Source organism: Pelodiscus sinensis, chromosome 2, assembly GCF_052426305.1.
Source record: "Pelodiscus sinensis isolate ZL-2025 chromosome 2, ASM5242630v1, whole genome shotgun sequence".
NCBI classification, from domain to species: Eukaryota; Metazoa; Chordata; order Testudines; family Trionychidae; genus Pelodiscus; species Pelodiscus sinensis.
The window spans coordinates 260342164-260628528 of NC_143053.1; the positions used below are offsets into that span (position 1 = coordinate 260342164).

A 286365-nucleotide genomic window follows, 5' to 3' on the forward strand; every position below is an offset into this window, starting at 1 on the left:
TCTCCCTTTTTGGCTCTTGTCTCCACAGCTTGCGCCCTTCCCCTGGTCAGCCCAGCAGTGGGGGTGGGCCTTCCCCTTCCCATTCCTGCACCGGAGGATGCTGCACCTGGTGGTGCGAGGCAGAATCTGATGGGCTGGGCCCTGGCCAGTTCTCACCCAGCTTCTCTGAGGGCCGAGGGAGGGCAGGAAGCTTCCTGGGTGAAGGGGTGTAAGCTGGTCAGCTCTGGGAGGGGCGCCTCCCCTTTGGGGTCAGTGGGTGGCCACTCAGAACCGCCCCAGCGAAGGAGGAGGAAGGTGGCGGCTGCTCTCCTCTCCTGTGCTCTGGAGAGCCCTTCCCTCCCTCTCTCCCCTGCCCTGCCTGCTGCTGGAAGTCCTCTAGAGCCCACCCCCTGCTGTAGCTGAGCCCCTTCCTCCCTCCCTGGACTGCTGCCACCACAACCACCCACAGCTTGCTGCTGTCTGGGGGGGGGGCTGCCGGCCTCCCTCCTTTCCCCCCCAGAGGGAGAAGCGAAGAGAACTCTACCAGCACCCACCACTCAGAGGCCTTCCCTGACTGGCTGCCACCCGCCTGCTGCTGCTGAACCACCTGCACCCCGCCGAGGAGGAAAAGAAGGTGACCACCATTTGGACTGTGGAGGGGGTTTGTTTACTGAGACTGAGCTTTGTCTGCTCCTGTCATCTTGCTTGCCCCACCTATGCTCACCCAGCACTATCCCTTCCCCCAGTCTCCCAGTAGCCCTCTGCCTCTACCCAGAGCACGTGGCCCCTGCCCCGTACGCTTGTACCCCTCCCCTTCTTAGTTAGCCCCCCTGCACACTGCACCCCCTCGATGGCCCCATAATATCCTTTTGTACCCAGTGCAGCCGGAGGAGCCGGCCCCTGCCCTGCACCCGTTACTTCGCCCCCTGCCCATCGTGCTGGCACCCTCCTCCTCTGCTTCCAGCCTTGCGGGCAGGAGTGGTTGCTGGCTCCAGACACCCACGGTTCCCCCACTTGTGTCCAGCCCCCACTAGCACCCTCCCTTCCTGCAAACAGTCCAGTGGGAGGGAGTGGCTGCTTTTCCCTTCCCCTTCCCCTTCCCCTTCCCCTTCCCTCCCTACTCGCAAACCCCCGCCCTAGCGCCCCCCCCCGCCACCGCATACTTACGAGGAGAAGTGGCTGCTAGTTTCCCTTCCACAGTTTTCCTACAAGAGCCCTTCCTTTGCTGGCACCCTCCCTCCCTGACAACAACTCAGCGGGAGGGAGCGGTTGCTTCCCCTTTTCCTCTGGTCTCCCCTCCCCACCACTCCTCGCTTTGTGCCCTCCTCTGCCTTCAGCCAGTGGGGATGAGTGACTGCTGCCCCCTTCCCTCTGTTCCCCCCTCCCCCAAAGTTCAGTGCCCTCCTCCCGAGCCGCCAATCCAGAGGGTAGGAGTGGCTGGCACCTCCCTCCAACTCACCCCCAAATTTAGCACCCCCCTTCCCTGCCCATCTCTTAGCTGGGAGGAGTGGTTGTTTTGCCCTCCCAGTTCCCCTGCTGGGGTATGTCTACACTACAAAGTTAATTCGAACTAACAGATGTTAGTTTGAATTAACTTTGATAGGTGCTACACATGCAAACCGCTAGTTCAAACTTAATTCGAACTAGCGGAGCGCTTAGTTTGAACTAGGTAAACCTCATTCTACGAGGATTAAGCCTAGTTCGAACTTACTAGCTCGACTTTAGCACTGTGTAGACCCTTAATTCGAACTAGTGGGAGGCTAGCCCTCCCCAGCTTGCCCTGGTGGCCACTCTGGGCACCACCAGGGAAACTAGTTTGCCCCCCTCCCGGCCCCGGACCCCTTAAAGGGGCACGGGCTGGCTACGGTGCCTGTGCCAGGTGCAAGCCTGCCAGCACCCAGCCAGCAGACCCTGCACCTGGCACAGATTGAGCCACCCACCCGATGCCCCCCAGCCCTTCCCCTCTCCCCGGGACCAGGCTGGCGGCTCCCGGGAGCTTGCCCGGGACCGCAAGAGGTGGGAACCCGCCTGGGCTAGTGCAGACATCATGGACCTCGTCCACGACCTCCACATTAGGCACAGGAAAGTGGCCGTCTAGGGCAGGAGAGCTGCCAGCCTGGCCACCCAGGAGCAGGTGTGCATGAAAATCAAGGTGGTCCACTAAGACCCCCAACCCTGAGCCCTGAGCTTACAATGGCCGTCCTGGGTCAGACCAAAGGTCCATCTAGCCCAGTAGCCTGTCTGCCGACAGCAGCCAACCCTAGGGACCCTGGAGGGGATGGATCGAAGACAGTGACCAAGCCATTTGTCTCGTGCCATCCCTCTCCAGCCTTCCACAAAATTTGGGCAAGGACACCACTCCTACCCCCTGGCTACCACCACTCCATGGACCCAACCTCCATCACTTTATCTCACTTCTCATTAAATTCTGTTCTAGTTCTAGCCTTCACAGCCTCCTGCAGCAAGGAGTTCCACAGGTTGACTCTTTGCTTTGTGAAGAACAACTTTCTGTTACTAGTCTGAAGCCTGCTACCCATTCCTTTCCTTTGGTGTCCTCTAGTCCTTCTATTATGGGAACTAATGAAGAACTTTTCTGTATGCACCCTCTCCACCCCACTCGTGCTTTTAGAGACCTCTATCCTATCCCTCCTCAGTCTCCTCTTTTCTAAACTGAAAAGTCCCAGTCTCTTTAGCCTCTCTTCATATGGGACCTGTTCCAAACCTCTGATTATTTTAGTTGCCCTCCCCTCTCCCACCCACTCTCTTCCCCTCTCCCACCTCCTTTTCCCAGTCTCCCCCAGTTTTGTTCAATAAAGAGAGTTTCTATTTTTGACCACACGTTTTCTTTATTTTGTACATCAGGAAGGGGGGCTAGGGAGGGGTAAGTGGAAGGAGGTGAGGGAGGAATGGGGCACGAGCCCCCGATGGGGAGGACTGGGCTGGCTCTGCGGGCTTCTGGGCGTGGAAGCTCTCCTGCAGCCCCCCAATTGCACCCTCTCCCCAGATGGCAGCCTGCGGCAAGTGCAGCCGGGTTGATGGCCGAGTGCTATGATGTGACCAGTGTGGGTACCCTGGGCACTCCAAGACAGGACTGCTTTGCAAGCGGGGCACCCCTGAGAACTGTCTGTCTGGGGTGGGGGTTGGGTCCCTTTAAGCACAGCCCTCGGCTAGCCTGAGGCAGCAGCTCCACACTCTAAGTCCTCATCTGATGCCCTGCCGGCACTGCTTCCGGCCATCCTTAACCCCGGTTCAGGGTACACTTAATGTGGACATGCTAGTTCGAATTAGCAAAACGCTAATTCGAACTAGTTTTTTAGTCTGGATGCATTAATTCGAATTAGTTTAGTTCGAATTAACGGAGCCATATAGATTTGTTTGTTTGGTAAAGGGAAATGAAGCTACGATTTAAATAATCGCGGCTTCATTTAAATTTACATGGCTGCCGCGCTGAGCCGACAAACAGCTGATCAGCTGTTTGTCGGCTCAGCGCGCTAGTCTGGACACTCCACTGTCGAAATGAAAGCCTTTTATCGACCTCCCTGGTAAACCTCATCCTACGAGGCATAACGGGGAGGTTGATAAAGGGCTTTCAGGTCGGTGCGGAGTGTCCAGACTAGCACGCTGAGTCGACAAACAGCTGATCAGCAGAGCGGAGCAGCCGTTTAAATTTAAATGAAGCCACGATTATTTAAATCGCGGCTTCATTTCCCTTTGCAGATCAGCCTAATCTACATGGCTCCGTCGATGGAGCCATGTAGTCTAGACACACCCCTAGAGTGTGCTTGTCCCATGCAAGGGCCTAACGGGGGCTGGTAGTGACTGCATCACAGGAGGTGACACACACTACTCCCCCTGCAGGGCCTCAACTGGTCCATCATTTACCTGGCTCTGTCGGACAAACATCCCAGAATGCTTTGTGGCCTAGCATAAGTTACAGCTAAATAAGAACCCTAACAGCAGAGGGAGAGACATTAATAGGTCCGCGCAGAGGAGCAGAGGCCTTCTGCTGAGGTGGGTGAGGTGCAGACTCACGGCCAGGACTGAGAGGTGTTAGAAGGTGTTCATAGAATCATAGAATACGAGGATTGGAAGGGACCTCGAGAGGTCATCGAGTCCAGTCCCCTGCCCTCATGGCAGGACCAAATACTGACTAGACCGTCCCTGATAGACATTTATCTAACCTGCTCTTCAATATCTCCAGAGATGGGGATTCCACAACATCCCTGGGCAATTTATGCCAGTGTTTGACCACCCTGACAGGTAGGAACTTTTTCCTAATGTCCAACCTAAACCTCCCTTGCTGCAGTTAAGCCCATTGCTTCTTGCTCTATCCTCAGAGGCCAAGATGAACAAGTTTTCTCCCTCCTCCTCATGACACCCTTTTAGATACCTGAAAACTGCTATCATGTCCCCCCTCAATCTTCTCTTTCTAAACTAAACAAACCCAATTCCTTCAGCTTTCCTTCATAGGTCATGTTCTCTAGACCTTTAATCATTCTTGTTGCTCTTCTCTGGACCCTCTCCAATTTCTACACATCGTTCTTGAAATGCGGTGCCCAGAACTGGACACAATACTCCAACTGAGGCCTAACCAGCGCAGAGTAGAGCGGAAGAATGACTTCTCGTGTCTTGCTCACAACACACCTGTTAATGCATCTCAGAATCATGTTTGCTTTTTTTGCAACAGTGTCATACTATTGACTCGTATTTAGCTTGTGGTCCACTATAACCCCTAGATCCCTTTCTGCCATATTCCTTTCTAGACAAGCGGTGAGGAGTCCTCTGGCACCTTATAGACTAACTGAAGTGTAGGAGCATAAGCTTTCGTGGGGAAAGACCCACTTCGTCAGATGCATGTAGTGGAAATTTCCAGAGGCAGGTATAAATATGCAGGCCAGGATCAGGCTGGAGATGACGAGGTGGATCCAATCGGGGAGGATGAGGCCCACTTCTAGCAGCTGATCTGGAGGTGTGAATTCCAAGAGAGGAGAAGCTGCTTTTGTAGTTAGCGAGCCATTCACAGTCTTTGTTTAATCCAGAGTTGATTGTGTCAAACTTGCAGATGAACTGTAGCTCAGCAGTTTCTCTTTGAAGTCTGGTCCTGAAGTTTTTTTGCTGCAGTATGGCTACCTTTAGATCTGCAATTGTGTGTCCAGGGAGATTGAAGTGTTCCCCTACAGGTTTTTGTATGTTGCCATTCCTAATATCAGATTTGTGTCCATTGATTCTTTTACGTAGGGACTGTCCTGTTTGGCCGATGTATATAGCAGTGGGGCATTGTTGGCACATGATGGCGTATCTTACCTTAGTAGATGTGCAGGAGAATGTACCAGTGACAGTATGGCTGATCTGGTTAGGTCCTGTGATGGTGTTGCTGGTGTATATATGTGGGCAGAGTTGGCACCGAGGTTTGTTGCAGGGATTGGTTCCTGAGTTCGAATTATTATGGTGCGGTGTGTAGTTGCTGGTGAGACTATGCTTCAGGTTGGCGGGTTGTCTGTGGACAAGGACTGGCCTACCTCCCAAGGCCTGTGAAAGCGAGGGATCATTGTCCAGGATGGGTTGTAGATCACTAATGATGCATTGGAGAGGTTTTAGCTGAGGACTGTAGGTGATGGCCAGTGGTGTTCTGTTGGTTTCTTTCTTGGGCTTGTCCCGTAGCAGGAGGCTTCTGGGTACACGTCTGGCTCTGTCAATCTGTCTCCTCACTTCCTCGTGTGGGTATTGTAGTTTACAGAATGCTTGTTGAAGATCTTGTAGGTGTAGGTCTCTGTCTGAGGGGTTGGAGCATATGCGGTTGTACCTCAGTGCTTGGCTGTAAACAATGGATTGTGTGGTGTGTCCGGGATGGAAGCTGGAGGCATGCAGGTAAGCGTAGCGGTCGGTAGGCTTTCGGTATAGGGTGGTATTGATGTGACTGTCACTTATTTGCACCGTGGTGTCCAGGAATTGGACCTCCTGTGTAGACTGGTCCATGCTGAGGTTGATGGTGGGGTGGAAGCTGTTGAAATCATGGTGAAATTCTTCCAGAGTCTCCTTCCCATGGGTCCAGATGATGAAGATGTCATCGATGTAGCGTAGGTAGAGAAGGGGTGTAAGTGGACGAGAGTTGAGGAAGCGTTGTTCCAGGTCAGCCATAAAAATGTTGGCGTATTGTGGGGCCATGCGGGTGCCCATAGCAGTGCCACTGGTCTGGAGGTATATGTTGTCACCAAATCTGAAATAGTTGTGTGTGAGGATAAATTCACAGAGTTCAGCCACCAGTTGTGCTGTGGCATCATCAGGAATACTGTTCCTGACAGCTTGTACTCCATCTGCATGTGGGATGTTTGTGTAGAGAGCCTCTACATCCATGGTGGCTAGGATGGTGTTTTCTGGAAGATCACCTATGCATTGTAGTTTTCTCAGGAAATCCGTAGTGTCACGAAGGTAACTGGGAGTGCTGGTGGCGTAGGGTCTGAGCAGAGAGTCCACATAGCCAGACAGTCCTTCAGTAAGAGTGCCAATGCCCGAGATGATGGGGCGTCCGGGATTTCCAGGTTTGTGGATCTTGGGTAATAGATAGAACAACCCTGGTCGGGGCTCTAAAGGTGTGTCGATTTGTTCCTGTGTTTGTTTAGGGAGTGTCCTGAGCAGATGGTGCAGTTTCTTAGTATATTCCTTAGTGGGATCTGAGGAAAGTGGCTTGTAGAATTTGGTATTGGAGAGTTGTCTGGCAGCCTCCTTTAGGTAGTCAGGCCTGTTCATGATGACAACAGCACCTCCTTTGTCAGCCTCTTTGATTATAATGTCAGAGTTGTTCCGGAGGCTGTGGATGGCATTGCGTTCTGCACGACTGAGGTTACCAGGCAAGCGATGCTGTTTTTCCACAATTTCTGCCTGTGCACGTCGGCGGAAGCATACTATGTAGAGGTCCAGACTGTCATTTCGGCCCTCAGGAGGAGTCCATGTGGAGTTCTTCTTCTTGTGCTGTTGGTGGGAAGGTATCTGTGTGTCAGTGCACTGTTCAGTGTTGTGTTGGAAGTATTCCTTGAGACGGAGACGGCGAAAGTAGGCTTCCAGATCACCGCAGAACTGAATCATGTTAGTGGGGGTGGCGGGGCAAAAAGAGAGTCCCCGAGATAGAACAGATTCTTCTGCCGAGCTGAGTGTGTAGTTGGAGAGATTGACGATATTGCTGGGTGAGTTAGGGGTACCATTGTTGTGGCCCCATGTGGCAGGTAGGATTTTAGACAGCTTACAGTCCTTTTTCCTCTGTAGAGAAGTGAAGTGTGTAATGTAGATCTCCTGTCTTATTTTAGTAAAGTCCACTTGTGCAGAAGGTTGGTGTTTTATGAGAGACTCCAGATTGGAGAGCTCTTTTTTGATGTTTTCCTGTTTGCTGTACAGGATGCTGATCAGGTGGTTCCTCAGTTTTTTGGATAGTATATGGCATAATCTCTCACTGTAGTCTGTGCAGTATGTTGATTGCAATGGATTTTTCACCTTCAGTCCATTTGGTATAATGTCCATCCGTTTGCATTTGGAAATTAAAAGATACAGTGACTAAAGTAAAATCCCTGCAAGCTTCATGGACACTTTTCAAAGACACCATAATAGAGGCCAAACATAAATGCATAGCCCAATTTAAAAAACACAGTAGAAGAACTAAAAAAGAGCCACTGTGGCTTAACAACCAAATAGAAGAAGCAGTGAGAGATAAAAAAGGCATCTTTTAAAAAGTGGAAGTCAAATCCTAGTGAGATAACTAGAAAGAAGCATAAACACTGCCAAATTAAGTGCAAAAATTTATAAGAAAAGGCAAAAAAGAGTTTGAAGACCAGCTAGCCAATAACTCAAAAGGTAATTACAAAATGTTTAAGTATATCAGAAGCAGGAAGCCAGCTAAAAAACCAGTGGGGCCCCTGTTCAATCGAGATACAAAAGGAGCACTTAAAACGATGAAGTCATTGCAGAGAAACTAAGTTAATTCTTTGCCTCAGTCTTCAAGGCTGAGGATGTTAGGGAGATTCCCAAACATGACCTGTCCTTTCTAGGGGTATGTCTAGACTACATGGCTCTGTCAACAGAGCCATGTAAAGTAGTTTACTCTGCATAGTCAAAGAAGCGGGGATTTAAATAATCCCCGCTTCATTAAAATAAAAATGGCTGCTCCGCTGTGCTGACGATCAGCTGATCTGGCTCAGCACAGGAGTCTAGACGTGGCGCGATCGACAAGGGAAGCCCTTGTCGACCAGCTCCGGTATGCCAGAGTAGAGCAGGGTTTCATGTACCTTCCGGCGAAGGTTCTGGTGCTGGCTGCTCTGAGAGAGAGATCATAGGGCTAGATGGACCACTGACCAGGTCAAACTTGGCAATTCTGAGCTGCCTAAATTGAAGAACCAGGAGTTTCTAATGGACGTGGCACTTCAACTGTAAGGGTACGTCTAGACTACATGGCTCCATCGACTAGGCATAACGGAGTGGTCAGCAAGGCTTCCCTTGTCGACCGTGGTACGTCTACACTGCCGTGCTGTGCCGAAACAGCTGATCATCGGCACAGTGTGGTGGCCATTTTTATTTTAATGAAGCGAGGATTATTTAAATCCCCCCTTCTTTGACTACGCCGAGCAGGGCCGGCTTTAGGAAGTGCGGGGCCCAATTCGAACAGTTTTGGTGGGGCTCCACCACCCAGGATTTTTTGTTAAGCAAAAAAAAAAAAAGAAAAACAACCCCACCCACACAACAAATCACAACCACACACAAATGTCACATCAGGAGTAGATCTGATCAAAATGTATATCAATATAGTTGAACATTTTCAGAAAAAAAATGCCATCCTTTATTATGCAAAATTTTACACAAAATTAAATTAGTTGCCTTAAGTGCAGGTCAAATATTTTCAATTGCAAACTATCCAATCCTTTCAATAAAGTTTAAAGTTTGATTTTTAAAAACTTACCAGAGAGCGTTGCAGTTTTCTGTTACATTGATTTACTTTTTAAATAGCAAAAATGGAGTCTTTGTTAAGAAAATGTCAGATCTGTGGTCAATTTCCAGGCCTTAGTGATTTCAGCACCAATGATTTCACTAGGTAATATGGTACCTCATCACCATTGCCTCCTTTGCACTGCCCTTCAACACATTGCCTGCATGCTGAGTCCAAGGTCAGTCTACACAAGATTTTATCAATGATTTTTGCTCAAGTGATCACTGAGACAAGATAAGGACTCAATTGATTCTAGTCAGTTCTGCCTTTAAGCACTGGATATAAAGCGTCAGATATAATTGAGGACTCCCAAATAGACACCAGAAATAAAACCTGTTTCCATCTTCTGTGACTTTCAGTTAGATGTGACTCACTATCCTCTGCTTAGTGTTCAAGTTATGGTAGACCCTAAGCCAGGTCATATTAAGTTCAGGTCTTTTACCTTTTAATCCTACAATATGGATAACAACATTTCTTTCTCCTAGCTCCAAGTCTTAAGTGAATTTCAACGCAAAAGAGCCAAAATTGATCACCTTGACACAGCAAGTGTGTCTACTGATCTCTGTGGCAAAGTAGGTTGTCTATATAAATAATGTCTGCTCATGAAGCCTTTTCTTATAGTTGATTAACAGATGGCAGAAAATAGCTCATTCAGACCACTGGCTGATAATAGTTAGTCACCCTGACCAGTCATTAACCATAGTCATGGACTCACCCTATTCTTCGTTGTCTGTATGGGTATGTCTACACTAGCCCCGTAGTTCGAACTAGGGAGGCTAATGTAGGCATTCGAAGTTGCAAATGAAGCTCGGGATTTAAATATCCCAGGCTTCATTTGCATCTTCCCGGGAACCGCTATTTTTAAATGTACCTTAGTCCGAACTCCGTGCCCGCGGCTACACGCGGCACGGAGTAGGTAGTTCGAATTAGGATCTCTAATTTGAACTACTGGTATACCTCGTGGAACGAGGAGTAATGGTACTTCAAATTAGAGATCCTAATTTGAACTACCTACTCCGTGCCGCGTGTAGCCGCGGGCACGGAATTCGGACTAAGGGACATTTAAAAATAGCGGTGCCCAGGAAGATGCAAATGAAGCCTGGGATATTTAAATCCCGAGCTTCATTTGCAACTTCGAATGCCTACATTAGTCTCCCTAGTTCGAACTAGGGGGCTAGTGTAGACATACCCTATGATTCTCTGATGACCTGTGACAAAAAAGGAGGGTGGAAAGAGAAACTGAAGGGAGAGACCTCTCTAAATTCACCAGTCAAAGAGCAGTATTGCCAACCCGAAAATCACAAGGAACACATACACAAAGTTATGAGAATGGTCTACAAATCATAAGATTTTTTTTTTTAAAATAAAACATGTATTTTTATTGGCCTTCTGTTTCTTGAGTATTTAGGGTTCATGTTTTAAAGCTTTCCTCCTTATCTGTAAGGCCCAGAAGTATAGAGAACTTTTTTTAAATGAAAGCTGACATTCCTACATAATCAATTGACTCCAGGCCTTTAGAAAAACACCAAGGCTGCGTCTAGACTGGCCGCTTGAATTTGCAAGAACACTGAAGATCTGATGTAAGATCGTCAGTGTTCTTCCGCAAATACTATGATGCTCCCATTCAGGAAAAAACCCTCTTGCGCAAATGTATTTGTGCAAGAGGGCCAGTGTAGACAGCTCAGGACTGGTTTGGGCAAAAAAGCCCCGATGGCAAAAATGGCGATCGGGGCTTTCTTGCGCAAAACCGCATCTAGATGGGCATGGACGCTTTTCCGCTTGTGCAAAAGCGTCCGTGCCAATCTAGATGCTCTTTTCCGCAAATGCTTTCAATGGAAAACCTTCTCCATTAAAAGCACTTACAGAAAATCATGCCAGTCTGGACGTAGCCCAAATGTTTTGAGACTCATGGTAAAACAATGAAGGAATTCTTGTGAGCCCATTCTTTGCCCAGTATAAATAAAAAAAAACACAGTATCTTCTCCACTAAACATCCTAATGAGATACTGCAATTGGTGACCTGAATTCAACAGCTCCTGATATGAACAGGTATCAACCTAGTTTTTCATATTTGAGATAGATTACCAGGAATCTTACATGACAATATGAAATCTTTCCATTCTCAAGTCAGCATATTCACAAAGCACCTATAATTTTGATCCATGCATTTATTGGATAGTGAAAGAGAAAGGAGGGGAATTAGTGTAGATAAATGTTCAAATTAAAAAAAAAAAAGCCTGAAGGAATTAGAACTGAGCTCCTACATCTCATGTTCAGAACTGACTAGGACACTTATGACCAGTTTTTCAAAGGTGAGTAAAGATCAGATAGATATCTTTGAAGATCCGAGTTGGCAGCTGTCTCTTTAGGAGCTTAATTACCTTTGAAAATCTGAGCTTAGATTTCCAGGTCCAATTTTCAAAAATGACTTTAGTCACTCAAGTGCTTTTAAAAATTTTAACTGGGGGGCCTAAAGAGACAAAAATAGACAAAAGCGTGTGACATCTATTTTTAACTAAATGTTATATTATTTTTCTCCCGGGGGCAACTGACCCCTCTCGCCCCCTCACTACACCACTGCCCCCTCTCCTGCAGATCTATCATCCTATGCATGTGCAAGATCTGTGAGAGCCGTCCCATGAATCTACAGTTAGTGTCTGTGGCACCTGCTTCTGGGTGGTGTCTCAGTGCTGCCACATTCACCTCCAAAGAGAGGGCTTCCCAAAACAGGCCCTTGCTGCTGACCCCCAAGGCATCCACAGGTCCAGTCTCCTTTCAATGGGCCCACTTCACAGGGCTCATTGATCTTGGATCTGGCTTCAATCCCTTCTCCAACCCTTGCAACTGCCAGAGGTGCTCACCTTCCGCCTTATCCATTCCCACCTCACTCACCCCACAGGGACAGTCTCTGCCTCACTTGTCCTAGGGATTGTTCTACCAAGACGTAATACAAAGTTTCCATGTAAAAGGACGAGCCTTGTGGATAAGGGAGAAGCGGTGGATGTCATATACCTAGACTTTAGTAAGGCATTTGATACAGTCTCGCATGATATTCTTATTGATAAACTAGGCAAATATAACTTAGATAGGGCCACGATAAGGTGGGTGCATAATTGACTGGATAACCGTAGTCATAACCGTTGACAGTTGTTAACGGTGCTAAATCCTACTGGAAAGGGATAACAAGTGGAGTTCCGCAAGGGTCTGTTTTGGGACCCGTACTGTTCAATATCTTCATCAATGATGTAGCTATTGGGATAGAGAGTACACTTATTAAGTTTGCAGATGATACCAAACTGGGTGGGGTTGCAACTCCTTTGGAGGATAGGGACATAATTCAAAATGACCTTAGCAAGTTAGAGAAATGGTCAGAGGTAAACAGGATGAGGCTTAATAAAGAGAAATGCAAAGTGCTCCACTTAGGAAGGTACAATCAGTTCCATACATACAAGATGGGAAGCGACTGTCTAGGAAGGAGCATGGCGGAAAGGGATCTAGGGGTCATAGTGGACCACAAGTTGAATCTGAGTCAGCAGTGTGATGCTGTTGCAAAACAAGCAAATATGATTCTAGGTTGTATCAACAGGTGTGTTGTAAGCAAAACGCGGGAAGTCATTCTGCCGCTCTACTCTGCACTAGTTAGGCCTCAGCTGGAGTACTGTGTCCAGTTCTGGGCGCCACATTTCAAGAAATCGGAAAGGGTACAGAGAAGAGCGACAAGAATGATTAAAGGTCTAGAGAACATGACCTATGAAGCCAGGCTTCATGAACTGAGCTTGTTTAGTTTGGAAAAAAGAAGATTAAGGGGGGACATGATAGCGGTTTTCAAATATCTAAAAGGGTGTCACAAGGAGGAAGGAGAAAATTTGTTCCTCTTGGTTTCTGAGGACAGGACAAGGAGTAATGGGCTTAAAGTGCAGCAGGGGAGGTTTAGATTGGACATTAGGAAAAAATTCTTAACTGTCAGGGTGGTCAAATATTGGAATAAATTGCCAAGGGAGGTGGTGGAATCTCCCTCTCTGGAGATATTTAAGAACAGGTTAGATAGACATCTGTCAGGGAAGGTGTAGACGGAGCTTGGTCCTGCCTTGAGGGCGGGGGACTGGACTCGATGACCTCTCGAGGTCCCTTCCAGTCCTATTATTCTATGATTCTATGACTCACCACAAAGCTAAAAACTTCAATGAGAGAATTAATACAGAGAAGTGCCTACATCTGCTGCAGGGAGACAGCTCTGCCTGCCTCTGCCCCTCTCCCCCAGAGTCTACAGCCCCATTGCAAAGCAGGGGAGGGGAAAAAAAGAGGCTAAGGTCCATCCAATGGGACTGAAGCAGTAATGAGCAAGCCATGCCTGGGAGCCATTCTCCTTTCCATTGCTGGTGCTGTGTTTTTTCAGGCACACTGAAATGCAGTCACCTCTAGGGTGGGCTAGACAGCTGTTTAACACCTGCATACGGTTTCAGGCAGGGGGCAGTGTGGGCTGCCTTCCTGCAGAGCCCCCGTCAGAACTACCTGACTTAGGAAAAGAATAAACTGGAGGATTGGAAAATTAACCCACCCAGTCTCATGTCCCCTAGGCAGGGAATGAGCCATCTACATTAGGCCCCAGCTGGAGTATCATGTGCAGTTCTGGGCGCCACATTTCCTTGGGGAAACCGAGGCATGTGAGCCCACCGAGAACCGACAGAACTGACTGACCCTTCCTCTCGCTTCCCTTCCCCCTAGTTTTCCCCCTCCCTTACCTTCTGCCGTCTAGTTTGTGGGGCCAGACTCCAAACCGCCTGCAGTTTTCAGTTTTAAAATCCCGGGCCATGACATCACGTCATGTCCGGGCGTCTCTCCACCCACTTGCAAACGCCACACATGGCAGCAGCAGTCGGCGTCATGCGCAGGCAAGGGGGAGCCAAGCCATCTTCCAGATGCAGTGCGCGGGGCCCCCTTAGGTGTGGGGCCCAATTCAGCCAAATCGGTCGAATCGGCCTAAGGCCGGCCCTGATGCCAAGGAAACTAGTTTATATGGCTCCATCAATGGAGTCATGTAGTCTAGACGTACCCAAGGTGACTAATCTGAGGATTTGTCACAGATTGAAATGTCAGAGAAGATTTTGGAATTAATTCATAAACTTCACAGTAACAAGTCATGAGGACCAGGTGGCATTCACCCACGTGTTCTGAAAAAACTCAGTTATAAAAGTGTGGAACTATTAACCATTACATTAAATCAGCTTATTGCCCTTATATAAATTCACGGTACTCCCACATCTTGAATACTGGTCTCCTCATCTCAAAAAAGATCTACTGACATTAGAAAAGGTTCAGAAAAGGGCAACTAAAATGATGAGGGGTTTGGAACGGGTCCCATATCAAGAGAAGCTAAAGAGACTGGGTCTTTTCAGAAACAGAGAAGCGGCTTTCCAGGGGAGTCCCTTTAAGCATGCATCTCTGGAGGGCTCTGGCAACAGCACTCGAGAGCAACTGTTGACCTAGGGCCCGGCTAGATCCAATTCCCAGGGGTTTTTATGCGAGAGAGCATCCAATGAGTGTGGACACTCTCTTCCGCAAAAGCGCATTGCAGTGTACTTTTGAGGTGTGGACACCCCTTTGTGCAAGATGTTTTTGCAGAAGAATTCTTCCGCAAAATGCTTCTTGTGCAAAAACTTCGTAGTGTAGACAAAGCCAAGATGCTCACCCAATGAAATACATCGACAGCAGATTTAAAACAAATTATTTCTTCACAGTCAACCTGTGGAACTCTCTGCCAGGGGATGGTGGAAAGGCCCAATCGTAACAGGGTTCCAGTAAGAACAAAATAAGTTCAAGGAGGTTAGGTCCATCAGTGGCTACTAGCCAGGATTGGCAGGAATGGTGCCCAGAAGCAATAGAGAATGGACAACGGGCGGGTGAGGGGATGGATCCTTTGATGATTCCCTCTTCTGTTCATTCTTTCTGAATCACCTGGCATTGGCCACTGTCAGCAGACAGGACACTGGCCTGGATGAACCTTTGCTCTGACCCAGTGGGGTCATTCTTATTTTTTCAGATAGAGCCCAAATATCTCTGCCCCTGCTGCAATGCACTAGACCCCACTCCCCTACCAGCGCTGAGACCGAGTCCGCGAGTCCTGACTGGGTCTGCCCATCTCCACAGAGTCAGTAACGAAGTAGGAATATATATTGCCATTTGAAGCTAACCAGTGTCCCTCAGGTGACTTGCCACAGGATATCAGAGGATGTTGGTGTTAGTGCTGAGTGGGTCTAATGTTTATTTAGTTTTCTTTCTGTTATACAGGAATTAGATGCAGTGCTCCTTTCAGCTCACTGCTTAGTTATCTGCCAAAAACCCTAGAGTTTCCCAGTGCCTGAGTAGCCCTAGAAAGAGGTGATGGGGGTGTGTGTGTGTGCAAGGTGAATAGAATTGGTCCCCCCCAATTTGGTGCTTGGCTTGTACTGAGCATGCTCAGTAACACTGCGAAAGCTGCTGTCCCCCTCCCCCCCCCCCAGGCTCTCACTTTCTCTCCCCCCAATCAGGGCATGCACAGGTCATTCCCGCCCCGTCCCCAGCAAAATCTGAAATATGCCCCTGGGATCGTGTGGATGGAAGAAGGGAAGGATGGGAAGAGGTGGGGTGGGGGTGGGTCCCGGAGTGGAGAGAGGGTTGTTGTTGACCATCCACTCCCCCGGGGACGTCCCTGCTGGTGGGTTTCCCCTGCTGGGCTGTTTCACAGGGACGTGCCGGGTGCATTCCCAGCCAGCGACGAGGAGGGTCTGGGTAGCAACCTCCAGCCAGGAGGCCTCGTCTGGCCAGGGCGCCCCAGGCTCAGGCAGATCAAGGGCTAGTAGTGGGCTTGGCAAGGGCCATTGCAGGGTCTTCCTTGTGCAAAGCCTTCACATTAGAGAGCCCATCCCCCTGATGTCCTCCCTGGACAAACGCGGCTTCATCTGCCAGCTGCCGCCGTCTCACCTGAGCCGGGTTAGACGTTCAGTGGGACTGGACGTTCATGGGGGTAGCCAGAATAGGGGGATTGCAATAATGAAAGAAACGTGGGGGAAGGGATAGAAAACCTCGGGCCCAAGGTTGAAGTCAATCTTCAGGAGACCAGTGAGACCTTCATGAGGGCAGATTGTCCCAGAGTAGAGCAGGTTTCATGCACCTTCTGGCGAAAGATCCGGGGCTGGCCACTCTCATAGAGAGATCACTGGCCTAGACAGACCACGGACCAGGGCAAACGTGGCAATTCCGAGCTGCCTAAATTGAAGAGCCAGGTGTTTCTAATGGACGTGGCATTTCAACCGTAAGTGTAGCACTTGCTCCCTGGATCAGCGAACCCAGCGTGGGGAGTGAACTCGGTCACTCTGGAGAGGGCTTTATTCAAAATAAATCACACACGATGACGTCCTCCCAAGTCCTGTAAGGAGGCAGGAGTAAGAGGAGGTTGTTAGCCGTTAGCCATGTCGTTCAGCCTTGACTAGGCACGTTTGTGACTTGGCCAGTTCACGTGGTGTCCCTCGCTCGTTATTTGTCAGTCTCAGAAATGACAGTTAAACCCTGCATAGACGCTGTGTGCTGGGTGTCCCATCAGCTACGTTACCGTGTGCTTCTCTCTGACATTGCAGGGATCACGCTGTGGGACCTGGAACGGCTTCGCATGGATGTAAACACAAAACCACAACCCAGGACTGAATGTGAGATCATCGCATCTGACATCATTGAGGACAAGGCCAGCGCCCTCAATGTCTCGGCATCGCTGAAGGCCAGCTTCCTGGGCGGCTTGGTTGAAGTAAGCAGATCTGCCAAATACTTAAATGACACCAAAACATCCAAACACCAGGCCCGAGTCACTCTCCAGTACTCAACCACAACAAGGTTTGAGCACCTAACAATGAGCCATTTAGGAGCAGAGAACGTCTCTTATCCTGCTGTGTTTGACCAAGGCACGGCCACCCACGTGGTCACAGCTGTGCTGTACGGCGCCCAGGCTTTCTTCGTGTTCGATCGAGAAGTTTCTTCTACTGAGAGTCTACAAGAGATCGAGGGATCGCTCCAGATTGCAATTAAAAAGTTACCCTTGTTTTCTGTGGAAGGGGCAGGGTCTCTCAACATGGATGAAAAAGACAAATCAAATGCTGACAAATTTAACTGCAAGTTCCATGGTGATTTTGCACTTGAGAAAAATCCAACTAATTTCCAAGATGCCATAACCATTTATTCCACCCTTCCAGCGCGGCTGGGTGAGAACGGGGAGAAGGCCATACCCATGAGAGTCTGGCTGTACCCGCTGACCAAGCTGGATTCCAGAGCTGCTCGGCTAATGCGTGAGATCAGTACAGTGCTGATTTCTGATGCTCAGACTGCAATGGAGGACCTGGCAGAACTGGACATGCGATGCAACGACATGGGGAAGAATCCAATTGCCAGAACCTTCCCTGAAATCCAGAGGAAAGTCCAACAGTTCCAAGGTCTGTGTAAGCAACACAGACAGACTTTCCAGAAAGAGCTGGCTGGACTCTTACCCTCCATCCGTGGAGGGGGGGAAGAGGAAGGGGCCCTGGTGGACATTCTGTCACGCAAAAACCTGTCACCCTTCAACACTCAGAAACTCAATGAATTCCTGGACTCAAAGGAGCGAGAGATGAATTATGTGAATTCCTACCTTAGTGCCCTAAGCAATGTAGACGTGGTGCTCTCCCAGAGTGAACTAGAGAAAATAGTGCTGGACCCTGGGCTTGACTTTGTCGTTTCTTTTACATTCACCTCCTTACACGACGAGGAGCCATATTTATCAGATTTGCATCTCTGGCTTCATACCCAGTCTACTAAGGACACTCAGGATCCAGCACCAGCCAGTTCTGCCAGTGAGGAACCAAAATCCAAGGCCTGGTTTGAGGACAAGGAAATACGTAAAAAAGCTAGAAAAGCTGCAAAGTGCTTTTCAGATTTTGCCCGTGTCAATGAATCTAACGGGAAGACCCGGTTCATTGTGGCCTCTGTTCCAGACAAGGACAATCCAGGCACTTCCATTTACCTGAATGAGGATGGAGAGCTGGTCAACACCAACTTCCAGCCTCCATCAAAGCCTCTTCCTCCTCTGATTGGTGCAGTCCGACATGACCGTGTGCAGCTCATGCTGAAGCCGGCAGCCTATGGCAGGGCTGAGATATGTGGCTACCGGGCAGAGTACAGACTTGTCGGGCAGGAGAACTGGGTGGCTGTGAATGTCAGTAACACACAAGAGACACTCACAGTCACAGGGCTCCGTCCAAACACCCAGTACCAGTTCCGATACGCGGCCGTGAGCAAACCAGGGCTCAGCGAGAGCAGCGACGTGAGCGACACGGTGAAGACGCTTCCTCCTACCAGCCCCCCTGGGAAGCCAGAGAAAGCCATAGTAGAATCATCAGCCATCACCCTGAGCTGGGAGAGTCCACGTGTCATTGGAGATGGAGTCAGTATAAGCGAGTACAAGGTGCAATACAGAGAGGAGTCTGGAGAAGCCAAATGGCTGGAGCGAAGGACGGGAAAGAGAACCGAGTCCTGCACCATTGATGGACTGAGGCCACAGACACCCTACAGATTCCGGGTGTCGGCCGTGTGTGCGGACGGGGCTGTGAGTGATCCCGGGGAGGAGGTGTCAATTACATCAGCAGGAGAGGAATTAAAGACACTAGCACAAGATTTCTTGAGAAAGAGCACTCGGATAGAAGAAGGGTGGCCCGCGGTGTGTGCACTGGCCATAGAGAAGGTGTTTGATTCTAACGCAGAACATCCAAAGTACCGGCTGGGGAAGGAGACCCTGGAGATCCCTAACAAAGTGATTATGGTGATGGGAGCCACCGGGTCGGGGAAAACGACTCTCATCAACGGGATGATCAACTACATCCTGGGTGTGCAATGGAAGGATGAATTCAGGTTCAAGTTCATCCATGAAATAACAAACAGAAGCCAGGATGAGAGCCAGACAACTGAGGTGACGGCCTATGAAGTGAATCACACAGAGGGCTTCCAAGTCCCCTACTCGCTGACTATAATAGACACGCCGGGATTTGGCGACACCAGAGGGATAGAGCAAGACAAGGCGATAACAAGGCAGATCCAAGAGTTCTTCTCCACCGCAGGGGCCATTAGTCACGTCGACGCCGTCTGCGTTGTGGTTCAGGCCTCACTAGCTCGTCTGACCCACGCCCAGAGGTACGTGTTTGACTCGGTGCTCTCCATTTTTGGGAAGGACATAAAAGACAACATCCTAATCCTGGTCACCTTCGCCGATGGGCAGACCCCCCCTGTGCTAGAGGCCATTAAAACAGCTGATGTCCCTTGTGCTAAGGATGCTCAGGGCAACCCTGTGTATTTCAAGTTCAATAATTCCGTCCTCTTCACCTGTAATGCTGCAGTTGACGAGGGCAGGTGTAATTTTGATGAAATGTTCTGGAGAATGGGAGCCATGAGCATGCAGACATTTTTTTGGGTTTTATTAAAATTGAAAACTAGAAGTCTGATGTTAACACAGGAGGTTCTCAGGGAGCGGAAGGAGCTGGAGGTGGCCGTGGAAGGGCTGCAGCCCCAAATCAAAGCCGGCCTGGTGAAGCTGGAAGAACTGCGCAAGACACAGGAAGCTCTGGAGCAGCATAAGGATGACATGGAGGCCAATAAAGACTTTGAGTATGAGGTGGAGAAAACAGTGCCGGTGCAAATAGACATCTCTGGGACAGGGAACTACATAATGAACTGCCGGAACTGTCACTATACGTGTCACTATCCCTGTTCGTGCTCTAATGATGATGGCAAGCGCGGGTGTGCAGCTATGGACAGGAACACAGGATATTGCACAGTGTGCCCTGGGAGATGTGTCTGGAATGTTCATTTCAGTCAAAAGTACAAGTGGGAATACACAGTAGTGAAAGAGAAACAGACCTATGCACAACTGAAGGAGAAGTACGAGAAGGCGTCTGGGGAGGTGCTGTCCACACAGAACGTGGTCGAGAAGCTGTCTCAGGAATACGCTGCAGTGGAAGAGATATTAGTAGAGCTTATTGATAAAAGATCTCGCAGCCTCCAACGTCTGCAGGAAATCGCTCTGAAACCCAACCCGCTGTCCACTCCGGAATACATTGACCTGCTGATCATGTCAGAGCAACAGGAACTGAAGCCTGGGTACCAGGAGAGAATAAAATCACTGCGGGAAGTGAGAGAAGTAGCAGAGATAATAAGAAAGATTGTCAATAAGGAGCCCCTGCTGCCAGGAGAACAGGGTCTGTACAAGAAGACTGAAGAAAAAAGGCTGCATTCAAAAACTTTGTAAAAGGGAAAGCGGATCGTATGCAAACAGTGGATCTAGTTAAAAGCTGGTTTCACTAATAACTGGCTGCAATTTCCCCATGAAAAAGAAGCAGCCGGTTTAACAAAGCGTGTAGCTTAGCCCTGGCTCAGGACTGGCCGCCTCTGCTCTGTGTAACATTTGCCTGTAAGTTCCAGTGAGCCTGAGTCCCTTTCCCTGAGCTCCCTGTGACTGCGCTGACTTCCGTTTATTGCAGTGAAACTGACGGCAGGACCTGGCCCACTCCACCTGGGGGAGAACATGGAACAAGCTACAACGTAGGAGGAAACAACTTCAGTTCCAGATGTTTGCAGGGGGTGTCTCCAATTGGGGCGAGAGCCCCATGCCCAGCCCGTCACTTACCCTCTCTCCACTGCCCGCATTGGGACTGCACCAGTGTAAGCGCAGGTGCTAGCGGGGCCAACACTTGGCTTTACTATTGCTCTGAGCACCGAGCTCTCCCAGCGCTGGTGGCGTGTGTGAGCCGTAGGGAAGATGCCAGGACACAAGTCATCAGACATAAGAAACGTCCCCCTGACCCCGGCTCTTCTCTGCTGCTGCCGCAAACCAGAGCGGCTCAGCTGAAGCACAGGGGGTGGCACTTCTGTAAAACATTGCCCGGGACAATCTGTCCCAGGGCATCCAGCAAAGCCTTAAGCCAGGGGTGGGGAATCTCAAGCCTGGCATCTGGAAGTGGCCTCTGGCTTGCTTGGATCTGGCCCCCGAGTCTCAGCCCCCCCTCCCTCCGGCACTGGGGAGCCTGCACTGGTGCTCCAGCCCCCCTGCTGCCCTGCCATGGGGCGGGAGTACATAAAATCTACGAGGCTGCACCCCCAGTCTCTGGGGTGTGGGGAATGTGGGGAGGGTCTGTCTCCTTCCCAGCCAGGGGCCACATCTGTGATGGGTTTGTTTGTTTTGTTTCATGTTCTCACTTGTGTGCAGCCCCCGATTGATTTTTCTGTGGGTCATTGGTCCCGACCCCAACACTGTTCCCCACCTCTTGACTGAAACAGCTCCAGCTGGTACCAATTTGACAGGGCTCGGAGGGGCTGATCAGGCCTGTGAGTAGCTTTTCAGCAGCAGCAAGACAGCAAAGCTGGCACCACCAAGCGCAGCTGCATTTTCTCTCCTCTCTGCTTCTTCCCTTCCCTAGTGCGTGTTCTGTTCTGTCTGGGTTGAGGAGGGTTAAAGGGGAGTGGCTGAAAGGCTGATTAAGACTATTTCATGCTCTAGCTGTAATGAAGCTCTGACTCAGGATGAGTCTGGAACAGTCCGACCGCTACAGCCGTATCCGAGGATTCCCAGCAGGTGGGAAGTGACCAGTCCCGCTGAAATCACACAGAGGACATTGTACTCGTCCCTGCCCAGCTACTCAGGCTCGTTATTCGCTTTGCTGGGTGATCGGACCCGTCCCTGCTGGGACCGAGTTACCTGCATCCATTCAGAACCGCGCTGCTGTAATCCCCTGTATAACCAGACGAGCTTTACTCGGGGCTCTACGTGCTCTTGTATTCTGTGGTTTTATTCACTCACGGAGCCGTAGTTTATAGATCAATAAAACCAGATTTGCTGCCAATCAGGCATTTGTGTCTTTTTCAGACCTCGGTCTAACGCCAGCCCAACAGAATGGAGACCCCCCGATCCCCATCCAGACCTCAATACACCCCTCCCCCATTCAGATCTGGAGTTCTTGAGGGTTAATTATCACAATTTCTCAACCTCCAAAATCATTTCTTAGGAAGTTATGGAGCCATCAGGCCTGATGCTGGAATGAATCCCAGGGTCCTCTGTCCCAGCTGGCTACTGCTGCCTCTGCCACAGGTCACGAGCATCTGGCGATCAGGGTCATGTGCCAGTAAAAGACATTACTGGATACTGGACCTCTCTCCCTTGGACCTGCAGATCCCGCAGCCACTGCCCAGCCCTTGGGCCATCTGGCTCAGGTCCTGTTCGCAGGCCCCTCCTGAGCAGCCACCAGCCCTGGCCATCACTGCGCCCCTACCTGCAACGGGCTGCTCCTAGCTAGTGACCCTTCCCTCCCCCCTCCTAGCCATGTGGCCCGGCCTCCACAGCTCATTCCCAGGCGTTTGTCTAGGGCCACAGCTCCTGGGAGCCCAGGGGAGGAGGGAAAGATGCTTCTCACACTGTTCCCACCCCCAGCAAAATCTTGCAGCTCTGATTGGATGGTTTCTGGCCAATAGGAGCTACATGGAATCATAGAATCCTGGGGTGGGAAGAGCCCTCGGGCGTCACTGAGTCCAGCCCCCTCCCCAAAGCAGGACCAAGCCCAACTCCATCAATCCAGCCAGGACTTTGTAAAGCCGGGACGTAAACACCTCTAGAGATGGAGATTCCACCCCCTCCCTAGGGAACCCAGCCCAGTGCTTCACCACCCTCCCAGGGAAATAGTTGAAAGGGGGCGCTCAGTGCCCAGAAGTTACTGGTTTAATGTAACAAAGAGGAAGGGGGGGGGGTTGTTGTTGCAGAGAACAGCCCAGACTTGGAGCTGTGGTGTCTGGTACCCTGGTGACCCCAGCCCTGCTCAGAGGACCTTGGGTCCGGACAGATGACAGACAAGGGGCTGCAGAGAGGGACCCCAGCAACCAGATCAGCTGATCCCAGCAAGGGGAGAGCATTGGATGGAGGATGGGGTGGAGAAGAGGGGCCCAGGTGACCCTGTTACCTGGGGGAAGATAATGGACAGGGGAGGAGTTGTTTCTGGGGATATTGGGGGCTCTTCTGGGAGACTGGGGCAGTTTTTTGGGGACTGAGAGCAGGGCGGGCAGGACTCAGCTGGCTGCAGGGAGACTGACGTGAGGGCTGAGGGCCTAGGACTGGCCTGAGGGATCCTTGGCTCTGTTCAAAGCTCTATAAGCCCACCTGTTTGGGGCTGGCTGGGAGTCGCTCATGTCTAGAGAACAGGGGGGCGCTATTCCCTCTGGGGGTGGAGGCCCCGGGGCTCAGAGTGAGAGGACCGCCCCAAGGGGACTCATGGGGGAAGCAGGCGGCTGACGTCCCTGAGAGGTGCCATCCTGGCAGCAGAGGGGCAGACCCCCCAGGTGAGAGTGGGCCCCCCAAGAGAGGGTCACCACACTGGAGGGACCCCCTGAGAACGGGCTGTCTCACTGCCGCTGAACTGGAGGGGGCTTCCTGAGGAAGGGCTGCCGCACTGGTTTCAGGGTTTTGGCAGGTAATGTTCAGTGGTGTCTGGTTGGTCAGTTCCTAGCCGAGTGCCCCAAGGTTCAGTTCTGGGGCCAGTTTTGTCTTCCCGCTGATGACTTGTGTCCTGGCATCTTGCCAATGGCTCACATGCTCCGCCAGCGCTGGGAGAGCTTGGTGCTCAGAGAAATAACAAAGCCAAGCGTTGGCCCTGCTAGCACTTGCGCTTACTGGTGCAGTCCCAACACAGGCAGTCGAAAGAGGGCGCATGATGGGCTGGGCATGGGGCTCTCACCACGACCGGAGACATCCCCCTGTGAACATCTGACACTGACGCCGTTTCCTACTATGACGTCACATTCACGTTGTGGGCCAGGTCCTGCTGCCAGTTACACTGCAATAAATGGAAGTCAGCGCAGTCACAGGGAGCCAGGCAAAGAGGCTCAGGTTCACTGGATATTACAGGAAAATGTTACACAGAGCAGAGGAGGCCAGTCCTGAATCCGGGCTAAGCTACAGGCTTTGTTACACCGGCTGCTTCTTTCGCATGGGGAGCTGCAGCCAGTAATTATCGAAAAAGCTTTTAATTAAATTTACTGTTCCTTTCACATATTTTTTGAACACAGCCTTTTTTTCTTCAAGCTTCCTGTACAGACTGTGTTCTACTTCCAGCAGGGGCTCCTTATTGGCAATCTTTCTTACAATCTCTGCCATTTCCTTCATGTCCTTCAGTGATTTTATTCTTTCCTGGTACCCAGGCTTCAGTTCCTGTTGCTCCGACATGATCAGCAGGTCAATGTATTTCGGGGTGGACAGCGGGTTGGGTTTCAGAGCAATTTCTTGCAGATGTTGGAAGTTGCGAGATGATTTATCAATCATCTCCATTAATATCTCTTCCACTGCAGCGTATTCCTGAGACAACTTCTCAGCCACGCTCTGTGTGGACAGCACCTCCCCAGACACCTTCTCGTACTTCCCCTTCAGTTGTGCTTTTCCGAAAATGCTGCCGCGCTCTGCCGATCAGCTGTGTGACTGCTCAGCGCGGTAGTCTGGATGCTCGGTGGTCGACATCAAAAGCCTTTGTCGACTGCCCCATTATGCCTCGTGGGATGAGGTTTACCAGGGCAGTCAACAAAGGCTTTTGAAGTCGACCACTGAACGTCCAGACTATCACGCTGAGCCGAAAAACAGCACAGTGCGGCAGCCATTTTGATGTAAATGAAGTGGCGATTATTTAAATCTCCGCTTCATTTTGCTATGTCTACAAAGCTCATCTACATGGCTCCGTCGACGGAGCCATGTAATGTAGAAATACCCTCTGTGTCTGGGTGAGAATAACAGCGATGAAAAGGACATGATTACATTTGGCTGATCACCTAGAGCAGTTCCAAGAGCTGATAATGAGATTATTGCAGGTACCTGCACTTGTGAGAACAGCCAGGCTGGGTCAGACCAAAGGTCCAACCATCCCAGTATCCCGTCTGCCCACGGTGGCCAATGCTGGGTGCCCAGGAGGGACTGAACAGAACAGGGAATCATCAAGTTTCACCTAGGATGAAATGCACCTAGAACACTCAAGGAGCTGATAGAGGAGGTATCTGAGCCTCTAGCTATCATCTTAGAAAAATAATGGAAGTCGGGAGAGATTCCAGAAGCCTGGAAAAGGGCAAATCTAGTGCCCATCTATACAAAGGGAAATAAGAACAACCCAGGAAATTACAGATCAGTCAGTTTAGCTTCTGTGCCAGGGAAGATAATGGAGCATGTAATTAAGAAATTCATCTTAATTTTTAAACTAAGAAATGGGGGAAAGCTGATTGGTGCAGAGGATCGGATGGGGACTTCTCTTAGAAGAGAATCCATTGATGGTTTCAGTTGGAAAGAGAGGAGGGGAGATGATAAAGTATGGGCCAGATCAGACAAGAAACAATCACATATACAAGAATCTAATATATCAGGGAAGGGCAGACAAATAAGCAGTGGCAATTTTTTCAAGTGCTTCTACACAAATGCTAGAAGTCTAAGTAATAAGATGGTGAACTCGAGTACCTAGTATTAAAGGAGGAGATTGACGTAATAGGCATCACTGAAACCTGGTGGAATGAAAGCAATCAGTGGGACACAATCATACCGGGATACAAAATATATCAGAAGGACAGAATAGGCCGTGTGCGTGGCGGAGTGGCACTATCTGTGAAAGACAATGTAGACTCAAATGAAGTAAATGTCTTAAGTGAATCAACATGTTCCATAGAATCACTATGGCTATGTCTACACTCGCGGCTTCTTGCGCGAGTAATATGCAAATGAGGCTCAGCGTGGAATATCACCGAGTCTCATTTGCATACCTAATGAGCTACCATTTTTTTCAGAAGAGGGTTTTGCGCAAGAAGGAGCGTCTGCACGGCCCCTTCTAGCGCAAGAAAAGCCCTCTTGTGCAACGCCGTTACACCTATTACTTCTCAGGAAGAACGGTGTTGCACAAGAGGGTTTTTCTTGTGCAAGAAGGGGCAGTGTAGACTCTCCTTCTTGCACAAGAGCCTCTTCTGAAAAAAATGGTGGCTCATTAGGTATGCAACTGAGGCTTGGCAATATTCCATGCTTAGCCTCATTTGCATATTACTTGCACAAGAAGCCGCGAGTGTAGACATAGCCTATGGGTAGTAATTCCATACCCTAATAAGAACATAACAGTAGGGATCTATTATCGACCACCTGACCAGGACTGTGATAGTGACACTGAAATGCTGAGGGAGATTAGAGAGGCTTCCGAAATAAAGAACTCTGTAATAATGGGGGATTTCTATTATCCCCATATTGACTGGGTACATGTCCCCTCAGGACGAGATGCAGAGATAACATTTCTCTATGCCTTAAATGACGGCTTGCTGGAGCCTCTTGTACAGAACCCAGAACGGGAGAGGCTATTCTTGATGTAGTCCTGAGTGCGGTGCAGGATCTGGCCCAGGCTCTCTTTGCAGGGCAGTAACCCAGGGACAGAGGCCACCTGCCCGGGTGGGTTTCTAGCTCCATTCCTGGTCTTGTCCCCGTAGCAGGCACTGACACCACTGGGCGTCTGGTCACCAGCCACAGGCTGCAGTGGCTTCTGTTCCCTTTCCCCTGGGTCAGCTGCCACTGAGGCTCCCTGTCCCCGACCCCCCTCCGCCTCCAGGCCAGTTTCTCTTTCCCTTCCTGTTTCTGCATTCGGGGCTGGGTGCCGAGCAGCTCGGGCTGGAAGGCCATTAGAGCCCTGCATTGCACCCTGGGAGGTGGGACCCCCGGAGGAGGGGCAGGAGAGCCTGCTTCAGCTCCCGCCTCTGCAGCCCTGCTGGGAGAACAAGGAGGAAGAGGCGAGAGGCCGGGGCACCTGGGCGCTCTCTGTGCGGTGCTGGGGCGGAGGGGGGCTCCCTGCGTTTGCTGGGGCCACATGCCTGGAGCGTGTCCTGGGCCGAGGAAAATACCAGACCCACGATTCCAAAGCAGGGAGCCAGATCAAACATGCACCTCACCCCACCCAGTGTGCTGGGCGGTGTCCTCAGTTTCCCTCCTTGGTGTGTGAAAGTCAGATGAGAGCCTGTCCTCACTGCACCCCGCTGCTGATTGGCTGCCCTTGGCCTGAGAAGACACAGAGTTCAGGGGTGCAGCCACCTCCAACCCCTGAGGGGGGGGCGGCCTTTGAGCCTGGGCAGCAGGGAATCTAGGCAAGGGAAGGCATAGCCCTCCCAAAACTGCCTGCACTGCCCAGCCACCTGCGAGGAGCAGTCGCCAGGCCACATGGCAGCCGGACTCCCCGGAGGCTGGGGGAAGCCCGGGGCCCTGCCACGTGGCAGCCCTGGCCCTCAGCTGGGGTTGGGTGGGGTTTGGCTGGGGCAGGGGGAAAGGTTGTGAAGGGGTGTGGTCTCAGGGAAGGGGTGTGGCTTTGGGCAGAAGGGGCAGGGCTTCAGCTGCCTTCCCTAATGGGGCCTTCACCCACCACCCATGATTATGTCCAGCACCAGCAGGTGCCACATGAGCTGGGCATAGCATTAGCCAGTTGCGCAGTCCGGGAACACTCACCCATCGGGACCCCTGTGCTACGGGCTCTGGCAACCAGCACTCGTGTTTGATCCTCATAACCCCTCTCCTGGGGGCGTTTCTGCACCTTTCGAGCTTGGGCGTCACGGACAGCCAGAGTCCTACAGTGATTTACAGCCAGGACCTGGCAGAGCGGCTGGGTCTGTGCAAACCTGGCAGGCTCCTGCTGTCCTCTCACCCCGGTCCCATCTATGCCGGGGAAAGCTCAGGCGGACCCTGCTCATGCATAGACGGATGGGAGCAAGCAGGGGACAGGAATCTCCGGAGGAAGCCGCAGCAGGAATGTTTGGGACCCTCGGCATGAGGCCATCTCGTTGACAGCTGGCGTATCACAGGCCTGGGGGATGCACCACCCTGGTGATACCCACAGAGACCTGGATCATTGTAGTCTCTGAATTGGGGGTGACTGCACATGCGCGGCTCCTTCCTTTCTGCTGGGCCATGGACGCAGGGCTTGTCTTCCGCTCTGCTCAGGGGCTGCCTCTCTGGTGGCTCCAACCTTCTTCTGCAAGACGTTTGGGACAAAGTCACCCTCAAATGTGACAAGGGACTTGACTTGATCCTCACCCCAATACTCCTGGACCTGCCACCAACTGCCCTTTGCTGCTGAAACCTTCCCCCCTCCCCCCTCCGAGACAACTGAACACCCTGCAGTGCTTAGAAGGACGGTTATCGGGAATGTTCCGGACGTTACAGACTCTTCCCAATGTGGAGCTCTCCCACGCAATCACTTCCTTGTGACTCCAGCACGACGTGTCCTGTCTGGGAGGCTTCTGGACACGTCTGACCACAGCTTGGGGGGTTGCATCTCTGTCGACAGCATTTTGAGCGGTTTCCCCCACCCCCTTCCTGTCTTCTGGTCCCAGGGCCGTCTGGTGGGCGTCCACTGGCTGCTGCGTTTCTGCCTCCGTCTCGGCTCGGCTGCTCCTTTCACCTGCCCATGCTCCTCGCCCGCGTCTCTAACCCCGTCTGGCCAGCTCTAGCCTCACGGTCTCTCTGCCCCGCGCGTTACATACTTGTTCGAGTTCACTGCTATCCCCCGAGACCAGCAAAGAGAAAAGAGCAAAACTGGAACTTTTGGTGGTGATGGGGGGGGGGGGGTCTGTTTCCAGCCGTCTCAGCCGGGACTCTTGCAGACTCTGATGGACCAGGGCATGGAGCGGGGACCTCAGCCAAGTGCCAGTCCTGCCAATGCGACCTCACTGTGATGCTTTCCCAGGCCGCCCAGAGTTCTGAGTCACGTTGGTACCTCTCTGCCTGAGCCTCCGCCTTGCCTTGTGGGGAACCCCTGCTGCACCCCAGTTCCCCAATCCCCAGTAAGAACATTTCCTTTCACTGCCCAGCCCCGGTCACTGGGCTCTCCCTGGACTCACCAAGTTCACCGGCTCCAAGGAGACACTGTAGACTCACAGAACCCCAGGGCTGGCAGAGACCTCAGGAGTCCTCAAATCCAGCCCCCTGCCCACGGCAGGACCAACCCCAACTCAATCATCCCAGCTAGGACTTGGTCAAGCTGAGACTTAAACACCTCTAGGGATGGAAATTCCACCACTTCCCCAGGGAACCTAGCCCAGTGCTTCACCGCCCTCCTAGTGTACACACCAGCCTGTTTGATTCAACTGAGGGTTCACACTCGGCTTCATTATTACAACATCGAGTTGTACTTGTGAGCAACAAGAAGTTTATTAACAAAAACAGAGATTTCAGTGATTCTGAGTAAGTACAAATCACTCAAAAGGATAACCTGCCTATTCATAGGAGAAAATGCAGACAGCAGCCCAGCAGCAGAGTGGGGGCTATCCTGTTTATTGCGTTGAGTGTAACATGCATGATTACCTGCCCTGTGGGCGGGTGGCGTATGTGTGCACCCGTTGCAAGGAGCTCCAGGCCCTCAGAGACCGAGTTTGGGCTTTGGAGGCCAGGGTGGCTGAACTGGAGGAGCTAAGGGAGGCAGAGAGCTATGTTGATGAGACTTTCCGGGACACTGTAGTACTGTCCCACCTCCAGTCTGACAGCCCCAGCACTGTTAAGGAGGATGAAAGGCTCAGGGGAAGAGAACAGTCAATGGGAGCAGCGGGAAACCATCCCATAGTTGGGACCCTCCTCCCAGAGGATGTTGCGGTCTCCTCTCACACTGAGGATACCTCTGAGGGGGAGGGAACGCCAGTTAGGAAGAGGCAGGTGTTAGTAGTGGGTGATTCGATCGTTAGAAACATAGATAGTTGGGTTTGTTATGACCGGGAGAACCGTATGGTCACTTGCCTGCCTGGTGCGAAGGTTGCGGATCTCTCGAGGCATCTAGATAGACTTATGTGTAGTGCTGGGGAGGAGCATTAATCAAAAAAGCCAATAGGATGCTAGGAATTATTGAAAAAGTTATAGAAAATAAGATGAAGAATATCTTACTACCCCTTTATAAAACTGTAGTACACCCAAATCTTGAATACTGTATACAGATGTGGTCTCCTCACCTCAAAAAAGATATTTTGGCCTTAGAAAGAGTTCAGACAAGGGCAACTAAAATGATCAGGGGTTTGGAACAGGTCCCATATGAGGAGAGGCTAAAGAGACTGGGACTTTTCAGTTTAGAAAAGAGGAGACTGAGGGGGGATATGATAGAGGTCTATAAAATCATGAATGGCGTGGAGAAAGTGAATAAAGAAAAGTTATTTACTTGTTCCCATAATATAAGAATTAGAGGACACCAAATTAAATTAATGGGTATCAGGTTGAAAACTAATAAAAGAAAGTTCTTCTTCACACAACGCATAGTCAACCTGTGGAACTCCTTGCCACAGGAGGCTGTGAAGGCTAGGACTATAACAGAGTTTAAAAAAGAGCTAGATACGTTCATGGAGGTTAGGTCCATAAAAGGCTATTAGCCAGGGGGTAAGGAATTGTGTCCCAGCCTCTGTTTGTCAAAGGCTGGAGAGGGATGGCAGGAGACAAAGTGTTTGATCATTGTCTTCAGTCTACCCCTTCTGGGGCACCTGGTGCTGGCCACTGTCGGCAGACAGGCTACTGGGCTAGATGGACCTTTGGTCTGACCAGCTACGTCTATACTGGCACCCTTTTCCGGAAATGCTTAAAACGGAACAGCTTTCCGTTATAAGTATTTCCAGAAAAAGCACATCTACATTGGCAGGATGCTTTTCCAGAAAAGCACTTTTTCCAGAAAAGTGTCCATGCCAATGTAGACGCGCTTTTCCGCAAAAAAGCCCCGATCGTCATTTTCGCGATTGGGGCTTTTTTTGCGGAAAAGAAATCTGTGTTGTCTACACTGGCCCTTTTCCAGAACAGTTTTCCAGAAAAGGACTTTTGCCCGAACTGGAGCAGCATACTTTTTCCGGAAAAGCACTGATGATTTTACAGTAGATCGTCAGTGCTTTTCCGGAAATACAAGGGGCCAGTGTAGACAGCTGGCAAGTTATTCCGGAAAAGCGGCTGATTTTCCGGAATAAGTGGCCAGTGTAGACACACCCAGTATGGCCATTCTTATGTTCTTATGCCTCTACAAAGTTAGATTTCAACTCCAGCAATTTAATTTCATCAAATCAGTGTCTTGCTTATAGCTACTTCGCAGCATCACTGGCAGACATGGCCAAGATCTGACTTTCATGAATGCAAAGGCCTTTCGTCAACTGTCCTTGTCAAACCCTGTCTTTGACACACTTTAGTACATCCATACGACTGAATTATTTCCTGTACATACCATGTGATGCTTATAGTGACCAATGTGCTAAAAGCTTTCATTTGATCACTCATGTGACCTTCTTCACAAAGATACATTTTACACTTATAAGAAGATCGATGCTCCAAAAATCCATCTTCTGGCATTTGATTTAATGGGTCTAGTGTAGACTTGCTCAATCAAACACTGAAGAAAGCCCCTGCTGGCTGGTACTTCTCCTTCTGCGAAGAGTAAGTGAAGCTGACAGGAATGTGTGCTCCCATGAGCCTCTCACTATGTGGACACCGCTACGACACAGCTTAAGGTAAGCCAACTCCAGCTGTGCGTTTTGTGTAGCTGGAGTTGTGTATCTAAGCTGACCTGCCTGGTCTAGTGTAAACCAGGCCTCTGAGTGTCAGGTGGTAGCCAGGTGACATGGGAGTTGCTGTTATAGGACAGTGACCCTTTGCCAATTGGGACTCATGTTTTCTTAGCTTCACAGCCTGGATTTGGCAGGAGAAATTAATTTAATAATCACAGATACTAGACAATTCATGGAGGTTGGGTCTGTCATGATTATGAGGGTTAGCCAGCAGCCTGAGGATTAAGGGGTTAACTACACCTAGCCATTTGGAGTAACCAATAGGAATGTAGGTGGGACTTTCAACCTGGGACAAAAGAATTTGGGTTTTTTCCTTTCTCCTTTTGTCTCTCTGAGTGAGTTCTGTGCAGCTAGAGAGAGGGACAAGCATGTCTTTCTCTCTCTCCAAGACACCATTCCTCATTTTCTGTAAGTAGGGTAAAGTTTAGGCAGTTTCGTTAGGTTTTATTGTTTTAAGGGTTGGGTCTGGGATCTGAGATCTGGCACTGTTTAAAAAGTGTTTTGGCTTTTCTTTGTAACTAAGTTCTAGGCCCATGGAGTTTCTCCATGAGTATATTTTGTTACCTTCCTATCTAGTCATTATGGTTGCAACAGGAATATTGTTGTAATAATAAAAGTTCTTTCCTTTCTTTTTATTAACCTGGCATTGGTTAATGGTGTGTCCTGATTTTTGTTTTAGGGGTGAGATTTCCCAAATGATCTTTCCCTTGGTTTCTTTAGCAACATTTGCGTGGTGGCAGCGGAAGTTTTATTCCCAAGATCTAGGGTTTTAAGATTTTGGGGAAAGTTTTATACCAAAGCCTGGTAGATAAGGCTTTGGGGTACACTTGCTGGCCCCCACTTCTGCATTTATCATGCCAGAGTGGGGAAGGAGCCATGACAGGGTCCATCAACTCTTATTAGCCAGGATGGGTAGGAGCGGTGTCCCTAGCCTCTGTTTGTCTGGAAATGGGTCACAGGGGAGGGATCACATGATGGTTCCCTCCCTCTAGGCTATCTGGCGTTGACCACTGTGGGCAGCCAGGACACTGAATTAGATGGGCCTTTGGTCTGACCCCGTCTGGTCATTCTTATGTTCTAGATTTGTAAGTAAACTAAGGAAACAATCTTAGCATTGTCGCTGCTAGATGCGTAAAAAACCAAGGCTGACTCCATGTTAAATGCCTTGCAGACACCCACTTTGCACGTATTTAGGCGTTGCTGCGCTCAGCACCGGGCATAGAAACTGGCTCTGCACATTGAAACGATCCTAATCGACTTTGTTATTAAAGAGCAGAGAGTTAATAAAGAGCACAGAGTCTGTTCATGTTCTGTGTGAATGGGCAGCACTGGAGACGGTGCGGGTGCTGAGAAGCCGAGGTGCGAGGTTTGGGAAGCAGTCAGGTTCGGTTGCACTGAGACGCTATCAGTGGCTGTTAGTAACTGAGGAAAATCAGAAAGCGTGAGACAGTAACATCAGAAGAAGTGCGACAATAAGTGCAACAACTGCCACGACGCCCCAAATCTCTTTCCTGTGCTTGATGCAAGCAGCTTCCTCGGTCTGCAGCCCGGTTCTCTTATTGAGTCCAATGTAACTTCTCACTTTCTGCTCAGTTAAACGGGGCTCCAGGTACATCTCATTGGTGTAATACCCGCCCCCGTTCTCCTGCACCATTCTCTGGATCACTTCCACCAGCTCCGAAACCTGCTCCGTCTGCTCTGCCCCGGTTGCTCTGTTGTCGAAAGCGCAGTAGCGGTTCCCACACGCCTGAATCAGCCCCTGAAGATCTTTGTTATCTGAGTGTCTCACGTAGTCGTGCAGGGAGCCGACTCCTAATTCTTCTTTCCGGGTGAACAGGACAATCGTGTGCCTCATGGCTCCATCTCCAAAGATCTCCTGGACTCGCTTCACAACTTCCATGTCTTCCACAGTGTAACAGCCCAGCTGGGTCACCAGCAGCAGCGCGTGGGGACCTGGGGCAGAGAGCCTCACACAATGAACAATCTCTTGACAAGTTATCATGTCGTGAGCCTTTTGGTCAAAGATGGCAGGTGTGTCAATCACCACGAGTTCCCTCCCCTTCCAGCTCCTTCGCCTCTTTTTGCACGTCAGGGTCACTGGTGTTGCTCCAAGTTTGGATTCAAATGTTCTTTCTCCGAGGATGGTGTTTACCGTGGCACTTTTCCCAGCTCCGATTTTGCCAACGAGGATGATTCTGAGCTCGGACCTCCTGCCGTCGTCTGTGGCTGCTGGCAGACAGGTTGGACAGTCAGAGCGTCATTGCACAGATAAAAGAGACAAGTCCTACACATGTACTATTTATACAACTGCTAATTAACGTGCACAGCGTGCCCTGGGGCCGAGAGGCCAAGAGTAACTAATGTCCCTCCCGCCCCACATCTCTGCTTGTCTCTGTCCCCGTGGATGTCCTCTCATTCTAGACTGAACGTGACCAAACCTGAGCCCCTTCTCTCTCCTGCACGTCTCTTCTTCCTTCTTCTGATACTTTTCTCAACTCCCCCTCCCCCATTCCCTCCACCTGTCAGCCCTGCAATCTGGGGGCAATTGTTGAGCCCTCTCTCACCTTCATCCTGCGCACGTCGGCCACATGCAAATCCACCTTGTCCTTCCCCTCAGCCCCTCCAGAAGCTTCCTTCCCTCTCCAGTCTGACCTCCGAGTTCCGTCCCAGAGCCCATGTGTTCTGCCTGGATTATGCACCGTTCTCCTCTCTGGCCTCCCCAACACACCCCAGGGCCTCTGTCCAGTCACAACACGGCCCCTGAATGTGTCTCCCTTCCCCGTTGGGCTGAGCCTGCAACTTCTCTCTCTAGTCAGCCCCTGGCCAACAGGGCCGGTTCTTACACCACACTCCTCACTGTCCAACCACAGCACCTGTCTCTGGTGGGACACAGATAAGCCCTGGTCCTGGGGTTGATGCTCTTTGTCCAGGATCCGAGAGTCAGATACAAACACAAAGCGCGTCCAAAGAAACCCTTGTTCTGGTCAGGCCACGTCCTCCTCCGGACGGAGCTCGGGCCTCTCAGACCTCTGAGCATTTCCCCAGCGTATTTCCGCTCCTTCTCGCCACCCTCAAGAAATGTCTGTAGAACGCCGCCCCCTCATTGCGCCTCCTTCCTCGCCAGCCCCTGCGCTGTCCCAGCCCGTCCTCTGCGCCAACGCTCCTCACACGCGTTTTTCAGAGTATTGCACAACCGCTCTGGGCCTTCCTCTTTCATCCCCCGGGGCAGGGCGCGGCCTTGCTGGGCTCCCTGCCAAACGCCTGCCGTGCCCACGCCAAAGTCTCCCTGCACAGCCCACTTGTGTTGCTGCACACAGGGAGGCAGGTGATCTTGGCTACAAATGGCCTCATGCTCTTCCCTCGCGCTGTGGAGCGGGGCGAACGGGCCAGCCCGCCTCACATGTGTTTGTTTACACGGTGCAGGGCTGGAGTCTGTAGAACAAGCATTGTCCAGCTCGGTGGAAATGACAGAGAGCTGGGGATGGCGCATCGCTGGCACACAGACTCTTCCGGGACGGGAACAAGGCCCTGCCCTGCCTCCCTTCTCATCCCCTTTCTCACAAGCTGCAGGGGCTGGGTACAGGTGCAGCTCCTGCAGCAGCCCGACATGTGGATGGAAGTACAGACCCTGGGGGGAAAGATTTTCTCTGTGGGGGTTCTCTGACACATGTCACTGCCAGTCCCCCTGGAACTGCAACCATGCTGGGGCCTCTAAAATAATGATGGGTGGCACGCTTTTACAGTTCAGGGACATCTGAGCTGACCAAATCCTGGGTAACTCTTACCTTCGTCTCCTCTCTGCATCCCCTCCTCCGTCTTGCTCTGAAATAGTTGCAATAAAATGTGTTATTCAAACACATGCTTTACCCAAGGAACTCAACATATGGCAAAATAACTCCCTAGAAAAACCCATCAATGACAATTATGAATAGTAATAAGAATAAAACAAAGTTCGAGCCCCGTGTAGCCGCGCTGCACGGGGTTCGAACCAGCGGGGTTTTAAAAATGGCGGCACCCCGCTTATGCAAATGAAGCCCGGGAAATTCACATCCCGGGCTTCATTTGCAAGTGCGGTATGCCTACATTACCCTCCTAGTTCGAACTAGCGGGGTAGTGTAGACATACCCTTAGTTATAATGGTTGTCTGGAATTAATCCAGATTAGAACTGGGAAAAGTTGGTCCCTGGAGGCTCCCAAGGTGCAGCATTAAGTGTGTACAGGGCCAGCAGGTGGAGGCCCCACCCCTGTATATTCCTGTAGGAGCAAGGGGCTGCAGCAAGAGGTGGAGAGGGGATCCCCAACTGAACAACATCACCCCTGGGGTACTCAGGGTCTCCTTTCATGTGAAACCATCTGGCGCCCAGGCCCACGGGTGAGTGTGGCTGCCCCTGGGTGACCCAGGGAAGAACACAGGGTTACAACTGCAGCTTGCCCGGCCCACAGGCTGGGGCCCCTGGATTGGATAGGGCACATTTGTTTGCCCCGGGCTTACATAGGTTGGGAATGGGGCAGGTGCTGGCCCAAGACTCAGCCTCCACCCACGCTCCTATTTGCTGGGGATCCAGCACAGAGGGGGCCTGTCCTATGTGCTCACCAGTGGGCGGCCAGTGTTAGCAACATGCAGAGGATGCGCTGCTCTGTTTGTCCTTTGCTGCATATGGCCGAAGCACCGCCAGGGCAGCCCCGTGCTTGGAGCACCCAGCTGGTGGGAGGACTGGACGAGGGCAGCACTTTGCGGAGCTGGCAGGCATGGCGCAGTGTCCGTGGCTGAATACACGCACCCAGTACAGGCCGAAGCAATCTGTAGCTTAGGGCTGCTCCTGGATTTCTCCGTGCCCTAAGCTGTCCCATAACAGAAACCACAAAACAGCAGCGGTCCTCTAGCACCTTAGCCGCTGTTGTTTATTCAGGTTTTTTTAGTTACAGGCTAACATGGCTCCCTGCTCAGACTTTTAGACATGCAGCAGCTGCGGGTAACACTGTCCGCCCTCCCCCGCCAGCTTGGAGACCCCCCTCCCGCCTCCAGCAGCGCTGGGGCTCGGCTCTTTGTGCGTCTGTCACTGCTCCAGTCCAGCTCCAGCAGTGGGATCCACCAGAGCATGGAGGAACCCCCAATTACAGGTGGGACCTCCCTGGCCCGGCACCCTCGGGACCTGACTGATCCCAGATTAGGGAGTTTGCTGGATAAGGGGAATTGTTGCCTTTCAGCCTGTAGCCCCTCCCCGCTGCCGGCTCCTTCAGTCTGGCCAGGCTGGCTGCTGCAGCCAGGTGGCTGTTGCCCAGGATACTGTGGTCCGGCTGCCACCCAGGCTGACACGGCCCCAGCCTGGCTTCCCCGTCTGGGCTGCCACTGTCCCAGCCCCGCTGCCAGGCAGCAGGCAGCCCTGAGAGTTCTCTACCGCCACCCAGGCTGCCTCAGCGACACCACTATCCTGGCGGCTGCAGCCCTGCCACTACCAGGCTCGCCAGGCTCCCAGCTGCTGGCCCCCTGCTCCAGGGCTCTGTCATCCCGCAACATCCGTGGCCGTGCTGGGCCACTGAGGTTGCCACACAAGAGAGTCCCGGTTAAGGGAGGTGCAACCTGTAGTACAGAACTCGGCCGGGTGTCGTCTCGGCAACCCAGGCTGTTCTGAGCACCTCCCTCCTGCTCTCTGCGCCGCTTTCCCATCCATCCCTGAGTGAATTTGGGGGTTTCTGTCCTAATCTCCAAGGCTGCTGTGCCTTGAGCAGACTCCTACAGAATCCACGTCCCTCACCTTCTACCTGCCTCCTCTCAGACACAAACATGGACAAAGCAGGTGGATGGACAAAAAATGAAAACAATAATAACAATAAGCCCCACCAAATCAGAACCTTGGACACACAATTCACTCCACGAGGGAAAGCTGAGAGAAGAGCGACGGTCTGTCCAGAAGTTAGTCACACTGCTCACTGCATGACACACAGACACTGCTATGCTTAGGAAGGCATAAAAACCAGAATAGATCCAGATCTTTGATCCGCTCCAAGAGTGACAGGCCATGTTGTGTAAGTGAAAATGGCTGAGTGAGGGAGGGTGTTTGGTCTTTTCTTAATATTAGAAAACTCCACTGGTAGAACATGTGTTGCTGTAGTAAACTGATGTATCTTACTGGTGCTGTGTGGGGTCAAACTGTTAGAGTTTAACAATTTTCAAACTCTCCCCAAAGGCTTATTTTGGCTTGTGCAAAGCTCCATACAACTGGAGCTGGTTTTTAAAAAAATCAGAACAAGTTTTGAAACCATATTTTCATGACATTCCCTCTGTTTTTGACCAACTACAGAGCTGATCAATTTTTGTATGAAACTGGGGAAAAATTGGTATAAAATTTCTTTTAAAACTCCTGTTCCTCCCTACTCTTTTTACTCACCAAGTTCTGGAAGAACACACTCTCCTGATGGCCTGAATAGGCAGCTAGTTGAATCAGAGAATGTGCTTTTTTTCACACGGTGCATAACTAACCTGTGAAACTCCTTTCCATGGGAAGTTAGGGTAGGTCTACACTAGCTCGTTAGTTCGAGCTAGGTAGGGTAATTAGGGCAAGCGGAGTTGCAAATGAAGTCCGGGATTTAAATATCCCGGGCTTCATTGGCATGTTCCCGGGCGCCGCCATTTTTAAATCCCCCTTAGTCCAAACTCCGTGCCCGCGGCTACACGCAGCACGGAGTAGGTAGTTCAAATTAAAGATTCTAATTTAAACTACCGTTACTCCCCGTGGAATGATGGTAGTTCGAATTAGGATCTTTAATTAGAACTACCTACTCCGTGCCGCGTGTTGCCGCCGGCACGGAGTTCGGACTAAGGGAGATTTTAAAATGGCGGCATCTGGGAACATGCAAATGAAGCCCGGGATATTTGAATCCCAGGCTTCATGTGCAACTCTGCTTGCCCTCATTACCCTTCCTAGCTCGAACTAACGAGCTAGTGTAGACGTACCCTTATGGTGTCCAAGAAAGAATGGGATCTATTCATAGAGAATAGCCTTCTCGATGTCTGGTAGCCAAGAAACCATGCTTGGGGTGACTCCAGCCCTCTGTCTCTGGATGACAGTGCAGGTTCTAGTCTGGGCCACTCTCAGGCTATGTCTAGACTGCAAGCCTCTTTCGAAAGAGAGCGTCTAGACTGCACGTTGAACTTTCGAAAAAGCGGCTTGCTTTTTTGAAAGAAAGCACCCAGTGAGTCTGGATGCTCTCTTTCGAAGAAGCCCTATTTACATTCAAGAACGCCTTCTTTCGAAAGAGGAACTTTCGAAAGAAGGCGTTCTTCCTCGTAAATTGAAAGAAAAGCCGCGTTCTTTCGATTTAATTTCGAAAGAACGCGGCTTGAGTCTGGACGCAGGGGAAGTTTTTTCGAAAAAAGGCTACTTTTTTCGAAAAAACCCCTGAGTCTGGACACAGCCTCAGAGACCGGCTACTGGGCAAGATGTGTGTGTTTGCAAGTGTTCGAGCAGGGGTACAAGGAGGGAGAGGAAGACTCAATGGCAGATTCTGGGCATGCATCTGATTTTGCCATCCTCACCTTCCAATCTATATCTTTTTTTTGTCCATTTGATGTCAGTTGAGAAGTTTGGGACCTATTATAATATATAGCAATACATCAGCAATGAACACAGTGTGTGTGTGTGTGGGGGGGGGAGATGACCAGTTTGGGCTGCAGTACCAGAGGGTGTGGCAGGCCTCTGTCCTAACCTATAACCAAGATTACCAACCACGGGCCATTGCAGAAGGGCCTGTTCTCATGAGATCACAAGTCTGGTGTCTCTGTCGAACTGGCTCTGAACCACAGGAACCGCACCTGAGAACCTCTGTGGATTTCTCCATGGCTGGTACTTACCCAGGTAGTTTTTCCAAACGATTGATAGTCAGCCATTCCTCCCCTGAAGCAGGGACCGGAAACAGCTTCTTCCTGGAAAACCAACGGACAAAGGGGCTGATTGTTGCAACAGCTCAGGTGGAGGCGGCTTGCAAATCCCTGGGATCCCCACATGCCGGGTGAGACGCCTCAGCTCTCTACACCCAGCATGGGGAGAGACGGCACCTGAGACCGCAAGCCACAAAGCTGGCATGGAGCCAGTGGAACTGCTGGCAAGAAGGCTGCAGCATTAAGCCTGGCCCACTGAAGGCCTTTTGTGTCTAAAGCCCAAGGTGGAGCAACCCACAGCTGGAAACCACTCGCCTGAAGTCAGGCAGCTGAGGCACCCACCTTGCTCTATCCAAAATGGCGGGTGGTAGGAGGCCAACAGCTCCCTTGTGCCCGTTAGCCCAGTGACGAGGCAACCCCCCAGGAGGCAGGAGAAACCAGCTCCTGGCTTGCCCAGTGCCTGAGGAGAAGGGGGTAGAACAGGGATTCCTAAAGACCCACTAAATCAAACTCAGAGGGAGCTCCCCACAGCGCCCCGCTCCTGCGAGGAGTAAGGGAAGCTGACGGGAGCGTTTGCTCTCATTGGCCTCCTGCTGTGGGAACGATGGAAAAAATCCAGTGAAGGGACGTTGACTCCAGTTCCGTGATTAACGCAGCTGCAGTCGCGTCTCTGAATTTGACCTTCCCCTATAGGGCAGACCTGGCCGAAGTGTGACTAGCACAGCAGAGCCCTGGCACGTGTTCAGACCCACTGAGAGGGAGCCCAGGGCACATCTGGCTGTAGTAAGGACATCTGCACAGTTGGGAGCGACTGGCATCTCGAGTGGGCGGATCTGGGAAACTTGAAACACACTAAGAATTCCCCAGAAACCCAGTGTCCATTTGGGATTTACATGTTTGCTGCCAATCACCTGGTTCTGCTGGGATTCAATATCTCCTGTGGAATTCTATACCCACGTTTCATCACCACGCAGCTCTTCCAAAGGGAATCGCCTTTCTCCCTGCAAGTTCTTAACACATTCTGATTTACGCATCAAGGTCCGGATTTTTAACAGTATTTTGTTGCCTAACAAGGCAGACAGCCGCTGAGTGCAATTTCCAAAAGTACCTAAGCAGATTACGTGCCTACAGTCCACTGAAATGAATGAAACTGTAGGGTCTGGATGATTCTGCAGGAACTGAGAAAGTTCTGTTCTGCCAGGAACTGTTGGAATCAGTCAAAATCTCACTTTTCCATTGTGCTTTCATCATCTATGCTGATGATTCGACATGTACCACAGGTGATTTAGAGCAGAGGTGGGCAAGATACAGCCTGTGGATGGATCCAGCCCAACAAGTCCCTGGGTCCAGCCCACGGACACCTCAGGAGGAGCCTTATGGACAGAGCAGCTCAGGCTTTAAACAGCTGGCTGCTCTCTGCTCTGGATGCTGGGGAGGGAGGGAGAGGTGCATGTTACGTGACACCAATATTTTAAAAGGGCTCTAGAGGCAATCCTGGCAATTACAGACCGGTAAGTCTAACTTCAGTACTGGGTAAATTAGTCGAAACAATAGTAAAGAATAAAATAGTGAAGCATGTAGAAGAACATAATTTGTTGGACAAAAGTCAACATGGCTTTTGTAAAGGGAAATCCTGTCTTACTAATCTATTAGAGTTCTTTGAAGGGGTTAATAAACATGCGGACAAGGGGGATCCAGTAGATATAGTATACTTGGATTTTCAGAAAGCCTTTGACAAAGTCCCTCACCAAAGGCTCTTGTGTAAATTACATGGCCATGGGATAAGAGGGAAGGTCCTTTCTTGGATTGAGAACTGGTTAAAAGACAGGAAACAAAGGGTAGGAATAAATGGTAAATTTTCAGATTGGAGAGGGGTAACTAGTGGTGTCCCCCAAGGGTCAGTCCTGGGGCCAATCCCCTTCAACTTATTCATAAATGATCTGGAGAAAGGGGTAAGCAGTGAGGTAGTAAAGTTTTCAGATGATACCAAACTGTTTAGGATAGTCAAGACAGAAGCAGACTGTGAGGGACTCCAAGAAGATCTCACCAAACTGAGTGATTGGGCAACAAAATGGCAAATTAAATGTAATGTGGATAAGTGTAAAGTAATGCACATCGAGGAAAAATAACCCCAACTATACGTACAGTATGATGGGGGCTAACTTGGCTACGACAAATCAGGAAAGAGATCTTGGAGTTATCGTGGACAGTTCTCTGAAAACTTCCATGCAGTGAGCAGCAGCGGTCAAAAAGGCAAATAGGATGCTAGGAATTATTAGGAAAGGGATAGAAAATAAGACCCAGAATATCTTACTGCCCCTGTATAAAACTATGGTACGCCCACATCTTGAATACTGTGTACAGATGTGGTCTCCTCACCTCAGAAAAGATATTTTGGCCTTGGAAAGGGTTCAGAAAAGGGCAACTAAAATGATTAGGGGTTTGGAGCGGATCCCATATGAGGAGAGGTTAAAGCGACTGGGACTTTTCAGTTTAGAAAAGAGGCAACTGAGGGGGGATATGATAGAGGTCTATAAAATCATGAGAGGTGTGGAGAGGGCAGATAAAGAAAAGTTATTAATTAGTTCCCTAAATAGAAGAACTAGAGGATACCAAATGAAATTAATGGGTAGCAGGTTTAAAACTAATAAAAGAAAGTTCTTCTTCACACAGCGTGTAGTCAACCTGTGGAACTCCTTGCCAGAGGAAGCTGTGAAGGCTAGGACTATAATAGAGTTTAAAGAGAAGCTAGATCATTTCATGGAGGTTAGGTCCATAAAAGGCTATTAGCCAGGGGATAAAACGGTGTCCTTGGCCTCTGTTTCAGAGGCTGGAGAGAGATGGCAGGAGACAAATCGCTTGATCATTGTCTTCGGTCCACCCTCTCTGGGGCACCTGGTGCTGGCCACTGTCGGTAGACAGGATACTGGGCTAGATGGACCTTTGGTCTGACCCAGTACAGCCGTTCTTATGTTCTTATGTTCTACACCTTCCCCCAGAAAGCTCCTTCAGCTCTAATGGGCCAGTTTCCAGCCAATAGGAGCTGAGAAATTTTGCTAGGGACAGCATGTGAAACATCCTTCCCTCCCCCTTGCCCAGAGCAGAGCCACATGGAGCAGCCAGCCAAACAGCCTGGGACTGCAGCAGACAGGCAAACAGCCTGCATCAGGTTCCTGCAGGGCTGCTGGCTGGGAGCTGCCTAGGTAAGCACCTCTCAACCAGAGCCTGTCTCTGGCACCCCTCCTGCCCCGCACTACCTGACCTAGGCCACAACCCTCTCCTGCCCTGGTCACTACCCGTATCCTCTGCACCCCCTCTCCCCACCACCTCCAGGTCCCAACTCCCTGCCAAACCCTGCACCTCCTCCTACACGCCTCCCCCAGACCAGAATCTTCTCCTGCACCCATACCCCCTCCTGGACCCTGCACCCAAGCTCCAGCCCCAGATCACCACCCCCTTCTTCACCCACACTCCCTCAGACCCCTCACACTCTTCTACACTGCATCCCTCTGCCCCAGGCTCCCTTCTGCACCAACCTCCACCCCAGGCCCCCCACTCTCTGCACAGAAGTGCGGCCCTTGACCACTTGCAAAATCCTTGGAGTGGTCCCCATTAAAAATTACTGCCCAGCCTTGGTCTAGAGAGTCAGACGAGGTTTGTTCCTATGGGGTGCTAAGCACCTGTAGGGAAGGTTTGAGGGACTGGGCTGCTGCACCCCAACAGAGCAAAGGGACTGAGTAGGGAAGAAGGCAGCTTTATAATATTTTTGTACCTCTCCTAGCATGGAGCAGGGCAGGGCTGGACTCGCTCCAGGGGAGAGTCGCCCCCGTTGGGTCCAAGATTACACCCGGCTGCCTGGGGCAGGGGGGGGCAGCAGTTGGAAACAAGTTGCATTATCTGTAAACTACAAGCTTTCTCAGTCATCACTTTATTCCCTCCCCGGGTCACATGCGCCCACCCCCGGTGTGACTTTAGGTACCCAAGTATCAAACAGAGACAGCGGCTTGTCCCCTGCTTTTCCTCTTGCACACTCACGAGCATTTTCACTTGGTGAGCTTTGTAGCCAGTTTAAAATACACCCCCCCGCCAGCCATCCACCCCCCCACTCTCTCTTATACACACACACACACACACACACACACACTTTTCAATATCAGCTCAGTTTGGAGCCCAAACCTGTGATGTCTCTTCAGATGGAACAGATGTTTCCAACCTCTGCTCTGTCCTCCCAGCCAGCGATATTATACCGAAATATGGACAGCCGTTGGGTTTCTTCTCTTCCACAGCCACTTCATATGAACAGCTGATGGAACTGCTCTGAAAACGAAAATGAATCAGCCAGGGACCCAAGTTTCTCAGTGAATGCAGCGAAATGAGCTGATGTCCTGACTGAGAACGGCCTTGCCTTGAAGAGAGAAGTCTGAATTGTACAGGAAGTGGTTTTGTGCAAGTAGCATCTGAAAAACTCAGCTGGCCCCAGTGTTCCCTGGTATAATCCCAGCTTTTGGCGGTGAGTGTGGGACACGTGTGAAAAACGTAACTCCTGATGCTGACTCCCTTTGCGGCCATTGCTGTTATTGTGTGTTTGCCCACAGGAAATGTTGGGGGTAAGTTTTTTCAGGTGTTACTACTGCTGTGCACCAGGGCACCTCCTGTGCAATCCATACTTCCTTCTTATGAAAAAGGCACGGAAAAGATTTTTGATCCTCTGAGAAAAAGCAGGTGTAGCTGTAGTATCGACGTGTACACACACACGTGTATAGATCTCAGATGAATCCGTTTGTGCATTTTTTCTCATGCACACATATATAGCTTTGTCTCACTGATGCCTCTTCATGATGCCGAAATAATAACATCCAGAGAACTGTGATGATTCTAAATCAGTAACGGAACAGTGTGCCCCCATAGAAAACACATCACAGCTCATGTTTTCTCTCACCGTTGTCACAGGCATTTTTCTCAGAGTCTCCAAAAGCTCATATATGAGAAACAAGTTAAACATGAGTCAACAGTGTGACACTGGCAAAGAAAGCAAACGTGATTCTAGGAAGCATTAACAGGAGAGTTGTGAGCAAGACAGGAGACGTCATTCTTCCGCTCTACTCTGCACTGATTAGGCCTCAGTTGGAGTATTGTGTCCAGTTCTGGGCACTGCATTTCAAGAAAGATGTGGAGAAATTGGAGAGGGTCCAGAGAAGAGCAACAAGAATGATGAAAGGTCTAGAGAACATGACCTATGAGGGAAGGCTGAAAGAATTGGGCTTGTTTAGTCTGGAAAAGAGAAGACTGAGAGGGGACATTATGGCAGTTTTTAAATACCTAAAAGGGTGTCACAAGGAAGAGGGAGAAAAATTGTTCTCCTTGGCCTCTGAGGATAGGAAAAGAAGCAATGGCCTTAAACTGCAGCAAGGGAGGTTTAGGTTGGACATCAGGAAAAGCTTCCTAGCTGTCAGGGTGGTGAAACACTGGAATAAATTGCCCAGGGAGGTTGTGGAATCTCCATCTCTGGAGATAGGTAAGAGCAAGTTGAACAGACACCTGCCAGAGATGGTCTAGACAGTGCTGGGTCCTGCCATGACGACAGGGAACTGGCCTCATGAGGTCCCCTCCAGTTCTAGTGTTCTATGATTCTATGAAATGCCTGCCCACTGAAATCTGTGATAGCACTGTAAAACTACAGGCCAACAGATCAACCTATTCACTAGACTGGCATTGACCTGGGGGCTGGTTCAGACTTGGAAAAAGGGCTGGACATTTTTCTTAGGGTCTCAATCTAATGCCCAGCCCGATCAATCCTGATCCCCATGCTCCGGCCACTCCTGCCTGACAGGTAGCCAGAGCCGGGGATCTGGGGTCGAGTACCCAACCCCTTGCCACAGCTTCCTCCACAGGGCCCTCAGAGCAAGTTGCTGAGGATATCCCGTCGATCCCATGAAAAATATGGATCTTTCTCTCCCTGCTCCTCTCCATCTGACCTGGGCGCTCCCTTCCCTGATACTCTTGAAATCACAGAATCCTAGACCTAAAGGGACCTCGAGAAGTCATCGAGTCCAGTCCCCTGCCCTCACAACAGGACCAAGCACCGTCTAGACCCTCTCTGACAGGTGTCTGTCCAACCTGCTCTTACATATCTCCAGTGATGGCGATTCCACAACTTCCCTAGGCAATTTTTCCCAGTGTTTACTCTTGCTTAGTTTCACTTACATCTATGTTCTTTATTAATACACTTCTTCTTAGCTTTACTCTAAGCCACCTCTGTGCTGCATATCATAGTGAGGGGGGCTCCTCTGCCAAGCGAACAGGCTGGTGTGTGCTCTGTCTCGTTGCAGGCCATGGGTTTGGTAGTTTCTGTGGGTGTTCCCTTCAGAGGGACTGGACACTACAGAGAGTCATCGGGGGGAGCTTAAGAAATCTGGTCCCACAGGACGTTACTGGTCAGGCGAGCTGTAGACGCAGCCCCGCAGAAGCTTCTAGGGGTTGTCTCGCTGGTAAAAACAATTGTTCAGCTCCATTACACCCTGCCCAGACATGGCAAGAATTTGAAGGAATTCTCCCTGCTCCTTTCTCCACTGCTGAGTGTCTCGGAGCCCAACATTCATCCCAACCGGCAGCAGAGACAGACAAGAAACTGGAACTGCAAGTGGCTGTTCTGCTAACACACCCGTTTCCTGCTCACGCGGCGCTGCCAGCCCTGGGAGAAGCGTGAAGCAGTGTCCTGTGCCAGGGGACAGCCGCCCAGAGGCAATGTGTTTAAGTATGAGCAGCCCGTTTGAATGGGGTTGTGTAGTTGCAGGCGAGGGGCAGGCACAGAGGGGAAGCAGGTTTTAGGAGATGTCCTGTTTCAACAAGAGGGGCCAGGCTCTGCGCTCGGTGCCACAGCTCTGGAGGCTGCTGTGACCCCGCAGTGAAGCTGGTGTTCGGGATTTCTGTGGGGCAGCACCAGTCAGTCCAGCTAGCTGCTGGACAACACTGAAGCGAACGCTTTCTGTGAGTGGTGGCGCATTACTCGTAGTGTTGCAGAAAACGCAAAGGAGACAAAGAGTGCGGGAGACGTTTCCCTCAGCTGCCTTTGCCCAGGCTGTCTATGTTGGCGTCGGGTGCTTTCCGATGCCTCTGTACCTGTCATTAGAGGTTGTTTCTGCTTGTGTTTGGTGTCTCACTCCATTTACAGTGGTGTAACCGAGCAGAACTTGGCTTTAGCTTTGTGCTGAACATTCAAATCTGTTTCAATGGGAAGCGAGAACGCACAGGAAGGTCTCACGAGAAGTGCGCGTCTAATAGTCACCTTGGGAATTGTCCCTGTTCACAGGGACACTGAGGCAGGCTGGTCCATTCACTCACTGTTCAGGCGGGCGGAGTCCTGTGCAGGGAATCCCTGCGTTTCTGGGATGGATTCACTCGCCCCAGGCAGGGGAAGGAAACATGAGGATTAAGGAGGCTTTGTGAGCCGAAGGCCCCGTCTCAGTATCAGGGTCGACATTTAACTTGCAGCCACGGCCGGAAGAGCAGCTCTAAGATGAGAAGGTAGAAGGAGTAAACAGGCCCCCACCCGCACAGCCCACACAGGGGCCAGCCTGCACCCCAGTCCCACAGGTTAGGGGGCCACCAGAGGCTCCCTTGAAGGGCCATGGGGCCCCACAAGAGGGGGGAAGAGGACAGAGGAGACAAAGCTTTTGCTCTGCCCCCTTATCTTCTCCCCACCCCCGCCTCCATGCGCGGTCCGACAGGGCCACCCGGTTCCACGGGGGAGAGCACATTGTGTCCGAGGAAGGTGAGTAGCAGCTTCCACCCAGGGAGCTGAATGGGCCCATGCGCTCCCGGCCTACAGATTCCTTCAGGAGATTCCTTCAGGAGCCCAGGCCTGGGTTGTGCCACTGTCGAGGTCTGAGTCCATTTCCGATGTAAGGAAACAGGCTCACCGAGCTGGGCCCTCACTTGCCTGTTTAATGACAGGTGCCTATCGCTGGCCTCCCTGCACTCTCATTGGCTCCCGCTGGCCCTGTCTGTCCCGTTGTTCGGTGAGCTCTTCCTAGCAGGGGCAGTATTTTACTGCGTCTATGTCCACAGCCCGTAGCAAACAGGGACAGCTGTCTTGACCAGGGCCACTAGTCGCTCCTGTCACTGGCACACAACAACACTGCAGCTTGTGTGAGCTGTGGGCACCTCTACACAACATGCACAACAGGAAGGGTGACTAGGGTTTCGTCAACATGGGGAAGGTTTGGCGACAAAAGTGCTCTCAATATGCAAAAGTCGGCAAAAGTGAAAACTAGTGAAACCGTTTTCCTGGCCACGTGGCTGCTCCCCTGTTGACAGAACAAAGCATTGTGGATGAGCATCCCACAGGGCAGTGTAGAGGGAAGGCAGAGCTGATCCCTGCACTTCTTGGGATTCCCGCATAGCTCTGTGAGCTCTCCATGCTGAGGAATGTCAAAGCAGCACAGCCGTCTCTCCAGCCCTCCCCTGTAACAGCAGCCTGCCTGCTGCTGGCTTCCTAGCAGGGCAGAACAGGAGTGTTCCAATGATTTGCTCTCTGTTTCTTCCCCAAAGGGAGCAGCTCACTCAACTGCCAGACACTTCCTGGAGCTGTGAAAGAGATGGGGCGCCTACCTTCAAGGCAGCAGAGCTCACAGAACACTGAGCAGAGCCATCAGGGCAGGTATGGTGGGATACTGGCGGAAGCCAGTTCTCTCGGCAAAACAAACAGCAGAGTCTGCACTGGCTCTTTATGAACAATAAAGGGAGGGGAAAAGACAAAAGTCTGTCCTGGGATGTGTCGTGGAATAAACACTCAGTTTGATTTACAGATTCAGGTCAGGCAGAAGTGTTTATTTACTGTGGCCACAGGATTTCCCTAGGAGGGTGGGGAAGCACTGGGATGGGTTCCCTAGGGAGGGGTTGGTCCTGTTTTGGGCAGGGGGTTGGACTCAATGACCCTTGAGGTCTCTGTCAGCCCTGGGATTCGATGATTTGCCAGACTTCTGTGCCTTTGTCTCCTCCCCGCTCTGGAGACCAGCGATGGCTCGGGGGGAGAACCCGCATTCAGGGGCCCCGCTGCCGCGAGAGAGCTCAGGCGGGACAGCGCCTTTCCTTAAACCAGCACAAGAGCACAGAGCGGCAGGTCACCTTTCCATGCCGATGTGCTGCTACATTGTTTGCCTGAAATGTCCCCTCCAGCTACACAACACTGGGCAGAGCTGCTGAGGTGGCAGGAGATGTATTAGTGGGCAGCCGTTGCTGGAGGGCAGCAGGGGGAGAGCCCAGAGAAGGTTCAGTTTTCAGCCATGACCCTTCCCCACAAGAGCAGGGAGGTGACAAAGAGGCACTCGATGGTTCTCTTCTGTCTGCGTGTCCGTCCAGCCTGTGCTGAGCGCCACGGCCAGCTGCTTGTGACAGGGTCTGTGCTTTTCCCACAGATGGCTCAGGCAAATGAGGAAGAAAACTGTCAGGAGATGAACTTTCCCGTGGTAAGAGAGTGAAGTCAGCGCCCTTGCTGTGACCCCGCTGTGGCCTTTATGCTCCACACAGCCTTCCCTGTAGTGGAAATGAAAGTCCCAGACAGTAAATAATGTTGACAGGACATACCGAGCTGGGAGGGGTGGCACGTGCTTTGAGGATTCTATAACAATTCAGAATGATCTGGTCAAGCTGGAGAAATGGTCTGAGGTCAATAGGATGAAGTTTAATAACGACAAATGCAAAGTACTCGACCTAGGAAAGGATAACGAGTTTCACACACACAGAATGGGAAGCGACTGTCTAGGAAGGAGTATGGCAAAATGGCATCTCGGGTGTCCTAGTGGGCCATAAGCTAAATGGGTCAAAAAAATCAGTCTGGGATGTATTATCAGCAGTGTTCTAAGCAAGACACGAGAAGCCATTCTTCCGCTCTACTCTGAGCTGATTAGTCCTCACGGGGACTATTGTGTCCAGTCCTGGGCCCCACATTTCAGGAAAGATGTGGAGAAATTGGAGAAGGTCCAGAGAAGAGCAGCAAAAATGATGCAAAGTCTAGAGAACTTAGAAGGGAAGACTGAAAGAATTGGGTTTGTTTAGTTTAGAAAAGAGAAGATTGAGGGGGGACATGAGAGCAGTTTTCAGGTATCTCAAAGGGTGTCATAAGGAGGAGGGAGAAAACTTGTTCACCTTGGCCTCTGAGGATAGAACCGGAAGCAATAGGCTTAAATTGCAACAAGGGAGGTTTCAGGTGGACATTAGGAAAAAGTTCCTGCCTGCCCAGGTAACTGTCTCCTTTGCCTCTCCTTGTTAGCAAGCCTAAGAGCAGGCTGGACAGACACCTGTCAGGGAGGGTCTAGATCAGCTGTGGCCAACCCGTGGCTCCCGAGCCACATGTAGCTCTTCCCTCAACCCCCAGGGTGCGGCTTGCGAAGCCACCCCTGTGCCCCTGTAAATAGTCCCTGCCTCCTAGCAGGAGAGCCATCTGGCACCGCCATTAAAAATGGCATCTTCAAGATGGTGTTGGCCAGTGGGAGCCTGATGTGGCCAAAAAGTCTCTAAACGCGTTTCTTAAAGGGACAGGCCCTTTTTTTTGCAGTCTTTTTTTTTTCTCAACAACTCCTCCCCCCCCCCACTGCCTCTTTGCACAATATTAACAACTATTCTGGCTCTTTGCCTGTAATGGGTGGGTCTAGATGGTGCTTGGTCCATATGTGAGGGTATGGGACAGGTCTTGATCTCTTGAGGTCCCTGCCAATTCCATGATTCTATAGGATTAAAAACATAAGAACGGCCAGACTGGGTCAGACCAAAGGTTCATCTAGCTCAGTGTCCTGTCTGCCGACAGTGGCCAATACCAGTTGCTCCAGAGGGAGTGAACGGAACAGGGAATCATCCAGTGATCCCTCCCCTGTCACCCGTTCCTAGCTTCTGATAAACAGAGGCTAGGACACCATTCCTACCCATCCTGAGTAATAGCCATTGATGGATCCAACCTCCATGAATTTATCTAATTCTTTTTTGAACCCCTATTAAAGTCTTGGTCTTTACTACATCTTATGGCAAGGAGTTCCACAGGTTGACTGAGCACTGAATGAAGAAAAACTTCCTTTGGTTTGTTTAAACCTGCTGCCTATTCATTTCATTTTGTGACCCCTAGTTCTTTTATGAGGGGAACAAGTTGAACAATATCAGTACTTACCTGCATGGCTGCAGTGGCTCCAGAACAGAGGAATATCGCCTCCGCCCCACCCTGCCCCGCAAGATAGGACTAGGCTATCCCATGGGAGCCCCTCAAGCATGAGTGTGAAATCCAGATTTCCAGGGCTACCAGGTGTTCTGTGCTTCTGGCCATATGGCAGGTTTAAGAAACGCGCTGGTTTTATTTTGGATGACTCTGGAATTACGAAAAGGAAGAGACTGATGCTGGAGCTGCATAGAGCCCGGTATGGGGCAGAACGTCTTTGTGCAAGTTTTGTTGCTGGGCCAATGGACCTCAGTCTTGCTGTGCAGTGTCCCTGTGATTTCAGTTCCCCCTCCTACTCCTGGGCTCTGCCCATTGCTGTAGCAGTCACACCAGTGCCCATGCAGAGGTAAAATAATCCCGCTGCTCCTGCTCAAGATTCACCTCTTTATGCCTCCCAGGACGCCATTAGCTCTTTTGGCCAGAGGATCATCCTGGGAGCTCCTGTTCCACTGATTATCCACCAAACCCCCACTAATGTCAGAGTCTCTGCTTCCCCATTACAGCTCCCCACCCTGTACCTGGGGCCTACAATCCTTGTTCCCAGCGGTAGCTCTGGAACCAGACCAACCCCTCAAAGACCTAACAGGTTGGTATCCCTTCATCCTCTAGTGTCTATTTTTGACTTTTATTACTTGCACTAGGGGGGGAGTGTGACCTGGCTGAAAGCAGCCATGCAAAGCCTCCGAGCTGCAGCGCTGGGACGAGCCCGACACCATGAGTGGAGCACCCACAGGGGCCCATCTCGAGGAACCATCGGTACTGCACAAAGGCGAGTAACTTCCTCTTCATCTATTATGGGAACAAGTAAATAACTTTTCCTTATTCACTTTATCCACACCACTCATGATTTTATAGACCTCTATCGTGTCCCCCCTCAGTCTCCTTCTTTCCAAGCTGAAAAGTCCAAGTCTCTTTAATCTCTCCTCATATGGGATCCATTCCAATCCCCAAATCATTTTAGTTGCCCTTTTCTGAACCCTTTCCAAGTCCAAAATATATTTTTTGAGATGAGGAGACCACATCTGTACACAGTATTCAAGATGTGGGTGTACTATGGATTTATATAAAGGCAATACGATATTCTCTGTCTTATTCTCTATCTCTTTTCAAATGATTCCTAACATCCTGTTTGCTTTTTTGACTGCCGCTGCACATTGTGTGTGGACATCTTCAGAGAACTATCCACAATGACTCCAAGATCTCTGTCCTGATTAGTTGGAGGTAAATTAGCCCCCATCGATTCTGTCCTGTTTGTTCTCCACAGCCCACCCCCAGGAGGGCCCATGTCCTGCCGAACCTGCCCCGGAACTGAAAGTATCCTTGTTGGTAAGACTGGCGCTGGGAAAAGCGCGACTGGGAACAGCATCCTGGGCCGGAGAGCGTTTGAGTCCAGACTCGGTGCTGCGACAGTCACTAGGAAGTGCACAAAAGAGAGCCGGCACTGGAAGGGGAAGGTGCTCGTGGTTATCGATACAGCTGCCATTTTTGACACACAGGTACCAGATGATGACACCTCCCTGGAGATCAGCTGCTGTGTGGTGCTCTCCTCCCCAGGCCCCCACGCGCTGGTGCTGGTGACCCAGCTGGGCCGTTACACTGCAGAAGACGAGGACGCAGCCCAGCAAGTGCAGGTGATTTTTGGAGCTGAGGTAATGAAGCACGTCATCGTTTTATTCACTCGAAAGGAAGATTTAAGGGATGATTCACTGAGTGACTATGTGACCACCAATCCAATAGCGATCTGCACAGGCTGCTCGCTGCGTGTGGGGGCCGATACTGCACCTTCAGTTCTCTGATGGTTACGGTTTCAGACAGAACCTTTCAGAGATGATGATGCAGCAACATTTACCTGAATCTGCTGCCACGCCTGGGACAAGCGCTTTGTGGGGTGTGTCCTGCCATATGTAGCTCAGAGAGACTTTCGCTCAGATGTGCAGCCATGATGATATAAATGTCTGCATGGTGAACTGTCAAACCCTGAGGAAGGAGGGAGACCCAAATGTGCCCCATTTCCTGTGAGTGATGCCTCATTGTGGTGGCACAAGCGGGGGGCATACGGAAGATGCCATCATCTTTGATAAATGCAAAGTAATGCACATTGGAAAAATAATGCAAAATGGTGGGGACTAATTTAGCTACAGCTACTCAAGAGAGAGATCATGGCGTCATTGTGGAGAGTTCTCTGAAAAACACCCACTCAGGGTGCAGCACCCATCAAAATTAAAAAAAAAAAAGGAAACTGAATGTTAGGAATCATTTAAAAAGGGTGTAACAGACAGGAGGAATAACAGGTAGTTCGAGCTAGGGCTTTAATTCGAACTACCGGGTCCCTACCGCGTATAGACACGGGCAATTAGTCCGGACTTGTAAATTTCAGAAATGGCGACCCACTGGGAAGATTCAAATCAAGCACGGGGTATTTAAATCCCGGGCTTGATTTGCAAGTTCGAATGCCTACATTAGCCTCCCTAGTTCGAACTAGGGGGCTAGTGTAGACATACCCAGGCAGGACTACCATGTCCCCAAGAAATTTGGGGCATGGGAGTGGACTGAACAAAGAGAAAATTGGAAATAAGTAAAAGGAAAAGTGAATTCAATTGCTTTCAGGGTAATGTGTCTTAATTTTGTGCTTTGATTTGAACTGCTCTGTGTGAATCTATGCCTCCCTTCCCCCTTTACCATCTAAGCATTGGTCCCAGAGATTTTCTCTGTGTTTTTAATTTGTTTTCCTCAGTTGCTTTGTAACATCTAGCAACCAAGTCTGCTTTCTCAAGTATGTCTTTTGTTTTGTAATAAAAATCACTTTTCTTAAGGTGATGATTTGATTCTTGTGTCCTGGAAGGTCTGTCTGCGGGTATCTGCAGTCCTCTGACTGAGAGGTCATTTACCAGAGACGGCAGCTTGTTTTTCTCTTTTCTTTTTTCAAGCTCTTTTGGGGCAAAAGAGCTTGGGGTACTCCCAGGGGTGGTTTCAAGTGTTCACCCCTGGTTTTAGGGACACATCACTTGATGGTGGCAGTGATCCCCCAAAATCTGTATGGTGTGATTCTGGGGGGAAGTTGTTGTAACCAGGGCCTATAGAGGCAATTTTTTTTCTTTTGAGCTCTTTATAGGCCCCCATCTTCTGCACTTGGAGTGCCAGAGTAGGAAACAGCCCTGACAAAGGGATAGAGGATGAGACAGAGAATATCTTATTGCCTCTCTATAAAACCGTGGTCCACCCACATCATGCATACTGCTTACAGATGTGGTTGCTTCATCTAAAAAAAGCTATATTGGCATTGGAAAAGGTTCAGAAAAGGGTGACAAAAATGCTTAGGGGATTGGAATAGGAGCCAGATGTGATCATGTCACCCATTCCCAGCTTCTGACAAACAGAGGCTAGGGACACCATTCCTACCCAGCCTGGCTAATAGCCATTGAGGGACCTTTCCCCTCCGACCCCCCATGAATGTATCCAGTTCTTTTTTGAATCCTGTTCAAGTCCTGATCTTCACAACATCCTCTGGCAAGGAGTTCCACAGGTTGAATGTGCACTGTATGAAGAAAAACTCCCTTTTGTTTGTTTTAAACCTACTACCTATTCATTTCATTTGGTGACATCTGGTTCTTATGGGAATAAGTAAATATCTTCCTTACTCACTTTCTCCATATCTGTCATGATTTTATAGACTCAATCATAGCCCCCCTTAGTCTAATCAAAAAACAGGACACCAGACTAACACGGCTACATTTCTACCCCTTAGTCTACTCTTTTCTAAGTTGAAAAGTCCCAGTCTTTTAAATCTCTCTCATATGGGACCTGTTCCAATCCCCTAATCATTTTTGTTGCCCTTCTCTGAACCTTTTCCAATGCCAATATAGTTTTTCGACACCTTCAAACCAGGTTTGGCAGTCTTTCTAAAATGGATGTTCTAATTCCAGACAAAGCTCTTTAGAAGTCACTGGGTGAAGTCCCGTGATAGCACTGAATGAGAAGTCAGACTAGATCATCAAAGCTGTCTCTTTGGCCTTAAAATCCATGAATAGCCCTTTCCAGAAAGCTTTGACAGCCATGAGAGTCCGAGTGGTGGGAAGTTGTTACCAGAGAGTGGGAACCAGGGTGTTGGGCAGGCTGCAGCCACAGATGAGCGTGCAAGGACCAAAACTCAGGGGAAGGGTTTGGACTTTCCTACAGCATCACCAGTTTCTGGTCACTTACTTAGGTGCCAGAAAGTCCTGTTGGATTCCTCCTCTCTCTCAGCTTTGCTCCCTGCCAGTCCCCTGCTTCCGTCTCTCCTCTCACTGGGGTGGACTCTGTGTTCCTGGCAACCAGCTTTCTGGGACACTTTGCCCGGCTTCCTGGCTTCTCTGTTTCCCCTGTCCCTCTGAAAATGCAGGTAAACCCCAGCACTTCTGTTACCTTTTATCCGAGGGATCCTTGCCAGTTCTACCCGCCTCTCCAGTTCCACTGTTCCCCTGGTCATCTGAGGAAGTGAGAGAGCCGGGTGACTGGCATTGTAACATGCTACTGTGTTCCCTGAAATGCATTTTTGTCCGCTCACACGCTGGGATGTCTGAAAGGGCAGGCGGAGAGGGAAATGTCTTCTTCTTTCTGATGAAATACAATTAAACATGCTGCTGTTTGCGTCTTTTGTCCCTGTCTCTAGGTTCAGTGTGATAGCTGAGGGGGGATGGGCATCTGCACTGTTCCTGGATCTTTCCCTGCCTGAGTTGTGTCTGTGTAGCACTTGCATACCCACCTTTCTGGGCCTGTGGTCGCCAGTCACGCTCTGCTGAGGCATCTGTTCCTTCTCTGGCTTAACCAGCTCTAGCTGCAGGTCCTTGCTCCCCACCCCAGAGACGAGTTTCTCTTCCTCTTCCCTGTGACTGTGCAGCATTTGCACAATTGATGAGGGCGGAGGTGGGGTGGGAGGGCAGGAACGTTCCCAGCTTTGAGGTGGAATTTCCCTCCCCTGATGTCTCTCAACTTGGAGCGCTTGGCTCCTTAGTTGTTGCCCAGGCCATGAGTGTGTGATTTGGTTTCTAGTCAGTTCAGGAGCTGGCTCTGTGGCAGCTCTGACTTGGTTCTGGAAGAAGTTTACCTCAGAGTCCCTGCCACACCCAATGATAGCTTAAACCTGAGCATGGCCCATAGCTCTGAGGCCTGCACAAAACCAGACAGAATTATGAGGCAAATCAGCGTGGAGAAGTGAATTGGACCAGAAGAATGTGACTGAGATGTGGAAACTGTTTAAGAACATTTTCCTAGATGTCTCAAAAGCCACAAACCCATAATCAGGAAAGAAGGACACACCGATGGCGAAAAAATCCCAATAACCTGATTTCAAGGGGAAGTGAAGGTACGTGTGTGTTTATATATATAGACACACACACACACACACACACACAAATGACAGAAAGAAGACACTAATGAATAAAAATCACAGGCTGTGAACTGCAAAAAAAACTGCAAGGGAACCAAAAAGATACAGGCTGGGGACCAACTGGCTAAGTAGCAGTTTGGCAGAAAAGGACCTGGAGATTATGGTGGATGAGAAGCTGGATATGAGTCAACAGGGCACCCTTGTAGCCAAGAAGGCTAATGGCATATTGGGGTGCATTAGGAGGAGCATTGCCAGCAGATCCAGAGATGTCATTATTCCCCTTTATTCGGCTCTGGTGAGGCCACATCTGGAGTATTGCGTCCAGTTCTTCGCCACCTCCCATTATAGAAAGGATGTGGATGAATTGGTCTGAGACCAGTGGAGGGCAAGCAAAATGATGAGTGGGGATGAAGCACATGACCTATGAAGAGAGGCTGAGGGATTTGGGCTTGTTTAATCTTCAAAAAAGAAGAGTGAGGGGTGATTTGAGAGCATCCTGTAACCACTTGAATTGGCATTTCCAAAGAGGCTGGAGAGAAGCTGTTCTCAGTGGTGGCAGATGGCGGAACGAAGAGCAATGGGCTCAATTTGCAGGGGGGAGGTCTAGGTTGGATATTAGGAAAAACTCTTTCCCTAGGAGGGTGGGAAGCGGTGGGATGGGTTCCCTGGGGAAGGGGTGGAATCTCCATCCCTAGCGGTGTTTAAGTCCCGGCTTGACAAAGGCCTGTCTGGGATGATTGTGTTGGGTTGGTCCTGCCTTGGGCAGGGGGCTGGACTTGATAACTCCTGAGGTCCCTTCCAGCCCTAGGATTCTATGATAAAAGGAAAAATCCATGGCTAGCTGAGTTAAAGACAAAAAGGAGTTCTTAAATTATACAGGAACCAACCCCCCCCCCCCCTCCAAACCTAACAATGGTTTTATTCCATTACAATATGGAAATAGTAGGCCATATAGTGGTGTGTGTGTATGTGGTAGAAGAGTTCAGTAAATATTTCTGTTCTCTATATGAGAAAAGCCAGAGGATAAAGTCATAACATATGGACGTTAAGCAGCAGCAACTAACAGGAGACATTTTAAATGAGGGGGTCTAGACAACTTGCATCGAAGAGTGTTAAGATCTGACCAAGGAGCTCGCTGAATTCTTAATGTTGGTTTTCAGTAAGGTTTGGAACATTGGGAAGGGTCCAGAATTATGGAAGAAAATTCATGCTGTTCCAATATTTTAAAAGGGTCAATGGAATGACTTGGGTAATTATAGGCCTGTCAGTCTGATAACAATCCTGGGAAATTAAATTAACTTCTGATCTTTTTGAAAAGTCATAGAAGTCAGGAAAGATTCCAAAAGACTGGAAAAGGGAAAATCTAGTGTCCATCTATAAAATAAGAACACTGGAAACTACAGCCCAGTAAGTTTAACTTCAATGCCACTGAAGTTAATGGGACACATAATTAAGGAATCCATCCGCAGACATCTGGAAGATAATAAGGTGACAGGTAAAAGCCATCATGGATGTGTAAAGAACAAATCACATCAAGCCAATCTGATAGTTTTCATTGATAGAATAACGAATCTTGTGGATAAAGGGGAAATGGTAGACGTGGTATACCTGGACTTTAGTAAAACTTTTAATACAGTCTCGCTTGTCAATAAACTAGGGAAATACAGCCTAGATGGGGCTACCGTAAGGTGGGTGCATAACTGGCTGGATATCTGCCATGGCTCTCAGCTGGAAGCCAGAAAATCCAGCAAGGAAGAGGGGTAGCTCTAGGATGACTTGGATGTGTATGATTATTAACAACATAGACCGCTTTAATGTGAAGCGGGAGAATTTATGTCACGTTAGCTGATATGCAAGCCTAGGAAATGTGGGTAGCCAGTGCACTGAGAAGCATGGGATGGACTCAGGTCTGAGCTACAGTGGGGTGAAAGGCCTTAGAACCAGGAATTGTGACTAAACACAGAACCATAATCACTTAGGTTTTTTTCCTACTGACACTGTCATTTTAATCAGTGCCCTGGGAGAAAACATAAAAGCATTGGTCATAACATTGTCAGATGACACAGAGATTGAGGATGTGGCAAAAATGTGGCGAGGGCAAATCACTAATACAGAGCAGTCTGGATCTCCTGGCAAGCTGTGCACAAACCACCACTGCACATTTCAGTTCCTAATGTAAGATTATAGCTCTTGGAGCAAATGTGTAGCCCACACGTGTAAGATGGGCACTTCAATCCACACACACAAGTAGAACAATAAGACCTGAAGACCAGAAGCTGAAGACTGAAAATCAGTCCTACATGTGTACCAGTGCATCTGAGTAAACACTAGGGATGCATCTAGACTGGCATGATTTTGCAGAAATACTTTTAACGGAAAAACTTTTCCGTTAAAAGTATTTCCGCAAAAGAGCATCTAGATTGGAAAGTGCCTTTGCGCTAAAGATTTGCTTTTGCACAAAAGCATCTGCGCACAGTATAGACGTGGTTTTGCGCAAGAAAGCTCCGGTGGCCATTTTAGAACATAAGAACAGCCATACTGGGTCAGACTAAAGGTCCTTCTAGCCCAGTATCCTGTCTGCCAACAGTGGCCAGCACCAGGTGCCCCAGAGAGGGTGGACTGAAGACAATGATCAAGTGATTTGTCTCCTGCCATCTCTCTCCAGCCTCTGACAAACAGAGGCCAAGGACACCATTATATCCCCTGGCTAATAGCCTTTTATGGACCTAACCTCCATGAAATTACCTAGCTTCTCTTTAAACTCTGTTATAGTCCTAGTCTTCACAGCCTCCTCTGGCAAGGAGTTCCACAGGTTGACTACACGCTGTGTGAAGAAGAACTTTCTTTTATTAGTTTTAAACCTACTGCCCATTAATTTCATTTGGTGTCCTCTAGTTCTTCTACTTAGGGAACTAATAAATAAATTTTCTTTATCGGCCCTCTCCACACCACTCATGATTTTATAAACCAATATCATATCAACCCTCAGTCTCTTCTTTTCTAAACTGAAAAGTCCCAGTCGCTTTAACCTCTCCTCATATGGGACCTGTTCCAAATCCCTAATCATTTTAGTTGCCCTTTTCTGAACCCTTTCCAAGGCCAAAATATCTTTTTTGAGGTAAGGAGACCACATCTGTACACAGTATTCAAGATGTGGGCGTACCATAGTTTTATACAGGGGCAGTAAGATATTCTGGGTCTTATTTTCTATCCCTTTCCTAATAATTCCTAACATCCTATTTGCCTTTTTGACCGCCGCTGCACTCTGTGTGGAAGTTTTCAGAGAACTATCCATGATAACTCCAAGATCTCTTTCCTGATTTGTCGTAGCCAAGTTAGCCCCCATCATACTGTACATATAGTTGGGGTTATTTTTCCCGATGTGCATTACTTTACACTTATCCACATTAAATTGCTTTTGCCATTTTGCTGCCCAATCACTGAGTTTGGTGAGATCTTCTTGGAGTCCATCACAGTCTGCTTCTGTCTTGACTATCCTAAACAGTTTCGTATCATCCGCAAACTTTACTACCTCACTGCTTACCCCTTTCTCCAGATCATTTATGAATAAGTTGAAAAGGATTGGTCCCAGGACTGACCCTTGGGGGACACCACTAGTTACCCCTCTCCAATCTGAAAATTTACCATTTATTCCTACCCGTTGTTTCCTGTCTTTTAACCAGTTCTCAATCCAAGAAAGGACCTTCCCTCTTATCCCATGGCCATGTAATTTACACAAGAGCCTTTGGTGAGGGACCTTGTCAAAGGCTTTCTGAAAATCCAATTTTACTATATCTACTGGATCCCCCTTATCTGCATGTTTATTAACCCCTTCAAAGAACTCTAATAGATTAGTAAGACAGGATTTCCCTTTACAGAAACCATGTTGACTTTTGTCCAACAAATTATGTTCTTCTACATGCTTCACAATTTTATTCTTTACTATTGTTTTGACTAATTTGCCCGGTACTGAAGTTAGACTTGCCGGTCTGTAATTGCCAGGATCGCCTCTAGAGCCCTTTTAAAATATTGGTGTCACGTTGGCTACCTTCCAGTCATTAGGTACAGAAGCCGATTTAAAGGATAGGTTACAAACCACAGATAATAGCTCAGCAATTTCCTATTTTAGTTCTTTTAGAACCCTTGGATGAATGCCCCCCGGTCCCGGAGATTTGTTAACATTAAGTTTTTCTATTTGTTCCAAAACCTCCTCTAATGACACTTCAATCTGGGACAGTTCCTCAGATTCATCACCCACAAAGGACGGTGCAGATTCAGGAATCTTCCCAACGTCCTCAGCCGTGAAGATTGAAGCAAAGAAATCATTTAGTTTATCCGCAATGGCTTTATCGTCCTTGATTGCTCCTTTTATAGCTCGATCATCTAGGGGACAAACAGGTTTTTTAGCAGGCTTCCTGCTTCTAATGTACTTAAAAAACATTTTGTTATTTTTTTTGAGTTTTTGGCTAGCTGTTCCTCAAAATCTTTTTTTGCTTTTCTTATTACATGTTTACACTTGATTTGACAGTATTTATGTTCCTTTCTATTTATCTCACTAGGATTGGACTTCCACTTCTTAAAAGATACCTTTTTGTCCCTCACTGCTTCTTTTACATGATGGTTAAGCCACGGTGCCTCTTTTTTAGGTCTCTTGCTATGTTTTTTAATTTGGGGTATACATTTAAGTTGGGCCTCTATTATGGTGTCTTTAAAAAGTTTCCATGCAGCCTTCAGGGATTTGGCTCTAGTCACTGTGCCTTTTAATTTCTGTTTAACAAACCTCCTCATTTTTGTGTAATTCCCCTTTTTGAAATTAAATGCCAGGGTGCTGGACTGCTGAGGTGTTCTTCCCACCACAGGAATGTTGAATGTTATTATATTATGGTCACTATTCCCAAGCGGTCCTGTAACGGTTATATCCTGGACCTGATCCTGCACTCCACTCAGGACTAAATCGAGAATTGCCTCTCCCCTTGTGGGTTCCTGCACCAGCTGCTCCAAGAAGCAGTCATTGAAGCCATTGAGAAATTTTATCTCCACTTCTCTTCCTGAGGTGACATATATCCAGTCAATATGGGGGGAATTAAAATCCCCCATTATTATAGAGTTTTTTATTTTGGTAGCCTCTCTAATCTCCCTCAGCATTTCAATGTCAGTATCGCTGTCCTGGTCAGGTGGTCGGTAATATATCCCTACTGCTAATTTCTTATTATTGGAGCATGGAATTTCTATCCATAGTGATTCTATTGAACATGTTGATTCACTTAATATTTTTATTTCATTTGATTCTACATTATCTTTCACATACAGTGCCACTCCGCCACCCAGCCGGCCTGCTCTATCCTTTTGATATATTTTATATCCCGGTATGATTGTGTCCCACAGATTTTCCTCATTCCACCAGGTTTCAGTGATGCCTATTATGTCAATCTCCTCCTTTAATACGAGGTACTCTAGTTCACCCATCTTATTAGTCAGACTCCTAGCATTTGTGTAGAAGCACTTTAAAAATTTGCCACTGCTTGTTTGTCTGCCCTTCCCTGATACATTGGATTCCTTTGTATGCGGTTGTTTGTCTGCTCTGGCCCATGGTTTGCCCTCTCCCCTCCTCTCTTTCCGACTACAGCTTAGATAATCTCTATCAATGGATTCTCCTCTAAGAGAAGTCTCCCTCCAATTTACGTGCATCTCCGCACCAATCGGCTTTCCCCCATCTTTTAGTTTAAAAACTGCTCTATGGCCTTTTTATTTTTTAGTGCTAGCAGTCTGGTTCCACCCTGGTTTAGGTGGAGCCCATCTTTCCTGTATAGGCTCCCCCTCTCCCAAAAATGTCCCCAGTTCCTAATAAATCCAAACCCCTCTTCCCTACACCATTGTCTCATCCATGCATTGAGACTCTGAAGCTCTGCCTGCCTACCTGGCCCTGTGCATGGAACTGGAAGCATTTCTGAGAATGCCACCATAGAGGTCCTGGATTTCAGTCTCTTTCCTAGCAACCTAAATTTGGCCTCCAGGACATCTCTCCTACCCTTCCCTACGTCATTGGTACCTACATGTACCACGACCACCAGCTCCTCCCCAGCACTACACATAAGTCTATCTAGATGCCTTGAGAGATCCGCAACCTTCGCACCAGGCAGGCAAGTGACCATACGGTTCTCCCAGTCATCACAAACCCAGCTATCTATGGGTATGTCTACACTACCCTCCTAGTTCGAACTAGGAGGGTAATGTATGCATACCACACTTGCTAATGAAGCCCGGGATTTGAATTTCCCGGGCTTCATTAGCATAAGCGGGGAGCCGCCATTTTTAAATCCCCGCTGCTTCGAACCCCGTGCAGCGCGGCTACACGGGGCTCGAACTAGGTAGTTCGGACTAGGGTGCCTATTCCGAACTACCTAGTTCGAGCCCCGTGTAGCCGCGCTGCACGGGGTTCGAAGCAGCGGGGATTTAAAAATGGCGGCTCCCCGCTTATGCTAATGAAGCCCGGGAAATTCAAATCCCGGGCTTCATTAGCAAGTGCGGTATGCATACATTACCCTCCTAGTTCGAACTAGCGGGGTAGTGTAGACATACCCTATGTTTCTAATGATCGAATCACCCACTACTAACACCTGCCTCTTCCTAACTGGCATTCCCTCCCCCTCAGAGGTATCCTCAGTGTGAGAGGAGACCGCAACATCCTCTGGGAGGAGGGTCCCAACTACGGGATGGTTTCCCTCTGCTCCCATTGAATGCTCTGTTCCCTCGAGACTTTCATCCTCCTTAAAAACACTGGGGCTCTCAGACTGGAGGTGGGACAGTACTACAGTGTCCCGGAAAGTCTCATCAACATAGCTCTCTACCTCCCTTAGCTCCTCCAGTTCAGCCACCCTGGCCTCCAAAGCCCGAACTCGGTCTCTGAGGGTCAGGAGCTCCTTGCAATGAGTGCACACATATGCCACCCGCCCACAGGGCAGGTAATCATACATGTTACACTCGACGCAATAAACAGGATAGCCCCCAGTCTGCTGCTGGGCTTCTGTCTCCAATTTTCTTATGAATAAGTTTAAGTATAAACTGGGCTTCTTATTAAATGTCTAGAATATCGATTATAATAGTTATGTTTAAAGAAGGTGAGAAGTCACTAATGCCCTCTAAACTCCCTCTCCAAACTCTCCTGTTAGCTGTTCCTGTTTGCAAACTCCCTGGTAGCTGAGTCACCGGCTTATATAGCTCTGGTAGCCCCTCCCCCTGACTGAGGCTCAGCCACAACATCTGCCACAATTTTTCTCCTGCTGAGCTCAATGCCCACTCTCCCCCCACCACAGTAAAATGGCTTTTGCAGGTGGCCAGCATTGCCAGAGAGCAACACATTGTGGCAAATGAGGTCATGAGTTCCAGACTTCCTTCAGACATCCTGACGACTGCAAGCACTTCTGCTCCCCCAGGCTCCAGTTCCCCGGGGATGCAGAAGAGCACCTGCCTGGATTGTTCAAGAGATCTGGACTTCAAAGAGAGTACACTTATGGGCTGTGTCTACATTGGCACCCTTTTCCGGAAAAGGGATGCCAATGAGACACTTCAGAATTGCAAATCCGTGGGGGATTTAAATATCCCCCGTGGCATTTGCATGAACATGGCTGCCGCTTTTTTCCAGCTCGGGGCTTTGCCAGAGAAAAGCGCCAGTCTAGATGGGATCTTTCGGAAAATAAACCCTTTTCCAGAAGATCCTTTATTCCTCTTAAAATCAGGAATAAGGGATCTTCCAGAAAAGGCTTTATTTTCCGAAAGATCCCGTCTAGACTGGCGCTTTTCTCTGGCAAAGCTCCAAGCCGGAAAAAAGCGGCAGCCATGTTCATGCAAATGCCACGGGGGATATTTAAATCCCCGCTTCATTTGCAATTGCGATGTGTCTAATTTGCATCCCTTTTATGGAAAAGGGATGCAGTCTAGACACAGCCCATGAGTATATTATTGGTTAATTTTCCATCTAGTCATTATGCTTGCAACAGGAATATTGTGGTGATTGTAGGGTAAATTGAGGCAGTCCATCGTATCTTGCTGAGAACTGACAAACTCAAATCTGAAAGTATTAAGCCAGCCCTGAGAAACATACAGTACAGCAATTACTGTGACCCTGGTTCCCCTAGCAACCACGTTCCAAAAGGGCCTCACTTTGATAAGGCCGGTACCAAACAACCAAACAACCGTGCAGGATTGTTTTTCATTGTCTTTGTTCCTAGAAAATAAGCTTGGATCCCAAAGATCGCGCCAAGGCAATACCACCCCCACAGGAGACGCATTATATTTCCGGCCGACAAAATGACCATCAACATGCCTTTGTTTATGTTGACTTATTTAGCTTGTTAGGAATAACTACCTGTATTAGTGATAACATGTTTAATTGGCAATGGGCGGAGATACTGTGTAACTGTCATAGACCATTGGGTTATGTGCATATCTCACTTCCGCTGCAGTCCTATCAAATCACTTTTCCTCCGTCCATCTGCTACCTATATAATCTAATGTATGTTTTGGTTAAGTTAGTGCTCACCAGGCTAACCCCCGATGGGTACTCCACCAGTTGTGTGAACCAATAAATCCTCTGCTTGTTTTCACCTGCACCCAGTGTGTCCAGAAATTATTCCCTACAGTGATAATAAAAGTTTTCTCTTCTCTTTTTATTAACCTGGCATTGATTAATGGTTGTGTCCTGGCTTTGTACTTTAGGGCTGAGATTTCCCAAGTAATCTCTCCCCTGATTTTTTACATCAATACTTCAGTGGTGGCAGCAGAAGTTTTATTCCCCAAATCTAGAGTTTTAAAATTTTGGGGGGAAGTTTTATACAAAGAGATAAGGTGGATAAGGTTTTAGGGTACTTGCTGGCCCCCACTTCTGCATTCATCGTGCCAGAGTGGGGAAGGAGCCATGACATCCACTAAAAGAAGTTGGTCCACTGAATGATATTGCCTCGCTCACTTTGTCTCTCTAAATAGTCTTGAATCTGACACTTTAGCCACGATTTCCAACCTTTTAATACTTCTCGTGGCTCTTCTTTGAACCTTCACTAATTTAATAACATCTTTCTATTATGGAGGGCATCGGAACTAGATACGATCGTTTCATGAGTGCTAGAGAGAGAGAGCAAAAATAACGTTTCCTTTCCTACTTGAGATTCCCCTGTTGATACAGCCCAGGATGGTGGTTACCCTTTCGGCCTCTTTGGCCACACACTGGGAGCTCAAGTTCAGTTGCTTACTCACCACACTGAAAAATCTAGTCCAGAGTCCCAGCATCGCAGGGTGGAGGTTCCCACCCTATAAGTGTGTCCCGTGTTCTTGCTTCCAATATATAGACATATTAAAACATATAGGCTACGTCTAGACTGGCATGATTTTCCATTAAAAGCATTTGCGGAACAGAGCGTCTAGATTGGCACGGATGCTTTTGCGCAAAAGCACTTTTTGCGGAAAAGCGTCCGTGCCAATCTAGACGCGGTTTTGCGCAAGAAAGCCCCAAGCGCCATTTTCTCCATCGGGGCTTTTTTGCGCAAAACAGTACTGTGCTGTCTACACTGGTCCTCTTGCGCAAATATATTTGCACAAGAGGGCTTTTTCCCGAATGGGAGCAGCATTTGCGCAAGATCGCTGACAATCTTACATCAGATCATCAGTGTTCTTGCGCAAATTCAAGCAGCCAGTGTAGACAGTTGGCAAGTTTTTCCAGAAAAGCGGCTGCTTTTGCAGAAAAACTTGCCAGTATAGACGCAGCCATATTGTTTGCTTGTGCCAGTTTGCCAAATGATCTAAACTGCTCTAAACCAGAGAAATGCCCCTCCCCCCACCTCCCGGGCTGTCATGGCTGCAATGTGGGGTCTGCCAGCTACTGTGCCATGTTTCTTGGTGTTGAAAGCCCTGTGGGGTGGGAGAGGAGGAAGGAGAGCAGAGGCTTGGTTTAAAATAGTAATTCCAAGTGGCGAGGGGAAGCAGCGAGGTTGAAAGTAGGAATAAGGGCTCCTCCGGAAAAGGACTTATTCTCCGGAAAATCGCGTCTAGACTGGCGCTTTTCTCCGGCAAAAACCCTGAGCCGGAAAAAAGCGACAGCCATGTAAATGCAATTGCCACGGGGGATATTCCCCTTTTCCGGAAAAGGGGTGCAGTGTAGACACAGCCTTCTGCTTTTCTTTCTTTTGGGCTACGTCTAGACTGCAAGCCTCTTTCGAAAGAGGCTTTTTCGAAAGATACTTTCGAAAAAGCTTCTTTCAAAAAAGAGCATCTAGACTGCAACCTCTTCTTTCGAAAAAGTGAGCTGCTTTTTTGGAAGAGAGCACCCAGGCAGTCTGGATGCTCTCTTTTGAAAAAGCCCTGTTTGCATTCAAGAATGCCTTTTTTCGAAAGAGCACTTTAGAAAAAAGGCGTTCTTCCTCATAAAATGAGGAGTACCACCGTCAAAAGAAAAACCACGTTCTTTCGATTTAATTTCGATTAGATGCAGGTAAAGTTTTTTTGAAAAAAGGCTACTTTTTTCGAAAAAAACCCTGCAGTCTAGACACAGCCTTAGTAAACCTTTAGGCTGTGTCTAGACTGGCCAGTTTTTCTGGAAAATCAGCCTCTTTTCCGGAAAAACTTGCCAGCTGTCTACACTGGCCGCTTGAATTTCCGCAAAAGCACTGACGATTTCATGTAAGATTGTCAGTGTTCTTGTGGAAATATTATGCTGCTCCCGTTCAGGCAAAAGTCCTTTTGCGCAAAAGGGCCAGGGTAGGCAGCTCAGATTTGTTTTCTGCAAAAAAGCCCCAATGGCGAAAACGGCGATCGGGGCTTTTTTGAGGAAAAGCGCGTCTAGATTGGCACGGACGCTTTTCCGCAAAAAGTGCTTTTGCGGAAAAGCGTCCTTGCCAATCTAGACGCTCTGTTCCGAAAATGCTTTTAACGGAAAACTTTTCCATTAAAAGCATTTCCGGAAAATCATGCCAGTCTAGACGTAGCTTTAGATTTTAGATTCTAAAGGATTGGCTCAGTGTGGTCTTGTGGGTAAGATCCAGAGTGTAAATCGATCGGGTCCTGTGGCTGGTTTCTTGGGACCGGAAGAACCAATTCGGGGTAGGTGAGGTTGGGTTCTATAACCCCTCACCTGTGTTAGGCCCAGGGCTGATTGGGGCAAAGGAAGAGCTGGGGTGTCAGAGGGGTTTTGTTCGTGAGGCTTCTGGCTGGCCAGGCTGGCAGCTGGAGCGCTCGGTGTGACTGGTTTGTGGCTTATTTGGGAAGGTCTCCAGTCCGGGGCTGTAAGGAGCCGAGTTTGAGCAATTCGCCCTGAGCGGATTCCCTCAGTGGTGCCCAGACCTGGCCTGGTCCATCACAGTGCCCCTCTCTCACTCCGCGGCTGCCTGGCCCTCCCACTCCTGCTCCTCCCCCAGCTGGGCGATGATGGGGTTTGGCAGCCCAGAGTCCATGAAGGTGTACGTGGAGGGCATTTCCCCACTCCCCAGGATGGCATGCAGCTCCCGGTGGTAGGGGCAGGTCTGGGGTCCTGCCCCTGAATGCTTGGTGGCGTGGGCATATCCCTGGTGGAGTTCTTTGACCTTACTCCAGAGCTGTTCCAAGGTCCAGTGTGGGTGTCCGCACTCTGCCAAGGACTGAGCCATCCAGCCATAAGAGATGGCATTCTGCTGCCTGGTCTGGGGATCCTGCAAAGTCTCCTCCTAGCCCCACAGCTCCGGAGGGACTCTATCTCTGGGCCTGACCAGGAGGGTGTCTGCCTCTTGCTCCCCCCGGGTGGGTCCTGGGACCCCTGGGTCTGCTCTTTGTGCAGGCCAGAGGAGTCTCAGGGAGCTTGTGACTATGCCATGGATCAACAGGTCAGTGGCAGGGTGAGCTGCACAGGGAGGTGCTGCTTTTTGTCCAGCTTCCTGCCATGAGGCTTGTCCGGGGGCCTGCAGCTTTAGGAGAGGCCAGGAGGCAGGAATTCTAGAGTAGTGATGAGTTTAACGGAGTGTCCACCAGAGCACCTGTGCTTTTTCCTGGAGGCCATTTCTCCTGACTTTCTACACCCGGCTTTTTGTACAAGCGCTCTTTCACGAAAAGGCTTCTTCCTCATAGAATGAGGAATACCAATTACAGACAAACCCCTCTGTTCTTTCAATTTACTGTCGAAAGAATACGCTTGCAGGGTGGACGCTCCGTGACTTTTTGTGGTAAAACACTTGTTTTAACACAAAAACTTGTTTTAACACAAGTGGCCAGTGACAAGTTACACATAGTGAATACTGACTAGTCAGAATGAACTGCCCGCAAACAGCCAATGAGCAGAGACCTGTTCATCCAAACTGATCCGTAAATACACAGGAATAGTTATTTTTATGAAGAGAGTCTGATTTCTGTACATGATTCCTGAACAGAAACAGGTTCTACTTTTACCAGCATATTGACAATAATATTGGTTCCAATAATACATCAATCCAAGCTTATTCTAATTCTTACTCTAGAAGAGAGCTAATAGCAGTAGAATCTTTAATGGAACCAACATGCAGTATTAATAAAGAACAAATGCTAAGAGCTTGTTTTCCTCCTGCTTTCATATCATAGGGTGTGCAAGTTCAAGGCTAACTAAGAAGCTGGTAGAAATGTAAATTCCAATGCAGAAAAAATTAGGAGGTTAGGGTGAGACAAAGCACTGAAACACCATTCCTGACTATTGAAGAAGTGGGAAAGTGGCAAGAGGAGGAGAAAGTATAATAAGGAATCATTATTCAAATCACCTTTTGAAAAATGAAAGAATATTTGTAACAAATTTGAAACCAGGGTCTATTATAGTAACATCCTCTTCAGCCCTTTCTCTGGCTGTGTCTACACTGGGCCACTTATTCCGGAAAAGCAGCCACTTTTCTGGAATAAGCTGCGAGCTGTCTACACTGGCCCCTTGAATTTCCGGAAAAGCACTGACGATCTACTATAAGAAATCAGATGCTTTTCCGGGAAAACTATGCTGCTCCCGCTTGGGCAAAAGTCCTTTTTCCGGAAAAGTATTCCGGAAAAGGGCCAGTGTAGACAGCCCAGTAGTCTTTTCCGCAAAAAAGCCCCAATCGCAAAATGACAATTGGGGCTTTTTTCTGGAAAAGCGCGTCTACATTGGCCACGTACACTTTTCAGGAAAAAGGGCCTTTCCGGAAAAGCATCCTGCCAATGTAGACGCTCTTTTTCCGGAAATACTTATAACGGAAAACTGTTCCATTTTAAGTATTTCCGGAAAAAGGTGCCAGTGTAGACGTAGCCCCTGAGTTCACATAACTGTTCCTGGTAGTGGTTGTTTATTTCCTCTAAATCTTTGTCCAGTTTTTGTTGCAGGGCCTCCTTCTTCTCTTTCAAAGTGATTTCATCACGCGGCCCTCCTTTCTTTAATTCCGCCTCTAGTTTTTTACATTCCTCCTCATGAAGAGATTTTATTTCTCTGTTTTTTCCTCATCCCTTTCTCACAGAGTTCTCTGAGCAGCTTGATTTTTTTTCTTGAAGCTTCATCTGTGCATATTCTCACTTGGATTTAGTATAATAGGAGCCTCCATTCTGCTGCACCATCTTATCGATCATTTCAATCAGCTCTGACACCTGGGCTTCCTGCTCCTGGCCTGTCGCTCGATTGTTGAAAGCGCAGCAGCGATACTCGCACCTTTTCAGCAGCTTCTGAAGATCTTTGTCATTGTACTGTTGCATATAATCATGTAAATCGATACCCCATAAGTCCTCTTTTTTGGTGAACAAGAAGACCATGTACTGCACAGCTTTGTCCCCAAAAATGTCTTGTATTCGTTCAGCTGTTTTTTTCTCTTCTTCAGTGAAACGACCCAGCTGCATCACCAGGACAATAGCATGGGGGCCTGGGGCAGCGAGTAAAAAACAATGCCCCAGTTCTTGCACCGTTTCCTTTAAAGGAACTTTTGTGTCAAACAGACCAGGAGTATCAATGACGGCAATGTCCCTGCCATTCCTGTCCCTTGTCTTCTTGATACATGTCTTTGTCACCGATTGTGCTGAGACTCTAGACTCAAACACTGTCTCCCCGAGGATGCTGTTTCCTGTTGCACTTTTCCCAGCTCCAGTTTTGCCAACAAGAACAATCCGTAGCTCAGGTTCCTCAGTGGAATGGCCGGCAGCTCTAGGGCCTGGAGGAAGAAAGTTTGACAATGTCGTTGGAAAGGTAACACAGTCACAGATTGTGAGTCTAGGGGTTTCCCTTCTGTAATTCTAACCATTGTAAGGCCGGAGTTAACTGGCATGGAAACTAGGAATGTGAGTGTGCAGTCAGTCAAACAATTAACTGAGAAGCATAGATGTATTGGTTAATCCAAAAGACTACATGCCTCCCCATGCTGCCTCTGGGCTCACTGTGAACAGAGGCTGCTCCCTGGGATGCTGGAGCAGCCTCTGTCAGTGGGGAGCTTGGTCCATCTATACAGGGGCTGTTGCCACCCTGCTCTGCTGCTTCTGTATCAGAGGCAGCAGCCTGGGGCGACAGGCAGCTGGTCTGCGTGGGGAGCTGGTTTTTAAACTGGCTTCCCTCATGGTCTGGCCCAATCTGCCACCCCACACTGCTGCTTCTGATAGAAAGGCAGCAGCACAGAGTGACAGGGGCCTCCCCGGGCGTGAGGCTAGAGGACACTGGCTGCTGGCCCAACCACCAGGGATTATTTTAGGGTACGTCTACACTACAAAGTTAATTCAAACTAACAGCGGTTAGTTCGAATTAACTTTGATAGGCGCTACACAGGCAAATGGCCAGTTCAAACTTAATTTGAACTAGCGGAGCGCTTAATTCAAACTAGGTAAACCTCATTCTATGAGGACTAACGCCTAGTTCGAATTAAGGGCTGTGTAGACACTTAATTTGAACTAGTTGGAGACTAGCCCTCCCCAGCTTGCCCTGGTGGCCACTCTGGGCACAACCAGGGAAACTCGTCTGCCCCCCTCCCGGCCCCAGAGCCCTTAAAGGGGCACAGGCTGGCTACGGTGCCTGTGCCAAGTGCAAGCCTGCCAGCACCCAGCCAGCAGACCCTGCTCCTGGCACGGCATGAACCAGCCACTCACTGCCTCTTCCTGGGACCTGGCTGGTGGCTCCCAGGAGCCTGCCCAAGGCCGCAAGAGGCGGGCGCCCACCTGGTCTAGTGCGGAGATCGTGGACCTCATCCAGAGTTAAGGGGGAGGCCTCCAACATCCATGACCTCTGCACTAGGCACAGAAAAGTGGCCATCTGGGGCAGGATAGCTGCCAGCCTGGCCACCAAAGGCCACATGCAAACCCAGGAGCAGGTTTGCATGAAAATCAAGTTGGTCCAGTGAGACCCCCGACCCTGAGCCCTGAGCTTAGAACATAAGAACATAAGAACGGCCGTACTGGGTCAGACCAAAGGTCCATCTAGCCCAGTAGCCTATTTGCCAACAGCGGCCAACACCAGGTACCCCAGAGGGCATGGACCGAAGACAATGACCAAGCCATTTGTCTCGTGCCATCCTTCTCCAGCCTTCAACAAACAGAGGCCAGGGACACCGTTCCTACCCCATGGCTAATAGCACTCTATGGGCCCAACCTCCATGACTTTATCTAACTTCTCTTTAAACTCTGTTCTAGTTCTAGCCTTCACGGCCTCCTGTGGCAAGGAGTTCCACAGGTTGACTATTTGCTTTGTGAAGAAGAACTTTCTGTTATTAGTTTGAAGCCTGCTACCCATTCATTACATTTGGTGTCCTCTAGTCCTTCTATTATGGGAACTAATGAAGAACTTTTCTTTATGCACCTTCTCTACACCACTCATGATTTTATAGATCTCTATCATATCCCTCCTCAGTCCCCTCTTTTCTAAACTGAAAAGTCCCAGTCTCTTTAGCATTTCTTCATATGGTACCTGTTCCAAACTATTAATCATTGATTCTAGGTTGTATCAACAGGTGTGTTGTAAGCAAAACTCGTGAAGTCATTCTGCCGCTCTACTCTGCACTAGTTAGGCCTCAGCTGGAGTACTGTGTCCAGTTCTGGGCGCCACATTTCAAGAAAGATGTGGAGAAATTGGAAAGGGTACAGAGAAGAGCAACAAGAATGATTAAAGGTCTAGAGAACATGACCTATGAAGCCAGGCTTCATGAACTGGGCTTGTTTAGTTTGGAAAAAAGAAGATTGAGGGGGGACATGATAGCGGTTTTCAAATATCTAAAAGGGTGTCACAAGGAGGAAGGAGAAAATTTGTTCCTCTTGGTTTCTGAGGACAGGACAAGGAGTAATGGGCTTAAAGTGCAGCAGGGGAGGTTTAGATTTGACATTAGGAAAAATTTCCTGTCAGGATGGTCAAATATTGGAATAAATTGCCAAGGGAGGTGGTGGAATCTCCCTCTCTGGAGATATTTAAGAACAGGTTAGCTAGACATCTGTCAGGGATGGTGTAGACGGAGCTTGGTCCTGCCTTGAGGGCGGGGGGCTGGACTCGATGACCTCTTGAGGTCCCTTCCAGTCCTATGATTCTATGATTCTATGATTCTATGTAGTTGCCGTTTTCTGAGCCCTTTCCAAGGCTAAAACATCTTTTTTTAGGTGAGGAGATCACATCTGTACACAGTACTGAAGATATGGCGTACCATAGTTTTATATTTCCCCTCCTCCTTCTTCCTCTGGCTTCCCCCTTCCAGCTTCCTCCTCCCAGGTTTCCCCCCAACCTCTTCCACCTTCTCTCTTCCCCTCTCCCACCTCCTTTTCCCAGTCTCCCCAGAGGTTAATCTCTCCTCCCCCTCCCAGTTTTGTTAAATAAAGAGAGTTTCTATTTTTGAACACACGTGTCCTTTATTTTTTACATCAGGAAGGGGGGCTAAGGAGGGGTAAGCGGAGTGAGGTGAGGGAGGAATGGGGCACGAGCCCCCGATGGGGAGGACTGGGGTGGCTCTGCGGGCTCCTCGACATAGAAGCTCTCCTGCAGGGCCTCCTGGATCCTGACAGCCCACCCGATTGATTCCCCCCAGATGGCAGCCTGTGGCAAGTGCATCCGGGCTGATGGCCGAGTGCTGTGATGTGCCGAGTGGGGGCACTCAGGGCACTCCAAGACAGGACTGCTTTGCTGTCCCTCATCAAGTTACACAAGCAAGCGGGGAACCCTGAGAACTGTCTGTCCGGGGTGAGGTTGGGTCCCTTTAAGCACAGCCCTCGGCTAGCCTGAGACAGCAGTTCCACGCTCTAAGTCCTAGCCTGATGCCCTGCCGGCACTGCTTCCGGCCATCCTTAACCTCGGTTAAGGGTCCACTCAATGTGGACATGCTAGTTCAAATTAGCAAAATGCTAATTCAAACTAGTTTTTAGCTCTAGATGCGCTAGTTCGAATTAGTTTAGTTCGAATTAATAATTCCAGTTTAGTTAATTCGAATTAGTGCTGTAGTGTAGACATGCCCTTATTGACTGTGTAACTGATACATTTTTTGTGGCTACTCGATTGCTAAACTGAACATTATCTGACATCCCTAAAGATGTTGCACTTTGAGCGGAGCAGCAGTGAGAGGGTCGCACTGGCAGCCTGTCACCTTTGGGGGCCTCTGTTCAGATGAGGAGCTCTAAGCCCACAGCAGGGTCGGGCTGCAGGGGCCAGTGCAGGGCTCAGGTGTGTCTGGGAGGGCTGCTGATCTGCCTCCTGCGCCTCTGTTTGGACTCACTCTCCATGGGGTGGGGCTGCCACCGAGTCTCATTGGCTCCCTGCCCAGCCTGTACCACACGCAGAGGAGCAGCAGTCACCAGGAGCCGGCCCAGCCAGGCGGAGCAGCAGCCAGAGCCAGGGGCAGGCTAGAGAATGGGTCCCTGTTTGGCAGAAGGTGCCCGAGGAGTTTCATTTGGACCTGACGTCCTGAGAAGTGGAGCCCACCCAGCTCCCAATGGCTTCCGCTGGAGACCTGGGTGCTCGGCACCTCCACTAACAGCCCCTCAGATTTACTGTTTGAGTTACAAGGCAGAGGGAGAAGGAAGGAGGCAAAGGGGGAAGGAAGGAGGCTAAGGGGGAGGGAAGGAGGCAAAGGGGGAAGGAAGGAGGCTAAGGGGGAGGGAAGGAGGCTAAGGGGGAAGGAAGGAGGCTAAGGGGGAGGGAAGGAGGCAAAGGGGGAAGGAAGGAGGCTAAGGGGGAGGGAAGGAGGCTAAGGGGGAAGGAAGGAGGCTAAGGGGGAGGGAAGGAGGCAAAGGGGGAAGGAAGGAGGCTAAGGGGGAGGGAAGGAGGCTAAGGGGGAGGGAAGGAGGCTAAGGGGGAAGGAAGGAGGCAAAGGGAGTAGGAGGGAGGCAAAGATGGGGAAGAAGGAACCACAGGACATGGAAACAGGCCTGGCACAAAAGGCCGCCAGACAGGTGAGGGGACGAAGAGGGAAGCCGGAGCAGCAGGAGAAGAAAACCGGGATTCCCGCTACGTGTCCCTGCCCTGGGTCACCGTGCTGCACAGCTGCACAGGAGCAATGCAATCCTGAGGAGGAGCCCTCGGCCGGCAGTGGGCACGGCCCCCCCTCGGCTCCTCCCTGCATATGGAGCCTGCCCAGCATCAGCCAGTGGGCACTTACACCCGGGAAATGAGGCCTCCAGCCACCGTGGCCATTCACCAGGGGGGCAGCAGGCAGGGACAGAGACCACCTGAGCAGCCCAGGGAAGCTGCCCTGGACGACAGGTGCTGGGTGGAGCTGCCAGGTGGGGCTGGGTCTGTCAGGGAGAGGAACGGCCACTGAGCACCACTGGCCTGGAGGGAGGAGGAAACGGCCCTTTGTGATGTCACAGAAACTCCCTTCCCGGGTCCCCTCGGCCTGTGGTGGAGGCTGCTCTAGGAAGCAGTAACTGCCTGGACCCAGTCGCGGGGGTGAGGGGGGGGGGGGCGGAGAGGGGAAAGGTTTTGTTTAATTTCCAACAGCTTGGATGGAATCTTTCCACCCATCCGAGCAAGAATCCCACGGACCCAGCCAGGCTCCCGAGTGGCTCCGTCTCTTGTTTCTGAAGCGGCTGCATCTGCCCTGGCTCCTGAGCAGAGACCGACCCAGGGAGCAGGCACCATTGGGTCCTGGGCCCCCTTTGAAAGGGGCGAGCTTTCCGGAGCCAGGATCAATCCCCAGTGCCAGCGAGACTCTCAGTTCCGATACAGACATGCATGGACTGAGAGTTCCTCCGGGAACAGGGGCAGCCCAGGGGAAATGTCCTTTTCTTTGCCTTTCTTCTTCAGTCGCCTTCTGGATCAGACACGGGCGGAAATATTTCAGTGTGAAAAACTGAGTAGAACACGGACATAGGAGTACATGGAATTGCGTGTGTCGACGGGAGCCCTCAGCCCCCTCTGGGCCTCGCTCTGACATTCAGGAAACCGCAGCAGCCTCTGCTCACAACCTGAGAAATGAACCCACCTGCCAATGAAACCACAGCAGCTCCCACGGCTCCTGCCTCAGCAAAGGCTACAGACAATGCTCTGCTGACGTCTGCACATCAGAGCGTAAGAGCGGCCAGGCTGGGTCAGACCAACGGCCCATCCGGCCCAGTGTCCTGTCTGCCCACAGCGGCCAGTGCCCGGTGCCCCAGAGGGAGGGAACAGAACTGGGAATTGTCACGTGACCCTCCCGTCACCCACCTCCAGGGAAACAGAGGCCAGGGCAGCGGTGGGTAAAACGGCCTCTGCAGGGGATCCGGCCCACGGACGCCCTGCTGCTCCCCTGCCCCCAGGCCAATAAGGGAAGCCTCCTCCCACCCTACCAGGAACACATGGCGCTTTGAAGCACCGCACGCTACTCGCAAGTGGGGTAGAGCACTGCCCCGCCCCCTGTCAATCAGGGCCATGGGGAGGGGGAGCTACGTGAAGCTTCTTCCCCCTGCCCTGGTCCTCCAAGGAGCCCGTGGCACTTCAAAGTGCCAAGTGCTCCTGGCAGGGCAGGCGAAGGCTGGCCTGGGGGTAGTAGAGCATGCCGAGCCTCTTCCAGGGCATGGGTGCTTAATGGGAATGGGAGGGTAAAGAGGTTCCCCCACCCCAGACCAATCCTTGGGCTACTTCAACAATTTTTGAACTGGGCCTCTGGCCAAAATTATTGCTCACCCCTGGTCTAAGGACCCCATTCCTACCCATCCTGGCCATTGATGGACCTAACTTCCATGAATTTATTTAGTTCTTTTGGAATTTTGTTAAAGTCCTAGTCTTCACGAAATCTTCTGGCAAGGAGTTCCACAGGTTGACTATGCCTTGTGTGAAGAATTGGGGGTGGCACTGGGAGGGGTTCTGAGGTGCAGCAGGGCTCTGGAAACTGGAGCACTGGTGATTCTTCTGGCCCCCTGGCCAACACCCTTGCTAGCTACCTGAGTTTAAAGCCTTAGTTACTGGGTGCTGATCAGCACTCCTCCTATCCATTACCAGAGGGCAACAAACATGTGGACAAGGGGATCCAGTGGATACAGTGTACTGCGATTTCCAGAAAGCCTTTGACAAGGTCCCTCACCAAAGGCTCTTATGTGAAGTACGTTATCATGGGAGAACAGGGAAGGAACTTTCATGGATTGAGAACTCGTCTGGAATGGCTGCCATGGAAGGAGAGGTTAATAATACTAGGACTTTTCAGCTTAGAAAAGAGGAGACTAAGGGGAGATATGATAGAGGTCTATAAAATCATGAGTGGTGTGGAGAAAGTGAATAAGGAAAAGTTATTTACTTGTTCCCCCAATATAGGAACTAGGAGTCACCCAAGGAAATTAATAGGTAGCAGGTTTAAAACACACAAAAGGACGTTTTTGTTCACTCAGTGCACAGTCAACTCCTGGAACTCCTTGCCAGAGGATGTGGTGAAGGCCAGGACGTTACCAGGGTTAAAAAAAGACCTAGATAGATTCATGGAGGTTGGGTCCATCAATGGCTATTTGCCAGGGTGGGTAGGAATGGTGTCGCTAGTCTCTGTTTCTCTGGAAATGAGTGACAGGGGAGGGGTCATGTGAGGATTATCTGTTGTGATCCCTCCCTCTGGGGCATCTGATATTGGCCACTGTCGGCAGACAGGATACTGGGCTAGATGGACCTTTGGTCTGACCCAGTATGTCTGTTCTTATGTTCTCTCGGGTGAAAGCCATCTGGTCTCGGTGACTTGTTACTGTTAAGTTTATCGATTTGTTCTAAAACCTCCTCTAATGACACCTCAACCTGGGACAATTCCTCAGATTTGTCACCTAAAGAGAATGGCTCAGGTTTGGGAATCTCCCCAATATCCTCAGTCATAAAGACTGAAGCAAAGAATTCATTTAGCTTCTCCGCTATGACTTTATCGTCTTTGAGTGCTCCTTTAGCATCCCCATCGTCCAAGGGTCCCACTGGTGTTTAGCAGCTTCCTGCTTCTCATTTACTTAAAAACATTTTGCTATTACTTTTTGAGTTTTTGGCTAGCTGCTCTTCAAATTCCTTTTTGGCTTTTCTCATTATAATTCTACAGTTAATTTAATATTTGGCCAAACATAATCATCTGTGGGCAACAAGACCCAATAGAAATCTGCACCACAGGTTACTTTGACCAGTTGAGGCAATCTAAGTAAGCGTGAAAGGGGGAAAAATTCTGTTTCTGGAGAACCATCTCTCTATATGTCTAACCTCTGAATCCCTCTTGTAGCTAAGTGGAGGCTGTGACACTGAGTCAGATTGAATATTGTTAGATTTGGAAATGGTACAGGAAAGGGCAACAAAAAATGATTAGGGGATGGAACAGTTTCCATATCAGGAGAGATTAAAGAGACTTGGACTGGTCAGTTTGGAGAAGAGACGACTAAGGGAGGAAATGCTAAAGGAAAAGGTGAGTGAAGAAATGTTGTTTATTTCTTTACATAGCACTAGGACAAGAGATCACCAAGTGAAATTAATATGTAACAGGGTTAAAAGAAAAGGGGAAATACTTCTTCACACAGCCCAGTCAGCCCACGGAACCTGTTGCCAGGGAATAGTGTGAAGGCCAGAAACAATTAGAGAAGTTTGCAGAGGACAGATCCATGAATGGCTTTTAGCCAAGATGAGCAGGAAGGAAACCCCAAGTTCTGTGTGTCCCTAACCTCTCAGCCAGAAGCTGAGGGCAAACACTGGGATGGATCACTCTGCGATTCCCAGATCTGATTGTTCCCTTTTAGGCACCTGGAACTGGCCAGATGGAAGACAAGGATGCTTTGTTAGCTGGCTCAATATGGTCTCTTATGGTGATCCTCTCTTGGACCTGGGCCTGGAGCACTGGTCACCTAAGCCACCCAGTCCATGCACAGGAACCAGCTTGGGTGTTTGCCTGGAAGCCAGGATTTCTATGTAATTTTATTCATTATCTGTATGGAAGCTGAACCTGCATCAGACACCCAGATGATTTAGATTCATTCCCTTGGTTAGGAATCTCTTACCTGATGGAGTAGCTCCAGGCACTAGCGGGCTGTACGGGAAGGAAGAACATGCAGGATTATATCAATATTTACCTTTCCTTACTGTTGAGATCCAGCTCTCCTCACTCGGGTCACTCCCAGCCCCGTCCGCACACACGGCCGACACCTGGAATCTGTAGGGGGTCCCAGGCCTCAGTCCATCAATGGTGCAGGACTCGATTCTCTTTCCCGTTCTTCGCTCCAGCAATTTGGCTACTCCAGCCTCCTCTCTGTATTGCACCTTGTACTCGCTTATACTGACTCCATCTCCAATGACACGTGGACTCTCCCAGGTCAGGGTGATGGCTGATAATTGTACAGTCGCTGCTACAGGTTTCCCAGGGGGGCTGGTCGGAAGCATCTTCACGGTGTCGCTCCCGTCGCTGCTCTCGCTGAGCCCTGGTTTGCTCACGGCCGCGTATCGGAACTGGTACTGGGTACTTGGACGGAGCCCTGTGACTGTGAGTGTCTCTTGTGTGTTACTGACATTCACAGCCACCCAGTTCTCCTGCCCGACAAGTTTGTACCCTACCCGGTAGCCACATATCTCAGCCCTGCCATAGGCTGCCGGTTTCAGCGTGAGCTGCACACGGTCATGTCGGACTTCATCACATGAAAGAGGAAGAGGCTTTGATGGAGGCTGGAAGTCGGTGCTGACCAGCTCTCCATCCCCATACAGGTAAATGGAAGCGCCTGGATTGGCCTTGTCTGGAACAGAGGCTACAATGAACCGGGTCTTCCCATTAGATTCATTCACACGGGCAAAATCCGAGAAGAAATTTACAGACTCCCGTGCTCTTCGGTGACCCTCTTTGTCCTCGAACCAGTGACTGGATTTGGGGGTTTCACATGCAGAACTGGATGATGCTGGATCATGGTTTTTCTCTGCATGTGGGATCTGCAGCCAGGCCTTTAAAGCCGATAAATATGGCTCCTCCTCGTGTAAGGAAGTAAATGTAAAGGAGACGACATACTTATGCGAAGGGTTCAACAGTAGCTGCTGGAGCTCAGTGGTGGAGGAGACAACATCCACGCCACTTAGAAGAGTGAGGTACGATTCCACTAACTTCATCTCCTGCATATTTTTATCTAGATGTTCACTGAGTCGCTGAGCACTGAACGGGGATCGCTCTTTGCTGCTTAGCACGTCCAACAGGGCCCCTTCCTCTGCTCCCCCGCCGCGGACAGAGGGTATGGTTTCTGCCAGCTGCTGCTGGACCGTCTGTCTGTACCGATGACACAGAGCTTGGAACCGCTGGACTTTCCTCTGGAGTTCTGGGAACATTGTGGCTGGTTTGTCCATTGCCATGTCATTGCAGCGCATGTCTAGTTCTGTGAGGTGCTCCAGGGCAGCTTGGACATTGGAAATCAGCCCTACACTGATCTCCCGTATCAGCTGAGGGCAGCTGGAATCTTGCCTGACCAGCGGGTACAGCCAGACTGTCACCGGAATGGCCTTCTCTCCATCATCTCCCATCACTTTAGGGAGGGCGGAACAAACGTTTATGGCTTCTTGATAAGTAGCCGGCTTGTTCTCAAGCCCAAAGTCACCGTAGAACGTGCAAGTGATTTTTTCAGCATTTTCTATTTTCTTAGTGTCCATTTTGGGTTCTCCGTCTTCTTTTGAAATCTTGGGGATTTTTTCTATCAAAACTTTCATCTGTCCCTGTATCTCCTCCACACTGTCAGATGAAGAAGCTTCCCGATCGAACACGAAGAAAGCCTGAGCCCCGTACAGCACAGCCGTGACCACGTGGGTTGCTTTGCCTTGGTCCATCACAGCAGGATAAGGGGCCTGCTGCCCTACATGGCTCATCGTCAGCTGCTCAGACCTTGTTGTCATTTTGTACTGGAGAGTGACTCGGGCCTGACGCCGGGATCGCCTGGTGTCCCTCAGATACTCAGCAGAGCCCTTCACGTCAACCAACCCGCACAGGAAACTGGTCTGCAGCCATTCACCAGCCTGGAGTGCAGAGGCCTTTGCTGCAATGGTGTCCGAGTCAATAACCTGAAATTCAGCCTTGTCCTGTTTCTTCATGCCCACGTGCTGTCTAAGAGCCGCCCTGTCCAACAGCATGAGGCCTGCAAAATTCCAGATACACAGTGACTATCCAAGGCTACATCCATACTGCTTCCCTCTTGCAGAAGAGGAAATGCAAACGGAGCACTCATTAGCATATGTCACACTCATTTGCATATTCAGTTCCAATCATTTTTGTGGGAGGGGTTTGGATCAAAAAATCCTCTGTGTACATGGGGCCATTTTGTGGAAAAAAAACCCTTTTGCGCAAGAACCCTGTAAGCCTCATTTTTTGAGGAATAAGGGTTCTTGTGCAAAAGCGTTTTTTTCTGCAAAATGGGTTCAGTGTACAGGTGGAGGATGCCAGAGATCAGCATAGTGATGGGGGTATAGGAGGGGATGAGGATGGGAGGTGCAGTGGGGATCTGGCTGGGAGTCTGGCTGCAGGAGGGGGTGATGTCTAACTGGGAGGGAAGGTGAGGGAGTGGGCTTGGGTAGGATGTCTGGCTAGGGGGGAGGATGCATGAGCAAGGTGGGGGCAATGTCTGGCCAGGGGGCAGGAGTAAGGCAGGGGGTGGAGTCTGGCTAGAAGGGAGGGTGCAGGAAGAGGGCTGGGAGTATCAGGTCTAGGGGTGAGAGGGAGGGGAGCCGACACTGGTGTTGCAAACTTGTGGGAGGGAGTCTCAGGGCTGAAGTGCCAGCATGGGCTCCCCCCTGCAAGGGATGTTGGGAGGCTGAACCCTGAGCTGTGTCCCACCCGCAAGGTGGACGCAGACCACCAGTAGTTACTGGACCACAGTTTGAGAACCACTGCTCTGGTGCGCGAGCTACAAGCCAGCTGGCTCTCAGCTAAGGCCATAGAGCAGACTCATGCTTATCTTTTAAGTGATCTTGGTACCACTCCGTGGGACAGTGAACCACACCCAGCAACTGTGTATAGAGCATGAACTAGGTCAGGGCATATTAGGCTGGGGCAGGCTTTTTGTCTTTTTAGCTACCATCTTATTCTCTAGAATCCCAGCTTTCATATAAGATTAAGTCTCTACACCTCATGATTTTGAAGAATAAAATGTGACCCAAGTGTAACCACTGCAGTGGTGTTTGTCTGAGTCTGCAGAGAGCCTGAAACAATAGCTCAGAAAGGTATGAAGGGCCCCATTCATCGATATGAGGGTTAGTCACATCACATGGAACCTCAGCCCACACTAAATCACTGGGATCCAGGTTCCGTAGAGTTACCTGGGAGGATGGAGTCTGTGCGGCGGTCGTACAGCATCCCCAGCTGGAAAGGACGGCCCAGGGTCGGCATCGCAATGGCTGCTTCCTCAACTGAGGCCAGGCTTGTAACTGGGAGATTTGCCCAGACCTGAAAAACACACCAATGTAGCCATAACTGCTTCTTGGAGCAGCTGGTTCTGGAACCCACACGGGGAGAGGCAATTCCTCATATAGTCCTAAGTGGGGCACAGGATCTCTTCCAAGAAGTAAATATAACTGGACTGCTTGGAAATAGTGACCACAATATAATAAAATTTAACATCCCTGTGGTGTGAAAAACACTACAGCAACCCAACATTGTGGCCTTTAATTTCAGAAATGGGAACTACACAAAAACCAGGAGGTTAGTTAAACAGAAATTAAAAGGTACAGTGACAAAATTTAAATCCCTGCAACTTTCATGAAAACTTTTCAAAGACACCATAATAGAGACTGTCATGGCTCAATTCCTCACCCTATGTCTAGACTGGCATGATTTTCCGGAAATGCTTTTAACGGAAAAGTTTTCCATTAAAAGCATTTTCGGAAAAGAGCATCTAGAGTGGCATGGACGCTTTTCCGCAAAAACTCTTTTTGCGGAAAAGCGTCCGTGGCCAATCTAGACGCGCTTTTCCGCAAAAAAGCACCGATCACCATTTTCGCAATTGGGGCTTTTTTGCAGAAAACAAATCTCAGCTGTCTACACTGGCCCTTTTGCGCAAAAGTTTTGTGCAAAAGGGACTTTTGCCCGAACGGGAGCAGCATAGTATTTCCACAAGAAGCACTGATTTCTTACAGTAGGAAGTCAGTGCTTTTGCGGAAATTCAAGTGGCCAGGGTAGACAGCTGGCAAGTTTTTCCGCAAAAGTGGCTGATTTTCCAGAAAAACTGGCCAGTCTAGACACAGCCTTGGAGTGTAGATATGGGGGCCAGCTAGCAGAATAAACTCTGTAAGAACCTGTCTCTGTAACTCCCAGAGACAAACTTGTCTGATCTTAGTTTCCCTGAGACCCAGAAAGAAAGAAGACTGGTCACTGCCACTCCCAAGTGTAACTAAAAATATAAATAAACCCTTTTCCAGAGAAGAGATCACTTGGAACCCTCTCCCCAAGGCAAAGCTCTCCGTTGCCCCAACCTCTGCTTTGCTTGGAGTTGGGAAAACAGAGGGAATCCACAGAGAACAATGGGGCTCTGCTTCTCCCGGGTAACTTAGGCACATAGGTTTAAGGACACAAAAATCTACCAATATTGGTTAATCAAAACAAAAAGAAAATCCATTTATTATTAAAACAAGACAACTGTTATAAGCATTGTAAATGGCTGGGTGTCAAAAGCCATGGAGTGAAACAGATTCAGGAAAAGTTCCTGGGCTGGAATCCTTAGATACAAAAGAGAAAAACTATTAACCAGCTCAGACATGATTTCCAAACCCTCAAACAAGAAAAACCTTGAAAAACCTGACAGACTATCTTAACTTTTCCCTACTTCCACAGTTCAAGGGGTCTGTTCCTGGGAGATTCCATCTCTCCTGCTACCTGGGGACAAAAACCTGCTGCTTGCTCCCAACAAAGGGGAAAAAAACCCTCTCTTGGTTTGAAATTACTTATCTGCATCTCATTGGCTGAACGCCATTTGTGTGTCATTGTGGTGAGCCTGGGGAGGATCTTCATGTGCTGCCCTGCCTCCACCACAATCCCATTGGCAGATTTCTAGCTGATGGGTGCTGCCTCTTTGAAGAACAGGTAGTGCATAAAGCACCCCTCTCTTCCTCAGGCTTTCTTCACAAATGCACATGGCCCCTGCAGCTTGTGTGGGGGCAGGTCAGGCAGGGAAGCTGCCTGAGGAAATGTGCTGGGCTGCTGACTGGGAGACTTCTAGGTAATTCTCCTGGTCACAGCCTGCCTCTGGCCCTAATCCCTCCCTCCCTCAAATATGACCACTGCCTCCCCACTCCTGTCCTTCTACTCCATATAAGCCAAACCCTCTGCCCCCTACTGAAGCTGTATCCCTTCCCGGGCCCTGCACCCCATTCCCCTGCCTGGGTCACAAACCAAACCCCTCTACCTATCCTGCACCCCAGTCTCATGCCCCAGGTCACAACTGCCTCCACCCAACTCCCTCTCAGACTCCGCACACCCTCCTGCACCCCAGTCCCTTACCCCAAGCTCCCTTCTGCATCAAACCTTCATCGCAGACCCTGCACCTCCTCCATAATATCATGGGAGAGTGCAGCCCTTGACCACTTTCCAAAATCTTGGAGTGCCTCCCCATCAGAAATGATTGCCCACCATTGAACTAGCATGATTAAATGATTAGAAAATAAATCTTATGGTGATAGACTCAGACAACTGAATCTCTTTATCTGAACAAAGGGAAGGCTAAGGGGGCACTTGATCACAGTCCACACATATCTACTTGGCGAACAAATATTTAATAATTAACTCTTCAGTCTAGCAGAAAAGGTTTAATGGCTGGTAGCTGAAGACAGACAAATGTATACTGTACGATTTTAGCAGTGAGAGTAATTAATCAGTGGGACAATTTATGAAGGACTGTGGTGGATTCTCCATCCCTAACAAATATTAAATTAAGACCGGATGTTTTCCAAAAGACCTGCTGTAGGACTTTACTGTGGGACAGTTCTTTGGCATGTGTTACATAGAAGGTCAGACCAGATGATCACAGTGGTTCCTTCTGTTCTTGCAATGTAAGAATCTATGACTTATCCCTTTGTTCCTCAATATGTCTGCTTGAAATGTTATGATTTTCATCAGTAAAGGTTAGCAAACGTCAATTTCACAATATACGGATAAACCAAGAAAATATTACCATGGATAATAGGAATTTACAGATAGGTAAAGTAGGAAAAATGCTGCTGGACATCTTAATAGAGCTTATTTAAACAAACATACTTTGCATATTTTGACACATGATGGTGGATCCCACCATAATTTTGCACAATTGTGAAAATTAAATAGATGAAAATTGCCAAAAAAAATGCTTGAAAAGAAAAAATGATTCTCCATGGGAATTAAGGAAACATACGAATTGAATTCTGACAAGTCTATTGATTTATGGGCTTGTCTATGGCTGTGTCTAAATGAGCCCACTTTGGAAGCCTGGGTCTCAGGAGACTCAAGTTCTGTTGCTTGCCCAGATGATGACAGAGCTGAGGGAGGAGAGAGTGACCTTGTAATGGAGGATGCCAGCATGACGGTAGGGTCTCCACCAGACATGATAGGGGAGGGAGAGAGGGAGGTTGGCAGGGAAGGCCAGTTGTGTGAGAGGGAAATGGAATGAAGAATGCTTGTGACAGTCAGACTGGAGAGTTGCAAGAGGGCAGATCTATTAGCCCCAGAATGTGAAAGGCCTCTGCTGTATTAGCTGAAATGGGACCACTCAGGTCAGTTAGTCACCTGATTTCTATTATGCCCTGCTGAAGCCTTTAATGATTCTTTGGGCACAGGTGTAGGGGAAAGGAGAGACCACAAGAGAAATGAGAGGCTGTGCTCCTTCCCACAGGTGAACAGCCAAACCTGAGTCTTTACTAGAGGAAGAGCTGACACCCTAGGGCAACTAACAGGATGACACCCTGCCCCAGTGAGAGGGCAGCAAAAGGTACCCCTGTGGAGTTCTGTTCATGAGAGTGTTTCCTTTATGTCTTGTGAAGTACCATCCTTTAGGCCAACCTCCAGGCCTTCTCTAATAATATGACCCAAGGAGCACAGCCAGGGAAAGGCAAACTCTGCCCTGAGAGGGGGCTGTTTACCCCAAGCCCACAATCACCAGAGGGGGAAGAGTAAGTCTGATGAGAGAAGGGAGGTGCCTGGCCACATGGTGAAGAGGACAGAGAGGAGAGACAATGACAGTGTCAGTGCAGGCAATGAAAAAGTGGGAGGAGAGGGGAGCCTGGAGAAGAATAGCCCCCAACACTGATTGGCTGGAAATGACACTAGGACTAGTTGCAGTGGGAGAGATCTAGGTTGGAGATTAGGAAAAACTATTTCCCTAGGAGGGTGGGGAAGCACTGGGCTGGGTTCCCTAGGGAGGAGGTGGAATCTCCATTTCTAGAGGTGTCTAAGTCTTCGCCTGACAAAGCGCTGGTTGGGTTGATTTAGTTGGGATTGGTCCTGCCTTGGGCAGGGGGCTGGACTTGATGACTCCTGAGGTCTCTTCTAGCCCTAAGATTCTATGATTCTAGGACTAAATGCCTGGATGAGAGGCAGGGGGCAGGCAAGTGATATTGGAAATGCTCACTTGAGATAGACTTATGCACATTTATTGCCTTTTCTCTTACCTTTAGAGTTGAAATAGATGTCTCCTCACTTGGGTCACTCACAGTCCTGCTTGTGCACACAGCCAACACCCGGAATCTGTAGGACATTTCAGGAATCAGTTCTTCAATGGTGCAGAACTCAGTTTTCTTTTCTGTCCTGTGTTCCAGCCAGTTATCTTTCCCCTCACAACTCGAATCTCCAGCCTCCTCTCTGTATTGCACCTTGTACTCGCTTATACTGATTCCATCTCCAATGACACATGGACTCTCCCAGGTCAGGGTGATGGCCGATGATTCTACAGTCGCTGCTACAGGTTTCCCAGGGGGGCTGGTCGGAAGAGTCTTCACCGTGTCACTCACGTCGCTGCTCTCGCTGAGCCCTGGTTTGCTCACGGCCGCGTATCGGAACTGGTACTGGGTGTTTGGACGGAGCCCTGTTACTGTGAGTGTCTCTTGTGAGTTACTGACATTCACAGCCACCCAGTTCTCCTGCCCGACACGTCTGTACTCTGCCCGGTAGCCACATATCTCAGCCCTGCCATAGGCTGCTGGTTTCAGCGTGAGCTGCACACGGTCATGTCGGACTCCACCAATCAGGGGAGGAAGAGGCTTATATGGAGGCTGGAAGTTGGTGCTGACCAGCTCTCTGTCCTCATACAGGTAAATGGAAGCGCCTGGATTGGCCTTGTCTAGAACAGAGGCCACAATGAACCGGGTCTTCCCGTTAGATTTGTTGACTCGGGCAAAGTCAGCTAAGGATTTTACAGCTCTTTGCGCTTTTCTTCTTATCTGGTCATCCTCAAACCACTGTGCAGAGTTTGGCGTCTCACAGGTAGAACTGGATAATGCTGGATCGTGAGTTTTCTTCATAAAGTGTCTCTTCAGCCACAGGTTCAGTTTTGAGAAACAGGGTTCCTCGTCGTGCAATGAAGTGAGCGTGAGAGACACCACGAAGTCATGCCTGGGGCTGAGAACTACGCGCTGTAGCTCGCTCCTGGAGGATGCAATTTCCACCCCCTCCAGCTCGGCAAGGTAGGAACAGACAAAATCCAGCTCTTCCTGTTTCTTATTCAGAAATTCATTGAGTCGCTGGGCACTAAATGGCGACTGCTCCTTGCTGGTTAAAATCTCCACTAGGGCCCCCTCTTCTGATCCACCCCCACGGATCGAGGGCAAAGCTCTCGCGAGCTCTTTCTGGAAGGTCTGTCTATGCTGTTTGCACAGGTCTCTGAACTGCTGGATTTTCCTCCCAATCTCGGGGAAGGCTGTAGCCGCTCTGTCCTTCTCCATGTCGTTGCACCGGACGTCACACTCAGTCAGGTGCTCCAGGGCACTTTGTGCATCATGAACCAGCACCGAGCTGATCTCACGCACCAGCTGAGCAGCTCTGGAATCCAGCTTGCTCAGGGGGTACAGCCAGACGCGCACCGGTACAGCCTTTTCCCCAGAGTCACCAAGCAGCTTAGGGAGAGTCGAGTAAACTCCCAGGGCATCTTGATAAGTAACCGGATTTTTCTCCAGAGCAAAATCTCCGTAAAATTTGCAACGGAAATTTTCAGTTTTTTCTGCTTTCTTGTTCTTCTTTTCCACAGACCCATCTGCTCCTCCCGAAACCTTTGGAATCTTTTCGATCATCAGTTTCATTTTACCCTTTTTCTCTCTCATGCTCTCTGATGAAGAAACTTCCCAATCGAACACGAAGAAAGCATGTGCCCCGTACAGCACGGCCGTGACTACGTGTGTGGCCGTGCCTTGGTCAAACACATCAGGGTAAGAGATATTGTGGCGCCCTAAATGGCTCATAGTCAGCTCCTCATAGCTGGTTGTCACTGAGTAGCACAGAGCAACTCGAACATCGTTCTTTGATTTCTTGGTATCATTGAAAAATGCAGCAGATCCGCCTACTTCCACCAGGCCGCCCAGGACACTGGCTTTCAGGGACCCAGACAGATTGAGGGCAGAGGCCTTATCTTCCATGGCGTCAGATGCAATAATCTGGAATTCAGTCCTGTGCTTTGGCTTTTTCTTCACGTCATTCTTAAGGGCCTCGATGCCCCATAAAGTGACACCTGGAAAATTCCACCCAACCACATAGTCAGTGACTGCTGGAGAGAATGGATATTTACAATTTATTTTCATAAAATAATTTCAAATTGAAAACATGTCATGAGCAGAAAATAGCATCACTGGGGGCTCAAATCACTGTAGTCTGTAATCTGACCCTCTGTTAGACTCTCTTTCTACCCTTCTCCCGGACTCAGAGACTTTAAAGACAGAAGGTATGAGTGTAATCCTCCAGTCTGATCTCCTGCACATGGCAGTCCACAGAACCTCACCTGCCCACCTCTGAAATAGACTCCTAGCCTCTTGCTGAGTTACTGAAGTCCTTTACACAGTGCATAACAACGGTGGCTTGTAATGGAGCTCTGCTCCTATATGGGAGCTGAAAGGTGCTACTTCCACATAAATAGTAATAAGAAATAGTTCTCTCCCTCCCTCTCTCACCAACAGTGGCCAATACCAAATGCCCCAGGGGAAGGGATCACAATAGATAATCCTTACGCAATCCCTCCCCTGACATCCATTTTCAGACAAACAGAGGCCAGGGGCACCATTCCTACCCATTCTAGTTAATAGCCATTGATGGACCTAACCTACATGAATCTATCTAGCTCTTTTTTGAACCCTGTTAAAGTCCTAGACTGTACCACATCCTCTGGCAAGGAGTTCCACAGGTTATGTGCTGAGTAATGAAAAACTTCCTTTTCTTTCTTTTAAACCAACTGCCTATTAATTTCATTTGGTGACCCCTAGTTTTTATATTGTGGGAATAAGTAAATAACTTTTTCTTATTCACTTTTCCCACACCAGTCATGAATTTGTAGACCTCTATCCTATCCCCTCCTTAGTCTCCTCTTTCCTAAACTGAAAAGTCCAAGTCTTTTTAATCTCTCTTCCTATGGGACCCATTCCAAACCGCTCATCATTTTTGTTGCCCTTTTCTGACCCTTTTGTAATGCCAATATGTATTTTTTGAGATGAGGCGACCATGTCTGTATGCAGTATTGAAAATGTGGGCATACCATGGTTTTATATTGAGGCAATAAGATATTTTCTGTCTTTTTTTCTACCCCTTTTTTAATGATTCCTAGCGGTCTTTGTTATTTTGACTACCGCTGCGCACTGAGTGGATGTTTTCAGAGAACTATCCATAATGACTCCAAAGTCTCTCTTGAGTAGTTGTAGCCAAATTAGTCCCCATCATATAGTATGTATAGTTGGGATATTTTTTCCAATGTGCAGTACTTCACATTTATAAACATTAAATTTCATTTGCCATTTTGTTGCCCAATCATTTAGGCTATGGATTTCAAAAGGATCTCACCAAACAGAGGCTTTGTCTACACTGCAAGTTTTTGTGGCAGAAAATATGCTAATGAGGGGCTCATTATCATGAGTCGCAATGTCATTAGCATATTTTCTGCCAATGCTTTTTGCGCAAGGGGTTTTTGTGCAAAAGCATGTCAGGCTAGACGCAGCCTAGTAGTTTAGAAGCTTCAAGGGGTAGCCGAACTAGTCTGTACAGGATAAACTTAAAAAACAACAAATGGTCTGGTAGTACTTTATAGACTAACAAAACATGTGGATGGGATCATGAGCTTCCGTGAGCACGGCCCACTTCTTCAGATGACCGGAGTTTTGAGTTTAGGATGTGCAGACCCAAAATAAACAGGGGAGAAAGGAGAGGGGAAAAGGAAAAAAATGGAAGGGGGTGGAAAATAAGGAGCAGAGGGTATGAAAATATCAAAGGGAAAAACAAGTAGGCAGAACTGGTAATCAGTAAAGATTGGATAGTTAAAAGAAGCAGATAAGGATCATAGGATAGCAATTAGATAGGAAGGGTACTAATGCAAGAACCTACACAGACACAGAGCTGTTGACACCTTCATTGAATGTTAGGTTTATAACATCCCAGCCAGCCATTATCACAATTGAGTAGGCTATCTAGTGAGAATTGAATTTGTGGATGAATTGTAATTCCAACGCCTCTCTGTGTATTTGGCTAGTAGAACTGGTTTGTGACAAGACAGCCACCTGGAGATCTTTTAAGCAGTGATTAGATTAAAGTTGTGATGGATCGGGCTGGGACTGGGCACTGCTGAGGGCATCTGCTCAGGGAGAATTGCTGAAAACCAGTGCTCCTTACAGCCCCAGACTGGAGACCTTCCCAAACAGGTCACAAACCAGTCGCACCGAGCGCTTCAGCTGCCAATCCAGCCGGCAGGAAACCTCACGAGCAAAACCCCTCAGATACCCCAGCTCTCCCTGTGCCACAATCAGCCCCGGGCCTAACACACAGGTGAGGGGTTTTAAAACCCAATCTCACCTACCCAGAACAAATTCTCCCAGTCCCAAAGAACCAGCCACAGATCCCTGGTCAATTTATACTCTGGATCTTACCCACAAGAGCACGGTGGGCCAATCCTTTAGCATCTAAAATCTAAGGTTTATTAACAAAAGAAAGAAAAGGTTGAGAGTGAGGTTGTTAAGGAGAGTACATCACAAGCACCAATCACCAAGTTCTTGAAGCAGACTCATAGCAGAGATGTTATAAACTGCTAGCTTAAAAGTCTCCGGTGTGCATCCTGTGTCAGGATGGGTCAGCAGTCCTTTACGGCTCTCTGTCCCTCGCAAGGCTGCATCTGGGATCAGTAGCAGAATTGAAGACAAGTTGGTATCCACCTCATGGCACTTATATATATCTCTCCTCACATCTTCCTAGCCAGATCAGGTCACATGGTCAAGTGACCCGTTTGTGTTTCACATGCTGGAAGCCATTATGCCCGGATTGGCCTGCATGTTTCCAGATGCATTCCTCAAGTGTGTATTGGCCACCTTGAGAGCCATTGCCCTTGGTGACCTGCTAGTTAGCACAGTCATTCATTGGACATTCCTTCCTTGACAGGCTGTCCAGGCCCAATACCAGCACAAAGTCCATATTCATAACTCCACATACAGACTGTGATGGCGCGTTGGGGGTCCCCCGTCTCCTGCACAAACAGACTGCACCAGCCGGTGGAATAGAGGAAGTTTATTGCCTCCAGGATACAGCACAGCACAGATGTAATCTGGTCACAGAGCTGGGCTAGGATGCCTCAGGCCCCCTTGAGATGGGGGAGACTGGGCCCCTAAACTCCAGCCCCTTTCCCTAGGCTGTCTCCTCCATGCTCCCAGACCGCAACTCAACTCCCTCTCTTCCAGCCCTGCCCCCCAGCCAGGGCAGCCTCCACCTTCCTTTGTTCCTCTCCATGGGGGGTGTCTGGTTCAACCAGTTTGGCATCACCTTTGCATAGTGAAGTTTTCCCTGCTGGGTCTTGCTCCAGACAGCAGAGGTCACCATAGCCCAGCAAGTACCCCCACTACATCACAGTTCTCCCCCCTCCGAGAGCGAACTGAGCAGGGTCACTCCGCTCGTGACCTGGGGAAGTTCGGGCCCCCCCACGGGACAGCGCGTCGGTGATGATGTTGGCGCTCCCCTTGACGTGGATCACGTCCATGTCGTAGTCCTGCAGGAGCAGGCTCCACCGCAGCAGCTTGGCATTGGTCCCCTTCATCTGGTGCAGCCAGGTCAGGGGGCAGTGGTCGGTGTACACCGTGAAACGCCGGCCAAACAGGTACGGCTGCAGCTTTTGCAGGGTCCACACCATGGCCAGGCATTCCCTCTCTACGGTCGCGTAGCTCCGCTCCCGGGGCAGCAGCTTCCTGCTCAGGTACACGATGGGGTGACGTTCCCCTTTCTTGTCTGCCTGCATCAGCACCGCCCCCAGCCCGGTGTCCGAGGCATCCGTAAACACGATAAAGGGCTTGTCAAAGTCCGGGTTTACCAACACTGGGGCCTTGGCCAGGGCTTCCTTCAGTGCACAGAGAGCCCTCTGGCACTGCTCTGTCCAGACCACCCTGTCTGGCCTCCCCTTCCTGCACAGCTCTGTAATCGGGGCAGCGATGGAGCTGAAATTGGGCACAAACCTCCGGTAGTACCCTGCCATCCCAATGAAAGCCTGGACCTGCTTCTTGGTCTGGGGCACAGGCCAGTCTCGGATGGCCGGCTCTGGCTTCAAGCAGCCGCTCCCCACCTTATGGCCCAGGTAGGACACTTCGGCCATTCCAACCTTGCACTTCCCAGCCTTTACGGTCAGCCCGGCCTCCCTCAGCCGATCCAGTACCTTGCTGACCTGGGCCACGTGTTCCTCCCAGGACTGGCTGAAGATGCAGATGTCATCGATGTACGCTAGGGCACAGTTCTCCATTCCCCGCAGCAGCTGGTCCACCAGGCGCTGGAAGGTGGCCGATGCCCCTTTGAGGCCAAAGGGCAGAACCAGGAACTCATAGAGCCCCAGCGGCGTGATGAAAGCCGATTTCAGTCTGGCCTCCTGGTCTAGCGGCACCTGCCAGTAGCCCTTGGTGAGGTCCAGGGTGGTGAGGTAGCGAGCTCCCCCCAGCTTTTCCAGGAGCTCGTCGGGCCTTGGCATCAGGTAGGCGTCGGACACCGTGATGGCGTTGAGCTTCCGGTAGTCCACGCAGAACCGGATCGACCCGTCCTTCTTGGGGACCAGCACCACGGGAGAGGCCCAGGGGCTGGAGGATGGCTGGATCACCCCCAGGGCCAACATGTCCTGGACCTCTCTCTCCAGGTCCTGGGCTGTCTTCCCTGTGACTCTGAATGGGGAGCAGCGCACCGGGGGGTGAGTGCCTGTCTGCACCCAGTGGACAGCCAGGTTGGTGGGACCAGGCTTGTCAGAGAACAGCTGCTGGCAGGAGCGCAGCACCTCTCGGATCTCGGCCTGCTGGGCCGGGGTGAGCTGGTCCGAGAGGGAAATTGACTCTAGCGAAGAGTCCTCTCCGGTCCCAGGGAACAGGCCCACCAGGGGATCCTCCCCCTGCTCCTCCCAGGGTTTACACACGGCCAGCACCAAGATCTCCCTGTCCCAGTACGGCTTCATCATGTTAACATGATACACCCGCTGGCCGCGCGTCCGGCCAGTCAGCTCCACCACGTAGTTCACCTCGTTCAGCTGCTTAACAACCTTGAAGGGGCCGTCCCAGGCTGCTTGCAGCTTGTTCTTCCGCACGGGGATCAGGACCATCACCTGGTCCCCGGTAGCGTAGGCGCGGGCCCGTGCATTGCGGTCGTACCAGACCTTCTGCTTCCTTTGGGCCCTGCTCAGGTTCTCTCTGGCCAGGCCCATGAGCTCGGCAAGTCTCTCCCGGAACGTCAGGACGTATTTCACGACCGGCTCACCCTCTGGGGAGACCTTCCCCTCCCACTCATCTTTCAGTAAGTCCAGGGGGCCCCTCACATGCCTCCCATATAACAGCTCGAACGGCGAGAACCCCGTGGACTCCTGGGGCACTTCCCTGTATGCAAACAGCAGGTGGGGACGGTACTTGTCCCAGTCCTGCGGGTGTTTGTGCATAAAGGTCCGTAGCATCTGCTTCAGAGTCCCATTGAACCTCTCCACCAGCCCGTTGGTCTGGGGGTGATACGCCGAGGCCCAGGTGTGTTGCACCCCACTCTTCTCCCACAAGCACCGGAGCAGGGCCGACATGAAGTTGGATCCCTGGTCCGTGAGAACCTCCTGGGGAAACCCCACCCTGCTGAAAATGGTCAGCAGGGCATCTGCCACCGTGTCTGCCTCGATAGAGGGCAGGGCCACGGCCTCGGGATAGCGGGTGGCAAAGTCCACCACCAGGATGTATTTCTTCCCTGTCCGGGTTGCTCTGTTGAAGGGCCCCACAATATCCATCGCCACCTTCTGGAAAGGCTCCTCTATGATGGGCAGGGTTCTCAATGCAGCTTTCCTCCTGTCTTGGGCCTTCCCCACTCGTTGGCAGGAGTCGCAGGACCGGCAGTACCGCTGTACAGCTGCAAACATCCCCGGCCAGTAGAAGTTTTGGAGCAGCCTCAGCCGCGTGCGCCGGATCCCCTGGTGTCCCGAGAACGGGATGTCATGGGCCAGGTGTAGCAGCTTGCGGCAATACCTTTGGGGGACCACCAGCTGCCGCTGGAGCCCCCACTTCCCTACCGTCCCGGGGGAAAGCCATTCCCGGTACAGAAAACCCCTCTCCCACCGGAACTTCTCCTGGCAATCTCCTCCTAGGGGTTGAGCGGCACCCAGGTCAGCGCGGTCCCTCAGGGCCTGCAGGGAGGGATCCGCCCGCACCTCCGCCTGGAATTCAGCGGCTGGGGCTGGGACAGGGCCGTGGTTCCCCTCACTGCCTAGGTCCAACTCTAGGTCTGCTGGGATGGGGCCCTGGGCCCCCTGTTGGGGAACCTCCTCGAGTTCCGGGCCGCCAGCCCCTCGCTTGCTCTGGCTACAGGTGGTGACCAGCGTCCTGTGGGGTCCGTCTGGCCACACCTCTAGGTCACTCCCCATCAGCACGTCGGTGGGCAAGTGTGGGTGCACCCCCACTTCCTTGGGGCCCTCCTTGGCCTCCCATTTCAGATGCACCCTGGCTACAGGTACCTTAAAGGGGGTGCCGCCTATGCCCCTCAGTGTCAGCTGAGTGTCGGGTAGCATACGGTCTGGGGCCACTATGTCGGGTCGGGCCAGTGTCACCTCTGCCCCCGTGTCCCAGAAACACGTCACCTTCCTGCCATCCACCTCCAGGGGTATGAGGCAGTCCCTCCGTAGGGGCTGCCCTGCCCCCACCCGGTGCACAGATAAATCTGTCTCCCGAGTGTCAGACCTCCCAGGGGAGGTGCACTGAGCATCCTTCCCCCCTCCCCGAGCGGAGGTTTGCCTGCCAGCCCCTGACTCTGGGGCAGCCTGCCCTTCCTCCCGCCCCAGGCAGTTAACCCTGGAAAGTCCCAGGTCATGGGACCTGTTCTTGCGCCTGATGCATTGAGCCCTCTTGTGGCCTCGTTGCCCACAGCGATGGCAAGTTAGGTTCTGTGGGCCCATTCGGGTCGGCTCTGCCCGGGCCCTGGCTGGTTTTCTGGGGTATCGATGACTGGTCCTGGTCCCTGGGGCACGCCCCAGAGGTGCCTCTCTCCGTCGCTCAGCCAAGAATCGGTCTCTGCGCGATTCTCTTTCTCTCCGGGACTCCCGTTCACACCCAGACCGGCTCTCTGTGAACTCATCCGCCAGCCTCCCGGCCTCCTGGGGATTCTCTGGTCACCGGTCCTTGAGCCACAGCCTCAGTTTGGGTGGGCACGCTTCATAGAACTGCTCCATCATGACCAGCTGGAGTAGCTCCTCTGGGGTCTGGGCTCCGACTCGACACCCACTTGCGGCAGTATTGCACCAGGCGGGAGGGCAGGTCCACATAGGTCTCCCGTGGCCCTTTCTGCACCCTCCGGAACCTCTTCCTGTACATCTCGGGGGTCAGCCCGAACTTGTGCAGCAGGGCCTCCTTGACTCGGTTGTAATCCCCTTGCTGTAGATCCTCCAGCTGACCGAGCACTCCTGCCGCCTCCTGGTTCAGTGCAGGGATGAGCTTCTGCAGCCAGTCAGCTGGGGGGACCCGCTGCAGTCCACAGGCCCTCTCAAAGGAGCTGAGGAACCCGTCTATGTCGCCCATGTCCTTCAATTGGGCCACCACGAGCCTCTCCAAGCGTCTGGCAGCCCCGGGACCCTGGGGCCCATCCACTCTTGGCGCAGCCGGGGCCCCGCCGGATCTCCACTCTGTCATGGCCAACTCATGTTGTCGCTGCCTCTCTCGATCTTGGTGCTCCTTCTCTCGGTCCTGTACTTCCAATTCCTTCATCCGCAGCTGGATCTCCAGCCGCCGCAGCTCCACTGGGCTGGTCCCTGCCCTAGATGGGCTACGGCTTGCAGGCCTCCCGGGAGACGCTGTCTCCTCTCTCCGGTGGGTTCCAGCGCTCCTCCCCCTCTCTGAGACTGACACACTCTCAGGGGGGGGTCTGGCTGCCTCCCCTGGGGACAAGATCCTGGCCCTGTGGCTGGTCATTCTCTTCCAGCTGGGCAATCAGCTGGGCCTTGGCTGCTTTCCGCACTGGCAGGCCCTCTCTCTGCACAGCCCCACCAGCTCTGCCTTCAAGAGTCGGGCGTAGGCCATCTGCCCGCTGGGCCCCTCGGTGCAGACTCACTAGTCTAGTGCTGCAGCGCCCCACAATTCCCAGGAACTGCTTCGCTCTGTCTCCAGCACGCCTGGCTCCAGGGCTCTTGCTTCTACTGCACCTTGTCGCTCACCGCTGGAAGCTCCATCCACGGGGTGCAGTGCATCCCGCTCCTGACACCAGTGTGACGGCGCGTTGGGGGTCCCCCGTCTCCTGCACCCCGAAATGGCACAAACAGACTGCACCAGCCGGTGGAATAGAGGAAGTTTATTGCCTCTCCAGGATACAGCACAGCACAGATGTAATCTGGTCACAGAGCTGGGCTAGGATGCCTCAGGCCCCCTTGAGATGGGGGAGACTGGGCCCCTAAACTCCAGCCCCTTTCCCTAGGCTGTCTCCTCCATGCTCCCAGACCACCACTAAACTCACCCTCTTCCAGCCCTGCCCCCCAGCCAGGGCAGCCTCCACCTTCCTTTGTTCCTCTCCATGGGGGGTGTCTGGTTCAACCAGTTTGGCGTCACCTTTGCATAGTGAGGTTTTCCCTGCTGGGTCTTGCTCCAGACAGCAGAGGTCACCACAGCCCAGCAAGTACCCCCACTACGTCACACAGACACACACAAGTACATAAGTAGCATACATAGAATCAGTAGAACACAAGCTTTCATTTGACACCTCACAGGACCCCCTTTGTATAGACTTTGGGGCAAGCAGCCCCCTATGGTGCAGCAGTGATCTGGCTGTGCCCCTTAAAATCAAATAACATGGCAGAAGTGTTCCCTAATAGGTTTCTGTATGTTACCTTTATGTATATCTGATTTGTGTCCATTGATTATTTCCCGTAGGGATTGTCCAGTTTGTTCAATATAAATAGCAACGGGACATTGTTGGCATTTGATGGCATAGATCAAATTATTGGTTGTGCAATTGAATCATCCTCTGATTTGGTATCTTATGTTGTTAGCTCCAGTGATGTTTTCATTTGAATAGATATGTGGGCAGAGTTGGCACCACAGCTGATTGCAGGGCTGGGTTCCTGGAGGCTTATGATGTGGTTGTGTAGCATGATTACTGGAAAGAATTTGTTTTAGGTTGGGGGGTTGTCTGTAAACAAGAATAGGCTTTTCTCCCAAGGCATGACATGATTTCCCTTTAGAGAAACCATATTGACTTTTCCTCAACAAATTATATTCATCCCCTGGAAATGTATCTTCAGTACGAGAGGATCCCACAACATTCTCTGGAAGGAGGGTTCCAACTATGGGATCAGTTCTCGCTCTGCTCCAGTTGAATGTTCTCCTTCCCTGAGCCTTTCATCCCCCCCTCCCGCCCCAACAGCACAGGGGCTGTCTGACTGGAGGTGGGACAATCTACAATGTCCTGGAAAGCCTCATCTATGTACCTCTCAGCCTCCCTTAGCTCCTCCAGTTCAGCCACCCTACCTTCCAAAACCTGTTCGTGGTCTCTGAGGGCCTGGAGCTCCTTGCACCAAATGCACACAGATGCCACTTGCCCACAGGGCAGGTAATTATACATGCTACACTGAGTGCAATAAATGAGATAGCCCCCACCTTGATAACTCCCTCTTGAAACTCCATTAGCTTCCCCTGTTAGCAAAATGCCCTGGACACTTACTAATGGGCTTTATAGAGCCCTGGGCTTCCTGATACCAGGAGTGCTGCACCCCTAGTTTAAGAACAAGATGGAGACAGGACTAACCATCTATGGAAGTTTTAAAAAGGATTTTTTTTAGTAAGAGGCAATTTTATCCAAGCATACTTGAAATGTTCGTTTCCTCAAGTCAAAAGGTCATAGCTCTGATATGCTGAGCATGCCATAAGGAAATAAAAATGGCTATACTTGGTTAGACTGAAGGTCCATTTAGCCCAGTATCTTGTCTTCTGAGAATGGCCAATGCCCAATGCCACAGAGGAAATGAAAAGAACAGGGAATCATGAAGCCCTGGTCTACACTAGGACTTTACATTGACTTGAACTTCACATGGTCAATTTGCTAAGTGATGCGTCCACATTACCAAGCTTATTGTGTCACCCTTAGGGGCTGTGGAAACTGAAGTCTGTGCTCCTGCTTTTTACCAGGAGTAATGCTATTCCCAACCTTGCACAAAGGGATGCTAGTGTAGACACAACATTGCCAGAAATTCGATGCTCTTGGTCTCCAGGAGGCCTCCTGCAGCTGTCCACTTTGATGCTCTGGCCACAACATCCACCTCTACTGCTCTCCCACCGAGCTCAAAAAAACTCCGTGAACAGTAGAAAGGCCTGTCCCAGATGGCCAGCATTGCAAGTCCTTTGTGAGCAAGCAGCACACTGCAGCACACATGGGGATGAGTTCCTCGAACATTTCCCTCAGACACTGTGATGACTGCAAGTACTTCTGCTCCCAAGGGCTCTACTTCCCAGGGGCGCAGAAAAGCACCAACCTGGACTGTGCTGGGTCCTGGACCTTATTGAGATGTGAGCGGTTGAAGCCACACTCACTGAATACAGAATCAGCAAGTGGAATGTCGAGATTTACAGCAGGATCTCAAGCTGCCTTGGGGTGAAAGGATATTCCAGGGACACCCAACAGTGCAGAGTGAAAATCAAGGAGCTCGCCAGCCATATCATAAGACAAAGAAGAAGAGCAGATGCTCTAGAGCAGCACCTCATACTTCTACAACCAACTGAATGTCATTCTAGGGCCGTGGTCTCCAACACAGTGCCCACGGGCGGCATGGCGCCTGCGGGGGCATTTCAATGCGCCCGCCAGGTGCTCGGGGCTGGCCTGGCCCCGGGCACATGGTGCACGGGTGCTTGCGGGGGGAGCGTGCTTGGCAGGGGGAGTGCCGGGCGCGCGGCACTCGGCGGGGGGGGAGCGCCGGCCCCGGGCACACGGCGGGGGGGAGCACCGGCCCCGGGCACGCAGCACTCGGCGGGGGGGGAGGGGAGCGCCGGCCCCGGCCCCGGCCCCGGGCGTGCGGCACTTGGCGGGGAGGGGGAGCGCCGGCCCCGGGCGCGCGGCCCTTGGAGGGGGCCCTGCCCGCGGGCGCGCAAGTGTCCCCGCCCCCTGGCGCCCGGCGGGCAAACGGCCATGCCCCCTGGCACCCGACAACCTCAAAAGGTTGGGGACCACTGTTCTAGGGTGTGGGGGGTGGGGTAAGGCCATTTCCCCCGGTGTTGTCATGGAGTCTAGACAAGACATGCCTAGCATCAGCCAGAAGAACAGGGTGGTGGAGAAGCAGGTGGAGGAGGCTTGCCAGGCACCAAGGCCCAAGAGCTTGTTATGACACTGGATCTAGTCCCCATCTCCCACTACTGACCCCAGGGATATCTCAGTGGTTTGTACCTGGGTCTGCTAAACCCAGGGTTGTGAGCTCATCCCTTGAGGGGGTCGTTTAGACATCTGGGGAAAATCTTTCAGGCATGATACTTGGTCCTGCTGTGAGGGCAGGGGACTGAACTTGATGATCTCTTAAGGTCCCTTCCAGCTCTATGAGATAAATACATCTCCATATATATGCTGTGAGTTTCAGAGCTTTGATATTTGGGTGATGGGTTTTGCCCTGGTGTTACATTAGGAGGTGTGCAATCATAGGAAGGGGGATCAATTGATTTATTGAAAGGTAATGTAGATAGGGGAACCAGGGTTATCTTGGCCGGGCAGGATTACTGTGGCCAGATCAGAGCGTATCTTGTTGATTACCCTGAAGAGTAGTGGGACTGGTGAGAAGATGTAGAGTAGGGGAACTGTCCAGCAAATGGTGAAGGCATCTCCCTTCAATCTCTTGCCATGCCCTACTCAGGAGCAGAATCTGTGGCGTTTGCACATGGCTACTGTTGCAAAGAGATCTGACAGTTCCAAGATAGCTTCATTGATGAGTATCTCTGAAGATGCCATTGGCTGCAGAATTGTGAGTACTTTCTGTTGTTTGTCTTGCAGCTCTTGGAGCGTAATGTCCTGCGATTGAAATAATTCTTGGAATTCTTTAAGGTCATCTGCCAGGGGAGAGGGCAATACCTTGAAAACTGTCTCGTCTAACTTAGTTGACCCTGGAGCATGTGAAAAACTTTGTGAGTTGTGGTGAGGTAAGTTATTATTGTTATTTGCTGAATCTGTCTATGTTATTACTGAGGGTGGGTGAGATGGTGAAGAATGTGTGGATGTGGCCAGGGAGCGTGTAGCCATGTGTTGTGACATAGGAAGTGGTATGTCGGCACCACTGAATTAGCAGCACTGGGGAGTGCTGAGCACTAGGCTCTGACTGAGCTCTCCTGGCTGATGTTGCCTTGTGTTTCTCCATGGTGCTGCAGACTGATGGCAGACTGATGACTCCTTAATTACTTGCTCCATTATCTCCCCTGGCATAGAAGTGAAATTGACTGATCTGTAGTTCCCTGGGTTATTCTTACTTTCCTTTTTAAAGATGAGCACTAGATTTGCCATTTTCTAACCTTCTGGAATCTCTCCTGACTTCTATGATTTTTCAAAGATGATAGCTAAAGGCTCAGATACTTCCTCTATCAGCTCCTTGAGTATTCTGGGATGCATTTCATCAAGCCCTGCTGACTTGCAGATATCTCACTTTTCTAAGTGCTTTTTAACTTGTTCTTTTTTCTCCTCTTGGTTCTACCCTGTCCTTGGTTTTCCCTCTTGCTTCTAATGTATTTATAAAAAGTCTCCTTGTTTCCCTTTATTCCTATAGCTAGTTTGAGCTCATTTTGTGCCTTTGCCTTTCTAATCTTGCCCCTGCATTCCTGTGTTGTTGGCCTATATTCATCCTTTGTAATTTGTCCTACTTTCCATTTTCTATATGACTCCTTTTTTATTTTTAGATCATGCAAGATCTTGTTGTTAAGCCAAGGCATATTTTCTATCTTTCTGACACAGCGGAATAGCTTGCTTTTGGGCCCTTAATAATGTCCCTTTGAAAAACTGCCAACTCTCTTCAGTTGTTTTTCCCCTCAGTCTTGCTTCCCATGGGACCTTATCTATCAGCTCTCTGAGCTTACCAAAATCTGCCTTCCTGAAATCCATTGTCTCTATTTTGCTGTTCTCTCTTCTACTTCCTTAGAATTATGAACTCTATGATTTCTTGTTCATTTTCACCAAAGCTGCCTTCCACTTTCAAATTCTCAACCAGTTCCTTCCTATTTGTTAAAATCAAATCTAGAACAGCTTTCCCCCGGGTTGCTTTTTCAACCTTCTGAAATAAAAAGTTGTCTCCAATGCAGTTCAAGAACTTATTGGATAGTCTGTACCCTGCTGTGTTATTTTCCCAACATATATCTGGATAATTGAAGTGCCAGATCACCACCAAATCTTGGACTTTGGAGGATTTTGTTAGTTGTTTAAAAAAAGCCTCATCCACTTCTTCCACCTGGTTAGGTGGCCTGTAATAGATTCCTTGCATGACATCACCCTTGTTTTTTACCCCTTTTATCCTAACCCAGGCTATGTCTACACTAGCAGGTTCTTGAGCAAGAATGGCAGTTCTTCCACAGAGCTTCCACACAGCCCACCTGCTCTTGAGGAAGAATATTTACAGTACGGCGTGGTAAGAGAGGACTTCTTGGGCAAGAGCTACACTCTTTTCTTACAAGTGTAAACTCTCTTGTGCAAGAGCTCTTGCGCAAGAGGGCAATGTGGACACACAGCAAAGATTCTTGCGCAAGAAAGCCCTCTGGCTAAAATGTCCATCAGAGCTTTCTTGTGCAAGAGAGCATCCACACTGCCATGGGCGCTCTTGTGCAAGAGCATATCTTGTACATGGCAGGGTGGGCGTGTTCCTGCACAAGACTTCTTGCACAAGAACCCGCAAGATGTTCTTGCGCAAGAAGCTGCCAGTGTAGACATAGCCCCAGAGACTCTCAACACTTCCATCTCCTATGTCCATTTCCACCTTAGTCCAAGTGTGCACATTTTTAATATATAAGGCAACGCCTCCTCTTGGCTTGCCTAGGCCAGGCCAGGCCTGCCTCCTCATGAGTCACACAGAGGAAGGCTGATCTGAGTCAATCAAGGGAGCAATCAAGAGAACAAAGATCAGACACTCAGTCCCAACTGCCACAGCAGCTGAAACTGAAACTGCAGTCACCTGAAATCAGAATCACAATTCAAACATTCGAGCAAACGCACTAACACCAAAAGCGAGTACTCTCACTCTCACCTGGTAGTCTGTTCAGCGGTGGGATCTCTTGCTCTCCCTCTTAAACTCTCCTGTCTGGCCCCCTGTCTGCTTAGTTAATATTTCAAACTAACTCTTCTTTACCTATCCATATATCTAAGAATGACCATACTAGGTCAGGCCAAAGGTCCATCCAGCCTAGTATCCTGTCTGCCCACAGTGGACAATGCCAGGTGTCCCAGAGATAGTGAACCAAACAGGTAAAGATCTAGCGATCTCTCTCCTGCCATCCATCTCCACTCTCTGACAAACAAAGGCTAGAGACACCATTCCTTACCCATCCTGGCTAATTAGCCATTAATGGACTTCACCTCCATGAATTTATCTAGTTTTCTTTTAAACCCTTTTATAGTCCTAGCCTTCACAACCTCCTCAGGCAAGGAGTTCCACAGGTTAACTATGTGCTGTGTGAAGAACTTAATTTAATCTAATATTTAAAGCTTTTCTAAATGTTTCTCTCTTTACCTGCCTTCATAGAATAAGCCTTTTCTCTAAAGCTTTTTATCATGTGCTTATTAAACAATCTCCACTTTATAAAATATTTTTAAATTCCTTTTTTCTGCCATTTTTTCTCTTTGAATTTCAAAATAACTCTTTTAAATGCTCTTATCTTCACCTACTTTCCTATTTAATAAATTTAAAGACACCTCCCTTAACTTAGCTTTAAATTTAATATTTTAAAGCTTTTTAATTGCTCCATATGAGGAGAGGTTAAAGCGACTGGGACTTTTCAGTTTAGAAAAGAGAAGACTGAGGGTGGATATGATAGAGGTCTATAAAATCATGAGTGGTGTGGAGAGGGCCGATAAAGAAATGTTATGTATTAGTTCCCTAAATAGAAGAACTAGAGGACACCAAATGAAATTAATGGGTAGCAGGTTTAAAACTAATAAAAGAAAGTTCTTCTTCACACAGTGTGTAGTCAACCTGTGGAACTCCTTGCCAGAGGAGGCTGTGAAGGCTAGGACTATAATAGAGTTTAAAGAGAAGCTAGATAATTTCCTGGAGGTTAGGTCCATAAAAGGCTATTAGCCAGGGGATAAAATGGTGTCCTTGGTCTCCGTTTGTCAGAGGCTGGAGAGGGATGGCAGGAGAAAAATCACTTGATCATTGTCTTCGGTCCACCAATTCTGGGGCACCTGGTGCTGGCCACTGTTGGCAGACAGGCTACTGGGCTAGATGGACCTTTGGTCTGACCCAGTACGGCCATTCTTATGTTCTTATGTAGGAGTTGCTCTCAGGAAGATCTGCATTACATATTAACCTGTTTATGTGGCTGATCTCTTTGGATCTGAAGAACACTTTGATCTAACTGGTTTTCAGCAACCACTCATTATAACATCTAGGCTATATCTACATTGCACATTCTTGCGCAAGAAGATATGTAAATGAGGCATGGTGATATTCATTGCCGTGCCTCATTTGCATACCTAATGAGCTGCCATTTTGCGCAAGGGGCTTTTGCACAAGAAGGAGCAGTCTACACTGCTTCTTCTTGCACAAAAACCCCCTCTTGTGCAAGAGCCATTCTGCATGAAAATAAGCGGCAGAACGGCTTTTGAGCAAGAGTGGGTTTTTATGCACGAAGAAGCAGTGTAGACTGCTCCTTCTTGTGCAAAAGCCCCTTGCACAAAATGGCAGCTCATTGGGTATGCAAATGAGGCACAGAAATATTCAGTGCCACACCTCATTTGTATATCCTGCGCAAGAATGTGCAATGTAGACGTAACCCTAGTGTCTGGGTGGTGAGATGAGGACTGGGAATTTCTATGGAGCTGGCATTTCTGACTTCTTGTTAATCAGTGTGGCAAGACAGAAGTTGACTTTTGGTTTTGGCTTGGTATAATGTAATTATAGAAACCCCACCAGTGTGGGGTGAGTCTGTGCTCCAGCTCTGCTGTTTGCCCTGAATCTGGTATTCTCAGTTGTGACCCCTGAGGCAAAGGACACCATCCCAAAAGAGCAAAGGCTTAAACAGGTTCTTCTGCTGAAAAGGCCCCTGCAGGTTGGCTAAAGCCAGAGGTCTATAAACAAGAAATACAAGTGTTGTTCAGTGCATCTGTACCTGGTATGAGAGTGTCGCTGCGGCAGTCGTACAGCATCCCCAGCTGCAGAGGGCGGCTCAAAGCTGACATCTCAATCGTGGAAACTCCAGTGTTAGTCATGATGGTAGCTGAGAACTTGGTCCAGCCCTAAAACACATCAGCAGCCCAGTTATACAGACACAATGTAATCTCCTATCCATGTTCTCCATGTGTGAATTTTATCCCTTATGTTCTTCAGATTGTTACAGAGTGAAACCACCAAAGAGAACGGAAAGTCTGAACCCATGATAGCCAGTCTATAGAGTCTGTTGAGCTCCAGGTGTTTGTCTCACTTGCTCTTAAATCTCTCCAGTAATAAAGATTCCACAACCCCCACTAGATAATTTATTCCAGGTTTTAGCCTCCCTGACAGCAAGTTTTTCCTAATGTCCAACTATCATGGACTCACAGGACTTAAGCTCACTCTTGGCTCTGTACAGTTCTTGTTCAGTTCAGTGTGACTGCCCTTCTTGGGGGTTGCCTTTATTTAGAGGTTAAGCTGTAGGCCCTTTCACCCCCTAGCATCACACCTCTCTGAGGTGTAATAATTTGGACTTTCTCCAGTTTGTCCACTGTTGGGGAAATCTCGTTCCCCTGGGGTACAGAGTCCCCAGAAGGGTCCGAGGCTGGAGGTCAAAGCAGTGAGGCAGGAGAGAAATCTAGAAGGAAAACTTTATTATGCATGCATGCAGGCTGACAGCTACCAGAGTGAGAGCAGCAGCAGCCCTGAGGGAGAGTTTCAGGGATCCTTTATACAGTATGTTCAGACAGTTTAGTTGTTGATTGTTTTTTTTAACATATCAAAGTATCAGCAGAAGTACTCTGAGACGTTTCTGTTCACACCAGAAGTGCTAGAAGTAAGTTTTACAGAACAAAGGCACATGATAACCTGAGTGAGGAGCCTACATGGCAAACTGTGATAAAGATAAGGGTTGTAAACCCTTACAATGACAAATTGTGACAGACTAGGAGTCTCTATGAAGTTGAGGTAGGAGGCATTGTAAGGGTCTTGATTAGAGTTAATTTGGTTTCTCTCTGTTACAGGGAGAGAGGCCTGGAACACTTTTAACTCTTACAGCAGTTTTCTTTTAAAGAGTTTTGATTTCCTCCACAGTCCCCCCTTAGACACAATTGGAGTTATTTGATTTTTCTCCCACACCACCCCTCCTCTGAAATGTGCACCCCAAACTGGCCATCATTCTCTAGCTGAGGCTTAATCAGCATGGAAGGATGACTTCTAGTGCCTTGTTTACAACACTCCTGCTAACACATGCCAAATGATGTTTATTTTGTAAGAGAGTTACTCTGTTGACCCATATTTAGCTTCTGATCTTATCCTCTATGACCCTCAGGTTCTTTCATGTAGTATTGCTTCCTAGTTAGTCAACCCCTCCCAGATTGATATCATCTGCTAACTTCATAAATGTACTCTCTATGCGAGAGAGTACAGAACCAGAAACTAGGCCCAGGACTCAGGACCTACTCATTATGCCCTTCCAGCTTGACTGTGAACCACTGATAATTACTTTCTGTGAATGATTTTCCATTCAGTTATTTATCTCCCTTACAATGGCTCCATCTAGCTCTAGATTATATTTTCTTGATTTGTTTTTAGAAGGTCATGTGAGATCATATCAAAGGCCTACTAAAGTCAAGATATACCATATCTACCACTTCCTCTCTGTCCAAAAAGACTTTTTACCCTGCCAAAGAAAATCCTTAGGTTGCTCTAACATTATTTGACTTGTCTGTAATTCCCTGGGTTGTCACAGAATCATAGAAGATTAGGGTTGAGAGAGACCTCAGGAGGCGTCTAGTCCAACTTCCTGCTCAAAGCAGGATCAATCCCAGAGAAATCCTCCCAGCCAGGGCTTTGTGAAAGCTGACCTTAAAAGCTTCTAACAATGGAGATCCCCCCCCCCTTCCTAGGGAGTCCATCCCAGTGCTTCACCAGCCTCCTAGGGAAAGACATTTTCCTAATAGCCAACCTAGACCTCCTCCCCTCACTGCAACTTGAGACTATTGCTCCTTATTCTGCCATCCACCACAACTGAGAACACTAGCTATCCTCTTTGGAAATTCTATTAAACCTCTCCTGAGTCTTCTCGTCTGCAGACTAAAACACCCAGTTCTGTCAGCCGCTTCTCATAATTTATGTGCCCCAGTCCCGTCATCATTTTTGTTGCCCTCTGCTGGACTCTCTTCCAATTTGTCCACATCCTTTCTGTTGTGAGGGAACCCAAATTAGCCATAGTATTCTAGCTGTGGCCTTACCAGTGCTGAATATAAGTGAATAATCACTTCCCTTGATCTGCTGGCAATGCCTCTAATAATGCAGCCCCATATGTGACTGGCCTTCTTGGCAACAAAGGCACATTGTTGACACTAACTTGTCAGCTACTGTAATCCCAGGGTCCTTTTCTTCGGAACTGTTGTATAGATCATCCATGCAGATAAAAGTCTTAGAGGGGTAGTCGTGCTAGTCTGTGACTTTAAAAACAATGAGTAGTTCTGTAGCACCTTATAGAATAATAACAAAAAACACTTCCTTAGATGAGCAAAGTGGAGAGAAAAGGGGCGGAGGACCTTTTCCACTCTGCTCATTTGAGGATGTGGGTTTTGCATGCAGAAGCTCATGAGACTCTCATGAAACTCTCTCTATATTTTATTAGTCTCCAAGTTGCTACAGGACTACTCATTGATATTAACATAGATATTGATCAAAACCAGACCCAGAACTGACCGCTGGGGCACTCCATGTGATATTAACTACAATCAATCATTGAGCCATTGATCACTGCCCGTTGAGCCTGACAATCTATTCACCTTATAGTTCATCATCCAAGCTATGTTCTTTAAGTTGCTGGCAAGAATACTGTGGGAGATCATATCAAAAGCTTTGTATGTCATGTCCACTACATTAACTAGTTCTATGGTTCTGGAGATCTCCTCAAAGTGGGTAATCACTTTCAGGTTGGTGTAGCTCATTGGGTCAACCTGCTATATCACATAATATGTTTGCTTTCTTGGGTTGATTCATACTGTTTTATCATATCTTACTATTAGTGAATCATGCTTGCCTGTGTTGTGTTTATAAATTCCAGTGCATTATTCATAATAGTTGGCTGTAATGCAAAGAATTAACAGACCTGAATGTTGTCTGATCATAGAATCACAGAACACTAGAACTGGAAGGGACCTCGAGAGGTCATCAAGTCCAGTCCCCTGCCCTCATGGCAGGACCAAACACCGTCTAGATCATCCCTGATAGATGTCTGTCTAACCTGCTCTTAAATATCTGCAGAGATGGAGATTCCACAACCTCCCTGGGCAATTTATTCCAGTGTATAATCACCCTGATAATAAGGAAGTTTTCCCCTAATGTTCCCTTCCTGCAATTTAGCCCATTGCTTATTAGCCTGTCATCAGAAGTTAAGGAGAATATTTCACACACCCGCATCTTTCTTTTAACAATCTTCTAGATACTGTGACAAGGTCAGGCCAGAGGGCTGCTACAGTGTGGTGGACAAGGCAGGCCAATAAAGGTAAAAGACCTATTAATTAGGGGCAGAGGCTGTAGGGCAATTAGGAGCATCTGGGCAACAGGCAGACTGGGGCCACCTGACTCCTCTTCAGGCCTGCTGGAGACAATTAAAGCCTCCATAGTTAGAAAGCATGGAAGAGAATGAGAGGAAAGATGGAGAGGTGGAGAGATAGCAAGAGCTAGGGTATATCTAGACTGCCTTGCTATTTCAGGATACTGGAAATATCCCAAAATAGCAACGCCATGTCTTTAAAAGCGCCCATTATTTCCCAAAATAGTGGTGCACTATTTTGGCATCTCTATAATCCTCATTCAACGAGGATTAAGGGATTTGTTGAAAAGTGCTTTATTTTGAAATTTGGTTCTGTGTAGACAGCGCCAAATTTCAAAAGAAACTCTTTCAACATAGACTCAAAATAAACTACATAATTTGTGTAGTGCAAGTTGTGTAGCTTCTTCTGACAGAAGAGTGTTGTCTAGATGCACCCTTATGGCTATGTCTACACTGCAGGCTTTTGCCAGCAGAGACTATGCTAATGAAGCACTTATTAGCATTGGTCATGCTGTCATTTGCATATTTTCTGCCGATGCTTTTTGTGCAAGAGGTTTTTGTGCAAAAAGAAGCAATGTAGATGGGTCCATTTTGAGCAAAAAATCCCTTTTGAGCAAGATCCTTGGGCCTCAAGAAAGGAGATTTACAGGATCGTGTGCAAAAGGGCATTTTTGGGCAAAATGGACCCGTCTACACTGCTTGTTTTTGCGCAAAAACCTCTTCCACAAAAAGCATCAGCAGAGACTATGCAAATGCAAAGGAGCGCTTCATTAGCATACTCTCTGCTGGCAAAAGCCTGCAGTGTAGTCGTAGCTTTAGAGAAAGATGAAGTACTAGCTGTTATAGAGCTCGAGATGGCAGGGGAGAGCAGTCCAAGAAGGAGTGGCTGGGCTCCTGACCCCAGAAACCAGTAGCTAGCCCAACCCCCGGCAAAAGGGGTGTGAGGAAGGCTGTTGGCCAGGGAAAGAAGGGCTCTTGCCACAATACTGAAAAGCTGCTACTATGTGCCCTCTCAGTCCTCTCTTTTCCAAGCTAAACAAGCCCAATTCTTTCAGTCTGCCCTCATAGTTCCCGTTTTCTAGAGAGAGCTTTGATAGTTTTTGTTACCCATCTCTGGACCCTCTCCAATTTCGCCACATATTTCCTGAAATGTGGTGCCCAGAACTGAACATAAAACTCTGACTGAGGCCTAATCAACTCAAAGCAGAGCGGAAGAATGACTTCTCGTGTCTTGCTCATAACACTCCTGCTAATGAAGCCCACAATCATGTTTGCTGCTTTTCTTTTTTTCTCTCAAAAATGTCACACTGTTGACTCATATTTAGTTTGTGGTCCACTATGACCCCTAGATCCCTTTCTGCAGTTCTCCTTCCAAGACAGTCACTTCCTCTTTTAGACTAACCGAAGTGTTGGAGCATAAGCTTTCGTGGGCAAAGACCCACTTAGTCTGAATCTGCAAAAGCGGCGTGGAGTCCTGTGGCACCTTATAGACTAACTGAAGTGTTGGAGCATAAGCTTTCGTGGGCAAAGACCCACTTTGTCAGATGCATGTAGTGGAAATTTTCACTACATGCATCTGACAAAGTGGGTCTTTGTCCACGAAAGCTTATGCTCCAACACTTCGGTTAGTCTATAAGGTGCCACAGGACTCCACGCCGCTTTTGCAGATTCAGACTAACACGGCTACCCCTCTGAAACTTGACTTCCTCTTTTGTACGTGTGAAACGAATTGTTCCTTCTTAAGTGAAGCACTTTGCATTTGTCCTTATTAAACTTCATCCAATTTACCTCAGACCATTTCTCCAGTGTGTCCAAATAATTCTGAATAATGACCCTATCCTCCAGAGCACTTGCAACCCCTCCCATCTTATTATCATCTGCAATCTCTGTAAGTATCCTCTCTATGCTATTATATAAATCACTGATGAAGATATTGAACAGAATCAGTCCCTGCAGAATCCCTCTTGTTATGCCCTTCCAGCATGACTGCGAACACTGATAACTAGTCTGAGAATCATTATCCAACCAGTTATGCACTCACCTTATAGTAGCTCCATCTACATTGTATGTACCTAATTTATCTACAAGATTATGTGACACTGTATGAAATCCTTAAAATCTACATATACTATGTCTAATCCCCCTTATCCACAAGGCTTGTCATCCTATCAAAGAAAGCTACCAACCTGTCTTATCATGATTTGTTCTCTACATATCCATGTTTACTGTTATCACCTTGTCTCCCAGATGTCTGCAGATGGATTCCTTCCTTAATTATTTACTCCATTATCTTTCCTGGCACAGAAGTTAAGATGACTGGTCTGTAGGTTCCTGGGTTGTCCTTTTTTTAAACAGATGGGCACTAGATTTGCCCTTTTCTAGTCTTCTGGAATGTCTCCCAGCTTCCATTACTTTTCAAAAATGATAGCTAATGGCTCGGGTACCTCCTCTATTATCTTATACCTCCTTAATCTGGGTGTCTGTAATTCAGAAACACCCAAGATTCAGACTCCCTGCATGGCTGGGGAGCCAGTGCCAGCTACCCGCTGCAGGAAAGGGGGAAGCCACGAGCCTTGTAGGATGGATCCAGGCAAGGCACAGGCTGGATGCAGACCACAGCTCTGCATGGCAGGGCAGGAGGAAGTGGTTGTGTACGCTTCCACTCTCCCTCTCTTCCTGGCTCAGGGAACAGCATTGCAGCAAAGTGCTTGTCTGGAGGCTTTTTCCTTGACACTCCCATTGGCTGTAAATCATGGCTAATGGAAGTGGTGGAGGGGGATGCCTAAAAGCTGCAGGGCGGAGAGAGCCACATGTGCCTCTGGGAGTCAGGTGCCAGGTAAGCGTCCCCCAACTCTCTCATACCCAGACGCTGCACACCCATCCCCCTCATGCATTCTCCCTCCCTCCCAGACCACACACCACCCCCAATAACAATTTAAATACAGTGCATTAAGGATTTATCTTACGACATACTGTACAAATAGAGTACTCTATAATGGTTTATAAATGCAAAAGGTTTAGTAATAGATTTTATTTACCCTTCATTATGGTGAACACCCATGGTCTGGAAAAATCCATAATCCAGCATAGCCTATTTCCCAAGGTTCAAGTGAATCATCAGGAGAAAATCATAAGCATAGATGGGATTCATTGTAAAACTGAAGGGAATCAGGATAAAGAACACTCACAAAAAGAGAATTAGATGCAATGGCTTGTATTAAAAATCCTGCTCCCAAAGAAATCTAGGCCACCACACACATACAGCAGCTTCTGGGATAACAGAGCCCATCCAGCACTAAACACAAACTCTTGGGTTCAGTTAAATAACATAAACTTCTACAACTGGGAGAAAATTCAGTTTAGCTCCCAACACTTATTACAGCACTTTCTGCAAAAGATTTGAAAACACAGTAGCTTGCCCCAGCCTTGAGGCTGCATTAAACATTCCAGCCCCAAGGCTGACAGGTTCGGATAAACTCCTGGAGATCCACAGGAAAGGAACAAACACTGAATTCAGAAGTTTGCAGAGGCCATTAGAGTTACATTTGGATACAGACATTGGCGTCAGTCCTTACCTGGAAGATCAATCCCCAACTTTAGTAACACGAATAGGCAGAGTTCAGGGAACGTCACTGCTTTCTCAGCTGCTTCCACTGCTCAGAGAAGGCAAAGAGCAAAATTGAAAGTGTAACCTTGTTCTTGCAGCATTTCTCAGAACACCCGCAGCCACAGAGCAGCCCTGTCCCGCTGAGAGTGGGGATGTGAAACCTACCGAGATAGATAAACGTCTGAGGGGTAGCTGTGTTAGTCGATAAATTAAAAAAACAATCTTAAAAAACGAGTGGTCCTGTTGTACCTTAGAGCAGTGGTTCTCAAACATTTTGGCCCATGGATCACCTGGCAATGCAAAACTTTCTGTGGACCTCTAGCTGTTAATGGAAACTCACTGTTAATTACACAGTTACGCCCAAGTCACTTTGCTAGAGCTGCAGCTGAGAAAGGAACTCTCTCATGTTAGTTTATTAAACTTCATTTTAAATAAAGCAAAATATTATTTTATGTCCAATGCCAAAGGTTCCAATGTTTTCTTTATTTATGGCAGGGGTGGGGAACCGTTTTTGTATTGGGGGCCACTGACTCACAGAAAAATTAGTTGGGGGATCACAGAAGTGAGACTTTAAAAAAAACATGACTTCAAAACCCTCCAATCCTCACAATGTGTCCCCCAACTGAGTGGCATAACCCACTTCCTCAGATGACAAATATGGAGCAAGAGGCACAGAGAGACAAACATAAAGCAGAAAAAGAGAGGAGAAGGGGAAAAGAAAAAACATGTTCTGAGCTTGCTGGGACACTCACTAATGGGTCTAAAAGCAGCCCACTCTCTTGCAGAATAATTTCAGGAGCAAACCAGAGAGAAAACTGCATAACTGGCCTTCATATGCAAATTTAACACATTTACTCAGGGACAGAACAAAGACATTTCTTGGTTGGGCCATTATATTCAACACCCAAATGACATGAAAATCTAAATATCAAACACTCACAGCCCACTGCATTAGCCTCATTTAGTAGAGAAACTTTAATTGACAGGGTTTTTTTCTCCTTCCCCACAAAAATCAGGACTGATAGCAGTTAACTGGGAAGGCTCCTGAAACCAATCATGATAGAGTCAAAGAGTAAATCAAAGCCCACCTGGCTACCAAATAGTGACCAGAATCCATTAACACAGAAGGAAAAAGAAAACAGGTACAGTTTAATGAATATTCAGTGTAATACAAAGCACACAACTGAATTAAATTAAATTAAGGGTGGCTAATGACAGTATGCAAATGCAGATCTGTCACGCACTGTCCCTAAGAGGGATAGAAACTGTTGCCACTGTGCAGAGCCTTAGAGAGTTTTTGGCGGGAAAACTCTGAGGAGATGGAACCCTCAGGCCGGTCTCTGGCAGGAAGAACCAGATCGATCTGGTTCCAGCAGGCCCAGGCCAGACCCAAAGGCCCTTTGTGGCTGAGGTAACAACAATATGGAGCTCACGGTCTGTGTCTGGACTCCATTTTGGTTTCACAAAGGCAGGATCATACTAAATAAAACCCACAACAATCAACATTGTGAAATGTTTAACTGTGATTAACAACAGAATATATTTAATCCCAACAAAAGTGACAGTCATTCCTCTTGTGCCTTCAGATGCAGAGCCTCTAGGAGCTCATGAAGGCCATGGACTGTGACACAGACATTCACAAGTACCATGTCTGGTCTAATAAGCTTTATTAGAGACAAGCACAGTTACAATTACTAAAATATATTAGACAGGATCACAAAGAAAAAACAGTTGCTTGTCATTTCAACCAGAAAGGACACTGTCTGAATGATCTGCTAACCTGCATCCTACTTCAGAAGACATTCAAATCTGCACTTGAAAGGGAATCCTCTGAACTGGCATTCATGCTAAAATTCGACACTCTCCGCAGGGGAATTAACAAAGACTCCAACTATCTTACCCATTACAAAGATAGCTTCCCCAAATATCACCTCTAATACTATTAACTCACAGACATCTACCCTTCCCCACCTCTAATATCATTAACTCACTGGCATTCACCTTCCTTCCCCTCCCCCCCTCCCCCGCTACATCCCCCTTCTGTTCTGTAATGTGATTTGTCCTTTTCATGTGTGTTCATTTTTTTTAAATTGTATCCTTTGGTATATATGGTTGTGACTATTTTCTTCCATTATTTGATCTGAGGAAGTGGGTCTGGCCCACGAAAGCTCATCATCTAATAAACCATCTTGTTAGTCTTTAAAGTGCTACACAGTCCTGTATTTTGTTTCAGCTACACCAGACTAACACGGCTAAATCTCTATCACTATCAAATATATAGAAACCTTACGAATTCCCATGCCCAAGTGATTAGTGTTGTCACACTCACAGCCTTACAGAGATCCCTAGAGAGATGGATTCCTCCTCATCTGAGCATCAGGAGAGGGATGGTTCCTTGAGGTCCCCCAATTTTACTCACCCCATTAACTACGTCTAACTGCTCATGTGCATGAAAGTGTCAGGCCTCTTTTTCCTTGTCTGTAGAAACATTGGGGTGCCTTGTTTTCCACAGACTGTCTGTAGTTCCTGTTATTTCCAGTAGCATCTATGCACAACGTGTTCCCTGTGGTCAGGACGTGTGCTGTGAATGAAATTACAGTTAGGGATGTGAATGGTTAATTAGTTAACTGGTAGGCCTCACCCTTAATGGTTCTGGTTAACCAGTGGGGGCTGGAACAGGGGAACTCCAGCCTGGCCAGAGCAGTGGGGAACGGGGTCTGCTCCAGCATGGCCACAGGAGCAGGGGGCCCCTTGCCTGCCTCCCGTTTAATCGGTTAACTGGTTGAACATTACATGTATCTGGTTAATCAATTAAATGGGATCTCACACCCCTAGGTACAATGAGGTACAATCTCATTATCTCACAGAACATTGCAGTTGATTTTTTGTAACATCACCTGTGGGCCCGTCCCTCCAGGCATCTTGAGCTCTTACGGGCACAGGGCCCTTCTGTGGTCACTTACTCATGTCAAGCTTTCCTATCCCCATGGCGAAGCTGAAATCTTACAGGCCTCAACCTGCAGGCCTTGCGTTTCTGCCACGCTTTACTGATCTAGATAATGCTGCACATCTCTGATAGTCCTGTAACCCCACAGCTGGCATCCAGCCAGCACCCCTGAGTCTGTGTAGCTCAGCATCGCAGTGACTCCCCGCCTCACACAGCACGTCCATACGGGGCCAATGATAGGAGCTGATTGGCTGCCCCTCAGGATGGGCAATAGGGCCATGCTGGGAGTGCAGCAATTGTACAGGAATCAGAGCCCCCCAGGGTGAACCTGCCTGAGCTGTGGCTCCAGGCCTGAGGCGAAGGGGCCGTGAGCTGCCAGTGTGTGTGGCTGGTACTGCCCCGGGAAGGGGAGACGCAGGATATGGGCCTGGTTTTACATCTCCCCCTTCAGACAATGAGCACCATGAAGGCTCTGGCCAAGCCCTGCTCAGGCGCAGAGGGAAGAGCTCTATTCTGAGTTGGAGCCTCCAGCTGCAGCGGTGCTGCCCGCAGGCCCCCCCGCTTTCCCTCCTGCCACCCGCACCGTGCACAGCCAGCCAGACCCTCCCACAGACGCTTCTAAGGGACCCTTCCTGGCACGTGCACCAGTGCCTGGGGTGTGCCCCAGAGACGGCTCCTGCCCTGGGACAGAGAATCTCACAGACTCCACATGGAGAAGCACGAAATCCTCACCTCAAACTCTGATCCAGCCCTGTGCTGTGCCAGGCCCCTGCCCCACTTCCAGCTGTTCACTTTGTTAGCCATTTTCCGTCCCTCCCCACCCCTCCTTACTCCCCAGAGGCACTTTTTCTTCTCACCCCCTCCTCTCCTCTCCCTTTTTCTAATCCTGTTCAGGCATCTAATCCCGCAGAGCCAGGCAGCATGAGAACATGTGGGCTGGGCAGGCCCTGCAGGACCTGCCATGAGTGTGTCCAGCCTGCTTCCCATGGTGCTGACAGGCCCCTGCCCCCCTGAGTCTCAGGGACACAGGGTCAGCTGGGTTCCTCTGTCGCTGACCCAGAGGAAAGGGAAGATTTTCTCCCCATTGAAAGAGGCCCCTGAGAAAGTGAAGGTCGGGGCCAGATCATGAGCATCATTCAATACCACCAGCCCCCCTTCACCCTCTGGAGAGACCCGGACCCTGCTGGGTTCTGGTCTCAAGGGCAGCAGGGCAATAGACATCCCATGGGTCCAACTGGCTCTGGTCTTGTCCCACAGCTGCACCCGTCTCCAGATCCTTGTCTCAGGCTTAAACTCAACTTCTCCATCCCTCTGCACAGACTCCCTAGCCCCCTCACGGCCCAGTCTCTGGTGCCTCCTCCCTCCACCTTCACCACCCAGGAATGGTTCCCCGAGGTGAAGCCCTCACAGCCCAGCACACAGAGCAAATAATCAACTCCCTGGACTGTGAGGCACCGTCTGGCTCTTTTCTCCCCGGCTCACGCTTCTTAGGTCTGCAGACAGGACGAGCTCAGGATGTGCCATGGCTGGATCCAGACCAGATCCTCTGGGGAGAGACAGAAACAGAGTGTTAGAGCCAGACACGGGTCAATGACTGAGCAAAAGGATCAGCTGGGCCCCCTGCACTCACTTGCTTAGGAACCAGGCAGTGTGATGTGTTAGCATGGTCCCATCGGTGCCGCTCTTTGTATTAGCTAACAAGATACCCAGAGAGTGAGATTACACGGCAACAACACTTCACTGACTCCCTGATAAGGTGCCTGGCAGGGGCGGCCCATGAGTATAGGCCGACTTGGCCGTCGCTGACGTCACGCCATTGAGGGCCGCACACGCAGGGGTGCCGATTGCACGTTCCACCTGGGGCGCCATCTGCCGCAGCCTGCCTTGGGCTGCTCCTGGTGCCTGGGGATACCTGATACCCCGCAAGAAAGTCAAGTTCAGCAGCACTGAACTGTGTGAATGCTGGAGGTAGCGAGTTCAGGTAAATGCCCTCACAGCCTTAACTCTGCCCCTGGAGCTGGGAATAGCCCCTGGGAATTAGCTGCCTGCACTGCACAGTGCTAGGTATCACTGTGCTGACCGATGGAGGAATAAGCTGGTGCAACTTGGAGAGCTGTGATTGTAATCTGGGGGCTGAGACCCTCTGCAGTGTGTGTGTGTGTGAGAGAGAGAGATTGACAGAGACTGGGAGAAAGAGTGACAGAGTCCTTTTCCCTGGCCCTTGTGTCAGTGATCAAAGGGGAGAGGTCTCTGTGCACCTTGGAAGATGCTCTAGGCCCCGTTTCAATGCTGGGCCAGACTGGCTGGTGTCACTAGCAGTACCCAGGGGCTGTTTTGCCCAGGTGGCAGGGAGATGAGTGTGCCAGGTGAGTTAAAAGCAGGGAGGGGAAAGCAGGGGTGTGACAGGGCGAGTTCACCCCGTCCCCCAAGCAGGAGTGCAGTGGCTGCGCCAGCGCTCTGGGGCAAGCCATGCAATGCTCCGGCAGCCCTGCGGCCACTTTAAAAGCCACGCCGGCACAGCTGGTCAGGGGTGCAGAGCACGGCAGTGCCAAGGTCGGCGGGAGAAGCTGGACAGGGGAGGCCAAGAGCGAGGCCGGCCTCACCAGCTCTCAACAGGAGAGGGCAACAGGAAGTCCTGGAGGGGGACCGACATGGGTGACAGCCGGAGGACAGCCTGCAACTGCCCCGGACGCTGACAGGCCAGACCTGGCAATCAGGAGCAGGGGTCGGGACATTGACGGGCCAGCGGTCCACTCCGGAATGGCAGAGGTCCCACCAGAGGCCTCAGCATTGACACCCGAGACCCCCGGCCACAGGAGAGAAGACCTCGGGCCCGGTGGGTAATACTTTTGATGAGACCAGCGAGAGGTGAGTGCCGGAGGAACATTTATGGTACTGGGTGAGAACTCGATGGACAGGGAGGTCTCGAGTCCCCTTCCACCCTTGACCCCGGGACATAGAACGCACACCCAGGCGGCGTGGCATAGACTATGGGGCATAAGCCCTAGATTGTAAGGTGGGGGCTGGCTCTGGGAGCAGCCCTTGAGCAGAGCCCAAATATGGCCCGGAGATGATAAGGGGCTGACACGCCAAGGTCTCTGCCCGATTGCGTACGCAGACCCGCACCCAAGTGGACAGGGCCTAGATTAAACCGAGGATGAGGTGTCCTGGTGGCCCATACAGGGGAAATCCTGTCCGACAAGCCCACGGGGGAGGGCGGGAACGCAACAAGGGGGTTAGACAGCATGGTCAGCATTAAGGTGCAGTGACTGTGAAAGGAGGCAAAGGGTTGTGAGATTTAGCAGCTGTTGTTCTCTCTGTAGGGTGGGTGGAGGTCAAGTAGGGCAGGTGTGAGGAGCTGCTCTCCATTACAGCACAAAGACAAAGTGCGTGAGTATGTGCTATGGGTGCCCGGGGGCATCACTCAAAGAGGGCAGAGTTAAGGGTGTATTCGCTCCACCTTCTATCCAAACCTCTCTATTTCCACCCTGCCCAGAACTTCCCAGTTGTGATCGCTTGACCTCCCCCTCCAGGATCGCTGCTGCTCCCTACCCCCTGACTACACTGCCTACCACCCTGTGGCTTGTGGGGCAGCAACCACACTGCCCAGCTGTTGGGAGGACTGTGCTGTGGGAAGGGGGCAGAAGGGGAGGGACCAGGGTCTTGTCCCAGGGGAGCTGGTTCATGGGCCGCCCCTGCTCACTGAGCGTCCCAGCAGTAGCTCCTGGCCTGCGCTGACCCAGCCAGTGGGAGCCGCACCTGTGGGTGGGGGCGGGGCAGCACACAGACCCTGGGCAGCCCCGAAGGCAGTGCTCTCCAACCAGGGTATCAGGATCTACCTGTAGATCTTGGAGCCTCTGACAGGGGATCCTGGCTGATTTGACCAAGTGGGTATCAAGTGCCGGCACTTCAGCTGCTCCCTCCCCCCGCCCTGCTGCCCCTGCCCCTGCCCAGAGCCTAGGGGCTGCCCCCTGGGAGCCTCCTGCTTGTTGTGCAGGGTGGGGGGCTGATGTTACTCTGCCCCCCTCCCCGTATCCCATCTTCACAGAATAAGGAGGGCGGGGCCTGAGCAAGAGGTGGGGCAGGGCCTTGGCCAAGGGGCGGGGCAGGGATACTTGGGTCTGAGGTAGATCCTGGACTGATTTACATTCAGAAAGGGATCTTGTGCTTCAAGCGGTTGGAGAGCCCTGCCCTAAGGCTGATGCTGACTGAGCTGCTTCCTGCTTCCCCACTGCACCGTGTCTGGGAGGGAGCCTGCCACCCCCCTGCAGTGCTGCAAACTGGACACTCACAGGCCTGTTGCTCACTGGAGCCTCCAGGGTGCCCTGTGGACCAGGTGTGTAAGTCCAACACCAGGCACCTGGTCACCCTGCTCCCTGCTCAGTGCGGGGTGAGCTCCCCCGCCACAGTCACTATGGGCTGCACGAGACCTTGCAGAGGTTCTCATTGCTGCCCCCCGGCCCCTGGGCGCGCTGCTGCTGGGCAGCCCCTTGTGGGACCCTTCTGCCAAAGTCCCAGGTTCCTCCAGGTGCAGCAGCTATAAGTTTGGGGGTCAGAAGCACACAAGGTCCCTGCGTTTCTCTCACCCGGGTGGTTCCTGCTCCCAGGCCTCATCCTCCTCCTGCTCTGTGCCAGAGACAGTGCTGGGCTCCTGGGTCTGCCCTGGTTGGCAGGGTGGTGACCCTCCCTTCCCTCAGGGGGGAGGGCAGCCGCCTCCTGTCTCTGCATCAGCCAGCCCCACCTGAGCCCAGCTCTCTCTCTCCTTTCTCTCTCACCAGGCCTAGCCTGGGCTGCAGGACTCACGGGGCCAATCGGGTCCAAGGCTCCTTAACCCTTCTGTGCTGCTGGCCAGTGTCTCTGCTTCCCCGCACTGCTCCTCTCGCTGGGGCAGGGGCTGCAGGGGCAGTGGAGCAAGATCCCAGCAGCCCAGGGCTGAGATCTGACCCCTCCTGACCCAGGGTGGGGCCTATACCCCATCCCAGGTGCCCTACGGAGTCCGGTCCCTGCAGCACCTCAGGCCTCTGGCAAAGGGAATGGCTGGGGTGGGGCAGGGAGCTGCCAGTGACTGGGGCAGCTCGAAATGGAGGCTCTGGGGACATGGCGTGTGGGGTCCCTGGCAGAAAATCCTCCCCCCCCCCAGCCTGGCTGTGCTCTGGCAGCCTGTTCTCATGAGGCCAAGCTAGGGTTGCCAGGTGTCCGGTATTGTGCCGGACAGTCTGGTATTTCTGCTCTCTGTCCAGTAAAAAAATCAGAAAATACCAGACACGTGCAATGTGCAATGTTCGGTATTTTCTGATTTTTCCAGCAGCGGACCGGACGGAAGCCTGGCGGGAGTGGGGGACCAGCTGGGAGTCCCAGCTGTGAGGCGGGGCCGCGATTGCTGCTGGGAGCCCTCAACTGGTTGAGTGGGGGCGGGGGGGGGGGAAGTCTCCTCCTCGCTCGTGTGTCGCCGAGAGCCTGCACGGGACAGGCAGCAAGTGCCCAGGTCAGTCCTGCTCCCCGCCGGCCAATTTGCTCACCCCCCCCTTTCCCAGCCGGTTCTCCCCTGCTTCCTTGGCTACCCCCCCAGCTCTGCTTCCCGCCCCCTTTCCTCCTGCTCCCCCGCTGAACCTCCCCCTGCCAGCTCTGCTTCCTGCTCCCCCTTCCTCCCATCCCCCGCTGCACCTCCCCCCCGCCAGCTCTGCTTCCCGCTCCCCCTTCCACCCGGCCAGCCCCACCCCCTTCTGACCGGTCCCCCCTCCCCCAATATCCCACAGCCAGCCCCGTTCCACCCGCCCCCCCATGAGACCAGCCCTGCTTCCTGTTGGGCCCCCATCTCTCCCGCTCCCCCGTTAGCTGTTTCCAGGCCCCCCCTTTCCGCCCCCCCAAGCGTCTCTGGGTTTGCTTTTTTTTTTGCTCAACAACTTTGGTCCCCCCCTTTTTTTTCCTGCAACAAAATTTTTTCCTGGTGTTTTTTTTTGGGGGGGGGGGGGGGTATTCGGTACTTTTCTTTCGGCCATCTGGCAACCCTAGGCCAGGCCCAGCCCCACAGGCCTGTGGCAGCAGGTGCCCTCAGCCCTGGGGAGGTGCAGGCAGGTTTCCCATTCGGGCTGGGGGCCTGTCTCCTTCCCAGCCCAGAGGCACTGGGGGGGCTCTCGCTGCATCCCTGGCCCATCAGACTAGCAGGGCCCCTCCAGAGGGAGTACCTGGGGGTGCGGTGGGGAGATGGCATCCTGGAGTGAGCAGAGGGAGGAGAAACAGACTCGCCCTCCGGCTGGGGTCACTCTCAGGGGAGGGGGTAGATCTCGCAGGGTCCCATCGCCCACTTGGGGTCCCTCTCACTTAGGAGGAGGCTGCTTTCTTCAGGGCCCCACTGCCCAGCCCCCGCCAGTCTCAGGCTGCTCCCAGGGAGCCAGGAGCCCAGGGATGTGGGGCAGAGACGTGTGAGGACTTGCTCCCCCCGCTGCTCCAGGGTGAGAAGGGAGCCGAGGCCGGGCACAGAGCTGGCTGGAGCGGGGTCCCCTGGAAGGCCCAGGCTCACCACTGAGCCAGGAAGAGAAGAACTTGGTCCAAGCCCCTCAAGTCAGGCGGCTGGGGCCAGAGGCCACATTCAGGGAGGGCTGGCGAGTGGCAGCTGGGCTGAGCTGCGCCCCCAACCTTGGCTCTCTCCTGAGACGCTCTGGACTTGGCCCCAAAGCCGACATGCTGTGGGGGGTCACTGGGCAGGGGCAGGTGCTGTGCAAACGAGCCCCTCCCCCTCCTCTGCAGCTGGGACATGGTGCACGGGGGGGAGGGGTGTCTGATTTAGGGGTCACAGAGCTTGCACAGGGGACTGGTGCCCAAGGGCAGTGTGTATCCTGTGGGTCACAGTCTCTGGCTTGGGACAATGTTCGGTGCCCGAGCCCCTGATCCCTGCACAGCTCAGCAGGGCGGGAACAGACCCTGAGCCCCTCCCCACTCTAACACCCTTGTGGGGGGCAGGGAGGGGCTGTGGGGACCCCCCCTCCAGGTATCCCAGTTCCTATGGCAGAGACGGGCTGAGTCCCTGGGCAGCCTCCTGTTTCCTGAGGCAGGAGCCAGCAACTCCTCTCTCAGAACCAGCTTCTGGCTCCCACGCCGGGGGATGGGCTGCGGGTCTCTCCAGCCGGCCTGGAGCCTGCGCTCAGTGCCCAACTGAACCAGGCAGAGCGCTGGCTTGGACTCCCAGCTCCCACCCCAGCCCTGCAGGAGGAAGGGCCCAGCATTGCCTGGCACTCACTGCCGTGACTGAGGAGGATCCCAGCTAAGGGGACAGGCTGGACAATGGATCGTCCAGTCTCCCCTTCCCAGACCTCCCAGTGTCAAGGTAGAATTGCCTTCTGGGCTGCCCCCAGCTGTATTGGAGCCCGTCTGTGTCTGGGGATCCTGCCAGCAGATCCCAGCCTGGCAGCCAGGAGGTCTGCCCAGCCCTTGTGCTGAGCCCACAGGGGTAGGGAGAGCCGGGAGCCAGGGGCAGCCCCGTGCCACAGGACAGTGAGGGGTGGGAAGCCCTGGGGAGACCCAAACACACCCCCTGGCATCTCTCATTCACACCCCACTGTGGGCTTTGTCCCCGGCCATTTCTTGGGCTCTGGACTAGACATTTTAGCACATTTCAGCCCCGTGAAACAGCCCTTTCCCCTCCACACCGGCTTTACCGCCCATTCTGTCACCCTGACTCACGGCTGCCAGGAGTTACACAAGTGTCTCTCTGCCACTGGCCAGACTGGGGTGTGAGGGACAGAGACGGGAAATGCCCTGCCCAGGACACACAGCAAAGTGAGGGCAGAGCTAGAGAGAAAACCCAACAGCACCCTAGGAACTGAGACAAGGGAACATTTTAATGGAAACAGTTTCTGTTGGAAAATCCCACGAGCAATGAACAAGGCGCATTCTTGAAATCGTGAATCCACGTGGCTGGGAATTCTTTGCAGAAATATGTTTTTCTACAGCTCAAAAGCCTCCCGTTTTGCACACGCCCCAGTCTCACCGCACATGAAGGGGAGACACTGGGAACCAGACACTAGACAGGCTGCTTCAGTCTGGGCTAAGGAGCTGCCCACAATAACGTGCCAGCACAATTGGCTGTTCCACCTCTTACACCACAGAGCCCCATTGGTCACACTGGGCCAGATCAGAGCATCACAAATTTGGCTAATCAGGAGAAAGGGGACGTGGGAGGCTGCAGCGCCATCTAGTGGCCGCAGGAGAAACCACCTGCTTCTGGCCCTGTGTGCGCTGGTTTGGGGGTCCCATGGGAAGCTGCACAATGGAAGGGTGGGAAAATGGGGCTTTACTGCCCCTCCCCCACATTCTGTAATGACTCCATGTGCTAGGATACCTCCAATTACACTGCTACAAGAGACACTCTCACACGGATCCGCACAGCTCCCCAGCCTCCCCTGCAATGAGGTCCGTAAGGTGCGTCCAACTCTGCATCCAGAGCTTGAAATAAATTTTGCAATTTGAGCTATACAAATTGTGTAGCTTATTTCGAGTGCATTTCAAAATAGCTTGTTTTGACATGTGACTCTGCATACACACTGCCAAATTTCAAAATGGAGCGTTATTCCAAAATGATCCTTAATCCTCATGGAGTGAGGTTTACAAGGCCATCGGAATAGCATGCCCATTATTTTGGAAGATATTTCAAAATAACTGGCATGCTATCAAGAGGTGGAATATGCTATTTCAGGATACTGGAAGTATCCCAAAACAGCACCGCCGTGCAGACGTACCCTAAGGGAATATTGTTACACTTAACTGAAAGAGGGAGAAACAAAGTCTGAGAAAGGCGAAGGGCTTTGCCTGACCTTACACAGCCAGGCAGGGGCAGTGCTGGGAACAGGACCCAGAAGCCCTGACATCAAACTAACCATCCCTCTGGAGCGCCACACACTGATCAGAACGAAGTGACCTCAGATGAGCTACTGACCCACCGCCCTGCCTAGGGATGAGTCAGCACGTACCCTAAAGGCACTAGAACGTTAGAGCGAACCAGGAACTGCTCAGAGACAACCAATGGCAGATAAGACCCATTCCCCAGGCAGCTAAGTGGCTCTGGCTCATTAATTGGGCTTTAAAGAGAACAACACAATCCTGAGTCTCCTTTCTGTCGCTAGACTCCCCCCTAAGCTCAGCCAATCAGCACTAAGATTCTGAGGGGTAGGAGTCTAAAGTGTCCCCCAGATGTCCTGGGATGGCTCAGGCCACCAGTGGCTGTCTGTGTGATGTAGTGGGGGGCTGTCTGCTCTGTAACCCGGTGTCCCCCCTGCACTATGATGTGGGATTCTTCCTTGCTGGGTGCCACGCTTGGGCTGTGGGTGACCCCCACTGGCAGCTGTCTGTAAGCACAGCCCAGCGGGAGCTGCCTCTGCCCCAGGGCACTGCTTAAAAACCAGTTCTACATGAAGGACAGAGGCTGAACAAAGAAACTGGGGGTGGGGGGGGGGGGAAGAGTCAGTTTTTAGCTGGAGCCATGGAGGAAGCAGTCTAAGTAAGGAGCTGGGATTGTAGGGGCCCAGTCATCTCAAGGCAGGGGGAGGGCGAGGCTTCTAGCTCTGGCTCCTGTAACCAGATGACATCTGTGCTGTGCTGTATCCTGGAGAAGCAATAAACTCCCTCTATTCTACTGGCTGGGGGAGTCTGTTCATGCCACTATGGGGATGCAGAAGGTGGGGAGACCTCAACACGCCATCACAATCTGCACTGCACCGTAGGTTGAAATAAGATGTGAAAGTTGATCTATGCAACTTGCATATCTTATTTCGCGCAGGCTATGTCTAGACTGCAAGCCTCTTTCGAGAGAGAGCGTCTAGACTGCACGCGGAACTTTTGAAAGAGCAAGCCGCTTTTTCGAAAGAAAGCACCCAGTGAGTCTGGATGCTCCCTTTCGAAGAAGCCCTATTTACATTCAAGAACGCCTTCTTTCGAAAGAAGCACTTTCGAAAGAAGGCGTTCTTCCTCGTGAAATGAGGTTTACCGCCGTCGAAAGAAAAGCCACGTTCTTTCGATTTAATTTCGAAAGAATGCAGCTTGAGTCTGGACGCAGGTGAAGTTTTTTTGAAAAAAGGCTACTTTTCCCGAAAAAACCCCTGAGTCTGGACACAGCCTCAGTGTCTACACAGCACCAAATTTTGGAATAATCCGCTGTTCTGAAATGTCCCTTAGTCCTTGTGGAATGAGGTTTACAGGGACGTCGGAATAGTGAGCCCATTATATTTCAAAATGAGAGGCTTGCTGTGAAGACGTGGGATTGCCATTTTGGCATACTCCGGTATCCCAAAATAGTGCTGCAGTGTAGTCATGGCCTCAGACTTCTCCACCCGTCTTATCCCTTTGTGAAGGCCTCACCCCATGAGAGCTTGAGAGCAGCTCCCTGCTCGCCAGTGAAGGGAGAAGAAACACGGAAAAGGGAAAATAAAACAGACAAACCTCATGTCACCACCTACAAAGTCATACGTGGGAGAAAATCCCTCACTTTAACTTAGTGATTTCCATGCTTACAAAGGAGCCTGCCAGAGACACCATTCCTACCCCCTGGCTAATATCACTCCATGGACCCAACCTCCATGAATTTATCTAACTTCTCTTTAAACTCTGTTACAGTTCTAGCCTTCACAGCCTCCTGTGGCAAGGAATTCCACAGGTTGACTATTTACTTTGTGAAGAACTTGCTTTTATTAGTTTGAAGCCTGCTACCCATTCATTTCATTTGGTGTTATCAAAGGCCAAAACATCTTTTTTGAGGTGAGGAGATCACATCTGTACACTGTACTGAAGATATGGTGTACCATCGTTTTGTACTTCCCCTCCTCCTTCTTCCCCTGGCTTCCCCCTTCCAGCTCCTTCCTCCCAGGTTTCCTTCTCCCCTCTCCCACCCTCTCTCTTCCCCTCTCCCACCTCCTTTTCCCAGTCCCCCCAGAGGTTAATCCCCCCCTCCCAGTTTTGTTAAATAAAGAGAGTTTCTATTTTTGAACACACATGTCCTTTATTTTTTACATCAGGAAGGGGGGCTAGGGAGGGGTAAGTGGAAGGAGGTGAGGGAGGAATGGGGCACGAGCCCCTAATGGGAAGAACTGGGGTGGCTCTGCGGTCTCCTCGGGGTGGAAGGTCTCCTGCAGCCCCCCGATTGTCTCCTCCGGATGGCAGCCTGCGGCAACTGTAGCCGGGCTGATGGCCAAGTGCTGTGATGCGCTGAGTACGGGCATTCAGGGCACTCCAAGCCAGGACTGCTTTGCTGTCCATCATCGAGGTAGACAAGCAAGTGGGGAACCCTGAGAACTGTCTGTCTGGGGTGTGGGGCGGGTCCCTTTAAGCACAGCCCTCAGCTAGCCTGAGACAGCATCTCCACACTCTAAGTCCTAACCTGATGCCCTGCCAGCACTGCTTCCGGCCAGCCTTAACTTTGGTTCAGGGATCACTCAATGTGGAGATGCTAGTTCGAATTAGCAAAATGCTAATTCAAACTAGTTTTTAGGTCTAGATGCACTAGTTCGAATTAGCTTAGGGTATGTCTACACTACCACCCTAGTTCGAACTAGCAGGGTAATGTAGGCATACCGCACTTGCAAATGAAGCCCGGGATTTGAATTTCCCGGGCTTCATTTGCATAAGCCAGCCGGCGCCATTTTTAAATGCCGGCTTGTTCGAACACCGTGCCGCGCGGCTACATGCGGCACGGGGTTTGAACAAGCCGGCATTTAAAAATGGCGCCGGCCGGCTTATGCAAATGAAGCCCGGGAAATTCAAATCCCGGGCTTTATTTGCAAGTGCGGTATGCCTACATTACCACCCTAGTTCGAACTAGCGGGGTAGTGTAGACATACCCTTAGTTCAAATTAACTAATTTGAATTAGGTTAGTTCAAATTAGTGCTGTAGTGTAGATATACCCTTACACAACAGCACTGGGTTAAGGTTGTACAAGCAACCTTAATGCTGGTGTGTCCCAATGCTTGCAGGCCTGGGCTGCACACAGTTCTTTGTACTTACAGAACTGTTGTGGGGAGAGGGGGCTCATTCATTTCTCATTTTGACAGCCCCCCCCCGGGTTGCACCCTGGAACTGGGATACCCCTGAGCCCTCTGTCTCACCAGCCTGGTTCCCTCTCCCGCGGGGCTGCAGAGAGAAGACGCGCATGGCTCTGGGCTCTGCCCTCACTGAAAACTTCCCACAGGCAGGGACACCCCCAGCTGCAGTTACTGGGAAGCTTCCCCCAGTTCCAAAGCCTCGTCTTGCCCCGGTCAAAGGCCCAAGCTCTGTAAGGTTACTACCAGTCTGTCCGTCTCAGACTGAAGAGGACAATGCACCCGTTTTTACTCCAGAGCAAATTCCCCAGGCACGTCTAGCACAACGCACTTTTGCAGGTAAACAATGTGCAACACGTGTATTACCTGTGGGCAGATGGGCACTAAGTGATTGTCAGCAGGGAGGGAACAGATCAAAGCAGATTGCCCAAGAAAGAAACAAAAACACAATCTTCGCCTTATAGCTAGGCTATGGGTCTGGCTTAAACTTCAGCAAGGGGGTTTAGGTTGGACATTAGGGCTATGTCTAGACTGCAGGCTTCTTTCGAAAGAGGCTCTTTCGAAAGCATCTTTCGAAAGAGCATCTTTCGAAAGATCGCGTCTAGACTGCAGGCCGATCTTTCGAAAGAGAAATCCGCTTTTTCGAAAGAGAGCACCCAGCGAGTCTGGATGCTCTCTTTCGAAGACGGCCTCTTTACATTGAAGAACGCCTTCTTTCGAAAGAGGAACTTTCGAAGGAAGGCGTTCTTCCTCGTGAAACGAGGTTTACCGCCATCGAAAGAAAAGCCGTGTTCTTTCGAAATACTTTCGAAAGAACGTGGCTTGAGTCTGGACGCAGGGGAAGTTTTTTCGGGAAAAGGCTACTTTTCCCGAAAAACCCCCTGAGTTTGGACACGGCCTAGGAAAAAGTTCCTAACTGTCAGGGGGGTCAAACACTGGAATAAATTGCCCAGGGAGGTTGTGGAATCCCCATCTCTGGAGATATTTAAGAGTAGGTTAGATAAATGTCTATCAGGGATCGTCTGGCAACACACGAGAAGTCATTCTTCCGCTCTACTCTGCGCTGGTTAGGCCTCAGTTGGAGTACTGTGTCCAGTTCTGGGCGCCACATTTCAAGAAGGATGTGGAGAAATTGGAGAGGGTCCAGAGAAGAGCAGTGAGAATGATTAAAGGTGTAGAGAACATGACCTATGAGGGAAGGCTGAAGGAATTCGGTTTGTTTAGTTTAGAGAAGAGAAGATTGAGAGGGGACATGATAGCAGTTTTCAGGTTTCTAAAAGGGTGTCATAAGTAGGAGGGAGAAAACTTGTTCATCTTGGCCTCTGAGGATAGAACAAGAAGCAATGGGCTTAAACTGCAGCAAGGGAGGTTTGGGTTGGACATTAGGAAAAAGTTCCCAACTGTCAGGGTGGTCAAACACTGGAATAAATTGCCCAGGGAGGCTGTGGAATCCCCATCTCTGGAGATATTTAAGAGCAGGTTAGATAAATGTCTGTCAGGGATGGTCTGGCAGTGCTGGGTCCTGCCATGGGGGCAGGGGACTGGACTTGATGACTCTCGAGGTCCCTTCCAGCCCTAGTGTTCTATGATTCTATGGCTCGCCCTGTTAGACACTAGAAGCACTTTAGCCAAGGCTGCCATTTCAGGAGAGTAAGGCAAGAGATGGGGATGTGGTGGGGTGCAGCAGCCATGCGCACTGGGATGTGACTTGCTTTCCTTCCATTCCACAGACTAGCAGGGAGCCAGGGGAAAGTACCTGTATTCTGGGAATTACTGCTCCACCGCTTCCTCCCCATCACCACCAGGAATGAGAGGCACGCACGGAATTCATTTACTTTCTCCTCACTCCCTTATCATCAGGGGAACGGGAAGAAAAGCAGAGCAGCATCACACTGTCCACAGCTGCTGTCCCGCCCCCCCCCCCCCCCCCCCGCCTCTCCCAAAATGCTGCCCTTGAGTCCACCAAGTTTTCAGGGACTGTGGCTCGCAATTTCCACTTCCAGAAATCCAGGCTGGGGGGACCATCCTATGTGCAAGGTGCCTGCTGGGGGAGTCTCTCAGGAAGCAGGCGGGAGAGCAGCAGGAGGAGGTGGTGAGGCTGAGGAGCATCAGAGCCCATGAGGAATTCCTGCCGAGTACCCATGTGGAGACAGCTGAGGCTGAGCAAGCTACCCAGCTACAAAGGGCTGTGGGCCCACCGCTGGGGGAGGAGGAGATGGCTCTGTTTCAAGGGGACGCTGGCAGCCGGTCACTTCTGGCAACCGGCCGGGCTCCACCCTAAACTCCCACCATGGTTCTGGAGAACTGTTATGCTGCCCTGGATACGAGAGATGAGGAATCACCCCCTAGAGCAGAGGAGGAGAAGCCTCGTACCCGAAGGCTGGGAGGTCGGCAGCCCCCACTGCAAGGAGCAAACGTAGGGTAGTGGAGGTTGGAAACTACCTTCTGGGGGAGACGGAGGTGCCCATCTGTCACCCTGACATGTCATCTTGGGAGGTGCTGCCTGCCAGGGGCCTGTACCGAGATGTTACGGGAGTATTGTCAAGGATTATCCGGCCCTCTGACTATTGCCCCATGCTACTCATCCATGTGGGCACTAATGACACTGCCAGAGACAGGTGCATCCGGGAGGGGAATGCCTGGCTGCAAAGATGCTGTTGCCAGGAGAGTTTTGGCTTCCATGACTACGGGATGCTGCTGCAGGAAGAAGGGCTGCTCAGCAGACATGGGGGTCACCTGTCAAGGAAAGGGAAGTGAGTATTTGGACACAGCCTGGCTAACCTAGTGAGGAGGCTTGAAACTAAGTTTGATGGGAGCAGGTGACCAAAGCCCATGGGTAAGTGAAGAACATGGAGACCTGGGAGATGGGTCAGAAATAGGGGGGAGCATGGGCTGTAATAGCAGAGATAGAGGAGGGACAAGGGAGAACTGGGGGGCAAAATCAAATCAGTGTCTTAGATGCCTGTGTACAAATGCAAGGAGTCTGGGGAATAAGCAGGAAGAACTTGAAGTGCTAATAAATAAACACAGCTGTGACCTAGCTGGTGTCACAGGGACCTGGTGGGATAGTACACACGACTGGAATATCAGTATAGGAGGGTACAGCTTGCTCAGGAAGGACAGGCCGGGGAAAGGGGAGGAGGTGGTGCCTTAGACATCACAGGTGTGCACACCGGGACCGAGGCGGAGATGGACGTGGGTCTGGGAACGACTGAAGGGACTCACGGCTGAAGCTCAGCACAGGGAAGGCTGAGGCCGCTGTACTGGGGAGTGAGTACGGGAAGGGGAGGAGATTTCTGAGGGGAGATGGATCTCTGATGTCGCAGGCAAAGGCAGAAAGGGAGCCGGTGACTGGCCGCTGGCGCCCCAGGCTTTCCGTGACATAGGACTGTCTTAACCAGGGCCCGCTGCCTCTCATTCCCGGGCCATGCAGAGCGGGCTGCCCAAAGCCAGGGCAGGAGAGCTGGAGAAATCCTCACTCTGTGGCAGCGCATAACACACAGCTTGGGCGGCAGGGGGCAGTGGGGTGCCCTGAGGCTAAACCCAGGGATCCACCCGGAGGGTCGGATGTGGGATGAGGAGACCCCAGAGCACTAGGCACCAGAAACAGTGGCGTGGGTTGGAGCCGCTGGGCTGCACAAGATGGAGGGTCTGCATACGATTTCCTGGATCTCTCCACGGACCTGGGACTGAGGGCTCTCCTGGAGGAGGGGCCGTTTGCTGGATGCTGGGGGGGAGCTTTCTTCCCCTCTAAACAGGGGCCCTGTCGCTCAGTGTGTGTGAAACTCTCCCGCACAGTGACTGGCCAGTTGTAGACGGACCAAATTTTGGAAAAGCCTCTTTCGGAAAAAAAGTGGAAAAAGCTAAGGCAAATTTTCTCTGCAGTGTAGACATAGCCAGAGTGAAACTGAACCTTGCCTCTGACCAAACTTAGAACATCCTCTTCTCTGGGCAACCAGCAGCACCTGCAGCTTGGCAGAAGGGCAGAGACGGGGGGGAGGATGGAGGAAGAGCACCAGCTTGTCACATAGGCTAAACAGCACAGGGGTGAGAGAGTGTGTCTGTGTAAGGGGGGAGGGGGATTTGTGAACATGCTGGAGTCCCAGGGAGAAAGCCCAGGTCACAGGCTGGTCATTGTCTCTCTCTTTAGCCGGCAGGAAGGGGCGTTCTGTGGGGAGCCTGCCGTGCAAGGTGGGGGGAGGGGGAGGCAGCTTTTCTGTGCCAGGTTTCTAAAGCTTTTTCAGACCAGATCTGATTCCTAACCTGGCTGCAAGTACAGCGGGTGGGGGCTGCGTGTGTGTGTGTGTGATCTGTGAGTCCATAGGCTGGTGACCCTCCCAGGGAGACAGGAAACAGCCCGTCCCCGTGTCACGGGGTGTGGGAGATTCCCCGGACCCTTCACCCCCCCCCCCCCATCCGCAGCCAGATGCAAGTCTCAGCGGCAGGTAGAACAGAAGTGTTATTGATTCCCAGGGGCGCAGGGCAGCGTGGGATCGTTAACACAGGAACCAGGAGCAGGCAGTACTATTCCTCTTGGGGAGAAGGGGTCCCGGGCCCTTCTCCCTGCTTCCTGCTCTAAACCCCTTCTCTATGGCCACGTAGCTCTGCTCCCGGGGCAGCAGCTTTTCGCTCAAGTACATGATGGGGTGTTGCTCCCTGTTCTCGTCCACCTGCCTCAGCACCAGCCCGGTGTCCGAGGCATCAGTAAGCACCATAAAGGGCTTGTCAAAGTCAGGATTCACCAGCACTGGGGCTTTGACCAGGGCCTCCGTCAGTGCACAGAGAGCCCCTGGCACTGCTCCATCCAGACCACCCTGTGGGGCCTCCCCTTCCTGCACAGCTCTGTGATCGGGGCAGGGATGGAGCAAAAGTGGGGCACAAACCTCCAGTCATACCCGCCATCCCAATGAAAGGCTGGACCTGCTTCTTGGTCTGGAGAACCGGCCAATCTCTGATGGCCTCCACCTTGGCCGGCTCTGGCCTCAAGCAGCCGCTCCCCACCTTATGACCCAGGTGGGACACCTAGACCATCCCGACCTTGCACTTCCAGCCTTGACAGTCAGCCCAGCCCAGCCTCCTGCATCCGGTCCAGCCCCTGACGGACATGGGACACATGGTCTTCCCAGGTCTGGCTGAAGATGGAAATATCATCCATGGAAGTCAGGGCAAAACTCTCCATCCGCAGCAGCAGCTGGGCCCCCTTGAAGCTAAAAAGCAGGACCAGGAATGCATAGAGCCCCACCAGGGTGAAAGACATTGATTTCAGCCTGGCCTCAGTATCCAGCAGCATCTGCCAATATCCCTTGGTAAGAAAGACAGTGAGCATCCCCCAACTTATCCAGGAGCTCGTCAGGCCCAAGCTTAGGGGAGGCATTGAACATGGGGGGGGGGGGAAGAGGGGGATATTGAGCTTCCAATAGTCCACACAGAACTGGATTGACCCATTCTTCTTGGGGACCAGCACCACCAGAGAGGCCCAGGGGCTGGAGGATGGTTGGATCACCCCTAGCACCAGCATGTCCTGGACCTCTTGCCCTAGGTCCTGGGCCATCTTTCCCGTGACTCTGAATGAGAAGCTGTGTGTGTGTGTGTGTGGGGGGGGGGGTGATGTCTCTTCCCGGTGCACAGCCAGGTTGGTGAGACCGGGCTTGTTGGAGAACAGCTGCTGGTGGAAGCGCAGCACCTCCCTGATCTCGGCTTGCTGGGCAGGGGTGAGCTGGGCTGAGAGGGATGGACTCCAGGAAAGAATCTGCTCCAGTCCCAGGGAACAGATCTGCCAGGGGGTCATCTCTCTGCCCCTCCCAGTGTCTGCACATGGCCAGCACCAAATTCTCCCAATATGAGATTACAGCTCCATCATATTGACATGATATACTCACTGACTCTGCATCTGGTGGGACAGCTCCACCACAGAGTTCATCTTGTTCAGCTGCCTGCAGACCCTGAAGGGGCTGTCCCAGGCTGCCTGCAGCTTGTTCTTTGACACAGAGATGAGACCCGTCACCTGGTCCCCAGTGGTGCAGGTATGGGTCCATGAGCTGTGGTCATACCAGCCCTTCTACTTCCCTTGGGCTCTGCTCAGGGTCTCTCTGGCCAGGCCCATGAGCTCAGAGAACTTTTCAGAGAAAGCCAGTACATCTTCCACCCCGATTCTCCCTCAGGGGAGGCCTCCCCCTCCCATTCATCTCTCAGCAAGTCCAGGGGTCCCCTCACCCTGCTCCCATGCAACAGCTCCAATGGGAAGAACCCTGTGGACTCTTGGGGCACCTCCCTGTGTGCAAACAGCAGGTAGGGTAAATACTTGTCCCAGTCCTGCAGGTGCTGGTGCATAAAGGTCCTTGGCATCTGCTTTAGAGTCCCATTGAACCCTCCCACCAGCCTGTTGGACTGGGGTCGATACGAGCCAGATCCCGCACTTCTTCCACAAGCACCGGAGCAGGGTGGACATGAAGTTGGACCCCTGGTCCGTGAGGACCTCCTTGGGAAACCCCACCCTGCTGAAAATGTCCAGCAGCGCGTCTGCCACCGTGTCTGCCTTGGTAGACAGCAGACCCATGGCCTCGGGGTAGCGGGTAACATACATCCTGGTAGTGGTGGGTTATATCTTCCCCAACTAGGTCGCCTTGCTGAGGGCCCCCCCTAGATCCATCCCCACCTTCTGGAAAGGCTCCTCTATGATGGGCAGATGCCTTAAGGTGGCTTTCTTCTTGTCGCGGGCTTCCCCCACCCTCTGGCTGGAGTCTCAGGCCTGGCAGTACCGCTGCACTGCAGCAAAGACCCTGGCCAGTAAAAGTTCTGCAGCAGCCTCTGCCAGGTGGCAGAAACAAAGCTGATAATCAACCCCACTGAACGGCTTCCTTTTTTTTTTTTTTTGCCAGTGAAGGCAAACCAACTTGATCGGTTCTTTCATTTACTGCAAACTGTAACTTTATACATGTTATCAGATGTGCAGCCTGGGGTGAGGAATAATGTAATTTATTATCTGGGTACAGCACCCCTAATGAGACTAGAAAGTTCTAGGCCGGTCCTCCTACCCCAGCTCACAGAGGTGGAGGGCTATATAGTTCTATTTCTGGAGGTAGATGTGGGGCCCACAACAGCAGCCACACTTACAATCCTCATTGTACCAAAGTAAAACAACTTTTATTATGACTGGTAAGATGGCAGACAATACAAAGCTCACAGCACCGATCATACAGATTAATTCAATCACCCCGGAGGGCAGCATTAACAAAGAGTGGTTATATAACTGTACTTATCTAGGTATATAGATACAGTTAACTAACACAGAACCGTACTCACATACCCTCTCCCCGGAGCCCTGTGTGTTGGAAGGCTCAGGGTCCCTCTGCTGGAATCACTTGGCTGTTAGTGAGCTATGAAGTACGGAAAACTCAGAAGCAGAGAAACTTGGAACGAATAAGCAGCGCAAAGCAAAGGGCTTTGAGGTACGTGAACGTTAAGGAGGGAAATGTTTGAGGAGGAAGAAGATTCCTGTCTCTCAGCTACTACCATTGCGTTTTGCAGACCTTTTTGTATCGTCCATACCCAGCCCCTAACTGCCAAAACAGATTTCCGCACCCTGAGAGTTTGTGGGTGCACAGACTTGATTGGCTGGAGATACTGGGACATCTTCTCAATATGCATGAAGATCACTGGATGCCCTTCTTAGACCCCTTCCCTGAAGTGGGAAAAGTGAGAGTAAAAGGCCTTCACAACTCCTTCTGTTTCCTTGGTCAGGATTTCACTTTGGCTGGGTCTTGCAATTTCAGACCTATTTGAGATCTCACACAGCACTGACTCACATACATCGCCCTGTCTGGTCGTTACGTGCGTTCTGGCCCAACTGAGGATTTCACTGCAAAGACTTTTTACAACTTCTAAAAAGACTGTAGAGGCTATTTAGTTAAATTCTAAAAAGAGATTAACCCTCATCACACTGCACTACTGCTACAGCTAACTGCACACAGAATAAAATTCCTGTAGGCCTTGCATTCCTGCCAGAGTACAATAGAAGGGATAAGAGAGGAAAGTACAGAGCTTTGCAGGCTACAGAGGGCAGGTGTCATGTTCTGAGCATTAACCGATACCATCACTTGACATGGAGGGCTGTAATGTCGCTTTCTGAGGGCTGCACATCTGACATGCCCATGGTAAGCTCTACATTGATAGCTATTGGCTTTTACTGTTTTTTCCTAAGATACATCTTTGTTCTAGATTTGCCATGCTTGGTACCACTGCATGCCTGGGAGAAAGGACCCCAAGTGATACCCAGCTCAACCCATTTCCAACAACAGTGTCACCAAAACTTCCACCAGCCTTGGAGGACTTGAAGCTGAGCCACAGAGCAACTAGAATGATGAAATGATTAGAACAGATGCCTGTGGTGGGGTGGACTAGGCCTGAAGCCCCGTGCTGGAGGTTGGAGGCCCTGCCATACCCTGACCCAGGGATCAGGTACAACCTTTCATCAGTTTTGTTGTTCTTCTTTGGACTTTGTCCACATATTTCTTGAAATGTGATGCCCAGAACTGGACACAATACACCCAGGCTGTGTCTACACTGGCATGAATTTCCGGAACTGCTTAAAACGGAATACCGTAGCCAATGTAGACGCGCTTTTCCGGAAAAGAGCCCCGATTGCCATTTTCGCGATCGGGGCTTTTTTCCAGAAAAGACTACTGGGCTGTCTACACTGGCCCTTTTCTGGAACAGTGTTCCGGAATAAGGACTTATGCCCGAGCAGGAGCAGAATAGTTTTTCCGGAATAGCGGCTAATTTTGTACAGTAGAGCATCGTTGCTTTTCTGGAAATTCAAGGGCCAGTGTAGACAGCTCGCAGCTTATTCTGGAAAAGCGGCTGATTTTCCGGAATAAGTGGCCCAGTGTAGACACAGCCCCAGTGTGGCCTAATCAGCGCAGAGTAGAGCAGAAGAATGACATCTCGTGTCTTCAGAAACAACGAGAAGTTCTGTGGCACTTTACAGACTAAGATTTATTAGGACATAAGCTTTCATGGGCAAAAACCCCACTTTGTCAGATGCATGGAGGGGAATTACAGAGGCAGGTATAACTACATTAGCACACAAAAAGAAGGGTGCTACCTTGTCACGTGAAGGACCAGTGCTAACAAGCCCAACTGAGTTAGGGTAGCTACAGCCTATTCCCAACCAATATTTTCTCTAGTTTTTTCCGTCCATGTGCAGAATAAGTCTTTGTGTGCTCGGAGGCACAGATTTAGCTGTGGTGCTAATCGGGGGCAGGGGGAACATGTGAATTTCTCCTGAGATGCCACACAAACATTCAGCTTATGGAGAACTCTGTTCCCAACAGCTGATGATGAGGTGTGAATACCAAGAGAGGGAAAATTGCTTTTGGAATGAGCCACCCATTCCCAGTCTGTATTCAAGCCCAGATTAATAGTCAAGATTGAAAATGAACTGCAACTCTGCAGTTTCTCTTTGATGTTCGTGATTGAAGGATGGCCAATTTAAATCTGGCACTGAGTGTCCCGGGAGATAGAAATTGTCTCCTGTTGGTTTTGGGATGTTGTCATTCTTGGTGTCTGATTTGTGTCCATTTCTTCTGGTTTGTCTGATGTACATGGCAGAGGGGTTTTGCTGGCACATGAGGCACATATCCCATTAACAGGTGTGCAGATGAATGAGCCTCTAATGGAGTGGCTGATATTAATAGGGCCACCATGAAAACTTTGAAGATATGGGTTTTTGTTTTTTCTCATAGGAGTCCTGTGTCTTCATCAACTTTTTCTGTTCAGCCTCCTCCAGTTTTTCCCACATATTTGTTCTTCCATCTTTCTCACAGCACTTGGCTTCTACTTTCAGAAGCTTCTTGGCCTTTTCGTACACCTCATTAGTGTAGAACGGTTTGTCTCTGTTCTTCCCCTCCATCTCCACAATCTTACCCAGCAGCCCCTCTGCCAGAGCATCCCATGCCTCCTTTGGAGCTTTGTTGTTGAACGCGCAGTATCGGTCGCCGCACTGTTTAATCAGCTGCTGAAGCTGCTTGTTATCATGGTGGGAGAGGTACTCCTCCAGGGTCCCACTCCTCAGGTCTTCTCTGCGGGTGAATAAGACGATCATGTACTTCATGGCCCCATGGCCAAACAGCTCTTGTACTCTCCTCACTGTGAGCTGGTCTTCCGCCGTGTACCGGCCCAGCTGAGTCACCAGCACCAGCGCGTGGGGTCCAGGGGAGGAGAGTGCGATACAGCGACACATCTCACGGGTGGTTTGTTCATCAGAGTCATTGGTGTCAAAAATAGCCGGGGTGTCGATAACCAAAACCTTCCTTCCATGCCAGGTCCTGCTGCCTGGGCTGCAGCTCTGCGTGACGGGCGTCACTTCAAGTTCAGACTTAAATGTCTCCTTGCCCAGGATGGTGTTTCCTGTTGCACTTTTCCCGCCTCCTGTCTTACCGACGAGGACGATCCTCAGCTCTGATTTCCCACTTCCGGTCTCCGGCCCTGCTGGGAGCAAATGTGACAGATTCAGGACATCCCTGGCCAGACCCCAAGGGGACGGGTGAGAATTACAACGCGTGGCCCTGTGCTCACAGGTGTGTTGCTGCTTTCACTGCCAGTGGCAGGGTAAGCAGTGGCCTAGGGGGCTTCTGAGTTAGTCTGTAAATACTACAGACCTTGGGTCTAAGCGAACGCTGCAACAGAGCCGTGTGCTCATCTCAGCCTAGTGGCACATCCCTGTCCAGGACAGCACATTTACCCAGCTGGCTAGGGCAGAGCAAGCAGTGAGGACTAGTCAGTGCTGCAGTTCGGGACCAAGCCTGATCATGGAGCCATGCTGCCCGAGACTGAAACAAAAGAGGACTGGAGGGTTTGTGGCATCACCATGGGTCCAGCAAGAAGGGTCCGCAGTATCAGTCGCCGCACTCTTGGATTAGGTTCAGAAGTGGTGAGTGCTGCCAAGTGGTTTAACTACCATTCAATTATGTATGTATGTATGTGGCTTTTGGGGGATTCTGAGCCCATGTCTACACTATGAAACTAGGTTGAATTTATTATGGTCGATTTCTTACCACCCGACTGTGTAAAGGCGAGTGTGCAAATCCCCACAGTGTGCAAGAAGTCAATACACTCTGAAGAAGAGTCTCTCCAGTAATGAGGCTATTATTGACTTTGAGAGTGATGCATTGTGGGTAGCTATCGCACAGAGCCTGCGCGCCTTGGCATTCTGGGTTCTGCTCCCAGTGCATGCTGGGACCAATCCTGATCAGCAGGTGGTTCTCGATACATGTCACCAGTGTCTCATAATGCACTAATCTACACCCCCCTCCTTTCCTTGAGAGCAATGGAGAGCAGCCTTTTTGCACCCTTCCCCCCTCTCCCCCTTACTCACACAGAGGCCATAGAAGGATAACCATGGACCCAAGGGTGGTCGCTGCAGCTGGTGCTGGGGAAGGCAGGCCCTCAACCCCACCTCTTCCACTGACAGAGGAGGAGGAGGAGCAGTGTGATGAGCGCATGAACATAGTGCATGAGCCCCTGTCACGTTACTGAATTTGAGGGAAGCAGCCAGATCACTGATGCACCCATAGGTGGGGGTGTTGGCCCCAAAAGTGGTATAAAAGGGGGCCCTGTGGGGTGTTGAATAGAAGGTCACTGTCTGCTGATCCTGTGTATGCTATTTATATGATTGTATAATGTCTGTGTGTGGCGTTAGGAATCTGTAATCTGTGTAGATACTGAATATTTCTCTGCATGTGGTTGAGCATTGGGCAGAGCCCAGCCTATGGACATGCTAATTAGCAGGGCCCTGTGGGACAATGGCACTCGATGGGCCAAGGACACACATAAAGAATGAGGGCGGACACCTAAGAGCTGCCAGCAGGGAACACAGGGATAGGCCGCTGGCCAGGTGACCTGCTGCAGCCAAGAAGAGACCAGGAAGGAGGGATAAAGAGTCCATGTGGTCGACGCCATCTTGGTTCTCAGCTCAGCACTTCATCCCAGAGGCAGCAGTGCAGGGATCAAAGAGCTGGAAAGACCTGTGAACCCATCCTGATGCTAGGACGTGCAACAAGGACTCTTAAGCCAGCAGCTGTAACATCTCCATGCCCCAGATGGCCCCGGGCCTCATACACAGGTGGGGGGTCCTAGCACCCAATCCCACCTACCCCGAACAAGTCCTGTCCGGTTCCAAGAAACCAGCCTCAGATCCCTGGTCAATTTACCCTCTGGATCTTACCCACAAATCACGCTGGGCCAATCCTTTAGAATCTATCATCTTAAGGTTTATTACCACAATAAAGAAAAGCATGAGAGTAAGGTTACTAAAGAATCATACATTACATGCACTGAATCTCCCAGTTCTCGATGCAGGCTCTAGCAGAGATGTTACTAGCCAGAGATGTGGATGAAAGGGAGCAGAAGCGAGCCAAGGAAGCTGCTGAAAGAAGGCAGAAAGCAGATGAAGAAATTGCTAAGAGAAAGCAGGAGCTGGATCGGGAACTTGAAAAGAGAAAAGCAGAACATGCAGGCTACATCTACACTGGCACCTGTTTCTGGAAATGCTTAAAACGGAACAGTTTTCCGTTTTCAGTTTTTCCGGAAAAGGAGCGTCTACATTGGCCCCGGAGTTATCGTCGTAACGAAGCCCTTTTCCGGAAAAGCGCATCTACATTGGCGCCGCGCTTTTCCAGAAAAGCAGAAGCCCGGAGCCATTTTGAAGAGGGCAAAGGCCACCAGACCTTTCCGGGGGCGGGGCCAGAGCGCCGTTCAGACATGTGCTTAAAGGGGTCTCCCCGGGCAGCCGTTGGTCTCCTGCTCCCGTGCCTTGGGGCCTCTGCCAGGGACTGGCACCCTTCGCAGGGTTGGTGGTTGCCCTCTGAGTTTTGGGGACACCACCCTTTGGCCCCCAACTGCTTTCCCGTGAGTTTTGTTTTTTCTGCCCTGCTCTGTCTGCTATGGAGCCACGGGTGGTCATGTGCCTGGTCGGGCCCCTGTGGGGGCTGTTCAGGTGGCTGCGGCTCATGCTGCAGGCCGGTGCCATGGTGTACATGGACCAGGAGGCAGAGATCACCTTGGACTCCCTCACCAGGGAGGCCCTGGCAACCGTGTGGCATCAGCACCTGACCGTAGACCAGCCCGTCTGGAGTTTGGACATCAGCACTGACTGGTGGGACCTGCTGGTCCTTGGACGATGGGACGACTACCATTGGATCCGGAATTTCTGGATGAGAAAGTGGACCTTCCTGCAGCTGTGCACCTGGCTCACCCCCGCACTGCAGAGATCCACCACCCGGCTGCGGGCACCCATCCCCGTGAAGAAGAGGGTCACCATCGCACTCTGGAAGCTGGCCACACCGGACAGCTACCGCTCAGTGGCCCAACAGTTCGGGGTGGGAAGATCAACCATCGGAGTGATTGTCGTGGAGGTAAGTCCCGGGGGTGTGAGGTGGGGGGAGGGTGATGCACTCCAGGACCAGGGGCAGCCAAGACTCCCAGCTGGGTCGCCCAGGGGATTGGGCCATCCCTCCCTTGCATAGGCCCGGTGGCGGAGGGGGGGGCGTGCAGCAAGGGGGTCCCTGGTGTGTGTGTGTGTGTGTGTGTGCGCGAGGACAGAGGGAATCAAGGGGGGGGCCCAAGGGAGCGCACACTCACCCCTGCTGTATGTGATGTGTTCCCTTGTGTTTCTCTGCACCCTTCTGCAGGTCGTCCACGCCATCAACGACGCCCTGCTCCCGTGAGTCATCCGCCTGCGCAACGTGGATGGTACCATGGCCGGCTTCACTGCTTTCGGGTTCCCCAACTGCGGGGGAGCCCTGGACGCCACCCACATCCCCATCCAGGCCCCGGAGCATCGAGCGGCCCATTTAATGAACCACAAGGGGTACTGCTCCATCGTTCTGCAGGCCCTTGTGGATCACCGGGGCCACTTCATGGACATTTACAGGCGCTGGTCCGGCCGGGCACACGACGCCCGCATCCTCCGGAACTCAGGACGGTTTCAGAGGTTGGAGGCGGGCACCTACTTCCCCCGGTGGGACTTGACTGTCGGGGATGTGCCGATGCCCATCTGCGTTGTCGGGGACGCGGCCTACCCCCTGCTGCCCTGGCTCATGCGGCCCTACACGGGGCAGCCGGACCAGAACCGGGCCCGGTTCAACGACCGCCTCAACTGGGCCCAAAACCCAGTGGAGCTGGCCTTTGGACGTTTAAAAGCCCGCTTCCGTTGTTTGCTCACCTGTCTCGAGATGGGTGAGCGGAATGCAACAGAGGTACTGGCCGCGTGCTGCGTGCTCCACAACATTGTGGAGCGCAGTGGGGAGGCCTTCCTCTCTACATGGATGGCAGCCGAGGCACAGACCTTGGAACAGCCCAACACATCTGCCGTCCGCCAGTCGCGCCAGGATGCGGTACGCATCAGAGAGGCCCCGGTGGACATGTTTGCCCAAGACCTGTAGTAGGGTTGCCTGGGTCTCCCCAGACTACTCCCACCCGTCCCCTACCCTTCCCCACCCCCTCCCCTTACCTCCCCCCCAATTGTAAAGCGTCAGGTCAAAGCACGTCGGCCGTCATCGTGACTGTTCATCGGGTGCGTCGGGCTTAGTTAGGGTTTTGCTTTTTAGCTTAGGCTAGGGTTTAGGCCGCCATCGCCCGTCCTGAAGAACAGCCACGAGGATGCGGGGTTCATGCGGAAGGCTGAAGTCAGCGTACCTGATTCCAGTCGTCTTCCGTTGAGGGATCTCCTGGCTGTTCCTCTCCTGAGGCCCGGAAGGACCAAAGGATTGAGGTGGCCAGCAACACTCCCCAATTGTCCTCCCTGCGCCTACACTATGTTTAATTATCTGTTGTGTGCATCTTTTAACCGTTCTTGCTAGTTTGTTATCTATGTAAATATAGTTTGTGGTTTACATTTTACTGAAAAGTCTCAGCATTTATATCTGCGCCACAAACCACTGACCACTTAAGAAGGGCCCCCCCAGTGATAGAGTACAAATTTTGTTGTCCACAGTTTGCCACCACGTTACATTTAAGTGGCTACTTGGCATCTCACATCATTTCGTACACTAACTAGAGTTACACAATACCCAACACAGGAATGAACAGCAAAATAGAGAACTGTTTATTTACAAGGGGGGGGAGACCTTCAACTGGGACAGGAAGGGGGGGGGAGACCTTCAACTGGGACAGGAAGGGGGGGGGAGACCTTCAACTGGGACAGGAAGGGGGGGGGGGAGACCTTCAACTGGGACAGGAAGGGGGGGGGAGACCTTCAACTGGGACAGGAGGGGGCAGTTACTGGGATGGGCGGCCCGTGCGAGCGCTCCTCCGGGGGCCAGCCCGCCCACGCTGGGCAGACCACGCGGTGGTGGGCAGGGGCAGGGGCAGGTACAGGGATAGGAGGAGGGGCAGGAACAGGGGCAGGAGCTGGGATGGGAGGGGGCATGAGGAGCTGTGCTACGGGAGGGATGGCGGGGGCCTGGGCTCCGTCCATGCCATAGTGAATGGCGTGCACAATATGTGCCGTCAGCGTGTCCATGGTGGTGCGCATCCCTCGGCATTCATCCAGGAAGGCAGCCCAGGCGTCCTGCCGCCACTGCAGGTCCCCCTGCACCCACTCGCCAATGGAGGCCGGATTGCCTCCATGGCGTTGACGTGCTGGCGAAGCAGCTGGTCCCGGTGTCGGAGCCTGCGCCTCCAGGGTTGTCCTGCTGGGGGTGCCACTGCTGCCGGACTGGGGGGTCTTGTGCTGGGTCCCGCTGCAGGGAAGAGAAGAAAGGATGGGTCAGTTAGGCAGGACGTCCACTGTCCCCACACCTCATGCCCTCCACCCCTGAGCCCAGGTGACCCCACAGTTGTGTGGCTTGGGCCCACTCGGTTCCCCTCCTGCCCCCGTGTTGTATGTTTGCAAGGAGGACTGCCCCCGGAGTAAGGTCCCCCCTCCAGTATTGTAAGCACCGGTCTGTATCCTGGCCCCGTGGAGGGTGGGAGGGTGCTTGTGCTGCATTCACCTGTGGAACTCCCTGCCGGTGGAGACTGTGAAAAGCTTTGGGCTAATCACTGGTGTTAGACAGGAGAGCGAGATGCATCCCCACGCAGTGCCTGGGAGCACACCTGGCAGAGGCGCTCTGGGCTCTCAGATCCCCTCGTGTGGGATATCTCCTGGACGGAACCAGAAGAGTGACTGGGTGGGGGGGGAGATGTTCCATACTTGCAGCAAAACCTAGGGGGGCCCTTCTCCCTCCCACTATCCCTCCCGCAAGCCCGGTAGCCCGGGGACATGTGTGGCCACAGTGGGGACTTCCCTCGGGGAGCCAGCCAAGGCACCGGGACCAGTCGAGGGGCTCAGTGGGGGTCCACGGTCACAGGACTGTGACACTGCGCTTTTCCCAGGAGCAGCTGGCTGTGCCTCACAGCCAGGCATGGGACAGTGTTGCCGTTCTCTGTGCTGCACCCTTGGCGGAGCTGCGGGCTCTGGGCTGAGTCCCTGGGGCCCTGGCCGGTTCCAGCCGGCATCCACCCTTCCCCCTGGTCCCGCCGGATGTGTGTGAGCAGCACGGTCCCAGGCGTGCCCTGCAGCTGCCTGCCGCGGCCACGTGCCACTCGGTCACCAGGCTGCACGTGGTTGCACGTGCTGCTTGCTGCCTAATGCTACACAGCGTGCAGCTCACGTGGCCTGAGTGACATGCTCTCCCTCTCCTCCCTCCGGGCACCTGGCCCCCCCGCCCTCCCTCCCGCCTTTTGGGGGTGCAAACTGCACAAACTCACCAGTGGGTTCCTCCCTGGCGTCGGCCTCGGAGGAGCTGCTGGAGGGGGCCTGCTGGGCGGTGGCAACGCTGGCCTCCTCACTGCCAGACGCGCTGGCGCTGTCTTCTCCCTCCCCTGGCTCGGTGGGACGGTTGATGGGGGGGCGCTGGCAGGTGTCAACAGGGACAGGTGGGGCTTGCAGGGCTGGCTGGGCCAGAAATGCATGGAGCCGGTTGTAATAGGGGCAGGCATCGGGTTCTGCCCCCTTCCGTCGGTGGCCCGCACATACCCCAGCCGCAGCTCTTTGACTTTTGACCGCACCTGCTTGCAGTTGCGGCCGGGGTGTCCCTGCTGCGCCAGGTTCTGCGCCAGCCGCGTGTACAGGTCTGCATTGCGGCGGCGGGACTGCAGGTTGTGGAGACCCTCCTCCTCCTGCCACAGATCCAGGAGGGTCTCCAGCTCCCTGGGGTGGTCCAGAACGGGGCCCGGCGTTTCCGGCCCCTGGGGGCTTCCTCCCCTGCGGGGGCAGGTGGCTCACCACCCGCAGCTGCCATGCTGGGCTGAGCGGTGGCTGTTGGGCAGCACAGCACCACGTGGCAGAGCTGAAGCTGCACGCTGTCTGGCAGGCTCCTGCCATGGGCGCCCAGCAGCCTCCGAGCTCTGTAGGAGCTCGGGTTACCAGGAAGTCCACGGCTCCTACGGGGTCTCGCGCCGTCCAAACCGCTTTTTTCTGTGTCTTCTGCTTTTCCGGAAAAGCTGTCTACACTGGCCCTTTTCCGGAAAAGCTTTTCTGGAATAAGGACTTATGCCCGAGCGGGAACAGCGTAGGGTTTCCGGAATAGTGGCTGATTTTGTACAGTACAGCGTTGTTGCTTTTCCAGAAATTCAAGGGTCCAGTGTAGACAGCTTGCAGCTTATTCCGGAAAAGCGGCTGATTTTCCGGAATAAGTGGCCCAGTGTAGACACAGCCACAGAGAGAATGGCAGAGAGGGGCAGACGTCAGCTTAAGGAAATGGCGGAGCATGCAGAGAAGATGGCCCTAGCCAAGGAGGAAAATGCTAGACTTGACCTCCAGCTTAAGAGACTAAAAGAACAAGAGACTGTATTCTCCTGAAGGTTCAATGTATAACTCTGCAGGTATGCGGTGTGCTTATGGTATGGCAGACGTGTTTTGCCCAGCTGATGTGATGACCCAACCCCAAAGCATGTGTGAATGCAAACCTTTTGTGTTACCTGTAGCTAACAGGGAGGTTTGGGAAGGGGGTGCATGTGGGTACGGAAAGTTTCCTGGAGCTGGTCAGTCTCCCTGTAACCAAGGGGAAAGTGTCTCTACATGTGTGCCTGTGGCAGATGGCTGTGTGTCTGTGCAGGGGGGCAGTGAGCCTGTGGGTGAGGGCCCGTCTGATGCCTCAGAGGTGAGGCTGGAATCAGAACCAGGGCAGGAAGAGCCCAGAAGTCAGGGAAATGTTTCTCTGGGGCAGTCTGGAGTGGCTGGCCAGAGCGGAGTTTTAGTTGAGGAGTTGTTGGCTGGTGAGGTTTGTGAAATTGAACCTGCACAAGCTGGAAGTGAGTTGTATGAAGCACAGTGTGTGCAAGCTGGCAATTTGGCTGGTGAAAGTAGCAGTGGGGCAGTAAAGGAAGCTGTCTCAGTGGCTAGCTGTATGCCTGAAATTAGCCAGGGGTGTTGGGAGAAGCTGTCTCTGGTTGTCTGTTCGTGTGTGGGGAAGAGTTTCTTCCTTTGTCTAAGGAAGGTGCCCCACAGCCTGTGTTGGCTGAGAGCAGGGCTGTTGTCCCAGAGTTGGGTCTGGATACAAAGAAGGCCCAGAAAGGAGGTGGCTCTAAGTTTGTGTCTGCTGGGAAGGAGGATGCTGTGACTTGGGTAGATCCAGGCAGTGTTGTGCATGAACCCCAGAAATCACAGTGGGGACACTGATGTTGTGCCTGATGTTGCTGTGTTGCGGGAAGAGGGGGGAGTGACTCTGTGGGACCAGGGTGACCCCTTGGCCCAGGTACAAGGAGAGAATGAGGTCATGTTAACTCTGGAGCCTAATGATGGTATGTAAGTTTACAGCCATCTAGAGAGCTGCAAAGGGAGAAAAGGTGCCTCTGACCCTGTCTCTTGTGAGTCTGTCTGTGTGCCTGAGAGGGGATTGTCTGTGAATCCACCAGAGGGGCTGGAGATGACTCAGGGAGTAAGGGAATTGCAGGAGGAGTTGGTTGGGGCTCAGCAGGGTAATGTGGTTGCAGAGCCAGAGGAGGGTGAACTGCTGCTTAAGGAAGCTCATAGGGAAGAGAGTCCTGGCAGTGCTTGTAGCAAGCAGTTTGCAGTAACTGAGAGGAGACAATGCCTGGCTTGGAGAAGGCATTCAGGAGAAAGCTCTGCCTGTAAAAGGCAGCAGCTTGTTGTGTGAGGCACTTGTTTTGGTGCCTGACAGACAGAACTTGTCTGTTAACAGTGACTCCACTGACTTGGGTTTAGGGAAACCCAGTGTGGATGGTTGTGGAGAGGTCTCAGAGGGACGGAGGCAGGAACATCCAGAGAACTGGAGCAGGCTGCTAACTCAGTGACTGTGGGTGACCAGCTTGCTGGGAAGTCAGTGTGTGTGGGACAGGATTGTTCCCAGGTGGATGAGGAGAGTGGGAACTTAGTGTCTCAGATTCAGGAGAAGGACTGTGTAGCTAAGTATGCAGAGCAGAACAGCTGTGTGGTCACTCTCCCTAGGATGCAGGAGATGGCGATTAAGCTCCCATCTCTGGACACGGTGGACACTCATACTCAATCAGGGAAGTTGATATCTGGTTCTATGTGGAAACAGAGGTTAGAGAGGGACAGAGGAGAGACTTGGGAAGTGTCCGCGTGGCCCGAGCCAGCCTAGAACATGGGGATGCGGGCGCTCCGGGGCAGAAACACTCTCCTCCCAGCACACCTGCAGCAGGCAGTCAGGGGTGGGGGGGAGTGTGAGCGGGGCCAGGCTGGCAGAGGGGGAAGGGCAGAGCCCGCACACCGCGTAGGCCATCTGTGGTCTGTTAATTACATAATTACACCAGAGCCATTTTGCTAGTGCTGCAGCTGGGGAGAACAGTTTCACTTACATTACGAAACAGAGTAAGTGTTTTCACTTTCTCATGTTAGTTTATCAACCTTAGACTCAGACTCATAGAAGACTAGAGCTGGAAGGGACCTCAAGAGGTCACTGAGTCCAGTCACCTGCCCTCACAGCAAGACCAAGCACCGTCTGGATCATCCCTGGCAGGTGTCTGTCCAACCTGCTCTTCCATGTCTCCAGAGATGGAGGTTCCACAACCCCCACCAGGCAATTTTTTCCAGTGTTTAACCCCCGACAGGTAGGAACTTTTCCCTAATGTCCAACCTAAACCTCCCTTGCTACAGTTTAAGCCCATTACTTCTTGTTCTATCCTCAGAGGCCAAGGAGAACAATTTTTCTCCCTTCTCCGTGTGACACCCATTTAGATACCTGAAAACGGCTCTCATGTCCCCCCTTCGTCTTCTCTTTTCCAAACTAAACAACCCCAGTTCATTCAGCCTTTCCCCCTAGATCATGTTCTCTAGACCTTTCATCATTCTTGTTGCTCTTCTCTGGACCTTCCGCAATTTCTCCACATCTTTCTTGAAATGTGATACCCAGAACTGGACACAGTACTCCAAGTGAGGCCTAACCAGCACAGAGTAGAGCAGAAGAATGGCTTTTCCTGTCTTGTTAATGCAGCCTAGAATCATGTTTGCTTTTTTTGCAACAGCATCACACTGCTGACTCATATTTAGCTTGTGGTCCACTATAACCCCTAGATCCCTTTCTGTCTTCCTAGATCACTTCTCCTGGTAGTGCACATTGGTACAGGGCTTGGCGCACAAAATAAAATGTATTCTGCACATGGATGGAAAAGATTAGAGGGAACAGTGGTGCAGGGTGAGTCTGGTAGCAGACATGAGGGTGAAGAGGTCACAGGAATGGGGAGAGGAGGGAACAGAGGTTGAGGGAGGAGCATGGGCCTGAGAGAAGCTGCCTGGATCCCTGCCTGCGACCAGGCAGGCTGAGCTGCTCTGAGAAGGGGCTCCCACGGCCATTGCTTGGGATGAGGGGTCACGTCTTATCTCCTGCAGGCAGCAAGAGGTGAGGAGGCAGCGGGAGGAGGAGATGGGGCGCGCCTGGGGGGGCGCTCTCCCCAGAGGGTGTGGAACATGCTGGTAACCTGGGAGCAAGTGGGGGAAAGCTGGGGAGCAAGGGGCAGTGGGGGTGGAACAAGCAAGATGGGAAGGGGGGGGGCTGCAGTACAGGTGTCCCTGGCAGGAAGGCGGGACACAGACAGAGGCGAGAGATGGGGAAGAGGAGCCTGTTGTTGTGAGCTGGACATGGTGCCTGCAGTAGTGCTGGAGTAGAAGTTGGTAGCAGAGTTGAAGCTGGCACTGATGTCAGCGCTGGCATTGGTGTTGAGCTAGCACAGGAGGGGTTGGGGGTCGATGCCTGTGGTGGTGCCAAAGCACAAATCAGCATCTGAGCAAGGGGTCCCAGCACCGAGCCTGACGGTGTTGACAGGGGCACAAATGTGGCTGATACCACTGAAGATGCTGTGGTGCCATTGACTGCTCTCCTGGCTCTGACGACAAACCAGGGGGTTCAAAAAGGCCGTTGTGGTGCTGTATGTCGGTGCTGTTCTTTATTCAGTGTCGATGCCCAGCTTCTGTTCAGTGTCGATCTTCCTGAATGTGACTCCAAGGGGTCTACACAGGACAAGCACGGAGGAGCAGAAGTTCTCAGTGCTGAAGTCACCCTGGTCTGGTTGGCCTGCAGCACGGGGGAGCATAGTGCCGGGGAAGAAGATGGCTGAGACATCACATTGGAGACGGGTCCCTCAGCGGGGCCGGGTGGCTAAGGGAAGGGTGCCTTGGAGTGAAGGTGCCTGAGCAGTCTGGGACCCTTCAGGAGTAGAAGGCACAGAAATGTCACGAGGAGCCTCGGGAGAACAACATGGAGGAGGTGTCTGGGCTTCTCAGTGGTGCTGGGGGGCAGTTGTGGAAGGCTGGTAGCCTGATTCAGGTGGCAGCTTTGGCCCATCTTTTGCAGGGACTGTTCCTTTCTGACCTGTTCATCTTAGACCATGATGCCAGCGACTGGGCTCGGTGCCGGCAATGGGAGCTTCGGGGTGAGCCCATAGGGAGGAGACAAGGGTTTGTCCATCTGCTGATGGCGCACTGTGGACCGACGAGGTGCTGCTGGGTGCCACATCTGTTAACAGGACTGTGACGGGGTGCACCAGCCCCGCACTGAAGAAGCAGGGTTTAGCCAGGCTGCCCTGGCTGGAAGAGCCCTGCCCCTGCAGCCCTGCCGGGCATGCTCAGACTGTAGCCCTGGTATGAAAGCCTGGGGAGAGGTTCCATCTGGGTTGGAGGAGAAGGACCTCTGTCTGGAGCTCCTGAGCAGCAGCAGCCAGCCACATGTGCCGAGAGCAGCAGAGGCCCTGACAACGGCGGTAATGCAACCCCAGCAGATTCCCAGGGATATGTGACCGCTGGAGATGCAGAGGACCTGGCTGTTACATAGGACATCAGCCTGTCGGATTTGGTAGGAAGTGGCCCAGGGAGGGTGCAGGAGCAGCCTCTCCCATCCCAAGATCCTCAGTGTATTCCGGTTGGATTCCCTGCCGAGGGAGGGGTGAATCGTTCCGCCATGCACAGGACCCTGGGCTGGGACTCAGTGGAGTAGGGTGGGCCTGGGTCCCCCTGCGAGGGCACAGCATCTCTCCCTGTGAATCTGGCCTGGGGGCCATCCAGTCCTGTGTTAAAGGGCCAGCTCTGACTTTAGTTTACAGCCTCTGGCTGCCAAATTATCCAGCCCTGTGGGGAGGGGCCTAACTCCAAATGTTTTACAGGTCGTGCGGAGTGGGGTGCAGACTCAGACAGCCCTGAAACATGGTATCCTACCCCCTGGAGGAGAGAACAGAGGACTGCCCCACAGCAAGGACCTTCAGGCGCTGATCCCTGCCTTCGGCGTACAGGGCTAGAAGTTCTCACAGAGGGGGCTGAGATCTTTCTGTACCTTTCTATCAAAGACTTCACACAAGAAGCGTGAGGGTCACTTTGGGGCACACGCTTGCCACAAGATCCCCAGGCTTTAAAGCTTGGAATCTCAGGCATGGCCTGATGCTGCAACACATGGGAGGGAGAAAGACCCTGCTTAACTAATGTTGAAACAAATGACTTGATCTTCAGAGTGGGAGCTGTATTTGTCTGTAACTGGAAAAATGTTAACAAATAGTCTTGCAGCACCTTAGAGACTCACAAACCATGTAAACCACTTAATGTAACCCCTCCTGACAGGTGGCACCAGCAGTAGCCAGGGCCGGGTTCAAGGTCTAGTGGTTTTTCCTCCATCCACCCAACACAGAACTGGCTCCAGCCGCCACCCAGTATCCTGGGAAATTCCCACAACATCTCTGTGTGCCTCTGAGAGGCCAGGCTTCCCCACTCACAAGCACAGACTGAGTGTGGAAAAGAAACTTTTAATAGAAGGGGCAGGAAGTAACATGGCATTGAGAGAACAGCACAAACATAGTTCACAAGTAAACATCCCAGCTTGAGTAGGCTGGGCAGTGTCCTCTTCTTCTCAGGCTGTCAAGTCCAGCTATGGAAATGTCCCTTCCCATGCCCAACCCTTCTCTGCACCCCACTCAGGGGCCCAGCCCTTGGTCAGGGCAGACCAGAGCTCAGAGGGGATCTGCAGAGGTCCCCTCCCCTCCTAGGGGGGTAGGAGGCATCTCCCCCACTGCGCTGTCACTTGCCAGCCACCTGCTCCCTGCTCTCTGGCACCGCCCTGCTGGTCAATTGTCGCCCTCTCACTGCTGCCACCCCGCTGGCTGCTCCTCCCACTTCTCCATCACCGCCCCGCTGGCTGCTCATCCCATCTGCCACTGGCTTGTGTGGATTTGACTCTGGGCCAAACCTAGTGATCTGAGCTCTCTGTGATTTCAGCTCTTAGTCCAAAGCAGAGTCCAGCCACAAGATACTCCAGCATTCACTGGAGTATGTTTACATACACAAGGGACTCCGTATGCAGCCTTTCTTCAACTCTCTCATTGAACCAGTGGGGAGGAACAGGTTGAACCAGTCTTACAGCTCATGCCTGGGGGAGCCATGCTGCCTGCTGGCTCCTTCCCTCCCCAATTCAATCTATAGGGCTCAGGCAGTGGAGCCTCTGTCCATGCAAGAGTATTTACATATCCAGTGGTTCTCTCTTTTGTGGCAGGCTTTTCAACAAAGGGGGAGGGGATTGCTGAAAAAGCTGTGTCTAAACTACATTCACGTTTGAAAGCTCTGATGAATTTGCATATCCTCTTTTGTAGAATAGTAATAGAGATGTAGCCATGTTAGTCTGGTCTTGCGGAAACAAAATACAGGACTATGTAGCACTTTGAAGACTAACAAGATGGTTTATTAGGTGATGAGCTTTCGTGGGCCAGACCCACCTCCTCAGATCAAATTTGATCACCTAATAAACCATCTTGTTAGTCTTTAAAGTGCTGCATAGTCCTGTATTTTGTTTCATATCCTCTTTCAACACTCCAGCATAGTCTAGATGAGCCCATAGACACACCCAGGGTTTCTCTCCCATTCCAGAAGGCTGTAACAGAAGTCTTCATTCAAACGCTGCTTACTAGAAAACATTTTTTTTTATATTAACTGTAGCTAACTGCAAGAGTAACTATACGAAAGATGAGGAAGATGAAACGAGCCTTTGCTAACAATCAATGGGGAGTTCCAGCTAACTGTCATTGGCAGAAAGAAGGAACTGAAGTGGGAGAGTTTGCAGGACTCTGTATTGGGTTCCATTTCAGCTACTCCAGGGGGCATCCAGATCAACCCTATGGCTCACTGCAAGAGACAAAATCTTCCAGCTAACGTGCATGCACAGACACCTAATTTGAATGCACATGCACAAACACTTGAAGGAGAAATGTGTTTGCCTCTTCATGCCTTGGCCACCACTCCAGAGACCATGCTTCCATGTTGATGACTCTTGTTAAAAAAGTAATGTGTCAATTAAATTTGTGACTGAACTCCTGGGGAGAAGGGGGAGAACTCTATGGCTCCTTCTCTGTGGTTTTACCCACATTTTGCCATATATTCCTTGTTACAGCAGTCTCGGATGAGGAATCAGCAGGTGTTCATTTTAAGAACATTTCTACAGCAGATTGGACAAAATGCAAAGCAGGCACAAATGTGAGATTTCTCAAGACAGCCACGGCACTCAGCTAAGGCTGAAGAATCTGAAGTGTCTTCCAAAATCTGAGTGGGTATAGAAAATGCTGTCAGAAGTGTTAAAAGAGCAACACCCAATCCGAAAACCACAGAACCTGAGCCACCAAAAAGCAAATTAACCTTCTGCTTGTGGCATCTGACTCAGGATGAAAATGAACATGGCTCAGTCCACATGCTCTGGATTGTCATTGAGTAGAACCTGTCATCAGCATGGGCACATCCTCTGGAATGGCAACTGAAGGATGATGGGACACATGAATCTTTAGCCCATCTGGCACATAAATATCTTGCAACATCAGCTACAATAGGGCCATGCAAATGCCTGTTCTCACTTTCAGGTGACACTGTAAACAAGAAGGCAGCAGTGTCCCCTTCAGATTGTATTCAGATTGGTTTGACTGAGTGACTGGCTGAACAAGAAATAGGGCAGAGTGGATGTGTAGACTCTGAAGTTATACACGGTTTGATTTTGAATGCATAATTCAATATTTATAAGTTTAATTTTCGTGATAAAGAAATTGGACTACAGAATTCGTATGAGGAGAACTGAAATACAAGTTGGACCTCTCTGGTACAGCACCCTTACAACTGGATCAGTACCAGAGGAGGGATTTTCCAGAACAGAGGAAGTCATATCTGCGCTCCCCCATTCTACCAGCCCCATCAGCGCTGGACCCACTGCAGTCCTCACTGCCCTGCTGGTCCTCATCCTCCCTTGCCTTGTGATGGACCGGGCTGGGCCTGGGCACCACTGAGGGCATCTGCTCAGGGCAAATTGCTCAAAATCAGGGCTCCTTACAGTCCCAGACTGGACATTTTTCCCAAATCAGTCCCACCGAGCGCTTCAGCTGCCAGTCCGGCTGGCAGGAAGCCTCATGAGCAAAACCCCTCAGGCACCCCAGCTCTCCCTGTGCCCCGATCAGCCCTGGGCCTAACACAGGTGAGGGGTTCTAGAACCCAATCTCACCTACCACGAACAGGTCCTCCTGGTCCCAAAGAACCAGCCACAGATCCCTGGTCACTTTACACTTTGGATCTTACTCACAAGACCACGCTGGGCCAATCCTTTAGAATCTAAAATCTAAAGGTTTATTAACAAAAGAAAGAAAAGGTGGAGAGTGAGGTTGCTAAAGAAAATGCATCACATGCACCAATCAACAGTTCTGGATGCAGGTTCTTACCAGAGATGTTACAAACTGCTGGCTTAGTCTCTGGTGTACCACCGATGTCAGGATGGGTTGACAATTCTTCCCAGCTCTCTGTCCCTCGCAAGGCTGCATCTGGGATTGGTAGCAGAATTGAAGACAAAATGGAATTTGCCTCATGGCACTTGTATATCCCTGGTGTCTCCCCAACCAGAATTGGTCACATGATGGCATGATTCACATGTCAGCAGCCATGAGATACTGACTGGTTCGCAGGTTTCCAGTCGCATTCCTCAGGTGTGACCACTTTGAGAGCCAGTGTCTTTGGGGCCATACTAATTAGCACAGTCATTCATCAGACATCCTTCTTTACAATGGGCAGTCCAGGCCCATCGCTCTGTCTCAGGCAGAGAACACTCCCAGGACCAGCCCAGAGTCCATATTCATAACCCCACATACAGACATCACACAAGTACATGAATAGCACACATGGAATCAGTAGAACTCAAGCTTTCATTGGACACCTCCCACGGCCCCCTTTGTACAGACTTTGGGCATAACACCCTCCCCTATGTGGGTGCAGCAGTGATCTGTCTGATCATTAGAAAATCCAATGTGACATGCCTGCCATGCCAGGCAGCCCAGCTGAGGTGCTCTCAGCAGCCCCACAGAGCAGCCCTGCTGCACACCCAGCAGCCCAGGTGTGGGGAGCTCAGCTCTTCGCCCCGCTAGCAGGTTGCTGCCAACAGCCTGCAACACCTGTGCCCCACTGGGACTCTCTGGTCCTGGAACATCCGTGGCCAATGTTGCCAGACAGGAGAGTGCCGGTTTATGGAGGTTCAACCCGCACGGTTTCTTCTGTTTCTTTCTTATAGTGCAAATATTATAAAGTGGGTCTGTGCACTTAGTATGTGAATTATAATTGAAATTGAGGGGAAATGTCAACACATTAAATAAATGTATTCAATTAGTAATAATGAGATGGAACCCTAGTTTTTTTCATTTTATAATTAGGGTAGAAGGTGGAATGGGGGAAGGAGGGGTCCAGCAAGAAGGGCGAGAATAGCTATGACCAATGACCACGTGTGTTCTAGTCCACTGTCAGTTCAAGAACTGCCCTTGAAGGGTGTGCTTACGGGCTGTGCTGCGTGGGTGAGTAGGAGGAGAGCCAGGCTGAGAGTGATCAGCGTTTGACCAGTGAGAAGAGTGAAACTCTTACAAGCAGTTGCTATGAACACTGGGCAGTAGGGCAGGAGACGGTGAAGGAGGGGGGATCTTGGGAGGAGTTTTTGAGAAGGATGAGGACAGGCACTACGAGGGGAGTTATCAATGGACCATGAATGACGATTGCTGCAGTGAGAGAGACACATGGTGGGAGGTCATAAAAGAGCCACATAAGTTTAGGACAGGGCTACTCAACATGCGGCCCCTTTGCATGCAGCCCACAGTACCTTGAGCCGGTTCCTGGGCCTCCTGCCTACGTCATTGCTGGGGTGGCAGCACCCAGCCAAGCACCCAGCCGTGCAGCTTTGAGCCAGGCCGCATGCACAAGATCTGCCAGCCAGTGGGGGGGGGGGGGGCCAGTGGTAGTGGCAAGAGGAGGCAGCAGAGCAGGTCTATCACAGTGGCAGTGCATCCCTGCAAGCAGAGCGGTGCGGCACGGCCCTGACAAGTTGCGGCCGTGCATCCGCAGGAGCTGCCGGCTGATGGGGAGGGGCCAGTGGCAAAAGGTGCAGCAGAGCACGCTGGCTGCATCTGCTAGGGTGGCAGTACCGTGCAGCACGGAGACAAGCCACGTCAGCGTGTGCGTGGGAGCTGCCAGCCGGTGGGGCGGGGCCTGTAGCCAAAGCTGCAGCAGAGCACGCCTGCCACATCTGCTACAGCAGCAGCACCGTGCGGCACGGAGACAAGCCACGTCAGCGTGTGCGTGGGAGCTGCCAGCCGGTGGGGGGCTGCGAGTGGCAAAAGGCAGTGGCAAAGCACACTTGCTGTGTCTCCCCAAGCCAGGCCACGTTGTCGCGTGCGCAGGAGCTTCCGGGGGTGGCAAGAGACACATGGCAAGGCAGTGGCAGAGCTGGGCAGCGAGAGAGCGAGGCGACGGCAGAGCCAGGGTGAGAAAGATCTGGCTGGGCTTGGGTAGGGTAACCATACATCCGGCTTTTCCCAGACGTGTCCTTGTTCTCACATGTTAAATTGCAGCCTGGATGGGTTTTTTAAAAGGCTAGAAATGTCCCATATTTTTTGCCCTGAAAAGGGGATCGGGGACGGGGCAGCAGCTCCTGTGCCTGGTGTAGGATGACATATTGCGATCATGCAACTCATGGAGGTTGGGTCCATCAGTGACTGTTAGCTGGTTTGTCAGAGTCTGGGAATGGGGTGACGAGAGGGATCACCTGATAGTTCCCTGGTCTGTTCACTCCCTTTGGGGCATGTGGCATTGGCCACTGTGGGCAGACGGGACACTGGGTGAGATGGGCCTTTGGTCTGACCCAGGGTGGCCGTTCTTAATCCTTACCCTGGGTTTCACACAATGGAGTACACAGTCAGGGGAATGGCAAGCCCAGCCAGTCTAATGGTTTTGTCCAGCACCTCAGCTTTATATCTGGGTGCTGTGTTTGTTTCCTCCCCACCAACAGAAGTTAACTTACCTCTCCTGTCAGTGAGCGCAATCTCACAGGCATGTCTACAATTAACTGACATCAAAGGGAGGGATGCTTCTCTTAAAAGCCTTTTAAGAGTGGGACAGACTGGTTGCTTAATGGAAATAGCTGTTTAATACTGGTAGAACTGAACTGGGTTCTGTGCTTTTGGGAATCTTTTCAAGATCTGTTTGTTTGATAAGTTGCTCTTTTGCAAAGGATTCTCTGGATATGATGTTGGTAAAGAACAACTGCTAATTTCATTTATTGATCCTTCTAAAATATTCTATACGGGGCTGCTCTGCACTGGAAAGCTAGGTCACCTTCTCTAAATCACTCAGGGTATGTCTACACTACCCTCCTAGTTCGAACTAGCGGGGTAATGTAGGCATACCGCACTTGCAAATGAAGCCTGGGATTTGAATTTCCCGGGCTTCATTTGCATAAGCGGGGAGCCGCCATTTTTAAAACCCCGCTGGTTCGAACCCCGTGCAGCGTGGCTACACGGGGCACGAACTAGGTAGTTCAAACTAGGCTTCCTAGTCCGAACTACCATTACTCCTCATTTCACGAGGAAGAACGCCTTTTTTTGAAAGTGCTCTTTCAAAAAGAGGCATTCTTGAATGCAAGAGGGCTTTTTCGAAAGAGCGCATTCAGACTGCCTGGGTGCTCACTTTTTCAAAAGAAGAAGTGGTTGCACGCTGGACACTCTCTTTCAAAAGAGGCTTGTAGTTTAGATGTACCCTCAGAGACTAACCAAAATATACCTGGTACCATGAACTTTCAAAAGATGAGCTGGAGAGGACTACCAGAAACCCAGGATTTTCTCTAAAAAAATGTTCCTGCGGGATGAAAAGAACAATGACATCACATCATCTGGGTCCACAGGAGCCAAACCCCACCCAGGCCCAGCTTGGCCCTCCCCAGCAGCCACGAAGAAAGCCACACTGCAGTCCCAGCCCTGCACTCACTTTCCCAGTGGCTGTGGAGGAAAGCCTGGGCAGGCATGGCCTTGGCCCGGCCCTCCCCAGCAGTTGGTTGGGGGAAGAGTCAGGCCTGCCTACCCTCAGAGAGGGGGTTGGCAAGTGTAGTGAGCAGGGGCACAGCCCCCTAGTAACAGAAAAAGTAGAAAAAAACCACCTGTCAGCTGTAGGGCTGGTGTTAATGAGGTTAATTAAGTGGGCTGGAAGTGTCTCAGATTTGGCCTTTGATGTAAAAATGTAAAGCAGCTTTACACAGTCTAAATAGATAGCACTGAATCCATTTCAATTCTACCATTATGAAACAACTATTTCCATTAACTTTCAGTGCAGAGTAGCTTGGATACAGGACAATTTTGACAATTTTACCCTTAGTTTCCAGATGCTACAGGAAAACAAATTCTTATTAGTCTATAGAGCAATAGTAACATTCCTTTAATGACTTTTTGAGCCTGTGCAGTGTTAAGGAGACAAATTAGAGGTAAACTTGCAATGTGACATGTCAGCGGAAAAAGCCAATATGGCTTTGGACGGCAGAGGCATCATGTCCTAGAGCAGAGAGGAGAGAAAACTCCGGCGGGCTCTGAGAGCAATGACAATTGGAATATCAACCCTTCATTACCATGCAGGCTAAGTTACAGGGGTTCTGGAGAACAGCAATAAAACTGATTGGAGAAAAGGATGAACTTGTTGGGTGACTCGAGGATTTATAACAAAGAATAATAACTGTAGGGTAAACTGAGGCAGCCCTAAATGTGCTAGTAGGCCTCTAAACAGCATAACTCCATTCTAGGATTAAGGCCTGGGAACACCACAGTCAGGATAAGAGCTGCAGACAGTAAGACCCTGGGCACCATAGCAACCACATTCTAAAACACTCGGACAGGGTCTCAGTTGGTAACGTAACACATTTTGCTTTAGATAACATTCATAAAATTTGCTCAAACTGTCTTGCTTCACTCCTAGATAATGAGCCTGAGAACCCAGTGCTGCACCAACTCAAGGCCACACCCGCCTGCTATAAAAAACATCATTATCATAAATGCAGACTAAATGTTATTACTGTTTTGCTGACATATTTTGGCAGTTAAACAATAACCACCTGTATATTAATTAACGAGCTGTTACTTTGCAATGGGCGGAGATATTATGTAATCTTTAGTAGTTCTATTGGCTTATGTGCTCATGTCGTCTTGTTGCTAGACCTATCAAATCATTTTTCCTCCGTCCACCTGCTGACTATATAACCTATTGTATTGTATTAATTAACCAGTGTTCACCAGGGTAACCCCTGCGTGTCACTCCATCAGCTGGTGTAATAAATCCTCGCTTGTTTTCACCTGCATCCAGTGTGTCCTGGTTTATTTCCAACAAATTGGGGGCTCGTCCGGGATCCAGGCTTGTGAGCTGATCGGGAGCTGGAGACAGAAACCCAAGAGAGGTGAGTATATTTAATTTACCAGCTCATTAGGTCTAGGGGTTGACGTCTCTGGTTTCCTTCAGACACATCCTGGTTCCGTTTCCATTTGAGGCATGAGATACCTGGATGAGGGTGAACCAAGTATATGAGGCAGGCCTGAAAGAGGGAGGGAGGAACATCTAAACCCCACAGGGGACAAGCACAAGAGGGCTGTGTACTGTTAGAACTAAGGGGCTCATTACGGAGAGACTGTATAAATCACCAGGGAGTGATTGAGCCGTACGTTAAGCTCGGGATCGGCCGAGTACGCAAGGCGGCAGGCAGCATGAACTGGTGACTCACTCTCTCATTGCACGTAACATTGTAAGACCTGGCAGACACCCCCCAACAGGCACTTAACGTACACACTCTTGCATAGTGCAAATCCCCGCCGGCAATTGTGAAGGTACCAAGAGGCGCTACAAGAAGAAAAGACTGTATGGTATAAGCCACACACGGAAGTTCGGGGGTAAAGGCTTATCCCTAAGAGTACGTCTGAAAGACGAAGCTAAAGAGGGACAGTTAAGTCGTGTGTGGAATCCCCGAGGAGGTACCAAAAAGCAGAAGCAGGGAGGAAAACCGCGCGCAACCTCCGTAAGTCAGCCGGGTCGAGAGCAAGGTGTCCAAGCCCGCGCTGGAAGATAAGCCCAGCCAGATTGGGAGCCAAGGCACCCAAGTCCAGGCTGGAAGAGAAAGAACCCAGCGCCTGTCCGGAGGGACTGGGAAGGTTTGAGAGTGAGCTGTAGCTGTTACAGCTGGAAAGTGTGATCCGCTGAACCTCTGCGTTCTCCAGACCGCGTGTTGTGTGTTTGTATGTCATACCCTGTCATTATTTATTAGGGATTAGGATTGCCAGCAACCAATGACTGAATACACCAATCCGTGGGCTGTTTTAAATAACTACTGAGATTTGGAGCAATCCCAGGGAGTGCTCCTTTTCCTGTTGGGGTAATCCTATTCCTCCTACTGATAGTATGTTGAAAACTGCATTTATAATCACTCATCTGAATGAATGCAAATTGATGTACGAGGAGTGAATGCCGCTGACAAGGTCTTAAATGCAAAGGGGGGGGTCAGCCGAACCTTGAGGCCGAGCGGATGTGAGGGAGTGACGATTCCCCTTATTTCATGAGCTGCTGATAAGGTCTGACACTCTAGACCCAGCAGACTCCTTCTTTGAAGTGTGGAGATTTAGTTTCCTATAAGCCACTGAACGAACAAGGAGTGGACAAAATACTCCTCTGAATGACTAAAATGAATGGGGATCAGTCTAAGCATACCCCCACCGCAGAGAGGCACCCACTACATGTATGTGCATCATGGTCCAAGGACCTGTAAGCATTTAACAGATTGACAGAAAAGAAATTAAAGCCCTGAAGGATAAAATTGAAGCTCAGAAAAGCAAAGAGAAATCCTCCCTATGGTAAGAAATGTAACTTACAAGCAGCAGTGCCTCTGTGCCAAAGAATGCACAAGGAGTGAGAGGAAAGGATTTCTCAGCTGGCACACCCATATCAACTGTGCCGCCTCTCCCAAGCTGAGGGGGGAATTTGGCACATTACCCCTTTACTCCTCTCTATGCCCAGCCCCATATGGGCTATACATCATTATAGATAGAGAGGAGGCATGAAAGATAACTAAAAGGATCAGCTCTTCCCTATGGAAAAACGGGCTCTAGTAACAACTTTGCCCGATCCAAAGCAAATAAACTTAACAGCTGATGGGAAGTATTCCTCCAAATTCTCAAGGAAAGAATGCCTGCCCACCATCAAGCCATATTAACCCTAGGCATTTTAGTTAGAAACATTTACACAGAACACAATACAAGAGTAGGAAAGTCTGCCAACCAACTTCAGGAGATTCTCAAGGCCTTGTTAGCAAATAGATAACTACAGCCTCTCCGGCTGGAATCGCAGGCAATTCAAGGATGCTTCACAACGCACGAGCAGAGGCTGTCCAGAGGAAAAAAAAAAAAAAAAAAGTTAAAACCCTTCCCTCACACGCTGTTATAATTAGCTTGAGGGCGTGGGAGGAAGTAACCTAAAAGCCACTCTAAAGTCAACCGGTAGAAATTAAATTTAATGATGTAATCACCAGAAGCTAAATCTGCCCTAACAAGGGGACACATTCTGCAACATAAATCTCCTTACAGAGCATGGGCAAGTGATCCACACCAGAATCAGCAGCATAGATCAACTGCTGCAGCATGGATGTTATGAAAACCCTATACTGAGAAGTTTAAAATTAGTAATAGCTGATTGCAATAATACACATTTAGATTTACATACTGAAAAGAATTATGAGGTGTGGGGGCTAATTGGAAAGCCCACTCTCCTTACCAAATTAATATTGGATAAACTTGTGTCATTAGGAAAGGTCATTAGCAGGAATCAGGATGGACCATAAGAAAGGAAAAAAACATGTGAAAGGAGAAGGCAAAGAGTTTAGAGTCCTATGGGCATAGTAGAAAGTAAACAAGAAATTCAATTGACACTTAACTGGTTAACTGTATAGAAGAATGAAATCTATACATTCAATCCTTAAGGTTAAATTTACTCTTTAAGAAAACAAATCATTGTTTTAAGAATCCAAGCCCTGAAACGTCACTGTGTCTCTGTTCAAGGCTGAGTTGATAGCACTTTTAGCTTGCTTTCAGATCCAAGGTTGTGTCTGCAAACTGCCTGTCTGTTCTAGAAGGGGGGGGGGGACACTGTCCCCCATAAGTAAACCTGTAACATTGTATAGGATTCTTTTCAGGGAAAGAAAACCTTTTTGCTTGCTGACATAGTAACTAGTAAGTGCCTTGTTCTAAGAAAAAGTTCTGTGGCTGTAAATTATTTGAAGCTTCACACATTAAAGGAAAAAAGAGCCTGGACTGCAGTATAAGAGGGAAACTGAAGCATGTCATCTTTAACTTAATAATTGAACAATGAAGTAATTTACTCAAACCCTCTGAAGCTGGTGTGCAAAACAAAGCATACCATTAGGTAACAGCAGGCTAATAAAAATTAGGAAAGAACATCTGTAAAGAAAAGGTATTCTAAAATATAATGCACTACCCCAATGTGGGTAGAAATGTTTCTTTGTCTTTCAGATCATCAGAAAGTGCTGGTGCCAGCTGAAGAAAAACAACAAACAACAACAACAACAACAAACCATGGTTCTGTGTCATGACATAATAAGTTTGTGTTCTGTCCAAGTTTGTCTTGTGTGTCTTAATTGTAATACATATTGCAAATGTTGTTGTGTATAGAAAATTGTTTTAATGAAAGGATAATTTGAGTAAAGCAGAAGCATGAATTTAAACCAACAAAATTAATAATTGGGCCCAATCAATTGGCAACTTTAAAATTCAGTGAAAGGATAATAGTTTAGTAATTGTTTAGGCTAGGAGAATGTTAACAATGTCTCCACAGGTGAACAAAAAAGGAACTGGAAGGAAGCAAGGAGCGCATCACGTGAACAGAAGGACTGGGAGTGGGGTACCAGCACCTCCCCCACCGGATTGGTTTTGCTTTAATGGCTACACAAATGAAATATTTAGCTTCTGCAAATTTGCACACCAACCATAAAGTGGTTTGGCCAGAGATAATAAGAAATCTATAAGTAACAACACGGGCAAGAGGGACATCAGCATATTTAAGTAAAGATGCCCCCAACAATGAGGAAACGAGGAAACTAGTAACCTCACCATTGCAATAACAGCTACTTGCCCTGCTACTCATTGGCACCTGATGCCTTAAAAGGCCTCAAGAATTATGGAATTGCATGGGTTCCTATTAACAATTAAACATCTGTAAACCATGCTTAGTCCTAAAAAAACAAAAAAACGAGAGATTCCAGTCAATGAAACCAGACTTCAAGTCACACACATAGAACAAATACACACTAATAGCAATGGAAAATATACGGCCTTAGCCCGCCTCTCATTCACACATGATTATTTTATTTATAGTAATAACATGAACACTACGAGGACAAAGAATACACGGTCCTCTGAGTTAGTTTGTATGGAATATTGTGGGAAAGAACCTAAACACTAACATCAGGCCACTGAAGTTGGACCTACTGACTCCCACTGGGGCTTACCACTTAAAGCCCAGACAAAGGTAACCCCTGAGGCATGGCTGTCACTTGTTAAACAAGGGCCATTGCTAAATTGCCCTCATTTAAGTTTTATTAACCAAGTCCTCAAAGACAAAATAGAGCCTCCCAATTGTGCATCATGCCCTGAACAGACCTCTGTCCCAGAACCAGGACAACTGTCACTGGTCCTTACCTTGGTGATGTTCCACACTGGTACAGACCAGCTGTGTGCTAGACTGGCTAATTGAATTGGCAAGTGCCTGTTTAGGCAATGACGGGGCTTAGCAGATACCATCGCAGATTGGTTTGGGCCTGGAAACTGTCAGCAACACTTATGTCCAAGCTGCTAGATGCAGTAATATCCAGTGCCTGTAAAGGCCTAGACACTAGCCAAGCTAATCAAGTGAACCTGAATAGTTTGAAAGATCTGTCCAGCTCTGTGTCCACTTCACTAGACCTAACCAGATATTTGGACCAGAGACTAATTGGATTGTTAATTAATCGAACTAAATTAAAGAAATTAAAAGGCCAGTATTGAAGAACAGAGTAAGCTTTAGCCACTACCACCCAGCCCTTATAGAAGTGGTGAGTCCCCATCCTCCCTGTGCCTATCCATGAGAGTGGGGAAGTAGAGAATCCATGAGGACTCATAGGCCCACCTGGACAGGCCATAGTATAACCGTTTGTTTTGGCCCCTCTAGAGATTTCTCACTCACAATGATCAGAATGGTAACCTCCCTGCCTGTACCAAAGCAAGAGCATATAGATAGAGTAGAGAGCGTTGCTTATTCTGAAGGTGTAGAAGCCTCCCTGTATCCAGGGATTATTGCACCCACTTGGATAAAAATTTTATGTACCTGCCCTTTTAACATCATGACGAATCTGCCTAGGTTTAATGTGGTTCTCACAGAAAAACAAATCAACATCGAGCTGGTCCAAATGAACGGTACCTACTGGTGTTTGACTACCCAGACAGATCACTCCATCTTGCCCCTCTACATATCCATCTGTGTGCATAACAGCCCCTCGCCAAATGATCCTGACCGTTGATGGAATGCAGCTCTATCGCACTTCAGCAGTGATGGGTAACCTAACATGAGATACTGAGTGGCATGGCAGAAGTAAGTACCTAGAGGAGGGTTTACTGGCCCTGCCGGCAAAGATCAAGAAGTTGGTGGCCAATGCCCAAAGATATATCGGGGCTGGCCGTCTGAGGTACACACCGATAGGGAAACACCGTGGACCATGCCAAACACCTACTTCTGAGGCACTCGACCAGACAGAGGTCAAACCTAAATCATGGGCAGCGCCTTCACCGGCAAAGAAATACCCTGGGGGTAGATTTGGGTAGTGTTGTGCCAAGTTATGTGCGAAGTTTCAATCATAACATTCATACTGTTCGCTTCCAGCGCAGAATGAACACACTGAAATTACTGTATTTGACCTGGCGGGTCAGAGAACCCTAAGGTCAAAAGGAGGGAACTGTAGGGTAAACTGAGGCAGCCCTAAACGTGCTAGTAGGCCTCTTAACAGCATAACTCCATTCTAGGATTAAGGCCTGGGAACACCACAGTCAGGATAAGAGCTGCAGACAGTAAGACTCTGGGCACCATAGCAACCACATTCTAAGACACTCGGACAGGGTCCCAGTTGGTAACGTAACACATTTTGCTTTAGATAACATTCATAAAATTTTCTCAAACTGTCTTTCTTCACTCCTAGATAAGGAGCCTGAAAACCCAGTGCTGCACCAACTCAAGACCACACCCGCCTGCTATAAGAAACATCATCATCATAAATGCAGACTAAATGTTATTACTGTTTTGCTGACATGTTTTGGCATTTGAACAGTAACCACCTGTATATTAATTAATAAGTTGTTACTTTGCAATGGGCGGAGATAGTATGTAATCTTTAGTAGTTCTATTGGCTTATGTGCTCATGTCGTCTTGCTGCTAGACCTATCAAATCATTTTTCCTCCGTCCACCTGCTGACTATATAACCTATTGTATTGTGTTAATTAACCAGTGTTCACCAGGGTAACCCCTGCTTGTCACTCCATCAGCTGGTGTAATAAATCCTCCGCTTGTTTTCACCTGCATCCAGAGTGTCCTGGTTTATTTCCAACAATAGTATAACACTGAGCCAAAAAAAAAAAAAAAAAAAAAAAAGTAGAGTAACAAAGAATCCCTAACAGATGGAACCATCTCTTAAGTGATACAAGCTCCATCAATAACTTGCTTTAAACTAATCTGAAAAAATTCAAGAATGCAGATTAGAAAACAATCCTCCAACATTTCCTAATATAAATATTCACTGTGAATCAGTAGGTCTGTTCCATCCACCTCCAACTGTACTGAGACTATGAAATTTGGGAAAACCAGAGAATAACTCAGCCATGATTATCTCTGGGACAATGCTGAGCACCTAGAATCATAGAACTGGAAGAGACCTCAGAAGGTCAAGTCCAGCCCCCTGCTCTAGGCAGGACCAATTCCAACTATATCAACCCGGCCAGGGCTTTGTCAAGCCGAGACTTAAACACCTCTAGGGATGGAGACTCCACTACTTCCCTAGGTAACCCATCCCAGTGCTTCACCACCCGCCTAGGGAAATAGTTTTTCCTAATATCCAACCTGGACCTCTCCCACCACAACTTGAGACCATTGCTCCTTGTTCTGCCATCTGCCACCTGGAAGTAAGTAACACACAATTAAACCTACCTTTGTTTTCTTCTGTCTGCAATTTTGTTTTTTTCGGAAGGGACTCCCCTGTTTTCTCAGATGACTGCTCCTTCTCCGGAGCGGTTTCCAGTGTTTCCATTAGACTAACAACTTCCGCTTCATCCTTGGGAGCATCTGTAAAAGGCCCCTGAGATTTTTACACACCAGATATTGTACATTTCCCCCCGCCATCATGTTAGGGCTGATACATGGGAGCTGGAGTCGTGGAAAAGTGTGTGTCCGTGACTGGAGGAGCAGAGCGTTTGTATGGCCAAGTGATTTAACTATTATTCAATGTATGTATTTAGCTTTGGGGGCATTCTGAGTCCACGTCTCCACTATGAAACTAGGTTGAGTTTATTATGGTCAATATCTTACCACCTGACTGTGTAGAGGCAAGTGTGCATGTCCCCAGTGTGCAAGAATTCAACACTCTGAGGTAGCGCATTTCCAGTAATGAGGCTCCTATTGACTTTCAGAGTGATGCATTGTGGGTAGCTATCGCACAGTGCCTGCACCCCTTTGCATTCTGGGTTCTGCTCCCAGTGCATGCTGGGATCAACACTGAGTAGCAGGTGGTTCTGGATACATGTCACCAGTGTCCCATAATGCACTAATCTACGCCCCCCCTCCTCTCCTTGAGAGCAATGGTGAACAGTCTTTTTGCACCTTTCCCCACACAGAGGCTGTAGAAGGGTAAGCATGGTGATTCCCAGTGACTCACTCCACGTGTGTATTGGCTCTAGACATCTAAGTCCCAGCCTGAGCAGATGACCCTGTTCCCAGAGGGAGAGACAAAAGAAGATGTGTGGGGACAGTCACCAGGCTGGGGGTGTAGGGCCTGGAGTGTAAGTTAGTCTCCACTGACCTACGGTGAATGAGGATGTTTTAGACCAAGGAAGGGGGTTTCAGGGCCCATGAGTCTTCCCCCTAAGAGGGCTGTAGGCTGCCTACCCTGGCTCCTGTGTTAACATCACTCCTGTGCTGCGCTGTCTCTCTGAAAGGCAATAAAGCCTTCTACTCTGACTGGATCAGAGTCACATCTGGCTGCAGACGGGGGTGCAGGGTTGGGAGCCCCCCAGTGCATCGTCACAGAGGGGTGGGAGTAGAGGAAGGGATTGCAGATGGCCAGGGAAGTCAGGTTTCCAGAAGAGCACAGCTGACTGTGTTGAAGGCCGGCAACCAGTTGAGGGGTGGGTGATTGGAGTCCTGGTTCTGAGCTTTGGCCAGGCAGTGGGCATTACAGACCTTGCTGAGAGCAGCTTCCGTGAAGTGCAGCTGGCAGAAGCCGGATTAGAGAATCTGGGATGGAGCTGGAGGAGGGAAATGGCACAGCAACTGTAACCATCCCCATCAGCGAGCGTAGGGACAACAGGGAGATGGGGTGGCAACAGAGAGGCAAGAGGGGTCTTATTGAGACTGAAGCTTGTTGGTCTGTGAGGGGAGGGGCCAGAGAAGGTGAGAGGCTGAGCACAAGAGTAACATGGGACAGGTAGGGGGGAGGATCAGGAGATGCTCTGGTTCCTGTCCCCAGGGGCTGGGCCTCACTTCCTGCTCCAGGTGCTGTGACCCATTGAGTGGGGCTGCAGTGCGAGTCACTTTTGGCCCAGCTGCCCTGCAGCATGATGGGAGGGGGGGGGGGGGGAAGAGGGTGGCAAGAGGTGGCTAGGACAGGTAAGAGTGGCTTTGTCACCTGAGGCCTGGGGTCCCTCTGTCAGGAGGGAGGGGTAGCCACACCTAACATGAGAGACACTTGACCCTGTGCTCCAGGCTGTGATGCCCAGAGGGAGGGGGCAGGCCCAGATGTCTGTGGGTGTTTGGTTCTCACAGAGCCTCCCAGGAGCTGTCACTGGGTGGGACTTACACTCCTAACTCTGTTTTTACCAGTATAGCTTCCTGAACAACACCTCTCCTACAAGAGTCATGGGGCCCGCACTAATTCAGTTCAATCTTTTCATGTATCAGTTCCGTTGCACTGGTGCAAACACTGAGCGTGAACCTGTCTCAGCGTGTGCAGGTGAACACCACCCTCCAGACGAGCTCCAGGAGCATCTACGATGGGCTGGCCGGTGCTCTGGGGAACATTACAGCAAATCTACCCCTTCACATTACTACTGCTGCTTCATTCATGTGAAATATACACGGGCCCTTGCAGTGCCTGGGCTCCCCATGCGCATAGTCAGTCCTAACAGTCGTTAATAATTGAGCCGTATAAATACCCTAGCACCAGGGACTTTGCCTGAATGCTAGAAACAAAATAGCCTCTGCCCAGTTCAGTACTTCATCCCATCCCCCACACAGCCCTGCCCCTCCAGTTAGGTTGCCTCACACTTGTCATTATGAAAAATGTCTGAAAAGAACATCGGTGCTGCCAGGATTTGTAGCAGGAGCCTGGCTTGATAAGGGCGTAGTGCTAGCTCCAGAGAAGCGCCCGTGGCTGTCCCTGGGAACATCCATTTCTCCGAGGTAACCCCAGTGCTTCCTCCCTGTGGTAACCCCAGTACTTCTTCCCTGTGGGCTGGGACTCCAGGCTGGACTGGGTCTCCCATAAAGCACAACAGTCCAAAGTCCCCCATAATTCCCCACATGCCTGGTCAGAGGGGAGACTGTAGCACTTTATGGGAGTCCCGCCAAGAGCCCTGCTCCATAGGGAAGAACAGGCTCATGGGGCACCCAAATTACTGCTCCCACGAAATCCCACATTGTGATCAGGAAAGAAACATTTTTGGTTCAGTTCAACAAATTGAAACATTTTGATTCTGATTGAACCAACCTGAAATGAAATGAGATTTTGTTTATCCCAGGGAAAGTTGTGAAGACCAGGATGTCAACAGGGTTCAAAAAAGAGCTAGATGGATTCATGGAGGTTAGGTCCATCAATGGCTGTTGGCCAGGATGGGTAGAAATGGTGTCCCTAGCCTCTGTTTGTCTGGAGGTGGGTGACAGGGGAGGGATCACGTGAGGATTCCCTGTTGTGTTCCCTCCCTCTGGGGCCCCTGGCACTGGTCATTGTGGGCAGAGGGGACACAGGGATGGATGGACCGTGGGTCTGACCCAGTCTGGCTATTTTTATGTTCTTATGTAGGTTTAGGGGAAAATGGAAAGTTTGACAAAACTGAAGATTTCATGTAGAAATGTTGATTATATAGAAACTGTATTTTCTGTTTAAAAAAAATCATGGACAGAAAATTCCTGCCAAGGTCTAATTGGGTATGTCTAGACTACATGGCTCCATCCAATCTGTCTGTCACCCTGGATCCTAACCCTGCCCTCAAGTGTATCTACCTCTCCCCCCAGCTTAGTGTCATCTGCAAACTTTGCTGAGGGTGCAATCCATCCCCTCATCCAGATCATTAATAAAGATATTGAACAAAACCAGTCGTAGAACAGATCCCTGGGGCACTCTGCTAGAAACCGACCGCCATTCTGACAGAGCCGTTGATCACTACCTGTTGGGCCCTATAATCTAGCCAATTTTCTATCCATTTTATCATCCATTTATCCAATCCATATTCCCTTAACTTGCTGGCAAGAATATTGTGGGAGACCGTATCAAAAGCCTTGCTAAAGTCAAGGTATATCACATCCACTGACTTTCCCATGTCCACTGAGCCAGTTACCTCATCATAGAAGTTAATCAGATTGGTCAGGCACAACTTGCCCTTTGTGAATCCATGCTGACTATTCCTGATCACTTTCCTCTCATCCAAGTGCCTCAAAATGGATTCCTTAAGGATCCCTTCCATGATTTTTCCAGGAACCGAGGTAAGACTGACCGGCCTATAGTTCCCTGGATTGTCCTTCTTCCCTTTTTTGAAGATGGGCACTACATTTGCCTTTTTCCAATCATCCGGGATCTCTCCCGATCTCCATGAATTTTCAAAGAAAATGGATTAAGGCTCTGCAATGACATTTGCCTACTCCCTCAGTATCCTCAGATGCATTAAATCTGAGCCCATGGATTTGTGTATGTCTAGCATTTCTAAATAGTTCCTAACTTGTTCTTTGCCCATCAAGGGCTGTCCACGTCCTTCCCATTCTGCATTGCCTAGTACATTAGTCTGGGAGCCGACCTTGTCCGTGAAGACAGAGGCAAAGAAAGCATTGAGCACTTCAGCTTTCCCCACATCATCTGTCACTACCTCATCCAGTAGAGGCCCCACATGCTCTCTGATCACCCCCTTATTGTTAACATGCCTGAGGAGACCTTTCTTGTTATCCTTCACATCTTCGCGAGTTGAAATTCTAATCGCAGTTGAACATGAGGAGAGAGATGGAGAGAACCCAAGGCCCATGACACCAAGGTAACAGGCGCAGGGGATGAGACAGAGAGAAGCAGCCCAGGGAATGTAGCAGCAGGAGCAACTATTAAAGGAAGTCGCATGTGGTGGCTATTTGTAGGGCTCCAATGTTGGGTCCCCACACCCACCACTGGGGAAGTGGCGTAAGCCCTGCAGTGGTGATAAGGCTCATTTAGCTGTCCAAGGGAAAGGCAGGACTCACAGGGACACCAGAGGACTTCTGAGGACCGAGTGTCCAAGGAGAAAGCCCTGGGGCACTGCTCTAAAGCAAGGCAGGAACAGACGTGAAACCAGCCCAGAAGGGGCTGACATTTGAGCCCAGAGGCAGAGCTTCAGTTACCAACAAAGGGACAGGAATAGGCCTGGAAGGGGTTCCATCCTGGTTAGCCTGCGTGTGACCTAGTCAGAGGGCAGAGTCACTGAAGACTTGTCTGATAAGAGTAATACCCAGTAAGAGGCACTGTCAGAGAACGCAGGTTAACCTGCCCCTGCTGCCAGTGAGGGCAGCTGCTGTATTTCCCCTGAATACAAGCGGTAAGAAGCTTACCTTTGGGCTGGTCAGATTCCTCTGAAGCCATCGTAACTGCCAAGATGTTCAATCCCAATGTAACGCTCAGTATCTCACTGGATTTCTGAGTGAAAGGAGGAGGAGAATGTGGTTATTTACTGTCCTGTTTTAAAGAGTTTCTGCTCCTCTCGTGACTTGCTTGCAAATCCCACACCAGCAGTAATGAGTAGTGTGAATAGCAAACAGAACAATTTGCAAAGAACCCAAAGCCAAAAATTGTTCACCCAAAGTGTTACATTCTGTACCCCAAAGGAACACCTCGGCACCCCCAATTTCCCAAAGTTATATAATTGTAACAAATCTTGTATAAAATAGGTCATGTAAAGTGCCAGTGCAACGTTATGGTTTGCTGAACAGCCTTATCCTAGGTGTAGGTGTGTCTCGTTTTATATCTGATGTTAGGAATCCTGGCCGTGTACCAGTACAGGTGGGACTTCTATAAACTGTACTTCCCTCTTCCAGCAACAGCTGTGGTCTGGCCTCCATCGGTACCTTGGGACTGGAGCACTCACAGGGAAAAACCAGGGGCCTTGCGCTCAGTAACTCCTCCCCCACCCTTGCAGAGCACAGCAAATAGCTCACTTGCACAATTCAAGCTGAGGAAGAGAGAGGGAGGAGTGGATACATCTGCCCTCTGCATCTGCTCCCCAAGCAACGCCCCATCCCTCCTCAGTCCATGCTGGCCTCTCTGCTGACACCAGTGTGGAGCCCCATGGCCAGTGGCAGAAAAGTGACTGGTATTGACCCCAGTCTAGGGGAGGTTCAACCGGAGTTTCAAATGTGTTTGCTCCTGGGTAGCACCCAGAAGGCAGTTGACATCCTCCAGCACAGCCAGCACATTGTCTATGACTGATTCAAGTTAGTGGCTCAACCGTGGAAGAAATGTATCCTCACCGGATGGATTTTCCGGTGAATGCTTCAGTCAGCATACAAATAGCAGCTGCAATAACTCACTGAAGCACGCAAGGGCACGTAACTAGATCATGGTAATTGGACTCCATCTTCTACCTGTACTTGTCTACAAATTGCCATCAGGACTTTGCTTGGAGCAATTAACTTCCTGCCTCATAGAAAAAGCAGGAAGGGACATTAATGTGGCCTCCCTCCCACACAACCCAACACCTGGAAACGTTAGGAACTAAGACTGACCTGGGGATGGGGTCCCAGGCTGCAGGGATTTCTAGCCTGTGTATGGAAGATTGGGGGACTGTTCATACCATCAGGGCGAGACTCTTTAAATCCTGTCTAAGGTATAGACCTTAGATTTTGAGTGTTTTATTTCCTAGAAAACCAACTTTGATTGGCATGATACCATAGGCAATCACTTAAAATAGATATTTCTGCAGATAATCTCCTTTAGACCTTTAAATAACAGTGTGTTGTTTAAAGTGCAAAGGAAAATCTGCTCAGGAGCAGAGACTGGAGCATTGTCCTCTCCACAATGAGGGAGGGATGGATGAGTATCAAGAACTTACACTTGTCAGGCTTTTGACCAGGGCAACACGATACAGCTCTGGTGTTGCTAGGCTGGAGGGAACTGGTTGGAGCCTCTCTGGTATTAGCTTACGCGTAGCTAAGAGAAGCCTTGACGTTACTGCAGCTGGCTGTGTACGGCTTGTGATGTTATTTGATCGAAATATGAATGTCCAGCTCATTGTTGCAACCATTGTTACATATGTGCAACAAATCTTGTACAAAGTGGGCTAAGTGAGCTCTCTATGAAAAGCTTATAACTCGCTGGTTCTCATTACGCTATTTGTAAGCATGTATCATTTTTGTATTTGAAGTTGTGAATGTTGGCTATGTTCTAGGGTTTCAATGTATTTGATTCAGAATAGCACCAGTGAAGCACTGGGCCAGCCTGTTGTGAAAGGCCTATTCAAGTGCAGTAGTACTACTTGACTGACAATGGCCCTTGGGAGATTCCAGTCCACATCTGATGAGCATTCCCGTGAATGTTCAGACTAGCATGAGGATAAAGGCTTCCACCTGCACAGAACCGAGTCATGCATGGACAAGTGACTTGCCCATCAAACGCCAAATACTACTTAGTTGCTGTTCATTTCCACAGCAAGAACAATGGGATTCCCTCCACATTATAGAAAATATACAAGTCCCTGGAAACCCCTCCATTTTATCTTCAATCCTGCTTCTTATCTCTGGAGGATCTTTGCTACTAACTGAAGCTCTAAACAAAGGCCCAAATGACCCATTCAAGCTGCGGATGGCTCCAGAGACTTGACTTAAGCCAGCAGTTTATTCTTTCTCTGCTATAAGCCTGAATCAAGAACTTTGCAATTGATGTATAAATTATAAAAGGAAGCAAATTTAACTCACCCTTCTTGATCTATCTAGCGAAGCCTTTCTATTTTAGATGCTAAAGGATTGGCACTGGGGAGCTTTTTGGGTAAGGTCTGAGTTATAAGTTGACTTGGGCATGTGACTGGTCCTTTGGGATTGGTAGAACCAGTTCTGAGTTGGTGACACTGGTTTTCATAACCTCACCTGAGTAGGGAATGGTGCTGGTGGTGACAGGAGAAATGGGTTACCTGAGGGAATGATTCGTATGATTCCCTGTCAGCCAGCATGGCAAGCATAAGTGCTTGGTGGGCCTGGTTTGGTGCTTTAGTGGAAAACCCCCTAACTTGGGCTGTAAGTAACCCTGTCCCTAGCCACTGGCCCTGATGTGACCCTCTCAGCGGTGTCTGCCCAGGGCACACCTTTGTTAGAGGCTGTTTCAATGGAAGACCAGGAGAGGAGTGACGCTTGTCAGAGCCTCACAATGTGAAAGTGACCCCTCCTCTCAGGCCTTGGGGACAGGCCAGTCCTCGCCTATAGACAACCCCCAAACAAATTCTTTCCAGTAACCACACAGCACACCTCCATCATAGTCATTCAGGAACCCTTCACCCACCCTGCAATCAGCCCCGGTGCCATCTCTGTCCACACATCAACAGCAGCGATTCCATCACTGGACCCAACCACATCAGCCCCCACATCAGGGGCTCATGTAACTGCACATCCACTAATGTGACCTGTGCCATCGAATGCCAGCAATGCCCCTCTGCCAGGTATATTGGGCCAAACCGGACAGTCTCCAAGGGAAAGAATTAATGGACACAAATCAGCTATCTGAAAAGGCAACTCACAGAAACTTGTTGGAGAACACTTTAACCTGCCCAGGAACTCACTAATGGATCTCCAAGTCACCTTATTTCAGGCCAATTCCACCAGCCAAATACACAGGGAAGTGTTGAATTTAACTTCATTTACAAGTTTAATTCTTATGCAAATGTTATGAACAGGGATATCAGCTGGCTCACACACTACCTTCCACATCCTGATGACTTAACCAACCAACCGAGGTGCTAATTGTTCTTATCAGCCTCTTGTAACTATCTGAACTTTTTCTTCCCCTCCTTCCCCCCCCTTTTTCCTTCTCCCCTTCTCTTATTTATTTTTGGATCTGGACTTCTAATACTTCTGTCATATGAAAAAGTGGGTTGTACCCACAAAAGCTCATATCATCTACATCAGGCATGTCAAACTGGCGTTTAGCAGGCTGCATGCGGCCCAACTGAATTTTTTTGCAGCCTGCCAGAACGTTTTCATAAAGGAATAAGGTGCAGCCCACTGGCTGCACAGAGCACATGACTGAGTGCATATCACAGCCAGCTGGTATGCTCTGCCCTCTGCACAGAACCCAGCACTTGCTCACAGCCGACCGGGCCACTCTGCACATGACGCCCAGCACGCACTCACAGCCGGCCACAGTGCTCACACCTCCCTAGCATGCCTGAGGAAGAAATGTGTGGCGGCGGAAACGGTGACTCCAGGAACCAAGTATTAGGTTGGAGGGGTTGGGAGTGCCTGGCGGTGAGGAGTGGGGGGAGGCATTAGGTTGGGGGGCCCTGGCTCTGGGGGAATAGAGCGGGATTGGGTTAGAACAGGGGTATGGGAGTGCCTGGCTCTGGGGGCGAGGAAGGGGTTATTTTGTTAATATTTATTTATTTCCAAATAAAATCACAAAATGTATATTAATTTTATATCAATCCATGTGTCAACTTTTTTGCAATTGCATGAATAGTTACATGTTTATGCAAAATCTCATACTTACAAAGTATCTGAAATTTTCACAGAAGCCTGTTTTATTTGATTAACCATAGTCTGTTCTTGTTTTTATTTTAACAAAAATTATGTATCATATAAAAAATTAAAAGTTACCTTAAATTTATATTTAAATTAAAAAACGTATGAGCAAATTACAATTTTACTCAAATAATTGTATCACATTAAAACAAGACCTGAAAAAATATTATAAAATGTACCTAAAAATATAATCTATAATAATAAATAATTACAACTTTCTGATAAAGTACATTTTCTTTGGGGGCCCTGAAGGCTATCAGTTTTCATTTGTGCACCCCTCAGTAGGCTTTGAGTTTGACATCCCTGACCTATATATTTTGTTAGTCTTTAAGGTGTTACTAGACTATTTGTTGTTTTTTTAGTTTTTCCTGTTACAGACTAACTCAGCTCCCTCTCTGAAGCAATTGAGGGGAGGCAGGCTGCTATGCCAGAAGGTTTGGGAGTACCCTCGTTCCAGGCTGCACCCCAGGAAAGTTCACACAGAGCATTCAGGATTGGCTCATGAATGATTGATGAATAGGAAAAAGAGTGAAAGTAATTGTTAGTGTTCATCTCAGCAAGTAATGTAACCAGCCTCCTCAGAGTGCAATCCCTTCACTACATTCCATAGAAAGACTCAGTTCACTGATGTTACCAGATGAGGAACAATCAGCAGCTTTCCTCTATCTGTATGAAGCTGAAGAGTTGGGCAGCACTAAGCTATACCTCCAGGCACATTTCTTTCTCCTTTGCCTACTGAACAAGTCAAGCCAGTGTGAAGCTTATTATTGTGCTATTCAATCCACAGGGTGAGAACTAGAACTGGACTTCTCCTACGGCTAATAAAACGTAAGCAACTTGTTAGCTCTTAACTTAGTTCGGGAAGAGCAGGGACAAAGTTACAGCTCTAACTATCCTGAAGTCAACTACTTTGATCGGAAGATAAACAAACATTCTAAGTGCTATTGGACTATAGAAAAGCAGCAGAAAATAGAGGTTCTGATCCTGCCATAAGGGGCTCGCTCACTGGAATAATCCCCACCCAGCACCCTTTGAGAAGGATGTTAGCTAAAGAGTTTGAATCACTATTTAGCTTGCCTTGACATTTGAGCCTCCTGGGAGAGTAGGGCAAGAATAGCAATCAACATTTTGAATCATTTCAGCAAGAAGTTAAGATCTGTAGTAAGGATGTTAAACAACAAGTAACTTACTAGCTGAGTGGTTGATGGAATTTCCATTGACTACTCAACTAGCAAGTTACTCCTTATTTAATATCCTTAGCGCACACACCTCTTTCCTTCAATCTCCAACCCACATGCCCTTATCACAGTTCCTTGACATTCCTCAACTAATCCCAGATCTCCTGATTCTTTTATTTAAAAAACTGAGTGATTTAAAATGACCATGGCACACATTAGACTGGTTAAAAATTAGTTAACTGATAAGACTGAATATGTAACTGGAAACCAGGAATTGCTATCAATTGGGAGTTTTTCCAGTGGGTCCTGCAGGCCCTGTGCTGTTTAATAATTTTGTCAATGACCTGGAAGAAAACAAAGTCATCTCTGATAAAGTTCACAAGGACATAAACTGGGGAGTGGTAAGTGATGAAGAGGACAGGTGACTGAATCACAACAATCTGGATCACTTGCTGAACTGGGTGCAAGCCAAAAATGTGCATTTGATTTGACTAACCATAATGCATGCATCTAGGAACAAAGACTGTACATAGCTCATGCTGATAAGACAGGGGACTCTATACAGTTCAGGTTGTCAAAATAGTCAGACCTGGGATAACAAGTCTTGTTGAGATGGTTCTCCTCACTCAGCAGGGCCTGCAGCTGCACAGAAGGAAACAGAAGAGAAGGGGAGACCCTGTTGACTGGACTCTGATTTGCAGTGCATGGCTCCCACTGCAGACTGGAAGAACAGTCTTTTTACCAAGGGCCTGATTCACAGCCCACTAAAATCAGTAAGAGGCTTTCTAGTGAGGGGAGTTGGCATTGAATCCCTGGCAGCTATTGCCTGTGGCAGAGGTGGGGAGGGGCAGGCAGAAGGACAGAAAGGGGCATGCAAGGGCACCCCATTTACAGAATCATAAAACCATCGAGCTGGAAGAGACCTCAGAAGGTCGTCAAGTCCAGCCCCCTGCTCTAGGCAGGACCAATCCCAACTAAATCAACCCGGCCAGGGCTTTGTCAAGCCGAGACTTAAACACCTCTAGGGATGTAGACTCCACTACTTCCCTAGGTAACCCATTCCAGTGCTTCACCACCCTCCTAGGGAAATAGTTTTTCCTAATATCCAACCTGGACCTCTCCCACCACAACTTGAGACCATTGCTCCTTGTTCTGCCATCTGTCACCACTGAGAACAGCCTCTCTCCATCCTCTTTGGAACCTCCCTTCAGGAAGTTGAAGGCTGCTCTCAAATCCCCCCTCACTCTTCGCTTCTGCAGACTAAACAAACCCAACTCCCTCAGCCTCTCCTCATAAGTCATATGCTCCAGCCCCCTAAACATTTTGGTTGCCTTCTGCTGGACCCTCTTTAATGCATCCACATCCTTTTTGTAGTAGGGGGCCCAGAACTGGACACAATACTCCAGATGTGGCCTCACCAGAGCCGAATAAAGAAGAATAATGATATCTCTGGATCTGCTGGCAATGCTCCTCTTAATGCACCTTAATATGCCATTCGCCTTCTTGGCTACAAGGGCACACTGTTGACTCATAGCCAGCTTCTCATCCACTGTAACCCCCAGGTCCTTTTCTGCAGAACTGCTACTTAGCCAGTCTGTCCCCAGCTTGTAACTATGCTTGGGATTCTTCCGTCCCAAGTGCAGGACTCTACACTTTTCCTTGTTGAACCTCATCAGATTCCCTGTGGCCCAATCCTCCAATTTGTCTAAGTCACTCTGGACCCTATCTCTGCCCTCAAGCTTATCTACCTCTCCCCCCAGCTTAGTGTCATCTGCAAACTTGCTGAGGGTGCAATCCATCCCCTCATCCAGATCGTTAATAAAGATATTGAACAAAACCAGTCCTAGAACTGAACCTTGGGGCACTCCGCTAGAAACAGACCACCATCCTGACATCGAGCCATTGATCACTACCCATTGGGCCCGGCCTTCTAGCCATCTTTCTATCCATCTTACCGTCCATTTATCCAATCCACATTCCCGTAACGGGCTGGCAAGAATATTGTGGGAGACCGTATCAAAAGCCTTGCTAAAGTCAAGGGATATCACATCCACTGACTTTTCCACATCCACAGAGCCAGTTACCTCATCATAGAAGCTAATCAGATTGGTCAGGCACAACTTGCCCTTTGTGAATCCATGCTGACTATTCCTAATCCCTTTCCTCTCTTCCAAGAGCCTCAAAATGGATTCCTTAAGGATCCCTTCCATGATTTTTCCAGGAACCGAGGTAAGACTGACCGGCCTATAGTTCCCTGGATCATCCTTCTTCCCTTTTTTGAAGATGGGCACTACATTTGCCTTTTTCCAATCATCCGGGATCTCCCGATCTCCACGACTTTTCAAAGATAATGGCTAAAGGCTCCTCAATGACATTTGCCAACTCCCTCAGTACCCTCAGATGCATTAAGTTTGGACCCATGGATTTGTGTACTTTTAGCTTTTCTAAATAGTTCCTAACCTGTTCTTTACCCACCACGGGCTGTCCATCTTCATCCCATCTTGTGTCACTTAGCGCATTAGTCCAGGAGCCCACCTTGTCCGTGAATACAGAGGCAAAGAAAGCATTGAGTACTTCAGTTTTCCCCACATCATCTGTCACTAGGTTACCTCCTTCATCCAGTAGGGCCGCACACCCTCTCTGATCACCTTCTTGTTAACATGCCTGTAGAAACCTTTCTTGTTACCCTTCACATCCTTAGCCAGTCGCAATTCCATCTGCGCTTTCACCTTCCTGATAACCCCCCGGCATTCTCGAGCTATACTTTTAAACTCCTCCCTGGTCATTTGTCCAAGTATCCACTTTTTGTAAGCTTCTTTTTTGTGCTTAAGTTCACCAAGGATTTCCCCTCTAAGCCAATCCGGTCTCCTACCAGGTTTGCCTCTCTTGCTACGCGTCAGGATGGTTTCTTTCTGTGCCTTCAATAAGGCTTCTTTAAAATACTGCCAGCTGTCCTGGACTCCTTTCCCCTTCATGTTAACATCCCAGGGGATTCTGCCCATCAGGTCTCTGAGGGAGTCAAAATCTGCTTTTCTGAAGTCCAAGGTGTGTATTTTACTACTCTCTTTTCTTCCTTTGGTCAGGATCCTGAAATCTACCATCTCATGATCACTGCTTCCCAGGTGATCATGTTACATATCTGATAGAAAAAAGCCAACTGGATTCTGAGCTATATTATCAGGAGTGCTGTGAGCAAGTCATGAGAAGTCATTCTTCTGCTCTGTTCTGCACTGATTAGGCCTCACTTGGAGTGTGCTGCCCAGAACTGGACACAATACTCCATGGCTACGTCTACACCTCAAGGCTACGTCTACACTGGCCCCTTTTCCGGAAGGGGCATGTTAATTTCAGCGATCGTAATAGGGAAATGCGCGGGGGATTTAAATATCCCCCGCGGCATTTAAATAAAAATGTCCGCCGCTTTTTTCCGGCTTTTAGAAAAGCCGGAAAAGAGCGTCTACACTGGCCCCGATCCTCCGGAAAAAGCGCCCTTTTCCGGAGGATCTTATTCCTACTTCAAAGTGCAATCCTTCAAAGTAGGAATAAGATCCTCCGGAAAAGGGTGCTTTTTCCGGAGGATCGGGGCCAGTGTAGACGCTCTTTTCCGGCTTTTTTAAAAGCCGGAAAAAAGCGGCGGACATTTTTATTTAAATGCCGCGGGGGATATTTAAATCCCCCGCGCATTTCCCTACTACGATCGCTGAAATTAACATGCCCCTTCCGGAAAAGGGGCCAGTGTAGAGGTAGCCCAAGGGTTTCCCACAAGATGAAATGCAAATGGAACTCTCGTTTGCATATGGAGCACTCTCATTTGCATTTCCTCCATGGATCCCTGTTACCTAAGAAACACATCTATAGTGTTAAATGAGGAATTACTGTAATGTCAGTTTCTGAATGTCCTGGCACGCAGCCGCGCATTGCCATACTATTTGCTGAGCACCTGTCCCTCCACAGGACTTTAGCTGAAAATTGGCTTTAAATATTTCATTAGTTTGGTCCTGAAGATTATAGGACAGAGAGTTAGACACACAACCTGAGTATCCATCTTCAGCCTTACATGCTTGGCGCTTCCATACACTGTAGGACGCTTTCTTCAAAAGACCACCCTGATCTCAAACCCTTCTCTTAATTGTGATTACTACAGCAGAAAATACGGGTTTCAAAGCCTCCCGCCCAGCCCTGTCGTAACCCTTCTCCCCTGCAAGGGACAACACTGCCTTTCTTCCCGGCAGCTGGAAAAGTGAGTTCCGCGATCTTTTCAAATGGCAATTGCTTCAGTTAGGTTCCGGGGTTTGGGCAGAAGAGAGTGAGGGGGCGGGGGAAGGAGGGAGAAGGTGGGATCCACAGGCTGCCCCCTCTCACCCCCTGCTGCCCGCTAGGGGCTGTCCCAGGCGTTTGCGGTGCCATCGAGCTCCCAAGCAAACCTCCATCGCCAGCCTCGGGCAGGATCCCCCGGCTCCCACCGCCCTAGGAGCCGCCACTTGGACTCCGCAGCCGATCTCACCCCGGGCGGCTCCCGGCAGCGAGGACCCTGGTCTGTGGCACAGCCCGAGCCGGTAACTCCGGGCTCCCAACCCCAGGCGGAGAAGCCACCAGACGCCGCCCGACGGGCTGGGGCCGGGGACGCAGGTGGCCGGGCTGGTCGGTCCGCGCCCTGGGAACCCGCAGCCGAGGGGCTGAGCGCGCTGGAGCCCGGCCGGGACGCGGGTCGCTCGCGAACAGACCAAGGGCGCAGTGACCAGGGAGGGACCCGGGCACCGCGAAGGAGCGAGAATCCAACGTGCCCGGCAGCGCCGGGGAGCGACCAGGGAGCCCGAGCGCAGCTCTGGGGCATCGCCCCCCCCCCCCCAACACCCAATCCAGGGGCTCGCCTGGGAACCAGCCGCTGCTCAAAACCCCCCAGTTGAACCAACGCTCCCCAGAGCCAGCTGCCGCTTCCAGCCCTGCACGGGTCGCACAGACACGCACCGAGCCCCGCGTCTCTCTCAACCACACAGACACTGGAGCAAAGCTCGTTCCCACCACCCGCTGGTACAGTCGAGCGCAGGCTCCGGAGCCGCCCGATCTGCGACGCGCCCCGCGGACCCGCCGCTGTTTAACTGGGCAGGTTTGCGCGCGAGCGGAGGGGGCGGACGCTGATTGGTTGCCCGGCCGCCTGCAAGGCGGCTCCTGCCTTGTTAAAAGGCAGCGGGTCCGCGGGGCGCGTCTCAGACCGGGCGGCTCTGGAGTCTGCAGGAGAAGCGGCATCTGTGCTCGGCGGTACCAGGTACTGGGAGTGCTGGGAGCGAGTCTTTGTGCCCCAGTTGGGGAGTGGGAGTGGGACATGGCTGGCAATGGGAGCTGCAGTGTGCGGTCATGGGCTTGCAGTGGAGTTTTGCTCCTAAACGGCGGCTACATCTAGACTGCGGAGAAAAGTAGGAACAAGATATGCACGTTGTGAACTGCAATTTGTGTATCTTTCCTAGCTTTTTTTTCTGAAAGAGGCTTTTCTGAAACTTGGTTCCTTGTAGACAGGACCAAATTTTGGAAAAGAGTCCTGTTTTGGAACATCCCTTATTCCTCTCACCAAGAGGACGACGGGGATGCAGAAAGAATGCGATGGCTTTTTTTTTTTTTTTTTTGAAACTTCTGAAAAAAGCAGATGCATTCCTTGGATGTGGCAGAGTTTTTCTGGGATATGTCTGGTATCCCGGGAAAGCTCTGCACTGTAGACACAGCCTCAATAGCACTCCAAAGGCTTGGGGTAGCCCACAGTCAGCAGGCTAAGTCTGGGACCAATGCAGGTGTTCTCATCCAAATCTGACTAGAATCTCATAATGGGTTCTTGCATTGCAGCATGCAAAGAATATGAAGGGTTTTTTCAAATTTTGTAGGTGAATCACAAAACACTAGAACTGGAAGGAGCCTCAAGAGGTCATCAAGTCCAGTTACCTGCCCTCACGGCAGGTCCAGGCAACATCAAGCCTGACCTTTTTAACCAAAATCACTCCTTAAAACTTAAGTGCAATGTCAGTTCTTCCTCAAACCCAAATACCCTTCCCCCACTTCCTTCCTGTCCCTTCTTTGCAGCCCTACTCCTGCTCCGCCTCTTTTGAGGCCTCACCCTGCTCACTCCATCCCTCTTCCTCCCCAATCCTCACTCACTTGCACCAGGCTGGGGTAGGTGTTGGGGTGCCGGCTCCGGTCTTGGACCAAGGGGTTTAGTGTGTGGGAGGGGCTCTGGGCTTAGCCCAGGGGATGGGGTCCAGCAGGAGTTGCAGGGTACAAGCTCTGGGAAGGAGTTTGGGTGCAGGGGGACTCACATCTGAGGCAGGAGGTTGGGTGCAGGAGGAGGTTCAGGACTGGGATGGGTTCAGGAAGCAGGCTCTGGCTGGGCACCACTTAACTGAGATGGCTTCAGGGTGTTGGAGCAGTGGGATTAAGGTAGGCTCACTCCTGCACTGCCTCTGCACCACTCTTGGAAACAGCTGCCCCTCATCTACAGGTACTGAGCCCACAGCCTCCACTGGTCAAGGTTCCTGTTATTGACGGATGGGAGCTGCAGGAGCGGTGTCTGCAGGCAAGGGCAGCATGTGGAGACCCCCTGCTCTGCCTCTCCCAAGGGCTGCAGGGACATGCCAGCCACTCCCAGGAGCAGTAGTTACCACAGGGATAAGGACTCCAGCCACGATAGGTTTAGCATTTTAGAACTCACTGCTCAGAATTACAGTTAAGCATAAGAGTAATGAAAATGATGAAATGCACAGACCAGTCAAACAGACTCTCTCTGTGTCCGTCCCCTGCCCAGCAAGCAGGAGTCTCCCAAGGAGGGAGGGGCAGCAGGGCATTGGTGGGAGGGGCAATGGAAATGCCAGTGCTTGAGAGCTTCCGACCAAACCAGTCAGATCTTGTAGCCTCTGGCAAGGAATCCTACCGGTAGATCCCGATCTCCTGGTTGGTGACCACAAGTCTAGATCACCCCTCACACATGGCTAATCAACCAGCTCTTAAATATCTCCATTCATAGCAATTCCACAACACCTCTAGACAACTTATTCCAGTGTTTCACCACCCTGACAGGTAGGACGTTTTTCCCCTCACACCTGTTTTGGATGAGAAATAGCTGAGGCTGTCTATACTGCATGGCTATTTCAAAATAAGTTTTGGTTTTTTTAAATACCATGTCCACGCTACAGGGAAGCCTTGAAATTAGACCAAGGCAGGCTCTCCTAATATGGATGTGCTATGTCAACATAAAGCCCCAAGAAGCACTGGGGAGTAATGACGTTGGGGAGGAGTTATTTTGAAATAGCAGCAGCTGAGTGTCCACACTAACCCCATATCAAAATACTCTTTCAAAATGGGCATTACCCCTCGTAGAATGAAGTGTTGTTTTTCTATAGCAAGCCCATCATTTTGAAATAACATTGAAATAACAAGTATCAGAGGGGTAGCCGTGTTAGTCTGAATCTGCAAAAGCGACGAGGAGTCCTGTGGCACCTTATAGACTAACTGAAGTGTAGGAGCATAAGCTTTCGTGGGCAAAGACCCACTTCGTCAGATGCATGTACATGCATCTGACGAAGTGGGTCTTTGCCCACGAAAGCTTATGCTCCTACACTTCAGTTAGTCTATAAGGTGCCACAGGACTCCTCGTCGCTATTGAAATAACAGGCTTGCTATGTGGATGCTCCACCTTGTTGTTGCAAAATAATGCTCTTTTGAAATTGTTTTGTTGACTTGAAATAATGCTGGTGTGTAGACGTGCCCTGAGGTACCAGACCCCAGGGTAGAGTTCCCAGCTGTAGACCCCAAGCAGAGTTCTGTTTCTTTCTGCAGCCCAGACAGTGTCTAAATCCCAGAGGGGACCAGGGCTTCAGACTCTTACCTCTCATTGACTAGCCTAGGGGGCTCCCTGCCGAGCGTTCAGTGTGGAGGGAGCCTGGCCAGCCCACGCAGGCTCCTTGGATCTCAGTGACTGGCTGGGGGCCTGCAAGTGGCGTGTTACATGGACTAGCACCGCAGCCCCTTTGTGCAGCCCGGCCTCACGGACCACTTTCCCCTCTCTCTTTCATTCAGGAGTGCTGAGAGCTGCTGAGCCTGGCGTGGAAATAGACTCCCTCCTGGACACAATGTCTACCCTGTCCCGGCCCTCTGCTGGAGTGCCTACAGGTAAGAGTTTCACCATTATGGCTGGAGAACGTTGGGACAACTGTGATCAGGTCATGGCATCAGCGGCCCAGGCTGTGCTGCCAGGCAGCTGTTCATTGGCTCTACGTAGACCTGACCCAACGCCCACTGATACCAACCGGTGGGTCTTCCGAATGATTTCAGTGGGTTTGGGTTGGGTGTTACATTCATGGGTCCCATGGCCCCTGCGGCTCTCACCAGAGCATCACTGATGACCGGGTGCTTAGAGCCCAGCTCACTCTGCCAGGCCCAGCCTGGGACAGAGCAGGGGGAGACGGAGCCTGCTCCCAGTTCCCACTGTCCTGCAGAGCCAGCAGCAGGTAAACCCCCGTGTGAGGAGCCTTCTGGGACAGTCTGAGGGGGGAGAGATGAGCCTAATTACAGAGCCAGAGCCTCATGAGCGGAAGAGAGAGGCACACTCGACCCAACCCGTCATGTATCACTGGGCACGGGGCCGGAGATAATGGCTCCCTCCAGTTGACCTGAAGAGCAGAGGGATGAGTAGCCCCAACAAATGGGCTCACTCCCCCTCAGGCACTGACTTGCCACTCAGGAGTGGTCAGTGGCCACTGCTGAGCTGTCCCGGCCAGCTGCAAAAAAGGCTGCAGATGAGCTAAAATCAAACACTGGCGGCAGAGAAAAAAGCCGGGAGGCAAAGCAGCTTCCCCCGCTTCAGCCATGGTACCGGGGGGTGGGGGCAAAAGAGAAACCCTCCATATTGGTACCGAACACCTGCTCAGGGCTCACAGGGGTGGCCCCAAAACAGCTGCCTTAGCTCCTGTTACCGAGAGCTGCCAACCTTCCACAGCTGGCTCCATACACTCTGTGCCGGAGAACAGCTAATGTCAGCACAGCAGGCAGGCAGAGATGCAAATGTCTCAAGTCTCACAGCTGCTAGCATTTGCTCTCCCTCCCCTACTACCACAGTTCACTAAGGCAGCAGAGCTGGCAGTGCACTCTGACCCAGGCACACTTCTCTTTGGCACTGATGGGACCCCACACAGTCTGTGGGGCACACTTACAGTTAACCTCCACAGCTCACCCACAAGTGCCCTCAGTGAGGAGGAGCAGGGATCATATATTAGAGCACCAACCCACTCCCATTGCAGACCTCCACCAGATATCTCACATGGGCACCTCCCACAGTGGCTCCCACTGCCAGCTGTACTTAACTGGCTATACTGGGATCCCTGGGTGTTTTACAGGCAGCCATCATGCATGCAGCCACAGCCTCAACCAGTGACAACCCAGGCACAAACTCAGCCCATAAATTCTTCGCATTACATCTGACTCACATGATCAAGAGGGATATATCATGGGTTCCATCCTTAGAGGTTTTGACGTCTTGGCTTGACAAAGCCCTGGCTGGGTTGAGTTAGTTGGGATTGGCGCTGCCTAGGGCAGGGGGCTGGACTTGACGACCTTCTGAAATCTCTTCCGGCTCTGTGGTTCTATGATTCTATGGTCGAGGAAGGCAGTTTTCCCTCCTCCCCTCCAGAGCAAGCCACTGACAAGTCCCTTGAGAACACATTAATGGCCCCAATAACCACAGGGGGTGACGATGCTAGAGCCTTTCAAGAGCTTTTCAGGAGAGTGGTAGAGACATTAGACATCACGCTCTCATACACCCCCCCCCCCCCAAATCCAGCACAAGCTCACGGATTTTTTACAAGCATCTGCATATTCAAAATTGGCCATCCCAATGAATGAGGCTTTAATGGATCCAGCAAAGGTGATATGGAATGCCCCAGCCACAATCCCCCTGGTATATGAGCGGACAAGAAATATCATGTAGCTCCCAAAGGGGCAGAATTCCTTTTCTCCCACCCAAAGCAAATTTTCTGGTGGTGGAGGCAGTTACTCAAAGGGGCAGGCAACAAAACTTACGCATAGCCCCGAATGACAGAGACTGGAAGAGATTGGATGTGACTGGGCGAGGGGGGAAGGCTTATTCTTCCACAAGCCTACAGATGAGAATAGCTAATTACACAGCCCTCTTAGCAAAATACACTCATCATATCTTTGATCAAATGTCAACCTTTATTGAGGACATTCCTGACATCAAATCAGAACAAGTCAAAGCAAACATCAAAGAGGGTATGCTTATAGCGTGCACAGTGCTACAAGCTGCGCTGGACTTCGCAGACACTGCATCTAGATCGCTTGCCTCTGCTGTAGTCATGAGAAGGGTGTCATGGTTGTACCAGTTGGGTTTTCTGAGAGGTCCAGAACACAGTAGAGGACTGCCTGTTTGAAGGCACAAAACTGTTTGAGAAGGGCACAAATACATCTCTCCACGTGTTGAAGGACTCCAGGGCTACCCTCAGAACATTAGACATCCAAGTACCTGTGATGAGAAGAAAACAAAATAGGTCTTTCCAACAACAATACAGACCTACAGCTTTCAACCAGCAGCAAAGACACTTTGACAACAGACACAGACACAACCAACCATCCGACAGTCATCCAATCAACAATCTATGGCAGCTAGACAGCAAATTTGAAGGCCCAGTTGCGGGTCTGATATCACCTGAATCTCCAGAGCAGCAAATAAGGCCATCTCCATCACTTGGCAACAGAGTAGACAACTTTTATCCATCCTGGCAGGACATCATCACTGACTAGTGGGTGTTGGAAATCATAAGAAACAGTTTCTGGATCCCCTTCACATTCATCCCACCCCCCTCCATCCCGCCCCTCCCCCACGTCCCTCTTCAGGGACCCTTCTCACAAGGCCTTACTCTTACAAGAGGCCTTATGGCCATAGGAGTGATAGAGGAGGTCCCCAAACAACACAGAGGAAGGGGTTTTTACTCCCCCATATTTTCTTATGACCAAAACGTCACAGAGATGGAGACTGATACGAGATCTCCGCAAACTAAATCGATATGTCCAACTCCAATGCTTCAAGATGGTTACCTTGGCTACAGTTATACCTACCCTGGAGAAAGGAGCATGGATGTCTACCCTTGACCTTCAAGATACTTATTTCCATATTGGAAGATTTCTGCGCTTCACAATAAAATGCAGACATTCCAGTACAGGGTACTACATTTTGGCCTCTCCACAGCTCCAAGGGTCTTCTCAAAAGTTCTGGCAGTCATGACCCACCCACTGACACAAGGACAACATTGCGATATTCCCTTACCTCGGCGACTGCCTCATAACAGGGCCCACTCAACAAGAAACACAGCAAGCCATCTCCACAGCCAGAACCCTCTTTGGCAAACTGGGCTTGATGCTCAATACTGCAAAGTGCAGTTTCTCCCCTTTGCAGTCTCTAGAGTTCATGGGGCATATCTAGACTGCACAAAAGCCAGGGCATTCCTACCTCACAACAGATGTTGGTCTCTCAAACACCTCATACAGACAGCACAGTCACGCCCAGGCATAAGCGTATGATCATGCATACAAATACTGGGACACATGTCAGCTGCCACCTTTGTGGTCCAATATGCCAGATTACGAATGAGACCACTACAACAGTGGCTATGCATGGTATATCAACCTCACCTCCACCTGTTGAGCAAGAACCTTAGAATCATAGGACTGGAAGGGACCTCGAGAGGTCATCGAGTCCAGCCCCCCCGCCCTCAAGGCAGGACCAAGCTCCGTCTACACCATCCCTGACAGATGTCTAACTAACCTGTTCTTAAATATCTCCAGAGGGGGAGATTCCACCACCTCCCTTGGCAATTTATTCCAATATTTGACCACCCTGACAGGAATTTTTTCCTAATGTCCAATCTAAACCTCCCCTGCTGCACTTTAAGCCCATTACTCCTTGTCCTGTCCTCAGAAACCAAGAGGAACAAATTTTCTCCTTCCTCCTTGTGACACCCTTTTAGATATTTGAAAACCGCTATCATGTCCCCCCTTAATCTTCTTTTTTCCAAACTAAACAAGCCCAGTTCATGAAGCCTGGCTTCATAGGTCATGTTCTCTAGACCTTTAATCATTCTTGTCGCTCTTCTCTGTACCCTTTCCAATTTCTCCACATCTTTCTTGAAATGTGGCACCCAGAACTGGACACAGTACTCCAACTGAGGCCTAACTAGTGCAGAGTAGAGCGGCAGAATGACTTCACGAGTTTTGCTTACAACACACCTGTTGATACAACCTAGAATCATATTTGCTTTTTTTGCAACAGCATCACACTGTTGACTCATTCAACTTGTGGTCCACTATGACCCCTAGATCCCTTTCCGCCATGCTCCTTCCTAGACAGTCGCTTCCCATCTTGTATGTATGGAACTGATTGTTCCTTCCTAAGTGGAGCACTTTGCATTTCTCTTTATTAAACCTCATCCTGTTTACCTCTGACCATTTCTCTAACTTGCTAAGGTCATTTTGAATTATGTCCCTATCCTCCAAAGAAGTTGCAACCCCACCCAGTTTGGTATCATCTGCAAACTTAATAAGCGTACTCTCTATCCCAATATCTACGTCATTGATGAAGATATTGAACAGTACGGGTCCCAAAACAGACCCTTGAGGAACTCCACTTGTTATCCCTTTCCAGCAGGATTTAGCACCGTTAACAACAACTCTCTGACTACGGTTATCCAGCCAATTATGCACCCACCTTATCGTGGCCCTATCTAAGTTATATTTGCCTAGTTTATCAATAAGAATATCATGCGAGACCGTATCAAATGCTTTGTTATGGCCAACCAGATAAAAACCTCTTTCACATTGTGGACAGTACACGACAATGTGTGTCCAGGAGTGCCTTTTCAGCAGCCCTCTCCATCAGTGACAATCACCACAGATGCCCCCTCTTAGGCTGTGGAATGCACCTGCACCACAAACACGCACAAGGACAATGGACACTGAACAAGACCGGACAACACATAAATGTGCTGGAACGAAGGGCAGTGAGGAATGTGCGCCTCCACTTTCTCCCTACCATTCGAGGCAAACCAGTACAGATACTCAGACAACATCTCAATGATGTACTATATCAACAGACAGGGAGGAGCACGCTCTTACCCATTGTGCCAGGAAGCACTTGAGTCTTTGAGAATGGTGCATCCCATGGAACATACAGCTGACTGACACGTACCTGCTAGGTAAAGACAATATACTGGCAGACTGGCTAAGCAGACAGTTTCCCCAGAACCACAAATGGGAGACGAACAAAACCATCCTCAATCACCTCTTCAAGAAATGGGGCTTCCCAATAGTAGACCTCTTCACGGCCAGCAATAACTCCCGATCCCCACACTACTGCTCCAGAGCAGGCATAGGTCCAGAGTCTTTGGGGGACGCTTTCAGTATAGAATGGACATTTAGCATACACGTTCCCTCCCTTCCCACGGATACAAAAAGTGATCCTCAAGATCTGATGGGACAGGGCCAAAGTGATACTTATAACACCCAACTGGCCCAGACAAACATGATATCCATACCTGTTATGGGTGAGTGTACTGCCACCATATCACTTCCCACCAGCACGTATGTTGCTGACTCGACAAAACGGTCGAATTCCCCATTCACACATCCACAAATTACATCTGCGGGTGTGGATGCTTGTTGGTTGACTCCATCAGAAAGGGCATTCACAGAACTGGTGCAGCTTGGCCTTGCCAACTACAGACGACCTGCAGCGAGAAGACATATGCTCAGAAATGGAAGAGGTCCCAGTCCTGGTGCACAGCCCATGGATGTGAACCTCCTCACACTGACGTATCTTACTTTTTACAGTACCTGTAAGAATTACATAGCATGGATTTCTCCCTCAATGCACCCATAAGTCAAACGACGTATGCACAGACACAGGCAATGGCAGCCATGACAGTGTTTCTATGAGCAGTCTCCATGGAAAACATTTGCAGAGCCACAACATGGGCTTCAATACACACCTTCACACGACATTACGCACTGCACACTTTCGCAGACGCGGACATGAAGTTTGGTAACACAATACTCTTGGCCTCACAGTCTCAGCATCTGAAGCTCCCATCTCCTCATATGAATATTGCTTCATAATAACCTACGGTGGAGCACCCAGGAGAATGGTCCCTGAAAGAGGTTACTCACTTGTGTGATAGCTGGAGTTCTTTGAAATGGTTGTCTCTGTGTGTGCTTCATCACCCTCACTCCTCCCCTCTGCTTCAAGATTCAACATCTCCAGGGCAGAGAAGGAACTGAGGGGGCAGGGTGTGGTCGCGCATGCACAGTAGCCTGTATAGAACACACACCGGCTACCTGCGCGTGTGGCCGGCCAGGGGTATTGCTGTAGAAGATCTGCATCCTGGGCTCAGTGGCACTGAAGCACCTAAGGTGAAGCACCCACGGGGACATCCATCTCGAAGAACTCCAGTTACTGCAGAGGTGAGTAACCTCTCCTCACAGGAGACTGTTGACACAGAATCATGCACACCGGACAAGGTTACAATTTTTGGTAACAGCACATTGGTTATGAAAGTTGACAGCAGCAGTAGGAACGAATCCATCCCAAGCGTACATTGATACTTCTGGCCTTTTAGATGTAAAAAGCTGCAGTCTTTTTTGGCAAACACAAGTCTTGCCCCTCCCCCTTGCCCTGTGGATTTAAGTTGTGAACTCCCTCTCCCAAAGACAAAGGGCTGGCTGGGTGTGTCTTTCCTGCTCACAATGGCTATGGAATTCCTTTGCTCCTCACAGCTAATCAGGAAGCAAGCCACTCAGACTAACCTGGCACACTGCTGCTTTCAATCTAGTTTTCCAAATGGGCCACTGTCTCAGACAGGGTCTAGGTGTACTGGCCTGATAGACTTACAGATTTTCTTTCCTTTCACCATTAACCTCTGCTTCCTCCTGGAATTAGATGTTGAGCTCACTGCTAGATCACAACTGTCCACAGTGCCCAGAGATGGGCGTTTCTCTGCCATCTCCTACATTCCACAGATTCACTACAACACAGGTGGCCAAACTGTGGCTCTCAAGCTGCATGTGGCTTGTCAAAGGAAAAATTGTGGCTCCCGCACCCATGGCTCTTCTCACAGTCCCGTGCTCTGACCTTTTTTCCTTGTCTGGGCAGGGCGCCACTTGGTGCAGCGAGATCTGATGCTGTGGCTGATGGAAACCTGCTTGGGCCATAGGAAGGCCTTAAAGGGGCAGCATTTTTTTCTTAATTTCTTTCCTTTGGCTCTTTGCACTGTATCCACCACTATTTTGGCTCTTTGTCTGTAATGGGTTAGCCACCCCTGCCCTACAACGCAGCTGCTTCTCTGAACCTGAGACACACCTGGAAACATTCCTGTCCCAGCAACACACACTCCCCAGCAAGCTGGACAAACAGTCACTTGGTCACAGAGGGCTGTTTCATCTCCCTGGCTGCCTCCACTCCATCGGAAACAACCTCCAATCCCCCTGCGACTTCCTCACAACTGTTCACATTGGATCGTTCTAAACCCAGGACACTTTCACCCCCTTCAGGCACAGCAACCTGCTGGCCAACATCATTCTAAGGATTCTCTTCCCTATGAGCTACTTTAAGCAGCAGCTCTCTTGTGCCTGGCCCTACAGCAGCATCGCCCTGCTTAGCCACCATCAACTCCTCCAGAATCTCCACACAACTTCCTCTCAGGCAAACAGACTCACAACATACAAGGTCAGAGACATTTTCCTTCCCTTTGCAACTTTCCAGACTGCTACAAGTTTCCACACTATCAGTAGGCACCCAAAGTAACTCACCCTGATGTCCTGGCTAGAATTGCACCCTGATCACCCAGAGTCACTTTCCTCCTTCACAGCGACACACCAGCAACAGGCAAAACTCAAGCACCAGACTGGTCTGATCCCTGGGATCCTGACATGATACTGACTGGACCCACCCCAGTTACGGCACCACTCTCCCAGCAGGCCTCTTGCTTCTGCAAGGGTATTTGCAAATGGAAGCTAAGTGGAAATCAGCGTGAAGGGCCTCGGGTGGGGAGAAGACCATGCGGGCGGGCGGGGGGGGGGGGAGGGTGTTGTGAAGTGAAATGTCTTTATCATTAATTCATTTGTGAAATAATAAACCCTTGCAAACAAGGAAACCGAACTCAGATTTCCTGTTCAACAGCTTTGTGCACATCACTGAAGTAGCAAAACTGACTGGCTGGTGTACACTCTCTCTCCTTTCCCACAGGCTTGGAACTGAGAATTGTCCTCGTTGGTAAAACTGGATGTGGGAAAAGTGCCACCGGAAATACAATTCTTGGTGCTGAAAAATTTAATTCAGCTATCTCTCCCTCTTCAGTTACAAGAGAGTGTGAAAAACACATGGCGTATGTCAGTGGGAGAAGCATCACAGTTGTTGATACTCCCGGCCTGTTTGACACTGACGAGAAACGTAATGAAGAGACTGGCAAAAAAATCACCGAGTCTTTTAAACTCCTCTCTCCAGGCATCCATGCCATTGTTCACGTCATGCAGCTGGGGCGTTTCTCCAAAGAAGAAAAGGAAGTGGCCAAGGAGATAAAAAAGATACTCAAGTTGAAAGCGAAGGACTACACGATCCTCCTGTTCACCCGGAAAGAAGACTTGGAGAAGAAAACACTGAGCGACTTCTTGTCAAGGGCTGATGAAGAGCTTTGTGATCTGATTCATACTTATGGAAACCGTCGCCTCGCTTTCAACAACAGAGCAGGAGAACCTGAAAGGTCTGCTCAGGTCTCTGAGTTGTTTGACATGATTGAGACCATGGTGCAGGCAAACAGGAAACAACCCTGTTACACTGAAGCAATGCTTCAGCAGGACCAGCCATGGTTTAAAAGATTATGCCGTATACTCTAATAATGATCCTCTGAGAAAGGGTCTATTTAATGTTAGGGCTTTTATTGGCATAAAAAGTTGGCACTGATCCTGAAATCAGGTATTTCCTTTTCCCTTAATTACAGAGCTATTTCTTCTCCCAGCTTCCCTTTGGTCACCCACCCGTGGTTCTCATTCACCAGCACAGCTTTCCATTGCATAGTCAGAGGAAAGGAGCTTGTCTGCCCATTTCCCAGTGAAGTACGAGTTGCTTCCTGGAAATGTGAGTTTGACTCCTCGGCTACGTCTAGACTGTCCCCTTCTTCGGAATAGGCATGCTAATTTTGAACTTTGGAATAGGGAAATCCTAGGGGGATATTTAAATAAACATGGCCGCCGCTTTTTTTGAAAGTAGGAATAAGAGATCCTCCGGAATAGGGCTTTATTCCGGAGGATCGTACCAGTCTGGACGCTCTTTTCCGGCTTTTCCCCAAGCCGGGAAAAAAGCGGCAGCCATGTTTATTTAAATCCCCCTCACATTTCCCTATTCCAAAGTTCGAAATTAGCATGGCTATTCCGAAGAAGGGGACAGTCTAGATGTAGTCGAGGAGTCAAACTCGCATTTCCAGCATGCCTATTCCACTTTGAACTAAATTCCCAAAATTGTGGCAGATTCTGAACTCTGGGGTGTTTAGTAATTCTGAACTATGTATCTATCGCCTTCTAAACCTGCTTCCCCTAGGCACGATGGCAGCATATTAATATACTTAGGAGTCATAGAATGATGGGATACTTGGACTGGAACGGACCTCAGAGGTCAAGTCCAGTACCCTGCCCTCACGGCAGGACCAGGCACCATCTAGATTATACCTGACCAGTGTCTGTCCAACCTGCTCTTAAATATCTCCACTTCTCTGAAAACTTCCACACAGTGTGCAGCGATGGTCAAAAAGACAAATAGGATGCTAGGAATTATTAAGAAAGGGATAGAAAATAAGACCCAGAATATCTTACTGCCCCTGTATGAAGCTATGGTACGCCCACATCTTGAATACTGTGTACAGATGTGGTCTCCTCACCTCAAAAAAGATATTTTGGCCTTGGAAAGGGTTCAGAAAAGGGCAAATAAAATAATTAGGGGTTTGGAATAGGTCCCATATGAAGAGGCTTACGCATCTGGGGCTTTTCAGTTTAGAAAAGAGGAGAGTGGGGGGGGGGATATGATAGAGGTCTATAAAATCATGAGTGGTGTGGAGAGGATGAATAAAGAAAAGTTATTTATTAGTTCCCATAACAGAAGAACTAGAGGACACCAAATGGAATTAATGGGTAGCAGGTTTAAAACTAATAAAAGAAAGTTCTTCTTCACACAGCATGTAGTCAGCCTGTGGAACTCCTTGCCAGAGGAGGCTGTGAAGGCTAGAACTATAATAGAGTTTAAAGAGAAGCTAGATAATTTCATGGAGGGCAATTTATTCCAGTGTTTGACCACCCTGACAGTTGGGAACTTTTTCCTAATGTCCAACCTAAACCTCCCTTGCTCCTGTTTAAGCCTATTGCTGATTTTTTTCCCCCTATCATCAGAAGTTCAGGAGAATGAATTTTCTCCTTCCTCCGTGTAACACTCCTTTAGATACTTGAAAACCGTTGCCATATTCCCTCTCTTCTCTTTTCTAAAGAAAAGAAGTGCAACACCTTCAGCCTTCCCTCCATAGGTCATGTTCTCTAGACCTTTTCTTATTTTTGTTGCTCTTCTCTGGACCCTCTTCAGTTTCTCTACATCTTTCTTGAGATGTGGTGCCCGGAACTGGGCACAAGACTCCAACTGAGGCCTAACCAGCGCAGAGTAGAGTGGAAGAACGACTTCTTGTGTCTTGCTCACAACACACCTGTTAATACATCCCAGAATCATGTTTGCTTTCTTTTCAACAGCATCACACTGCTGACTCATATTTAGCTTGTGGTCTACTCTCACCCTTAAATCCCTTTCTGCCGTACTCCTTCCCAGACAGTCGCTTCCCATTCTGTACGTGTGAAACTGATTGCTCCTTCCTGAGTGGAGCACTTTGCATTTGTCCTTATTTAATTTCATCCTATTGACCTCAGACCATTTCTCCAATTTATCCAGACCATTTTGAATTATGACCCTGTCCTCCAGAGCAGTCACAACTCCTTCTAGCTTAGTATCATCTGCAAACTTGATAATCGTACTCTATGCCAATATCTAAATCGTTGATGAAGCTATTGAACAGAGCCGGTCCCAAAACAGACCCCTGTGGAACCCCAGTTGTTCTGCCCTTCCAGCAGGATTGTGATAGTCTACACTCCAATTGCTAGAGCAACTCAGCTGTACCAATGCAGTGCTCTCCACACCGGCACTTAGATTGATGTAACTTATGTTGCTTGAAGAATTTTACCACCCTGAATGACGTAAGTTATAGTAACATAAGTGCTAGTGCAGTGGCTCTCAAACTTAGTACTGGTGACCCCTTTCACATGGCAAGCCTCTGTGGCACTCCTCGCACCCCCTCCCAAATATATAAAGGAGTGTTTTTAATGTAACACCATTATAAATGCTGAAGGCAAGGCTGAGATTAGAATGGAGAATGATAGCTCAAACCACACATCCCTTGAGGGTTCCTGACTGCCAATGTGAAACCCCCTTTGCTAGTGTGTCCAAACCCCTTAGTGAGAGCCTCATACGTCCCCAACAGCAAATTTCAGCAAACCCTGGGACAAGCTGCGAGGGCGTGTAGAAGGGTTTACTGATGTGGTAAAACAATCCTGGCTCCTCCTTCACCAGCTGGCTCCCAGGGGGAGTGGGGTGCACACCGCTCTGTACGGCATGAGCTCTAGGAGAGCCAATTGCAGCTGTCGCATTTGAGTTCATTGAACTAGAAACTAGCTGCAAATCACCTCCCCAAACAGGTGATTTTGAGAGCAAGGGAAGCTGCCAGCCGGCAGGACAAGGGTTTCACGGCTCCGCATTGCAAACACATATCTGTGTGATTCCTGTCCATCAGAGCATTTTGGAGAATCCTGTCACCTCTCAGGACTTCCCCCATTTCGCTGCCCCAAGAAATAAAAAACATAATTTGTAAAAGCAGCAACATAGACATTGTTTAGAAGCCCATAAAATATAATTAGCCTGTTGAGTCACTGCAGCCAGACAGGAATAGCGCTTTGCATTGCAGTGCCTGACACTCGCTGGAAACAGGCATTGCATGTGCCTGGGGCAAGCGTGAATCGTGGGCTGGCGTGTTCTCTCCTTGGTGTCACTCAGCTAAACCAAGGTGTTTTGAATCCAGGAGTAATCCAGGATGGCTGGGTGCACTGCAGTGAGGGCCACAGCAGGGCAAAGCGCTCAGAGCCAGGGCAACTTTCCCTACAAGGCATCAAACCAGTCACATGGAGCACTTCAGCTGCCACCCTGGCCAGCAAGGAGACTCAAGCAAATTGCTGTGCCCCCCAGCTTCCCCTCATGCAAGGGAGAGATTATAACCCATCCCCCCACCTCCCCTCACACCTCCCAGTGTTCCCTGTGCCCCCCCAGCCCCACTTGACACAGGGGACAGGTTATAACTCATCCCCCACCTCCCCTCAGACACCCCAGTGCTCCCCATGCCCCTCCCCAGTCCCACCTCACACAGGGGAGAGGTTATAACCACAGGTTCTCCCAGTCCCTTGCAGGACCATCGAGGGGCTGTCAGGATCCATGGGACGCTGCGGGAGAGCTTCCACCCTGAGGAGCACTAACAGTCTCCCCGGTCTGCCCCACTGGGAGCTTGTGCCCCATTCCTCCCTCTCGTCCTTCCACTTACCCTTCCCTAGCCCCCCCTTCCTGATGTCAAATAAAAGACACGTATTTTCAAAAATAGAAACTCTGTTTATTCAACACAGCTGGGGAAGAGGAATGAACCTCTGGGGAGATGGGGGAAAGGAGGTGGGAGAGGGGAGGGGGAAAACTGGGAGGAGGGAGCAGGAAGGGGGAAGCAAGGGGAAGAAGGGGGAGGGGAAACTCAGGGCTGGGGTTCTCGCTGGGCCAACCGCCTCCCAGCATGGCGAAGGAGGGGGCCTCGATGTCCCCAGAGGGATGAGGAGGAGGGTGTGGAGGTTGAGGTGGGGGGTGTGGGGGTTGAGGAGGAAGAGGTGGGAGGGGGGCAGGAGTGGGAAGAGGAACAGTAGTTGGGGGGGCAGCAAGCGCAGGACCGGCACGGGGTAGCATGCTCTGCAGCAGGGCCTGCAGGTTTGAGTACATGGCACGGTTCTGAGCAAGCTGCTCCCAGTGGAGTTGCAGGTCCTCCTGCATCCAAGCCTGGACGGTGCGGTGCAGGGCTCACAGGGCCCCCTGGTGCTGATCCCGGTACCCCTGCCGCATGGTGGTGGTGCTGCTGAGGCCGTGGGGTGGTGCATGCTGCACGAGCAGCTGGTGCAGCTGTAGAGAAAGAAGAGAAGGGGTCAGTTCTCCCTGGGAACACAGTGGATGATGCCCAGCCCCCCCCCCCCCCCGAGACGTGAGGGCAACCGTGTCCTGCACCGTCAGATCCGCTGTGCTTGCACAGAGGCCATGGTCGGGATGTCTGGCTCTCCCCAGGACTGGGAGCTGCCCCAAGACTGCACCCATGTCCCTGTGCCATGTATAGTGTGGCCGGGGCAGCGGGGGGAGGGGGAGATGTCCCCTGCCTCTGTGTAGAGGGGGCGTGTGAAGGGAAATCATCCTGCTGGGTCCCGCCCTGGGGTCGGGAGCATGTCAGGTCTCTTCACACATACGTGTGCCTATTGGGCCATGGCCCCTGGGTGTCGCGCAGCTGGAGCCACCTGCCCAAGGGTGGCATGGCATGTGCGAGCATGTGCACAGGTGGCTGCATGATCTGTGGGAGGCATGGCCTATGCATGCGGTCCCTGGTCTCCCTCCCGCCTCCCACCTGGGCAGGGGACAGTGCTGGCACCTACCTGGTATGGACTCCCTGGATGACCCTGCTGACTCTGGTGCCGGAACAGCTGGTGGTGGCTCCTCTGGCGTGTCCAGGTCAGGGCTCTCCAGTCTCAGTTCGTTGCCTCCCGGGCTGGTGTGGTCCACCCTGCCCTCCAGGAGTTGGTCGAGGGTGGGGAAGTAGGGGCAGGTCTCAGCCCCTACTGCGGCGCCACCCCTGGTGGCCCTGGCATACGCCTGCCACAGCTCCTTCACCTTCAGCCACACCTGCTCCTGGGTGCACCTGTGGCCTTTCCTGGCCATGGTGGCCGCTATGCAGCCGTAGACGGCCACATTCCTCCGCCTAGTGCTGAGATCATGGACGTTGGGGGCCTCCCCCAAACCTCAATGAGGTCCATGATCTCCACACTAGATCATGAGGGCGCGCGCTGTTTATAGCACCTGGCTGGCCCCTGGGTGCTGGGGAATGGGTGGGGGACAGCTGGCTGCCACTGGCTGACATCCTGTGGTCACTGGCTAAGGGGCTGCAGCTGCTGGCAGGTCTGGCTCTGTCACGTGCCGTCTGGCCAGAGTCTACCCCTTTAAGGGCCCTGAGGATGAGGGAGAGGAGAGGAGTTTTCCTGGTTTGGCCCAGAGTGGCTACCAGGGAAACTGGGAAGGGCTGGAGGCCCCCTAATTCGAAATAAGAGTCTACACAGCACTTAATTTGAAATAACTATTTCGAATTTGGTGTTATTCCTCGTAGAATGAGGTTTAACAAATTTGAAATAAGGACTCCACTATTTTGAATTTATTTCGAAATAGCAGTTTGTATGTGTAGACACTATTAAAGTTAATTCGAAATAACAGCTGTTATTTCAAATTAACTTTGTAGTGTAGACATACTCTGAGATAGGTCACATACTGACTGAGGAGACTAATCTTGGTTAGAGCTTTGTGGGATGGTATTTATGCTACCAGGAATTCACAGACTAAATGGAGGGTATCCAGAGTAATAGTTGCTTGCAATATTTCCATGATATGAAAGGGTATGTCTACACTACCCCCCTAGTTCGAATTTCCCAGGCTTCATTAGCATAAAGGGGTTCGCACTAGCCGGTTTTTAAAAATGGCGGCGCCGGCTTTATGCTAATGAAGCCCCGGAAATTCAAATCCCGGGCTTCATTTGCCAGTGCGGTATGCCTACATTACCCTCCTAGTTCGAACTAGCAGGGTAGTGTAGACTTACCCAAAGGGATTTTTGTTTGAAACCTGGACCAACCCATTGGAACATCTCAACATCCACCATGCTCTTGGATGATTCTTTCCCACAATCATGAGAGTGTGCAATGGAGACCTGTGCTACAGCGTCATAGGCAAAATCTTCAATGATCTCTCCTGTGATCTAGTATTTGGGCCTTATTCACAGTTATGATCTTTTATTTGGGGCCTACTGGTCTGCAGGAGGGGAATGTCCCTTGGCCTCTGCCAAGGTATTTTCACTGCTTCTAGGAGGTGCCCTTCTGTGGTTATTTCCTCAGATACACCTCCAGCATCAGAAATCTCCCCTCCCTCAGACTGCCTGTGGATTGGAATTCAGTCAATTGACAACGTCCCTCCTCAAGACTCTTAAGTAAAGGAAGTTGTCATGGTCTAAGAGGTTAACACGTAAGAAACAAAGTAGGAATCAATAGTCAGTATTCAAAATGGAAAGGGGCAAATAGCAGGATTCTCCAATTGTCTTTACTGAGACTGGTGCTATTCAAGACTCAAGGAATTCTCAGACTTACAATACAGTCCTCAGAACTATACTGAAAGTCAAAACATTTTAAGTCAAAACCACGTTTTTCCGAATGTCCAACCTAAACCTCCCTTGCTGCAGCTTAAGCCCATTGCTTCTTGTCCTGTTCTCAGAGGCCAAGGGGAACAATTTTTTCCCTCCTCCTTGTGACACCCTTTTAGATACCTGAAAACGGCTATCATGTCCCCCCTCAATCTTCTTTTTTCTAAACTAAACAAACCCAATTCCTTCAGTCTTCCCTCATCCCTCCTGTTCTCTAGATCTGTGTTTCCCAATGGGTGCTCCGCAGAACCCTGGGGTTCCGCGAAGCAAAACTACAGGTTCCGTGAGGAGCTGGCACTCCCCTGCCTCCCTCTGAAAAAGAGAGAGAGAGCTGGCTAGCCCCGGCCCCTCCCACCCGTGCATACTCCCATGCAGAGGCGTACTGAAGAGGGGGCGGGGAGGGAGCAATTGCCCCCAGGCACCACGCTAGGGGGGCACTGGGTCAGGGTGGGAGCAATCGCACAATGCACAGGCTCACCTGACACTTAGATCAATGAACCTGCAGCTGGGCCACATGCTGCCATCGGGAAGGCCCTGAGCAGAGGCAGCCTGCAAGAGCAGCCTCTTTTAAAAGTAACTTGTCTGACCTTTGGGTCAGAAAGTGAACAATCCTTGTCTGACCTGTTCCTCTGCCTCGGGGGGGGGGGGGGGGGGGAGGGGGGGGGCAAGGGGAAGGCACTGGGTTGCTTAGCACTGAAGGAGGAAGATTTAGTGAAGGGCTCTGGGGTTGCCTGTTTCTGATGGGGGGATTTGGTTGTGGGGGGTGCTGGGGGTGCTTGGCTCTGGCATCAGCTAGTAGAAAACCTGCCAGTCTCTAGCGGCAGCCCCTGGTCGGGCAGGCCAGGGCCAAAGGGCATGGAGCAGGGGGTGGGGGGTCAGAGCCGTGTAAGGTCAGGCAATGGCAGGGGGAGAGCACAAGTGGGGATTGGATCTTGGGAGGAAGAGGTAGCTCAGGAGCATTTTGGGGGGGTGGGACAGTGTGTGGGGGGGGAGCCTTGGGGCAACAACAGCAGCGTGGGGATCACGAGTCTGGGTGCTTATGCCCCCCAACCACATGTTTTGGGCACTTCTGTGATTCTGGGCTAGGAGAGCTGGGTCTGCCCCGGAGCAGTGCCCAGCCAAGGAAGGGACAGCACATGTTAAAGACCCAGGGTAAAGTGATGGCTTGGCTGGTGGGGAAGCGAGAAGAGCTTTTTCATTTGTGAACTCCACCCGCAAGTGCTGGGAGCGGAAGGGTGGGGAGCCCCCTTCCCCGAATGCTGAATTTGCCAGTGACCTGCCGCCTGGCACCCAGTTCCCTACCCATTGACTTTCATCCACTCACCTGTCTGTTACTGGACTGCCTCACTTGATTTCACCCGGGCACAAAGCGCTATCAAGCAATGGATGGCACCATCCACCCACTGGAATGGTACCAAGCCTGCGTGACCAAGGCAAGACTTGTCCATGCCAGCCCTTGCTCTGCCCATTGGTAACACTCAAAGGGCTTTCCCAAGGAGGCCAACATTATTCCCATTTTACAGCTGGGGAAACTAAGGCACATTGGGGGCTGTGACATGCCTGAGGTCACACACTAGGCTGGACTAGAAGCTCAGTTTCCAGTGTTTCAGGGGCTGTCTGCACAGATAGGGTAAGTCTACACTACAATGTTAGTTCGAATTAACAGACGTTAGTTCGAACTAACATTCATAGCCGCTACACTAGCGCTCCGTTAGTTCGAATTTAAATCGAACTAGCGGAGCGCTTAGTTAGAACTAGGAAACCCTCATTTTATGAGGATTAAGCCTAGTTCGAACTTACTAGTTCGAATTAAGGGGTGTGTAGACCCTTAATTCAAACTAGTGGGAGGCTAGCCCTCCCCAGCTTTCCCTGGTGGCCACTCTGGCCAACACCAGGGAAACTCTTCTGCCCCCCTCCCGGCCCCGGACCCCTTAAAGGGGCACGGGCTGGCTACGGTGCCTGTTCCAGGTGCAAGCCTGCCAGCACCCAGCCAGCAGACCCTGCACCTGGCACGGCACAGAGCCACCCACCCGATGCCCCCAGCCCTCCCCCTCTTCCCGGGACCAGGCTGGTGGCTCCCGGGAGCTTGCCCGGGACCGCAAGAGGCAGGCACCTTCCTGGGCTAGTGCAGACATCGTGGACCTCGTCCACGATCTCCGCACTAGGCACAGGAAAGTGGCCATCTAGGGCAGGAGAGCTGCCAGCCTGGCCACCCAGGAGCAGATGTGCATGAAAATCAAGGTGGTCCACTGAGACCCCCGACCGTGAGCCCTGAGCTTACAATGGCCGTACTGGGTCAGACCAAAGGTCCATCTAGCCCAGTAGCCTGTCTGCCGACAGCGGCCAACCCTAGGGTCCCTGGAGGGGATGGACCGAAGACAGTGACCAAGCCATTTGTCTCGTGCCATCCCTCTCCAGTCTTCCACAAACGTTGGGCAGGGACACCACTCCTACCCCCTGGCTAATACCACTCCATGGACCCAACCTCCATGACTTGATCTCACTTCCCTTTAAACTCTGTTCTAGTTGTAGCCTTCACAGCCTCCTGCAGCAAGGAGTTCCACAGGTTAACTATTTGCTTTGTGAACAACAACTTTCTCTTACTAGTTTGAAGCCTGCTACCCATTCCTTTCCTTTGGTGTCCTCTAGTCCTTCTTTAGGGGAACTCATGAAGAACTTTTATGAATGCACCCTCTCCACCCAACCCCTGCTTTTAGAGACCTCTATCCTGTCCCCGCTCCATCTCCTCTATTCTAAGCTGAACAGTCCCAGTCTCTGTAGCCTCTCTTCATCTGGGACCTGTTCCCAACCCCTGATCATGTTAGTTGCCCTCCCCTCTCCCAGCCTTTCTCTTCCCCTCTCCCACCTCCTTTTCCCAGTCTCCCCCAGTTTTGTTCAATAAAGACAGAGTCAATGTTGGAAGAAACGTTATCTTTATTTTGTACATCAGGAAGGGGGGCTAGGGAAGGGTAAGTGGAAGGAGGTGAGGGGGGAATGGGGTACGAGCCCCCGATGGGGAGGACTGGGCTGGCTCTGCGGGCTTCTGGGGGTGGAAGCTCTCCTGCAGCCCCCCAATTGCCCCCTCTCCCCAGATGGCAGCCTGCGGCAAGTGCAGCTGGGCTGATGGCCGAGTGGTGTGATGTTCCCAGTGTGGGTACTCCGGGCAATCCAAGCCAGGACTGGTTTTCAAGCGGGGCACCCCTGAGAACTGTCTGTCTGGGGTGGGGGTCGGGTCCCTTTAAGCGCAGCCCTCGGCTAGCCTGAGACAGCATCTCCACGCTCTAAATCCTCCTCTGATGCCCTGCCGGCACTGCTTCTGGCCATCCTTAAGCCCTGTTCAGGGTCCACTCAATGTGGACTTGCTAGTTCAAATTAGCAAAATGCTAATTCGAACTAGTTTTTAGTTCTAGATGCGTTAGTTCAAATTAGCTTAGTTCGAATTAACTAATTCGAACTAAGTTAGTTCGAACTAACTCTGTAGTGTAGACATACCCATAGCAAAGATGTGAGTGCAGCACAGACCAGTATAACCCGGCTCGCTGCAATCTGACTAATGTGGGGAACAACCGCGGGGTGGGGGGCTTCAGCAATCATGCCCTGGCTAGCTCGTGCTGCGATCAAGCCACCCCTGCTCAAAGGAGAGAATCCTGGGAGCTGCCCACTAGCCCACAATGCACCCCAGCTAATGGCAGCAAAGGGCAGAGTCGGATACCCGGCAGCCACCTCCTGCCCCCGCTTCTCCCATGCGCTCAGCACTGCCCTCAGGCTTGCTGAGGCCTGTGGGGGGAATGCTTCGGACCGAGCCAATTCACTCCCCTCACACTGCAACACCAGCTTAGAGGTGAACCAGGTTCAGGGCATGCCACATGGTGGTGGTGGGAGGAGGGGGGCGCAAATTTTTCCTTTTCCCCTGGGCGCATAACACCCTCGCTACGCCTCTGCTCCCACCCCGGCCCCAGAGCATCTTTCCCCCGACCTCAGCCCATCCGTGCCATGAGCAACTTTCACTGAGCTCCCCCTTGCCAGCTGCTCAGTGTGCTCAAACCGGTGGGTGGGGAGACGCCCGGACGTGACAATATCATGGCTCGGGATTATAAACCTGCTGGGCGCTGTGTTGTGCCACATGGCTGAGTTGCAGGTTTGGAGTCCGGGGACAGAGCGCAGACTCTAGCCTGGCAAAGTGGAAGGCAGAAAGTAGGGGAGGGGGAGGGGGAGTGGAAGGGCTGGGAGAGGAAGGGGCTTCTGTGGAGATGAAGGGGGAGGGGAAGGCACCAAAGGGACAGCGGTAGAGGAGAGACAAATGCCAGGGGGACAAGTGCAGGCAATGAGGAAAAGGGCAGGAAGGGCAGTGTCAGTGGGAGGAGGGACAGGGCGATACTGGAAGAGGAGAGGAGGGGGAAGGGCATTTGAGACTAGAGGGGGGAGAGGGAGGTGCTGGGAGAAGGCTTGAATGAAGGGGTGGGCATGAGGAAGGCAGGGATGGAGCAAGTCGTGTGAGAGCACAGAGGGGCATGAGGGGAACAGGGGCAGAGGGTGCTGAGGGGGTGGGCATCAGGGAAAAAGGGGCTAGGGGCAGTGAGGGAAGGAGCAGGCACCAGGAGGGTGCAGGTCTAAGGGAAGGTGCAGGCAGGTGCCAGGGGATTCTGGGGATGAAGCAGAAGGGCAGACACCTGCAGGGGAGGGACCAGCACCAGACGAGAGAGGCAGGGCAGGTGTGTAGAGGGAGGTGTTAGGAGAGGGGATGAGGAGGGGTAGGTCACATTATCAGAGTGGGGCTACTGGAGGAGTGGGCACAGGAGGGAAGGAAGGGCTGGTGGAGGGGGGCAGGTTTCAGGAGGGCTGAGGACAGTGAGAAGGGCAGGAGTCAGGACAGCAGAGGAGGGTGAGGAGTTGGGGGGCGGCAGGCACCAGGGGAGCTGATGGAACAAGGGGAAGAGACACGGCAGCAGAGAGAAGGTAAAGGTTTATAAAATATTTATTAATACCTTGGGTGTCACAGTGGCACATCCAAACAAGCCACATGAACTCAGTAGTGGTGCGCTACACAAAACTCTTAGGCTATGTCTATACTGGTGGTTTCTTGTGCAAGAACACGTCCACACTGCCCTGTGCGAGCTGTGCTTTTGCACAAGAGCACCTATTGCAGTGTGGACGCTCTCTTGCCCAAGAAAGTGACGATGGCCATTTTAACCATAGAGCTTTCTTGCACAAGAAATTCATGTTGCCCGTCTACACTGGCCTCTTGTGCAAGAACAGTTGTGCAAAAGGGCTTATTCCTGAATGGGAGCATCGTAGTTCTTGCGCAAGAAGCCCTGATTTCATACATGAGAACGTTAGTGTACTTGCGCAAGAACACACGGCCAGTGTAGACAGGCAGCAAGTTTTTGCGCAAGAGCGGCCGCTTTGACGCAAGATTGTGCCAGTGTAGACACAGCCAAGGGGAGGGAGGGAGGCAGGGGCAGGGGCAGGGGCAGGGGCAGGGAATCAGCACTGGCTCAGCATGTCTGCATGGTTTGGGGGAAGGTGCAGGGAAACAGCTCAGCTGGGTTGCAGAGTGGGGAGGTCTGGAGGGGGGCTGGGCTGTGGGGTTGGGTGGGGCGGGGTGTGTGTGTGTGTGGAGCTCAGAGCTCAGTTTGGCTGCAGGAGGAGGGAGGCGCTGGGAACCGGGGCTAGACTCAAGGGGAGGGAGGGGCAGGGAATTGGCACTTGGCTCAAAAGTTTTGCGTGGCTTGGGGGAGGTGCAGGGAAACGGGTCTCAGCTGTGCTGTGGGGGAGGCATGCAGGGAACCAGTGCAGGGCTCAGCTGGGCTGAGGTGGATGGGGAAGGCATTTGGAACAGACGGGCAGCTCAGCTGGGCTGTGAGGGGCTGCAGGGAACTGGTGCTGCACCCCCTTGGATTGTGGGGGATGGTTTTGGGGGAGGTGCAGAGAACCAGCAGGGGTGGGCAGCTCAGCTGGATTGCAGGGATAGAGGTGCAAAGAAGCCTAGTTGGGGGGGGAGGGGAGAAACCAGGAGCCCTGAAATGACCTTCCCTGGTCCCAAAATCCCTCATTTGGGACCAGTTAGGTCCAGAGGGTGCCAGATCAGGGAAGTCCAACTCCTACCCAAGTCCCCTCCTTGCACCCTCCCTCGTAGCCGGACACCCTACATCCAGCCTGCTTCTGCACCCTACCTACCACCCAGACCTTGTCCCCTTCTGCCCCCCACCTCCCTCCCAGATCCTGCACCCCATCCCTATCCTGCTCCTTGGCAGCCCTGCCATCCACCCTAGCACCCAGCAGCACCCTGTTCCTTGTCCCAGCACCCTAGTGCCCAGCAGGACCACGTACCTGACCCCAGCACCTTGCCCCAGCACCCCGCCACCTGAGCCAGCATCCTTCCACCCAGCAGCATCCTCTCCCCAGCCCCAGCACCCACTTTCACTCTGTCCCCTGCCCGCACCAGCACATTTGGGACCACATTAGTGAGGCTTGGGGTTTTTTGGAGGGTTGGGTTTTTTTGCATCTCAATTGTGTGGCCCCGACCAACTTTTGTGTGGGTCAGTGACCCTTGACTCAAAACAGGTTCCTCACCCCTCTCACATATAAAGGCAACGCTAAAACCTTTTGAGTTTGACATAATATTTTATTTAAAAACGAAGCCAGGCCCACAAGTCCCAATTGGGACCAAACCCCTATTTCACTGCAGAGTCATAACACTCCTGCACCACCTGACCCCAAATTTAAGCCTGTCATACACTGGAACCCCCTGCCCTGAGTCTCTTACATCCCCACACTCCTGCACCCCACATCCTCAGTCTTCTGCCACAACATTCCTCCACCATCCACACATCACAAATCTGTATCCTAAGCCCATCATACTCACAACCTTCTTGCCCTGAATCCCTCACATATGCAGCCCAAACTCCTGCACCCTCACATCCACAAGCCCATGGCTTGCTCAGCACCCCAACCTTCCACCTGAGCCCAACACTCCCCAGCCTGGAGCCCCCTACCTGAGCCAACATCCCCTCCTCCTGCATCCAAATTCCCTCCCAGAGCTTGTACTTCTCACCCCTTCCCAACCCAAGTCCCTCATTCCCACCCCACACCTCCTGTCTCAACCTAGTGAGAGTGTATAGGGGCTGGGGATAGCAAGAGATGGAGAGGAGAGAAACAGAGTGGATGAGGCCTCAAGGAAGGGGCGTGGGGGGGGTCTTGGGGAAGGAATGTGATTTTCATGCATTGGTGGGTTCCCCCGCCCCTCCTTTTTTTTTTTTTTTTTTTTTTGCTTGACAAAAGCAGGTTCTTTGAAATTCTGAAAAGATGAAAAGGGTTCCTCGGCCAAATAAAATTGGGAAACACTGGTCTACTGCATGCAAACTCTGAAGGTGCTGAGCTTTCCAGGACCCCACGTGGTAGTGCCCATAGGAAATGATTACTGGGGCCTCCCCACTGCAGCTCATATTGTTAAAGGGAACTTTGGAGATTTTAAGCAGAGCGTGTTGGTGCACACAGGCGCTTCCACCAGCTTGCTATGCACCAGCGACAATTTAGTATAAAAAAGAATTCCCATTAAGGAAGTTAGGTCACTAGCTTCTTATAATGGAAAGGAAAGTTTAACACCATTCACAAAAGAAATCACATGCGTGTTCAGTCCTTTATCCGTTCAGCGCTTTATGGGGTTGCAGGATTTGGATGCGTGTGGCATCCTAGGTAGGAACCTTTTGTCAGAATTAAAGGTGGTTATAGATCTGCCGGACCAGGTGATAAGTAAAGCTGAAGACAGGGAGGCAGAGGGTCTCAGATCTGCAGCTCACCCAGTTGCAGCCTTAACGGCACCAGGCACTTAACTATTCCTAGATGAAAACAAGATGTGGAACAGATCAGTAACCGGTATAGGGCCGTTTTCGCTGTCTCAAAATTGTGGTAGGATTAATGCTGCTGTTAAAATCAAGGGTCCCAATCCCAATCCCATGCGTCACTATTGTTTCCTTGAGGAAGCAAGAAGGGGAATACAGCCAACTAGTGAAGCTGTCACTGAGCAAGGGTCTTAATAAAGTGCAGCAGTGTTTGCAATTCACTTATATGGCCAGTTAAGAAGGTGGACGGAAGATCATGGGGTATGTCTACACTACCCCCCTAGTTCGAACTAGCGGGGGTAATGTAGTCATACAGAGTTGCAAATGAAGCCCGGGATTTGAATTTCCCGGGCTTCATTTGCATGATCCCAGCCGGCACCATTTTTAAATGCCGGCTAGTTCGGACTGCGTGCCGTGCGGCTACACGCAGCACGAACTAGCTAGTTCGGACTAGGCTTCCTAATCCGAACTAGCTGTACACCTCGTTCCACGTACCACGAGGGATAGTGTAGACATACCCATGGAGACTAACTATAAACTATGGAGCTTTAAATCAAATAACAGCTAGATTAGCACCGGTCCCCTCTTCTCTCTGCTCACACATTCCAGCTAAATCTCTGAACCCAAATGTAGCAAATTATATTTAGGAAAAATAAACTTGTCTAAAAATTCTTTCTAAAGGAAGTGGTGTGTTTTCCACTGCATGCCAGTTTGTGAAGCCTGGACATGTAGCAGGCACTTAATTGAAATCACTAAATTTGGGAATAAAAAAATGCCATTCACAGCTTTTTTGCTATACCCTGAAGTTTGTAAGAGATTTATTTGCAATATCTTTGCAGCAAAGGCAAGTCAGTTATTCTGCTGAATCCATTAAGCGTTACGGAATACGTGATGCAACACTTTTCTGTTTGACATTTTCTTCCTTAGTATTTCTAGGCTGGTTTTGTGTTTTAAATATATTCTTAAACCTTCATAAAGTAACCACTCCAGATCACTACATCTTGAAACTCACTGAAACAAAGGCATTACTTTAAATTAATCAGTCAGGGCAGTTTAGTGTGTCCATAACAAAGTTCATTGCTTTTAGAAAAAGGGAACACATATTTTGTGTGATTTTCACAACAGAACATGTTTGTGGAGTTTCACTGTGTGTTTATGTTAAAATATGTTTCCAAATATTTTAAACATACCAAAGAGTTTTATATCTTAGTAGGGCATTGATGTTGGTGGAGGGCTCCCTTCAAAGTAGTTCAACAAACAGTCAGATGTGAAAGGGAAACTCATCCGTTCAACTATCTGGCAGCAAGTTGTCCCTTTAAGGGCTTTCTTCAATGGGGAGAGGCTAGAAAGGAGAGGAAAGCAACTTAACGGCTCTTTCACAGGTTCAGTGTGATGCTAATGAGGTCTGGAAGGCTGCAGTAAGTGGTAGAGTCCAAAGGAGGAATCTAAAAAGTTCCGCTACCGTGGCAGGTTGGGTCGGTTCTGGTCCCTGTCCCAGCTGCTGGCGGGTGGCAGCTGGAGTTGTTTCCAATGGCATAAACCTTTTACCCATTGCCCTGGATGCTGTCCCAATGGTACAGGCATTGACTGTGGGAAGCAGGAGCTCTGGGCCTGGGTCACTGCCCATAAGGCCAGTGGTCAGTAATCATCTTCTGGCGTTTATTAATCGTCCCCTCTTCCTTGGTTCTCTTTTGGTTTGCCATCAGCTGCTTCAGTTTCTCTTCAACCTTTCTGAGTGTTTTCTCAGAGCCGCTTTCCGCCTCATCATACAGCTCGTTGGTGTAACATCGGCCCCCGTGCTCCCGCACCATCCCCTCAGCTATTCCCATCAGCTCCCTAACCTGCCGGTCCCGCTCCGCCCCCGTGGCTCTGTTGTCAAAAGCGCAGTAGCGGTTCCTGCAGGCTGCAATCAGCCCCCGCAGGACCCTGTTATCCGTGTGTGTCACGTAGTCATGCAGCGAGCTACCCCCTAAATCTTCCTTCCGAGTGAACAAGACGATCATGTGCCTCATGGCCCCCGCTCCGAAAACCTCTCGTACTCGGCTCACTGCTTCCTGGTCTTCCACAGTGTAATGGCCCAGCTGGGTCACCAGCAGCAGCGCGTGTGGGCCCGGGGTGGAGAGCGCGACACAGCGACAGAGCTCTCGACAGGCTTCTGTGTAATGGGCCACTGGGCAGAAAACGTCAGGCGTGTCGATCACCACAACCTCCCTCCCGCTGCAGTGCATGATCCCTGCCGCGCACGCCTGAGTCACTGGCTTTGCTCCCAGCCTGGACTCAAACTCCTTCTTGCCAAGGAGGGTGTTTCCGGTTGCACTTTTCCCAGCTCCTGCCGTACCCACAAGGATGAATTTCCATGTGTCTTGGCTGCCCCCTTGCGCTCCTGCTGGGAGGAATTGTGACAGATTTACTACGTCATTGCACGGGTAATAAAGTGGTGATGGTGGACTTAACAGTTCTTTTAATTAAAAATTATATAAACTCGCATTAAACTCCAGACTGCCTGTGTTCCCAGATCTGGGTCTGGATTTCAAACCTCCCAGCCCTTGGATTCAGGCCCAGGTCACTGGAGGGCTTTATCACAAGTGGATTTCAAGTGACAAGTGACAAGTGACAAGTGCTGCTTTCACCATTCTGGTGTCAGAGCTGAGCAGTCAGTTGGCATTTGGCATCTCCACAGAACCACAACACAAAACATCCACCAGCCCCTTTGGAGTAGCAGAGCTGAGCGAATGGAGGGTGCGGTGTGTGAGGTGGGAACCGATTGGACTGAGATTTCTGAAGACTTGCAAAAGGAATCAAAGGGGATTTTGAATCTCAGTGAAGGCAGGTTTATAACCCAGTCACTGTATTTAGCCCTTGGATAGCGTATCGTTATTTCCATTAACAGTTGTGCGGCATGGCAGGGTTACATGGCCAGAAGAGGCCATTGCGGTAACCTGATGTGAACTCCAACGCAAGGCAAACAAGCTAATTTCACCCAGGTACTGCTGTACTGAGCCCAGTAATTGTGGTTACCTAAATCCTGTTCCAGAAAAGCAGCCAGTTTTGATCTGAAGGTATCAAGGAGATGAGAAATCCCCCACTGCCATTGGCAGCATGTTCCAATGGTTAACTCCACGTGTTGTTGAAGGTGCGCCTGATTTCTAACCCAGATGTATCTGGCTTTAACTTTCAGCATTTGGTTCTTGTTCTGCTGGATGAAGGCGCCTTTGGTACCCAGTAGTTTCTCCAAGGGAATGTATTTATACCCTGCAAGCAAACACTTGATACTTTGATAAACTAAGCAGACTGAGTCGTTATGTCTCACTGGGTAACATTTTCTCCAGCTTTGTAATCCCTTTTATGGCTCTTTGCTGCTCCCTCTCCTCCTGCGTATCATCCCTTTTCCAGTGTGAACATGAGAACTGCAAGTGTATCTGATGAGACGGCAAGTTTGATTGAAAAGGAAACTGCTGAGATGTTACATACTTAGGCTGTGGAAAGACCTTGTAGCTGGTGCTGTGTGACAGTCTCATTAAAGAACCAGGATGATACAACATCCCAGCCCATGCTCAGTGGATTGAAAACTGCCTAGTGGACAGATCTCAAAGAGGGATTGTCAATGGTGAATCATCATCCAGTGGGAGTGATTCTGATGGGGGCCTGTAAGGACTGGGTGCAGGCCCAGCACTAGGGGTCTGGCAGTAAGTGTAGGATCACTGAGGTAACACTGGTGGGTGGCACACAGAGAGGTGGGGTGATAAATAATGCTGAGTTCAGGACAGCCCTATACCCAATGGGAAAGCTTGGCTCATTCAGACAAAATGCCCTGTACTGCAGCCACAGGCAAGAGGGAATCTAGGAGGAGCTCTATTGGCCAGCCCTGCACAATGGGTGCGACAGCCCGGAAAGCAGGGCTCTGAAAGAGATGACGAGGTCACAGTGGGCAAGTTACAGAACCTGAGCGCCCAGTTGGATGTGGTGGGAAAAGACTGATGTGCTCCTTGGACACAGCAACAGGCAGGAGGGAACAGGCGCTGGCTGCTGATTGTACCTGAGCTTATGGCATTTCACAGACTGACGCTGGAGTCCTGCAGACAGCTCAAGGGGGTCACCATTTTTTAAAATGTTGGGAAAATGGTGACATGAGAAGTGACGTCGGAAGCACCCATCATTCTTTGCTGTTATTTTATTGTTTTATCAATAAAGATTTCAAACTTAGACACTTGGTGTGTTCCATCATCTCCTCCCTTAGAGATCCTGTGGCTTCAGGATAATCACCTGATGCCTCAGGCAGATCGGTAACAGAAATCTGTCACACCTGCCCCAGTACAGCTTCATCATATTGATGTGATACACCTGCTTGCTGTGTCCCTGGTTGGACAGTTCTGTGACATTGTTCACCTGATTCAGCTTCTTGACGACCTTAAAGGGGCCGTCCCAGGCTGCTTGCAGCTTGTTTTTGCGCATGGGGATGAGAACCATCACTTGGTCACCAGTGGTGCAGGTGCAGGTTCAGGCCCGTGCATTGCAGTTGTACCAGCCCTTCTTCTTGTCTTGGGCTCTGCCCAGGTCCATGAGCTCAGGGAGTCTTTCTTGGAAATCCAGTATGCATTCCAGCACCAACTCTTTATTGAGGGAGGCCTCCCCCTCCCACTCATCTCTCAGCCAGTCCAGGGGCCCTCCCTGTACGCAAACAGCAGGTGAGGTAAGTACTTGTCCCAGTCCTGCAGGTGCTGGTGCATAAAGCTCTTTAGCATCTGCTTCAGTGTCCCATTAAACCTCCCCTCCAACCCATTGGACTGGGGGTGATACGCCGAGGCCCAGGTGTGCTGGACCCCACACTTCTCCCACAAGAACCGGAGCAGGGCCAACATGAAGTTGGACCCCCTGGTCCGTGAGGACCTCCTGGGGGAACCGCACCCTGCTGAAAATGGCCAGCAGTGTGTCTGTCACAGTGTCTGCCTTGGTAGCGGACAGAGCCACGGCCTTGGGGCAGTTGGTAGCCAAATCCACTGCTGCCAGGATTTATTTCTTCCCCGTCCTTGTCGCCCTGATGAAGGCTCCCACTATATCCATTGCCACCCTCTGGAAAGGCTTCTCTATGATGGGCAGGGGCCTCAAGACAGCTTTCTTCTTATCTTGGGCCTTCCCTACCCTCTGGCAGGAGTCGCACGACCGGCAGTACCGCTGCACAGCTGCAAAGAGCCCTGACCAGTAGTTCTGTAGTAGCTTCAGCCAGGTGCGCTGAATCCCTTGGTTTGTCCTGAGAATGGGACGTCATGGGCCAGATATAGTAGCCCGTGGCAATACTTTTGGGGCACCACCAGCTGCCGCCAGACCTCCCACAACTCCACTTTCCCTGGGGGGAGCCATTCCCAGTACAGGAATCCCCTCTCCCACAGGAACCTCTCCTGGCAGCCTTCCCCAGAGGCTGAGCTGCACCGAGGCCAGTCCAGTCCCTCAGCATCTGTAAGGAGGGATCCGCCTGCACTGAGGCCTGGAATTCAGCGACTGGAGAAGGGATGGGGATCTGTTCTCCCTCACTGCCAGTGTCCAGGATTCCAGCTCTGCTGAGCCTGGCCCCCTAGGGCCCCTTGTCTGCTGGAATAGGGTCCTGTACCCCATGCAGGGTACCCTTCACAGGGTCAGGGCTGAGTAATGACCAGGGCACTGTGGGGTCTTGTAGAGAATCAGCAAGCATAGTGCTTTGGCCGCATGACAGAGCGTCCCAAGGACGAAACCAAGCAAGAGTCCTGAGCCAACAATAACAACATCTGTCTGAGTCAATGACCTTCGAGAGTGCTGTGTTTGGGACTGGGAAAAAGCAGTTCGTGTAAAAGCAGTTTGTAAACTTTTAAGGGTATAAAGGTAGTTGTGATTTGGCAATAAAATGATTTCGTGCTTGCACCGGCCGGAGTCCGTGCCTTCATACACCACAAATGGCGCCCGATACAGGGCTTGAACTGAACGAGTGATTCAAACCGGTGGTGTACCCGCGGCTGGACGGAGGATAAGCTGTTGAGAGGAGCTCCCGAAATTACTGACATCACCATTCGCAGGACGAACAGGTGAGCAGCCGCAGACAGAGTAACAGAATGGGGCAGTCTGCCATGAAAGAGCAAAAACTGCAGCTTGAGATCTTGCAGCGCATTGTGAAGGAACAGGGGTTTAAGGTTCCCCCTGTACAGCTGGTTCAGCTGTTGGTTTGGATACGAGACCACTGCCCGTGGTTCCCAGAAGGGGGTTCTTATGATTTGACCTTCTGGGAGAAGGTGGGCAAGGAATTGAGAACCTCTGAACATCTTGCATTATCCCTCCCAAAAGGGATCATAGTAACGTGGCGAACTGTTTATACAGCCATACGGGCATTGCATCCCGCCGAGCGGGTCCTGAAGGAAGCGTCAGCAACACTTGATCCCAGGCTATATCAGGACCCAGAGGATCCCTCGTCCCCTCCCCCAAAACCCCCCGGGGAGGATTGTGAGCCAGTGTACGCCACGGTCCCGGTCTCCCCGGAGCCTGATGACTTGTGCCTCGGCGCTGAGGACAGTGAATCTGAGGACAGTGGGCCCGAGGACTCCTTTGACACAGGGACAGCGGCGGTTGGCGTAGGGTCTGACTCGTACCCGCCGCTTGAGCCCGTCAAGGCCCTGGCGGCATCTACACCGACGGCGGAGCAAATTTTACAGACTCAGAGGCTACAAGCTGTTTCTCAGCCCTCGATTGTAGCCCCTCCGCCTTTTGCCCCAGCATTAGCTCCCGCTTCTTCATACAGGTCCGCAAGCCACACGGTCGCTCCATATGGGCCCCTCTTGGTGGCTCCCTCGCATAATGAACAGGCAAGGGTTTTATCTGAATGCCGACGTGAGGCTCTTCGGCGAGAAGATGTGCAGCTTCTACAGGCTTTTCCAATTGTATATGCGCCCCAACGGCCCGCCCGACATGAGGCTTTGCCATATGAACTTGTAAAAGAGTTGCGCAAATCTGTGAAGGATTATGGATTACAGTCTTCTTATACGATGAATTTGGTTGTGGCTATTTCGGAGTCATATGTTATGGCCCCTCATGATTGGCGTGCGTTATTACGCCTGCTACTTAGCCCGGCGCAGTATGCAGTTTGGGAAACCGAGTATCGTGACGGTGTTACGTCACAAGTTATGGATAATATTACCAATGGGGTAAACGTTGGCATAGATGAACTTATAGGGCAGGGCCAATATGCTACTCCCCAGGCTCAGGCTCAGATGAATCGCTTGGTATTTACGCAAGCCACATTGTTGACCCTTCGAGCCTTACGACAGGTCCCTGATGCGGGCCGAAGGGACACATCTTTTGCTACGGTCCGCCAGGGCCCCCAGGAACCCTATGTGTCATTTTTGGATAGGCTCCAAACCGCCATACAACGACAAGTAGACTCAGAGGAGGCTCAGCACCTGTTGCTGTTTCAATTGGCTATTGAAAACGCTAATATAGACTGCAGGAAGGCTTTGGACCCCCTGCGTAACAAGGCGAAAACTCTTTCAGAATTGATCAAGGCATGTCAAAATGTTGGGTCTGAACAACATAAAGCTGAAATGTTAGCATCAGCGCTGGCACAGCACCTGACTGTGGGCAGAGCGGCCATTAAATGTTTTTCGTGTGGTAAGGAAGGACATGTAAAGCGTGATTGCTCCAGAAGGGGTGCTGGTGGGACCCGATCTAGACGAGAGACCCCCCCCGTTTCAACCGTGTCCCAGGTGCCGAAAAGGGTACCACTGGGGAAACCAGTGCCATTCTAAATTTGATGCGCAGGGAAACCCACTTGCAGGGCCGCCGGGAAGCGGCCGGAGGGGCGCGCGGCCCGGCGCCCTGAGATTTATGAACAGGGCCATGAACAAACCCTTTGTGGGGCACATGGAGAATGTGCCGGGCCAGGCACACATCGCGGCATTGCCAGCCTCCACCCAGCCACCGCGGGAAGCGCTGGGTTGGACTTGGCCACTGCCGGACCAACAGTCATTACAGACTCCCATGTACACTTAATATCTACCGGCATTTATGGGCCGTTGCCTGCGGACACCGCGGCCCTCCTGCTGGGACGCTCCTCTACTTCCCGGAGCGGCTTGTTTGTGCTGCCTGGTGTTATTGACTCGGATTATACCGGCGAGATTAAAATCATGGTCTGGACACCTTCTCCACCCTGCACTGTACCTCAGGGTGAGCGTATAGCGCAGCTCGTGTTGTTTCCCAGGGTGGCCACAGGTGAAGAGACCCACAAAAGGACTGGGGGTTTCGGTAGTATGGGGTCACCGGCGATTTTCTGGGCCCATAAACTTTTACCAGGGCAACCTATGATAACTTGCTTGGTCAGTGGCCGGCCCTTCACCGGATTGGTTGATACGGGCGCTGATGTTACTATTATACAACAGTCTCAGTGGCCCTTGGAGTGGCCCCTGATCCGTGCCATAGCTGCGGTGGTCGGCGTAGGGGGCATGCAGGTGCCTTGGCAAAGCGCACGTTCCCTCTTAATCGAGGGACCCGAAGGCAAGCAGAGCCTCTTGCGGCCTTATGTACTGGCGGTGCCTTGCACCTTATGGGGACGGGACCTTTTGTCCCAGTGGAACGTCACTCTCTCAACAAATTTATAGCACGGGCCACTGACGTACAGCCTCATCTCAAACTGACTTGGAAAACCGACAAACCTGTTTGGGTTGATCAGTGGCCCCTGAAGGGTGAGAGGCTGTTGCAAGCGCAAAAACTTGTGAAGGAGCAATTGGCCTTGGGACACATTGTCCCTTCCACCAGCCCATGGAACACTCCTATTTTTACCATCCCCAAAAAATCGGGGAAGTGGAGATTGTTACAAGATCTCAGAGCGATTAATGCCGTTATGGAGCAAATGGGGCCCCTCCAGCCGGGGGTCCCTCTCCTTCCATGATACCTGAGCAGTGGTGTATGAAGGTGATTGACTTAAAGGACTGTTTTTTTCCCATCCCACTCCATCCTGATGATTGTTCGCATTTTGTCTTTTCTGTACCCACGGTTAATAACGAGGGCCCGATGCAACGATATCATTGGGTTGTTTTGCCCCAAGGCATGATGAATAGCCCCACCATTTGCCAGATTGTGGTGGATTCAGCGCTGACTGAAGCCCGGACACGCCACCAACAGGCCATTATATACCATTATATGGACGACATTCTTTTTGCCACCGCTGATCAAGCGGCCCTACAGGCTTTATATGATCTGGCTTCTCGACTGTTGCGACGATATGGATTGTGTATCGTGGAGGAGAAAGTTCAAACTGTGCCCCCTTGGAAATATCTGGGGTGGAAACTTTATGAGTCTGAGATCCGCCCACAGCCGTTGAAAATTGCCACGTCCATCACCACTTTAAATGATTTACAGAAACTTTTAGGCACTATCAATTGGATTCGGCCAACCTTGGGGGTCACTACAGAAGAACTGTCTCCATTGTTCCAACTTTTGAGGGGCGACTCTGATTTGTCCTCGCCTCGTGCTTTAACACCCAAAGCTGTGGCCACGTTACAGCACATAGCGGAAAAAATACAGACGGCCTTTGGTCACCGCCGAGATGTGTATCTTCCAATTCGACTGTTTTTAATTTACCATACGTTTCAGCCTTATGCATTGATTGGTCAGTGGGACAACAGTTCTGTGTCCCCAAATTTATCTTTGCGCACCTTGGAGTGGCTTTTTCTTCCGCACTCCTTTTCAAAAACAGTTACCACGGCAATGGATATGCTGGCTCGTCTAATCTCTCAGGGTCGTGTCCGTTGCCAACAACTCACTGGAGCGGATCCTTCTGTCCTTCATATTCCTGTGACACGCGCGGATTTTGATTTTTGGCTGTCTCAAAGCCTTTGCTTACAGATCGCGCTGGCCAATTACTTGGGGCGGATCAAGTACACTTTGCCATGCCATCGGCTATTACAATCTTTGCCACAACTGCCTCTGCAGCCCCGGACCATGCTTTCTCACATCCCCCTCCCTGGCGCACGCACTGTATTCGTTGATGGCTCAGGGAACACTGGCAAGGCCGTAGTTGTGTGGAGTTGTGCGGCGATGATGCCCCCTGGAACTCGGACGTTTTCCGTGTGCAAGGCTCAACCCAAATTGTTGAGCTCGCCACAGCTGTGCGTGCTTTTGAACTATTTTCGGAGGAACAGTTAAATCTTGTTGTAGACTCGGCATATGTATCTGGTATAGTACAGCGCCTGGAGAGCTCCTTCCTCAAGGAGGTCAATAATCGCCTCCTCTTTCAGCTCCTTTTGCAATTGTCACGCCTTTTATCGGCTCGGACACATCTGTACTTTGTGGTTCATATTCGCTCACATACCACTTTACCGGGGCCCATAACGGAGGGTAATGCTGTGGCTGATGCCCTGACTATGCCAGTTGTCCAGCCCAATGTGTTACAACAAGCACGACTTTCACATGACTTTTATCACCAGAATGCTAGATCATTAGCTCAGCAATTTTCCCTTACTAAACAGCAGGCGCAAGATATAGTTCGCGCCTGTCCGGATTGCCAGCGTCTATCCGCCATACCGGTACCTAGCGGTGTTAACCCGCGAGGCCTATGGGCCAATGAACTTTGGCAGTCTGATGTGACCCATTTTTCCGAATTTGGCAGATTGCACTATGTACATGTTACTGTTGATACCTTTTCCCACCTTATTGTTGCTACTGCCCATGTGGGAGAAAAGGCTCGTGATGTTGTTCGGCATTGGTTACATTGTTTTGCTGTTATGGGTGTTCCAGTTTCTGTTAAAACTGATAATGGTCCCGCTTATATCTCCCACAAAGTTCAGTCCTTTTTGCAGGATTGGGGTGTAAGCCACACCACAGGCATTCCACACTCCCCCACGGGCCAGGCGATTGTTGAAGGCACGCACCGCACTCTCAAGACCCTTCTTGATAAACAAAAAAGGGGGAGTCCAGTGGGAATGACCCCACAGGAGCGTTTGGACAAAGCTATGTATGTGTTAAACTTTTTAAATCTTTCTGATTTGTCTTTCACGGCAGCACAGCGCCACTTTGGGCGAGACTCTGCGTGGCCGGAGCGGCCACAGGTTTACTACAGACACCTGGAATCCGGACAGTGGCAAGGTCCCGTACCATTAATAACATGGGGACGTGGGTATGCCTGTGTTTCTCTTCCCTCAGGTCCCTATTGGCTTCCTGTGTGATTTGTTAAGCCAGCCAGGATTGGTACGCCATCGACGCAAGAGATTCAACTCGGGAATGAAGGGACCGCTGCCGATCCGTAGCGACAAATCCATGACGGTCACCGCTGCGTTTCTGTGGTTCCTGTGGAGCGGTTTCTGTGTGCATACTGCAACAGCACATTTGTATTGGGCGCACATCATTGATCCCCCTGTTTTCAGACCTGTGACGTGGTGGGATCCCTCACCGCCCATCAGTAACAATGGTACTGATTGGGTGGGAGGGGTGTGGATACCCCCTACAGCGGAACAAGAAACCGAGGTTGTTAATGTTACCAATGTCACCTTTGTCACTGATCTCCCACCACTTTGCTTTTCTACCCTTCATGACTCAGGTTGTGTGCCCGTGCAGCCACAGTTGCACCTAGTGGCGCGGGAGCACGACGGAAGGGTTAACTATACCTTACTGAGCATTCCCGGGATGCGCAGAAGCGGCAATGACTCTTGGGAGCCATACGCCCCTGATTTACCCCGCTGCATGATAAAGAGGATATCAGCGGACGCAGCCCCGGTTTGGCAGGCATGTCGTGGACGCAGCCCCCTGGTACTCCGGGGCGAATTCGGCACGGTTGTGGATTGGGGCCCTCACGGTGTGCTGTGGGATAAAGTGGACAATCGCACTGTCCCCTTCGGCCGCTATAATCACAGCCTTTCGTGGCATGGGGGAGGCTCTGCTGGTCCTGTGTTACAATTTATTACTAATGGGGATAACGCCACGGCCTCCACGTTTCATAAGGGGGTGTGGCGGATAGGGTTAGCATTTATGGGTTATAGTTTAGGGAATTTGATTTTAGAGAATTATGCATCTAACTATATTAAGCAGCAAGATAATAGTGTTATGGTTTGTACTTCGCATCCATATGTTTTTGCCTTGGCACAAAATGCAAGTTTTAAGAGATGTAAATTTTCCCATTCTTGTTATTCTGTTATGTTGTCTGAGGTGCGATATAAGACCTGCATCTCCATGAGTGATAATGTAACCTTTGTGTTCCCTCTTCGACGACGCCCTGAGTTATGGATTCCTGTTAATCTCACACGAGACTGGGAAGGAGATAGTGGTTTTGGCCATCTTACAAGGTTGCTGCAGGAGGAGATTACTAACACTCGTAGACGTACAAAGCGATTTTTGGGGTGGCTGATTTTTGCTCTTGTGTCAGCAATTATTATTCTTGCTTCTGCCACTGCTGCTATTGCCTCTTTAACTCAGGCGGTTAAGACTGCGAAAATGGTAGGGGAAGCTCTAATAAACATTACACGGAAGTTCCAAACGCAGGAGACCATTGATGAAGAGATATTGGCGCGGCTTGAGGCCCTAGAAGCCGCAGTCATTTGGCTTGGTGATAGGCACGCAGCCTTAAAGACTCGGTTGTCTCTGCATTGTGATTGGGAGCACACTGCGGGAGGTCTCTGTGTGACATCCCTCCCCTGGAATTCATCAGTTCATGATTGGAACCTTGTTAAACACCATTTACAGGGTGCCTTTGATGTTTCTTTACATTCTCATGTTAATTCTTTGCATGTTCAATTAAAGAACCAAATTCAGCAATTGCAAGAATGAACCACACAAAAGGTTTTTACTACTTTGCAATCTGTCTTATCTTGGCTTAATCCTACTACGTGGTTTTCTGGATTAAATTTGCGCATGTGGGTGTTTATTGGATTTGCTAGTGGGCTTCTTATTGTGCTTTTTATAATTCTTTCTTTACTTTTTTCTTGTATTCGTTCTGCTCAGAAAGTTGAGGCTTGTGTAATGACAATGTTACTTATTAATGGTATTGCTTTGTATAAAAGAGGGGGAGATGTAGAGAATCAGCAAGTATAGTGCTTTGGCCGAATGACAGAGCGTCCCAAGGACGAAACCAAGCAAGAGTCCTGAGCCAACAATAACAACATCTGTCTGAGTCAATGACCTTCGTGAGTGCTGTGTTTGGGACTGGAAAAAAGCAGTTTGTGTAAAAGCAGTTTGTAAACTTTTAAGGGTATAAAGGTAGTTGTGATTTGGCAATAAAATGATTTCGTGCTTGCACCGGCCGGAGTCCGTGCCTTCATACACCACAGGGTCTTTCCGGACAATCCTCTAGGTCACCCCCCTCAGGACCCCGGTAGGCAAGTGCCGGTGCACCCCCCCTTTCTTAGGGCCCTCTGTTTCAGATGCACTCGGACCATGGGTACCTTGAACGGGGTCCTGTCTATGCCCCTCAGGGTCAGGTGGGCGCTGGGCACCATGCAGTCTGGGGCCACTAGCTTGGACCGGGCCAGTGTCACCTCTGCATGTATGTCCCAGAAACCTGTCACCATCCTGCCATTCACCTCCAGGGGCTCGAGGCACTCACTCCGCAGGGGCTGCCCTGCCCCCACCCAGTACATTCTCTTCCAGCTGGGCAACTAGCTGGGCCTTGGTCATTCTCCCCATGGGCAGGCCCCTCTCCTTGCACAGTTCCACAATGTCTGCCTTGAGGAGCTGGGTGTAGGCCCTCTCCCCGCCATTCACCCCCCCCCCCACCCCAACTGCAGCCAGACGTGACTCTCAGGAGGCAGGTAGAACAGAAGGTTTATTTGTTGGCAGGGACACAGCGTAGCACAGGATTGTTCTTAACACCGGAACCAAGAGCAGCCAGTATCATTCCTTTTGGGGAGAAGGAGCTCCAGGCCTTTCTTCCCCCCCCCTCCACTTCCTGCTCTAAACACCTTCTCTCATCCTAACCCAGCCAAGACTGACTCTTCCCCCAGACCCTAGTGTCCTGCTTGTAGTCGGCTCTGCCTCCCCTTTTTCCCTTCCTGAGCAGGTGTTGTTATCTCCTGTGTCTGGCCTTCAGGTGTGAGAGGCCAAATACACTTCTGCAGTGAGTCATCCCCCCTCCTCCAGACAGTGCTGCCACGCCCAGGACAGTAGGAACCACACACAGCACAATACAGCAAAGAGTGAATGTAACAGTGAACACGGGACTATAAGAGTGGACAAAATCCCCACTCTATCACAGCATGGCAACCCCCTCAGCTCTTCCCCACATATAGGTTTGGTGACCATATTTTCTGAAGCATAATTAAGGATATGTTAGCCACACCCCTGAGCCCTATTAGCCAGGCCTCCAACTCCCATTAGCCACACCCCCTGCCACAAGAAGTCCCACCCCTGGAGGTAGTACTCCCGGGGTCAAGATTAACTAGGGGGAGGGGAGGCTGGGGGCAATGTTTCCTCTAAGATTTTCCTCCCACGAGCAGAGTGAATTTTGTGTGTACCACTAGTGAGCTCATGTGCACTTGTTCGGATGTGTGCACTGTGGCACCCAAGTTATTAATAAATATCAAATAAACCTCTTCCCTTTCCCTCTGCTGCCATGTCTCCTCCCCTCTCCTCCCCTCATCCCATCTGCTGCCCTAGTGCCTGCTGGCCCCCACCCCTCTCCCTCCTGTGCTGTTCTTGCTCCTGCCCTTCTCACTCTCCTCAGCCTTCCTGAGACCTGCCCCTTTTCCCTGCGCCACCTCTTCTCTTTCCCCTGTGCCCACCCCACTCGTCCTCTAGCCCCATCTGATCATCTGTAGTTACCCCTCCCCATCCCCTCTTCTACCACCTCCCTCTACTCACCTGCCCTGCCTCTGTCCTCTGTCCACTGGTGCCCGTCCCTCCCCTCCACGTCTGCCCTTCTGCTTCACCCCCACAATCCCCTGGCACCTGCACCTTCCCTTAGCCCTTCACCGTCCTGGTACCTCCTTCTTCCCCGACTGCTCCTGCCCTCCTTGCCTGCTTTCTCCCTGGTGCCCACCCCCTCACCACTCTCTGTTCCAGTCCCCCTCATGCCCCTCTGTGCCCTCGGTGGAGGAGCCTGAATTACCCTGCCTTGGCAATACCTGGTGATATCTGCCTTGTACAAAGTGTGGATTTCTGGCCTGCTTCAAGTCTGGTGTAACAAAGCACGCAGGCAGGGCCTGAGAAGGAAGGAATGTTTTGAATAACAATGCAGATTAAGCCTGGTACAGGAGCCTACATCAAGAACACAGGACAAGTGGCCTTGTACTGGTACTTCTGTTTCTCATAAGTGTAAGCAGGGGCTGAAGGACTGCTTGCAATGCAGCCAGCTGAAAGGCAAGAGTGAGCATAACCCTGGGGGTGGTTATGGTCACTCAAATAGTTTGGCTTTGCAAGATAATTAGCTGTTGATATGTAAATACAGCTCATGCCAGGATGGGGAAGGAATCTGGGATTTGGTTATGTAAATCCAATTCAGCTAGGGCTGATGGAGGATCGGTTGTTAGAATGGAATGTGGTGTGTTGTAACTAATTTGGCTGTTGTGGGGTCACAAACCATGCTACCCCCAATGTAGAAACTGTAAAATATGACCCCAGTGCTTGCAAGAGAGACACCATCACTGTACAGGGTCTCAGATGAACAAGACTCCCCTTCCAGATTTGAATGGATGAGTTGGTGGAAGGGGCTTGAGTTAGCCTGCTTCATGCCTGCTAGGTGTGAGTGGTAAGACTGGGACAACTTATCTCCTTTCCCCCTTTTCTAAGGAAAGACCTAAAGCAGACTCCAGCTATGTCTACACTTGTGGCTTTTTGTGTGAGTAATATGCAAATGAGGCTAAGTGTGGAATATTGCTGAGCCTCATTTGCATAGCTAATGAGCTGACATTTTTGCAGAAGAGGCTCAGAAAGAGCTGTCTACACTGTCCCTTCTTGCACAACAAAAACCCTCTTGTGCAATGCCCTTACACTGATTATTTTCAGGAAGAATGGCATTGTGCAAGAGGGTTTTTGCTGCGCAAGAAGGAGCAGTGTAGACAGCTCCTTCTAGTGCAAAAGCCTCTTCTGCAAATATGGTGGCTCATTAGGTATGCAAATGAGGTGTGGTGATATTCATTACTGTGTCTCATTTGCATATTTTCTTATGCAAGAATGCGCAGTGTAGATGTAGCCAAGGAGTCTCTGTTATTCCACTGGAAGCTAGAATCTTTGGCCAGCCTAGGTGGTGGCTAAAGAGTTAAAATCACTAAGAGCTGAAGTCACTGGGGGTATGTCTACACTACCCTCCTAATTCGAACTAGGAGGGTAATGTAGGCATACCGCACTTGCAAATGAAGCCCGGGATTTGAATTTCCCGGGCTTCATTTGCATAAGCGGGGAGCCGCCATTTTTAAAACCCCGCTGGTTCGAACCCCGTGCAGCGTGGCTACATGGGGCATGAAGTAGGTAGTTCGAACTAGGCTTCCTAGTTCGAACTACCGTTACTCCTCATTTCACGAGGAGTAATGGTAGTTCGAACTAGGAAGCTTAGTTCGAACTACCTAGTTCGTGCCCCGTGTAGCCGCGCTGCACGGGGTTCGAACCAGCGGGGTTTTAAAAATGGCGGCTGCCCGCTTATGCAAATGAAGCCCGGGAAATTCAAATCCCGGGCTTCATTTGCAAGTGCGGTATGCCTACATTACCCCGCTAGTTCGAACTAGCGGGGTAGTGTAGACATACCCTGGTTTAGCCTAGAACCAGACCCGTTGTAACCGGTGTCCAGCCGGTAGAAGCAGTGGCAGGCAGCTGGCAGGGCAGCTGGTGGGAGCAACCAGAAGGTGGTCGGCAGGGAAGCAGCAGGTGGCCAGCAGGGGGACTGGCAGGAGCAAGCAGACCACAGGAGCAGCACAAAGGTGGCCTGGCCTCAGGCTCAATGAGTGGAGTCATCAGGGTGATGTGTCTGGGTTCGCACTGACTGGACAGAGCTGTAAGTGTGGTGTTTGAAGTGGGGTACAGAGAAAGTTTGGGTAGGTGAATGGGACCCTCACATTGTTGGATTAGTGAGCCTGAGAGGCAAAGGACATTGCTCAATCCACGTGAGCTGGAACAGTTACATGTGGGGGTTATGAACTCTGGTTGTGAGATTTTCCCAAGCTAATGCCATATAACCTCTTTCCCTCTTTCATTCTACACTCAGACCGTGTGCTTGCAAGTGGGGAAGCATTGCCTCTCAGTGGCACCTGGGATGTGTGATTTTCCAAGGCTACTGGGTGGGGGCTCGAGCCAGTTCTGAGTGAGATGGGTGAAAAGGAGCCCCTACATATTGAACCCAGCTCTGGCTGCTGCCGGCGTTCCATGAAGTAGAAACAAACCGTGTTTTAGGTGGCTGCAAATCACCCCATTGCTCTGGGTTGTTAGACAGGCACCCCTGGTGTGTTGGAGGTGGCAACAAGCCCTGCTCTGGTGGGTATAAATCACCTTGTGTCCCTCATTTATGAAGGTGCTGGAACAAGGCTAGTTAATGAGCATGACAATGCAGAACCCAGTGCATGGTAGGAAAAGGGATGGTGCTTTAGCAAGATAGAGGAGAGACTATATCAAAGCCTGACACAAGCTGGAAATGAGGGGTGAGGATGGCAGGAGATTGAATGGAACAGGACTGAATGGGGCAGAGTGAGAAGGCAGAAGACTCTGTCATTAGGGGCTAACGGGCTCAATCCTAACAGTACTTCACTGGGGTTAATCAGCTAATCAGGTTGGTCAGGCATGACTTGCCCTTGGTGAATCCATGTTGAGTATTCCTGATCACTTTCCCCTCTTCCAAGTGCTTCAAAATGGATTCCTTGAGGATCCCCTCCATGATTTTTCCAGGAACTGAGGTAAGACTGACTGGTCTGTAGTTCCTTCTTCCCTTTTTAAAAGATGGGCACTACATTTGCCTTTTTCCAATCTTTCAGGACCTTCCCTGCTTATCACAAGTTTTCAAAATAGTAGCCAATGGCTCTGCAATCACATCAGCCAACTTACAGCACCCAAGGATGTGTTAGATCCTGCCCCAGGGATTTAAAGAAGCCTTACTGATGGCAAACCATCCCAAGGTGCAAAAAGAATTGCAAATATGGCAGGGACCAACTTGGCTTAACAGTGAAATAGAGAAACAGAGAAATGTTCAGTGAGCATAAACCCAAAAGGGAGCTTCCAAGAAGTGGAAACTTGGACAGATGACTAGGGAGGAGTATAAACGTATAGCTCGAGAACGCAGGGGAGTTGTCAGGAAGGCAAAAGCACAATTGGAATTGTAGCTAGCGAAGGATGTGGAGTGGGAGACAATAAATGTTTCTACAGGCATGTTAGCAATAAGAGGGTGATCAGAGAGGGTGTGGGGCCCTTACTAGTGAGGTAGGTAACTTAGTGACAGATGATGTGGGGAAAACTGAAGTACTCGATGCTTTTTTTGCCTCGCTACGTCTACATTGCAGACTTCTTCAACAACAACTGTTTTGTGCAAGAGTTCTTGCACAAAAGGTCTTGTGCAAAAGTATGTCCACACTGCCATGTGCTTTTGCACAAGAGCATCCATGGCAGTGTGGATGCTCTCTTGCCGAAGAAAGCTCTGATGGCTATTTTAGCTGTAGGGGTTTCTTGCACAAGAAACCCCTGTTGCCCGACCACACTGCCATCTTGTGCAAGAGCTCTTGGAAAAAGATGACTAAGAGGGGATATGATATCAGGAATGATGTGGGGAAGGTGAATAAATAAGTCTCCAGCTTCCTTCCCAAGGCAGGACCAATCCTAACTAAATCACCCGGCCAGGGCTTTCTCAAGCCAGGACTTAAAAACCTCCAGGGATGGAGATTCCCCCCCCCCCCCCAGGTAACCCATCCCAGTGCTTCCCCACCCGACTAGGGAAATAGTTTTTCCTAATATCCCACCTAACCCTCCCCCACTGCAATTAGAGACCATTGCTCCTTGTTCTGCCATCTGCCACCTCTGAGAACAGCCTCTCTCCAGCCTCTTTGGAACCCCCCTTCAGGAAGCTGGAGGCTGCTATCAAATCCCCCCTCTCTTCTCTTCTGAAGACTAAACCAGCCCATTTACCTCCGCCTCTCCTCATAGGTCATGTGCTCGTCCAGCCCCCTGATCATTTTGGCTGCCTAAAATGGACCTTCTTCAATGTCTCCACATCCTTTCTGTACTGAGGGGGGAGCAGAATTGGACACAATACTCCAGATGTGGCCTCACCAGAGCCGAATAAAGGGGAATAATCACTTCTCTGGGTCTGCTGGCAATGCTCCTCCTCATGCACCCTAATATGCCATTAGCCTTCTTGGCTACAAGGGCGCCCTGTCGACTCATATCCGGCTTCTCATCCACTGTAACCCCCAGGTCCTTTTCTGCAGAACTACTACTTAGCCAGTCAGTCCCCAGTCTGTACCAATGCTTGGGGATTCTTCCGTTCCAGGGGCAGGACTCTACACTTGTCCCTCTTGAACCTCATCAGATTGCTTTTGACCCAATCCTCCAATTTGTCTAGGTCACTCTGGACCCACTCCCTGCCCTCCAGTGTATCTACCTCTCCCCCCAGCTTAGTGTCATCCACAGACTTGCTGAGGGTGCAATCCATCCCCTCATCCAGGTCATTAATAAAGATATTGAACAAAACTGACCCTAGAACCAATGCTTGGGTCACTCTGCTAGAAACCAACCACCAACCACACATTGAGCCATTGATGACTACCCATTGGGTTCGACAATCTAGCCAGCTTTCTATCCATCTTACCGTCCATTTATCCAATCCATCCTTCCTTAACTTGCTGGCAAGAATATTGTGGGAGACCGTATCAAAAGCCTTGCTAAAGTCAAGGTATATCACATCCACTGACTTCCCCACATCCACAGAGCCAGTTACCACATCATAGTAGCTAATCAGATTGGTCTACCTCTCCCCCTAGCTTAGAGATCATCTAATGAAGCTAATAGGCAGCAGGTTTAAAAGAAACACAAGGAAGTATTTCTTCACACAATGCATAACCCATGGAACTTATTGCTGGGGATGTTGTGCAAGCCAAAATTATAACTGGGTTCAAAAAACAATTAACAAGTTCACGGAGGGTTGGTCCATCAATGACGATTAGCTGGATGGGCAGGAATGCAACCCCATGATCTGTGTCTCTAGCCTCGGATTGCCAGAAGCTAGGTGTGGACAACAGGAGAGATCACTTGATATCTGCCTGGTCTGATCCCTCCCTTTGGGGCACTTGGCATTGGCCACAGTGGCAGAGAGGACACTGCACTAGATGGTCCATTGGTCTGACGCCATCTGGCTGTTCTGATGTTGATCCACTCTCAGTCCTGAGTCTGGGGCATCAGTCACCTTAGCCACACAGTCCATGCATAGGAACCAGCTCAGGGGTTTAACTGGATGCTAGGTTTTATTTCTAATTTTATTCATTATTTAGTTTCATTCCCTTGATAAGGAATCTCTTACCTGATCGAGTAGCTCCACGCACTGGGGTGATGGAGAGGAGGGAATAATATGCAGATGTATTTAAATACTTATCTTTCTTTAGCGCTGTGATCCAGCTCTCCTCACTTGGGTCACTCGCAGCCCCGTCCGCACACACAGCCGACACCTGGAATCTGTAGGGCATCCCAGGCCTCAGTCCAGCAATGGTGCAGGTCTCGGTTCTCTGTCCTGTCCTTCGCTCCAGCCATTTGTCTTCTCCAGCCTCCTCTCTGTATTGCACCTTGTACTCGCTTATACTGACTCCATCTCCAATGACACGTGGACTCTCCCAGGTCAGGGCGATGGCAGATGATTCTACAGTCACTGCTACAGGTTTCCCAGGGGGGCTGGTTGGAAGCATCTTCACTGTGTCGCTCACGTCGCTGCTCTCGCTGAGCCCTGGTTTGCTCACGGCCGCGTATCGGAACTGGTACTGGGTGTTTGGACAGAGCCCTGTTACTGTGAGTGTCTCTTGTGTGTTACTGACATTCTCAGCCACCCAGTTCTCCTGCCCGACAAGTCTGTACTCTGCCCGGTAGCCGCATATCTCAGCCCTGCCATAGGCTGCCGGTTTCAGCGTGAGCTGCACACGGTCATGTCGGACTTCATCACATGAAAGAGGAAGAGGCTTTGATGGAGGCTGGAAGTCGGTGCTGAGCAGCTCTCCATCCCCATACAGGTAAATGGAAGCGCCTGGATTGGCCTTGTCTGGAACAGAGGCCACAATGAACCGGGTCTTCCCGTTAGATCCATTCACACGGGCAAAATCTAAGAAGAAATTTACAGACTCTCGAGCTCTTCGGTGACCCACTTTGTCCTCGAACCAGTGACTGGATCTGGGGGTTTCACATGCATAACTGGCTGATGCTGGCTCATGGGTTTTCTCTGCATGTGGAGGCTGCAGCCAGGCCTCTAAAGCCGATAAATATGGCTCCTCCTCGTGTAAGGAAGTAAATGTAAAGGAGACGACGTACTTATGCGAAGGGTTCAACAGTAGCTGCTGGAGCTCAGTGGGGGAGGAGGCAACATCCACGCCACTTAGAAGAGTGAGGTACGAGTCCACCAACTTCATCTCTTGCACCTTTTTATCTAGGGCTATGTCTAGACTGCAGGCTTCTTTCGAAAGAGAAATCCGCTTTTTCGAAAGAGAGCACCCAGCGAGTCTGGATGCTCTCTTTCGAAGACGGCCTCTTTACATTGAAGAACGCCTTCTTTCGAAAGAGGAACTTTCGAAGGAAGGCGTTCTTCCTCGTGAAACGAGGTTTACCACCATCGAAAGAAAAGCTGCGTTCTTTCGAAATAATTTTGAAAGAACGCGGCTTGAGTCTGGACGCAGGGGAAGTTTTTTCGGGAAAAGGCTACTTTTCCCGAAAAAACCCCTGAGTCTGGACACGGCCTTGATGTGCACTGAGTCGCTGAGCACTGAACGGGGATCGCTCTTTGCTGCTTAGCACGTCCAGCAGGGCCCCTTCCTCTGCTCTCCCGCCGCGGACAGAGGGTACGATTTCTGCCAGCTGCTGCTGGACCGTCTGTCTGTACCGATGACACAGAGCGTGGAACCGCTGGACTTTCCTCTGGAGTTCCGGGAACATTGTGGCTGGTTTGTCCATTGCCATGTAATTGCAGCGCATGTCTAGTTCTGTGAGGTGCTCCAGGGCAGCTTGGACATTGGAAATCAGCCCTACACTGATCTCCCGTATCAACTGAGGGCAGCTGGAATCTTGCCTGACCAGCGGGTACAGCCAGACTGTCACCGGAACGGCCTCCTCCCCGTTGTCTCCCAGCACCTTGGGGAAGGCAGAACAAACGTTTATGGCTTGTTGATAAGTAACCAGATTGTTCTCAAGCCCAAAGTCACCGTAGAACGTGCAAGTGATTTTTTCAGTGTTTTCTATTTCCTTAGTGTCCATTTGGGGTTCTTCGTCTTCTTCTGAAATCTTGGGGATTTTTTCTGCCATAACTTTCATCTGTCCCTGTATCTCCTCTATGCTCTTGGATGAAGAAGATGCTTCCCGATCGAACACAAAGAAAGCCTGAGCCCTGTACAGCACAGCCGTGACCACGTGGGTTGCTTTGCGTTGGTCCAACACAGCAGGATAAGGGGCCTGCTGCCCAAATGGCTCATCGTCAGCTGCTCAGACCTTGTTATCATTTTGTACTGGAGAGTGACTCGGGCCTGACGCCGGGATCGCCTGGTGTCCCTCAAATACTCAGCAGAGCCCTTCACATCAACCAGCCCGCACAGGAAACTGGTCTGCAGCCATTCACCCGCCTGGAGTGCAGAGGCCTTAGCTGCAATGGTGTCCGAGTCAATAACCTGAAATTCAGCCTCGTCCTGTTTCTTCATGCCCACGTCCTGTCTGAGAGCCGCCCTGTCCAGCAGCATGAAGCCTGCAAAATTCCAAACACACAGTGATTAACAGAGGGTGCGTCTGCACTACGGGGCAAGGTCGAATTAAAACAGGAGTAGTGATTTCAAAATAATGGGCTTGGTAGTGGAGCTGCTCTGCTTACAAATTCCAAATAAGGGGGGCTATTTAGAAATAACTCCCTAACATAGACCAGGCCCTAGTGGCCAGTATATTTACCTTAGTCAAAATACTGTAGCCAAGAGTTCTGGGTCTGTCACAACATTTGTATGATACTAGCATTACCCGCCCCATTGTGACGGTAGATGCATACTCAGCGTGGCCTGGCAAGGGGGCAAAAGCAGATCTGGCTGCCATCTTGCCCATAAAGGACCCATTGCTGCCATGGCTGTATCCCTGCTGCTCTGCCCCCACCTCACACTGTCTACACATGCACGCCGTGCATTCACACCTGACAGGGCCGTGGGGCCGCTGGAGTCCATCATCTAGGTGCCACGAGGAATAACAGGGCTGCCGACAAAGGGCTTTGATGTCGGCAGGGGAGCGTCCAGACTAGCGCGCTGAGCCAACAAACAGCTGATCAGCTGTTTGTCGGCTCAGCGGGGCAGCCATGTAAATTTAACTGAAGCCGTGATTATTTAAATCGCCGCTTCATTTCCCTTTGCCGATCAGCCTAATCTACATGCCTCCATCGACGGAGCCATGTAGTCTAGACACAGCCTATGAGGAAAAAGTTGACAAACAACCAATAGTGTATTAGCACCTTAAGGACTAAATAGTTAAAAGAGGCTGATAAGAACCATTACTTTGCACTGGGAAAGGAAGAGAACTAACACCAGATTCTACACAGACAAGAACCATTGGCACCTTCATTGTTTGTTTGGTTGATAATGTTCTACCCACTGTCTTTTTTCACACACGCCCTTCCCCCAATTCTACCCCCCTCCCTCCTTCCCTTTGTTATTCTTGGATCTGGACTTCTAACACTCCAGTCATCTGAAGAAGTGGACTGTGCCCATGAAAGCTCATGATCCCATCTCCATGTTTTGTTAGTCTTTAAGGTGCTATCAGACCATTTGTTGTTTTTTAACTGTTTCCTGTTACAGACAAACTCAGCTTCCCCTCTGAAACTGTTGATAAAATAAATAAACCCTGCTATAGGCCCTGGAGCTCTGTCCCAGTGGGATCAGTCGGCGTGACAGTCACTGCTCTGCTTGCTGAGCCAGCGCAAGGAGCCCCACAGTCAGCTGCTCATCTCTGCTAGCTCCAGCCCTAGGGAAAGCTGGTAACCCACCTCCCTACCACTGGGGAAAAGCTAGAGGCAGCTGTCCCTGGGGTGGGACTTAAACCCACAATCCCACGTTTTACAGACTTATGCATTAGGCCACCAGGGGATCCACCGCAGACCCACCCTTCTCAAGTCTTCCAGTGTATTCTCAAATGTTCTTTATGACAGACACCTCTCGGCTGTTTGGGGAGCGGAGGAGAGGTGTGTGCGCTTCCTGAGAAGTTGGAGCTGGAGTGCAGTCCCAGGACTCCTAGTCCTCTCTCTGCCCTCCACACAGGAAGAAAGGCAGGCAGCAGGGGAAAGAAAGTCCCTGGGGGTGCGACAGACTCAGCTTTTCATGAAGCGTGTCGGTTGTTTAGGGAAGGGGAGGAGCAGCCTGAGACCCTAGACTTGGCATACAGCTGCAGGATCCCTGGGTACCAGCTGAGCTGTCTGTCTCTTCCCCTAGCCAGACCCCATGAGTACCCTGCCCCAGCCCTCACCAGCACCCTTCCCCCAGCCAGACACCATACAACACCTGCCCCCTGCCCAGGCCACCACCAGCACCCCCGCACCTACCTCATGGCAAGACACCTGTTAGCACCCCCGCTCCTGCCTCGTGGCCAGAAACCCACCGACACCTTGCTTCTGCCCCCTGTTTCCTGGCCAGACACCTACCCCCACCTTGCTCTGGTACCCTATTTTCCACCCAGATTCTACACCCCCATCCCTATTCCACTCACTGAAAGCCCTGTCCCGCACACTGGATCCCTCATTTTTGGCTCCATCTCAGAGCGTAGAGAGGCCCACAAATTCCACTAACGCTGGGACCCCAGAAAAGTTAATCTGGCCTGAGGCCCTAAACCTCAGTCTTACTTGCCCTCCCCATCTGGTTGAATGCCAGGGGAGGGAGGTGTCTCAGTTGGGGCCACATTAGTGAGACTTGGGGGTTTCGGAGGGTTTTTTTGTTTTGGGTTTTTTTTTTGCGTTTCACTTGTGTGGTCTGCAACTGACTCTTCTGTAGGTCAGTGACACCTGACTCAAAACAGGTTCCCTGCCCCTGTCTTAAAGAAATACAACACTTAAACATTTTGTGTTTGACATAATATTTTATTTAAAAATGAAGCCTGGCCAACAAGCCCCCAATTGGGGCCAAGCCCCCATCTAGCCGCAGCGTCATAACACTCCTGCACTGCCTCCAGGCCACAAACCTGATCCCATCATACACCTGAACCCCCTGCCCTGAGCCCCTCACATCGCCAAACACTTGTACCCCACATCCCCAATCTTGTGCATCACCCACTCACTGCAAACCTGTGCCCTGATCCCATCATACTCCCAGCCTTCCTGTCCTGAACCCCTCACACACGCCAACCCAAACTCCTGCACCCCCACATCTGCAAGCCTGTGGTTTGCTCAGCACTCCAATCCTCCACCTGACCCCAACACTCCCCAGCCTGGAGCCCGTCCCCCTGCCTGGAGCCCCTTCTCCACCTCCTGCACCCAAATTCCCTCCCAGAACTTGAACCTTTCACCCCTTCCTACACCCAGATCCCTCATTCCCACCCCAGAGCTTGCACATCTTATCTCAACCCAGTGAGCCCGTATAAGGGCTGAGGATAGCAAGTGATGGAGAGGAGGGGAATGGAGAGGGCAGGGCCTCACAGAAGGGGTGGGGTCTTGGGGAAGGGATGGGGTAGATCTTGGCTTTCCCTGACATTTAAAAAGTGATCTTGGGTGTAAAAAGGTTGGAGACCACTGCCATAAGGAATCACTTTATTATTTTGAAATAGTGGAAGCTGGAATCTTTTGGTCAGCCTAGGTGGTAGGCTGAAAGCTGAAATCACTGAGAAACTGACAAAAAGCTGAAATCACTAGGTTTGGCCCAGAGCCAGACCCATCTCAGAAGCAGCAGCAGAGGTCAGAGGGGATACTGGCAGGAGCAGCAGCAGGCATCCAGCAGGGTGGCTGGCAGGAGCAGCAGCAGGCGTCCAGAGGGGTAGATGGCAGGGGCAGGTAGCCAGCAGGGCAGCTGGCAGGAGCAGTAGCAGGCAGCCAGCCAGCAGGGCGGCTGGCGGGAGTAAATGGCCAACAGGAGCACTTGTTGGTGGCACTGTCACATGCTCAATGAGTAGAGACATCAGGGTGATGTGTCCGGTCTACAATGACTGAACAGAACTGTACCTGGGGTGTTTTAAGTGGGGTTGGACTAAGACCATTAAGAAAAGTGGTGTCATCTCCCCAACATGGTCTTGCATGCACCATATGTGTCAAGTCAAATCACATAGCATCTCACCCCACAATAAATCACTGGGATCCGTGTTCCATAGAGTTACCTAGGAGGATGGAGTCTGTGCGGCGGTCGTACAGCATCCCCAGCTGGAAAGGACGGCCCAGCGCCAGCATCGCGATGGCTGCTTCCTCAACCGAGGCCAAGCTTGTAACTGGGAGATTTTCCCACACCTAGAACACAAGGCTAATGTATTTACAGCTCACAGCACAGATCCTCGTGATGGCTCCATTCTCTTTGCATGAGAGCGCTGATCTCACTGCTGTTCGTTATTGCTGGCTTTTTGAAAAGTTATTGAAAGGTTTTAACCTTGTGGTCTCCTCACCTCAAAAAAGATATTTTGGCCTTGGAAAGGGTTCAAAAAAGGGCAACTAAAATGATTAGGGGTTTGGAACGGGTCCCATATGAAGAGAGGCTAAAGCGACTGGGACTTTTCAGTTTAGAAAAGAGGAGACTGAGGGGGGATATGATAGAGGTATATAACATCATGGCTGCATCTAGACTGGCAAGATTTTGCACAAAAGCAAATGCTTTTGCGCAAAAACTTGCCAGCAGTCTACACTGGCCGCTTGAATTTGTGCAAAAGCACTGACGTTCTAATGTAAGAAATCAGTGCTTCTTGCGCAAATACTTTGACGCTCCCGTTCGGTCAAAAGTCCTTTTGCGCAAATGTATTTGTGCAAGAGGGCCAGTGTAGACAGCTCAGGATAGTTTTGCGCAAAAAAGCCCCGATGGCTAAAACGTCGATCGGGGCTTTCTTGCGCAAAACCGCGTCTAGATTGGCACAGACGCTTTTGCGCAAAAGTGCTTTTTGCGCAAAAGCATCCATGCCAAGCTAGACGCTCTTTTCCACAAATACTTTTAATGGAAAAACTTTTCCGTTAAAAGCATTTGCGGAACATCATGCCAGTCTAGACGTAGCCCAAGAGTGGTGTGGAGAAGGTGAATAAAGAAAAGTTATTTACTTGTTCCCATAACAGAAGAACTAGGGGTACGTCTACACTACAGCGCTAGTTCGAACTAACTTAGTTCGAATTAGTTAATTCGAACTAAGCTAGTTCGAACTAGCGCATCTAGAACTAAAAACTAGTTCGAACTAGCGTTTTGCTAGTTCGAACTAGCGCGTCCACACTGATTGGACGCAGGGGGGGCATTTAAGGGCAGCTGAAACCGGTTCTGGCAGGGCATCAGGTCAGCAGTTGCTTTTTGTGGCTGCTGTCTGAGGCTATCTGAGGCTCGTGCTTAAAGGGACCCCCCTGGACAGCCGGTTCTCAGCTTTTCCTGCTTGCTTGCCAACCTCGCCGAGGGACAGCAAAGCGTCGGTCTCTGTGCCCGTCTGTGTCGGTGCTTCCCTTCGGGGGGGACCGCCGCAGGTGGCAACATGGAGCCACAGCTCGCCCTGCACCTTCTGGTGCACGTTCTGGACTTGCTGCTGCAAGCCTGCCACCAATGGCTCGAGGCTGCCTGGCACCACCTGGGGAACGTCAGCCCCCTGCCTCTCCGCCTGGCCGCCCTGGGGGCCGTGGAGGAGCCGCGGCGGCGCCCCGGCACCGGCGTGCCCCGCCGCATCTGGCGTCTGGACACCAGCAGCGACTGGTGGGACCGCATCGTCCTGGAGCACTGGGACGACCGACAGTGGACCCAGAACTTTAGGATGAGGAGGGACACCTTCCTGGAGCTCTGCGAGTAGCTCGCCCCTGCCCTGCAAAGAAGGGACACTCGCATGAGGCCCGCCATCCCCCTCCAGAAGCGGGTGGCCATCGCCCTCTGGAAGCTCTCCACGCCGGACAGCTACCGATACGTCGGGAACCAGTTCGGCGTGGGGAGATCCACTGTCGGAGCAGTGCTCATGCAGGTACGGCGCTCGTCGGCCACCGAGCCGGGGGGGAGGGGGGCTGCGAGGAGGGGATGGGCCGCCCCAGGGACAAAGGGGGGGGCGGGAGGAGGCGAAGGCGCCCCGCACCGGAGGGGTCGGGCTGTCCCGGCCGTACTACACGCCGCCGGGGGGTTGCTTCCGGGAGTGGGGCGCGGGGCACTGCCAGGGCACGCACGCTCCCAGCCACCCGGGCGCCCCACTGATTGGCGCTTTGCTGTGTCTCTCTCCGCAGGTGGTCAAGGCCATCAACCGGGTGCTGCTCCGCAGGGTGGTCCGCCTCGCCGACCCGGACGCCGTCATCCGGGGATTCGGCGCCCTCGGCTTCCCCAACTGCGGGGGGGCCATCGACGGGACGCACATCCCCATCCGTGCCCCGGAACACCAGGTGTCCCGGTACGTGAACCGCAAGGGGTACTTCTCCGTCATCCTGCAGGCCGTGTGTGACCACCGGGGACAGTTCACGGACATAAATGTGGGCTGGTCCGGCAAAGCACACGACGCACGGGTGTACCGCAACTCCTCCGTGTGCCAGCGGCTGCAGGACGGGACCTTCTTCCCCGACCGCCACATCAGGGTCGGGGACGTGGACATGCCCGTGTGCCTGGTGGGGGATGCCGCCTACCCACTGCAGCCGTGGCTCATGAAGCCCTACACGGGGCACCTCAATCCCTCCCGCCAGGCCTTCAATAACAGGCTGAGCAGGGCCCGCATCGTGGTGGAGGGGGCCTTCGGGCGACTGAAAGCCCGCTTTCGATGCCTCCTCACCCGTCTGGACCTGGCCGAGCACAACATCCCTCCCGTGGTGGCGGCATGTTGTGTGCTCCACAATTTGTGTGAGCGGAAGGGGGAGGCTTTCTTGCCAGCCTGGATGGCTGAGGCTGACCGCATGGCTGGACACTACGGTCAGCCCCGCACCGCCGCCGTCCGGGAAGCCCAGCGGGGGGCCATCCGGATCCGGGAAGCCCTGCGGGAGAGCTTCCAGGTGGAGGAGGAGGAGGACTGACCTCTCCCTGCATGCCCCACCGGGGCCTTCTTCCACCCTACCCCCCCCTTCCCCTTTCCCCTCCCTATCTACTGTACAATAAAGACACCTGTTTTTCAAACAAAAACGTCTGTTTATTTCAGAGAACTGGGGTGGGGGAGGGAGGAATGCAGGTGGGAGAAGGGAGGGGGAAACCTGGGACGAGGGAGCTGGAAGGGGAGGGGAGGGAAGGGAGGAAGGGAAAGGAAAGCTCAGGGGTGGGAGTCCGGCTGCCTCTCCCGTCTCGCCACACTGCGGGTCCGGGGGCATCGGTGGGGAATGGTTGTGGAGGGGGGGGCAGAGAGGACAGGGGGTGTGGAGGAAGCAGGAGCGGAAGCAGGAGCGGAAGCAGGAGGAGCAGGGGGAGCAGGGGGAGCAAGAGGGGGAGAAAGAGGAGGAGCAGGGGGAGCAAGAGGGGGAGAAAGAGGGGGAGCAGGAGGAGCAGGAAATGGAAAGCGGTCCAGCAGGCTCTGGAGGTGGCCTCGCAGGGCACGGCCCTGCTCCTCCAGGGCCTCCAGACTCCTCTGGCGCAGCCTGAGGTCCTCCTGGACCCAGTGGTCCTGGAGACGGAGCTGTCGGTCCAGGAACCGGAGATGCCGCCTCTGGTAGTCCTCCTGGTTCCTGGCTGTCCTGCTTGCCCGGGCGCGGGCGGCTGCTGCAGGCGGTGTGGTGCGCCCTGCAGGCCCCAGTGCTGCAGCTGTGGTGCAAGAAGACCAGTGGTCAATTACCCCAGGGGCCCAGGTGTGTGAAACCCAGCTCCTCTCTGCAAGGCCAGGGCCCCTGCAGGATCCCCAGCTGCTGCTCCGTGGTGGGCAAGGCCCAGGCGCACGGTCCCGGGGCTCCCTCTCGCCCCAGCCCCCCGTACACATAAGGGGAACACGAGGGTACTCACAGGTGGACGCCTCCCCGGCCTCTGATGATGCAGGCGAGCGGCTCTGTGGGGTGCCTCGGGGGTCCCGGGTCCTGGGCAGGCTGGCGGCAGGTTCCTGGCTCTCGGAGCCCTCCTCTTCCTCCTCCGTCTCCAGGAGCGGTCCCTCTGCCCCGGGGTCAATCACGTCCCGGGGGGCAGGGACGGCATGAGGCCCCAGGATGCGGTCCAGGGCATGGAAGTGGGGGCAGGCCTCCGGGTCAGCCCCTGGCAGGCAGGCCCGGGAGTAGGACTGCCGCAAGTCCTTAATTTTGCAGCGCACCTGCTCCCGGCTGCGCTGGTGGCCCCTGGCGGCCAGACTGGCAGCCATGCGTCCGTAGACGGCCACGTTCCGGTGGCTAGTGTGGAGATCGTGGACATTGGAGGCTTCCCCCCAAACCTCGATGAGGTCCACGATCTCTGCACTTGACCAGGCGGGCGCCCGCCTTTTGCGCCCCCGGGCAGGCTCCCGGGAGCCGCCAGGCTGGTCGTGGGGAGCAGTGGAGGGCTGGGAACCCTCGGATGGCTGGCTCATGGTGTGGCAGGTGCAGGCTGTGCAGGCACGGGTGCTTGCAGCCTTGCAACTGGCACAAAGTGAGTAGCCAGCCCGTGGCCCTTTAAGGGCTCCGGGGCCGGGAGGGGGGCAATAGAGTTTCCCTGGTGTTGGCCAGAGTGGCCACCAGGGAAACCTGGGAAGCCTTAGCCTCCCACTAGTTCGAACTAAAGGGCTACACAGCCCTTAGTTCGAACTAGCTAGTTCGAACTAGGCGTTAGTCCTCGTAAAATGAGGTTTACCTAGTTCGAACTAAGCGCTCCGTTAGTTCGAATTAAGTTCGAACTAACGGAGCGCTAGTGTAGCGCCTAGGAAAGTTAGTTCGAACTAACGTCCGTTAGTTCGAACTAACTTTCTAGTGTAGACATACCCTAGAGGACTCCAAATGAGATTAAGGGGTAGCAGGTTTAAAACTAATAAGTGAAAGTTCTTCTTCACACAGCGCATAGTCAACCTGTGGGACTCCTTGCCAGAGGAGGCTGTGAAGGCTAGGACTAGAACAGAGTTTAAAGAGAAGCTAGATAATTTCATGGAGGTTAGGTCCATAAAAGGCTATTAGGCAGGGGATAGAAATGGGTCTCTGGCCTCTGTTTGTCAGAGGCTGGAGATGGATGGCACGAGGCAAATCACTTGATCATTGTCTCAGTCCACCCTCTCTGGGGCACCTGCTGCTGGCCACTGTTGGCAGACAGGACACTGGGCTAGAGGGACTTTTGGTCTGACCCAGTACGGGAGCTCTGGGTGATCTGGACAAGAGGAAACAGTGACTTTTGTCTGATCTTAGCTTTGTCACAGTCCCTGCCACCTTCACTCTGACTTTCTTTTTGTGTTCGATCCCACTGTTAGTCTGTTTTGCTTGATTGGAGACCATAAACTGAGAGAGCTTTGGATAATGATCAGGATTTTGAAGTCATTACCCAAAGTCTCCATTCAACGACAGCTTTAGCTATTACATCACTGTAGACTAATTCCAATATGATATTAATTAGCTTTGGTCCCTCATGCAAATGATGAATGCCAGCGTGAGTAAGCTAATCCTGTTGGTTTAATATTGTGCCTTTTTTTGCATTTATCAGCACCTACTAGATGTTATTTGGTTAGTTCTGCGGCAGTCATCCCAGCTTATTAATACCCTTAATACTTCACTGACTTTCAACACAGCTCTAGGGTTGTCAGGAGAACCTGGGAACGCCTGTTTGGCTGCTCTGTTATGCCCACCAATCCCCAGTTGCTTCCACTGTTCTTTTGATGAGTTCTAGGGCTTCATCTGAACCAAGTGCATAGACTTCATTGACTATGTCGGGTAAGCTAGTTTACATGGCTCTGTGTGAACAAAGGGAAGGCTAAAGGGGCACTTGATGACAGTCTACAGATATATATGGGGAAGAGAGCATTACCTTGTGCAGTAATGGGAGTTCTTTGAGATGTGTGTCCCCATGGGTGCTTTACTCTAGGTGCTGGTACATCCTCGCACTGGTGATCAGAGATATTTTCTAGCAGTGCCCTGCCACACCATGCATGTGAAGTGGTGTCTCCATGTGCCATTAGTGTCTGTTAGTTGCACACTCAGTGCCTCCATTCCTTCTCTACCTTGGATGTGCCCTGAAGAGGCTCCAAAGCAGGTGAGGGGTCAGGTAGTGGAGTACCCACAGGGACACACATCTCAAAGAACTCCCATTACTGCACAAGGTGAATAACTCTCTCTTCTTCTTTGAGCAGTGTTCCTGTGGGTGCTCCATTCAAGGTATCTGAAGAGCAGTGTCTGTCCTGTGGAGGCAGGTTTTGGAGCATTGCCCCAGAGACAGTGGAGGGAACAGCATGACCAACTGATGTTAGGATTAGACTGGATGTCAGAGTGTAGTGTCTGGCAAATGTATGTTCAGAAGACCAGGTTGCAGCCCTGCAGATATCTTCAAGTGAGACATTTTTAAGTAAAGCCACGGTCAAAGCCATTGTTCCGATGAAGTGACCCATGATGCCAGGTGATGGTTGCTTGTTATGGATGGTGTAACAAGTATGGATGCAAGAGGAGATCCATTTTGATATTCATTGGGAGGAGACAGCTTGTCCTTTCGAGTGTTCAGCAAAGGAGATGAAAAGTCTTGTGGATTTTCTCTAGGACTTGACCCTGTCAAGATAAAAAGCAATCACTCATCGAACATCAAGGGTATTGTTGCCTGGATTACGGTGTCATGCAACTTTGGACAGAATGCAGATAAGTGGATCAGTTCATTAATATGGAAGAGTGTGGGTATTTTTGGGAGGAATTTTGGGTGAGGTCTGAGGTGACTTTGTCTTTGCTGAAAATTGTATATGGGGGGATCTGCCATCAAAGCTGTTATTTCCCCTACACTTTGGCTGGAAGTGATGGCTATAAGAAATGTTACTTTCATTGAGAGATGTAGCCATGAACAGGTGATGAGGGGTTCAAAGGATGGTTTTGTGAGATTCTTAAGGACGTAATTGCGGTCCCACAAGGAGAGAAGGTGGTCTGACCACAGGGAATGTGTTTTGGAGTCCAGTTAAGAAGGCTTAGTCATGAGATGTACAAAGAGCAAGATCCCATCCACAGGTTCATGAAACGTTATAAATGCTGCTGTGTGGACTTTCATTGAACTAAAAGAGAGACTCGACTCCTGCAGTTCAAGAAGATAGTCCAGTCTGATTGGTAGGGGAGTGGTGTGTGGTAGAATGTTATGTTTTTCCCATATCCACATCGGGAATCTCTTCCATTTATAGATATAGGTTTTTCTGGTAGAAACTCATTGACTATTGATTAGTATTTGTTTTACTCTGTCAGAGCAGGATATTTTAGCATCATGAAGCCATGAAAGAGCCAGGCCTTGAGGTGAAGTGTGACTGGATCTGGATGGAGCATCCTGCCGTGATGCTGGGATAGAAGATTGAGATGTGGTGAGAACACATGGGGAACAGAGATTCCCATATTTGCTGGTAAGGGTACCAGGTCTACCCGGTCTATGATGGTGCTACTAATACAATGTGTACTCGGTCTTGTCTGATTTTCATGATTATGCGATATATCAAAGATAGCAGTGGGAATGTACAGGTAGTCCCCGGGTTACATGGATCTGACTTACATCAGATCCCTACTTACAAACGGGGTGAGGCAACCCCGCACTAGCTGCTTCCCCCCAGCAGACAAGGGAGACGTGAAGCTAGCGCCCCCCTCCAGCAGACCAGGGAGACGCGGAGCGGCTTTTCTCAGCAGACACCTCAGCTTGAGAATAAAGGACTGAGGGAAGTGAGGTGTGGGAGAATAAAACTGAGATCTGGAGAAATGTTTGGCTAGAGTTTCCCCTACAATATGTACCAGTTCCAACTTACATACCAATTCAACTTAAGAACAAACCTATAGTCCCTATCTTGTACGTAACCCGGGGACTGCCTGTATACAGGGGTGGGACTTCTCATTTTAGGAGAAATGAGTCCCCTAGAGATCCCTTTCCCATGGCTGCCCTGGAGCAAAACTGGTGATATTTGGGGTGCGATGGGGTTACAAAAAGGTCTATGTCAGATTGTCTTCACTTGGAGAACACTTCCTGAAGGGCTGTTGTGTCCAGTTCCCACCTGTGCTGATCTGAGAACACATGGTTGAGGTTGTCCACTGTAACATTGAGAGTCCCTGGTAGGTAGGATGCTGTAGGAGTAATCTGGTGTCGTATGCACCAGTGCCAAAGTTTCCTTGCCTCAGTGCAATGGGAGTTGGACCATGCTCCTCCCTGGCAATTGATGTAGTGTATGCATGATTTATTGTCTGTTAGGATGTGGATGGTCTTGCTTTTGATGTGTGGAAGAAAATAGGGGCATGGTTGTAGCGTACTGCTCTTAACTCCAGGAGGTTAATGTGAAGTTATTGTTCATGATAAAACCATTAGCCCTGCACTGTATAGGAGTCCATATGTGCTCCCTAGCTCATAAGGAAATGTCTGTAGTTATGGTAATCATTGGGGAAGATTGTTGGAATGGAATGCCCGCTAGCATGTTGTGTGGCTGTGTCCACCAGTGTAGTGTCACCAGGACTTGTTGACTGTATATTGACTGTTTTGTGTAGCAAGTCCTTGTAAGGGATGTAAACAGTGGCCAATCATGCTTGAAGGCATCTCATATGGAATCTGGCTAGTCTCACCACCTATGTTGTGGCCATCATGTGACCAAGTATTTCATGACAGCTGCGTACTGTTGTAACTGACAAAGCCTGTACTCAAGTATCAGAGAGGTAGCAGTGTTAGTTTGGATCTGCAAAAGCGAAGTTGGTCTATGCTCCAATACATCTGTTAGTCTATAAGGTGCTACAGGACTCCTTGTCACTTTTGCAAAGTCTGTACTATGTTCATGATGGTAGTGAGTGACTTGAACCTGTGTTCGAGTAGTGTTGTTCTGTTTGTCATAGAGTCATATAGTCATAGAGCTGGAAGAGACCTCAGGAGGTCATCACGTCCATCCCCCTGCTCTAGGCAGGACCAATCCCAACTAAATCATCCCAGCCAGAGCTTTGTCAAGCCGAGACTTAAAAACCTTTAGGGATGGAGATTCCACCCACTCCCTAGGGAACCCATCCCAGTCAGGGCCGCTTTATGACTTTCGTGGGCCCTAGGCACTTTGGCACTTTTGCCTTTGTGGGTCCCTTCCTCCATTAAAAAAAATATAAAAAATTATTTTTGATATAACTTTAAATACTTCAACATTTTATTTTTTTCTGTTATAAGCAAAATTTAATAGATTTTTGAGGACCCTAAAAGTTTCATTTTTTTCTGATGTGAGAAAAAAATTAAAACATTTTCTTCAACCCTAAAAAAAGTTCATTTTTTTTCTTCTGATTTTAAAAGAAATTAAAACATTTTTGTGGGCCCTTAAAAGTATCGTGGGCCCTAGGCACTGTGTCTACTGTGTCTACTGTGCCTAATGGATAAGTCGGCCCTGATTCCAATGCTTCCCCTCCCTCCTAGTGAAATAGTTTTTCCTAATAGTCAACCTAGACCTCCCCCACTGTAACTTGAGACCATTGCTCCTTGTTCTGCCATCTGTCACCACTGAGAACAGCCTCTCTCCATCCTCTTTGGAACCTCCCTTCAGGAAGTTGAAGGCTGCTCTCAAATCCCCCCTCACTCTTCTCTTCTGCAGACTGAACAGACCCAAATCCCTCTGTCTCTCCTGGTAGGTCATGAGCTCCAGACCCCTAATCATTTTGGTTGCCCTCCACTGGACCATCTCCAATGTGTCCACATCCTCTTTATAGCGGGGGACCCAGAACTAGACACGATACTCCTGTTGTGCCTCACCAGAGCCAAATAAAGGGAAATAATCACTTCTCTAGATCTGCTGGCACTGCTCCTCCTAATGCAATTTAATATGCCATTAGCCTTCTTGGCTACAAGGGCACATTCTTGACTCATATCCAGCTTCCCATCCACTGTAATTCCCAGGTCCTTTTCTGCAGAACTGCTATTTAGCCATTCATTCCCTAGTCTGTAGCAATGCTTGGGATTCTTCTGTCCAAAGTGAAAGACTCTACACTTGTCCTTGTTGAACCTCATCAGATTTCGTTTGGCCCAATCCTCCAATTTGCCTAAGTCACTCTGGACTCTATCCCTGCCCTCCAGTGTATCTACCTCTCCCTCCAGCTTAGTGTCATCCACAGACTTGCTGAGGGTGCAATCCATCCCCTCATCCAGGTCATTAATAAAAAGGTTGAACAAAACTGGCCTTAGAACCAATCCTTGGGGCACTCTGCTAGAAACCGACCATCAACCTGACATCGAGCTATTGATCACTACTCATTGGGCCCAACAGTCTAGCCAGCTTTCTATCAACCTTACAGTCCATTTATCCAATCCATACTCCCTTAACTTGCTGGCAAGAATATTGTGGGAGACAGTATCAAAAGTTTTGCTAGAGTTAAGGTATATCACATCCACTGACTTTCCCATATCCACAGAGCCAGTTACCTCATCATACAAGCTGAGAAGTTGTGATGGAGTCTAGTGGAACACCTAGAAACTTCAGAGCCTGTGTGGGCAACAATGTGGTTTTAGACGGTTGATATGGAATCCAAGGCTGAGTAGTAGAGTGATAGTCTTGCTGACCATGTCCTGGGTATCTTGATATGATGTGCCTTTGATAAGGTGATTGTCCAAATACAGAATGACTATCATCCCTATGCCTAGGAGGTATGCTGCTATGACAGCTAGGGTTTTTGAGAAGACTTTTGGTGCTACTGATAAGCCAAATGGAAAGATTTGATATTGTTAGTGGTCAGTTCCTAACGTAAAGTGTAGGAAACGTCTATGTGCTGGGTGGATCATTATATGAAAATAGGCATCTTGGAGGTCGAGGGTTAAGAACCAGTCTCTGTTGTCTAATGCCAATATGTGACCATCCTGAACCTTCAATATATTATGTACTTGTTAAGTTTTCTGAGCTCTAGTATGGTCTCCACCCCTGTGTCTTCTTCTGTGTGAGGAAGTATTTTGAATAAAATCCTGCTCCTTGATAGCCCAAAGGGACTGGTTCTATGGCCTTGATTTGTTGCAGATGTTGAACCTCTGACTGTAGGAGGTTTTTGTGAGGGGGTTTCTGAAGAAGGACAGGGAAGGAGGTGGGTAGGGGAAATAGATGTGAAAGGTATGGAGTAGCCCAGACTGATGATATCTAAGACCCACTGGTTGGATTTTATCTCAGGTCACTGTTGGAAAAAGGCCCATAGCCAATGGGTAAATTGAAGGTTGGATGGTGTAGATGGCGGTATAGTGGGGATGTTGCTTGAGCCCTCAACCAAATCTTCAAAATTGCTGCTTTAGCATGGACAGTTGAGTTACATAAGATTGTTGCTGATGATGCGGTCTGTACTTTTGCTGTCTGTGCCTATTAGACTGACTCTATGACTCCCTTGGCCTTGAGTAGGTGTTATACCTCTGGCATTTATTTGGTGGGTATACATCCCCAGTGTTGTCATGGGATAAGAGGGAAGGTCCTTTCATGGATGGAGAACTGGTTAAAAGACAGGAAACAAAGGGTGGGAATAAATGGTCAGTTTTCAGATTGGAGAGAGATAACTAATGGGATCCCCCAAAGGTCAGTCCTGGGACCAATCCTATTCACCTTATTTATAAATGATCTAGATAAAGAAGTAAACAGTGAAAGGCAAAATCTGCAAAAGTTTCCAAACTGCTCAAGAGGCCCCATGCATGACAATTGCCATGGCAGTGCTATGTGCAGCAGGATCCATGTTGTCTAAGGCCACTTGGAGCGCTGTGCAGGTGATGGCCGCCATCTTGGGTGCCATTTTGAATCACCAGGGGCTGGGGGGAGAGCTGGGGGTGGGGAGAGACGGGGCCAATGGGGGGAGCAGGAGCAGCTTTGTGAGCTGCACTTTGGGGGGGGGGGGGAAGAGCCACATGTGGCTTGCAAGCCACGGGTTGGCCACAGCTGATCTAGTTGATTGTAACTCCCAGGGAGGGTGTCTCTGTGTCGATGAGGAGTGTTGGGAAAAAAAACTTTGCGATCCCGTGTCTGCCTCAATCATTGATATTGATGATGCTGGAGATCCAGGGGAATATATTGAATAGGCAGTCAATACCGGTGAATGCAGTGCTCATCAGACATCAACCTGAATATGCTGACTGAGTACCAGGGTGTGTCTTGGTGCATCCTTATGTGGTGCCATCTTGGTTGGTGCCAATGATGGTGCAGTCAGTGCCAGAGGCAGCATTGGCGTCGGAGCCCCAGGAGGTGGTAATCAGCACGGGTCAGCTTTGATGCAGTCTTCTGTGCTGATTTTGGTGTGATCTTAGATCAGGGGTGTCCAAACTTTTTTCAAAGAGGGCCAGATTTGATGAAGTGAACATGCGTGAGGGCCGACCATTTTGCCTGACATTCTTTGAACCATTAAAATTAAATGCAAATTAACTATTTTATGTAAAGTTTATTGCAAACGGCATACTTTTCATTTCGTCACATGGATGACAAATCTAAACAGGTGTTAAATCACTCTGCCTTTCATATCTGAAGGCCAGATGAAAAAAAAATCCAGGAAGCTGAAATACATGTCAGGAACATTGTAAAGTACATTACATATTATTGGTAATAAAGGTTGTCTGTCAACTTTTAAGTTCAAAAAATATGAACAGGAACGTAACACCAAGTATACATGTTGTATCCAAATATATTTATAACTGATTTAGACCAACTGACATTAACTGAGATTTTACAATGTATTCATCTCAATACATATGGATTCGTTGGGGGCCATAAAAGATAGATATTGCCAAATTACCTGTGGGGCCGTATTAAACCAGAACACGGGCCGCAATTGGCCCGCGGGCCGGACTTTGGACATGCCTGTCTTAGATGCTGCATTAGGCAGCAGTGCTGCTGTTGATGCCAGTGCTGAGGACTGGTGCCTAGATTCTGAAGCTCACATTTACGAGGTGCACTGTGCTTCGTCAGCACGGTGCTGGAGGTGCTGGACTTATTGGCAGTGCTCGCTCTGGAGGAGCTCAGTGCCGAGGGCAGGGGACCGTCTGGAGAAATCCTGGCCTTTGTCTTTGCCCTGTCTGATGAGGAGGAGGGATGGTTCTTATCTGAGATTGGGAGGTTTTCCCTCTCTTGAGTCCTTGCTGAAACAAGCGAGTCATCTTGAGCTGGCTGGAAGGACTTTTCATAGGGGAGAGTCTTCAGGTGGTTGACTCGGTCCTGTCTTGCTCAAGTGGTGAGATTACAGCAATGAGGGCCTTCTCTCAGTCATTTTATATGTAAGCAGGGGCTGAACTGCTGCTTGCTATCAGCCAGCTAAAAGGAGAGAGCTGCCCTGGGCATGGGTGAGCCCACTACAATTGTTTAGCTCTGCAAGATAATTAACTGTTAACTGTTGATATGTAAATACAGCTCATGTCGAGATGGGGAAGGAATCCCAGGTGTGGCTATGTAAATCCAACTCAGCCAGGACTGATGGAGGGTCAGTGTTGGAATGGAATGTGGAGAACTGTAACTATTTGGGACTGTTGTGGGAGTCACTAATCATGCTACCCCTAAATGTGGGAACTGTAAAACATGCCACCAGTGCTTCCAGGAGAGACACCACCATCATGGTAAGAGGCCTCCGAGGAACAAGCCTCCCCCCTTCCAGAGTTGAGTGGACTGAGCTGCAGGGGAAGGGCTAAAGGGCTTGAGTCAGACTGTTTCACACCTGCCAGGTGTGAGCTATAAGACTGGCCCAGCCTGCACCTTTGCCCCTTTGTTTTAAGGACAGACCTAAAGCAGACTCCATGAGGAGTCTTTTTGCTAGTCCAGTGGAAGCTGGATTCTTTTGCCAGTCTAGGTGGTGGCTAAAGAGCTGAAATCACTGGTTTGGCTGGGAGCCAGACCCATTGCAGCCAGCAAAGTGGCGGGCGGCCAGTAGGAGCGGCGACGGCCAGCAGAGTGGCTGGTGGGCAGGCAGCTAGTAGGAGTGGTGGCAGGCGACTAACGGCGGGGCGCGGCGCAGCTATTAGGAGCAGCAGCAGGCGACCGGCGGAGCGTCCGGTGGAGTGGAACGAGTCAGCTGGTGGATTGTGGCAGAGTGGCTTGTGTTAAAGACTGCAACAGACCCCTATGGAGAGGTGGGGCTGTCAGCCTCGGACCACGTAAGGTGCCCGTATCTATTCCCCCGCTCCCATTTCCACCCAGGTTGGGAGGTAAAAACCTGCGGGTGAACTTTTGGACTCTGGGCAGCACTGACCAGGGACAGAGACTTTTGGGGTGTCAGACTTTGGGACTTTGGGCGATTCTTGGCGGGGGGGGGGGTGGCTTAGCTCATGTTTGGGCTATGAACCCTGTTTGTGGTATTTTCCCAAGTTAATGCCGTTTGACTTCTCTCTCTCTTTCATTAAATGTTTCTTTCCTACACTCAGACTCTGAGCTTGCGAGTGGGGAAGCATTGCCTCTCAGAGGCACCTGGGGGTGTGTGAATTTCCCAGGTTACTGGGTGGGATCTCGAGCCGGTTCTGTGTGAGATGGATCCCAAGATATTGAACCCAGCCCTGGTTGCTGCCAGGCCTACCTGGCAGAAGGGTTACATACACAAGAGGAATGCCACAGTACCTCTGCATGAGTCACGTCTCTTGAATCCTGGTGAGCCAGACATCTTCAACTGCAGAGAATGCAGGAAAATGAACGTTTAAAAAAAATTTTTTTTGAAGAAAAAATAGGGGGAAGGATTCAAAAACTTGGAAAAGGATGAATCCTTTAAGTATTTAAAAAGGGCTCTAGAGGCGATCCTGGCAATTACAAACAGGTAAGTCTAACTTCAGTACTGGGCAAATTAGTCAAAACAATAGTGAAAAATAAAATTGTGAAGCATGTAGAAGAACATAATTTGTTGGACAAAAGTCAACATAGTTTCTGTAAAGGGAAATCCTGTCTTACTAATCTATTAGAGTTCTTTGAAGGGGCTAACAAACATGAGGACAAGGGGGATCCAGTAGATATAGTATACTTGGATTTTCAGAAAACCTTTGACAAGGTCCCTCACCAAAGGCTCTTGTGTAAATTACATGGCCATGGGATAAGAGGGAAGGTCCTTTCTTGGATTGAGAACTGGTTAAAAGACAGGAAACAAAGGGTAGGAATAAATGGTACATTTTCAGATTGGAGAGGGGTAACTAGTGGTGTACCCCAAGGGTCAGTCCTGGGACCAGTCCTGTTCAACTTATTCATAAATGATCTGGAGAAAGGGGTAAGCAGTGAGGTGGTAAAGTTTGCAGATGATACCAAACTGTTTAGGATAGTCAGAAGCAGACTGTGAGGGACTCCAAGAAGATCTCACCAAACTGAGGGTACGTCTACACTACCACCCTAGTTCGAACTAGGGTGGTTAATGTAGGCAGTCAAACTTGCAAATGAAGCCCGGGATTTGAATTTCCCAGGCTTCATTTGCATGTTGCCAGGCGCCACCATTTTTAAATGTCCGCTAGTTCGGACTCTGTGCCCGTGGCTACACGCGGCACAAACTACGTAGTTCAGAATAGGCTTCCTATTCCAAACTATCTGTACACCTCGTTCCACGAGGAGTACAGATAGTTCGGAATAGAAAACCTATTCTGAACAACCTAGTTCGTGCCGTGTGTAGCCGCGGGCACAGAGTCCGAACTAGCGGACATTTAAAAATGGCGGTGCCTGGCAACATGGAAATGAAGCCTGGGAAATTCAAATCCCGGGCTTCATTTGCAAGTTCGAATGCCTACATTAACCACCCTAGTTCGAACTAGGGTGGTAGTGTAGACATACCCTGAGTGATTGGGCAACAAAATGGCAAATTAAATTTAATGTGGGTAAGTGTAAAGTAATGCATATCGGGAAAAATAACCCCAACTATACGTACAGTATGATGGGGGCTAATTTGGCTACAACAAATCAGGAAAGAGATCTTGGAGTTATCGTGGACAGTTCTCTCAAAACTTCCACGCAGTGTGCAGCGGTGGTCAAAAAGGCAGATAGAATGCTAGGAATTATTAGGAAAGAGATAGAAAATAAGATCCAGAATATCTTACTGACCCTGTATAAAACTATGGTACGCCCACATCTTGAATACTGTGTACAGATATGGTCTCCTCACCTCAAAAAAGATATTTTGGCCTTGGAAAGGGTTCAGAAAAGGGCAACTAAAATGATTAGGGGTTTGGAACGGGTCCCATATGAGGAGAGGTTAAAGCGACTGGGACTTTTCAGTTTAGAAAAGAGGAGACTGAGGGGCGATATGATAGAGGTCTATAAAATCATGAGTGGTGTGGAGAGGGCGGATAAAGAAAAGTTATTTATTAGTTCCCTAAATAGAAGAACTAGAGGACACCAAATGAAATTAATGGGTAGCAGGTTTAAAACTAATAAAAGAAAGTTCTTCTTCACACAGCGTGTAGTCAGCCTGTGGAACTCCTTGCCAGAGGAGGCTGGGACTATAACAGAGTTTAAAGAGAAGCTAAATAATTTCATGGAGGTTAGGTCCATAACAGGCTATTAGCCAGGGGATAAAATGGTGTCCCTGGCCTCTGTTTGTCAGAGGCTGGAGAGGGATGGCAGAAGACAAATCGCTTGATGTCACATTACTGAGTTGGAGGGAAGCAGCCAGATCGCTGCTGCACCCCTAGGTGGGGGTGTTGGCCCCAGAAATTGGTATGAAAGGTCACCAGTCGGGGGCTGTAAGAAGCCCCGGATTCGAGCAATTCGCCCTGAGCTTTGGGATCAGGACCCCACGCTGTCTAAATTTGATTTTTGGTGTTGAGAGTTTGGTTGATTAAAGAGCCGCTGCGATGATCCCGGAATTATATGAGAGTCTGAGCAAAAGTGCTCTGAAGGATTTTTGCTTGGGGAGAGGCATTTAGGAAAAGGGCCTCTAAACTAGATCTGGTAGTGCTGTTATTAACCAGAGATGTGGATGAAAAGGAGCAGAAGCAAGCCAAGGAGGCTGCTGAAAGAAGGCGGAAGGCTGATGAAGAAATTGCTAAGAGAAAGCAGGAGATGGATCGGGAACTTTAGATGAGAAAAGCAGAACATGCAGAGAGAAGGGCAGAGCATGCAAAGAAGATGGCCCTAGCCAAGGAGGAAAATGCTAGACTTGACCTCCAGCTTAAGAGACTAAAAGAACAAGAGAGACTGTATCCTCCTGAAGGTTCGATGTGTAATTCTGCGGGTATGCGGTGTGCTTATGGTATGGCAGACGTATTTTGCCCAGCTGATGTGATGACCCAACCCCAAAGCATGTGTGAATGCAAACCTTTTGTGTTACCTGTAGCTAGCAGGGAGGTTTGGGAAGGGGGTGCATGTGGGTATGGAAAGTTTCCTGGAGCTGGTCAGTCTCCCTGTAACCAAGGGGAAAGTGTCTCTACAAGGGTGCCTATGGCAGACGGCTGTGTGTCTGTGCAGGAGGGCAGTGAGCCTGTGGGTGAGGGCCCGTCTGAGGCCTCAGAGGTGAGGCTGGAATCAGAACCAGGGCAGGAAGAGCCCAGAAGTCAGGGAAATGTTTCTCTGAGGCAGCCTGGAGTGGCTGGCCAGAGTGAAGTTTTAGTTGAGGAGTTGGTGGCTGGTGAGGTTTGTGGAACTGAACCTGCACAAGCTGAAATTGAGTTGTGTGAAGCACAGTGTGTGCAAGCTGGCAATTTGGCTGGTGGAAGTAGCAGTGGGGCAGTAAAGGAAGCTGTCCCAGTGGCTAGGTGTATGCTTGAGATTAGCCAGGGGTGTGGGGACAAGGGAGAAGCTGTCTCTAGTTGTCTGTCTGTGTGTGGGGGAGAGTTTCTTCCTTTGTCTGAGGAAGGTGCCCCACAGCCTGTGAAGGCTGAGAGCAGTGTTGTTGTCCCAGAGTTGGGTCTGGATATGGCTAAGGCCCAGGAAGGGGGTGGCCCAAGGTTTGTGTCTGCTGGGGAGAGGGATGAGGTGACTCAGGTAGAGTCAGTCAGTGTTTTACCAGAACCCCAGAGACCAGACAGCGGTGACCCTGATATTGTGCCTGATGCTGCTGTGTTGCTGGCAGAGAGGGGAACGACTCTGTGGGAGCAGGGAGACCCCTTAGCCCGGGCACAAGGAGAGAATGAGGATGTGTTAACTCTGGTGCCTAACGATGGTGTGGACGTTTACAGCCATCTAGAGAGTTGCACAGGGAGTGAAGGTGCTTCTGACCCTGTCTCTTGTGGGTCTGTCTGTGTGCCTGAGAGGGGATTGTCTGTGAATCCACCTGAGGGGCCAGAGATAACTCAGGGAGTAAGGGAATTGCGGGAGGAGTTGGTTGTGGCTCAGCAGGGTAATGCTGCTGTGGAGCCAGAGGAAGGTGAACTGCTGCTTAAGGAAGCTCATAGGGAAGAGAGTCCTGGCAGTGCTTGTAGAGAGCAGTTTGCAGTAACTGAGAGAGGTGACAGGGCCTTGCTGGGAGAAGGCATTCAAGAGAAAGCTCTGCCTGTAAAAGGCAGCAGCTTCTTGTGTGAGGCACTTGTTTTGGTGCCTGACAGACAGAACTTGTCTGTTAACAGTGACTCCACTGACTTGGGTTTAGGGAAACCCAGTGTGGATGGTGGTGGAGAGGTCTCGGAGGGACTGAGGGTTGTTCCAGATGAGGCAGGAACAGCCAGAGAAATGGAGCAGGCGGTTAACCCAGTGACTGTGTGTGACCAGCCTGCTGGGAAGTCAGTGTGTGTGGGACAGGATTGTTCCCAGGTGAATGAGGAGAGTGGGAACTTAGTGTCTCAGATTCAGGAGAAGGACTGGGTAGCCAAGTATGCAGAGCAGAACAGCTGTGTGGTCACTCTCCCTAGGATGCAGGAGATGGCAATTAAGCTCCCATCTCTGGACACGGTGGACACTCATACTCAATCAGGGAAGTTGATATCTGGTTCCATGTGGAAACAGAGGTTAGAGAGGGACAGAGGAGAGACTTGGGAGTCTACAGCTTACTGCTGTTACCCCACTGAGTGGGGGAAGGGGGAGAATTCCAGGGCCATTGTGAGCCAGGGAGTCACGCCCAGCCAGCCCATTGTCTTGGTCAGGCCAGAAGTTTCAGGTCTGGAGCCCACAGGACAGGGAGGAGGGGTAGAACTAGCTTTGACAAAGAAGATTTGCAGGTTAAACCTGAAGGGCCAAAACTGCAATGGCGTGGGGCCAGAGAAGGGACAGGATGGGGAATGTCAATTTACACCTGGGATAAGATTGTTCTTGTTACTGATGTTAATTCTTGTAACCAATGGATTATTGTTGCAGAGAATTGTAACGGTATACAGTGTGCATGAGCTTATGAAAATACCATGTAATCTGTCTGGAGATGTACCAAACGACAGATGGTATGTAAGGGGACATTGTGATGTTGCTATTTCGTGGTTAACACTTGTAACTGGTCTTGGAACTTCTTACAGGACAAAAAGGGTTCCAGCCAGAAGGTCCTGTGTAAGAAGGGAAACTGAGGCACACCACCATTTTGTTGGGGGAGGCCTGTGATGCCCTTAGTGATGTCACTGGCATCACTTCCTGCATCAATTTTGCGTTGGGGGTGTCACATAACTGAGTTGGAGGGAAGCAGCCAGATCGCTGCTGCACCCCTAGGTGGGGATGTTGGCCCCAGAAATTGGTATGAAAGGTCACCAGTCGGGGGCTGTAAGAAGCCCCAGATTCGAGCAATTCGCCCTGAGCGGACGCCCTCAGCTGTGCCCAGACACGGCCCGGTCCGTCACACTTGATCATTGTCTTCGATCCACCCTCTCTGGGGCACCTGGTGCTGGCCACTGTCGGTAGACAGGATACTGGGCTAGAGGGACCTTTGGTCTGACCCAGTACGGCCGTTCTTATGTTCTTATGAAAACTGACGTTTTTAACTTTTTTGATGTTTTGGGTCTGAGGAGGGTGACTGCAAAGGAGCTCCATCTGCTGTTGATGGCGGTAGAAGAGGAACTGAGGCTCCACACCATGTGCACATCTAACAGACACTCACTGCATTGCACATGTGTTGTGCAGCAAGGCACTGTTGGAAAAGATCTCTGATCAGTGGCATGAGGATGCACCAGCACCTAGAGTCAGAGCCGGGCCAAGGTATGGGTGAGGTGGGCTACTGCCCGGGGCGCCCCATTGTAGGGGCACCACACAGGGCTGCTGGGACAGGCGGGGGTGGCACTATGCATGCTCCACGCGCCCAGGGCAGGGCTACGCATGTGTCTCACTCCCGGGGGTGGTGCCACGCTCCCAAGGTCCAGGGCACACGAATGACTCGGGCCAGCACTGCCAAGAGTGGAGCACACATGGGGACATCACTCAAAGAAGAACAAATATTTAATAACTAGCCAATTAGCCCATCATAAGATGAGATTTTCATGTCTCTCCTCCACGTTGGTCTTCTCTCCTGAGCCTCCGGTCTCTCGCTCCATCTCTCTCTCTCCTCCTCCTACTGCCTCCCCCTCCCTCTCTCTCGGCTCTCCTCTGCCTCCTGCCTCTCTCTCTGTCTCTCACTTTCACATCTCCTCCCCCTCCTGCCTCTCACTCGGGGGACCGTGGAGGCAAATGGCCGTTTGGGCTCTGCACTCCCTGTGCTGTATGAGGAGCGCGGAGCCCAAACGATCGCTTGCGCCACTTGCTCCTACAAGGCAGCCCGGCTGAACAGCGCAGAATTCAGCCGAGTGCCATGGTGGGAGGTGAAGGGGAGCGGGGTGGTGATGTTCATGGCCAGGGGGCAGGGCCTGGAGCCGCTGTCACGCCACACATCACCGCCCCGCCCCCCTTCCCCTCCCGTCATGATGATCGTCTGACTTCTGCGCCGCTCAGCTGGGCCACCGCGGGGGAGCAAGCGGAGCAAGCAGCCGTTTGGGCCCCGCACTTCCCATGCAACATGGGCTGCCCAGAGGGAACAGCCAGCATTTCAGTGTTACAGACTCACAGACACTGGGCTACTATATATATGATAAGTTCTTCAATCCAGCAGAAAAAGGTCTAACATGATCCAATGGCTGGAAGCTGAATACAGACACATTTATACTGTACGTTTTTAGCACTGAGAGTAATTAATCAGTGGGACAATTTATGAAGGACTGTGGTGGATTCTCCATCTCTAACAATTTTTAAATTAGGACAGGATATTTTCCAAAAGAACTGCTGGAGGACTTATTATGGAACAGGTCTCTGGCTTGTGCTATACAGAAGGTCAGACCAGATCATCACAGTGGTCCCTTCTGTTCTTGGAATCTAAGAAGCTGTGGTTTAGCTCTTTGTTCCTCCGTATCTCATCTTGAAAATATAAGGTATTTTATCCATCAATTTTACCACATACAGATAAACCAAGAAAAATACTTACATTGATAATAGCAACTTATGGGTAGGCAAAATAGGAAAAATGCTCTGGACGTTATATTAGTGTTGATTTGAATAAATATACTTGCATATTTTGTCACGATGTTGGATCCCACTATAATTTTGCACAACTATAAACATTTAAACAGATGAAAGTTGCAAAACAATGTTTGAAAATTAAAAATCATTATCCATGGGAATTAAGGAAAGATAATGATTAAATTCTGCTAAGTCTATTGATTTATGGACTTGTATCTGGCCGTGTCTAAAGGAGCCCTCTTTGGAAACCTGGGTCTCAGGAGACTCAAGTTCTGTTGACTGCCCAGCCGATGACGGAGCTGAGGGAGGATCGAGTGACCTTGTAATGGAGGATGCCAGCATGATGGTAGGGTCTCCACCAGACGTTCCAGAGGAGGGAAAGAGGGAGGTTGGCAGGGAAGGCCAGTTGTGTGATGGGAAACGGAATGAAGAATGCCTGTTACACAGTCAGGCTGGAGAGCTGCAAGCGGGCAGACCTGTTAGCCACAGGATGTGAAAGGCCTCTTCTGTATTAGCTGAAATGGGACCACTTAGGCCAGTTAGGGTATGTCTACCCTAGCTCGGTAGTTCGAGCTAGGTAGGCAAATGAGGGCAACTGGAGTTGCAAATGAAGCCCGGGATTTAAATGGCGCTGCCATTTTTAAATTCCCCTTATTCCGAACTCCATGCCCGCGGCTACACGCAGCACGGAGTACGTAGTTCGAATTAGAGATCCTAATGAGAGGCAATGAAAGGCTGAGCTCTTACCACAGGAGAACAGCCAAAACTGAGTCCCTACTAGAGGAAGAGCTGATACCCCAGGACAACTGACAGACACTCTGACCCAGTGAGAGGACAGCAAAAGAGACCCGTGTGGGTTTTTGTTCACGAGACTGTTTCCTTTATGTCTGGTGAAGTGCCACCCCTTATGCCAACTTTTAGGTCTTCCCTAAATGAGCACAGCCAGGGAAAGGCAAACCCTGCCCTGAGTGGGGGCTGTTTACCCCAGGCCCACCAACACCAGAGGGGGAAGTGACAATCTGATAAGAGAAAGGAGGTGCCGTGCTGTTGTGGGAGAAAAATCAAATAACTCCAATTGTGTCTAAAAGGGGGACTGTGCAGGAAATCAAAACTCTCTAAAACAAAACTGCTATAAGGGTTAAAAAGTTTTCCAGGCCTCTCTCCCTGTAACAGAGAGAAATCAAATTAACTCTAATCAAGACCCTTACAATGCCTCCTACCTCAAGTTCATGGATACTCCTAGTCTGTCACAATTTGTCATGTATACCCTTATCTTTGTCACAGTTTGCCTTGTAGACTCCTCCACTCAAGTTCTCATGTGCCTTTGTTTTGTAAAACTTACTTCTAGCACTCCTGGGGTGAACAGAAGTCTCAGAGTACTTCTGCTGAGACTTTGATATGTTAAAGAATAACAATCAACAACTGAACTGTCTAAGCATTCTGTATATAGGATACCTAAATCTGTCTCTCAGTGCTGCTTTCACTCTTGGTGTGCCAGCCTGCATGCATGCATCATCAAGTTTTTCCTTCTAGATTTCTCTCCTGCCTCACTGATTTGACCTCCATCCTCGGACCCTTCTGGGGGCTCTGTACCCCAGGGGAACGAGATTTCCCCCTCAATTTGGTGTCAGAAGTGGGATGGCTTGGAACTCCAGTTGGAAAGGCTGATGACGGGGAATGGGAATGGACTACAGTGCGCATCTGGAGGGTAAGGGATCCATTTAAAATCCCCCAGTCTGCCTCCCTGTTCTCGTCACCATCTGGACCGGCTGGCGGTAAGAGTCATCTTTTACTTAAAATTTTTTGTTAAGAGGCTTGAGAGAAATTTAAAACGAAAACACTGGGTATAGCCAAATAGGGGTTGGATTTTGTTGTTGTTGTTGTTGCTGACTGATGGGTGGCGAGTCCAAGCGCATGGTTTTGAGTGAGTGAAGTCCGGAGGGGGACCGCAGCCGCACCAGTGCTGTCAGTGTCACTGCACAGCTGCTGAAAGCAAGGGCGGCTCCCCCGGCACATAAGGAGTGTGAGTGAAGCTGACAGTTTGTGTGGACTCCGGCACTATCCTTGGAGAGGGTAGTGTTGCTGGACGCCTGTACTATCCTTGGGGAGGGTAGTACTGTTGGGCTCCTGCGCTGTCCTTGGACAAGACAGTGCTAACATGGATAAGATTGCTCCCTCAAGTCTGTCTCCGACTGAGGGGAAAGGTTTCTCACAGCCTGGGACTCCCTTGTCTCAGATGATCAGTCAGCTAGGTATTGCCTGCAGGTTTGAAACTAAGGAGACTTAAGGAATTATTGAGCATTTGGAATGGCTATACTCAGGGGAATTCCCAGAATACATGGCAACTAGAGCTTTGACTTACAAAAGCTTGCTTATCTTAGAGTTTTCCTCGAGGAAAAACATCCTAACCAGATGGAATATTGGTGCCTCTGGGAGGATGTGGCAGTAAAAAAAATAAAAAATCAGAGCATTATGGCTAGCCAAAAAGGAATTCTATTGAAAAGCTGCAGCAAGAATTGGCTACTCTAAAGAAACAGCTTGATTCCCCAGATGTGCCATCTGCACCCCCACCCCCTTTGGACCCTTGTCAGCTGAACATTCTTTCCTGTTATCTCCCTGTTCTCCTGTAAACCTTATGGGACGTGACTTGTTGTGTAAATTGGGTGCAAACCTTCTCTGTAGAGACGAAGGGATATTTGTTAACCTTTCCCCCCATCAGGCTCCAAATTTGATGGCATTACTACTCTCAGAGGAATCTGATGAGACATCAGGACATACACCCCTCCTGGACCTCTCAGATGTCCCAGAGACATTGTGGGCAGCCCATGTGAATGAAGTGGGGTTGCTAGCCTCTGCAACACCAGTGCAAATAACATACAGACACAACAAGCCTTTCCCAAGGGTACCCCAGTGTCCATTGGCTAGGGAGGCACAAGAGGGCATTAAGCCTGTAATCTCTTCCCTTCTTGAACAAGGGATACTTGTTTATACAACTTCACCATGTGATACACCTATACTACCTGTGAAAAAGCAAATCTATAGATTTGTAGAAGACCTAAGAGCCATTAATAAATTTGTAATCCCTAGATTTACAGTAGTACCTAACCCTGTTATATTCTTTCCTCTATTCCACCCACTTCTAAATGGTTTTCTGTAATAGATTTATGTTCTGCCTTCTTTTCTATTCCAGTGCATAAGAATTCCCAATTTCTCTTTGCCTTTTCCTTTCAGGGTCATCAATTAACCTGGACATGTTTTTGTAAAGTTATTGCAAAAGCCCTACTCTGCTTTCTCAGTTTTTAAAAAGCTGACCTTAATTCTATCTCTCTTCCCTGCAGTTCTGTGTTGGTTCAGTATGTTGATGATGTGCTAATTGCTAGTAAAACTGAGGAAAGATGTAAAACTGATACCTTGTATGTGTTAAAGTGTCTTGCTAATAAGGGTCACAAGGCTTCCAAAGCCAAATTGCAGATTGTAAAACAAAGAGTTCAGTACTTAGGACATTTACTTTCAGGAGATGCCGCCAGTTAACACCTGAGTGAATCTCACAAGTTCTTTCCATTCCTCACCCTTTCACCAAAGTCAGATTTCTGGGTATTGCAAGATATTGCAGACAATGGATTCCTAATTTTTCTGGACTCACCAGACCCCTTACTATTCTACTCTTAGACTTAGCTCCTGACCCAGTGACCTGGTCCCCAGAATGTGAATCTGCTTTCCTTTCTTCTCTCACAGCCACCTGCTCTAGGCTTACCTAATTATAGCAAGCCTTTTACTCTGTTTTGTCATGAACAGGATGGAATTGCAGCTGGAGTTCTCTGTCAACCCCTTGGATCCACACCTCGTCCAGTAACTTATTTTTCTGCAACACTGGACTCAGTAGCCTGTGGGTTCCCACTTTGTCTGAGGGCAGTTCCAGCTACTGCTGAATTACTTGAAAAAGCCCAACCTGTCACATTAGGCCACAGCATAATCTTACAGGTCCCTCATGCTGTCTCTGCTCTCTTACAGCGACACCGCACCCAGCACCTGTCTGTTCAGAGACAAACCCTGTATGAGAATGTTACCCTCTCTTCCCCAAATGTGAGAATTCAAAGATGTAATGTACTTAACCAGCTACTTTTTCTCCTTTACCCTCTAATGGTAAAGCACATACTCATAACTGTGAAGAATTGCTTGAGCACTGTGTAAAACCTCCCCAAAATTTGTCTGATCAACCGCTGGAAAATGCAGATCTTGTATTGTACACTGATGGCTCATGTAGAAGAAATTCAGTTGGTAAACTAAAGGCTGGATATGCAGTGGTCTCAGATAATAATGTTTTAGAGGTTTTTTTCTCTTCCAGGAATCAAATCAGCTCAGGCTGCTGAGCTCATCGCTTTAATTCGTGCTTGCCTTTAGCTTCCGGACAGTCTGCTGCTATTTATACTGACTCAAAGTGTGCTTTCTCTGTCTGTCATGCCACAGGACAAATTTGGAAACAACGAGGTTTCCTTACCTCTTCTGGCTCTGCTATCTCTCATGGTCCCCTTATCTCCCAACTCCTTGATGCTATTCTGGCTGATGCAGTAGCCAGACATGCAGCAGCACATGGACCTCTGACGCCCTTTCAGATTCTGGTCTCTCTTTCCCTCCCTGTTTCTTTGCAGGACCTGATAGAACTACAGCAATCTGCTCAACCTGCAGAGAAAAACCTTTGGAAGAAAGCAGGCTGCTCCTTATCCCCAGCTGGGATAATGGTTGCACCTGATGGCTGCCCAGTCGCCCCAAAAATCTCTCACACGGCAGCTTGCTCAGGTGTCTCATCAAATGACACACATGAGCAAAAGGGGGGTGGCCTCACAGATCCCAAAACAATGGTACGCCCCAGGCGTGCACCTAGAAGCTGTCAAGAATATCTAATTCATATCTAATTCATGTGTGATTTGTAAGCAGTTTAATGTTGCAGGAGGCCCACAGGCTAGCAGCCACACAGAAAGAAGAAACCTAGACATAAAATGATGGTTAGGAAAGCTTGCACCTGGAGGTAAAGGAAGCCCTCCCAGTACCTACTGCTTAGTGAGGAGGGAGAAGCAGTAACAGAAAACTTGGAAATGGCAGAGGTCCTTAATGACTTCTTTGTTTCGGTCTTCACCGAGAAGTCTGGAGGTGTGCCTAACGTAGTGAATACAAGCAGAGAGAGGGTAAGTTTAGAAGATAGGATACACAAAGAACAAGTTAAAAATCACTTAGGAAAGTTAGATGTCAGCAAGTCACCAGGTCCTGATGAAATACATCCCAGGATATTCAAAGAGCTGATAGAGGAGGTATCTGAGCCTTTAGCTATGATTTTTGAAAAATCATGGCAGACAGGGGAGATTCCAGAAGACTGGAAAAGGGCAAATATTGTGCCCATCTATAAAAAGAGGAATAAGAAAAACCCAGGAAACTACAGACCGGTCAGTTTAACGTCTGTCCCAGGGAAGATAATGGAGCAGGTAATTAAGGAAATCATATGCAAACACTTGGAAGGTAATAAAGTGATAGGGAATAGTCAACATGGGTTTCTGAAGAACAAGTCATGCCAAACTAATCTGATAGCTTTCTTTGATAGGATAACAAGCTTTGTGGATAAGGGAGAAGCGGTGGATGTCATATACCTAGACTTTAGTAAGGCATTTGATACGGTCTCACATGATATTCTTATTGATAAACTAGGCAAATATAACTTAGATAGGGCCACGATAAGGTGGATGCATAACTGGCTGGATAACAATAGTCAGAGAGTTGTTGTTAACGGTTCTAAATCCTGCTGGAAAGGGATAACAAGTGGAGTTCCGCAAGGGTCTGTTTTGGGACCCGTACTGTTCAATATCTTCATCAATGATGTAGATATTAGGATAGAGAGTACGCTTATTACGTTTGCAGATGATACCAAACTGGGTGGGGTTGCAACTTCTTTGGAGGATAGGAACATAATTCAAAATGACCTTAGCAAGTTAGAGAAATGGTCAGAAGTAAACAGGATGAGGTTTAATAAAGAGAAATGCAAAGTGCTCCACTTAGGAAGGAACAATCAGTTCCATACATACAAGATGGGAAGCGACTGTCTAGGAAGGAGCATGGTGGAAAGGGATCTAGGGGTCATAGTGGACCACAAGTTGAATATGAGTCAATAGTGTGATGCTGTTGCAAAAAAAGCAAATATGATTCTAGGTTGTATAAACAGGTGTGTTGTAAGCAAAACTCATGAAGTCATTCTGCCGCTTTACTCTGCACGGCTACGTCTACATTGGCCCCTTTTCCGAAAGGGGCAAGCTAATTTTTCAGATCGTAATAGGGAAATCCGCGGGGGATTTAAATATCCCCCGCAGCATTCAAATAAAAATGTCCGCCGCTTTTTTCTGGCTTTTAGAAAAGCCGGAAAAGAGCGTGTACACTGGCCCCGATCTGGCCCGATCCTCCGGAAAAAAGCCCTTTTCCGGAGGATCTCTTATTCCTACTTCAAAAGTGTAGGAATAAGAGATCCTCCGGAAAAGGGCTTTTTTCCGGAGGATCGGGCCGGATCAGGGCCAGTGTAGACGCTCTTTTCCGGCTTTTCTAAAAGCCGGAAAAAAGCGGCGGACATTTTTATTTAAATGCCGCGGGGGATATTTAAATCCCCCGCAGATTTCCCTATTATGATCTGAAAAATTAGCATGCCCCTTTCGGAAAAGTGGCCAATGTAGATGAGCCCCACTAGTTAGGCCTCAGCTGGAGTACTGTGTCCAGTTCTGGGCACCACATTTCAAGAAAGATGTGGAGAAATTGGAAAGGGTACAGAGAAGAGTGACAAGAATGATTAAAGGTTTAGAGAATATGACCTATGAAGCCAGGCTTCATGAACTGGGCTTGTTTAGTTTGGAAAAAAGAAGATTAAGGGGGAACATGATAGCGGTTTTCAAATATCTAAAAGGGTGTCACAAGGAGGAAGGAGAAAATTTGTTCCTCTTGGTTTCTGAGGACAGGACAAGGAGTAATGGGCTTAAAGTGCAGCAAGGGAGGTTTAGGTTGGACATTAGGAAAAAATTCCTAACTGTCAGGGTGGTCAAATATTGGAATAAATTGCCAAGGAGGTGGTGGAATCTCCCTCTCTGGAGATATTTAAGAACAGGTTAGATAGACATCTGTCAGGGATGGTGTAGACGGAGCTTGGTCCTGCCTTGAGGGTGGGGGGCTAGACTCGATGACCTCTCGAGGTCCCTTCCAGTCCTATTATTCTATGATTCTATGATTCTATGATTCTATGTACCATGCCACAACATCCAACCAGGCGACTACGTGTTCGTGAAGGAACATCGCAGAAAAAAAATTCCCTGACAGCCCGGTGGAAAGGACCGTTCCAATCGCTGCTCATCACCCACACAGCAGTAAAGGTGAAGGAGGGCCCCTCGTGGATCCACGCAAGTCATGTACGCCGAACTGCAGATCCAACAGAGCTGATTGACCCCGTCACCCAGGACCCCTCCCTGGAGGAATCACCTGAGGACGAGGTTCAGTGGACCGAGGCGGCAGACTCTCAAACCAGACTGTTACCAAACTGGCCTCCACCAGGAGCATCGAGGTACAACCTGAGAGGTAGGACTGTGCCAGCAAAGACCTACAGGTGAGTCTGGTGCCCCCTAGCTCTCACAAAGGGGAATCCATTCCAGTATTGAGTGAACTAAGAGACTACGAAATCTCGAAGAGTGCCTGCAGAGGCAAGCCAAACAATACTAACTGATTAAGCTTAGTTAAAAGACTGCTTTGCTAGTTGCTAGCTAATTACTATATTACTATTATTATTATTATTATTATTATTATTATTATTATCCTTTCTACTTTAGAGATTTAAGATACTATAATAGGATGGGGATTGTTCTCCTTCTTTTAGTAGTCAGAATAGCCTTAGTATATAACTTTCCCCACCCTTATTGGGAAGCCCTGCAGAAGGTTGTGTCCCTCACCAATACAAGTGACTGTTGGATATGTGAACAGCTTATAAAAGGCTCTGAAGGCCTTTTACCATTACAGTTTATCCCAACTCCTGCCTCCCTGTGGACCAGACCCCTAAAATTCAGACTTACTGGTAGTCAGTACTCTACAGGAGAGCGGGAGTGGGTAGATGCCCAGAATGATAACACTGTGCCAGAAGTACATAGTCATGGGGGGGAACAGGCAGATTTGGCAAAAAAATCTGATTGCCTCAGGGATTCCCCTTACTCAAGCATTACATCCATCAGGGACTATGTTTCCCTTATGTTTTAAAAGCAATATTGGCACTGGTAAAGATCTGGGAGTGAATGGGCAGTGGGTCATGTAACTGATAAAGAAAACCTCCCTCTAAGATAAGAATTCATCCCAGCAAAAGAAGAATACCTAAGAATGTCCAGAATAACTTTGAGTAATACTCCAATAGGAGTATTAAAGGGGGGAATTGTGGGAGAAAAATCCAATAACTCCAATTGTGTCTAAGGGGGGACCTGTGCAGAAATCAAAACTCTCTAAAAGAAAACTGCTGTAAGGGTTAAGTTTTCCAGGCCTCTCTCCCTGTAACAGAGAGAAATCAAATTAACTCTAATCAAGACCCTTCCAATGCCTCCTACCTCAAGTTCATGGATACTCCTAGTCTGTCACAATTTGTCATGTAAACCCTTATCTTTGTCACAGTTTGCCTTGTAGACGTCTCCACTCCACATTCTCATGTGCCTTTGTTTTGTAAAACTTACTTCTAGCACTCCTGGGGTGAACAGAAGTCTCAGAGTACTTCTGCTGAGACTTTGATATGTTAAAGAATAACAATCAACAACTGAACTGTCTAAGCATTCTGTATATAGGATACCTGAATCTGTCTCTCAGTGCTGCTTTCACTCTTGGTGTGCCAGCCTGCATGCATGCATCATCAAGTTTTTCCTTCTAGATTTCTCTCCTGCCTCACTGATTTGACCTCCATCCTTGGACCCTTCTGGGGGCTCTGTACCCCAGGGGAACGAGATTTCCCCCTCACTGTCACCGAATGTGGGGGAGTCACCAGGCCCTGCACCCCCATCCACAGCCAGATGTGACTCTCAGGCGGCAGGTAGAAGAGACGGTCTATTGGTTCCCAGGGACACAGCGTAGCATCGACATGTTGTTACACAGACCAGGAGCAGTTAATACAACCCATCTGGGGGCCAGGGGGCCCAGAACCCCAGATCTAGGCTCCTGCCCCAGCCCCCCAGGCCAGCAAGGCTCCCTTCTCCTTAAACCAGCTGAAAACTATCCCACACCCTCAGCAACTGGCTCAGCACCCAGGCCGCCCCCCCCCCCCCTTTGGTCAGTTCCCCAGGCAAAGAGTCACCCAATGGAATTCTCCACCTAGCTCAGGTGTCAGGCCAGCCTGGGCTGTTGCCTGTGAGACTCCCCTCAGAAGCCCTCCCCCAGAGACCCCATCCCCCACTGGGCACTGTGCGCGCACACAGACGCGCACACACACATGCAGTCACTGGAGAGTTGAATAGGACAGTGAGGGTGTGTCTAGACTACATGCCTCCGTTGATGGAGCCATGTAGATTAGACAGATAGGCAAAGGGAAATGAAGCCGCGATTTAAATAATCGTGGCTTCATTTAAATTGACATGGCTGCCACGCTGAGCTGACAAACAGCTGATCAGCTGTTTGTTGGCTCCGCGCACTAGTCTGGACGCGCCGCGCCAACCCGAAAGCCCTTTATCGACCTCCCCGTTATGCCTCATAGGATGAGGTTTACAGGGGATGTCAATAAAAGGCTTTCATTTCGACAGGGGAGCATCCAGACTAGCGCGCGGAGCCATGTAAATTTAAATGAAGCCGCGATTATTTTAATCGCGGCTTCATTTCCCTTTTTTGAATACACAAATCTACATGCCTCCGTCGATGGAGGCATGTAGTTTAGATGTACGCTAAGATTAGTGGCACAACAAAGCAAGCGGTGAATGCAAAACAGAGTGACACTGTAGGTACACAACTGAATGCAGTCCCTACTACATCACACTTGGCACATGGTGAAGAGGACAGAGAGGGGAGACAATGACTGTGTCCATGCAGGTGATGGAAGAGTGGGAGGAGAGGGCAGCCTGGAGAAGAAGAAAACCCCCAACACTGATTGGCTGGAAAAGACACTAGGACCAGATGCCGGGATGAGAGGCAGTGGGCAGGCTGGTGATATTGGAAATGTGCGCTTAGAGTTAGACTTATGCACGTTTATTGCATTTTCTCTTACCTTTGGAGTTGAAATAGATGTCACCTCCCTTGAGTCACTCACAGCCCCGTCCACACTCACAGCCGACACCCGGAATCTGTAGGACGTCTGAGCAGTCAGGCCTTCAACGGTGCAGGACTCGGTTCTCTGTCCGTCCTTTGTTCCAGCCATTTATTTTCCCCCTCATCACTCTTGTCTCCAGCCTCCTCTCTGTATTGCACCTTGTACTCGCTTATACTGACTCCATCTCCAATGGCACATGGACTCTCCCAGGTCAGGGTGATGGCCGATAATTCTACAGTCACTGCTACAGGTTTCCCAGGGGGGCTGGTAGGAGGAAGCGTCTTCACTGTGTCGCTCACGTCGCTGCTCTCGCTGAGTCCTGGTTTGCTCACGGCCGCGTATCGGAACTGGTACTGGGTGTTTGGATGGAGGCCTGTGACTGTGAGTGTCTCTTGTGTGTTACTGACATTCACAGCCACCCAGTTCTCCTGCCCGACAAGTCTGTACTCTGCCCGGTAGCCGCATATCTCAGCCCTGCCATAGGCTGCCGGTTTCAGCGTGAGCTGCACATGGTCATGTCTGATTCTGTCTGTCACAGGAGGAAGAGGCTTTGATGGAGGCTGGAAGTTGGTGCTGAGCAGCTCTCCATCTGCATACACGTAAATGGAAGCACCTGGATTGTCCTCATCTGGAACCGAGGCAACGATGAACCGGGTCTTTTCTTGAGATTTATTCAGGTTGGTGAAGTCTAAGAAGGACTTTTCAAATTTTCGTGCTTTTTTCTTACGTTTTCATCCTCAAACCACTGTTTGTCATTTGATTTCCCAGAGGGAGAACTGGCCAATCATGAATGTTCTCCAGCCAAATGTTCAAATCGGATAAATATGGTTCTTTGTTGTGCAATGAAGTGAGTGTGAAAGACACAACAGAATCATGCTCGGGGCAGAGTACTACCTTTTCTAGTTCACTCTTTGAGGATATGACATCCAGATTCTTTAGCACAGCAAGATAGGAATCCACGTTATTCATCTCTTGTTCTTTTGTTTCCAGATATTCATTGAGTCTATCTGCATTGAACGGTGATTGCTTTTTGCTTCTTAAAATGTCCACTAGGGCCCTTTCTTCTGCTCCACCTCCACGGATAGCAGGTAAGATTCCTGCCAGTTGTTGCTGGAAAATCTGTCTGTGTTGCTGACACAGATCTTTGAATTGCTGGATTTTTTTTTGTATTTCTGGGAAGGTTGTGGCAATTGGATTTTTCTTCATGTCGTTGCATCGCATGTCCAGTTCGGTCAGCTGCTCCAAGGCTGTTTGAGCATCAAAGATCAGTTTTATGCTGATCTCCCGCACCAACTGAGCAACTTTGGAATCCAGCAGCTTCAGCGGGTACAGCCAGACTCTCACTGGCACAGCGTTCTCCCCCTTCTCACCCAGTCGCTTTGGGAGGCTGGAATAAATTTCCATGGCATTTTGGTAAGTAACTGGATTGTTCTCAAGAGCAAAGTCACCATAAAACATGCAACTGAAATTTTCAGCCTTTTCTTCTTTCTTGTTCTCCTTTTTCTCAGATCCCTCCCCTCTTGCTGAAATCTTTGGTAATTTTTCTATCATAGCTTTCATGTGTCCCTGTATCTCTACTACCTTCTCTGATGAAGAAACTTCCCGATCAAACACAAAGAAAGCCTGAGCCCCATACAGCACAGCCATGACCACGTGGGTTGCTTTGCCTTGGTCAAGTACAGCAGGATAAGAGATATTCTGGCACTCTGAATGGCTTATGGCCAGCTGCTCAAACCTGGTTGTTGTTGAATACTGCAGTGTAACTCGGGCTTGATTTTTGGATTTCCTGGTGTCATTTAAAAAGGTTGCTAATCCATTCACTTCTAGCAGGCCACCCAGGAAACTGGCCTTCAGGGATCCTGAGAGGTTGAGATCAGAGGTCTTAGCTTCTATGGTGTCAGAAGCGATGATTTGAAATTCAGTCTTGTGCTGCATCGTTGTCCCCAGTTGTTTGTTAAGAATCATAGAATCATAGAATAATAGGACTGGAAGGGACCTCGAGAGGTCATCGAGTCCAGCCCCCCGCCCTCAAGGCAGGATCAAGCTCCGTCTACATCATCCCTGACAGATGTCTATCTAACCTGTTCTTAAATATCTCCAGAGAGGGAGATTCCACCACCTCCCTTGGCAATTTATTCCAATATTTGACCACCCTGACAGTTAGGAATTTTTTCCTAATGTCCAATCTAAACCTCCCCTGCTGCACTTTAAGCCCATTACTACTTGTCCTGTCCTCAGAAACCAAGAGTATCAGTGTTCCATAGAGCGATACCTGAGAATGCCACAAACACCCAGTTAGTGACCAGAGTGTGATATGAAAACCGTCTCGTTTAATTTGTCTCACATTAAAATAACACAATACTAGTAAGATGTGTAGAAAGACTGTGCTCTTGTGGAATGACTGTCTGTCTTTCCTATTATTCTTTGGCCTCTGTCATCATTGTGTCTAAGGGCTGGTAACACCTATTGATGTTATATTACAGTTATTGTGAGTTTGGAATGCTAGTATATCAGCAGCGTAGATAGCAGAATGAAGAATTCGAACACCATCTGAGGCAATATAAGAAGGAGAGATTTCACTTCCCATCGTCTATGGCACATGGAATTAAAGTGTTTTATGTTTACTGTGTCATCCTTTAAAACTACACAGAGCACTGTTTCAGCAACTGACAAAGGACTAGCAGTTGTGCAATCTCTTGGTAGGAGAGAATAGCTACCATCCAAATGATTATTGTGCCAAGGATATTTTTCTTATTTCATGATCTCAGAACCCAAGCAGGAATACAGAGGACTCTACTGGAATTTATATGGAATAAGAAAAGACTAAGACTGAGACCAGACACTTTGCACTGACCGGTGTGGACCAGCTGTTACAAATAGGCAGCGTTTCTTCTCAGGTGCACACCTGCACAGCCACACACAAAAAATTCTAAGCCCAGCCACCTCCTTTGCGAAGCCGCACAGCAGCACGCACCACTCACTTTCCTGCTGCAGGGTGAGTGGTGCATTCCAGCTCAGCAATGGTGAGGCTGTCCCTGCTGGGGGAAGCCACACAGCTCTGTGGCAGCCATGCGGCCCAGCTGGCAGGGCTGTATGGTGGAATGAGGCTGCTGTGGGGGCCGGAACTGCTGAGGGAGAGAGAGCAGGAGAGACGTGCGCACGTCTCTGGAGCTACAGTCTGGCTGCACAGCTCCTGGGAGCTAAGCGGTGAACACCTCCCCCCATATAGGGTTTCCAGGTGTCCCATATTGACCTGGACAGTCCAGAATTTTTGCCTTCTGTCTGGTAAAAAAATTCAGAAAATACAGACACACAAAATGTCCGGTATTTTCTAATTTTTTTCCCTGCCAGGAGGCAAAAATAGTGAACACCTGGCAACCCTACACACATTCAGCAACTGGGCCCAGCAGTATTCATTTTCTTTTTATTTGACTTCATATTAAATAAACATTTCAAGCCATACCCCTTGTTAATTATCCCATGTTTTAATATTCTTGCTTCCATAACATTTGAAAATATATATCAGATATTTGTTAATAATTTGGGTGCTGTGGTGGCACCCATCCGAACAAGTGCACATGACCACAGCATTAGCGCACAAGACAAAACTCATTCCGCTCATGGATGGAAAATCTTAGAGGGAACACTGCTACTATGGATTAATAAAAAAATCATGTCTGCCAGAAATGTAAGCACAGAATAATCTGTGAGCACTGTATGGGATAGAACTGGAGACAATATTAGTTCTTTTCTATTATGACTGACACCTGTTGCAAATCATTCTAATCTGAACTCGGATTCTGAACCAGAGAACTTCCAGGTTTGGAAAGCCATGGAATAAACACAATTGGACAGTTTTTTCTAATTGATTTAAAGATCAAAACTAACATTACCTAGCCCACTCTCCACTGCTACCAGTACTTTCAAGTCAGGCATTATGTTTCTTAAACTTCTAGAAAACATGTTTGATACAGAAAGCCAACTTTAATAGAAGTGATAGAGTCTGATCAGCCAGAAGACAAAAATTATTACTAATATATATCAATCTTTGCTGACAGCTTTCCTAACCAAAAACTGTCCTTATATGACACACAGAGAAAAGAATGTGGATAGACTAATTACTCTAAAGAAAAGAGTTTTTGTCTGGAAAAGAGGGCCAGCAACCTCACACCCACCAGGTTAAAATATATATAGCCAATGAAAGGGGATAAATGCTGGCAAAATTGTGGTGAAAGAGATTTTTATGCACACAGTATGGTGGACATTTGAAGTTGTTAGAGAGTGCTGAGATGCAATCCATAACTAAAGATCACAAGCTGTTAGATATTAATTACCAAATGACCCTTTGCTAATCCTCTTGGGTCACATCAGTCAGGTTAAAACTTATAATAGGGTATGTCTACACCAGGAAATGATTTCAAAATAATAACTCCTGACATAAGAACATTGAAATAGCACGTCCAGACTGATTGGACTCATAGCCCCTGGAATCTCTCTGGGAAGGGCACCAGGAAGGCGCATACTTCCTGTGGCTGCTTGGTCAGGCAAGCTGAGACACATGCTTTCAGGGACTCCTCTCTACGGCCTCATCTCTCAAGCCACTCCTCCACTGCCTCACCCCTCATGGGACACCCCAGTGTGCTCAGATTATCCTTGGAGATGCAACAGCACTTCTAACGTGGCACTCCATCTCATCTTGGCCCCTGACCACCATGCCTCAGACTGCATAAACAGGAAGGGGTACCTTTTGGTCAATAATGAGCAAGATAGGTCCGTGGGCCAAATCTGGCCCGCCAAGCTATTTAATCCAGCCTGCGGATGCCCTGCTGCTCTTCCGCCCCCAGGCCTGTCGAGACCTGGAAACTGTTCAAAATGGCTGGCAGTTCCCTCTATTTGCTCCATGCCCCAGGTAGGGTGGGGCTGGGGATAAGAGACTTGTGACGGGGTGGGGCCCATCTACTCCCCTGAAGCAGGCCCACCCCGCACCGATCCCGCGATCATTGGGGAGGGCCAGACAGGAGTGGACGGAGTGCGAGCGGTGCAGCGCCATCATGTACCCACCGGTCCGCGAGACAGCCAGCGTTGCTAGGCAACGCGTCTCACATGAGACGGACAACATGGCGGCCGGAAGTGACGGAGGGCGTCGAGGGAGGGGGATGACGTCAGACGCCCAGGAAAGGGGTACGGGGAGGTATAAAGTCCACCCAGAGAGGTGGGGAAGGGGGGACGGAGAAACCCCCACACATGGTGGAGAACGTGGGCAAACTGAACCCCGAAGGGTAGGTGGGATTAAAAAAAAAAAAGGACACAGAGGGGTTGGGGTGTTTTGCGAGAATAGTAGGGGGGCACAGGATAGAGGGTTGGGAGCACCCCACCCTGGAAAACAAGAAAAGAAAGAGACTGGGCAAGGCGGAGCACGAGGAAGGAGGCGACGGAGCACTAACAGTCCCCAGGGTGTCCCGAAACATGGAGATGGCGGAGATGCTCAAATGGTTGATGGAGAATCAGAGGCAGCAGCACCAACAACAAACAGCCCTGCTACAGCAGCTCGCAGCTCAGCACCAGGACCAACAGAGACAACTCCTCCAAGAGGTGGCTGAACAGTACAAAACCCATCAGGAACACTGGGTAAGACAGTGGGGGGGGATGGGCAGGGGGCAACCCGTAGGACAAGGGGGCGATACGATGGAGGGAGGAGCCCTCGCCCAGTTACCCGTAAGGTTGGCGAAGATGGGGCCCCTAGACGACCCAGAGGTGTTTCTGGTCACCTTCAAAAGGGTGGCCACCGCCGCTAGGTGGCCAGAACAACATTGGGCTACAATTTTAGCTCCGTACCTGACGGGCTCCGCGCAATTGGCCTATCGGAGCTTAGATCCCAGGGAAGTCCTACATTATTTTAAGGTGAAGGAAGCAATACTCGATCAGCTCGGGGTCACTCCCGAGTCCTACCGGCAGAGGTTTAGGCAAGAGAAATACCCCCCAGGGGCCAGGCCCAGGGCAGTAGCCCAGAAGTTACGGGAGGCGGGATGGCGTTGGCTGGAGCCTGACCAACAGACGGGGCCGCAAGTTGCCGAGAAAGTGGTGTTAGAACAATTCATTAACATTTTACTGGGAGAGAGTCAGCGGTGGGTGCGCCGCCACCATCCCGTGTTGTTAGGGGAAGCCGTTACGTTAATGGAGGACTATATGGCCACGGAAGGGGGAGACGGGGTTACCGGGGGGCAAAAAGATCCTCATGCGGGGGTCGGGAGAGGCAGTAGCCAAGCCCCACCATGGCTAGGAGAAAGAGGGGGAGGGGGACCCCCCCCAGCCCGAGTAGGAACGGCGGGAGATGTCTGGCGCCAGTGTGGAGTCGACCGGTAGCCCCTGAGCCTATACCTCGGCCCGTACCGCGGGAAGCGCGCCCGGATAATCCCACCCAGACCCAAGGACCAACGGGCGGATGTTATTAGTGTGGACAGGAGGGGCACTTCAAATGGGACTGTCCATATATGGACTGCTCCTATGGTCAGGTAACCATAACGGCGGCTACGGCGGAGGGGGAAGGACAGGGGAGGATTTTAAGGGCAGTCGAGGTAAATGGGCAGCGGGTCACTGCCCTGGTAGATTCAGGGTGTGGGCAAACCCTTGTCCGGGCCGAGATGGTGAAGGCTGAAGGCCCCAGGGGTCCCCCGGTGCATGTGCAATGTGTCCGTGGGCGGATAGAAGCCTACCCTACAACGTGGGTACACCTGAAGGATGGGGTACAGGAGGGATGGGCCTACGTGGCTCTCGTGCCCGGGTTGATATATCCAGTCTTATTAGGGCAAGACTGGAAGGGCTTCGCGCAAGCCCTACGGGAATGGCCAGGACGGGGAAGGGAGGAAGTGGTGTTGGCTGCCGACACTGGAACGGCACCAGAGGGTGAAGAGGAGCTCGAGGCCTCGGTGGATTTCATGAGGGAGCAAAGGGAGGATCCCCGCCTGCAACAGGTGTGGGAACAGGCCACTAGGAATATGGAGGAAGGGGACAGACAGAGGATAACTAAAATCTTCCCTAGGTTTGAGATTCAGGGTGACCGACTATATAGGGTCACAGAGGGTAAAGAGGAGGGGGAAACAGTCACCCAGCTGTTGGTGCCCGCCAAATATTATCGATATTTATTATGGCTGGCCCATAGCAACCCCTGGGCTGGTCACTTAGGTTACGAAAAGACAGTAAACCGCCTCCTACAAAGATTTTACTGGCCGGGTATCTACCGCGCTACCCGAGATTTTTGCGAGTCATGCCCCGAGTGTCAGAAGGCAGGGGCTGGGCAAGTACCACGCGCACCCCTGGTGCCCCTCCCTATAATAGAGGTCCCCTTCCAGAGAATAGCCATGGATCTGGTGGGGCCGTTGGAACCAACAAAAAGTCGTTGCCAGTATATTTTAGTAATAGTAGATTACGCCACCCGCTATCCGGAAGCGGTGCCACTGCAGAATATCACCGCCTCGACAATCGCGGAAGAATTGGTCAAGGTCTTCGCAAGGGTGGGCATGCCGAAGGAGATCCTCACCGACCAAGGGACAAACTTTACATCCAACCTCATGAAGGAGCTGTGTTGGCTATTCCACGTCAGAACCCTAAGGACCTCGGTCTATCACCCGCAGACGGACGGTTTGGTTGAGAGGTTCAACCGCACCCTCAAAGGTATGCTGAGGAAATTCGCTCACGAGGAGCCCGGTGGATGGGACAGGGCTCTGCCGGCCTTGATGTTTGCGATACGAGAGGTACCGCAAGCCTCTACAGGATTTTCCCCCTTTGAACTACTATATGGCCGACAGCCCCGCGGAATTTTAGATGTAATTCGGGAGACATGGGAAGACCAGGGGACGCAGGCCATGGGGACAGTGCCCTATATTATCAAACTTCGGCAAAGGCTGCAGAGGGTAGGGGAGTTTGCCAAACAGAACCTCCTTGAGGCCCAAGAGCGGCAGGCCCAACATTATAACCGAAGGGCCAGGCTGCGGGTCTTTCAGCCAGGTGATAGGGTCCTCCTCCTGCTGCCCGAGCAATCCTCCAAATTACTGGCCCGGTGGCAGGGCCCCTTTGAAATCATTCGAAGGATAGGGGACATAAATTATGAAATAAAAATGCCTGGGGGTAGGAAAGCAACAAATATATATCACGTAAACCTCCTAAAGGCCTGGCGGGCCCAAGAGAGTTTGATGGGGGTGGGGGAGAAGGCAGACCGAGGATTCCAGGTGGGAGGGGAGCTAACGGAAGGGCAGAAAGGCGAAATCCTAAACTTGTTAGACCGGTTCCCCCAGGTGCTAACAGATTCACCGGGGTATACGGAGTTGTCATGGCATCACATCCAGACCGAACCCGGATGTACCGTTCGCGACCCGATCCGTCCCCTACCGCGGAAGCTGTGGCCGACCGTCCGAGACGAGGTTGATAAGATGTTACGGTGGGGAGTGGTGGAGGAATCGCATAGCGCATGGAGGAGCCCTATTGTGCTGGTCCCTAAGCCCGATGGGTCTGTCCGTTTTTGTATTGACTTCCGGAAGGTCAACGCGGTTTCACAGTTTGATGCCTACCCTATGCCCCGGGTGGATGAATTATTGGAACGTCGGGGCACCGCTAAATATCTGTCCACCCTTGACTTAGCCAAAGGGTATTGGCAGATACCATTGACCCGTGAGTCGAGAGAGAAGACCGCCTTCTCAACACCCTTCGGCCTATATCACTTCATAAGGATGCCTTTCGGACTACAAGGAGCCGCCGCCAACTTCCAGCGCCTAATGGACAGAGTGCTACGCCCCCATGAGGCTTATGCCACCGCCTATATAGATGACATAATTATCTACAGTCAGACCTGGCCCGAACATCTAAGACGAGTAGAAGCAGTACTATCCTCATTGCGAGAAGCTGGGCTGACAGCAAACCCCGATAAATGTCATTTTGGCCAAAAGGAGGTTTCCTATCTGGGATATACCGTCGGCAAAGGACGTATCCGTCCCCAAATGAGCAAGATTGAGGCCCTTCGAGATTATCCCGCCCCAAGTACGAAACAGCAAGTGCGGCAGTTCTTAGGGCTAGCCAGCTACTATCGCCGGTTTGTGCCAGACTTTGCGACATTAGCCGCCCCTCTGACAGATCTGACGCGAGACTCGGCACCAAAAAAGGTAAGGTGGGAACCCAAGTGCGAAGAGGCCTTTAGAGGTCTGAAGCAACATCTAACCCAAGCACCAGTGTTAGCCCAGCCAGACTTCACGAAACCATTTATCCTACAAACCAACGCGTCGGAAGTGGGCCTCGGGGCAGTGCTCTCGCAAGGGGAGGGAGGGGAGGAACACCCCATCGTGTACGTAAGTCGTAAGTTGCTGCCTAGAGAACAGAATTATTCAGCTATAGAAAAAGAGGCCTTAGCCGTAAAATGGGCCGTTAACCTTTTACGATATTACCTCCTAGGTAACCCGTTCACGGTGGTAACTGACCATGCCCCGTTGAGATGGCTGCTAGCCATGAAAGACTCCAACGCCAGGATCATGCGGTGGTACCTAGATTTACAGCCATACCGGTTCAAAGTAAGTCACCGAGCCGGAAAAGCCAACGGGAATGCGGACTTCTCAAGGAACATGGTGGAGGACCAAGGGAATCAAATGAGACAAGAAGAGAACGTAAGGGGGAGGGTGTGTGACGGGGTGGGGCCCGTCTACTCCCCTGAAGCAGGCCTACCCTGCACCGATCCCGCGATCATTGGGGAGGGCCAGACAGGAGTGGACGGAGTGCGAGCGGTGCAGCGCCGTCATGTACCCACCGGTCCGCGAGACAGCCAGCGTTGCTAGGCAACGCGTCTCACATGAGACGGACAACATGGCGGCCGGAAGTGACGGAGGGCGTCGAGGGAGGGGGATGACGTCAGACGCCCAGGAAAGGGGTACGGGGAGGTATAAAGTCCACCCAGAGAGGTAGGGAAGGGGGGGAACGGAGAAACCCGCACAAGACTTCACAAGCTCCCCCACCTCCAGACCCCAGATGACCTGGGGGCAGGGGAGCATGTGAAGTTTCCTCCCCCGATCAGAGGTGGTCCATGCCTAGATGGAATAGCCCCTTTCCACTTGAGGCCCTGCTCCTTCCACCTGAGGCCCTGCCTCTTCTGGGGGCTACCCACAACCACTGCCAAAATTCATGAATTGCCCCCCTCCCTGCAAAAAATTATTTCCCACCCCTGTTTAGGATGGTGCTGCAGGCCCTGGTGGATAACAAGGGACGCTCCTCTGACATCAACATCAGCTGGTTGAGGAAGGTGCACAATGTCCTGTTGCAGAAGATGCATGATGGCCCTTTTTTCCACAACCGCATCATCAGGGTCAGGGACGTGGACGTGCCCATGTGCATCTTACCCCTTGTTCCCCTGGGTTATGAAGCCCTACACGGCCAGGACATGCCCAGCATCAACCTCCACAAGGGTGGGGTTGTGGAGGAGGAGGAGAATGTAAAGCAGAGAATTCCCGCTAAAAGGGAGGCTATTTAAGATGCAAAGATTTTTAGTTCTTGGTCATTGGCTGACGTTGCACACCCAAAAGGATAACTAAAGACCCCAGGGAAAAGAGGAACATCCCTGGTTTGGAAGCTTAGCTGGAATAAGAACAGTTTCAAGGTGAGTTTCTAATAAGCCTGACTGTGTTTTAGATCTAGCTATGTGGCGTTTGTTGTTTTAAATGTGTAGTTCACTTTGCTCTGCCTGTTTTCACTTGCAACCACTGAAATCAGGGACGGGGAACCTCAGGCCAGGGGGCTGGATGCAGTCCTCAGCTTGCCTGGATGATCCTGAGCTGGTGCTCTAGCCCCTCTTCTGTCTCCCTGGGCGCTGGATTGCACAAAATCTACTAGGCTGGGCCCCAGGCTCTGCTATGTGAGGGGATTGTGGGGAGGGTCTTTCTGCTTCTCAGTTGGGCGCCACTCTGAGAATTTGTTTCCACTTCTCACTTGTGTGCAGCCCCTGAGTGATTTTTCTGTGGGTCAGTGGCCCACCATCCAGAAAAGGTTCCCCAGCCCTGACTTAAATCCTATGGCTTGTACTTAATAACATCACTTTTATTTACTATCAAGCTCAGTGTAAACAGTTGCTCTCTGGAGGTGTAATCAGTGTGTACATCCCCCCTTTCCTTGTCAAAGGGGGGCCTACCTGAATGGTTTATTTGGGGGTTTGATCCCATTTGGGGAGTGGTTTCCAGGAAGCTGTGCATCAAACTGCATTCTCCTCAGACCTGAAGAGGTTCAGCATCTGTGGTGTTGTTTTTTGGGAAGGGATGTGATCTCAGCTCTGAGACCAGGAGATCTGGTCCAGCATGACAGGGTAGTGAGAATGTAGATAAATCTCTGTATTAAGCATTTTCATATAACTGTATCATTTTCATATAACCTTGCATTAGGGGTTTTTTTATTGAAACTTTGTATTAAATCTTTTTTATACAAATTGTGAAAGTAGAAAGAATTATACTGTAAGAAAAAGATGAATTGTGCTGTAATAACTGAATAAGTTGAAGGAATTCTGTTTGTCTTTTTAAGAGAAAGAAGAAAAGTATGTTAATGTTGATTGTAGGTATGCAGATCAAGGTGCTAGCCAATTTGGGCCTGAGTTTAACAGGAAAAGGAACATTAAGTGTTAGACAGGAAACAATTCCAGATAATCAGGGAGATATAGCCAGGAGATTGCTGTGTGCTTAATATTGAAATGAAGATACTTAACCACACTAATAATGTGAAGTTTTGCCACACCCTTTGATCTTGTTAACTTGGCCTTTTGACTGTATAAAATCAAGGGGTTTGAACCTTGTATGGTACTCACATTTTCTCCATGCATTCTAGCAAAGCTTTGCAGAATAAACAGAGCAGTCTGCCAAATCTGTGAGTCCTGTCTGACTTTGACAATATAAAGCCTTTTCTGAAAGGTCCCTTATTCCTGATTTTAAGAGGAATAAGGGATCTTTTGGAAAAGGCTTTATTTTTCGAAAGATCTGCATCTAGACTGGCGCTTTTTTCCAGCAAAGCCCCGAGCTGGAAAAAAGTGGCAGCAATGTTTATACAAATGAAGCGGGGGATATTTAAATCTCCGCTTCATTTGCAGTAACGATGTGTCAAATCTACATCCCTTTTCCAGAAAAGGGGTGCAGTGTAGACACAGCCTAAATGTGTCTTGCAGGGGAGCCCAGGTCTCCTCTTGTCAACATTGAAGAATGGATCCGGACTGGCAGAATCTTGGCTCCTCCCTCCTCCATCTAGCTCACCTGGCCGGTGAAATTAAGGGGAGCAACTAGTTGGCAACTAAGCAACAACAAGACTCTGTGTGTGTGCGTGCGTGCGCATGTGTGCATGAGTGCATGCGTGTAGTATATCGTATGCATATGACAATATTACCAATAAATGTGGCGTTTTGCCTAATTCCCCTGTAAAAGACTCTGTGCAGTTCTTTAACAACAACAAGAAGCTCCAGAGAATATAGAGGCAAGTGTCAGGAGCTTTGTCAGCATGCTGGAAAGCAGCCCAAGGGGTCTTCTGTGACTGCACCTCACCAAGTTGATTCTACCCGGGAACTGATGGGCAGAATCCCCTGGGACACTAACATGAAGGGGAAAGGAGTCCAGGAGAGCTGGCAGTATTTTAAAGAAGCCTTAATGAAGGCACAGGAAGAAACCACCCTGATGTGCGGTAAGAAAACCAACATTGCAGGTGACCAGCTTGGCTTATTGGGGAAATCCTTGGGGGGCTTAAACACAAAAAGGAAGCTTACAAGAAGAGTAAACTTGGACAGATGACTAGGGAGGAGTATAAATATATTGCTCAATATATATGCAGGGGAGTTATCTGGAAGGCAAAAGCGCAATAGGAATTGCAGCTAGTGAGGGGTCTGTAGGGTAACAAGAAAGGTTTCTACAGGCATATTAACAACAAGAAGAATGTCAGATACAGAAAAAGCTTTTTTCCGGCAAAGCCCCAAGCTGGAAAAAAGCAGCAGCCATGTTTATACAAATGAAGCAGGGGATATTTAAATCCCTACTTCATTTGCAATAATGATGTGTCTAATCTGCATCCCTTTTCCGGAAAAGTGGTGCAGTGTAGACACAGCCTTATAGTAGCTTCCCTCTAATGCAGATCTATTAGTTATTCTCCTTGGCCTCTGGGGATAGAACAAGAAGCAACGGGTTTAAACTGCAGCCAGGGAGGTTTAGGTTGGACATTAGGAAAAAGTTCCTACCTGTCCAGGTGGTGAAACACTGGAATAAATTGCCCAGGGAGGTTGTGGAATCCCCATCTCTGGAGATATTTAAGAGCAGGTTAGACAGACACCTGTCAGGGATGGTCTACAGCAGGAATAGACAAAATCAGGCCTGGGACCAGATCCGGCCCACCAACCATTTCCCTCCATCCCACCCAGATGATTAGCAGAGGTGCAGACTTATAGCCACAGCCTGTGTTCAGCTGCCCCTCCTCTACCTTGCTCTGTCCTGCAGGCAAACTGCTCCCAAGATTCTTCTAGCTGTGCAGGGGAGACAGTGGAGGGGAAGGAGGAGTGCTGAAGTTAGGGTGACCCCCTGTCCCTGTACCCTGTCTCTGCAGAGCAGGGGTCATAGATGGAGACACACAGCAGAGCTGGTCCAGTCTGAAGCGTATGACCCAGAGGAGCACAGAACAGGAATGTGGGGGAGACAACAGAACAGGACTGATTTTCCTTAAAGAGACAGAGCATGGCTTCTCTCAGGGTATGTCTACACTACAGCACTAATTCGAACGAACTTAATTCGAATTAGTTAATTTGAAATAAGGTAATTCGAATTAGTGCATCTAGACCTAAAAACTAATTCGAATTAGCGTTTTGCTAGAGTTTGAATAGCATGTCCACATTGAGTGGACCCTGAACTGAAGTGAAGGCTGGCCGGAACCAGCATGAGGCCAACATTCCCCTCCAAGTGGGTGTCCATCATCCTATGGAAGCTCTCCACACCGATCCATGGTGAACCAGTTCGGTGTGGGGAGATCTACCATCGAAGCAGTGGTCATGCAGGTATGGCAGTCTCCAGCCATTGTGCCAAGGGGAAGGGGGGGGGCAAGGAGTGGATGGGCTGCATCAGGGAAATGTGGGGGAGGGGGTACAAGTCCTCTCCATGGGAGGGATTGTTCTTTCCCAGCCACACTTCGGACTTCCCGCGGTAGCCAGGATTGCGGGGTGGGGGGGGCTCCTGGGAAGTGGGAGGTGCGGAGCAGTGGTGGGAAAGGAACACTCTTGGCCACCCTGGCACCCCAGTGGCTCTCGGTTTCATGTGCCTCTCTGCAGGTGGTCAAGGCCATCAACAGAGTGCTGCTCCGCAGGGTCATCCACCTCATGGATTTGGACACGGTCATCGAGGGGTTTGGCGCCCTGAACTTCCCCAACTGCAGGGGGGAAATCAACAGGACGCACATCCCCCTCCATGCCCCAGAACACCAGGCCTCCCTCTACATTAACCACAAGAGGTACTTCTTGGTCATCCTGCATGCCATGTCTGACCACTGGTGCTGCTTCCTGTACATCAATGTGGGCTGGTTCAGCAAAGCACACGACGTGTGGGTGTTCTGCAACTCCTCTTTGTGCCAGAGGCTGCATGCCAGGACCTTCTTCCCTGACCTCCACATCAGGGTTGGGGACATGGACATGCCAGTGTGCCTGGTGAGGGATGAGGCCTACCCACTACAACCCTGGCTCATGAAGCTGTACACGGACACCTGAACTCCTCCTGGCAGGCCTTTAATGCCAGGGTCAGCAGGGCCTGCCTCATGGTGGAGGGGGCATTCGGCTGACTGAGGGCCAGATTTCGATGCATCCTCACCTGCCTTGACCTTTCGGAGCGAAATATTCCACATGTGGTGGTGGCATGCTGTGTCCTGCACAATTTGTGTGAGAAGAAGAGGGAGGCTTTCCTGCCAGGCTGGATGGCACAGGCTGACCACTTGGATGGCCCATACACGCAGCCCCACACAGCTGCCATCTGGGAGGCCCATTGCGGGGCTGTCCATATCCGGGAGGCCCTATGGGAGAGCTTTGAGATGGAGCAGGACTGAAGTCTCCCCAGCATGCCCCACTGGGGCCTTATTCCACCCTCACGTCCTTCCTTAGCCCCCCTTCCTGATGTAAAAAATAAAGTACACATCCTTTCAAAAATATCTACTCTGTTTTTATTTAACAAATCGGAGGGGGGAGTGAAACTTTGGAGAGACTGGAGAAAGGATGCGGGAGAGGAGAGGAGAGAGGGTGGAGAGGGGAGATGGGCAACTGGGAGGAGGGAGCTGGAAGGGGGAAGCAAGAGGAAGAAGTGTGAGGAGAAGCTCAGGTGTGGGGGTCTTGCCGGCTGGCTCTCTTCCAGCATGGTGTATGCGGGGGCCTCGGCATCCCTGGGGGGAAGTGTAGGAGAGTGTGGAGGTTGAGGAGGCAGAAACAGGAGGGAGAGAAGAAGTGGGAGGAGGAGCAGGTGCTGGAGCGGCACGAAGCTGCACGCTATGCACTAGGGTGTGTAGATGGTTGCAGATGGCACGGCCCTGGGCAAGTAGCCCCCGGTGGAAGTTCCTTTCATCCTGCGTCCGCTGTTATTTCCAGGGAATCCATGCAGCAACATTGAGATGACTATGGCATTCTAGATGTCAAACTTGGTCTGTGTCTTGATACCACAGTCAACGAAGACTCGCCTCCATAAACGTCCGTAAGCTGCACTGGCACTGGAGATTTGGTGCTGGATGCCACTGTCCATGTCAGCTTTGCTGGACAGATTGCCACCACTTGGTCAGTTGCTGTGATGATTGGTTCAGATAACACTATGGCGGGTGTTTTCTGAAAGAAAACCTTGGTTTTTCGTGTGTTGAGAATCAGCCCCAACCTGCGGTAGGCCATGGCAAAAATGTCGACGATTGCTTGGAGCCCATCTTCTGAGGTGGCACTGACTTAGGCATCATCAGAGCATTGGAGTTCTACCACTGACATTGTTGTGGTCTCGGTCTTGGCTCTGAAGTAGCTCAGATTGAAGAGGCTACTATCCATACTGTAGGTTATTTTAACTCCTTCTGAGAGGTCATCTCCAATAGTCTGAAACATGGCTGCCAAAAAGATATTAAATAGTGTAAGGGCTATCACATACCCTTGTTTGACTCCTGTCCTTATAGCAATGGAGCGAACCACAATGGCTCCTGTGGTATCTGTTGTGGAGCATGGTGGAATAGTGTAATGCTTTATAAAGGTATGATTAGATGACCACGTCACTGCTCTGTGTATTTCCTGGAATAAGACTTCCTTTAGGAAAGCAGCTGATGTTTCCATAGCTCTGGTAGAGTGGGCCTTTGCAGTTGTTGGTAATGCCCTAGTATGGAGCGAGTAGCATGTAGTAATGCATGATGTTATGAGCTTTGATATGCGCTGGAAGGACAATGGTTTTCCCTTGCACATTTTGGCCAGGGAAACCATCAATCTCTGGGATGATTGAAAAGATAGAGTCCTATTGAGATAGAAGGCAATTGCCCTTCTGATGTCCAGGGTGTATAATATGGCTTCTTCCCTGGAATGATGTGGTTTTGGATAGAAAGTGGGAAGGATTATCAGTTCATTGATATGGAATTCTGAGCTCACTTTGGGTAAGAAGGACAAGTGTGGCTGCAGTTTGACCTTATGCTTGTGAAAGGTCATGTATGGAGGGGAGGACATGAGAACTGCAAGTTCGCTTACATGCCTTGCAGAAGTGATTCTCAGAAGGAACAACATTGTCTTGGTAAGAAAGATAAGTGGTGCAGTTGCCACTGGTCCATAGGGGGGGTTTGTGAGTGAGTGTAGGACCTAAGTCTCACATGAGGGGAATGGTTTTTTGAGGTGGGTGAAGATTTTACAGGCCCTTCTGGAATCTTGGAGATGGGGTGGGCAAATATGGAAAACCCATCAATGGGAGGGTGGAAGGCCCTAATGGGGTCCATGTGCACCAGGAGCATTGACAAATTTTGTTGTTTCAGGTGTATGATATATAACAGTATCTGGTGGAGCAGCACCCTGGATGGATGGATGGATGGATGGATGGACTGCCCTCTGTGTGCATCACTGTGTGAATTGTTACTACTTGTATAGGTAAGTCTTTTGTGTCATTTGTTTCCTGCTATGCAACAGAATATTTTTAACCTGTTGGGAGCACTGTTGCTATGCTTCTGAGAACCAAATAGGTACCATGACATCAGGTGGGGAGTTTGTGGTAGGGGATATTGACCCCTGGTTCTGGGAGAGCAGATCTGGGTGGTTTGGACAGATGTTATAGCAATTAAGAAGGCCACCTTTAGCATCATCATTTGGAGTGACGTAGTAGCCTAGGGAGGTTGAGTAAGGGTGTCCACCACTAGGTCCAGGTTCCAATGAGGAGGTGGGGGGTCTATGAGGTAGGTTAAGATTTGTCAACCCTTTCAGGATCCTCTTCATAGTTTGGTGGGCAAACACAGAAGTGCCGTCTATAGAGTGCCGGAAGGCAGTAATTGCCATGAGATGTACCTTCAAGGATGCAATGGGTAGACCAGTCTGTTTCAGGTGAAGTACGTACTTGAAGATCTGATGAAGAGGTGCTACATATGGGTTGATCTGATTAGCAGAACACCATGAGGCGAACCTTTGCCATTTAAAAAGGTAAGTAGCTCAGGTTGTGTCATACACCTATGTACATTTTACATCTATGTGTATTGTGTAGATAGTATAGTTTTAATCATAAATTGTAAACCTAGGTCTTTTCAAGTGTTTATGGTTGCTTTACATGATAATATTTCACCTGTCCTGTTTATGTAACACTTTAAAAATCAGCAAGAGGATTATATAAATAAAATGTATTATGAAACAAAAGGCAAAAAACTATTATGTACATAGTTTAGTCCTATTCAGTGTCTACTCGGTGCTTCTTGGCTTGTCTCTTGTGTTCATTAAATGGAGTATCTCTTGTCACTGTCCAGCAATAGTCTGCAAGCATTGATGGGCTCCATTTGCCCTGATAGTGTTTCTCCATTGTTGCAATGTCCGGGTGAAATCGCTTGCCGTGCTTGTCGCTCACTGCTCCACAGTTTGGTGGAAAAAAATCTAGATAAGAGTGCAAAAAATGTATTTTTAGTGACATGTTGCAACCAAGGCTTTTGTATGCCTTGAGGAGGTTTTCCACCCACAACCTGTGGTTTTCTGCCTTGTTGTTTCCGAGAAAATGTATTGCCACTAACTGGAAGGCTTTCCATGCCGTCTTTTCCTTGCCACACAGTGCATGGTCAAATGCATCATTTCGAAGAAGTTCACGAATCTGAGTGTCATGGCTCCTTCCCCACTCTGGCATGATAAATGCAGAAGTGGGGGCCAGCAAGTGTACCCCAAAGCCTTATCTACCAGGCTTTGGTATAAAACTTCCCCCCAAGATCTTAAAAACCTAGATCTTGGGAATAAAACTTCCGCTGCCACCACCCAAATGTTGATAAAGAAACCAGGGGAAAGATCATTTGGGAAATCTTACCCCTAAAATAAAAATCAAGGCACACCATTAACCACTGCCAGGTTAATAAAAAGAAAAGAAAGAACTTTTATTATTACAACAATATTCCTGTTACAACCATAATGACTAGATAGGGAGGTAACAAAATATACTCATGGAGAAACTCCATGGGCCTAGAACTTAGTTACAAGGAAAAGCCAAAACATCTTTTAAACAGTGCCAGATCTCAGATCACATACCCAATCCTTAAAACAATAAAACCTAACGAAACTGCCTAAACTTTACCCTACTTACAGAAAATGAAGAATGGTGTCTTGGAGAGAGAGAGAGACATGCTTGTCCCTCTCTGTAGCTGCAGAGAACTCTCAGAGAGACAAAAGGACAAAGGAAAAACCCAAATTCCTTTGTCCCAGTTTGAAAAATCCCACCTACATTCTTATTGGTCACTCCACCTGGCTAGGTGTAGTTAACCCCTTAATCCCCAGGCTGCTGGCTAACCCTCATAATCATGACACTGAGGACCAACAAAGACACCTTCCTTTATCTTAGCTTCACTTAACCTTGGAAGTTTTCCACGGAGGTACTTGAAAGCTGCTTGTGTTTTGTCCATGGCCTTGACAAAGTTCTTCATCAGATCCACCTTGATGTGTAAGGGTGGTAACAAAATCTTCCTTGATTCAACAAGTGGTGGATGCTGAACACTTTTCCTCTCAGGCTCCAATGACTGTTGGAGTGGCCAATCTATCTTGATGTAGTGGGAATCTCTTGCACAACTATCCCATTTGCAGAGAAAACAGCAGTACTTTGTGTATCTAGTCTGCAGACCAAGCAAGAGAGCAGCAACCTTCAAATCGCCACAAAGCTGCCACTGATGTTGGTCATAGTTTATGCACCTCAAAAGTTGTTTCATGTTGTCATAGGTTTCCTTCATATGGACTGCATGACCAACTGGAATTGATGGCAAAACATTGCCGTTATGCAGCAAAACAGCTTTATGATTCGTCTTCGATGAATCAATGAACAGTCTTCACTCATCTGGATCATAAACGATGTTGAGGGCTGCCATCACACCATCGATGTTGCAGGCTACAAGATCACCTTCCATGAAGAAGAATGGGACAAGATCCTTCTGATGGTCACAGAACATGGAAACCCCAACATCACCTGCCAGGAGATTCCACTGCTGTAGTCTGCCTTACTCTTGGGTAGTTCCAAATCCCTGACAAGGTCATTCAGTTCACCTTGTGTTATGAGGTGTGGTTCAGAGGAGGAGGATGGGAGAAAATGTGGGTCCTGTGACATTGATGGTTCAGGACCAGAAGTTTGATCCTCTTCCTCTTCCTCATCTGACTCAAGTGAGAATGATTCTGGTGCATCAGGAACCAGCAGTCCGTCTCCGTGGGGTACTGGGTATATAGCTGATGGAATGTTTGGATAATGCACAGTCCACTTTTTCTTCTTTGACACACCTTTCCCAACTGGAGGCACCATGCAGAAGTAACAATTGCTGGTATGATCTGTTGGCTGTCTCCAAATCATTGGCACTGCAAAAGACATAGATTTCCTTTTCCTGTTCAACCACTGGTGAAGATTTGGTGCACAAGTGTTGCAGGTGGAGCCCACCTCTTGTCCTGATCTCCAATTTTGCAGCCAAAATCAAGGTGATAGGCTTTCTTAACCATAGTGGTTATACTGCGCTTTTGTGATGCAAAAGTCACTTCACCACAAACATAGCAGAAGTTATCTGCACTGTTCACACAAGTACGAGGCATCTCTGCTCACTTTGGCTAAACAGAAATGTGTCCCTTTGCAAAATCAAACACTGACAAATGAGAGAGCACGACACTGTGTGATTTCTAGAGCTTCTATAGGGCAATTTGTTCAGCAGAGTGATGTAAGCTTCGTTATGATTGCATCATCCATGACTTCTAGAAAGAACATGATGCAATTCATATCATGTATGATGCAATACCAGCTTCAGATTGCATCATTCATTGTTTTGCCTAAAAAGCAAGTACTGTCCAAACCCAGTTGTAGATTTATTCATAGATCCAGTCAAAGATGTATTTTAGTCATTTCTGGTTTAAATTGAGATCCCTTCCCTTTTTTAACTCACTTATCGTCCGCCATTCACAAGTCAAAGGTCGTATATACTGACCCAATAGCATATCTTGAAAACTAGAGCCAATCAACAATTTTAAGCATCATTTTCATTCTCAGTGACCCAGAATTAGTAAAGTTTGACTACATTTATTTCAGAAGCATTTTGGCTGTAGAGCAGTGTAATTAGACCAAGGGAATAAAAAATGTGTCTGGTTACTGCTATCATATGTCACGTCTCTATTGATGAGTGGCCTTTTACAAGGTAGTCATCAAGGAAAGGGAAAATTATAACACTCTGTCAATGCAAGTATGCTGCCACTACCTCAAGGGTTTTTGAGAATACCCTGGGGGTGGAGGATTGTCCGAAGGGAAGCACCTGGTACTGAAAATGTTCCCTGCCTACTGTGAAGTGAAGAAATTGCCTGTGGGCAGGATGGATGGTGATGTGGAGGTAGAAAATGGGGATGGAAATCTTCAATGTGGCAAGTATGAAAAATGTCAAGAAGAGCTCTAGGTGTATTATGTCAATTAAAAATGTTCTAGGTTTTCATTTGGATCCTTCTGAAATGTCTTGAGGGGTAAGAACATGGCCTCAAGTCAATTAGAATATATGCCATTCCCAATACAGGTTGCATAATACCCTCACCATTAAAGATTTGCTCCATCTTCCACTGACGTCTCTCTCAGAGACATAGACGTGTTGGTCTGTATCTGTAAAAACAACTAATAGCCATATACATAAAATGTCTTGGTTTCTGTTATTTACACTCCATTTCATCTGATGAAGTGGGTTTTGCCCACGAAAGCTCATGATTCTATATATTTTGCAGAGTCTCTAAGGTGCCACAGGACTATTAATTGTTTCTGAGGTCTTTCTATTGATTAATAACAGGCATAGGAACAAATTTCAGCAGCCTAGAACTCCCATGTGATGAACATTAGCTTTAGTATGAGCTGAGATAAATCAATCCCCTGCAGGAACTGCCTCTAAATACAGAGAAACCACACTACCCCTTAAACAATGTCTCTCTTCACCATTTGTTCCATGCCTAATATTTCAGCAGAGACAGGAATCTTCTTGAGGAAACCAAATAATATCTCCAGCTCTAACACTATTTTTGCTCAAGTCCTAACACAAACTATACCAAGTTTTGTGTTGCTTAATCAGACATCTTTGTAATCCTATCATACCAACAAATATAAGAAAATGCAGTAAATATTTATGTTAAAATATACACCTTCCATTCTGATTTCTAGTCCCCATAAATAGGATGTGGACTAAGACTGTGAGGGGCCTGGGTTTGGGTTTCCTGAACTATGCTAGGTTCAGTTAACAGTATTTTAAATTAGCTGGAGCTGGGCTTACTTTTGCACAATATATTTTAAGTGGTAGGAAAGTAATCCCTCGCTGCTATGCAGATGTAAATGCAACACCCAGGTATGTATAGGACACCTACTACAGAAAAAGCAGAGAAAGTTAAATTAGTCTAAAACTGAAAAAATGGGAACCTATATTTTTTTATGTTTATTTGATAAAACCAGTTTTACCCAGCGTTATTTGGCTCCTTAACTTAAATTTTTGTTTTATGGAAAATAAAATGTATGTACTTCATGTAAATCATTGCTCTGGGATGGAGCTGGGGATGAGGGCTTCAGTCTGCAGGTTGCACCAGGCAGAGAGGACACCCTAGCCCTCTCAGCCCTTTATCACTGCAGCAGTTTGGGGTCAAATGAAAATCACCTGTCCATGACTGCTGCAGC

The 286365-nt window shown here is 50.1% G+C and overlaps 7 protein-coding genes across 7 annotated transcripts; 2 read left to right on the forward strand and 5 right to left on the reverse strand.

Moving 5' to 3' along the window:
- Positions 1–16374: 16374 nt before the first annotated feature.
- Positions 16375–23041, forward strand: LOC142825180 (uncharacterized). The gene is given in 2 exon segments (XM_075916953.2): positions 16375–20217; positions 20220–23041. Coding segments are annotated over 2 exon segments (3819 nt in total). The 5' UTR covers positions 16375–16478; the 3' UTR covers positions 20300–23041.
- An 8055-nt stretch (positions 23042–31096) lies between these two features.
- LOC102454822 (GTPase IMAP family member 2-like) lies at positions 31097–43892 on the reverse strand. Its single transcript, XM_089775960.1, has 4 exons — positions 43599–43892; positions 39396–39467; positions 35329–35365; positions 31097–33772 (listed from the first exon to the last, which is right to left on the reverse strand). The coding sequence occupies exons 2-4, from the start codon at positions 39429–39431 to the stop codon at positions 32976–32978; spliced, it is 870 nt and encodes a 289-aa protein (XP_089632086.1). The 5' UTR covers positions 39432–39467; positions 43599–43892; the 3' UTR covers positions 31097–32975.
- Positions 43893–51908: 8016 nt separating this feature from the next.
- On the forward strand, positions 51909–52421 carry LOC149525475 (GTPase IMAP family member 4-like). Its single transcript, XM_089776026.1, has one exon. The coding sequence runs from the start codon at positions 51909–51911 to the stop codon at positions 52419–52421; it is 513 nt and encodes a 170-aa protein (XP_089632152.1).
- Positions 52422–68232: 15811 nt separating this feature from the next.
- LOC142825166 (uncharacterized) lies at positions 68233–111658 on the reverse strand. Its single transcript, XM_089775944.1, has 7 exons — positions 111443–111658; positions 104253–104379; positions 85944–87991; positions 81630–81756; positions 78425–80452; positions 69247–70131; positions 68233–68809 (listed from the first exon to the last, which is right to left on the reverse strand). Exons 2-6 carry the CDS (start codon positions 104350–104352, stop codon positions 69503–69505), a joined length of 4932 nt encoding a protein of 1643 aa, XP_089632070.1. The 5' UTR covers positions 104353–104379; positions 111443–111658; the 3' UTR covers positions 68233–68809; positions 69247–69502.
- A 3720-nt stretch (positions 111659–115378) lies between these two features.
- Positions 115379–232663, reverse strand: LOC149525476 (neoverrucotoxin subunit alpha-like). Its single transcript, XM_089775954.1, is given in 7 exon segments — positions 115379–115752; positions 115755–115861; positions 115863–115967; positions 226657–227707; positions 228015–228716; positions 228719–228997; positions 232579–232663. Coding segments are annotated over 7 exon segments (2628 nt in total). The 5' UTR covers positions 232649–232663; the 3' UTR covers positions 115379–115438.
- Positions 136134–210630, reverse strand: LOC149525477 (GTPase IMAP family member 8-like). Its single transcript, XM_089775911.1, has 5 exons — positions 210467–210630; positions 207784–208629; positions 169330–169439; positions 164482–164616; positions 136134–136930 (listed from the first exon to the last, which is right to left on the reverse strand). The coding sequence occupies exons 1-5, from the start codon at positions 210628–210630 to the stop codon at positions 136134–136136; spliced, it is 2052 nt and encodes a 683-aa protein (XP_089632037.1).
- Positions 232664–263737: 31074 nt separating the features above from the next.
- LOC149525478 (stonustoxin subunit alpha-like) lies at positions 263738–265948 on the reverse strand. Its single transcript, XM_089776027.1, is given in 4 exon segments — positions 263738–264099; positions 264102–264737; positions 264740–264796; positions 264799–265948. Coding segments are annotated over 4 exon segments (2205 nt in total).
- Between the last annotated feature and the right edge of the window lie 20417 nt (positions 265949–286365).

Bases quoted from the DNA above. Each gene is read 5' to 3' on its own strand.
- LOC142825166 (XM_089775944.1), bottom strand. From the start codon at position 104,352: ATGACTAACACTGGAGTTTCCACGATTGAGATGTCAGCTTTGAGCCGC. The intron at 80,453-81,629 runs GTAACTCTACGG...GGAATTTTGCAG, and splicing joins CACAGACTCCATCCTCCCAG to GCCTCATGCTGTTGGACAGG. The intron at 70,132-78,424 runs GTAAATATTGAT...TTCTTCCTCCAG, and splicing joins GATCTCAACAGTAAGGAAAG to GCCCTAGAGCTGCCGGCCAT.
- LOC149525475 (XM_089776026.1), top strand. From the start codon at position 51,909: ATGTCCTGCCGAACCTGCCCCGGAACTGAAAGTATCCTTGTTGGTAAG.
- LOC149525477 (XM_089775911.1), bottom strand. From the start codon at position 210,630: ATGGTTCTCATCCCCATGCGCAAAAACAAGCTGCAAGCAGCCTGGGAC. The intron at 208,630-210,466 runs GTGTGACAGATT...ATATAATTTTTA, and splicing joins ATGAAGCTGTACTGGGGCAG to ATTAAAAGAACTGTTAAGTC. The intron at 169,440-207,783 runs GTGACCCAGGCC...CAGTAAATAACC, and splicing joins GACCACTGGCCTTATGGGCA to ACATTCTCCTCCTCCTTTCA.
- LOC102454822 (XM_089775960.1), bottom strand. From the start codon at position 39,431: ATGGCTGACTATCAATCGTTTGGAAAAACTACCTGG. The intron at 35,366-39,395 runs GTAAGTACCAGC...CAACTATTTCAG, and splicing joins CGTTTGGAAAAACTACCTGG to AGCAAGACGGAGGAGGGGAT. The intron at 33,773-35,328 runs GTAAGAGTTACC...CCTGTCTGCCAG, and splicing joins GATGCAGAGAGGAGACGAAG to CAGCCACAGACGACGGCAGG.